Raw genomic sequence first — 245,143 nt, 5'->3', positions numbered from 1 at the left:
GTAAAACGTATCAGTGCACATCGGCCATAAACATTATACAACATGTTGGAAATCACAAATTCAACAATGAGTGGTTTGGAAGGAATCAGTGGCTAACTGCAAGCGTTGCAAAGCAATCACTAGCCTGTTATTCAGTGGAGTGGGTGTGTGGTTCAAGTCTGGGTTTAAGGGTCTCTTTTCCAAGCTTAAAAGGATAAACATTCAACACTATGGGCCAGAAACGTTTGAATACATTGGCCATGCTGTCAATCCAGCATGACTTCTGCCTTGTTCAAAACAACTAGAATATCGGAACTGAGAGAAATCTCAGAAATCTTCAGTGAGTTCTAGACAACTGGGAAAAAGGAAAAAAATGAGCTCCGTCTGGGAAAATATGTTTTGAACGGTCATCCAACTCGGAATTCCAAGTTGGGAACTCAGGGCTCTTTCTAGAGCTCCGACCTGAAGATCACTGACGTCATGATTCAACCTTGTTTTTTTCAGAGTTCCCAGTTGTCTTGAAAGCACCATAAATCCAGAGAATGCCAGACTTTGATGACAAAATTTGCCCACAAGAAGGACCGCAGCGCCACCTTCCTGTTCAAGTGAGCACAGCACAACAAGGTGAGTCCAAAAATGTATTGTATACTGCTGCATAAATTATGTAGTATGCCAGGGAGATATGTATACTGTTGCTAAGAAAGCAATACTAAGTGTATGGTGTGTGGTAAGCTGTTAGTAGCCCATGTGCCTCACCCTAATAATTTGGTCCCTTTCCCCCTCATAACTTAGCCTACTGTTCTGACTTGGTGGTGCACATGTAGCCTATAGCCTGTTTTAGAGAAATGTCATCATCGAATATTGTAAGAACTTTCATTGTGTGCTTATATGCCCCCTTTATTTATCCTATGGTTCTGACTTGGTGAAAAGGGAGAATACTGTAAGAACAACCCATGTTCTGAATTCTGTCGCTGTACATTTCAAAAGTGCTGAACAAATAATATAATTCTAGAGATAGGCGTCCCGTCCAAGGGACAGTTGTAAATCATGCAGCGCCTTGTGTCATGATCGCAGATTTTAGAGAAACAACAAATGTCGGTACATATAAGTGTCTTATATCGGCTGAAAGCTTAAATTCTTGCTAATATAACTGCATGGTCCAATTTACAGTAGCTATTACTGCTAAAAAATGCCATGCTATTGTTTGAGGAGGGCTCCTAACAACAAAACACTTTTCACCGCGATAGGTTTGATAAATTCACCTCTGAAGGTGAAATGTATACTTACATTCTGAAATCTTGCTCTGATTTATCATCCAAAGGGTCCCAGAGATAACATGAAGTTTCGTTTTGTTTTCATACTCTAAAAAGGTCCATATAGCATGCACGATCGATTTTGTATTTCCACTCGTTCAATTTGCAAAGAAAGGAATCTGTGAAAATCTAACCCTAAACGTTGTTTCAACCAGTCAAATCATGTTCGTATGTATTCCTCAGAGATCCTAGAACGTAACCAGACTTCACTATATCATTAGGGGTGTAGTATATCCTATAGGACACCAAATTTGGTCAGTAAGCGACGCCTTCATGGCACGCCGATGACGAGGGTGGTCTTCACTTGATTGACTTTAACTTTGTCAAATAAGCACCAATCGGGTCAAACAAAGCTAGCTAGATAGCCAATGAGCTGGGCTTTACGGGAGTATCCGTAAACCCTGTATCTGTCTCAAAATGTAGCTGCCAACCTTTTGCGACAGCATGCCTTTTCCTTTTGGACAACAATTATAAGATTATTCAGAGTTATGAAATTATGAAAACTGGTTGTTTTGCAAATGTTGAACTTATAATATGGCTACCAATACTGGAAAAGCTCAATCAGAGTCCAAGTATACAAATTTGACGATATTCTTGCAGAAAAATGTAATATGAATGCAAATGTCTCCTTCACGATTTGCCCAAATATACCTGGGTGACTTCACACTAAATGTCATGTAGTTCGCTCATACTTCAAGTTATCCATCTGAAACTTTGCACATACAAGATCTATCTTGTGGACACCATCGGAATTACAACCAGAGTGATGGCTGGAACTGGGACCTTTCTCTTGCATTTCAACGATGGTGATAATAAAAAAATGTTAGGTTTTTTTCTTTGTATTTTCTTCTACCAGATCTATTGTGTTATATTCTCCTACATTCAATTCACATTTCCACAAACTTCAAAGTGTTTCCTTTCGAATGGTACCAACAATATGCATATCCTTGCTTCAGGGCCTGAGCTACAGGCAGTTAGATTTGGGTATGTCATTTAGGCAAAAATTGAAAAAAAGGGGGATATCCCTAAGAAGATTTATATTGACTATGTCTGTTCTAGCTCGCTCATTGTCTTAATCAAAATTAGGGATGGCCTCTTATCCGCCCTTATGCCATAGTTTATACATCTCAATTGTCAGTAGAAACCCCACTGTTGCTTTAAGCAAGTCAGCAATATCAGCTATGTTTTTTTTTAAAGACAGTAAATGAGAATGAATGAACTGTTTCGCTGCCAGACAAGGCTCTGCTGATAGCCAGGTGTAGCAGTGGTAAGGATGCAGTCCATGTTGCTGAAAAGAAAGCTCTGCTGTTGGGACAGCTTTATGTAGGCTCTAACAGTTTGTGGGCACCGTTTATCACCGTTATCGTACAATTCATGTTTGCCCCACCAAGATTTACATGCAAAAAATCACCACTGTAGCCTAATCATGCCAAAACATCAAAACATTATTAAAAGAGAGATAGCTAATGAAACACTACCCTCCTGAGCAGGCAAATTGACATATACGGTAACTGGCTAGGCTCGTTAAACTGTAACATTGTCTTGCTTTCAATAAATTGGCTAAATGGTCAACGGAGTTAGCTCTTCATACGATCGAGACAATCCGTATTGCATGCTGCATATTTCAAGTGCACTCAAAAACATATATTTATTTATATTAAGTATCTATGAGCGAAGTCAGGAGGAAAAAAAAGTCAAGTGCGAGTGTTAGTTCCAGAGGGGGGGGGGGGATTATTTAAGACAGATACTCTTTGAAGAGGTAGAGTTTAAGATGTTTTCAGAACATGGGCAGGGACTGCTGACCTAGCTTCATTGGGAAGCTGGTTCCACCATTGGCGTGCCAGGACAGAGACGAGCTTGGACTGGGCTGAGCGGGAGGGCCAAGAGACCAGAGGTGGCAAAACGGAGTGCTCGGGTTGGGGTGTAGGGTTTGAGCATAACCTGAAGGTAGGGAGGGGCAGTTCCTCTTGCTGCTCTGTAGGCAAGTACCATGGTCCTGTAGTGGAGGGGTATGTATGGGAGTTCTGATTGGTTCCAAGTTTAGCAGTTTGGCAAATTTGCGTGAGCAGAGTGATGAAATATATTTATTTGAAAATGTACAACAATTGAAGGTGCCAACACATTTTTTGGTCATCATAAGAATGTTTTACTGTCATATACAAAAAATCAGCGCCTCCCTCGACGGGGATCGACCAACTTCGCGTTTTTCGGTTTCATATAAAGCTCACAAGTTAATGCAAGTACTTCAGACATCACCAACACAACCAAAGGTTAATCTGCTCGAAAAGAAACAAATATAGTACATACATACATGTTGTGAACTAGTGAAGTTCATTCAGGAGTCTTATGGCAATAAAGGCAACTTCTGAATGGAAACAAATCATGGCTGTTTTTGTAGAATAGTCTTCAGCCGTTCATTGACTGTCTGATGTTTAGGAGGTCTATTCAAGCAGCTGAAACAAGCTTTTTAATTATTCTTTGCTAATGAGCTTCATATCAAACATCATTAGTGTCTTTTCATTGTTGATAGTGGTACAGTATAGCAGTGTGTTGCCATTGGTAGGGTCATCTAATTTTGCTATTCTAATCATAGTATTCCATGAAGAATTGGTCAAGTAGAATTACTGCTTGGCTGGAACCAGCCCTTGCTGGGTAAGACTGCCCACCCCTGAAATAGTGGATGTGTTTGGTCAGAGAGCAAAATAATCAACAGGCAAATAAGAATAAGCTCTCTTTTCAAAAGACCCTCATGGATGTTCTAGACTCAGGGAAACAGAAAGAACCCCTCACTGGTTATAGAAACACCACAATGCCCAACAGCTTACACACCACATACTGTAGATACCACTATCAATCCATATATCTCCAATATAACCAACAATTATTCTAAAGGGATATACAATATTATTCAAACTGTGTTCATTAACCATATTTATAATTTTATTCATCCTTGATAATTAAATCCACAACTTTTTTTGAGGAAAAATAAATGACAAATATACAAAAAAATGAAATTAAATAAAAACTGGAACAAAACATAGAAATACATCTTGTTAGAAAAACTTCAGCGCAATATTACCGATGGTCTGTAATGTTATGATGGATACTAAGTAGAGGTTGCCCTTTTATGTACAGATCTAGGATATGGGACAGGTAGCTGATATTGGATCTGTGCCTAAATGGGAAACTTCTACCTAGAGCAGGGATGGGCAACTCCAGGCTTCGGGGGCCAGAGTGGTGTCACACTTTTTCCCCATCCCTACTAAACACAGTTGATTAAACAAATGGCATTCTGAACTGAAGATCATAATTAGTTGATTACTGGAGTCAGGCATGTTAGCTGGGGAAAAAAGTGTGGCACCAATCAGGCTCCCGATGACTGGAGTTGCCCATCCCAGCTCTAGGTAGAAGTTGCACTTTTAGGCACAGATCCAGGATCAGTTCACCTGTCCCATATCCTTCCTCTAAGGACTGTTCTGCCTCCTTCAGGCCAACTCTGTAATGACACTTCAATGACCACCAACCATGTCAGTCACCAGATACCAGTCTAACGGCCTGTATGTCATAAGTGATGTCATTAGCTGGTGTGTATGGGAAGAGCTGGCTCTCTCCGTTGTCATGGTGACTGTGTGGACCTAGTATTGAGGTACACTCGACTTAATGAGCAAGCTCCAAATGGACTAACATAGCAGCCGTTGCCTGTGTGTTTGTGTGCCTGTGTGTGTGTGTGTGTGTGGGCGTGTGTGCGTGTGCCTGTGTGTGCGTGTGTGTGTGTGTGTGAGGGAGAGAAAGCAAACATAGCTGCTGTTTCTTAGGGCAATGTTGTTTTAGTTTAAATTTCCACAAAATCCAACTCGACCTCGATCTGAAGTCAACCTTGTTGTTTGGTTAACAACCCGGTCTACGAGTATGTGAAACAGTTTTGAGAAATACCAACACGCCCCTTTTTTGTTGTTGTTTTTGTTAGTTTTATTTTTGGTGCTTTTTACTCCTTTTCCTCCCCAAATTTGTGATATCCAATTGCTAGTTACAGTCTTCTCCCATCGCTGTAACTCCTGAACGGATTCGGCAGAGGCGAAGGTTGAGAGCCATGCATCCTCCGAAACACAACCCAGCCAAGCTGCACTGCTTCTTGACCCACTGATCACTTAACCCAGAAGCCAGCTGCACCAATGTGTTACAGCTGGCGACCGAAGTCAGCTTGCATGCGCCCGGCTGCCACAAGGAGTCGCTAGAGCGAGATGGGACAAGGAAAATCCCAGCCGGCCAAACACTCCCCTAACCCAGACGACGCTGGGCCAATTGTGCGCCGCCTCATGGGAACCCTTACAAAATAGATAGCAATGCTCATGTTAGGAACAGATGTAGTTGCTACAGTCTTCCGAGGTAGCAGGTGTTTAGTTTACATAAGGCTTGGCCAATAAACGTCTTTGACTCTAGTGCTAGTTTTACTCAACATGATTACAACATGTTCAAGAAGACACAGGTGTTGGATTCAATGATTCCCTATAGTATTTATATATTTTTTCTTTCTCAGTGTTACGAGATTTGCACCTCAACCTGTAAGACATTTCACACACACGTGCATTCTGAAAGTATTCTGACTGCTTCACTTTTCCCACATTTTGTTACGTTAAAGGGTAAGACTTTAAAATTGATTAAATATTTTTTTCCCTCATCAATTTACACACAATACCCCACAATGACAAAGCAAAAACAGATTTATACATTTTTGCAAATGTATAAAAAAATTAAATAATAGAAATATCACATTTACATAAGTATTCAGACCCTTGACTCAATACTTTGTTTAAAAACCTTTGGCAGCAATTACAGCCTTGAGTCTTCTTGGGTATAATGCTACAAGCTTGGCACACCTGTATTTGTGGAGTTTCTCCCATTTTTCTCTGCAGATCCTCTCAAGCTCTGTCAGGTTCGATGCGTCGCTGCACATCTTTTTTCAGGTCTCTCCAGAGATGTTCGATCGGTTTTAAGTCCGGGCTCTGACTGGGCCACTCAAGGACTTTCATTGACTTGTCCCAAAACCACTCCTTGGTTGTCTTAGCTTTGTGCATAGGGTCGTTGTCCTGTTGGAAGGTGAACCCCAGTCTGAGGTACTGAGCGCTCCGGAGCAGGTTTTTATCAATGATCTCTGTACTTTCCTCCATTCATCTTTCCCTCGATCCCCACACCATGATACTGCCACCACCATGTTTCACCGTAGGGATGGTGTCAGGTTTCCTCCAGACGTGACGCTTGGCATTCAGTCCAAAGAGTTCAATCTTGGTTTCATCAGACTAGAGAATCTTGAGAATCAGAATCAGAGTCCTTTAGGGGCCCTTTGGCAAACTCCAAGCGGGCTGTCATGTGCCTTTTTCTGAGGAGTGGCTTCCGTCTGGTCACTCTACCATAAAGGCCTGATTGGTGGAGTGCTGCAGAGATGGTTGTCCTTCTGGAAGGTTCTTCCATCTCCACAAAGGAAATTTGGCACTGTCAGAGTGACAATTCCGTCGACCTCATGGCTTGGTTTTTGCTCTGACATGCACTGTCAAATTTGGGACCTTATATAGACAGGTGTGCCATTCCAAATCATGTCCAATCAATTGAATTTACCACAGGTGGACTCCAATCAGTTTTTAGAAACATTTCAAGGATGATCAATGGAAACAGGATGCACCTGAGTTCAATTTCAAGTCTCACAGTAAAGGGTCTTATGTAAAATAAGGTCTTTCATTTTTTTAAATGCATTGTCAAAAAAAATCTAAAAACCTGTTTTTGCTTTGTCATTAAAGGGGTACTGTGTGTAGATTGATGAGGGAAATTATAATTTTTTTCAATACATTTAAACAAATCAAATATATTTTATATTTGAGATTCTTCAAAGTAGCCACCCTTTGCCTTGATGACAGCTTTGCACACTCTTGGCATTTTCTCAACCAGCTTCATGAGGTAGTCACCTGGAATGCATTCACAGGTGTGCCTTGTTAAAAAGTTAATTTGTGGAATTTCTTTCCTTCTTAATGCGTTTCAGACAATCAGTTGTGTCGTGACAAGGTAGGGGTGGTATACAGAAGATAGCCCTATTTGGTCAAATACCCGGTCAATATTATGGCAAGAACACCTCAAATAAGGAAAGAGAAACGACAGTCCATTATTACTTTAAGACATGAAGGTCAGTCAATGCGGATCATTTCAAGAACTTTTCAAGTTTCTTCAAGTGCAGTCGCAAAAACAATCAAGCGCTATGATGAAACTGGCTTTCATGAGGATCGCCACAGGAAAGGAAAACCCAGAGTTACCTCTGCTGCAGAGAATAAGTTCATTAGAGTTACCAGCCTCAGAAATTGCAGCCCAAATCAATGCTTCAGAGTTCAAGTAACACACATCTCAACATCAACTGTTCAGAGGAGACTACGCGAATCAGGCCTTCATGGTCAAATTGCTGCAAAGAAACCGCTACTAAAGGACACCAATAAGAAGAAGAGACTTGCTTGGGCCAAGAAACACGAGCAATGGACATTAGAGCGGTGGACATCTGTCCTTTGGTCTGATGAGTCCAAATTTGAGGTTTTTGGTTCCAACTGCCGTGGCTTTATGAGAAGCAGAGTAGGTGAACGGATGATCTCCGCATGTTTGGTTCCCACCGTGAAGCATGGAGCAAGTGGTGTGATGGTGCTTTGCTGGTGACACTGTCATGATTTATTTAGAATTCAAGGCACACTGAACCAGCATGGCTACCACAGCATTCTGCAGCGATACGCCATCCCATCTCGTTTGCACTTAGTGGGACTATCATTTGTTTTTCAACAGGACAATGACCCAACACACCTCCAGGCTGTGTAAGGGCTATTTGACCAAGGAGAGTGATGGAGTACTGCATCAGATGACCTGGCCTCCACAATCACCCGACCCTCAACCCAATTGAGATGGTTTGGGATGAGTTGGACCGCAGAGGAAAAGCAGCCAACAAGTGCTCAGCATGTGGGAACTCCTTCAAGACTGTTGGAAAAGCATTCCTCCTGAAGCTGGTTGAGAGAATGCCAAGAGTGTGCAAAGCTATCATCAAGGCAAAGGGTGGCTACTTTAAAGAATCTAAAATCTAAAATATGTTTTGATTTGTTTTACACTTTTTTTCTTTACTACATGATTCCATACGTCATATCATAGTTCTGATGTCTTCACTATTATTCTACAATGTTGAAAATAGTAAAACTAAAGAAAAACCCTTGAATGAGTAGGTGTGTCCAAACCTTTGAATATGAATATATATATATATACACGACCGATTGGGTGAGAACCCAAACTTTCTAAGGTACAGTAGAGCACATTATCCTGCACACACACACAGTACACATATATACACACACATTATTTCATAGATGTGTCACTTCTTTTTGGCTATCATTCAATGGACCTTGTGTGTGTGAATTGTAAACGCCTGTACCTCGTGTGTTCATACATCCTGCTCACCCTCTCGAATACTCAAGGACATCTCATCCATCTCTGCCATTATACAATCTCTGCCATTATCTCTTCTCCCTCCCTCCCTTCCTACGTCTCCTTCTTTCCCTCTCCTTGCCCTCTACTCTCTTTACAATCCGTGGGCGTGGGTGTACTACTCTTGAGGAAGTCAGACCTCAGCAGGCGGTAGAAGAGCACTATATTCATGGCGGTCATAATGGCTAGCCCTACACTCCCCGCTGTGTAGCTGAACAGGGGGATGTTGTCCCGGTTCAGGACCAGCCAGCGGGTCATCCAGGCCAGGGTGTTGATCCGGAACACCACATAGGTACCTGGAATAATATGTTGTTCGTTATTATCAGCACTAAGAACAGAGATCCTATTAAATGACACAGAACAGAGATCCTATTAAATGACACATGTATTTCTATATGTAATTCTATGGGGCTAACATTTGTATAATCTACTTACTACAGTGCTTTATGACAGTTGAAAGGTCATGTAACCAAACCACTTAATGGCAACACCTCATGATGTGAAGTTATAGATAATAAATGTCTAGCACAAGCTAGCTGTTCATAAAAAAGATCCTTTCATCATTGAAACCTTATGAACGTGACAGTACCTAGGTTGACCATGCTGTTGATGCGGTAGAGGTCGCCCTCTGCTAGGTTGGCCATGCGTAAGATCTGCCGCAGGTGGAGGAACACAGAGTTGATCTCAACCAGGAGGGCCACCACAGCAAAGCCCACGTAGCGACCGGTCAGGACGGTGATGCCGAAACAGCTGATCACCTAGGAGGACGAGAGAGAGCGAGAGGGAGAATGAGAGGAAAGTTAGACACCGAGTGGCAGTGATTTAGTCAAATTCCTAAACCTAGAGTTTGACTTAAGTCCTAAGTCCCTAGCTTTCGAGCCCAGGTCTGAGTCAACTCACGAGTCCTAACATAACAAACAAACAACCTACTCATCTACCCAGAAGTCACATGGTTAACCATCATCTCATGAGGTAGTGGTGGGATGACTGGGATCTCATGACTTAGGTCATGTCCACCATATTAACCACGGTGCAAAACGCACCACATCCCATGAGGTAGTGGTGGGATGACTGGGATCTCATGACTTAGGTCATGTCCACCATATTAACCACGGTGCAAAACGCACCACATCCTGTGACCATCTGACTCAAAGCACTACAGACTTTTTATGTATTTATCATAAACATTGTATTATTTCCAAGAAAATTTCATGCAGTTAGATTATCATAACAAGCCTTTGTTTGTTTTTCCTTTATTTGCTTGTCAGATACATGCCTTTGAATGTCAAACACTGACTACTCTTTATTTAATTACATTGAGGAAGGTCATCATGCTTATCAAACATCTGCAAGGTCATGGTTATGAAATGAAAGTCTGAGGTTACAGCATATCAGATAGTCTTTGGTAACGGGGTGATGTAGTAGCGTTCTAGAACCAATAGGTGGCACCCAATGCCAGTCTACAATAGAGCCACTATAGAACGTGTACATACTGCTCTGTTATACAATAACTTCAGGGAAATATTTTGAATAATCTTTCATTAGACTGCAGCTGCCTTTACAAAGTCTGTATTGTGTTGTGTGTCAGAGTTAGATCAGTAAATCTCACATCCATTTTAGTTACTGTAGCAGACTGGAGGGCAGATTTATGTTTTCCCCAAAATATCCCATTGAGAACAACAATGCCCTAGCAGTCCAATGACCTGACCCTGTCCACACTGTTACTAACCCGAACCTTTCTCCACACTCCTGTCACTACTCTCAATTCAAACCACTGAATTACTCAGTCTGTCTCCCAAATGGCACCCTATTCCCAATATAGTGTGTGCGCACAAAAGTAGCAAACTACATAGGGAATAGGGTGCCATTTGAAACGCAGCTTTAATTCTGGGAGGCTGTAGACCATGTTACCTAGCAGTTACTGGCACACCGATGTAGCGATGTAAAGCACAAAGTCTCTTGTTAGGACACTCAAACATCCTCAATGGCTCAGTTGTGCGACTGAGCTTAACAATTAGGCAGGACCCAATGGAATTGCTTTCAGTGTGTGTATGTATGTATGTGGTGTGTGTGTGTGGCCCCAGGGGTGAGGCTGGAGTCAACAGACGAGGTGCCGTCCCTAAACTGACAAATGGTCATGGGATAAACAGCAGCACACACACTGAGGTCTAGTCTAAAGGTCAGCACACACACTGGCTAGTGGCTACCCCCTAAAGAGGAATAAAAAGACAGAAAGCGACGCTTACATGTAGCAACTCAGGTCCAAGCATGTCTGAATAATAAAACCTTTTTAGCCAGACTACCAGTAGGCCAGCACTGACGTGAGACACAGCATTATGTCCTATGTCCTGCTGCAGGCTGTGTGTATGTGTGTGTATATATAGAGGCCCTAATCCCATGCTGCTCTTAGCCAATAAGGTGTGTGTGACTCTTTCCCCAGGGAGAGAGAAGTTCCAGGTAAACACCCCGGTCTCTCATACATACACACTCACACTAAACTTCAACCTGTCTTATCGTTCCTCCAGGTCACACATCTCCTCTGGGACACTCAAAACAGGAACTGTCAAATAAAAGCCTTATAAAATGCTCTGATAAGAGACCTCATGGCCAGGATTCTGTTTACATGATCATCTATCACCTTGTAGCTCTCTCTGTGACGTCTTGTATGAGTGCTGTATGGTCTCTCAACGTTGATCCTTGGCACTCACTGTGTAGGCTGGTTCTCACTTCAGCTGAACATCAAGACAGACACGTACTAACTGTATGTATTAAGAATAACTGCTTGGTTAATTGGAACAAACATTTTTGAATCACCTATTTCAGAAATACTGTTTGATATTCAGACTCCATTTTGGTTACTTATCTGTGATACTTCAAATAGTAGAATTTGACCATGGATTATTGGTTGAAATAAAAAGCCTGCATACATAATGATTCCTGATGACCCTGGGACAATAGACTTAGCAGACTCATTGGAGATCCTACTATGTGTGTTTATGTCTGCTTGTATGGCCATGGCTTCCTTTATGATGTTTGAGGAGTGTCATTAGTGAGAGGTATCTTCAGTATAGACACTGATTGTAGTTTCCTCCCTGTCCTTGGGAAGGGAGGGGGTAATCAGAGCCATGTATATAATGACTGTATACTAATGACTGACTGTAATCATTGATAGAAGTGGGTGAGGAGGCACTCACTTAATAACCCCTTACACAAGCTCTACACTACAAAACCTTTATTCCCTACTATGACCCAGCGAAGCAGTCAGGCCATAATCAGGAAATGGTAGCCTCAAATCGCCACTGAGAGAGACAGGGGGACATCACTTGGCTCAAGCTCAGGCACATGGCTCTTTTTGTGGGGTATGATTAGGACCAGAGACCATAGACTAGGTCCTGGCTGGGTCCTGTCAGTTAACCAAATTAAATCAAACCATAAAAGGGGATGAACCCCAAAACCGTGCCCGACAGTGAGCCCTGGCTGGGGTTGAAGCTACTGTAATCCTCTCTCCCCTGTATCAGATAGACAGATAAGACAGTCCTGGACCATTAGAATGATTCAGCATTAGCAGGCTATCCCCTGCTAAGCCAGGGTCAGGCTGGGCGGCTAGCTGCTGGGTGGCTAGCTGCCTATTAACAGTGCCACAGATAGAGACAATTAGTGGAGGGCCAGGGGGATGAGACTGCTGGCAGGAGACCCAGTCTGTGACAGCATGGATGGGAAAGTGGGCACGGTGAGGTTAGCCTTGCTCTTACACTATGTGCTGCTGTGTCATGTTCAGTAGGGTACAACGTAGCAAAACGTTTTGAAATGGAAAGCTAAAATCAGCTGTAGAACCCTAGTTTCAAAGTATTTTCTCTCGTTTTGTGTATATTGAACTGGTTGGGGGTAAAGGAGATTGGGTAAAAACAGCTTGTGTTTGCGTGTGTTTCCTTAACCACAGTGAAGAATGGCAGATAAGGGAAAGATAGATCAAAGATGGCCGATATTGTTAAGGAAGACCCAAGGTGGCACACAGCACTGGCAGAGCGACAATGGCGGAGGATCTAAACAAAAGTGGCCTAGATACTCAATTTCTAGGAATAACAGATAATTGACTTGGGTGTTGATGAGCATTTAGATGCAACTTCATCCTACTAAGATTTGTAGAGTCATGGCCAAGATGGCAGAAAAAGATAAGGCAGCAGAAAAACCAAAATGTCAGCCAGGTGGGAATGGAACAGTCAGTCCATCTGTAGAGCATTGACCTCTCTCTGAGCCCCGAGAGGTTAACGCACCTCAAACCAAACCTGTTTCCCTGGTTACAGATGATGACATGAAACCTCAGGACAAAAAAAAGGCCTCCAGAGTGAATCTTGGTAGCCTGAGCAGCCTGTTCTGTAGGTGATGAAATGAAGACAGTACACACACACCTAGAAGGTGGAGACAGAACAGGGATCGAGAGACTGATAAACAGCTTCTATCTCCAAGCCATCAGATTGTTAATCAGTCATCACTAGACAGCCTCCACCCAGAACCCTGCCCTGAACTTTAGACACTGTTACTAGCTGGCTATGACCCGGTTACTCAACCCTGCACCTTAGAGACTGCTGGCCTATGTACAGTTGATGTCGGAAGTTTACATACACTTAGGTTGGAGTCATTAAAACTCGTTTTTCAACCACTCCACAAATTTCTTGTTAACAAACTATAATTTTGGCAAGTCGGTTAGGACATCTACTTTGTGCATGACACAAGTCATTTTTCCAACAATTGTTTACAGACAGATTATTTCACTTATAATTCACTGTATCACAATTCCAGTGGGTCAGAAGTTTACATACATGAGGTTCACTGTACCTTTAAATAGCTTGGAAAATTCCAGAAAATTATAGCATGGCTTTAGAAGCTTCTGATAGGCTAATATAGTCAATTGGAGTCAATTGGAGGTGTACCTGTGGATGTATTTCAAGGCCTACCTTCAAACTCAGTGCCTCTTTGCTTGACATCATGGGAAAATCAAAAGAAATCAGCCAAGACCTCAGAAAAAAAATTGTAGACCTCCACAAGTCTGGTTCATCCTTGGGAGCAATTTCCAAACGCCTGAAGATACCACGTTCATCTGTAGAAACAATAGTATGCAAGCATAAACACCATGGGACCACGCAGCAGTCTCACCGCTCAGGAAGGAGACGCGTTCTGTCTCCTGGAGATGAACGTACTTTGGTGCGAAAAGTGCAAATCAATCCTTGAACAACAACAAAGGACCTGGTGAAGATGCTGGAGGAAAGAGATACAAAAGTATCTATATCCACAGTAAAACTAGTCCTATATCGATATAATCTGCAAGGCCGCTCGGCACGGAAGACGCCACTGCTCCAAAACCGCCCCAAAAAAGCCAGACTACGGTTTGCAGCTGCACATGGGGACAAAGATCGTACTTTTTGGAGAAATTTCCTCTGGTCTGATGAAACAAAAATCGAACTGTTTGGCCATAATGACCATCGTTATGTTTGGAGGAAAAAGGGGGAGGCTTGCAAGCCGAAGAACACCATCTCAACCGTGAAGCACATGGGTAGCAGCATCATGTTATGGGGGTGCTTTGCTGCAGGAGGGACTGGTGTGCTTCACAAAATAGATGGCATCATGAGGATGGAAAATGATATGAATATATTGAAGCAACATCTCAAGACATCAGTCAGGAAGATAAAGCTTGGTCGCAAATGGGTCTTCCAAATGGACAATGACCCCAAGCATACTTCCAAAGGTGTGGGAAAGTGGCTTAAGGACAAAGTCAAGGTATTGGAGTGGCCATCACAAAGCCCTGACCTCAATCCTATAGAAAACCTGTGGGCAGAACTGAAAAAGCGTGTGCGAGCAAGGAGGCCTACAAACCTGACTCAGTTACACCAGCTCTGTCAGGAGTGTCGTGTCTTTGGGCATCATTAACTTGAAGACATGTTTATCAAATAACTCTCTGTAATTATCATTACGCGATTAACTGATTAATCGTGTAACTGTAATTAACTAGGAGGTCGGGGCACCAAGGAAAATATTACACAGTTATAATTTTCCTAATATAACTGTCAGATATTATAACATTATATATTATAAGATCTGATCTAGTATCTTCTTGTTTTAATGATGTGTTATTACCTCGTGTCCAGTCTCATTCCAAACGTCGTAAATTGTTGTTATCTGCACGAACCCAGTCTTCACTAAGTCATCCATACATCAATTGTCTTAAATCATTTATTTACTAAACTAAGTAATTCACAGAAAGCATACAAAACAGTAGGTATCGTTACAAAGCAATGGTAGCGGAATGTGCCCTAGTGGGCTAAACCGGCATGGCGGCTTGTTAAACAAAAGAGTAGTGGGGGGTCAGCTGAGAAGACCCTACAGAGTTGATAAATATTAACAATTGATATGCTAATCCTTTGCACATGAACGCTCACTCATTCGGAAACAATTGCAATCAATATATATATATATATATATATATATATATATATATATATATATATATATTTACGCTCAGTGTGTCGTCGTGATCTTTGTTGGAAGGTTCGTCCTGTTGGAGAGTTCCCTCTCTCTCTCTCCCTCTCTCTCGGTTAGAATAGATATTTCAAAGCGACATTCATTAATGTCGTTATAGAATGGATGTTTCGTCGGTCTTCGCGTTCAATGATACCGAATTTCTAGCTGCAGGCTAGTAATTAATATCAAAAGACTTGTTATTATTCTGTCGGTATTGATAGTCTAAAAGTTTAACCACGTGGTATGGTTAAAGTTCAGTAGAGGGATGCATGGTCAAACCTATTGGCCAACTCGTAATGGAGTGGAGGCCTGGTCTGAAGAAAGTAATTCTGGGTGGGGCTTATATACTGAACGTAGAAAAGGCTGTCACATGACACCTTGTCCTGTCTGTGTCCCTGGGGGCGTGCCGATGACTTAGTTAAGCTTTGAACAGACATACAATTCTCTCACATTAACATATATACATAGCATCTCAACATATTCCAAATAGCTTTATCCTTATTCATACATTTTATACAACCATTTGATGTAAGTCTCATCGCTAAGGCTAGTATATAAACCTTAGTATGGTAATATGGCCATATTGTCTCTAATGAGTTTCACAAAATTGTACCAAACGGACCAGTTCGTAGCTGGATTCTTCACCGATCTTTTATACCTTCTCCAGAACATAAATGTCGTTCGGTTCTCCAATCCTGTGAGGTGGAAGAATCCTTTGTTCTCTATACGAAACCCACTCTGTCTCAAAACTGTGGCCTGTTAGGCAGGACATTCCCTTTGGAATTTACGACCGCCTTCACACAGCCTTGTGTCAGAAGTATAGAGGTCGGGGGATGGTGCATAGAAAACCCAGAGGGGAACGTAATGACAGGAGGAATGGGCCAAAATTCACCCAACTTATTGTGGGAAGCTTGTGAAAACAAGCTTGTTTCCACAAGCTTGTGGAAACAACCTTCCCACAATAAGTTGGGTGAATTTTGGCCCATTCCTCCTGACAGAGCTGGTATAACTGAGTCAGGTTTGTAGGCCTCCTTGCTCGCACACGCTACCCGAAACGTTTTGACCCAAGTGAAACAATTTAAAGGCAATGCTACCAAATACTAATTGCGTGTATGTAAACTTCTGACCCACTGGGAATGTGATGAAAGAAATAAACGCTGAAATAAATCAATCATTCTCTCGACTATTATTCTGACATTTCACATTCTTAAAATAAAGAGGTGATCCTAACTGACCTAAAAAAGGGCATTTTTACTAGGATTAAATGTCAGGAATTGTGAAAAACTAAGTTTAAATGTATTTGGCTAAGGTGTACGTAAACTTCCGACTTCAACTGTACATAGAGTCATTGAACACTGGTCACTTTAATAATGTTAACATAGCGATTTACCCACTTTATATGTATATAATGTATTCTAGTCATGGCTCATCCTATATAACTACTGCTATACATACAGTACCAGTCAAAAGTTGACACACCAACTAATTCAAGGGTTTTTCTTTCTTTTTATTTTCTACATTGTAGAATAATAGTGAAGAAATCAAAACTATGAAATCATACATATGGAATAATGTAGTAACCAAAAAAAGTGTTAAACAAATCAAAATATATTTTATATTTGAGATTCTTCAAAGTAGCCACCCTTTGCCTTGATGACAGCTTTGTACACTCTTGGCATTCTTTCAACCAGTTTCATGAGGTAGTCACCTGGAATGCATTTAAATTAACAGGTGTACCTTGTTAAAAGTTAATTTGTGGAATTTCTTTCCTTCTTAATGCATTTCAGACAATCAGTTGTGTTGTGACAAGGTACGGTGGGTATACAGTAGTTAGCACTATTTGGTCAAATACCAAGTCCATATTTTGGCAAGAACAGCTCAAATAAGCAAAGAGAAACGATAGGCTATCATTACTTTAAGACATCAAGGTCAGTCAATCCGGAACATTTCAAGAACTTTTCAAGTTTCTTCAAGTGCAGTCACAAAAACCATCAAGCGCTATGATGAAACGGGCTCTCATGAGGACCACCACAGGATAGGAAGACCCAGAGTTACCTATACTATAGAGGATAAGTTCATTAGAGTTACCAACCTCAGAAATTGCAGCCCAAATCAATGCTTCAGAGTTCAAGTAACAGACAAATCAACATCAACATCAACCTACTTTTGGTAACTATATGATTCCATATGTGTTATTTCATAGTTTAATGTCTTCACTATTATTCTACAATGTAGAAAATAGTAAAAATATACAAAACCCCTTTTAATTTAATTTTATTTCACCTTTATTTAACCAGGTAGGCCAGTTGAGAACAAGTTCTCATTTATAACTGCGACCTGGCCAAGATAAAGCAAAGTAGTGCGACACAAACAACAGAGTTACACATGGAATAAACAAACATTCAGTCAATAACACAATAGAAAAAGTATATATAATACACCTGTATTTCTACTTCCACATCATCATCTGCACATCTATCACTCCAGTGTTAATTTGTTAAATTGTAATTACTTCGCTACTATGGCCTATTTATTGCCTTACCTCTGCACGCCATTTGCACACACTGTATATAGACTTTTTGTATTGTGTTATTGACTGTATGTTTGTTTATTAAATGTGTAACTGTGTTGTTGTTTGTGTCGCACTGCTTTGCTTTATCTTGGCCAGGTCGCAGTTGTAAATGAGAACTTGTTCTCAACTGGCCTACCTGGTTAAATAAAGGTGAAATTAAAAATAAATTAAAAATATACAGTGAGGGAAAAAAGTATTGGATCCCCTGCTTATTTTATACGTTTGCTCACTGACAAAGAAATGATCAGTCTATAATTTTAATGGTAGGTTTATTTGAACAGTGAGAGACAGAATAACAACAAAAAAATCCAGAAAAACAAATGTTAAAAATGTTATAAATTGATTTGCATTTTAATGAGGGAAATAAGTATTTGACCCCTCTGCAAAACATGACTTAGTACTTGGTGGCAAAACCCTTGTTGGCAATCACAGAGGTCAGACGTTTCTTGTAGTTGGCCACCAGGTTTGCACACATCTCAGGAGGGATTTTGTCCCACTCCTCATTTGCAGATCTTCTCCAAGGCATTATGGTTTCGAGGCTGACGTTTGGCAACTCAAACCTTCAGCTCCCTCCACAGATTTTCTATGGGATTAAGGTCTGGAGACTGGCTAGGCCACTCCAGGACCTTAACGTGCTTCTTCTTGAGCCACTCCTTTGTTGCCTTGGCCGTGTGTTTTGGGTCATTGTCATGCTGGAATACCCATCCACGACCCATTTTCAATGCCCTGGCTGAGGGAAGGAGGTTCTCACCCAAGATTTGACGGTACATGGCCCCGTCCATCGTCCCTTTGATGCGGTGAAGTTGTCCTGTCCCCTTAGCAGAAAAACACCCCCAAAGCATAATGTTTCCATCTCCATGTTTGACGGTGGGGATGGTGTTCTTGGGGTCATAGGCAGCATTCCTCCTCCTCCAAACACGGCGAGTTGAGTTGATGCCAAAGAGCTCCATTTTGGTCTCATCTGACCACAACACTTCACCCAGTTGTCCTCTGAATCATTCAGATGTTCATTGGCAAACTTCAGACGGGCATGTATATGTGCTTTCTTGAGCAGGGGGACCTTGCGGGCGCTGCAGGATTTCAGTCCTTCACGGCGTAGTGTGTTACCAATTGTTTTCTTGATGACTATGGTCCCAGCTGCCTTGAGATCATTGACAAGATCCTCCCGTGTAGTTCTGGGCTGATTCCTCACCGTTCTCATGATCATTGCAACTCCACGTGGTGAGATCTTGCATGGAGCCACAGGCCGAGGGAGATTGACAGTTCTTTTGTGTTTCTTCCATTTGTGAATAATCGCACCAACTGTTGTCACCTTCTCACTAAGCTGTTTGGCGATGGTCATATAGCCCATTCCAGCCTTGTGTAGGTCTACAATCTTGTCCCTGACATCCTTGGAGAGCTCTTTGGTCTTGGCCATGGTGGAGAGTTTGGACTCTGATTGATTGATTGCTTCTGTGGACAGGTGTCTTTTATACAGGTAACAAACTGAGATTAGGAGCACTCCCTTTAATAGTGTGCTCCTAATCTCAGCTCGTTACCTGTATAAAAGACACCTGGGAGCCAGAAATCTTTCTGATTGAGAGGGGGTCAAATACTTATTTCCCTCATTAAAATGCAAATCAATTTATAACATTTTTGACATGTGTTTTTCTGGATATTTTTGTTGTTATTCTGTCTCTCACTGTTGAAATAAACCTACCATTAAAATTATAGACTGATCATTTCTTTGACAGTGGGCAAACGTACAAAATCAGCAGGGGATCAAATACTTTTTTCCCCTCACTGTATATATACAGTGTGTGCAAATGTCGTAAGGAGGTAAGGTAATAAACAGGCCATAGTAGGGAAGTAATTACAATTTGCAAGTTAACACTGGAGTGATAGAGGTTCAGATGATGATGTGCAAGTAGAAATACTGGTGCGCAAAAGAGCAAAAAAGTAAATAAAAACATAATTTTCCATCCTCATGATGCCATCTATTTTGTGAAGTGCACCAGTCCCTCCTGCATCAAAGCACCCCCACAACATGATGCTACCACCCCTGTGCTTCACGGTTGGGATGGTGTCTTTGGCTTGCAAGCCTCCCCCTTTTCCCTCCAAACATAACGATGGTCATTATGGCCAAACAGTTATATTTTTTGTTTCATCAGACCAGAGGCCATTTCTCTAAAAAGTACAATCTTCGTCCCCATGTGCAGTTGCAAACCGTAGTCTGGCTTTTTTATGGTGGTTTTGGAGCAGTGGCTTCTTCCTTGCCGAGCGGCCTTTCAGGTTATGTCGATATAGGACTCGTTTTACTTTGGATATAGATACTTTTGTACCCGTTTCCTCCAGCATCTTCACAAGGTCCTTTGCTGCTGTTCTGGGATTGATTTGTACTTTTCGCACCAAGTGAATTATAAAAGGGAAATAATCTGTCTGTAAACAATTGTTGGAAAAATGACTTGTGTCATGTACACAGTAGATGTCTTAACCGACTTGCCAAAACTATAGTTTGTTAACAAGAAATTTGTGGAGTGGTTGAAAAACACATTTTAATGACTCCAACCTAAGTGTATGTAAACGTCCGACTTCAACTGTGTTACACTAGCGTGCTTGGGGGTTAACTTCCTTAAGGGGATGTCAGGCAGGTTAGGAACCTGATGAGGAAGGCTGGCTGGAAAAGGTAAACAGTCAGATTCTGATATGTCTTCATTTCTTGTTCTTTCTTTTTTTTGTTTTACTTTTGGATTATGTGTGTGTTGTTATTGTATTGCTAGATATTGCTGCATTGTTGGAGAGATAACATCTTCAAAACTGTGCAGGCGACCATTACATTTTGATTTCATTTGACAAATACCCCCCCACGCCAAAGTTTTGTGTGTCTCATCTTAGTGCATGGTCAAAGGTGAAGGTAAACAGCGTTTGTGATGGCCAGTCCTCAATGCAGCGCAGTATGTGTAATGTAAACATGGGGCCAGGGAGCAGGCACATTCCTCACAGGGCCTAAATATAACAGGAAGGCATAAACACCACTCAGACCCTGACTCCCTGTATCACGCACATGTACACACACTTCACACACTCAAGCATGCCAAACACAAGATGGGGTGTTAGGTGTTTGATGCTTTTGTGTACAAAGCTAATGATTAGTCTACTGATAAGAGTGTGGGTTGCCTAGTATAGTGGCCTCTAGCTGTGAAGAACATAGCAACAGCAGGAGTTCTGTGTCATCTCGACTAGTCATGATTCTAAGAATCAAAATGGTAACAGGCTTTTACTGTAAAGTTGGGTTGCACACCCAGTCTGGTAGGCACACACACACAGCCCCGTAAACAACACTGCATTCAACACTCATTACAACACTCACCAGCCCCCACCAAAAAAACAGGCCTGTTCTCCCTATCGGCTGGTCCCAGAGTGCAGTTTACTGACTAATAACACCACGCTCCATAGCGACCATCACACTCAAACAGAGTTACTCTGATAGCAACGGGTCAATACTGGACTGGAGTAGACGGATGGAGCTTTTCCATTTTTTCCAGTGGGGGATATTGAAAGGGAAGGGGAAATGGGCTAGGGAAGTCTATGGTAAGGAACTAAATGGGAAAGCCTATGGAAACCATCCTGTCTTGTATAAAGCAGGGCCAGGGTGTGGTTCAGGAGAAGAAGTTTTATGTACAGTATGTACGTGTAGCGAGGGGTCAAAGTCTACACGTAAAAAAAAGTGTATGAACCATCATGTTCACACAAACCCCCCACCCCCACACACTTGCATGAACACAAACACACATCCACGTTACAGAAAACAACCCACATCCGCAGTAGTAGATACTGTGATGACCCTTCTAGGGCTGATCAGGGTTAATGCCACAGTCAACGAATGACCATAGATTTAGAAAAAACCAAAACATTGTGTGTATGCTGTGCATCCACAGTTAGTAATGGTAAACTACAAAAAAAGTTGTGTTTTCATCATGAAATGTGTTTCGAAAGGTTGCTGTGACATTCATACTCAAATCACTAGTCCTCACTAGTGGTTGCCAGGTGATAGGTGTGGAAGTGTTAATTGGTTTTGGTGACTCACCTCACCTAACTTTCTCCTAGATGTTGATTAGTATAGAAGCTACTTCAAAAACGATGTACCTACACTACTCAGTGACCACTTGACTGTATATGTACACTACAGACTACTGTCAGTGTAACAATACATTTATCCTATGAATACTTGTGCTTTACGTTTTGAGCAAATTCAAATGTTTCCATAACTACCCAGCATACATTTAAATGGTGTGTTATCCGAACGACTGTTACTGAACTAAATATAGGAATTTCCCTATACACATGTTGGAATCTGGGATTGTCTTTTGAGTACATCCTCTTCTCCCAAGACTGCACACACTACATAGTTGCTGGAAAACCGTAGACATAAATGCTTTGGAATTCACAGCTATCCTTCTGGCTGGCAGCCAAGTATCTCTCTCTCCCGCTCCCTCTAAATAAAATACAATTTAATTGGTCACATACACGTGTTTAGCAGATGTTATTGTGTGTGTAGCAAAATGCTTGCGTTTCAAGCTCTGACAGTACAGTAATATCTAACAAGTAATATCTAACAATGTCACATTTACATTACATTTACATTTAAGTCATTTAGCAGACGCTCTTATCCAGAGCGACTTACAAATTCAAGTCACAACATATACCCAATACACATAAATCTAAGTAAAGGAATGGAATTAGGAATATATAAATATATGGACAGGCAATGTCAGAGCGGCATAGACTAAGATACAGTAGAATAGTATAGAATACAGTATATACATATGAGATGAGTAATGCAAGCTATGTAAACATTAAAGTGCCTAGTGTTCCATTTATTAAAGTGGCAGTGATTTCAAGTCTATGTATGTAGGCAGCAGCCTCTATGTGCTAGTGATGGCTATTTAACAGTCTGATGGCCTTGAGACTGAAAAACAGCTTCGCTCTCGGTCCCAGCTTTGATGCACCTGTACTGACCTCGCCTTCTGGGTGATACAGGCAGTGGCTCGGGTGGTTGTTGTCCCTGATGATCTTTTTGGCCTTCCTGTGACATCGGGTGCTATAGGTGTCCTGGAGGGCAGGTAGTTTGCCCCCGATGATGCGTTGGGCAGACCGTACCGTCCTCTGGAGAGCCCTGCTTCCTCCTATAGCGTCACCTTGACTACAGTATGAAGTCAGTAAAGACCAACTCCCTCATTCTGTTCTCCCTGAGCCTGGCTCTCCGGTTTCTGAATGTAGCGGATTCCTTGAAGAACCGCATTCCTGGTTGCCATGCCAACGTCTCACAACAGTCACTCTGTTGAAGCACATCTGGATTTCCTGCCCAACCTCTTAGCAACAGAATAATGTTTATGACAATGTGGGTTCTTCCTGACAATGTGGACACTTCATAACAATGTAGGGACGTCATGACTTCGCAGAGACTTTTTCTCTAGGGGACGTTGTTGGCATTCTTATTGTCAGGCCCTAGGCACAATAATTATGTTTCTGTCCAATACCAGTGTACAACAAAATGTTAAAAAGTTTACTGTTGAGGTATTTATTTATTCATTTTACCTTTATTTAACTAGGCAAGTAATTTACGAACAAATTCTTATTTTCAATGACGGCCTAGGAACAGTGGGTTAACTGCCTTGTTCAGGGGCAGAACGACAGATTTTTACCTCGTCAGCTCAGGGATTCGATCTTGCAACCTTTCGGTTACTAGTCCAACGCTCTAACCACTAGGCTACCTGCCAAGAAGATTTACTAGCACTTTTGAGAATTTTACTCATCTGCCCTGCATGTTTTATGGTTGACTGATTTCTAGTTAAGAGGCTGGTTCAATCTATGTGTGGATATTGGATGAGAGGGGTCTTAGATAGGCTGGTATCATTGGGTGAGTAGTTTACTGTATGGAACGACACTGAGGAATGGAAACAAGAAATGATTTACAAAATAAGGGAACACTGGACCTAGATGAAAACATGCACATGCATATAACTAACTACAGATCCCCATCGGTCTGTTGCAATGAGAAGGGGCAGAGGCTGTCTTGAGTGAGTGGATTTGGGGTGGATGGGGTGCTGTTTTGACTGTTTGGGTGTATGGGATATGGGGGCGGAGATCTGGGCTGAGCGTGTGTGAGAGGGGGTTCATGTGGAGACCAGATTTCTTCTGTCTGGAAACACATGCTGAGGAGAGAGGCAGAGGGATTTCCCTCCTCCAAAGAAATGTGGCCGCAAAACACACCACAACTCTCCCGCCAAGAATCTATAGATACATTCTCTGCCTCACCCCACTTTCCACTTCCTCTCCTTCACACTCAATCACATTATCCTTCTCTATTGTACTTCACAGTAGGTGGGTGTAAGCTTGGGAGTATGGCAGCCCAACTCAAAGTTGGTGTTCTCACTTTGGTAATTGTAAGTTCTAATAACATCCATGCAGTGATAGGGCTAAAACACATGAGGTTATAGCTCATAGCTCTAGGTTTAGGCAACATGTTGAAAGAGCTGAAACTTGCGCAAAAATTAATAGCAAGCGATACTCCTTCTGCCTCCTCAACCCACAGACTAGAACCCTGGCCAAAAAAGGAATGTCTGTGGAGCACATGAAGATCTCTGGAATATTTCTTTGGAAAATACATTCAGCAGCCTGCTATACAAATTAAATTGCTCCTGCTGACATTACTTCTTCAAGTCCAGGGACATTTTAGTGGTTTGTGAAAAGCAAACCACAATTTCACAAACCACATATTACAGAAAATGATGTTCATGAATTTACTTCCAAAGCAAATTCGAAATTATAACTCAACATGCTTTTTTTTTGCTTTTAGAGTACACTTAAGAGAGAGTAGGGATGAGAATGTTCAATAAGTTTGGAATGAAGAAGCAGAAGGCATGGCATGTACTACAGCTTTGGCGGCTGCTGTACTAAGGCTATATTAGGCTATACTAAGGCTATATTAGGCTGTACTAAGGCTATATTAGGCGGCGAGTCAGTGGAATCTGACAGAACGAGGGGACATGGAGAAAGACTGGTCTGCAGGTGTGGGAATATCAGGGTCTTTTGAGAAGAAGCCGAGAGGAGAGAAAGCGAGAGGACAGGAGATGAAAGGAGGAGAGGAGGAGAAGAGAAGCTGGCAGGCAGTAGGGGTATACAGTGTATTTGGAAAGTATTCAGACCCTTACCTTTTTCCACTTTGTTACATTACAGCCTTATTCTAAAATGTATTAAATAAAACAAATTCTCATCAATCTACACACAATACCCCATAATGGCAAAGAGAAAAAACAGGTTTAGACATTTTTGTAAATGTATTAAACCTAAAACCCAGAAAAATCAGATTTACATAAATATTCAGAACCTTTGCTATGAGACTCAAAATTGAGCTCAGGTGCATCCTGTTTCCATTGATCATCCTTGAGATGTTCTCCAAATTGATTGGATATGATTTGGAAAGACACACACCTGTCTACATAAGGTCCCACAGTTGACAGTGTATGTCAGAGCAAAAATCAAGCCATACGGTCAAATGAATTGTCAGAAGGGTACCTGGGGAAGGGTACCAAAGAATTTCTGCAGCAATGAAGGTCCCCATGAACACAGTGGCCTACATCCTTAAATGGAAGAAGTTTGAAACCACCAAGACCCTTTCTAGAGCTGGCCGCCCAGCCAAACTGAGCAATCGGGGGAGAAGGGTCTTGGTCAGGGTGGTGACCAAGAACCTGATGCTCACTCTGACAGAGCTCCAGAGTTCCTCTGTGGAGACGGGAGAATCTTCAACTCCACCAATTAGGCCTTTATGGTAGAGTGGCCAGACAGAAGCCACTCCTCAGTAAAAGGAACATTACAGCCCGCTTGCAGTTTGCCAAAAGGCACCTGAAGACTCTCAAACCATGAAACAAGATTCTCTGGTCTGATGAAACCAATATTGAAGTCTTTGAACCGAATGCCAAGTTTCACATATGGAGGAAACCAGGCACCATCCCTACGGTGAAGCATGGTGGTTACAGCATCATGCTGTGGGGATGTTTTCAGTAGCAGGAACTGCGAGACTAGTCAGGATCGAGGGAAAGATGAACAGAGCAAAGTACAGAGAGATTCTTGATGAAAATCTACTCTAGAGCGCTCAGGACCTCAGATCCTAAGCACACAGCCAAGACAACGCAGGAGTGGCTTCGGGACAAGTCGCTGTATGTCCTTGAGTGGCCCAGCCAGAGCCTGGACTTGATCAATCATCTCTGGAGAGACCTGAAAATAGCTGTGCAGTGACGCTCCCCCTCCAACCTGACAGAGCATGAGAGGATCTGCAGAGAAGAATGGGAGAAACTCCCCAAATACAGGTGCCAAGCTTGTAACGTCATACCCAAGAAGACTCGAGGCTGTAGACGTTGCCAAAGGTGCTGCAACAAAGTACTGAGTAAAGGGTCTGCTTTGTCATTGTGGGGTACTGTAGAATTAATCAATTTTAGAATAAGGCTGTAACAAAAAAATGTGGAAAAGTCAAGGGGTCTAAATACTTACCAAATGCCCTGTAGATACAGATGTAGTATGTAGGGGAATCGATGATAGTATATCTCAAAGATGGAACACAGCAGTCAAAATAACAGTTCGAGGGTAGCGCATGACACTCGCTTCCCTACCAGCACTAAGCACTACTAATAAGCAAACTCAATAATACGTAACGAGACAGGGATGAAAGCAATTTGTGTTGGAGGGAAACAGCAAACACTGTTGAAACCTTCAAAAACATCTCAGTCAGAGAGCGGTTGAACTAAGAGCGCAGCTATAGCGACTGCAATTAGAAAAGCAACTAGAGTCAAATTACATCTCCCCTGCTGACCTAAACATCTTAAATGAACTGCATTAGGCTCAATTCTATTTTCTAAATGCTTTTTTCAATAACTTCTGCAGCAGTGCTCTAGTATCTACTCACCCTCGTTCATAGCAACCTCAATATTTCCAATTGTCATGGCCAACTGGGGCAGCCTACATACAAGGAGGAGAGGGGAGCTTTTTACGGTAAATGTTTCCTTGTTTTTCCATGAACCCAGTCAAGGGCAGTGGCAACTCCAAAAATGTTTTTTATTTTTATTTTTTTCACCTTTATTTAACCAGGTAGGCCAGTTGGGAACAAGTTCTCATTTACAACTGCGACCTGGCCAAGATAAAGCAAAACAGTGTGACACAAACAACAACACAGAGTTACACATGGAATAAACAAACATACAGTCAATAATACAATAGAGAAAGTCTATATACAGTGTGTGCAAATGAGGTAGGATAAGGGGGTGAGGCAATAAATAGGCCATAGTGGCGAAATTATTACAGTATGGCAAATTAAACACTGGGGTGATAGATGTGCAGAAGATGAGTGTGCAAGTAGTGGTACTGGGGTGCAAAGGAGCAAAATAAATAAAATAAATAACAATATGGTGATGAGGTAGATGGATGGGCTATTTACAGTTTGGCTATGTACAGGTGAGCTGCTCTGATACCTGGTGCTTAAAGCTAGTGAGGGAGATATGAGTCTCCAGCTTCAGTGATTTTTGCAGTTCGTTCCAGTTATTGGCAGCAGAGAACTGGTAGGAAAGGTGGCCGAAGGAAGAATTGGCTATGGGGGTGACCAGTGAAATATACCTGCTGGAGCGCGTGCTGCGGGTAGGTGCTGCTATGGTGACCAGTGAGCTGAGATAAGGCGGGGCTTTACCTAGCAACGACTTATAGATGACCTGAAGCCAGTGGGTTTGGCGACGGATATGAAGCGAGGGCCAGCCAACGAGAGCAGACAGGTCGCAGTGGTGGGTATATGGGTATATGGGGTATATGGTATATGGGTATATGGTATATGGGTATATGGGGCTTTGGTGACAAAACGGATGGCACTGTGATAGACTGCATCCAATTTGCTGAGTAGAGTGTTGGAGGCTATTTTGTAAATGACATCGCCGAAGTCAAGGATCGGTAGGATAGTCAGTTTTACGAGGGTATGTTTGGCAGCATGAGTGAAGGATGCTTTGTTGCGAAATAGGAAGCCGATTCTAGATTTAATTTTGGATTGGAGATGCTTAATGTGAGTCTGGAAGAAGAGTTTACAGTCTAACCAGACACTTAGGTATTTGTAGTTGTCCACATATTCTAAGTCAGAACCGTCCTGAGTAGTGATGATGGACAGGTAGGTAGGTGTGGGCAGCGATCGGTTGAAGAGCATGCATTTAGTTTTGCTTGCATTTAAGAGCAGTTGGAGGCCACGGAAGGAGAGTTGTATGGCATTGAAGCTCGTCTGAATGTTAGTTAACCTGTTGGGGATAGGGGGCAGTATTTGCACGGCCGGATAAAAAACGTACCCGATTTAATCTGGTTACTACTCCTGCCCAGTAACTAGAATATGCATATAATTATTGGCTTTGGATAGAAAACACCCTAAAGTTTCTAAAACTGTTTGAATGGTGTCTGTGAGTATAACAGAACTCATATGGCAGGCAAAAACCTGAGAAGATTCCTTACAGGAAGTGGCCTGTCTGACAAGTTCTTGTTCTTCTTGACTCTCTTTATTGAAAACTGAGGATCTTTGCTGTAACGTGACACTTCCTACGGCTCCCATAGGCTCTCAGAACCCGGGAAAAAGCTGAATGATGTAATTCCAGCCCCAGGCTGAAAAACATTAGCGCCTTTGGTAAGTGGTCTACCAGAGGACCATCAGACTGATGCTCGTGCACGAGGGGATCCCATGTTTTTATTTTCTCTCTCTTTGAACGTAAACACGCTTTCCCGGTCGGAATATTATCGCTTTTTTACAAGAAAAATGGCATAAAAAATGATTTTAAACAGCGGTTGACATGCTTCGAAGTACGGTAATGGAATATTTAGACATTTTTTGTCACGAAACGCGTCGTGCGCGTCACCCTTCTTTACACTTCGGATAGTGTCTTGAACGCACGAACAAAACAGAGGATATTTGAACATAACTATGGATTATTTTGAACCAAACCAACATTTGTTATTGAAGTAGAAGTCCTGGGAGTGCATTCTGACGAAGAACAGCAAAGGTAATAACATTTTTCTTATAGTAAATCTGACTTTGGTGAGGGCTAAACTTGGTGGGTGTCTAAATAGCTAGCCCTGTGATGCCGGGCTATCTTCTTAGAATATTGCAAAATGTGCTTTCACCGAAAAGCTATTTTAAAATCGGACATAGCGAGTGCATAGAGGAGTTCTGTATCTATAATTCTTAAAATAATTGTTATGTTTTTTGTGAACGGGTATGCTAGTTCTGAACGTCACATGCTAATGTAAAAAGCTGGTTTTTGATATAAATATGAACTTGATTGAACAAAACATGCATGTATTGTATAAGATAATGTCCTAGGTGTGTCATCTGATGAAGATCATCAAAGGTTAGTGCTGCATTTAGCTGTGGTTTGGGTTTATGTGACATTATATGCTAACTTGAAAAATGGGTGTCTGATCATTTCTGGCTGGGTACTCTGCTGACATAATCTAATGTTTTGCTTTCGTTGTAAAGCCTTTTTGAAATCGGACAGTGTGGTTAGATTAACGAGAGTCTTGTCTTTAAAATGGTGTAAAATAGTCATATGTTCATAAGGTATTTGAATAACGCGCCACAGGATTCCACTGGCTGTTACGTAGGTGGGACGATCATCCCACCGACCCTAGAGAGGTTAACACAGTGTCCAAAGAAGGTCCAGAAGTATACAGAATGGTGTCGTCTGCATAGAGGTGGATCAGAGAATCACCAGCAGCAAGAGCGACATCATTGATATATACAGAGAAAAGAGTCGGCCTGAGGATTGAACCCTGTGGCACCCCCATAGAGACTGCCAGAGGTCCGGACAACAGGCCCTCCGATTTGACACACTGAACTCTGTCTGAGAAGTAGTTGGTGATCCAGGCGAGGCAGTCATTTGAGAAACCAAGGCTGTTGAGTCTGCCGATAAGAATGTGGTGATTGACAGAGTCGAATACAGCTGCACAGTATTGTCTCTTATCAATGGCGGTTATGATATCGTTTAGGACCTTGAGCGTGGCTGAGGTGCACCCATGACCAGCTCGGAAACCAGATTGCATAGCGGAGAAGGTACGGTGGGATTCAAAATGGTCGGTGATCTGTTTATTAACTTGGCTTTCGAAGACCTTAGAAAGGCAGGGTAGGATATATATAGGTCTGTAGCAGTTTGGGTCTAGAGTGTCTCCCCCTTTGAAGAGGGGGATGACCGCGGCAGCTTTCCAATCTTTGGGGGATCTCAGATGATACGAAAGAGAGGTTGAACAAGCTAGTAATAGGGGTTGCAACAATTTCGGCGGATAATTTTAGGAAGAGAGGCTCCAGATTGTCTAGCCCTGCTGATTTGTAGAGGTCCAGATTTTGCAGCTCTTTCAGAACATCAGCTATCTGGATTTGGGTGAAGGAGAAATGGGGGAGGCTTGGGCAAGTTGCAGTGAGGGGTGCCGGGCGGTTGACCGGGGTAGCCAGGTGGAAAGCATGGCCAGCCATAGAAAAATGTTTATTGAAATTCTCAATTATGTTACTGAAACTACAGCAGAAAACCCCTTGAAACAAAAAGCACCCCTGACAACTTCTGCAAATGCAAATATGGTGTTTGTCAGAATGTCTGTTTCCAGACCCTTATATCTTCTGTTATGAATCTTCCATATGCTCTTTCATACATATGACAGTTCCTCCTCAGTCAGATCTGAGTGGGGCAGTTTTGTGTTCATACGGGCGCCCTATTACTGGCACAGACGGCAGGACCTCCTGTTTCCCAAAGGAATGGAGGGGTCAGGGGTTGTTTGGGGGCTATACGAGGAGTCTCGTGTTGCTCTGTGTCAAACTGCCAGTGGAGTACCCATATGACATTGTAAGAGGACTCACGCCTTTCTTACCCAGTGAGCTCCACTTAAGTAGAAAAAAGTATAACGTTTCTATGGAACATTTGACTGTTATCCCCCCCACACAGTTACTAAGACTAGGCCATGTTCACTAGACATGAAATGGAAGAAAACGGTCTTCCAGCTGAACTTATCCAATAAGAAACTCTAGTTTATGTTTTACATTGCCCAACCATTCTGCTATGATACTGTACGCCCTGATGAATACGAGCCTGGTCGACGACTACTGGAACTTTCTACCAAAGCTTTGCCTTATGCTAACTCTTTAGCGTCAGTCCTTAGCTTGAGTCTTTGGTGTTGTTAAGTCTGCATTTCAGAGAAACCCATCTACAGCATTACAAAGTGAGTGACTAACCAAAATGACTTTCAGAGGATGAGGGGGTACGCCAAAAAGGCTGTTTTTTCAACAGACCGTAGAAATTGTCAACAAGGCATTACCCAAGACCAATGAAATGCTCCATTGAGATCTCAGATTCAGAAAAAGAGTTTCTCTCCCTTTACTTCTCACAAAAAAACACAAAACAATGTTCTTATTTATCATTACTGCCAGGCCCTGACCCCATCAGTAAACCACAGGGGGAGAGGAAGAGAGAGTGAGAGAGAGGAGAGAAGGAGAGATAGAATAAAGAAAGATTGATAGAGACACAGGAAGAGAGCAGGAGACAGAAAGGGACCACAACACAGACGAAAAGGATGATGTGAGAGAAGGAGAGGAAAAGTGGAAGTCTCAGTTCCTCCCAGGCCACAGTCATGGACTGTGTATCTGTCAACACTCATCCAGACCTCCTCCTTCTGTCCTGAATGGAGCTTCCAGGAAAGAAGCTAGCGAAGAACAACAACAACAACAAAACTTCAGAATGGGGGACTGGCTGGCTGCTTGCCCTGGAATTAGGAGAGGATGAGAACCATAGGGTGACGTCAGGGGAGAATGAAGTCCATGGAGGGACTGAGCCAAAATACACTGGGTCACTATGCTTCCAGGGCCAGAGGCATGTGGAGCTGCCTAACAAGCTGAGCTGAATCCAGTCAGCCAGTCATTTAGTTTAGATATGGAGCTACCTGGCAGACTGAGTCCAGCCAGTCAGTCTGTCAGTTTAGATATGCAGGGCTTTCCCTGGACAGTGTTGATACATTGACGAGGAACAGCCAGCTGTGAGTCATACATACACGAGAGGCTGAGTGTGAATACTGTACTACTCACCAGCATGTGTGCGAGAGATATAGAGAAACACACACTTATAGAGGCTCACACATATAAATAGGGATGTGCCCACATTGGATTCACATCAGGCGCCTATACACAAACATTAGTTATATAAGTATAATAACTCTATTAGACAAGCAGACAGGGACAGACTTGACAAAATTCTACAAATTCAAATCTACACAAATCCTCTAACCACCCATCTAAAAATGTACATCAACATCACAAACCGGTCCTCAAAATAAAAAGGTCTTCAAAAGCTCAGTATTACCATGAAAATGGGTCAGGAAGAAGAGCCTTGGCGTATGCCATGGTCAGTTTAGCATTTTACCCCCCAATGGTTAAAGTTAGGATGGGGGAGGGCAAACTGATCCTAGATCTGTTGCCAACAGGCAACTTCATACCCTGATGCAAAGCCTTAAGCAGCATTCTACAAAGACGAGAAACCCATTCTCAAGGGAATGAGAACAACACTATCAGGTCTTTCTCAATAACACTGGTGAACAATGACATTTTTTCTCAAAAGGACAATGATGAACAATGACTCTTCACCAGGTACTCTCATTTGAGGCCTATTACGTAGTACTGGAGCTGTCTCGCCTTGATGGGAAAGAGAACGATAATGAGGGGTAGTTCCTAGCTAGTGTGACCAATGGGGTTAAAACCCAGACTTTCTAAGGGACAGTAGAGCACATTAGCCCGCTAAGCTGAAGTCTAGGCATTCACTTAGGTTGCCAATGCAACTAATCAGGTCTCTGGCAAATGTACTCATTGTGCAAGCGTGGTTACCCAAAGACCTCTGTTACACTACCGTGCCTGGGGGTTGACTTCCTCAAGGGGGATGTTAGGCAGGTTAGCAGCCTGATGAGGAAGGATGGCTGGAAAAGGTTAACAGTAAGGTCTTCATTTTCTTGTTCTTTATTTATTTTTGGGGGGGGATTATGTGTGTATTGTTATTGTATTGCTAGATCTTACTGCATTGTTATAACTAGAGACATTGCAGGTGCAGCAAAATGCTTATAACATCTGCAAAACTGTGCAAGCGACCAATAAAATGTGATTTGAGCTCTGCTGTATGCTAACAGGGGCCAACGACTGTGGGGGTTTTGTGTGCACTGTGTGATGCTTTCACTGCTTCAGTATTCTCTGGTGGGTGTTTTAGCTAGATAATGAGGTTGAGACAGAGATTCTAGGCTATGTTTCACTTAACCGCTGATACAGGGTCAGATATTTATCAAGGTTATGGTGAGTGAGGTCAGGTAACCTGATCCTAGATCTGTGGTTGTACATAACGTGTACCTCAAACCTTGTAGATGCTACCAGGGCCACTTACCACTGTGTGATGGAATAGGAGCTCCCATGACAGGATCATCTTCTGGTTGAGCACCATATCAAGGAAGTCATAGATGAAGTAGCCTGTTGAACAAAACAAGGAAAAAGCATATTCTAGCTTAGAACCAAAACAAAGCAATGGAGATTGATAGAACAAAGGCTTTTTCAGTGGAGGAGCGTTTGGCATATCAAGTATATTTAGTAGGGACCCCTCTTGCCAGTCGCTTCCATGACGACACCAAGGATGGTAACCAAGATGTCAGTTAAAGAGCGCTATTTAGATCAGTCCCCTGCTATGGGCGTAACCATGGAGACAGCTTTTCAGAATGGTGGAAAAATAATGAAGCGTTAAAGATAGTCGGGTGTGTGTGTATGTAGCGGAGGGGGTCCTCCTCTAGGGCAGACTAGAATTAACCCTAGTCTGTGTTCCAACTGCATGTTCTATTTGACATTCAACACCAAACGGCTTCTGTAAATATTGTGCTAAGACGTGTACCTTTAGAGCATCCTCAGCTGCTTTATGACAGGGACAGTAGAGCTGAAGAAACAACGGATGTTTACTTATGTCACGTCCTGACCATGGTAAGCTGTTATTTTCTATGGTAGAGTAGGTCAGGGCATGACAGGGGGGGTTATTCTATGTGTTATATTTCTATGTTCTTAGGTTCTAGTTTTTGTATTTCTATGTTGGTTTGTTTGGGATGATCTCCAATTAGAGGCAGCTGGTCTTCGTTGTCTCTAATTGGAGATCATACTTAAGTAGGGGTTTTTCTTCCTGGGTTTTGTGGGTGATTATTTTTGAGTAGTGTTTGTTTCTCCTCTGCGTCACGGTTTGTTGTTTTGTCGATTCAGTTTATTTATGTATTGCAAGGTTTCACAGATTAAATAAAATGTGGAACTAGACACACGCTGCACTTTGGTCCTCTACTCCTTTCGACAACCGTGACAACTTGTCCAAATTGAATCCCAAAAATAATTCTTACTGTGCATTGGGAATTGATTTTGACTGAATAGGATCCATATTAGATTTTAAAAGTGTCATCCATTCATCTCTTATCATTCCTAAACGTGTATAAAGAAAAGCCATTTTACAACCAGTGAAGACCGTCAACCTAGTTCAAGCTCTCACGTTATTGAACCATGGTGGCATGTGACCAACTGTCTGCCCGTTGGCCTTCCAACAGGCTCTCTTATCATTATGACACTGACTGTGTTTCATAAGGAATCATTGGTTCGGTCTCTCTCTGTCCCTCTCTGTGTGTCTCTCTGTCCCCGTCTCACCCCCTGCCACTGTCCTTCTGCCCCAGTCTCTCTCACACCTTTCTGTACCACCACACGTGGCTGAAAATGTATACATTTGTTTGTAGTGTTTAAATTCAACAGCAGCATACATGTTATCTCAAACGGCTGGTGACTGGAGCCAATCTCTCCCGTTCTGTGGGTTTTGGGCAGTGACTGTCCAACGACATGGTGATCAAACACAACTTTTCTATACACTGGCTGACAGCTAAACCCTGGATGTTTGGTTGAGATGAGTCTACATCAGAAAATCTTTGTGACAGATCAGTTTCTCGAAACAAAAATATTCTTAAAATGAACTTAACGACACACCCAATAGGAGAGTGGCACTTCATGATAGTGTCATGTTTGGTGTGTAACACTGCTTTACCTTTGGTCAGCCTGGGAGGGTGCCTACTGCAACTGTTATGCTTTCCAAAATGTCAACACCTTTGCCTTGGCCTGACATAATCAAGTCAGCCCACAGACAGGCCCAGACTAGTGTTTGTTTGGTCAATCAGAGCGAAAAACAAACAAAACATTTCAAATATAGCCTCCGAACATACAGTAGGTTTCTACTATGTGGCCAAGCTGCCATGTCAAAATTGCCTATAGTGAAAATACTTTGTCTTTCCAGCTTTGCATTGTGGCCTGATAGTGACGACCATACTATAGGCTCAGTGTCACTGTCACGCCACATTGTTGTAGGCAGGGCTCAGAGGAAGCACCATCCACCATCCCTCCTCACCCAGACTCCCTTCTCTGTTACTTCTCTGTTATAGATGGCATTTGACCCGGGCAGGCTGCTGCAATATACATCAACAGCCTTCTTCTCAGGCGCTACGGCCCATTCTAGGGTCACGCAACCTACAGGGGTAGGTCCGGAGCAGTGCCTGGGACGAAGCATCATAATGCTCCCCATTGATTCTAGAATTCCGGCAACACTAACAACACTGACAGGCAGCATTCAAGGGTGGGTGGATTCTCTGGGAGAATGCTAACAATCCTTGGAATTCTAAGGGAGCCCTTGTTAGCCAGGCACAGATCCAATAAATTAACAGCTTATAGAGTTTAAAATTAGCTCAATACACGAGACAATTAGAGAGCATGAAGTCAAGAGGATTTTTTATTTATAGGGGCTGTACAGAGGGCAGAGGGCTTTGTATGCATCGCGGAAGTTAGAGTAGCAATGATCAAGATTACAACCAGCTTGTGTCGCGCATTCGATATGATAGAATTTAGGAAGTCTTGTTCTCAGGTTAGCTTTGTTAAAATCCCCAGCTACAATAAATGCAGCCTCAGGATGTATGGTTTCCAGTTTACAAAGAGTCCAGTGAAGTTCTTTCAGGGCCGACGAGGTATCTGCTTGGGGGGGGGGATATACACGGCTGTGACTATAATCTAAGAGAATTCTCTTGGAAGATAATGCAGTCGGCATTTGATTGTCAGGAATTCTAGGTCAGGTGAACAAAAGGACTTGAGTTCCTGTATGTTGTTGTGATTACACCATGACTCGTTAATCATAAGGCATACACCCCGTCCTTCTTACCAGAGAGATGTTTGTTTCTGTCGGCGCGATGCATGAAGAAACCGGGTGGCTGTACCGACTCTGACAACATATGACCCTTGTTTCTGTGAACCAGAGAATGTTACAATCTCTTATGTCTCTCTGGAAGGCAACTCGTGCCCTAATTTCATCCACCTTGTCATCTAGAGATTGGACATTGGCGAGTAATATGCTCGGAAGTGGTGGATGGTGTGCTTGCCTTCTGGGTCTGAATATTAGGCCGCTCCGTCCGCCTCTCCTGCGGCGGCCGCGTTGTTTTGGGTCAGCCTCTGGGATAAGATCCCATGTCCAGGGTGGAGGTCTGAACAAAGGATCCGCTTCAGGAAAGACGTATTCCTGGTCGTAATGTTGGTAAAGTTGACATCGCTTTTATATCCAATAGTTCTTCCCGGCTGTATGTAATAACACTTGAGATTTACTGGGCTAACAATGTAAAAAAGAATACATAAAAAAAAACGAATAATTGCATAGTTTCCTAAGGACCTGAAGCGTGGCGACCATCTCTGTCGGCGCCATCTCAGACCCGTCCTTGGTCGGCAGGATCCCTGGAAAGAGACAAGCAGTCCTAGCAAATGATGCCAACTGCATCGCGGGATCCAAACTAAGAAGCTAGCTAGCTACCAAGAACTTTCCAATACTCTTTCAAACAACAAACTTTCCAAACAAACAAAACTGAGCTCTTCCTCGTTCTGCGTTCAACAGGAAGTGACAAGGCGTTGACCCTGGTTGCTTCTGTGGATCGCTCTGAATCGGAGTCTGTTAGATGACTGAATGTAATGTAAATATTGAGCGGCTTCACTGCAAGTAGATTGCATGTTTTGTTATAATATATTTATATATGCTTCTCGTTCTTTTGTTTAGTGGTTAAGAGCATTGGGCCAGTAAGCGAAAGATTGATGGTTAGAATCCCCAAGCCGACGAGGTGAAAAATCTGTGTGTGTGCACTTGAGCAAGTGTCACGCCCTGACCATAGAGAGCCTTTTTATTCTCTATGTTGGTTACGTCGGGGTGTGACTAGGGTGGGTAATCTAGGTTGTTTATTTCTATGTTGGCCTGGTATGGTTCCCAATCAGAGACAGCTGTTTTTTTTCGTTGTCTTTGATTGGGGATCATATTTAGGCAGCCATTTCCCCACTGTGTTTTGTGGGATCTTGTTTATGTGTAGTTGCCTGTGAGCACTTCATTTGCTTCACGTTTCGTTCGTTCTTTATTGATTTTTTGTGCGTTTCATTCAATAAACATGTGGAACCCATATCACGCTGCGCATTGGTCCGAATGTTATTACGACGATCATGACAGCAAGGCCCTTAACCCTAATTGCTCCTGTAAGTCGCTCTGGATAAGAGCATCTGCAAAATAACTAAAATGTAATAATATCCTGCTTGTATTCTCCCTATAAACAATGGCTTGACTTACTTTTGATATTACCCTAATAAAGTTTAGAAACTGTTGAGAAGGTTTGGCGTGTGGCGTGGCTATTAGCCTATTATACCGCAGGCAGTGTGCACTGGCACTCCAACTGACTACCACAGTTGAACTTGAGGTAAGGAAGAATGTTTTATGCCTACCAGAGTTAACAAATAACAAATTAGCCTTCTTCTGTATGCCTATATTTGTATAGCAGATGCAGTAGCCTATCTGACAAGGATAAAGAATTGCATGTTGGTCATAGGATGCCGCTGGCATTCCTCTCTCATTCTTGCTCTCTGGGGCTAGGGCTAACACGTTGCGTGCGCGAGCGTTGCAAAATACATTTACAAACACGTTATTCGATAATTTCATCCAAACTGCTCAAGCGTCTGGTAAACCAGTCCCACCTCTCCAATCTCTTCATTGGTTTTTAGGAGCATATATTTTAGGAGCATATACCCACTTGGGTATATAAGTAAAGTCCACAGATTAAGAAGAAAAATTAAGGAGAGATTTAGATTTCCCCTTTTATCTGTGGATTAATTGTTGGAGTAGAGAACACACGATTTTGGGTGACTCAAAATGGGTCAAAATTCTACAAAGATCCAGAAACAAAGGACTGTGCATTTCTAGTAAAATAACAACCCAATGTTTATATCCCAGGACAAATTAGCTAGCAACAGCAAGCTAGCTAGCTAAATCTCCATAAATTGTTCATGTGTTTCGACCCATCCCAAAATTAATATAGTTGGTTCAGAGTAGAAATGTGGCGGTCATGAAATTTTGCCAGCCGGTGAATGTCAAGCAAATAACTGCCGGTCTCATGGTAATTGACAGTTAATTAACAAACACATTTAGCATCCCCTGGCTTCCATGTATAGCCTACAAGCCACTGATGCAGAAATTTGGAACATCTACATTTTAAGTCTAATAAATCCATGTAATAAAGCCTACGCCATCACAATAAATCAATTATTTATTTTAGACAGGTCTAAAGAACATGACATGAAGAAAATGTAGTCTATTTCAAAAGAACAGAATAGCATACTCTGAATTGTCCTTATGTTATTCCCGGATCTGGCTATGTGCTATATTATTTCATTTAGCAGACAAGATTTGCTTAGAATTCCATTGCATTATTTTATAGTATGAAGAATACAATAGGTTAACAAAACAGATACTCCTATATGCAAAAATGTAGATTTAGGTGAACGGATGATCTCCACATGTGTGGTTCCTACCATGAAGGAGGTGGTGTGATGGTGTGGGGGCGCTTTGCCAGTGACAATGATTGGGATTTATTTAGAATTCAAGGCACACTTAACCAGCATGGCTACCACAGCATTCTGCAGCGATACGCCATCCCACCTGGTTTGTGCTTACTGGGACTATACATTTGTTTTTCAACAGGACAATGACCCAACACACCTCCAGGCTGTGTAAGGGCTATTTGAACAAGAAGGAGTGTGATGGAGTGCTGCATCAGATGACCAGGCCTCCACAATCACCCGACCTCAACCCAATTGAGATGGTTTGTGATAAATTGACCAACCGAGTGAAAAAAAAACAGCCAACAAGTGCTCAGCATATGTAGGAACTCCTTCAAGACTGTTGGAAAAGCATTCCAGGTGAAGCTGGTTGAGAGAATGCCAAGAGTGTTCAAAGCTGTCATCAAGGCAAAGGGTAGAAGAATGTAAAATATAAGATATATTTTGATTTGTTTAACACTTTTTTGGTTACTACATGATTCCATGTGTGTTATTTCATAATTTTGATGTCTTCACTATTATTCTACAATGTAGAAAATAGTAAAAATAAAGAAAAACCCTGGAATGGCTAGGTGTGTCCAAACTTTTGACTGGTACTGTAATAATTATATTTCGCTTCTCCCGGCTGCGTGCCGAAGCATCTCTCACTCACATGGCTTTCCATCACGTGATCGAGTAGCTTGTGTGATGTGTCTCACGGGAACAAGTGAAGTGAAGACATCCGGGACGCAACTTCACGTGTCCTTATCCAATTCCGAGGCGCATATTGAAGATATTGGTAGAACTGTCCATATTTACTTTTCGTCAGCCAACGAGTAGGCCTACCGAACAGCAAAAGCACTAGCCTATGTCAATCTACTGTCCCCCATAGTACAAAAATTGACCTATTCTATTCTGTTCAAGAAACAAATATTCCAAACATAGTCTGGGAAAGTTGTGAGATGCGATAGATCCCAAATTAATACAACCATTAGCATCAAAACACCTGTTTAAAACAATGAGCCTGACGCAACAGATGACAATGTTTAAAATGTTTAGTTTAAAACTTGAAACTCACGCGCTGCGTATGTATGCCAGTTAGGCTCTACACCCATGTAAAGCAGATTAATGGACTTTATTAAGAAGTTATTTGGCCACTTTAGTTGTGATACAAACCTTATCAAAACATATACTGTAGGCCAGGCTACATGAGGTGTGCGACTATGATTTGAGAACGTCAACAACAAATATCAAGCGATGTTTGCCTTAAGCTGGGCATCATTCACAAGTGATAATATAGAATTCACAAGTGATAGGCTAATATTGTCACCCATCACACTATTCTTGATTTAATCTTGTCTTTACATATACTAAAGAATATGCGAAGAAAAATATGTATATATATATTTTCTTCGCATATTCTATAGCTAGGGCTAAATAGTATATATATATATATATATATATACACACATATTTTTCTTCGCATTATCTTTTTACATATTTTATTTTTTTCTTCTAAAACTCAACCTCAAAGCACTCTACTGCAACCCGCCTCACCAATTTAAAAAATAAAGTATTATTTACCTCAAATCCAAAATCCACAACAGAAGCTAGCCAGAGGTTAGCCATTTTCACTGGCTAACGTTGGAGTTCAGCTAGCCACGGTTAGCTGTCCTCAGCTATCCATTAGCTCGAAAAGCTATCGCCAGTTTTTGTACAGCGCGACTCAGACCAGAGCACACCGGACCTATTCTCTCTCCTTTCCCCGATTTCTACCGCAGGCTCAGGACATTTACACCTGGATCTTGCAGCTAACTAGCTGCTACCTGAGTGACTATTGGCAACGTCGGTCCCGGAATTAACACACATTATCCCGGAGCTAGCCAGCTGAAGAGTTCCGTCAGCCACTCGTGGGCTTTTCCTGAGCTAGCCAGCTGAAATGTCCCCTGGGCTACAATCACCTATCCTGACCCGCTTTACTGCCGATGCGGAGCCCCATCGGGCCCTCACGACTGGACCACCGACGTTATCTGCCCGAGGGAGTTATCCAACTGGCCCCTCCGTCGCGACGTAACCTGATCGCCCATCTGCGGCCCACTAATCGTTCATCGTTAGCTGTCTTATCGGCTGCGATCTGAATAGGTCTATCGGACACTTTTCTTGGGCCACTATAACTAACTATTTTGCCAACTTGGACTGGTCGCCCCTTCCACACGGAACCCCACTAACCCACAGACGGAAACGCACGAGGTGGCTAAAAACAGACCTCCCTCCATCTTCCACCAGCTTGCTACCTATGGCCCGGCTAGCTGTCTGAATCTCACTGGACCCTTTGATCACTCGGCTAAGCATGCCTCTCCTCAATGTCAATATGCAATGTCCATTGCTGTTCTGGTTAGTGTTTATTGGCTTATTTCACTGTAGAGCCTCTAGCCCTGCTCATTATACCTTATCCAACCTCTCAGTTCCTCCAACCACACATGCTATGACATCTTCTGGTTTCAATGATGTTTCTAGAGACAATATCTCTCTCATCATCACTAAATGCCTAGGTTTACCTCCTCTGTATTCACATCCCACCATACCTTTGTCTGTACATTATACCTTGAAGCTATTTTATCGCCCCCAGAAACCTGCTCCTTTTTCTCTCTATTCTGGACGTCACCGACGACCAATTCTTATAGCTTTTAGCCGTACCCTTATACTCATTCTTCTCTGCTCCTCTGGGGATGTAGAGGTGAATCCAGGCCCTGCAGTGCCTGGCTCCACTCCTACTCCCCAGGCGCTCTATTTTGATGACTTCTGTAACCGTAATAGCCTTGGTTTCATGCATGATAACATTAGAAGCCTCCTCCCTAAGTTTGTTTTATTCACTGCTTTAGCACACTCTGCCAACCTGGATGTCCTAGCTGTGTCTGAATCTTGGCTTAGGAAGTCCACCAAAAACTCTGAAATCTTCATCCCTAACTACAACGTTTTCAGACAAGATAGAACGACCAAAGGGGGCGATGTTGCAATCTGCAGAGCTCTGTCCTGCTATCCAGGTCTGTACCCAAACAATTTGAACTTCTACTTTTAAAAACCCACCTCTCCAAAAACTAGTCTCTCACCGTCGCCGCCTGCTATAGACCCCACTCGGCCCCTAGCTGTGCTCTGGACACCATATGTGAACTGATTGCCCCCCATCTATCTTCAGAGCTCGTGCTACTAGGTGACCTAAACTGGGACATGCTTAACACCCCAGCCATCCTACAATCCAAGCTTGACGCCCTCAATCTCACACAAATTATTAATGAACCCACCAGGTACAACCCCAAAGCCGCAAACACTGGCACCCTCATAAATATCATCCTAACCAACGTGCCCTCTAAATACACCTCTGCTGTTTTCAACCAAGATCTCAGCGATCACTGCCTCATTGCCTGCACCCGTAATGGTTCAGAGGTCAAACGCTCCCTGAAACATTTCAACGAGCAAGCCTTTCTAATCGACCTGGCCCTGGTATCCTGGAAAGATATTGACCTCATCCTGTCAGTAGAGGATGCCTGGTTATTTTTTTTAAATGACTTCCTCACCATCTTAAATAAGCATGCCCCTTTCAAGAAATGTAGAACCAGGAACAGATATAGCCCTTGGTTCTCCCCAGACCTGACTGCCCTTAACCAACACAAAAATATCCTGTGGCGTTCTGCATTAGCATCGACCTGCCCCCGCGATATGCAACTTTTCAGAGAAGTTAGAAACCAATACACACAGGCAGTTAGAAACGCCAAGGCTAGCTTTTTCAAACAGAAATTTGCTTCCTGCAACTTAAACTCTAAAAAGTTCTGGGACACTGTAAAGTCCATGGAGAATAAGAACACCTCCTCCCAACTGCCCACTGCACTGAGGATAGGAAACTCTGTCACCACCGATAAGCCCACTATAATTGAGAATTTCAATAAGCATTTTTCTACGGCTGGCCATGCTTTCCACCTAACTACCCCTACTGCATTCAACAGCACTGCACCCCCCACAGCTACTCGCCCAAGCCTCCCCCATTTCTCCTTCTCCCAAATCCATTCAGCTGATGTTCTGAAAGAGCTGCAAAATCTGGACCCCTACAAATCAGCTGGGCTTGACAATCTGGACCCTTTCTTTCTAAAATTATCTGCCGAAATTATTGCAACCCCTATTACTAGCCTGTTCAACCTCTCTTTCGTGTTGTCTGAGATTCCCATAGATTGGTAAGCAGCTGCTGTCATCCCCCTCTTCAAAGGAGGTGACTCTCTTGACCCAAATTGCTACAGACCTATATCCATCCTACCCTGCCTTTCTAAGGTCTTCGAAAGCCAAGTCAACAAACAGATTACCGACCATTTCGAATCCCACCGCACCCTCTCCGCTATGCAATCTGCTTTCAGAGCTGGTCATGGGTGCACCTCAGCCACGCTCAAGGTCCTAAACGACATTGTAACCGCCATCGATAAGAAACAATACTGTGCTGCTGTATTCATTGACCTGGCCAAAGCTTTTGACTCTGTTAATCACCACATCCTCATCGGCAGACTCAGTAGCCTTGGTTTCTCAAACGATTGCGTCGCCTGGTTCACCAACTACTTCTCTGATAGAGTTCAGTGTGTCAAATCGGAGGGCCTGCTGTCCGGACCTCTGGCAGTCTCTATGGGGGTACCACAGGGTTCAATTCTTGGGCCAACTCTTTTCTCTGTATACATCAATGATGTCGCTCTTGCTGCTGGTGAATCTCTGATCCACCTCTACGCAGACGACACCATTCTGTATACTTCTGGCCCTTCTTTGGACACTGTGTTAACAACCCTCCAGACGAGCTTCAATGCCATACAACTCTCCTTCCGTGGTCTCCAACTGCTCCTAAATACAAGTAAAACTAAATGCATGCTCTTCAACCGATCGCTGCCTGCACCTGCCCGCCTGTCCAGCATCACTTCTCTGGACGGTTCTGACTTAGAATTTGTGGATAACTACAAATACCTAGGTGTCTGGTTAGACTGTAAACTCTCCTTCCAGACTCACATCAATCATCTCCATTCCAAAGTTAAATCTAGAATTGGCTTCCTATTTCGCAACAAAGCATCCTTCACTCATGCTGCCAAACATACCCTCGTAAAACTGACCATCTTACCAATCCTCGACTTCGGCGATGTCATTTACAAAATAGCCTCCAATACCCTACTCAACAAGCTGGATGCAGTCTATCACAGTGCCATCCGTTTTGTCACCAAAGCCCCATATACTACCCACCACTGCGACCTGTACGCTCTCGTTGGCTGGCCTTCGCTTCATAATCGTCGCCAAACACATTGGCTCCAGGTCATCTACAAGACCCTGCTAGGTAAAGTCCCCCATTATCTCCGCTCACTGGTCACCATAGCAGCACCCACCTGTAGCACGCGCTCCAGCAGGTATATCTCTCTGGTCACCCCTAAAGCCAACTCCTCCTTTGGTCGTCTCTCCTTCCAGTTCTCTGCTGCTAATGACTGGAACGAACTACAAAAATCTCTGAAACTGGAAACACTTATCTCCCTCACTAGCTTTAAGCACCAGCTATCAGAGCAGCTCCCAGATCACTGCACCTGTACATAGCCCATCTATAATTTAGCCCAAACTACTACCACTCCCCCTACTGTATTTATTTATTATTTTGCTCCTTTGCACCATATTATTTATATTTTAACTTTGAACATTCTTCAAATTATAATTCTACCATTCCAGTGTTTTACTTGCTATACTTTATTTACTTTGCCACCATGGCCTTTTTTTGCCTTTACCTCCCTTATCTCACATCATTTGCTCACATTGTATATAGTCTTATTTTTGTCTACTGTATCATTGATTGTATGTTGTTTTACTCCATGTGTAACTCTGTTTTTGTATGTTGTCGAACTGCTTTGCTTTATCTTGGCCAGGTCGCAATTGTAAATGAGAACTTGTTCTCAACTTGCCTACCTGGTTAAGTAAAGGTGAAATAAATAAATAAATAAAAGTCTATAGAAAGCTGATGGGATCCTCCTCTTTTTAATAGAGTTTAATCAAAACTCTGTTTTCTCACGCAGTTGCATAGCCTATAGAAATGTTGGCAACATGAACTTATGTGCTTTCATGAAGTGTTTGTCCCGTGTGGCTCAGTTGGTAGAGCATGGTGTTTGCAACACCAGGGTTGTGGGTTCGATTCCCACAGGGAACCAGTACGGAAGAAAAAAATAATAATGTATGAAATGTTTGCATTCACTATCGTAAGTCGCTCTGGATAAGAGCGTCTGCTAAATGACTAAAATGTAAATGTAAATGTTTGGTTAGATTTTCAAATACATTTGCATTGATGTTAGAGTGATTAGAGGGACAATAGAGTGCTGAGTACAAGGCAGTTAGCAAGTTTGGTAGGCTCCTAATGACCATCAGCAGCATCAGAGCTTGGAAAAGCCTAATTATGGTGACTACATGGTCACATGGAATTTTACTGCCGTCATGACTCGTGACCGCCGGTGTGGCGGTAATAAGGTCACGATTTTATATTTAAACCTGCGTGTCCTGATCGTGTCTGGTGTGGATGGACAAAATCAACATGAGCGCGATTTCGGACCCAGACACATGCCCAGTCTAGTCAGCATGTAAGCTTCTCTTCATTTATATTTTTTACATATTAATATCACAGTGGACACCTAAGCCTACAGGCCTACGCATGCCTTGCCCTGATGCATTTAGTGCTGAAATCTCTGACAGCTGAACCGTGAGGAGGATAATTGTTGTTTTACGAAAGTATAAACCAATAGGCTATAAAGTTTTGCATATGCTACACATCAAAAAACAAGGAATAGTGTTTTTCAAAATTTGTTATAGGCTTTTTTTAAGGACATGTAAATGTGTCTCATTTGGCCAATATCCCTCATTTAATGATGACGCTGGCTGCGTGGGTAGACACCTTAAATGTTATGCACCCAATGCATATGAATGACCGGTAAATTACTCAAATGTCCGATACATTAAAATCTTCCTAGTCACTTTTCCGCCGCCTAATTTTCCTAATGGAAACCCTGAGATATCTTCTCACACACACACACACACACACACACACACACACACACACACACACACACACACACACACACACACACACACACACACACACACACACACACACACACACACACACACACACACACACACACCAATTTCAAAGATTTTACTGAGTTACAATTCATATAAAGGAAATCAGTCAATTGAAATAATTTATTAGGCCCTGATCTATAGATTTCCCATGACAATGGAGGCAGCTTATGGTAGAAATTAACATTCAATTCTCTGGCAACTGCTCTGGTCGACATTCCTGCAGTCGGCATGCCAATTGCATACTCCCTCAAAACTTGAGACATCTGTGGCATTGTGCTGTGTCAAAACTACACATTTTTATGTGACCTTATAATTGTCCCCAGCACAAGGTGCACCTGTGTAATAATCATGCCGTTTAATCAGCATTTTGATATGCCTCCCGTCAGGTGGATGGATTATATTGGCAAAGGAGAAATGCTCACTAATAGGGATGTAAACAAACTTGTGCACAAAACAAAATTTGAGAAATAAGCTTTTTGTGCATATGGAAAAAATTAATTCAGCTCATTAAACATAGGACCAACACTTTACATGTTACGTTTATATTTTTCTTCAGTTGAGTATAGCTACAAAATACATTTTCCAGTAACACTGACTCAATGATGAAGATAGATAGCATAGGATAATCACCGGTGATGGCCGATGTGCTCATGCCAATATCTCAAGTTAAGATACTTTGAAAAGCAGTGCTGTTCACTCAGAATCGCTCAAAAGTTGAGAAACAAATGTGCTAGCGTCTACAGACAGATTAGTCTTCCCTTTTCAGCAGTAGGCATTTTCTTTCCAAATGGTAGACCTACGTTTTTCTCGTGATTGTATTTTGAAATTTGTGAAAGGCAAAATGACAGCCAACCACAGAAATATACTGCTCAAAAAAATAAAGGGAACACTTAAACAACACATCCTAGATCTGAATGAAAGAAATAATCTTATTAAATACTTTTTTCTTTAAATAGTTGAATGTGCTGACAACAAAATCACACAAAAATAATCAATGGAAATCCAATTTATCAACCCATGGAGGTCTGGATTTGGAGTCACACTAAAAATTAAAGTGGAAAACCACACTACAGGCTGATCCAACTTTGATGTAATGTCCTTAAAACAAGTCAAAATGAGGCTCAGTAGTGTGTGTGGCCTCCACGTGCCTGTATGACCTCCCTACAACGCCTGGGCATGCTCCTGATGAGGTGGCGGATGGTCTCCTGAGGGATCTCCTCCCAGACCTGGACTAAAGCATCCGCTAACTCCTGGACAGTCTGTGGTGCAACGTGGCGTTGGTGGATGGAGTGAGACATGATGTCCCAGATGTGCTCAATTGGATTCAGGTCTGGGGAACGGGCGGGCCAGTCCATAACGGGCGGGCCAGTCCATAGCATCAATGCCTTCCTCTTGCAGGAACTGCTGACACACTCCAGCCACATGAGGTCTAGCATTGTCTTGCATTAGGAGGAACCCAGGGCCAACCGCACCAGCATATGGTCTCACAAGGGGTCTGAGGATCTCATCTCGGTACCTAATGGCAGTCAGGCTACCTCTGGCGAGCACATGGAGGGCTGTGCGGCCCCCCAAAGAAATGCCACCCCACACCATGACTGACCCACCGCCAAACCGGTCATGCTGGAGGATGTTGCAGGCAGCAGAACGTTCTCCACGGCGTCTCCAGACTCTGTCACGTCTGTCACATGCTCAGTGTGAACCTGCTTTCATCTGTGAAGAGCACAGGGCGCCAGTGGCGAATTTGCCAATATTGGTGTTCTCTGGCAAATGCCAAACGTCCTGCACGGTGTTGGGCTGTAAGCACAACCCCCACCTGTGGACGTCGGGCCCTCATACCACCCTCATGGAGTCTGTTTCTGACCGTTTGAGCAGACACATGCACATTTGTGGCCTGCTGGAGGTCATTTTGCAGGGCTCTGGCAGTGCTTCTCCTGCTCCTCCTTGCACAAAGGCGGAGGTAGCGGTCCTGCTGCTGGGTTGTTGCCCTCCTACGGCCTCCTCCACGTCTCCTGATGTACTGGCCTGTCTCCTGGTAGCGCCTCCATGCTCTGGACACTACGCTGACAGACACAGCAAACCTTCTTGCCACAGCTCGCATTGATGTGCCATCCTGGATGAGCTGCACTACCTGAGCCACTTGTGTGGGTTGTAGACTCCGTCTCATGCTACCACTAGAGTGAAAGCACCGCCAGCATTCAAAAGTGACCAAAACATCAGCCAGGAAGCATAGGAACTGAGAAGTGGTCTGTGGTCCCCACCTGCAGAACCACTCCTTTATTGGGGGTGTCTTGCTAATTGCCTATAATTTCCACCTGTTGTCTATTCCATTTGCACAACAGCATGTGAAATTTATTGTCAATCAGTGTTGCTTCCTAAGTGGACAGTTTGATTTCACAGAAGTGTGATTGACTTGGAGTTACATTGTGTTGTTTAAGTGTTCCCTTTATTTTTTTGAGCAGTGTATAATCCATAGATGGCAGTTCCCATTCAAGTCTGGACTGGCAGGCATTGCTAGTGTATCCATGAGTTTAACAGTCAAAGTGCCAGAGTTAGAGGTTCCAAAATCCTTCTATGGATTATATCTATTTGTATTTATTATGATTTCCCATTAGCTGCTGCCTTACTCTTCCTGGGGTCCAGACACATCACACAACTAAACAAAAAAAAATGTAATAAAAGTACATCATATAACATCATTACCACACAAAATGTATAATACCACCATATAACAATATTGAAATGTGTGTGTGTGCTAGCGTGTGTATGAGTATGCGTGTGTGTCTCTTCACAGTCCGCGTTGGCCACAACGGAACAAACTGTTCTATATTTGGCGAGTGTATTGGCCAAATTGCAACCTTCCCAACTGTAAGTGCTTGTGATAAAACTTAATCCACTGCTATTTTTTAGAAGCCATTGATCCTCTGTAGCTAAATTATGCTCTCTGGTGTAGTATTTGGAATAATTGTACTTATATCTGTTTAGACTGGTGTAATTTTGGGGGAAATTATTTTTATATCCTGATTTCTGCAAAATTATTTGGATTGATCAGGGGTTCTGCAGTACTTCCAGCACTGTTACTTCCTGCTGCTATGTGTGGACAGCTCACACACCGCTTCCCTTTCCCTCTGCCCATCCACACACTCACTCACCAATTGATACAGAAACCAACGTGTGCGAGAACACAGAATGGGTTCCTATCAAATCTTCGGCCATCTGTGGGTGTACGAAAAAGCTGCAGGGGAAAAACAGACACATTCAGTTGAGAGAATAACCAGAAAGCAATTAAAATAGATATATTATTCAAAGCAATATAATCGTTTTTTGTATTATTGGGAGAGAAAGTTGGAGAGAATTAGCATAGTGAAAAAGGTGTAGGCTAAATAAAATTGATTCTGAAGCATTCTTTATGACCATAGGTTAATTGATTTAACATTTCACAATTCAGTCCAGAACAAAACATTATCCACATTATGTTACCTTACAAAAATCAACATTTTTACCTTTAAATTGTAAAAATGTATTATAAACCCTATTATCAGTTACTACCCTGTAATGAAAAAGCTAATTTAAAACAATTGATCTTTGCATGTCAAGCATCAAGACAGTGGAAAACGACTCACCATAGTACAGCCCATATCCCAGTTATCAGACTGTGGGTGAAAGATGTGCAGATATTTCTCCATTTCCAGGCATTTCTGCAAGCAGTCTCAGGAATAGGGAGTTTACTGACACCACAGTTGACAAGTTTAAAAAAACCAATAGAGCCACCCGCAGTCAAAAGCACTGAATTCAACTCCATGGCGACGACAAACTCCTTTCTGTGTCCTACTCCACTTGAAGAATTCTACGTTAGAAAATTCGCGCGCTGTAGTTGTCCAAGATCGAGGCGCTCGCTCTCTCTGCTCGCGATTGATATTTACACTGTCAAATCAAACATACTGACTTTACTTTGGAGTTCCGCGTTATTCAGCCCAAAGCGATAAATGTTCTTCCGACTCCTGATGTAAGTCGACTCAAATGTAGGCAATGTATTGTTTTGTCTCATAAATGGAAGGTGAGGCGTGGACGTCAATGATATTCTATTCTATGATTTCAGGTTGACCATTTTTATTGTAGTACCAGCCAAAGGAGAAGACATAATTGCTTTCTCGGACGCATGTGCTGAGCGTGCAAACTGATGTAAAAGTTGTGAAATGCTGCTATTATAAAATTATCCTTGCTTGTGTAACTTGTGCTGTTGAGTTACCAAACACAGACAATCCCCGCCCTACTATAAGGGGGCGCAGCTAGAATAATTTAAAGTATACGTCAAGAATGTATCACCCCGCCTCCGTTAATTCATAAAGGGTTATGGGAATAGTAGTTTCATGAAATGTACCAGACAACATAGACCCACGTAGTTTTTTTCTGTGGGCCAGGACACGTCAAATAGTGTTATTTGACACGTCAAAAAGTTGTTATCTTTTTTGTCACGCAAACACCCAAACGGCGTTCCATACCATGCAGATAAAATTGTCTCGCGCACATACAGTGCTGGTCATAAAAGAAAGCTAGCTAGCTCATGGATGCAAACAATGTTCTTCCCCAAAAACACAGCAAAACGACATAATCTGTTTCAGTAGCTATAGTTAGCTAGCTAACTATATAGCTAGGTGTCATCATCTAAAATAACCCTCACTTATAAAACAGTTCTTATTTGATTAATGGTGGTCGGACCCATCTATGTGAAGCTAGCCACAATAGTGGACTTTGCGGTTAGCCTTCAAAATAAAAGTATGTCATTGACAGTGATGCAAATTAATACAAATATAATTATGCCATAATTGAATAGATTATGCTAAACGACGTTGAAATGTTGATATATAAAATCAACAAAAGACAATTTGTTCATTTGACAAAAAGCTGTTGAAATCACACTGGATGTATTAGACTTTAGAATTGCATTAGGGGCATACTTATTTTTTGAATTCACCTTTATTTAACCAGGTTGGCTAGTTGAGAACAGGTTCTCATTTTACAACTGCGACCTGGCCAAGATAAAGCAAAGCAGTTCGACACATACAACAACACAGAGTTACACATGGAATAAACAAACATACAGTTAATAAAACAGTAGAAAAAGTCTATATACAGTGTGTGCAAATGAGGTAGGATAAGGGAGGTAAGGCAATAAATAGGCCATGGTGGCGAAATAATTACAATATAGCAATTAAACACTGGAATGGTAGATGTGCATTAGATGAATGTGCAAGTAGAGATACTGGGATGCAAAGGAGCAAGATAAATAAATAAATACAGTATGGGGATGAGGTAGTTGGATGGGCTATATACAGATTGGCTATGTACAGGTGCAGTGATCTATGAGCTGCTCTGACAGCTGGTGCTTAAAGCTAGTGAGGGAGATATGAGTCTCCAGCTTCAGTGATTTTTGCAGTTCGTTCCAGTCATTGGCAGCAGAGAACTGGAAGGAAAGGTGGCCAAAGGAAGAATTGGCTTTGGGGGTGACCAGTGAGATATACCTGCTGGAGCGCGTGCTACGGGTGGGTGCTGCTATGGTGACCAGTGAGCTGAGATAAGGCGGGGCTTTACCTAGCAGAGACTTGTAGATGACCTGGAGCCAGTGAGTTTGGCTTTGAGTATGAAGCGAGGGCCAGCCAACGAGAGCGTACAGGTCGCAGTGGTGGGTAGTATATGGGGTTTTGGTGACAAAATGGATGGCACTGTGATAGACTGCATCCAATTTGCTTTGTTGACCAGCAACAAAGTAAACCACCACCAGATGCTTTGTTGCGAAATAGGAAGCCAATTCTATATTTAATTTTGTATTGGAGATGCTTAATGTGAGTCTGGAAGAAGAGTTTACAGTCTAACCAGACACTTAGGTATTTGTAGTTGTCCACATATTCTAAGTCAGAACCGTCCAGAGTAGTGATGCTGGACGGATGGGCAGGTGCGGGCAGCGATCGGTTGAATAGCATGCATTTAGTTTTACTTGCATTTAAGAGCAGTTGGAGCCCATGGAAGGAGAGTTGTATGGCATTGAAGCTTGTCTGGAGGTTAGTTAACACAGTGTCCAAAGAAGGGCCAGATGTATACAGAATGGTGTCATCTGCATAGAGGTGGATCAGAGAATCACCAGCAGCAAGAGCGACATCATCGATGTATACAGAGAAGAGAGTCGGCCCGAGAATTGAACCCTGTAGCACCCCCATAGAGACTGCCAGAGGTCCGGACAACAGGCCCTCTGATTTGACACACTGAACTCTATCAGAGAAGTAGTTGTGAACCAGGCGAGGCAATCATTTGAGTAACCAAGGCTGTTGAGTCTGCCGATAAGAATGTGGTGATTGACAAAGTCGAAAGCCTTGGCCAGGTCGATGAATACGGCTGCACAGTATTGTCTCTTATCAATGGCGGTTATGATATTGTTTAGGACCTTGAGCGTGGCTGAGTGCACCCATGACCAGCTCTGAAACCAGATTGCATAGTGGAGAAGGTACGGTGGAATTTGAAATGGTCGATAATTGTTTGTTAACTTGGCTTTCGAAGACCTTAGAAAGGCAGGGTAGGATAGATATAGGTCTATAGCAGTTTGGGTCTAGAGTGTCTCCCCCTTTGAAGAGGGGGGTGACCGTGGCAGCTTTCCAATCTTTGGGGATCTCAGACGATACGAAAGAGAGGTTGAACAGGCTAGTAATAGGGGTTGCAACAATTTCGGCAGATCATTTTAGAAAGAGAGGGCCCAGATTGTCTAGCCCTGCTGATTTGTTGGGGTCCAGATTTTGCAGCTCTTTTAGAACATCAGCTATCTGGATTTGGGTGAAGGAGAAATGGGGAAGGCTTGGGCGAGTTGCTGTGGGGGGCAGGGCTATTGATCGGAGTAGCCAGGTGGAAAGCATGGCAAGCATGGCCGTAGAAAAATGCTTATTGAAATTCTCAATTATCGTGGATTTATCGGTGGTGACAGTGTTTCCTAGCCTCAGTGCAGTGGGCAGCTGGGAGGAGGTGCTCTTATTCTCCATGGACTTTACAGTGTCCCAGAACTTTTTGGAGTTTGTGCTACAGGATGAACATTTCTGCTTGAAAAAGATAGCCTTAGCTTTCCTAACTGCCTGTGTATATTGGTTCCTAACTTCCCTGAAAAGTTGCATATCACGGGGGCTATTCGATGCTAATGCAGAACGCCACAGGATGCTTTTGTGCTGGTCAAGGGCAGTCAGGTCTGGAGAGAACCAAGGGCTATATCTGTTCCTGGTTCAATTGTTTTTGAATGGGGCATGCTTATTTAAGATGGTGAGGAAGGCACTTTTAAAGAATAACCAGGCATCCTCTACTGACGGGATGAGGTCAATATCCTTCCAGGATACCCGGGCCAAGTCGATAAGAAAGGCCTACTCGCTGAAGTGTTTTAGGGAGCGTTTGACAGTCATGAGGGGTGGTCGTTTGACCAGAGACCCATTACGGATGCAGGCAATGAGGCAGTGATCGCTGAGATCTTGGTTGAAAACAGCAGAGGTATATTTGGAGGGCAAGTTGTTTAGGATGATATCTATGAGGGTGCCCGTGTTTACGGATTTGGGGTTGTACCTGGTGGGTTCATTGATAATTTGTGTGAGATTGAGGGCATCAAGTTTAGATTGTAGGATGGCCGGGGTGTTAAGCATGTCCCAGTTTAGGTCACCTAGTAGCACAATCTCAGAAGATAGATGGGGGGAAATCAATTTACATGTGGTGTCCAGGGCACAGCTGGGGGCAGAAGGTGGTCTATAGCAAGCGGCAACGATGAGAGACTTGTTTCTGGAAAGGTGGATTTTTAAAAGTAGAAGCTCGACATTTTGGGGTATTGACCTGGATAGTAAGACAGAACTCTGCAGGCTATCTCTGCAGTAGATTGCAACACCGCCCCCTTTGGCAATTCTATCTTGTTGGAAGATTTTGTAGTTAGGGATGGAAATTTCAGGGTTTTTGGTGGTCTTCCTAAGCAAGGATTCAGACACGGCTAGGACATCCGGGTTGGCAGAGTGTGCTAAAGCAGTGAATAAAACAAACTTAGGGAGGAGGCTTCTAATGTTAACATGCATGAAACCAAGGCTTTTACGGTTACAGAAGTCAACAAATGAGAGCACCTGGGGAGTAAGAGTTGAGGTAGGCACTGCAGGGCCTGGATTAACCTCTACATCACCAGAGGAACAGAGGAGGAGTTGGATAAGGGTACGGCTAAAGGCTAACAGAACTGGTCGTCTAGTATGGTCGGAACAGAGAGTAAAAGGAACAGGTTTCTGGGCGTGATAGAATAGGTTCAAGGCATAATGTACAGACAAAGGTATGGTAGGATGTGAGTACATTGGAGGTAAACCTAGGCATTGAGTAATGATGAGAGAGATATTGTCTCTAGAGACGTTTAAAACAGGTAACGTCACCACATATGTGGGAAGTGGGGCTAAATGGTTGGTTAAGGCATATTGAGCAGGGCTAGAGGCTCTGCAGTGAAATAAGACAATAATCACTAACCAGGACAGTAATGGACAAGGCATATTGATATTAGGGAGAGGCATGCGTAGCCGAGTTATCATAGGAGTGGTTGGGCTGGCTGGAGACACGGCGATTCAGACTGCTAGCATGCTAGCAGAAGGACGTCGCGACGGAGGAAAGTCTGTTTTAGCCTCCGCGTGCGGTGACGTCGATAGACCAGTCGTGATGGATTAGTAGGGTTCCGAGTAGCAGAGGGGTCCAAGTCCAATTGGCAAAATAGGTATAGTGGCCCAAGAAATTGGCCGATAGATCTACAGTGAGGGAAAAAAGTATTTGATCGCCTGCTGATTTTGTATGTTTTCCCACTGACAAAGAAATGATCAGCCTATAATTTTAATGGTAGGTTTATTTGAACAGTGAGAGACAGAATAACAACAAAAAAATCCAGAAAAACGCATGTCAAAAATTTTATAAATTGATTTGCATTTTAATGAGGGAAATAAGTATTTGACCCCCTCTCAATCAGAAAGATTTCTGGCTCCCAGGTGTCTTTTATACAGGTAACGAGCTGAGATTAGGAGCACACTATTAAAGGGAGTGCTCCTAATCTCAGTTTGTTACCTGTATAAAAGACACCTGTCCACAGAAGCAATCAATCAATCAGAGTCCAAACTCTCCACCATGGCCAAGACCAAAGAGCTCTCCAAGGATGTCAGGGACAAGATTGTAGACCTACACAAGGCTGGAATGGGCTATATGACCATCGCCAAACAGCTTAGTGAGAAGGTGACAACAGTTGGTGCGATTATTCGCAAATGGAAGAAACACAAAAGAACTGTCAATCTCCCTCGGCCTGTGGCTCCATGCAAGATCTCACCACGTGGAGTTGCAATGATCATGAGAACGGTGAGGAATCAGCCCAGAACTACACGGGAGGATCTTGTCAATGATCTCAAGGCAGCTGGGACCATAGTCATCAAGAAAACAATTGGTAACACACTACGCCGTGAAGGACTGAAATCCTGCAGCGCCCGCAAGGTCCCCCTGCTCAAGAAAGCACATATACATGCCCATCTGAAGTTTGCCAATGAACATCTGAATGATTCAGAGGACAACTGGGTGAAAGTGTTGTGGTCAGATGAGACCAAAATGGAGCTCTTTGGCATCAACTCAACTCGCCGTGTTTGGAGGAGGAGGAATGCTGCCTATGACCCCAAGAACACCATCCTCACCGTCAAACATGGAGATGGAAACATTATGCTTTGGGGGTGTTTTTCTGCTAAGGGGACAGGACAACTTCACCGCATCAAAGGGACGATGGACGGGGCCATGTACCGTCAAATCTTGGGTGAGAACCTCCTTCCCTCAGCCAGGGCATTGAAAATGGGTCGTAGATGGGTATTCCAGCATGACAATGACCCAAAACACACGGCCAAGGCAACAAAGGAGTGGCTCAAGAAGAAGCACATTAAGGTCCTGGAGTGGCCTAGCCAGTCTCCAGACCTTAATCCCATAGAAAATCTGTGGAGGGAGCTGAAGGTTTGAGTTGCCAAACGTCAGCCTCGAAACCATAATGACTTGGAGAAGATCTGCAAAGAGGAGTGGGACAAAATACCTCCTGAGATGTGTGCAAACCTGGTGGCCAACTACAAGAAACGTCTGACATATGTAATTGCCAACAAAGGTTTTTCCACCAAGTACTAAGTCATGTTTTGCAGAGGGGGTCAAATACTTATTTCCCTCATTAAAATGTAAATCATTTTATGACATTTTTGACATGCGATTTTCAGGATTTTTTGTTGTTGTTATTCTGTCTCTCACTGTTCAAATAACCTTCCATTAAAATTATAGACTGATCATTTCTTTGTCGGTGGGCAAACGTACAAAATCAGCAGGGGATCAAATACTTTTTTCCCTCACTGTATTCAGCTAACAGTCCAATATGCTCTAGACAGCTAGCGGGCCGCGTCTAGCAGCTAGTGGGCTGCGGCTAGCAGATGGGCATTCAGGGGATGTCGCGGCATAGGGGTCAGTTGAGTACCCCCTCGAGCAAGTTACGTCTATCAGAGAAGTAGTTGGTTTCACTGAACAGCCTTACCTATGGATTGTGGATCAATGACATAGGGTGTCAGTCTACTTAGTGACACTCAGAGAAACATTAGCATCATAGCTCTTATTGCGGGACTCTGAAACAACTGAATTGAGCCACATTTATTGTCAACCCATGTGTATTGAACACCATTCCCAAGGAAAAACAATACTGCGTGGATGTTTTGGAGTCTGATAACTCTGAGGAGGACGTTGGGAAAAAATATCTTGGGTATTGAGTAGACTGATACCCCATTTAATTGATCCCCAATCCTTAGGTAAAGCTGTGCAGTGCAATATGAATATCAATACACACAATAGGCTGACTGGGGAGGAGATTTCACACAGTCACAGTCACTGTCCCGCGATAAGAGCTACAACACTAATATTTGCGTAAACTCTTCACAGGTTTGTTCTGTGGGTGTCACCAAGTAGACTGGTAACCCATTTCATTGCTTGTTTAACATTATCTAGTCTAAACATGGCATAATTCCACCAATTGTAACCTTCTGCATTACTTTCAGTGGTACTTTTATTTTGAAGGCAAACCGCAAATTCCACTATTGTGCCAAATCCTTATTGTGGCTAGCTTCACAACACATAACCTAGTCCGGTTGAGCCTCACTAGCCAGATGAAGCTAGCTGGCTGCTTATAACGTTATCTTTGGGCATTCTTGAGGTCGTGCACTGATGTTGGGCGATTAGGCCTTGCTCGCAGTGGGCATTCCAATTAAGTGTGCGATGGGGTTGAGGTCAGGGCTCTGTGCAGGCCAGTCAAGTTCTTCCACACCGATCTCGACAAACCATTTCTTTATGGACCTCGCTTTGTACATGGGGGCATTGTCATGCTGAAACAGGAACGGTCCTTCCCCAAACTGTTGCCACAAAGTTGGAAGCACCGAATTAATGTTTCCGATTAAGCGGTTTAGCATTGATTGCATTCGTTTTGGAACAGGGCTGCCTCCCGGGCATGAACCGGTTGCCCCGTTTTAAAGTTGGCTCAAAACAAAAGTGATATAGGTTAAGCCCTTGGAGTAATGAGTAGGATTATGTGTTTGTGCACATGCAAAAGCGATTGCTTTTGATAAAAACGCTTTATCTGCCTTCCCAATGAAAACTAGTTTAAACATTCGAACATATGTTCTTTGGAAAATAGATGTTGTAGGCTATGTTTATGAATTATGCATTACGCTGCCTTGTTGACAACATGACCAAGCGGCGCAGATTAGGCTCCCTCACTGTTCTTGCCCGTACGTACCACGGGCCATGTCCCAGTGCACCTAATCGAACTCCCTTACCGTGGGTGTGGAAATTGAAGAGTTCCCTAGCGCTGCCACCATCACATTTCTGCTTAGTCATTCTCACTGTATGTTTTGTTTGCCAAAGTGATGACTGTATGGGTTATTTCAGTTATTTATTTTGTCGCAAACAGCCTACACCCTTGGATAAGATAAGACGAGTTCAGCTTGGTTTGGTTCTTTTGGTGCTGCCGTCGGTAGAAAAGGTCGCCGAAGTCTTGGGTCCATCTGCACAGTGACAGACTGCAGCATCATCGTGATACCGCGTGACAGTGGCTTGGGATGCACGCGCGAACGACGCTTTGGTTGAAAAATAAGGCGACCGGCTGTTTTGTACAGAGATACGGTTCACGTTTCGTTTTCTCTGGGACCAGTGCATTGTCTGGCAGGAAAACAGGTGAGCAAAGTTGGTTATTTAGCAATTCATGGGCTGTTCTAGGAAACTATGTTCATAATTTTGACAGCAACCGTATAGCCATCGGTTGGAAAACACAGAAGCCATCGGAGAGAATAGTTCCTCCCCATTTGACAGCATTTCCTTAAAAACCTCTTAAAGATTGGAGGATCACCAAAAATGACATACACTAATCTAACTGTCTGTAGCTCAGGACCTGAAGCAAGGATATGCATATTCTTGATACCATTTGAAAGGAAACACTTTGACGTTTGTGGAAATGTGAAATGAATGTAGGAGAATATAACACATTAGATCTGGTAAAAGATAATACAAAGAAAAAAACATGTGTTTTCTATTTTTGAAATGCAAGAGAAAGGCCATTATATAATTTAGGAGTCTAGGTGCAATTTAGATTTTGGCATTGTATGGCCACAGTTTTAGACTGATCCAATGAACCATTGCATTACTGTTCAAAATGTTGTATCAAGTCTGCCCAAATGTGCCTAATTGGTTTATTGATACATTTAAGTACATAACTGTGCACTCTCCTCAAACAATAGCATGGTATTATTTCACTGTAGTAGGTACTGTAAATTGGATAGTGCAGATAGATTAACAAAAATGTAAGCTTTCTGGCCATATCAGATATGTTTATGTCCTGGGAAATGTTCTTGTTACTTACAACGTCATGCTAATCACATTAGCGCACGTTAGCTCGGACACCGATCATGTAGAGGTAAAAAACCATCCCCTTTGCATTATCTTCTTTGTGGGAAAAAACGACAGAGATAAACTTCCTTTTACATTTTCCCTGCGCAATATGATTTTCTTCCTTGCAGATATGAGTCAAGGCCAGGGTCAAGATCCTACAGGTCAGGACCAAGATCAGGTCACTGGGATGGTGTGTCTGGAGTCTGACCTGCAAGATGGACAGTAAGATCTTATCACACACCCATCACACAATCAGATAGCTTATTTATATTATAGTACTTCTGCTGCAAATGTAAAATACTAAGTATATTATTCCATAGTAGGCCTAAAGGTAGAGTATTATACACCGACATGCAAGTATTCAAATAACATATTACGTTCATGTCATTACCCATGACTGGACGTTAGAGGCCATAAGTAAAATACAGTAACACAACTTTATTTGATCCTTTCCATGTTATTCTTATATTTGTCAGCTATCTAAATGTGACTATCTGTTCTCGTCTATAGGATGAAGGAGGTGGAGGTGGATGAGCAGAAGATTCTATTGGTCCGTACCCAGGGCCTGTATAGTGCTGTAGGGAGCAAATGTTCCCACTATGGCGCTCCTCTCATCAAAGGTATTATCTACACACACACACATGCATGCACACACACCCGTCCACATGCACGCACACTCGCAGGAGTGTAAGCAAGTCATGACATGTTCATGGCGGGGCCATGAGTTAACAGATATTATTTATTCTAAACCATTGTGTTGAAAATTGGGTCAACCCATACAGGCTTGTGTGTTTTGGTAGTTTATTCATTCATGTAGAGTGTATTTACATAGAGAACACTGTATTCAAAACTCTGTCATGAAAAATGTAATCTGGCAGGCTTGTTGACAGTTCCATTGATGCAAATGTACAATAATGGCATTTGTCAAGGTGTCATTCACCATGCTCTGTGGATGCTGGCTATGCCCTTTTCATACGTCTCACATTACGATCTGATTGGGTGCAAAAACCGTCAGTGCCACTATCATTAGTCATAATCAGGGGTCAAAGTAGGCCGGTACGGTCCGGTGTCCTGGTAAGTAAATCGTGGGGGTAATAAACAGTTATTAGTCAGATTGGAGAGTGGAGAGAATATTGTGACTACTGTAGTGTTTTGAACAATGAAAATGTCATGCTCTCTCACGTCACAGGAGCCTTAGTCGGGGACAGAGTGAGATGTCCCTTTCATGGTGCGTGCTTCAACATCAAGACTGGAGATATTGAGGAGTATCCTGGCCTGGACTGTTTGCCTAGTTATAAGGTATTAACTTGCTTTATATTAATAATGCAGTTTAATAACTGAGGAACAATAACTGTGAATCAATGGATACTTTGTCTTGAATGTGTTGACTCTGTCACCTACACTAACCCATCTTTATTTTCTAAGGTCAAAGTTGAAGATGGTAAAGTTTATGTGTCAGTAAACAAAAAGGTCAGAAATAATGCATGATTTTCTCAACATAGTCTCTCTTTCCTAAATGTACATGTAGCTTACTGAGTACATTTGGTGCGTAGATGGACCTTATGACTAAAGTATCCATGATCTCCTCAGTCTTTGAAGCTGTACAAGCGGGTGAAGGATATGAGCTGCAGAGTGTCAGGGGTCAGGCACACCATCCTGCTGATAGGAGGAGGTGAGGACTGGGCCTGAAATGTCAGGAAAAAGGGGAGGCTTCTTCAGGGAGTGGAGACCTCAAACCTAAATTATGTGTGTGTGTGTACAGGACCTGCCTCTTTGCTGTGTGCCGAGACTCTGCGACAGAACCGCTACGAAGGTCGAATCGTCATGGTGACCAGGGACACCCTGCCACCAATTGACAAGCCCAAGCTCAGTAAGGTAAGGGTGAAAGGTCATGAGTCAGTTGAAAGCTGGCATAACCACCGCTGTTCTAGAACACTTCCGAAAAGAGCATCTTTTGAGCCCACCGGGGTGTGAAGTTATTTTAGTATCCACAAAGTTTGCAATGCCCCTTCTCTTCCTCTCTTACTACTCCTCCTCAGGCAATGCATTTGGAGAGTGTTAGCCTCCTCCTTCGGCCAACTGACTTCTTCCAGCAGCATGACATAGAGCTGTGGATGCAAAAGGAGGTCAGACCAGGGGGAGGAATAATGTGGCAATAATTAACCTGTTGACATAGCCTACTGGAGTATCTTTTTATGAGTTGTCAGCCCACACAATGTATTGAAGCCATATAGATAATGTAGCATACTGTCTTTGGTCAGTAGCACCATGTGATCTAACTTGTGATCAAATCCCTGGCGTAATCTAAATGTGTGTGTGTATTTGCCTGGGTTGTTTGTAGGCAGTATCTGTGAACCCAGTGGAGAAGACAGTGAAGCTGAATGACGGCTCCTTGCATTACTATGACCAGCTGCTCATATCAACAGGCTGCAGGTCAGTGGCCTGTTACTGTTACCCCTCCCTTATCGAACGCCATTTGGGTCCTTGTGTGTCAAAAAGATCCACGTTAAATTACACTATTTGATGTGTCGATTAACAAAATTCTATTATAGAATATTGTGTGCGCTGACTTTGCATGTGCAGGCCAAGCACCACCACTACAGTCAGTAGCACTGTCAAAGCTGTAAATAAAAAAGTCTGCAAATAAGCAATACCGCGTTGGTAATAAGCCATAATTTGTTCAACTAAATGGGAAAGCAGTGTGAACAGCCTTCTATACTCCGCTTCCATTGTTTTGATCACGCGAAATGGGATATGTTCAGAGTGGCTTCAGAAAGTAATATCGACACATATACCGATACGGTGAATGAGTTTATCAGGAAGTGCATAGGAGATGTTGTACCCACTGTGACTATTAAAACCTACCCCAACCAGAAACTGGATAGATGGGAGCATTCGTCAAAACTGAAAGCACGAACCACCGCATTTAACCAGGCCAAGAAAACTGAGAATATGGAAGAATACAAACAGTGTAGTTATTCCCTCCGCAAAGCAATCAAGCAAGCTAAACGTCAGTATAGGAACAAAGTTGAGGGACAAACCCCTTGGCATTTTTCCTATTTTGTTGCCTTACAATCAAGAATTAAAATAGATTTTTTTGGGGGGTTTGTATCATTTGATATACACAACATGCCTACCACTTTGAAGATGCTAAATATTTTTTATTGTGAAACAAACAAGACAAAAAAACTGAACTTGAGCGTGCATTACTATTCACCCCCCCAAAAGTCAATACTTTGTAGAGGCACCTTTTGCAGCAATTACAGCTGCAAGTCTCTTGGGATATGTCTCTATAAGCTTGGCACATCTAGCCACTGGGATTTTTGCCCATTCTTCAAGGCAAAACTGCTCCAGCTCCTTCAAGTTGGATGGGTTCCACTGGTGTACAGCAATCTTTAAGTCATACCACAGATTCTCAATTCGAATGAGGTCTGGGCTTTGACGAGGCCATTCCAATACTTTTAAATGTTTCCCCTTAAACTCTTACATCTAGACGTTCCGCTAGCGGAACACCTGCTACAATATCCAATGATAGGCGTGGCGCGAATTACAAATTCCTCAAAAATACAAAAACTTCAATTTTTCAAACATATGACTATTTCACAGCATTTTAAAGACAAGACTCTCCTTTATCTAACCACACTGTCCGATTTCAAAAAGGCTTTACAGCGAAAGCAAAACATTAGATTATGTCAGCAGAGTACCAAGCCAGAAATAATCAGACACCCATTTTTCAAGCTAGCATATAATGTCACAAAAACCCAGAAGACAGCTAAATGCAGCACTAACCTTTGATGATCTTCATCAGATGACACACCTAGGACATTATGTTATACAATACATGCATGTTTTGTTCAATCAAGTTCCTATTTATATCAAAAAACAGCTTTTTACATTAGCATGTGACGTTCAGAACTAGCATACCCCCCGCAAACTTCCGGAGGAATTTGCTAACAATTTACTAAATTACTCACGATAAACGTTCACAAAAAGCATAACAATTATTTTAAGAATTATAGATACAGAACTCCTCTATGCACTCGATATGTCCGATTTTAAAATAGCTTTTTGGTGAAAGCACATTTTGCAATATTCTAAGTACATAGCCCGGCATCACAGGTCTAGCTATTTAGACACCCGGCAAGTTTAGCACTCACCAATATCAGATGTACTATTATAAAAGTTTGATTACCTTTTGTTGTCTTCGTCAGAATGCACTCCCAGGACTGCTACTTCAATAACAAATGTTGGTTTGGTCCAAAATAATCCATCGTTATATCCAAATTGCGGCGTTTTGTTCGTGCGTTCCAGACACTATCTGAAAGGGTAAATAAGGGTCGCGCGCATGGCGCAATTCGTGACAAAAAAAATCTAAATATTCCATTACCGTACTTCGAAGCATGTCAACCGCTGTTTAAAATCCATTTTTATGCCATTTTTCTCGTAAAAAAGCGATAATATTCCGACCGGGAATGTCCATTTAGCTAAACAGAGGAAAGTAAACAAAGCTTTCGGTCGATGCGGGCACGAGCCTGAGTCTCACAGTACTGTAACCAGCCACTACCCAAACGCGCTACTTTTTTTCAGCCAGAGCCTGCAAAGCCACGATTCAGCTTTTTACCGCCTTCTGAGACCCTATGGCAGCCGTAGGAAGTGTCACGGGACAGCTAAGATCCTCACTCTTCAATAAACAGAGACAAGAAGAACGACACCTTGTCAGACAGGCCACTTCCTGCATGAAATGTTCTCAGGTTTTTGCCTGCCATATGAGTTCTGTTATACTCACAGACACCATTCAAACAGTTTTAGAAACTTTAGGGTGTTTTCTATCCAAAGCCAATAATTATATGCATATTCTAGTTACTGGGCAGGAGTAGTAACCAGATTAAATCGGGTACGTTTTTTATCCAGCCGTGAAAATACTGCCCCCTAGCCATAACAGGTTAAACCACTCAAGTGTTGCTTTAGCAGGATGCTTAGGATCATTGTCCTGCTGGAAGGTGAGCCTCCGTCCCAGTCTCAAATCTCTGGAAGACTGAAATAGGTTTCCCTCATCAATTTCCCTGTATTTAGCGCCATCCATCATTCCTTCAATTCTGACCAGTTTGCCAGTCCCTGCCGATCAAAACATCCCCACAGCATGATGCTGCCACCACCATGCTTCACTGTGGGGATGGTGTTCTCGGGGTGATGAGAGGTGTTGGGTTTGTGCCAGACATAGCGTTTTCCTTGATGGCCAAAAAGCTAAATTCTAGTCTCATCTGACCAGAGTACCTTCTTCCATATGTTTGGGGAGTCTCCCACATGCCTTTTGGCGAACACCAAACGTGTTTGCTTATTTGTTTCTTTAAGCAATGGCTTTTTTTCTGGCCACTCTTCCGTAAAGCCCAGCTCTGTGGAGTGTACGGCTTAAAGTGGTCCTATGGACAGATACTCCAATCTCCGCTGTGGAGCTTTGCATCTCCTTCAGGGTTATCTTTGGTCTCTTTGTTGCCTCTCTGATTAATGCCCTCCTTGCCTAGTCCGTGAGTTTTGGTGGGCGGCCCTCTCTTGGCAGGTTTGTTGTGGTGCCATATTCTTAAAAAAATAATAATAATGGATTTAATGGTGCTCTGTGGGATCTTCAAAGTTTCTGATATTTTTTTTATAACCCAACCCTGATTTGTACTTCTCCACAACTTTGTCCCTCACCTGTTTGGAGAGCTCTTTGGTTTTCATGGTGCCACTTGCTTGGTGGGGCCCCTTGCTTAGTGGTGTTGCAGACTCTGGGGCCTTTCAGAACAGGTGTATATATATACTGAGTGTCACGTCCTGACCAGCAGAGGGAGTAGTTGTTTAGTATTGTGGTCAGGACGTGGCACAAGTACTGGGTATGTGTTTGTCTAGTATTTCTGTTTCTATGTTGGTCTGTGTGGCTCCTGATCAGGGACAGCTGGTTATCGTTGTTCCTGATTGGGAGTCATATATTAGGAGTGTGTTTGTCACCTGGTTTTTGTGTGTTGTTTTATTTTGCACTGCTGTATGTAAGTACATAGCCTGTGAAACTGTCTAGTCGTTTATTGTTTTCCCTTGTATGCTTTATTCTAAAGTAATTAAAAGATGAGCATTCATATCCCGGCTGCGATTTGGTCTATTCAACACGGCTACACCTGTGACACTGAGATCATGTGACACTTAGATTGCACACAGGTGGACTTTATTTAATTCATTATGTGACTTCTGAAGGTAATTGGTTGCACCAGATCTTATTTAGGGGCTTCATTGCAAAGGGGGTGAATACATATGCACACACCAGTTTTCCGTTTTTAATTTTGTATAATTTTTTTTTTTAAACAAGTAATTATTTTCACTTCACCAATTTGGACTATTTTGTATATGTCCATTACATGAAATCCAAATAAAAATCCATTTAAATTACAGCTTGTTGTCACATCGGTCGTCGAAAGGGGACCAAGGCGCAGCGTGTAAAGTGCTCATATTTCCTTGATTAATGAAAACACTTAAACCAAAATAACAAAAATGACAGCCAACAGTTCCGTGAGGTACACTGACAAAACGGAAAACAACTACCCACAAAACCCAAAGGGAAAACAGGCTGCCTAAGTATGGCTTCCAATCAGAGACAACGATAGACACCTGCCTCTGATTGGAAACCATACCCGGCCAAAACATAGAAAACAAAACATAGAAATAGAAATCTAGAAAAAGCCCACATATAAACAGAAAACCCAAAACCACCCAAAACAACCACCTGTCACACCCTGACCACTCTACTATGGAAAATGACCTCTTCCAAGGGTCAGGACGTGACACTTGTAATGCAACAAAATAGGAAAAACGCCAAGGGGGTGAATACTTTCGCAAGGCACTGTATGTGGCAGGATCTACAGACAATCACGGATTGCTTACCACCCCAATAGATCCACAGATGATGCAGTCGCCACTACACTGCACACTGCCCTGTCCCATCTGGACAAGAGGCATACATATATAGAACGCTGTTCATTGACTATATCTCAACCCTCCAAGCTTATCAAGCTCGAGGCCCTGTGTCTGAACCCCATCCTGTGCAACTGGGTCCTAGACTTCCTGACAGGTCACCCCCAGGTGGTGAAGGTAGGAAACAACACCTCCTCTTCGCTGATCCTCAACACTGGGGCCCCACAAGGGTGCGTGCTCAGCCCCCTCCTGTACTCCCTGTTCACCCGTTACTGCGTGGCCAAGCTCGCCTCCAACTCAATCATCAAGTTTGCAGACGACACAACAGTAGTAGGCTTGATTACCAACAACGATGAGACAGCCTACAGGGAGGAGGTGAGGGCTCTGGGAGTGTGGTGCCAGGAAAATAACCTCTCACTCAATGTCAACAAAACTAAGGAGATGATCTTCGACTTCAGGAAACAGCAAAGGGAGCACCCCCCCTATCCACATCGATGGGACCGCAGTGGAGAAGATGGAAATCTTAAAGGTCCTTGGAGTACACATCACTGACAAACTGAAATGGTCAACCCACACAGACAGCGTGGTGAAGAAGGCACAACAGCGCCTCTTCAACCTCAGGAGGCTGAAGACATTTGGCTTAACACCTAAAACCCACAAACTTTTACAGAAGCAGAATTGAGAGCATCCTGTTGGGCTGTAGTACTGTCTGGTACGGCAACTGCACTGCCCACAACCGCAAAGCTTTCCAGAGGGTGGTGCGGTCTGCCCAACCCATTACCGGGGGCAAACTTCCCGCCCTCCTGGACACCTACAGCACCCAATGCCATAGGAAGGCCAAAAAGATCATCAAGGACATTAACCACCCGAGCCACTGCCTGTTCACCCCACTATCATCCAGAAGGCGAGGTCAGTACAGGTGCATAAAAGCTGGGACCGACTGCTAAACAGCCATCACTAGCACATCAGAGGCGGCTGCCGATAGACATAGATTAGAAATGGATCACTAGCCACTTTAATAATGTTCTGTATCTAGCATTACTCATCTCATACAGTTGAAGTCGGAGGTTTACATACACCTTAACCAAATACATTTAAACTCAGTTTTTCACAATTCCTGACATTTAATCCTAGTAAGAATTCCCTGTCTTAGGTCAGTTAGGATCACCACTGTATTTTAAGAATGTGAAATGTCAGAATAATAGTAGAGAGTGATTTATTTCAGCTTTTATTTCTTTCATCACATTCCCAATGGGTCAGAAGTTTACATACACTCAATTAGTATTTGGTAGCATTGCCTTTTAAATTGTTTAAATTGGGTCAAACATTTCAGGTAGCCTTCATCAAGCTTCCCACAATAAATTGGGTGAATTTTGGCCCATTCCTCCATGACAGAGCTGGTGTAACTGAGTCAGGTTTGTAGGCCTCCTTGCTCGCACACGCTTTTTCAGTTCTGCCCACAAATTCTATATGGGATTGAGGCCAGGGCTTTGTGATGGCCATTCCAATACCTTGACTTTGTTGTCCTTAAGCCATTTTGCCACAACTTTGGAAGTTTGCTTGGGGTCATTGCCCATTTGGAAGACCCATTTGCGACCAAGCTTTAACTTCCCGACTGATGTCTTGAAATGTTGCTTCAATATATCCACATAATTTTCCAGCCTCATGATGCCATCTATTTTGTGAAGCACACCAGTCCCTCCTGCAGCAAAGCATCCCCACAACATGATGCTGCCACCCCCGTGCTTCACGGTTGGGATGGTGTTCTTCGGCTTGCAAGCCTCCCCCTTTTTCCTCCAAACATAACGATGGTCATTATGGCCAAACAGTTCTATTTTTGTTTCATCAGACCAGAGGCCATTCCTCCAAAAAGTACGATCTTTGTCCCCATGTGCAGTTGCAAACCGTAGACTGTTTTTTTATGGCGGTTTTGGAGCAGTGGCTTCTTCCTTGCCGAGCGGCCTTTCAGGTTATGTTGATATAGGACTAGTTTTACTGTGGATATAGATACTTTTGTACCTGTTTCCTCCAGCATCTTCACAAGGTCCTTTGCTGTTGTTCTGGGATTGATTTGCACTATTCGCACCAAAGTACGTTCATCTCTAGGAGATAGAACGCGTCTCCTTCCTGAGCAGTATGACGGCTGCATGGTCCATGGTGTTTATATTTGCGCACTATTGTTTGTAGAGATGAATGTGGTACCTTCAGGCGTTTGGAAATTGCTCCCAAGGATGAACCAGACTTGTGGAGATCTACAATTTGTGGAGGTCTTGGCTGATTTCTTTTGATTTTCCCATGGTGTCAAGCGAAGAGGCACTGAGTTTGAAGGTAGGCCTTGAAATACATCCACAGGTACACCTCCAATTGACTCAAAGGATGTGAATTAGCCTATCAGAAGCTTCTACAGCCGTGACATCATTTTCGGGAATTTTCCATGCTGTTTAAAGGCACAGTCAACTTAATGTATGTAAACTTCTGACCCACTGGAATTGTGATACAGTGAAATAATCTGTCTGTAAACAATTGTTGGAAAAATGACTTGTGTCATGCACAAAGTAGATGTCCAAAACGACTTGCCAAAACTATAGTTTGTTAACAAGACATTTGTGGAGTGGTTGATACATTTAGGTTGGAGTCATTAAAACTCATTTATGTAAACTTCCGACTTCAACTGTATGTATAAACTGCGCTCCACTATTCTACGGTATCTTAGTCACTTTTAAATTGTGTTTACATATTGCATCACTGTAACGGGTCTTCTTAGAGAAGTGGAGGAGTCAGGCGCAGGACACAGGGATGAAGGTAAACCAAAACGTGTTTACTAAAATTATTAAATCCATCTTCTCTTAAAAATACATAGTCTGGAGAAAACACCTCCAACTACACTAAACAGACAAACAATCACCGACAAGACAAACAGGAAATGCAGAGGTTTAAATAATGAACATAATTAGGGAAACTCAAAACAGGTGTACACAATAAAGACAAAACCAAACGAACAGTGAAACATCGATCGGTGGCAACTAGTAAGTCGGTGACGTCGACCGCCGAACAAGGAGAGGGGTCGACTTCGGCGGGAGTCGTGACAATCACCCATTTCATATGTATATACTGTATTGTATTCTATACTACACCACTGACTGTTAAGATTAGATTAGGAATCACTGGTCACTTTAAGGAAATGAAACACTAGCCACTTTAGTAATGTATCCATATCTTGCATTACTCATGTGTACATATGTGTAAACTGTACTCTATACTATTCTACGGTATCTTAGTCTCTTTAACTGTTTGTAAATATTGCATCACCAATTTCATATGTATATACTGTACTCTATAATATCCAATGCCGCTCTGACATATGTATATATATTCTTAATCCATTCCTTACTTAGATTTACGTGTATTTTGGGTATATGTTGTGAAACTGTTAGATATTACTGCACTGTCGGAGCTAGAAGCACAAGCATTTCTCTACACCCACAATAACATCTGCTAAACACGTGTATGTGACCAATAGAATTTCATTTGATTTGATTTATCATCCCTAGAGTGAATACAGTACTTGTCAGCACTAAGCAAGAGGATGATATTTTTAGGTCCTTTTGTTGACTACAGTAATCAAATATGGGCACATTTTAAAGAATCAATCACACTGGTCCCCTGCCTGTCTTGGTATATGCTACCTAGACAATGTCAGAGCCATAGCTATAGGCCTACAGCGTTTGTCACCACATTCTCCATGACAATCACATTCTCATTTGAATTGGTGACCATTTGAATTCTAGATGTCAAACTCTACTGAATCTGTATGCCTACCTAATGCTCTGTCCAATGCTAGCATACTAGCATGTTAGCTGTTGTTTTACCCACGTCTCCCTCTCTTTCTGCCTCCTTGTAGGGCGAGGCCTCTGAGCTGTCCTGGCTCTGAGTTGGAGGGAGTGAGGATACTGCAGAGCTACGAGGACGCCAAGGAGATCCACCAATCCTGTGTGGGAAAGAAGGCTGTGGTCGTTGGAGCCTCCTTCATAGGTTAACCATAAAGAGATCACTTCATTCTGTACACTGAGGAGAAGTCCTATTTTGTAATTTAATTTATAAATGAAATGTATAAGTAGTTTATTAACTATAGGTTTGTGACTTGGTTGCTTACAGTAAGGTGAGGTTGTTGTATTTGATAAGACTTTGATTTGTGTTCCTCAAAACCAGGTTTTCCCTCATCTGTTTTTACATCATAGGTATGGAGGTGGCATCCTACTTGGCAGACAAAGCTGCCAGTGTGGCGATGGTTGGCAACGGCTCATATCCCTTTGAGAGGTCCCTGGGCCCAGAGATTGGGAAGATGACAATGCAGGTCTGAGACAATGGTTATCATATGTAATGTACTCTACCTGATACAACACCCACCACTAGGCTACAAACGTTTCTGAATATGTAACTCCCAAGTTTTGGTTGTATAAATCAAACATGAGTGTGTGTTTCTCCTCTGTCGAAGATGTTGGAGGAGAGCAAAGTCAAGTTCTACATGAACGACGGAGTGGTGGAGATCATAGGGGAGAATGGCAAGGTAAAGTAAATCAATATTCACCCAGCAGCAAACATCACCACAACTTATATCACTGTAATACACGTTATGGACATTCTCTCAAGACCCATAGAGATGATTAAGATGGAAAATTGTTGTTTGTATAGGTGAAAGAGGTTGTTCTGAAAAGCGGTGCGGTTGTGGAAACGGATGTGGTGATAGCAGGGATCGGTAGGTAATTTGATACTTCTGTATATCCTTAAAGATCTATAAAGGATCCATTAGAGTTTCCATCAGCTCACACTTTCCCTGTTAAATCTCTACATGGTCTCTGTGGAACTTTCCCATCCTATTTCCACCATTTCTTTGAATTAACCTGACCTAGGTTCAAATAGTATTCGGTGTACGGCAAGCTCAATCAAGCAGAGCTGAAATATTTTAATGAAAATAAATAATATTTGAACCCAGGTCTGATAGATGGGGTTTCACAATGTTGGACTTATTGATGTAACATCATGGTTGCTCCTTAGGTGTCATCCCTAACTCTGACTTCCTGAAGGAAAGCCAGGTGGAGGTGGATTCTAGAAAGGCTGTCATCATTGATAAGGTAACCATGATGATGGTTATCATTAACAAGCTATAGTTATGTTGAGGTAATAACTATGGTACTAATGGTTTACACTCCCCAACACATTGCTGCTTCCCTACAGTTCATGAGAACCAACATTCCAAATGTTTTTGGAGCAGGAGACGTGACGTCCTTCCCTCTCACCATACGGAAAGACCAGAGGGTCAATATTGGACATTGGCAGTTGGCATCAGCTCACGGTAAAATCTAATTTTATTTGTCACATGTTTCGTAGACAAAAGGTGTAGACTAACAGATATTCTTACTTATGGGTCCTTTTCCAACAATGCAGAGTTAAAAATAAGATAACATGTAAATAGTGACATGAGGAATAAATACCCAGTGAATAATTAATCGAAATAATGAGTAAAAATAACATGGCTATATATAGGGAGGAGAAAATAACATGGCTATATATAGGGAGGAGAAAATAACATGGCTATATATAGGGGGGAGAAAATAACATGGCTACATATAGGGAGGAGAAAATGACATGGCTACATATAGGGGGGAGAAAATAACATGGCTACATATAGGGGGGAGAAAATAACATGGCTACATATAGGGAGGAGAAAATAACATGGCTATATATAGGGAGTAGAAAATAACATGGCTATATATAGGGAGGAGAAAATAACATGGCTATATATAGGGAGGAGAAAATAACATGGCTACATATAGGGAGGAGAAAATAACATGGCTACATATAGGGGGGAGAAAATAACATGGCTACATATAGGGGGGAGAAAATAACATGGCTACATATAGGGAGGAGAAAATAACATGGCTACATATAGGGAGGAGAAAATGACATGGCTACATATAGGGAGGAGAAAATAACATGGCTATATATAGGGAGGAGAAATAACATGGCTATATATAGGGAGGAGAAAATGACATGGCTACATATAGGGAGGAGAAAATAACATGGCTATATATAGGGAGGAGAAAATGACATGGCTATATATAGGGAGGAGAAAATGACATGGCTACATATAGGGAGGAGAAAATAACATGGCTATATATAGGGAGGAGAAAATGACATGGCTACATATAGGGAGGAGAAAATAACATGGCTACATATAGGGAGGAGAAAATGACATGGCTACATATAGGGAGGAGAAAATAACATGGCTATATATAGGGAGGAGAAAATGACATGGCTACATATAGGGAGGAGAAAATAACATGGCTACATATAGGGAGGAGAAAATAACATGGCTATATATAGGGAGGAGAAAATAACATGGCTTTTTATAGGGAGGAGAAAATAACATGGCTATATATAGGGAGGAGAAAATAACATGGCTATATATAGGGAGGAGAAAATGACATGGCTACATATAGGGAGGAGAAAATGACATGGCTATATATAGGGAGAAGAAAATAACATGGCTATATATAGGGAGTAGAAAATAACATGGCTATATATAGGGAGGAGAAAATAACATGGCTATATATAGGGAGGAGAAAATAACATGGCTATATATGTCACGTCCTGACCATAGAAAGCTCTTATTTTCTATGATAGAGTAGGTCAGGGCGTGACTGGGGTTTTTTCTAGTTATTATTTTCTATGTGGGGTTCTAGTTTAGTTTTTCTATGTTTGGGTGATTTGTATGATTCCCAATTAGAGGCAGCTGGTAATCGTTGTCTCTAATTGGGAATCATACTTAAGTAGCTTGTTTTTCACTTGTGGGTTATGGGATATTGTTTATGTGTAGTTGCATTGTTAGTCACGGTTCGTTTATTCTTTATTTGTTTTGTATTTTTCTTAAGTTTCACTTTATAATAAATTATGTGGAACGCTACTCACGCTGAGCCTTGGTCTGATCATTATTATGACGAACGTGACAGAATATCCCATCCGACCAGGACCAAGCAGTGTGACCAGGTGAAGGAGTCCTGGACTTGGGAAGAGATTCTGGATGGGAAGGGATCCTGGACTTGGGAAGAGATTCTGGATGGGAAGGGATCCTGGACTTGGAAAGAAATCCTGGCAGGTCAGGATCGCCTTCCATGGCGGGAGACGCAAGCGGTGAAGGAAGGACAGCGACGACGACAGGGTTCGCGGCCACGACACAAGCCCAAGAAGCAACCTCAAAATATTTTTTTGGGGGGGGCACATGTGTTGGTCGGCGAGGCCGAGGGGCGAGTCGGAGAGCGAAGAGGTATATTGGGGTGAGTCAGAGTCCGTTGAGGAGTTATTGGATAAATTGGAGGAGAGTGAACGGAGGGGAGATTTAGAGACTTTCGAGGAATTGTTGGATAAATTGGAGGAGAGTGAAGAGAGAGAGCTGTTGGTTTGGTGTAGTATGCATGGCATTCGCCCTGAGGAGCGTGTTAGTCGTCCAATGCCAGCTGTGTCAGCTCCCCGTACTTGTCCTGAGAAGTGTGTTAAAGTTCCGGTACAATTGAGGCCAGCTATACGCACCAGGTCTCCAGTGCGCCTTCACAGCCCAGTACGTCCTGTGTCACCTCCTCGTACTCTCCCTGAAGTTCGTGTCCCCAGTCCGGTGCGTCCTGTGCCTGCTCCCAGCACTCGCCCTGCAGTGCGTGTCACCAGTCCGGTGCTAGCTGTATCGGCCTCACGCATCAGGCCTCCAGTGCGCCTTCACAGTCCAGGATATCCTGTGCCAGCACTACGCACTGTGTCGCCAGTGCGCCTTCACAGCCCAGTGCGTCCTGTGCCAGCGCCCCGCACTTGCCGGGCTAAAGTGAGCATCCAGCCAGGACGGGTTGTGTCAGCTCTACGCTCCAGACCTCCAGTGCGCCTCCACGGTCCAGTATATCCTGCACCGGTTCTACGCACCAGGTCTCCAGTGCGCCTCCACAGCCCAGTGCGTCCTGTGCCTGCTCCCCGCACTCGCCCTGAAGTGCGAGGCACCAGTTTGGCACCACCTGTGCCGGCTCCACGCACTAGGTCTCCAGTGCGCATTCCCAGTCCAGTACATCCTGTGCCTCCTCCTCGCACTCTTCCTGAAGTGCGTGTCCTCAGTCAGGTACGTCCTGTGCCTGCTCCCAGCACTCGCCCTGCAGTGCGTGTCACCAGTCCGGTGCTAGCTGTATCGGCCTCACGCATCAGGCCTCCAGTGCGCCTTCACAGTCCAGGATATCCTGTGCCAGCACTACGCACTGTGTCGCCAGTGCGCCTTCACAGCCTAGTGCGTCCTGTGCCAGCGCCCCGCACTTGCCGGGCTAAAGTGAGCATCCAGCCAGGACGGGTTGTGTCAGCTCTACGCTCCAGACCTCCAGTGCGCCTCCACGGTCCAGTATATCCTGCACCGGTTCTACGCACCAGGTCTCCAGTGCGCCTCCACAGCCCAGTGCGTCCTGTGCCTGCTCCCCGCACTCGCCCTGAAGTGCGAGGCACCAGTTTGGCACCACCTGTGCCGGCTCCACGCACTAGGTCTCCAGCATTCCCAGTCCAGTACATCCTGTGCCTCCTCCTCGCACTCTTCCTGAAGTGCGTGTCCTCAGTCAGGTACGTCCTGTGCCTGCTCCCCGCACTTGCCCTGAGGTGCGTGTTACCAGTCTGGCGCCACCTGTGCTGGCCCCACGCATCAGGCCTCCAGTGCGCCTTCCCGTTCCGGCGACGGTTCCCGGTCCGGATCTTCCGGCGACGGTCCGCGGCCCGGAGCCTCCAGAGACGGTCCGCGGCCCGGAGCCTCCAGAGACGGTCCGCGGCCCGGAGCCTCCAGAGACGGTCCGTGGCCCGGAGCCTCCAGCGAAAGTTTCTAAAGTTTCACTTTCTAATAAATTATGTGGAACACTACTCATGCTGCGCCTTGGTCTGATCATTATTATGACGAACGTAACAATATATAGGGAGTAGAATATAACATGGCTCTATATAGGGAGTAGAAAATAACATGGCTATATATAGGGAGGAGAAAATAACATGGCTACATATAGGGAATATCGGTACCTACTAGATGTGCAGGTAATTGAGGCAGCTATGTACTGTACATATACTGTAGGTAGGGATAAAGTGACTAGGCAACAGGATAGATAATAGACAGTAGCAGCAGCGATGTGGTAAGTGTGTGTGTGTTTGATGTCATTATGCATGTGTGTTCATGTTATGTGTGTGGGCGTATGTAGTGTGTGTGTTGGGGTTTAAGTATGTGTGAGTGTGTGGGTAGAGTGTGTGCACAGAGTCGGTGCAAGAGAGTTAGTGCAAAAAAGGGTCATTGCAGGTAGTTTGTGAAGCCATTTGATTAGCTATTAAGCAGCCTTGTTTAGAAGTCTTATGGCTTGGGGGTAGAAGCTGTTCAGGGTCCTGTTGGTTCCAGTGCATTGGTATTGCTTGCCGTGCGGTGGCAAAGAGAACAGTCTGTGGCTTGGTTGGCTGGAGTCTTTGAGAATGTTTTGGGCCTTCCTCTGACACCGCCTGTATAGAGGTCCTGGATGACAGGGAGCCCTTTTTGAGGATCTGATGGCCCATGCCAAGTCTTTTCAGCCTCCTGAGGGGAAAGAGACGTTGTCGTGCCCTCTTCATGACTGTGTTGGTGTGTTTGGACCATGATAGATCCTTAGTGATGTGAACACCGAGGAACTTGAAGCTCTCGACCCACTCCACTACAGCCCCGTCAATGTGAATGGGAGCGTGCTCGGCCCTCCATTTCCTGTAGTCCACAATCAGCTCCTTTGTCTTACTGACATTGAGGGAGAGGTTGTTGTCCTGGCACCACACTGCTAGGTCTGACCTCCTCCCTATAGGTTGTCTCATTGTCGACGGTGATCAGGCCTACCACTGTCGTGTCGTCAGCAAACTTAACATGGTGTACAGGAGGGGACTAAGCACGCAGGAGGGTACTAAGCACACACCCATGAGGGGCCCCCGTATTGTGGGTCAGTGTGGCAGAAGTGTTGTTGCCTACCCTCACCACCAGGATCCAGTTGCAGAGGGAGATGTTCAGTCCCAGGGACCTTAGCTTAGTGATGAGCTTTGAGGGCACTATGGTGCTGAACTCTGAGCTGTAGTCAACGAACAGCATTCTCATGTAGGTGTTCCTTTTGTCCAAGTGGGAAAGGGCAATGTGGAGTGCAATAGAGATTGCGTCATCTGTGGATCTGGGGAGGTATTCGAATTGCAGTGGGTCCAGGGTGTCTGGGATGATGGTGATGATGTGAGCCATGACCAGTCTTTCAAAGCACTTCATGGCTACAAATGTGAATGTTATGGGGCTATAGTCATTTAGACAGGTTACCTTGGTGTTCTTGGGCATAGGAACTATGGTGGTCTGCTTGAAACATGTAGGTATTACAGACTGGGTCAGGGAGAGGTTGCAGCCTTGTGAATGTTAACCTGTTTAAAGGACTTACTCACATCAGCTACGGAGAGCATGATCACCCAGTCGTCTGGAACAGAAGGTGCTCTCACGCATGATTCAGTGTTGCTTGCCTCGAAGCGAGCAAACAAGGCATTTATCTTGTCTGGTAGGCTCGTGTCACTGGGCAGCTTGTGACTGCCCCTGCTACATCCAATGAGCGTCAGAGCCGGTGTAGTAGGATTCGGTAGCAGGATTTCTTATATGCGTCCGGGTTAATGTTCGGCACCTTGAAAGAGGCAACTCTAGCCATTTAGCTCAGGGCGGATGTTGCCTGTAATCCATGGCTTCTGGTTAGGATATGTACGTACGGTCACTGTGGGGACAATGTCATTGATGCACTTATTAATGAAGCCGGTGAGAAAAAAAAGACTGCTATGCCTGTATTCTTCATTCACGATCCTGAAGCTTTTGTCCCAGCCTATCACTAACACACCTGATTCAGCACAAAAAAACAGAAGTCAACCACTATGGATATGGCAACGAGAGAATGTCAATTGGTTGGATGTTAGAAATGGAATTAACATTTTTAATGTGTTTGCTTTTTCCTCAGGAAGGGTTGCAGCACTGAATATGTTACAGAAGCAGATTAAGATCGATTCTGTTCCTTTCTTCTGGACAGTGCTGCTAGGGAAGAGTGTCCGCTACACAGGTGATAATCCGAGATGAGATAGTGATACCTCTAAACTCTTAGAAAAAGGGTTCCAAACGAGTTCCATGTAAAACCCTCTGGAAAATGTTCCACGTGGAACCCAAAATGGTTCTACCTGGAACCAAAAATGGTTCTTCAAAGGGTTCTCCTATGGGGACAGCCGAAGAACCCTTTCAGGTTCTAGATAGCACATTTGTTTCTGTTTCATTCTACACTCTTAGAAACAGTCACTGTTCAATTAACTTACAGTGCATTTGGAAAGTTTTCAGACCACTTGACTTTTTCCACATTTTGTTACGTTACAGCCTTATTCTAAAATGGATTACATAATTTTTTCCCTCATCAATCTACACACAATACCCCATAATGACGAAGCAAAAACAGCACATTTATAAAAATAAAACAAACTTCAATATCATATTTACACAAGTATTCAGACCCTTTACTCAGTAATTTGTTGAAGCACCTTTGGCAGCGATTACAGCCTAGAGTCTGTTTCGATACAACACTACAAACTTGGCACACCTGTATTTGGGGAGTTTCTCCCATTCTTCTCTGCATATCCTCTCAAGCACTGTCAGGTTGGATGGGGAGCGTCGCTACATGGCTATTTTCAGGTCTCTCCAGAGATGGTTGATCGGGTTCAAGTGCGGGCTCTTGCTGGGCCACTCAAGGACATTCAGAGACTTGTCCACTCCTGCATTGTTTTGGCTGTGTTCTTAGAGTCGTTGTCCTGTTGGAAGATGAACCTTCGCCCCATTCTGAGGTCACCTCCTTGACCAAGGCCCTTCTCCCCAGATTGCTCAGTTTGGTCGGGCAGCCAGCTCTAGGAAAAGTCTTGGTGGATCCAAACTTCTTCCATTTAAGAATGATGGAGGCCACTGTGTTCTTTGGGACCTTCAATGCTGCATTTTTTGGTACCCTTTCCCAGATCTGTGCCTTGACACAATCCTATCTCGCAGCTCTACGGACAATTCCTTCGACCTCATGGCTTGGTTTTAGCTCTGACATGCACTGTCAACTGTGGGACCTTGTATTGACAAGTGTGTGCCTTTCCAAATCATTTCCAATCAATTGAATTTACCACAGGTGGACTCCAATAAGTTGTAGAAACATCTCAAGGAAGATCAATGGAAACAGGATGCACCTGAGCTTAATTTCAAGTCTCATAGCAAAGATTCTGAATACTTATGTAAATAAGGTATCTGTTTTTTTATTTTTAAGAAATTTGCAAAAAATGTATGACAATTTTCATATTGTCATTATGGGGTATTGTTTGTAGATTGATGAGGATTTTTTTGATATAATACATTTTAGAATAAGGCTGTATCTGAACAAAATGTAGAAGAAGTCAAGGGGTCTGAATACTTTCCGAATGCACTGTATGTTGTCTTATTTGTCTCTTATACCTTTCGTTTCCAAGGCTACGGTGAAGGATACACAGAGATCATATTCAAGGGCAAAGTTGAGGAGAGGAAGTTCCTAGCTTTCTATATCAAGTAAGTGACAATGCATTGCTTTACATTCCCTTTCTGTTTTGGTCGGTAGTTTTGTAAATGTCATATCTATGCCTAAGATGCATCGTGTGTAGTTGGGCACAACGTAGGAAAATGTTTTGCAACGGAAATTAAAATGACCGTTCTTATTGGACAGGACAAGTTCTGTTTTAATGTTTCTTGGGGGCCTTCCGAGTGGCGCAGCAAACTAAGGCATTGCATCGCAGTGCAAGAGGTGTTACTACAGACCCGGGTTCATTCCCAGGCTATGCCACGTGGCCGGGAGTCCCATAGGATGGCGCACAATTGGCACAGCGTCGTCCGGGTTTGGCCAGGGGGCTTTACTTGGCTCATCGCGCCCTAGCAACTCCTTGTGGCGGGTCGGGTGCCTGCAGGCTGACCCCGGTCGCCAGTTGAAAGGTGTTTCCTCCGACACATTGGTGCGGCTGGCTTCTGGGTTAAGCTGACGGGTGTTAAGGAGCGCGGTTAATCGGGTCATGTTTTGGAGGACACATGACTCCACCTTCGCCTCTCCCGAGCCCGTTGGGAAGTTGGAGCGATGAGCCAAGATCAAAAAAGGGGGGTAAAAATAGAAAAAGACAATTTAAATAAATATAATTTTCCTTGAACACAACTCTGAAAGCATACATATGTGATCACCAGGGATGATCAGGTGGTGGCAGCAGCCAGTCTGATGTTTGACCCTGCTGTCGCTCGACTGGCAGAGATGATGTCAAACGGATTAGTCATAACCAAGGCACAGGCACAGTGAGTTACCATTTTATATGTACACAGGCAAGAGAAATATATGAGAGAAAGAGGCAGTGTGTTCATGCCTTAGAATGGTGATAAGTTAATCAAAATGTTGTATTTCCCACATAATCTTAGTTTACGTCTCTTTTGTAGGTCTGATGACCTCAGTTGGTTGCAAATGTAAACCTCCTCTTCCTGCAACACTCCATGGTCAATGCCCGTCGACGGTACCTCCTTTAACCCTCAAATCAATATATATATAAAACATTTTCTTACTCTTCTCTCTGTTTCCTTATCACTCTTTATTCTTTCCCCACTTGCCAAAGTCAATTTTTCCATTAAAACCAAACCAAAGGCCATTCAGATCTGTCCAAGGCACTGTAACCATGGTTACAGACGACTTTGATTCCATTCTTGTTCCCTGGCCTGTGTGCCCTTTGATGACACATCAAATTAGCAAGAACAACTCTGTAATATACAGTGAGTGGGAACAGCATAATAAAATTAACTCAAATGGCAACAATTCAGACTTTATTGAAGGCTTTGAGATGTAGAGACTAGACCGTAGCTGTTACAACAGACAGAGAGAGATGGACAAGGGATTAAATGAAATTAATAACTACGACAGTAATCTGCTAGTTCGTTAAACATGGTACTGTTACTGTACAATAAAAAGCCAATTGGTCTCAGGAATATGTTTGCTGATCGAAAACTACTGGGCGTTCTGTGTGATCTGTAGTTTTTTAAATCTTCTTAGGAATAAAAGGACTATTCTATGACATGTCTTCATTGCCTTTGAATGTCTTTACAGTTACGGTATTTGGAATAATGGTAGTCTATCACACCTTTTCTCAATACACAATAGACCTATGCTCCATATGCTGTGGTTCAGGTGGTGAGAAATAAGAGTAGCTGCCTAGGGATATCAAGGTCCTCCAGTATCCCAGAAGTATCCCAGAAGCCCCGGCCCGCCCTAATATTGAATGTGATGCGTTGCCTGTCAGGAATGGAGTGGGGGGAAGATAGAATGGTGTTGAAAAAGCACTGTTAAGGTCATCACTGGATTATGGAAGTGTAACAGCATATGAAACAGCAGCTCAGACATCTTTAAAAAAGCTAAATGTAATCCAGGCCCAAGCCCTAAGAATATGTTATGGAGCACTCAGGACCTCCGGTGGCAGCGATGCAGGTAGAGGTGGGAGAGATGCTGTTAAAGTTAAGAAGACAACAGCTAACCATGACATTGGGTAAATCTACAAGGACATAAGGTTACAAGTCCTACAAAAAAGGTACTTCTAGAGTGCCGGGAACATGAACAAAATCTGAATATAAGTGTGGATAGGCAATAACATGGCAAGAGAGATGGGGTTGTTTGGGAGGGAGTTTAGGCCCACTTCGTTCTTCCTGCTATCCCACCTTGGTTGCTCCCCAGCCAGTGATAGATCTAGGATTGCTTGAGAGATTAAGAGCTGTTGAGGAATAGATTCCGTTGTAAGTGAACATTTAAGTACACAATACTATGCCTTCTTGATTATATTCACAGATGGATCTAAGGACCCTAAAACAGGGAGGACAAGTGCAGCTTTTAGTGTTCCTGAGTTTAAGGTGGCAGTGACAAAAGAGCCACAAATAATGTATCTGTTTACACAATGGAGTTGGCCATACTCTTGGCTGCAGAGTGGCTGGAGGAGACAGGGTAGTCATCTGCTCTGACTCTGGTGTAGCACGGATTACCTTAAATTAATTTGTGTCTCAGAGCAGATAGGATGTATTTTATGAGGTTTTGTAAAGGGTGGTTAAAAACAGTGGTTAGAAGCAAAGGGAGGTCCTCAGGCCGAGAGAGAAGGGAGGAAAATGTAATCACAAGGCTGAGACTGGGACACACAATGCTCAATAATACATTGAAATTGGTGGGGAAACATCCAACTGGGAGGTGCGATCATTGTCAGGAGGAGATGGAGACAGTGGAACACATTCTATTTCAGTGCCAGAAATATTGGAGGGAAAGGGAGCGATTGTTATTAGGTTTGAGGAGTAATGGGGTTGAAGAGACAAGATTAAGTGCACTGCTGGGTAAATCTTCAGGGGGATGTAGTATTTAATTATGTATTTCGTGTCCTTAAGGAGACGAGAATATTGGGTAGGATTTAGGCCTTTCTGTCTCTGGTTCACACTCCAGTCCAGTTGGTGGCGGTAATGCACCTTAAAGTTGGTTGCCAACCGCCATGTAAAATCCCCAGAAGAAGGAGGCGAAGACCTGGCTCTGCTTTCTGCGGTAGTTAGCTAGTTGTTCATTATGATGGAGGAGGAAGAATTGGAATTTGCGGAGGATTTGGAGGCTATTTTGCACCTTACTCCAGAGGTGCAGTTGGCCATCGAGCAGGTAATCGTGTGCTAAGTGGGATAGTTTCTTATCTACAATGAAAATAGTAATCTGTATTCAGGCATGAGCTAGATAGCTAGCTTACCTAATGTTAGCTGTGTTGTTGTCCTAGTTAGCCAGCCAGCTACATTAGGGTTGTTAGCTGTTTTAGGGACCTTTGCGTACAGCTAGATAAGTTATTTAAAATACATGTAAACAGTCATATTGTCTCTTAGGTTTTGTATTTCTAGCTAGGTAACGTTAACTGACTAACTCGCTTTGTCTAACAACTGCAACCTCCCTTTTGGTAAAAGCCAGACAGATTGCCACCCCGGCCTTACTGGTACCTGTCATTGAAACTGACACTAACACGGATTCCAAACCGGCTTTGCGCGTGTACCATCGAGCATAAATGTATTTTGTCCCCCCACACCAAACGCGATCACGACACGCAGGTTAAAATATCAAAACAAACTCTGAAACATTCCTATTAATTTGGGTGCAGGTCAAAAAACATCAAACATTTATGGCAATTTAGCTAGCTAGCTTGCACTTGCTAGCTAATTTGTCCTATTTAGCTAGCTTGCTGTTGCTAGCTAATTTGTCCTGGGATATAAACATTGAGTTATTTTACCTGAAATGCACAAGGTCCTCTACTCCGCCAATGAATAAACACAAAACGGTCAACCGAATCGTTTCTAGTCATCTCTCCTCCTTCTAGGCTTTTTCTTCTCTTGACTTTATATTGCCCCTAGGCACTGTGCGGTCACCCGTAGGTAATGGTTGCGCTTTGGGTGCAGGTGGTGGGAGTTGAACCACCGTTGAAGAGGCCGGATATGGAGCAGGCCCAGGGGAATCAACAAGGCAGGTTAGGGCAGATACCACCCACCCCTGCCGAAAGTGGTCGAGGCAAGATAAGATAGCCTGAACGCTGCTGGTGGGCAGGCGTGCTCTCATGAGAACTGAGTCCAGTTCCATGCCAATGAAGGCGATCCTCTGGGTGGTTGTCAGACGACTACTTGTCGTTTACAATAATGCCTAGCCCACCGATGTGGGTCAGGAGCATGCCTCTGTCTGACAGGACCTGAGTCCTGGTCGGGGCACAAATGGCCAATCATCCAGGTAATTGAGGATCAACAATCCTCGGGATGTGAGAGGTGCCAGGACAGCGTCCATGCACTTTGTGAAAGTGTGGGATGCCAAGGGGAGGCCGAAGGGAAGAACCATGAATTCGTAAGCCCTCCCTTCGAAAGCGGATTGGAGGTACTGCCAATAAACTGGGTGAACAGGAACATGGAAGTACGCATCTATCGGGTCCAGCGTCACAAACCACAGTGCAATGGCTACCCAAGTGAGTAGGCTCCTCATAGCCTCTCGAGCCGCTGACGGCATGTCAGGCTGGTAGCCCTGCTCACGTGGTAAGCAGTGCCAGCATCCCCCAGGAACAGCCTATTACTGGCCAACAGGGAACAGCTGTCGTTGCCATCTAAGCTATCAACCTCCTGACGCAGGGCATGCACCCTCCGTTCAAGGTGGTCCCAGCAGTCCGACTCTGGGCCCAGTAGACGGACTAACAGCTCGTTGCCGCACCACTCCTGAGGGAGGGAGCTCGTCCCCAGCCTGGCCGACCCACTTGCACATGGCCTCCAATCGCGCCAGGTCCAGGCGTTCTAAAAACACCACACAAAACAGACATCCAGTATGGCTCAAACCCAGGCAGTGCATACACAAGGTATGCGGATCCCCAGGGGGATGCCAGCATCACACCTGTCACAAAGGGAAGCTATAAGCTCAGCCAAGTCAACAAGGCCACGGAGCAGGGGTCCGACGCCCTGGGAGAGATATGTCGTGACCCGGTTGGAGGTACAGGAACCCGGTGAGGGATAAATTACCCTGTCAGGTAATGGATTTGATATATGTGTTTTTGTTTTACGCCAACTGCAATATTACCTAGCCGGTTTAATATCTAAGCAGAAAACAAAAAACAGCACCATATGATGGAGTAACTCCACCAAGGAACTCCAAAGTAAATGTCTCAACGTAGTGGCAGCCCACCACCATACTCTTGTATTCTGCAGGAGAAAGAACAAGAAAACCCATGTAGGGTAATTAGCAGAGACAGCATGTAAAAACAATTCACAACACACACAAAACAAGCTAGCCTGCAAGTTGTGTAAGGTAAATACAGTTTGTGGCAGCAAGAGCCACCAATATATTAATGGATGCACAGAGTCGTAGTGTAATGCTAACGGAACACAAGCACTACAAACCACGGGCGGAAGATACAGATCAACCGCATGCAGCGAGTGGAGCACTCAAGAGGAGGGGCAGGCCATGTGGCCAGCTGCTCCAGGCTGCAAACTGCCAGTGAGTATACTTCCACGCAAGATATTACACTTACCAGTGACTTACCAAGCGAATTTCAAAAAGTTTGTACCTCAAACCATACGGACATCCGCCGAGAAAATGAAAGAAAACGTGTCGCGGTCATGGGATCTATATATAGCGGCGGACCCCAGCCGTGACACAGGTGTACAGGGGAGTAAATCTGTAAATCCTCACCTCGGATGTATCCCTCCGCCGTGGAGTGATCCAATAGAGTGAAACATAACCAACAACATGTATTTAATGAGCCATATTTATATGCCTTAGGTTTTCCCCAGTCAAGACCCATTGGACAGAGCAGATTTTAATGCTGTGGAATACATCAATACATTGTTTCCTACTGAGCAGGTAAGACTGGAGTCCTTCACAGAAACTAAAGTCCCTTTATATTACACCAAGGCTCTAGTCTTGGATACTACTTTTGCGTTCCTCAGCTATATCATTTCATATATATGTTGTTGTTACATGATGATACAAAGTTATAGTCTAGCAGCTGGCTGACACCAAACTCAAAGTCTTCCTGACTTCAGTCTGGAAAGGGACTTTGATACATCTATGACCGAAAGTTACTTTTTGTAGCAGGTTAGGAGAGCATTTTCACTAACCCTAAACCTTTTCCTAACATTAACCTAATTCTCCTAACCTGCTGCAAAAAAGTCAGTTATGGTCATAGTTGTATTGAAGTGGCGTGTTTACAGGGAATCTCGTCTGGAAAAGCTCCTTGATGTTGTAGGCACGATGCGTCGAATTACCGATTGAGGGGGTTCATTTAAGCTGCTCTCTGTTGAACTGGGCTATGGCCCCCGAGCACCGACCCCTTACATTACAAGTGTTGAATTTTTAAATCCAAACAATGAGAGGTACACTTTTTTTATTGTCACATACACGGGATAGGTGCAGTGAAATGTGTTGTTTTCAACCCCCCAGGGGAAATCTCCCTGGGGAAAAAACGTTTGGGATAACAAATCAAAGCTCAAATCAATTTTTGTGTGAATATGGAAACGACAAACTGACTCCTGTGAACAGACAAGTGTCACAGCTCTCCCTCGCTGTTTTCCACGTGAGTCTCGTCAGCCAGGCTAAAAAAAGGCGATACAAATGTAAAAATCTGAACCTGCACGATCATAGCAAAAATCATGTCCTCATGTTTCCAGTAAAGAGAGACAACTTCCTCTTGAATTATGGCTGAACAATATCTTTTAGCCTCCCAAAGATGCAAAAATCTCTTGATTAGGTCACTAGGTATTGAAATAATGATGTTGTAGTATTTTTAAAAGTGTCTACTTTAATTTCTTTGCTTGCTCTCCTCACTTTTCAAAAAATGTATTTAAACATTAAAAAATATTGGTATGGCCTAGCAAAACAAAGGTAGAAGGTAATAATCATGATGAAATGCCCACTAGATGGTGCTGCCTGCGTACCTTTAACATTAGAAAAGGATCCTTCATCATCCAAATCAGTCCATACAACTTGGTTTTGTGTGACGAATGGAGTTTAGTTAATACATAATCATGATACCCCTGTTTCCTCACAGTCACTGGCTAATATAGATGATGTGGTCAACAAGATCCGTCTGAAGATTCGGTGAGTGACCTCACTTTGTTGTTGTTGTTGTTATTATTATTATTGTATTTTTAATGAGTTTGACAGAATATGATTTATTTTGTGTGTGTTCATTCAGGTGTCTGGATGACAACATCAGGACGGTGGTGAGGGGCCAGACCAATGTGGGCCAGGATGGCAGACAGGTGAGTGAGGGGACCGTCTGGGATTACTCTTCAGTGTGTGGCTACCTGTTGTTCTTGGATCATTTTCCTGGAAAATATCCCTGACTCTTGTGTAAATACTTAGGTTGTTGGTTGTTATTTATGAGCTAATTTAAGGATTAAGGTGTGTGCATGTGTCAGCACATGTGTGCATGTTTGGAAGGGTGGTGTCTGTGTGTGTGTGTGTGTGTGTTTTGGTATGCTTGGTATGTAGCACTGGGCTCAGCGACAGAGTGCTTTGATAGATGAACAGCAGTAGCAGCTTACTGTGAGACCCAGTAGGGACTTTTGGTGGAGAGAGAGACAGCCAGTCAGTCTACACTGGTGGGCCCCCACAGAGGGTTGACTTTGTGGCTACAAGACTGTAGCATGTTGCTGCTGCCTCAGTCTCACACTCTGTACACACCTGCTGTCTCTCACATGCCACTATACACACACACACACACTTCATCCAACAGACTGGTGAACTGAGATGTTTTGCAACCTTTTCCCCAGTGTTATTACTCCTAACCCAGACAAATATGTTGGTACTCCTTCTTCTGTTTCTCTGTCCTCACTAATGCCATGGAGAAGGACAGGATGAGTCAGAACCTTCCCGTTCCCTACTGTTAGAACTACTGCTGTCCTACAGGGAATGATTCCCCTCCTTTATTCAGGGGTTTCATTTGGACCTGTGGTTTGGTGTCCCGCTGTTTCTCGTCTGAGAACGTTGGGAAAAACATTGATGTACTGTAATGCAGACCCTCGCTCTGTCAGGGAACTGTGATTTTGAGGGGATCGTGACACCTGATGGGGGAGCTGTTTCGGTGTGTTTCTGTGATGGTGGTCTCGTCCTGCTCTGTTACCGCTGGATTATCAGAAATGTTCTGGACAGAATCCACTAACCCATGGGGTTGGTAAGCACGAAAGCATGGCACTGTACTGTACCGTTGGGTTTCTGGTCTGGTGGCCGCGTAGCCGAGGGCCTCTGAACCATCCACATCTCCCACAGAGCTGAGGGAAGATCCTTTCTGCAGACAGAAAGATGGAGAGAGCGAGAACAGGAGAGGAGAAAAGGACATAAAGTTGTTGTGTGTCCCAAGGTGTCAAATCCACCTACTTAACTGAGCGCTCCTAATGACAAAGGGCAAGACAGAGAACAGAAAGTTCACAAAAGATGGAGGAAAGAACAAGGGTGGAGAAGGGCTGGAAAGATTCCCCTTAAATTTAGTCTGTAGGGGCGGCAGACTGGCAGTGATCAGCAGAGCCGGGTGCGGATGGAGATTTAGATGCCCAGTCCCCAGGGGAGGGGTAGATGAAATCGGAATGCCAGGGATATTTGGAGCAGATGGGGTAATTTGGGTGTATGTATGTATGTGGGTGCATATGAGAGTCCTAGGACTAGGAAGGGGCTCTTTGATGATGTTGATTATGATGGAATGAATTACACACACACTGGAAAATCATTCCATTAAGTCTTCTCTAAGCAGTTCTGACTGGTTTGTTGTCGTTTGCCAGCTCTTTTACTAAGCAGCTGTCAAAAGCAGCTACAAGTGGTCTGGCCAGCCCATCGTCATGGTAACATGGACCAGAAGGCCAAACATGTCTCACTGGTTCACTGCAGTTTTAAACTGCCTGAATCCCATTTAAGTCAACTCTAGTTGCTTCCATTCCTCCCCATTCTTTTTAGTCTTTACAATCTCACAGTAAACAATTTATAAGTGATGAATAAGTCGCTCAGACATACTATTGTTCTCCTGATTATGAAACTTTGCAGACAAAATAAAAAAGGAAACTGTTTCTTCCCTGAGGAAATTGATTCATTGTTCTCAACAAGCTAATTGTGGCTGCATTGAGTCAGTATGGAACAGTGAGGCTCGGTGTTGGAGGGAGGGTGGGGCGTTATAGGAGTGGGAGAGAGGCTCATTAACAAACCAAACATTTGTTATCAATTACATGTAGCCTAGCCATTCATGTCAGAAAATGTTAACTGCATTGAGCTTGCATGGCTCAGTCACCATAACCATTATCCAGCTATACACTGTACATTTCCCATGTGCAGCTGGATGTCCCCACATGGTCAGGTCATCTGTGGGGCTTTATGGTCGTCAATGAGGCAGTGGGTGGGGATCCGGCCGGCCGGCATGTGGATGGGTTATGGTTATTGTGTGTGCATGCGGATGTCTTACTGTAGCACCTGGCATCTGGATGTACTTATTAGGAACACTGAGATGGAATGGGAACCTCCTTGAGAAGCAAACATAACATAAATATTTAATCTAAATTCAGAAAGGGAAGTTTACTGCTTCAAGTTGGGTTCTCTGCTCTTTTGTCTGCTGTGTAACCCTTCCTGTCTTTTCTTTGTCTCTCAGTTTTTCATACCATGTACTTTATTGTCCATTTACATGGAATTTCATTTTGTGACCTCAGCATACAAACACAACACACATCAACAATATATTACATGCAGTATGGAAAACTCTCGGTCACTCTCTTCCTTTGTCATTCATCTCTCTTTCTTTCCGTCTCTCATTCTCTGATGTTCATCTCTGTTGATGTGTTGCTGTTTCTTTTCCCCAAAACAGTATGAACATATCCTTTAACACTGGGTTAATGTGTCGGTTACCATGTACGTTGGACACACTAGTGACCCACCCAACCACAGAAATAGAATGACTAGAATGGACATGCCCATACAAATATATGCTCATTCTATTTCTATGGACCAAGCATCCAGCTCTTTATACTAGATTCTCAATGCCTTTGCCCTCTCCTGTAATATACCAGAATATATTTCTGTCCCTGTTATTATGGAGTACTTTGTGCAGAGAATAGGCTACTTATTGTGGCCTCGCCTGTTTGCTTTATGAACAAATGTGTATGTTCAGTATGATAAGAGCTTGGTAAATATGAAGAATGCCTTGTATACTGTTTATTGAATGTTGAAAAAGGTCTTAATTTACTATCTACGACCTAGGCCTACCCAATAAACTACAGGGTATATGGATAGGAGGAATGCGTGACTTGTCATTGTGGGGGACATCCACATCTCTTCATATCTGTCAGTGAAGAAACTTCTCTCTCACCGCCCGCCCTGCCTTCCCCTCCAAAAATCTCAAAATACAGTCCACATGTGTGGCTGACAGTGCTCTATTTCTGTGGGGTTGAAATGTGGCCTCTCCCCCATCTGGGACTGGGTTGGAACAGGGGATGGATGGGGGCGTAGTAGAGATAGCGATCTCAGCCAGGCAGACGTGTGCTGGGTTGTGGTCTCCCCACTCCCTTCCCAATGCTCAGACACTTGGCTAAACACAGGAAATTAACATTAGGGGGAGATAGGCCAGGCAAGCTGGCTTCTCAGGGTCTTTATCAGGGTCTTCAGACTATGGGCTCTACTCAGCGTGTGTGTCGGTTATGTGTGTGTGTTTTTGGTATTGGTTGTTTGGGCCTCAGGCTGTTATGGAATTAGTATTCTGCTGGGTTCTTAAGGTGTTTTAAAGGTAGTTTGTCTCTCAGGGCCTGTTTGAATCAAAATGACATCTAGAGGTCGACAGACTGATTTTAACGCCGATACCAATTATTGGAGGACCAAAAAAAGCCGGTGCTGATTTGTGTGTGTGTGTGTGTGTGTGTGTGTGTGTGTGTGTGTAATAATTACAATTACAAAAATACTGAATGAACACTTATGTTAACTTAATATAATACATAAATAAAATCGATTTAGTCTCCAATAAATAATGAATCATGTTCAATTTGGTTTAAATAATGGAAAAACACAGTGTTGGAGAAGAAAGTAAAAGTGCAATATTTGCCATGTAAAAAAGCTAACGTTTAAGTTCCTTGCTTAGGACATGAGAACATATGAAAGCTGGTGGTTCCTTTTAACATGAGTCTTCAATATTTCCAGTTAAGACGTTTCAGGTTGTAGTTATTATAGGACTATTTCTCTCTATACCATTTGTATTTCATATACCTTTGACTATTGGATGTTCTTATAGGCACTATAGTATTGCCAGCCTAATCTCGGGAGTTGATAGGCTTGAAGTCATAAACAGAGCTGTGCTTCAAGCATTGTGAAGAGCTGCTGGCGAAAGTGCTGTTTGAATGAATGCTTACGAGCCTGCTGCTGCCTACCACCTCTCAGACTGCTATATCAAATCATAGACTTAATTATAATATAATAAACACACAGAAATATGAGCCTTAGGTCATTAATATGGTCAAATCCGGAAACTATCATTTTGAAAACAAAACGTTTATTCTTTCAGTGAAATACGGAACCGTTCCGTATTTTATCGAACGGGTGGCAACCCCAAGTCTAAATATTGCTGTTACATTGCACAACCTTCAATGTTATGTCATAATTCTGTACAATTCTCGCAAATTAATTACGGTCTTTGTTAGGAAGAAATGGTCTTCACACAGTTCGCAACGAGCCAGGCAGCCCAAACTGCTGCATATACCCTGACTCTGTTGCACTGAACGCAAGAGAAGTGACACAATTTCCCTAGTTAATATTGCCTGCAAACATGAATTTCTTTTAACTAAATATGCAGTTTAAAAAATATATATAACTTGTGTATTGATTTAAAAAAAGGCATTGATGTTTATGGTTAGGTACGTTGGTGCAACGACTAAATCATCACCCGTTTGTCGAAGTAGGCTGTGATTCGATAAATTAACAGGCACCGCATTGATTATTTGCAATGCAGGACAAGCTAGTTAAACTAGTAATATCATCAACCATGTGTAGTTAACTAGTGATTAAGATTGATTGTTTTGTTTAAGATACGTTTAATGCTAGCTAGCAACTTACCTTGGCTCCTTGCTGCACTCGCGTAACAGGTAGTCAGCCTGCCACGCAGTCTCCTCGTGGAGTGCGATGTAATCAGCCATAATCGGCGTCCAAAAATGCCTATTACCGATTGTTATGAAAACCTGAAATCGGCCCTAATTAATCGGCCATGCCGATTTTAATCGGTCGACCTCAAATGTCATCCTCCCTCCCTCTGAAGTAATCACAGATCTGAGAGGGTTGGATTGGTGAAAGCAGTTACTGTAGAGACCTTGCTTTCACTTATTCAATCAATGGTAAGCTCAAGGAAGTGAGGCAGAAAGGAGGCATTTTGTAAAGTATTCTAAGTATGTTGATGGTCCTGGCCAGTGGCAACCCTCAACAGGTCATGACCAACCAAGTTTCTCAGCTTCCTTTCCCTGACTTTCCTAGCTTTTTCCTGGTAACAGACTACGTGGTTACTATTTATCAGAGCCTGCCCTGCATGCCCGCTGGTTTAACTGAGGGGTCTACCGCTGTGTGTGTGTGTGTGTGTGTGTGTGTGTGTGTGTGTGTGTGTGTGTGTGTGTGTGTGCCACATACAGAGCGTCGGCCTGTGACCTTGAGTTTGGCTCTGTGACCCTGTCATCATGCTAAGCCTCTAAGCAGAATAGATGCTGCTTCCTGCAGAGACAAAAAGGAATCCACTGCTGTCAACAAGCAGATTGTGTGTGAGGAAGAGAGTGTGTGTGTGTTCCCTGTTCGTCCACTTTTGAAGAGCCTTGTAAAAGTGGTACATTCTTTAGGCAGCTGGTGCCGGCTGTTAGGATTCCATCTTTGTGAGAAGGAGAGGAGAGCCCCCCTACCCCCACACACACACACACAGACAGACACACCCCACATTGGGCCAGTGTTAGGCCAGTTACCCTCAATTATTCTGGCATCAGATGGCAGTGCCAAAGCCCAGCTCAGACCATCAAAGCCCAGCTGCGTGGCGTAAAATAGAAATATTAAATAGCAATTAGTTTACTTCTGTGAAAGAAGCACCACTCTGTTCTCCACCCCAGTTGTTCCAAGAATGTGTGGCCAAACACTAGTCACTAGGACTACATTTTTAGAGGATTGGAGAGACTACATCTTTTGACCAGAGTTTCACTTTATTTGACATTTTGCTTGACACCCCTCTCTGAGCGATGTGACAACGCATGCCATGAGCAGGTCCTCTGGCTAGCCAGTCACTTAGTCTATAACATGGGTTTTTGGGGTTGAAATACATGGCTATGGGGTTGGGAATGGGTAGTAGGATATCTCTCTGTGTGCAGCTGCTGGCAGGAGAGGGAGACCACTCTTCTTACCGACTGGAATGTGAGAGCAAACTGTGGGAGAGGTTTCTCATCCCCACGCCGTTCCTTCTGGTTTCTCATCACGCCATTTTGTTTGGTTTTCCATTCCCCTGCTGGGGTGCCTATAAATACAACCTGACAAGGAAGAGAGGAGAATAGCATGACCCCAGAATGTCCCTGGTTCTTCCTACTAAACAAAGATGGGGTTGATTAGCCTGTAATCTTGAAACCTAGAGCCAAATTCTTACGTGAACACTAGCCTCTGATCTGCTGTAAGGCGAGACTAAATAGCCTGGTCCCAGGTCTATTGTGCTGTTTTGCCAACTCCTATGGCCATTGTCATGCCAAACAGATCTGGTACCAGGCTAAGGGACGATAGAGAAGTTGAAAAGAATCCCTCTTTGCCTTAGTGCTAGATGTCAGCTACATCCCACTGTGTCTGAAGAGATGTCTGCCAGAAAGTAAACTTGTTTAGAGAGTCCTGGTATCTAAATGACCTCTTTCAAACTTGTCTCTTTCTCCTTTCTCTCCTTTCTCTCCCTCCCAGGCACTTGAGGAGGCTCAGGTAGCCATCAGCCAGCTCTTTGGCAAAATCAAAGACATTAAGGACAAGGCTGAGAAATCTGAGCAAATGGTGAGTAAACAAACAAAACACAGCCAGACTCTCCCACAGGAGCCATCTTGTCTACCCTGTCTAAAGCTTCAGGGTGTCCCTGTTTTGTGTTTGTGTATGTGTGACAGGGTGCCCCCTGGGGACTATGACATACAATGTAGTGTTATTATAAGTGGAGGTAAAACCGCCTGCTGTGTGTGGGTTGGTTCTTCCTCTCCTTGTGGGGACCTAAATTCCACACAAGTATAGTAAAACAAGGAAAATTCTCCTCCGTGGGGACATTTCACACGTCCCCATAAGGAAAAAGGCTATTTTAAGCATAGGGGTTTGGTTTACAATTGGGGTTAGAATTATGGTAAGGGGTTAGGCTTTAGGTTTTGGATTAGGGCTACAGGTTAAGGTTAGGGAAAATGTGATTTTGAATGGAAATTAATTTTAGGCCCCACGAGGGCAGAAGAACAAAGTGTATGTGGGGGGGGGGGGGGTCACAGGAAGGCTGCTGGGCTGCGTGGGTAAAGAGGGAGTGGGAACAATGGAGAGGAACCCCTCCCTGAATGGGTATGTTGTAGCAATTATGTCTCAACTCAAACAGATGTCTTATTACTCTTTCATCTCCTCGCCTAACCCCCTCTCTCTCTCTGCTCCTCGCCCCCTCTCTCTCTCTGCTCCTCGCCCCCTCTCTCTCTCTGCTCCTCACCCCCTCTCTCTCTCTGCTCCTCGCCCCCCCCCCCCCTCTCGCTGCTCCTCGCCCCCCCCCTCTCTCGCTGCTCCTCGCCCCCCCCCTCTCGCTGCTCCTCGCCCCCCCCCCCTCTCGCTGCTCCTCGCCCCCCCCTCTCTCGCTGCTCCTCGCCCCCCCTCTCTCGCTGCTCCTCGCCCCCCCTCTCTCGCTCGCCCCCCCTCTCTCGCTCGCCCCCCTCTCTCTCTCGCTCGCCCCCCTCTCTCTCTCGCTCGCCCCCCTCTCTCTCTCGCTGCTCCTCGCCCCCCCCTCTCTCTCTCGCTGCTCCTCGCCCCCCCTCTCTCTCTCTCGCTGCTCCTCGCCCCCCCCCTCTCTCTCTCTCGCTGCTCCTCGCCCCCCCCCTCTCTCTCTCTCGCTGCTCCTCGCCCCCCCTCTCTCTCTCGCTGCTCCTCGCCCCCCCTCTCTCTCTCGCTGCTCCTCGCCCCCCCTCTCTCTCTCGCTGCTCCTCGCCACCCCCCTCGCGCTGCTCCTCGCCCCCCCTCTCGCCCCTTGTATCTCCTTTCTTTCCCTTCATCCTCCCCCACCCACCCCTCTATCTCTTAGGTCAAGGAGATAACGCGGGACATCAAACAGCTGGACCATGCTAAGCGTCACCTGACCACCTCCATCACCACCCTCAACCACCTGCACATGCTGGCCGGGGGCGTGGACTCTTTAGAGTGGGTACTCACAGTGCCACCTATGGGCGTGGAGGGCCAACTGTGGGCTGCGGCCCATAGTTTGAAAAGCACCCATCTAGAAGTTACACGGGGATGAATCCTAAATTAAATATTTGTGGGCGACTCAGACTTTCTTGTAGTACATGCATTGATGTTCATGGAAGATTTGAGTAAATGTAGCTCTGTATGTGCATCTCGAGTTAGGAGTTTACACAAAGAAAGGAAAGTTAAGATAATTGGAAACCATTGTGCACTGTTACTGCCTCAAGGCAAGGTGCTCGGTCTATCTTAGTTTAGCACATATACCATTGACTACATGTTGAAGTGGCTGCTTGTATGTGTAGCCACTAGCCACAACTCCAAGTTAGAACTGTGTTCTGTGTGTGTCCCAGGGCAATGACGAGGAAGAGGCAGTATGGCGAGGTGGCTAACCTGCTACAGGGTGTAGTCAACGTCCTGGAGCACTTCCACAAATACATGGGCATCCCTCAAATCAGACAGCTCTCAGAGAGGTAACCATACACGCATGTACACACACACCCCTGCACATGCACACACACATACATGGGCAACACATTCCCTTTCTGAACTGACAGTCAGCCCAGGCCAGGCGTGTTGAGCCCAGAGGAATTCTGTTGTGCTCATCAGAATCAGACCCTGTTTTATATTTACTGAGGAGAGGAGGCTGCAGGCTGCTGAAATACACAGGAAGGAGATGCACTGAATAGGAACTCCTTTATGCAGACATTTTCCACTGAGGGCTTGGGCTGTGCTTTCCTCCGGCTGGGTGTGTTTGAGAGAGTGTCCTTGTGTGTGCGTGCCAGAGAGGAAAAGTGTGTTTGAGAGAGCGAGAGTGTTTCTTTGTGTATGTGCTCTTGTGTGTGTGATTGAAAGAGTAGGCCTTTGTCCTCTCTCTTATTTCCCCTCCACAGGAACTGTTCTGGGGTGTGTTAAGCACTAGTCCAGACCCCATACCATCACTACAGAGTAAGGTCTGTTTTCAGCCCTCAACCCAGCTAGTCCCTATGTCCCTCTGGCTGGGGGAGCTAGCTATGCTATCTGCTCTGTTTGCCTTGGAGTGGATGATAAAAACATGAATTTAGGAGAGTAAGGAAGTGTGTTTGTGTGTGGGAGGTGTCGTTGAATGTTTTTTTTCTTCCACAAACTTGTGTTTATCCAGTGTTGTGTGTGTGTGTGTGTCCAATGTCCATCAAAGCCACCCACACACTCTCTTACCACCACAGCTTTGTCATCTGGAAAAGGGAAAATACTGAGTCTTCAGAAGAAATTGACAAACATGTGGTGGGATGACCAGACAGAGGGACAGCTGGAGCATTGGACTGACTGATTGTCAGGGGCATCAGCAGGGCACTGCCCACCCTGTGGCATGGCATCCATCTTGTTTACTCTGGAAGGTTCTTCTTGTTGCTCTAAGATTGGACTCTGAATGCCCCACCAGATTCACTCTTCACATTAGGACAGATGTTCTGGTTCCCACCATGGAACTATGTACTGTACTGTGTAACCCAATAAACTGTTCTGGAATTTGTCTCTGCCAATGAGTAAACAAAACCACTGGCCCAAGTCATGCCAGTTTTGTCAGTCATGACTTACCAGTGGGTCACACCCAACCTAGCTACCATTTGGGAAACCGTTTCATGATGGAAAATATCTTCAGTTATGCTACAACAGCTCTAAACTCCGCTCCAGCTTTCATGATGGCAATGTTTTCTCAATGTTTCTCCACTGTTTGTGTCATCCACAGGGTGAAAGTGGCCCAAAGCGAGCTGGGGACTCAGATCCTGGCAGACTTTGAAGAGGCCTTCCCCGCTCAGGGGTCAAAGGTGAATGCCTTGTGTGATATCATATGTGTTTCATTAAACAATTGTATGTGTGACTATACATTATCTATTTCATGTATATTATAATTGCATGTGTGTTAACCCAAGGTATTTTGTGTACTCTATATCCCCAGAGAGCAGGGGGACCCAGTAACGTTCTGAGGGATGCCTGTCTCGTGGCCAACGTCTTGGACCCCCGCATCAAACAGGAAATCATCAAGAAGTTCATTAGACAGCACCTCTCTGAGTACATGGTGCTCTTCCAGGAGAACCAGGATGTAAGTTTCAGTTTATTGTACTGCTAAGCATTAAAGTGGAACTGACAGCATTTTAGCAACATTAAATATTAAAATCTGTTCATATACACTCCCAGGAATATATGATTCTGACAAGCGAGAATTTGAATATGGTCGTTTACATAAATTCATAGAATGTTTGGGAGTTATGTATAGTAAGGCATTTGTGAAAATTCTGTATCACTATAGAGTGGCAAAGCAGCTGTGCGTTTGGACAATTAATAGACACTGCAGTAAATAAAATCTAATAAAAACATCGGCCCCTGTCCAGGACCGGAGTCTATGCAGACCTGTGCGTCATAGGCAATCAGAGATACAGTAGGCCTATATGCAAATAAGCTATTTGCCACAAGGGCCTGCCTTCATACACATCGAACTAGACTGTGTGTTTACAGGCAGTTGCGACTTTAGATCATTAGAACGCATTCGCCAAAAGCCACAAAATACACCTGAATGGATTTCCGCGAATGTGTAAATACGACTTGGGAGTCCTCTTACATCTGGCAACTTCACAGTCCTATTCATCGAACAACAAGAGAAAAGGTAGGCTACCTCAGTTGCCTATGTAACAGTGTAGGTTCCGTCCCTCTCTTCGCCCCAACCTGGGCTCAAACCAGGGTCCCTTGCACACATCAACAACTGACAGCCCACGAAGCATCGTTACCCATCGCGCCACAAAAGCCGCGGCCCTTGCAACGCAAGGGGAACAACCACTTCAGGTCTCAGAGCGAGTGACGTCACTGATTGAAACGCTATTAGCGCGCACCACCGCTAACTAACTAGCCATTTCACATCGGTTACACCTATGCATATCAACAAGACCCAAAAATGAATGCTAGACAGGGCGAGATGAGCTAAAATCTAACAAGGGAACATTAGGTAAACCCTCTGAAACATTGTTGGCCATCAAAATTGCACTGATAAACGATAGTACCCTGCTCGTCGTTCTGCAGCTTGTCTGCCAATGCATGCTTGTCCCAATGGACTTTTTGACAAATAAATGTGAACTTGCCTGCCTGCCCATTAGATAAATGCCAAATACATTTGATTGACAACTAAGAGATATGCTAACTGTGGATAAGTCGTTCAAGTTCAGCATAGCTAGCTAGCAAAGTGATTCACATTTCTTGCAAGCTAACCAAATAACACCTGTATCTATAGCCGTAGCCACCGAAAAACGATATAAGGGCAAAAGTAAATCACTCACCCTCTTATCCAATGGCATGACATCCTCCCTGCAGCCAGCTAGCTAACGTTAGCCTCTGTGTTTTTAGCTAGCTAAATAAATAGATATGCTAGCCCAGTGGTGTCAAACTCAATCAGCGCACGGGCCATATTTAAAGAGCACAATGTTTTTGCGTGCCAGACAGCCTATTTGTTTTCACACAAAAAATTGCAACTGCAACCCAAATAGGAAAATATTTTATTTGAAAAAGATACGTCCCTTTATAATGTCCAATAATCTACACAGGCTGTTATATATAGAATTTTAACATTAAAACAAACGATAATATAAATATTTGTCCAGCCTTTGCAGCTCTGCTTGCAGATGTGCATAATATGGTGCGACCCTAATCAAAAAGTATTTAATAACTCCAAATAACAAAAACGTACCTATAGGTTCTAACGTTTCAACTGAAAACGTATTTAAAAATGTTTTGCACTGCATGGATCACCGGTGCTGTTGAATGCAGCATTGCTATATGGTGCACCCAAAATGTATTGTACTGTAGTTGAGTAGCCAGCCTAGGCTACTTCTCAACTGTTATACTCGCTTGTGTGTCCTTTTTGTTCCGCGGGCCTTGTGTTTGACACGTCCGATAGCCTATTAGCCACGTTATGACTGACTTGTTATCATTGCCCTTGCTAGTTTGATTGTATTGACATTCCCAGCCTTAGTTCAGTCGTCCGTTTATGTTCTAAATATTGAGTTATTGAAACGCTGCGTCCCAAATGGCTGGAGGAAGCAAACAATGTACCAGGCCAGCTGTGATTTACAACCAGATAACAATAGTTTTTGTAGTAACAAGACATGTATTGGTGAATTATATTAATCATGCATTGAACTGCATCCATCTATTCTGCCAACAATGCCTTAATGTACGTCATGGAATTAAAGTAAAATATAACCTATTTTTAAAACCTCTTATAAAGTTGGTTTTGAAGCTTAAACTGGGTTTTTTATATTTTTTACTGATATTATGATTGTCTGTTTCACATCTGTGAAGTAGTTAAAATGCTGTCACTGTGACTTTAAACTAAGGTGGCCATTTTGGTTCCATTACACAAGGGATTTTTGGTAGGTTCAAATGGGGATAATGGACAAAAAAATATATTTTAGTTTGTGGTCCAAACACAAACTAGTATTTCTTCCTTTGTAGATCATGTGAATCATAATTGAGATGTACATTGACTGATGTTAAATAATGCTAGTGTTGTGACAGTAGTGGGGCGGCAGGGTAGCCAAGTGGTTAGAGAGTTGGACTAGTAACCGAAGGCTGCAAGTTCCAATCCCCGAGCTGACAAGGTACAAATCTGTCGTTCTGCCCCTGAACAGGCAGTTAACCCACTGTTCCTAGACCATCATTGAAAATAAGAATTTGTTCTTACTTAACTGACTTGCCTAGTTAAATAAAGGTAAAATAAAACTGTCTGTGGACCCTCCACCTGAAGGTGTTTGTCCACTGACCTGACTCAGGTAGCTTGGCTGGATAAGATTGACCGGCGCTACGCCTGGATTAAGCGTCAGCTGGTGGACTATGAGGAGAAGTACGGACGCATGTTCCCTGAAGAGTGGTGTATGACTGAACGCATCGCTGTGGAGTTCTGCCACATCACCAGGTACACACACACACACACACACCCTGTGCTGGAAACTGTTGAGACAGACAGAATGTGATGACAGTGAGGCACTATCAACTGTTGTAATAGTTGTGCTCCTCTATCATCCGAACACTATTCAGTATACAGTTGATTTAGTCTTTGTTAGCCTACATGAGCACTGACCTGCTACCACAATCATTCATGCTGCAATGTGACGTGTTGATGACCCTATGTGTCTGTCTGTCATCCAGGACAGAGCTGGCCAAAGTGATGCGGACGCGGGCCAAAGAGATTGAGGTCAAGCTGCTTCTGTTTGCCATTCAGAGGACCACCAACTTCGAGGGGCTGCTCGCCAAGCGCTTCTCTGGGTGCACCCTCACCGACGGGCCCGGGGTTAGAGAGAGACACACACACACACACACACACTCATCATCGGGCCATCATTGCTGACTGTAGTGTTGTTTTCAGGGGAAGAAGCCGGAGACACCACTGGAGTCCACCAACCCTTTCCTGGAGGACGAGATTGGAGAGGATGGGTCAGAGATGGAGGAGGATCTAGATAGGGTAAGACATGTTTGAGATGACCCTGTCTGAACATCATAATGGGAATATCTCTAGAAGGATCTCGATTGGACCTTTTAAGGGATGACTTAAAAAAAAGATATACTCATCCCCAAGAGAGAATTCATGAGTAGTAATTACATCCTACATTGTTGACCATTTTCCGCTCCCCAGCCCAAGAAGCACAAGGCTCCTGACAACCCCTTCCATGGCATCATTTCCAAGTGCTTCGAGCCTCACCTCTATGTCTACATCGAGTCTCAGGACAAGTGAGTAGTGTGTGAGTGTGATGTAGTGTGTGAGTGATATAGAGATCTGGCACAGATTTGTGTGCCTAGAACTTTTCCTTTCTCCCTCATCAGCCACCCCCCTGTCATTCACTCTCTTGTTTCTGTTTCTCTCTGTTGGGGCTTTAATGGTTCCTATGAGCTGCATGACCACAGACGCTGAGAAAGAGGGATTGAGAAGTGGTGCTGCAGCAGATCGTTCTTCTCCTTCTCTTCCTCCCTCTCTCTACTCCTTTTTTTTCTCTCTCTCCCACTCTCTATTTCTCTCATACTACTCTTTCCTCTCCCTCACCTCCTTCCACCCTCCCCCCTCAGACGTGGGGTCTCCCCAGAAACAAAGAACTTATCTGGGGCTTTTTCGGTCTCGCGGCAAACCCTAGTATTGGATCTCTGGAGCATTTAGTGCTTGTCAGTCTGACTGGGACTTACATGATCTGGCTATGGCTTCCTTTCACAACAGACATGGGCAGACCATTCTTCATTAGGCGTTTCCAAAGCAGCTTGTCTCAACGGAATACAACAGGAGAGAGAATAGTGAACTGATTGTTCATACAAAGTGGATTTAGTTTTTTGTCCTTGGCTTCATTTTACCGTAACAGTGGGGTAAAATACTAGACCATAACAGCTGTTTAGACATTGATATCAAAGTACACTGAAGACAGCCGCAATAGAGGGAGAATCTCCTACCCTGTCTGTCTATGTCTTCCATTTTATCATCACTGAACTGTGTGTGGCAGGTTGGCGTTTGTCATGAATCTTGCTCTGGAGGCAGCTCTGCAGAGTGGTCACTTGCTGGCACAGCCACAAAGCCATAAAATCAGATTTTAAACCTATCCCTAACCACACTGCTAACCCTAATGCTAAACCTTAAATTAAGACCAAAAAGCACATTTTTGTTTTTATGAATATTTATGATAAAGCCAATTTTGAATTTCCAGCTGGCCCATCTGGTGTAAATCGCTCAGTTCTGCCTCCAGGGCAAGATTCATGGCAATAAACGTCAACCTGTGTGTGTGTGTTGGTATCTGGGGCTCATCACTGAGCTGTGTGTGTTACTGTTCTCAGGAACCTGGGGGAGATGATTGACCGTTTTGTGTCAGACTTCCGGGCGCAGGGCCCCCCCAAGGCCGGCACGGAGGACGGTGGAGCGGTGCTGCCCAGCTGTGCTGACCTGTTTGTCTACTATAAGAAGTGCATGGTGCAGTGCTCTCAGCTCAGCACAGGGGAACCTATGATCGCCTTCACCACCATCTTCCAGAAGTACCTCAGAGAGTATGCCTGGAAGATACTGTCTGGAAACCTGCCCAAGTAATTTATTACAGCCTAGCCTAATGATGATCAGATTTGTGTGATGTAGGTCTAGTAATTATTTAGTAAGTGCTTTTTATTCATGCTGCTCACATACTGTATTGGGCCCTAGAACCAGGCAGTACTTCCCAGTACGGGTTCTGGAAGACCACCGTGTACTCTGGTTTTCATTCAAACCATTTTTTGGATGGTTTCTGGCTTTGCTAGGGAAAACATTTTAACACAAGCGGAACTATGACAACCAGTATAAACTGTGGCCTGCTAGGAGCTAGACTGGGACAAATGCTTCTGTCAAAGCAAGATAAAAATTCTGAAAGATGATATATGCTGACATTTGCTTCAATTCCCTTTTGATGAAGGAATCTGCCGAAGTTAGTTTGTTCATTCAGAAGAGTGATCCGTCATTCTCCGGGGTTTGTTTGATGGTTCATGTGTTTAGTCGTCTGGGTTTGCATGTCATGTGGTGCTGGAGATGTTTACATCGTGGTGAGGACTAATACTTCATGAGCGAAAACATCTTTGGCTCGCTGGCCACATTATAAGACCTATTATTCACTGTGGTTGATAGACATGCACACACACAGACCTCTTGTGTGGTGTGTGTATTGGTTTGTGGAGTTTTAAAGGGGGCCCTTTGGGGGTTGGAGCTGTGTTGTGGTTTTCCCAGAAATCTCGGCTGTGGCGTTTTATTAACGAGAGGGAGGCGTTTTAGCCACATTGCCATGGTAACCATGCCCCTCTGTCTGTGTGTATGTCTCTGGTTGTCACAATTATACAAAACTTGCTTTGAATTATAACCTGTAACTAGAGACAGGAGTTTCTCCTTGTCAGTTCACACTAGGTCCCAGAGTTTTCCCTTTAGAGCTCATGTGAGCAGACTTCTGTCCCTAATTCACGAGAGAACTATTGACTCTTTTTCTCAATCTCTCTCTCACACACTCACTCTCTGTCTCTCAGGACTAGCAGTAACAGTGGAGGACTGACCATCAAGAGTCTACTGCAGGAGAAGGAGGGTTCGGAGGCTGCTAAGTTCACTGTAGAGGAGCTGTGTCTCATCTGTAGCATCCTCAGTACTGCAGAGTACTGTCTGGCCACAACACAGCAGGTTAGAACACACACACACACACACACACTCAAACAGGCCTAGACTTAATGTTAAACAATTCTGTGTCTCTGTCAGTTGGAGGAGAAGCTGAAGGAGAAGGTGGATAAGACCCTGGTGGAGAGAATCAACCTGACTGGAGAGATGGACACCTTCAGCAAGTACGCACCAAATACTAGGAGCAACTTCTGCCAACTCAAAATGAACAATAGCTTGAGATAATTGGATGTGAAGTCCCATGACGGTAAACTCTGTCTCTCTCTGTGTCTATCAGTGTGATCTCCAACAGTATCCAGTTGCTTGTTCAGGACCTGGACGCTGCCTGTGACCCTGCTCTCACTGCCATGAGCAAGGTGTGACACCCACTGCATTCCTCTCCTCCTGACACTGTCATATTCTATTTTCACTTTCAACCATTCCCTTACTGTCCCTCTTGGTCTCCCTCCCTCTAGATGCCATGGCAGAGCGTAGAGCATGTAGGTGACCAGAGTCCCTACGTGACGTCAGTCATCATGCACATCAAACAGAACGTCCCCATCATCAGAGATAACCTGGCCTCCACACGAAAATACTTCACCCAGTTCTGCATCAAGTTCACCAAGTGAGTTACTTCCCTTTTCACTGTTCGTCAATGTGTGTGAGGAAGACTTGGTACTCCCATTGACAAGACAATTGATTTAGAGATTTTAGAAGAAATTGTCAGAAATGCTAAATTCTGTATTGGTTTCAATTAATTTATATTCTATCTTGTCTTTTTTTCCCCCTCAGCTCTTTCATTCCTAAATTCATCAACCACTTGTTCAGGTGTAAGACTATCAGCATGGTGGGGGCTGAACAGGTAAACATACTTACCCTTTTATTTCATTAGCCTTTACCTAAGTAGAATTATGCTAATGGTCTCTGTGACGATACAAATGTTTTGACAATTGTTTGCTGCCTGTAGCTGATAATTCAGCTAGGTTTATTGGTAACATTGTTTTTTTTCTTCTGCTTTGTTCTTCAGCTCCTCCTGGACACCCACTCCCTGAAGACAGTGTTGTTGGATCTGCCCTCTATAGGGTCTCAGGTGGTCCGCAAGGCCCCAGCCAGCTACACCAAGATAGTCGTGAAGGGGATGACCCGCGCTGAGATGATCCTCAAGGTGAGCCCTGTGACACTAAAGCATAATTCAGAGTCTACAGACGCCGAGACGCGTTAGTCCGACGTCCCATTGTGACAGATACATGGCTCTAAGACCACCAGCCGCGCGAGACGCACAGCTCGAACCTCCCCAGAATTCCCCACCAACACAGCTCCTCTATTATTTGAATGTGTTGACCGTTGGAGAAGTTGCATAAGTCACACTGAGAATTGGAAAACTATGAAAGCCAATGGTCAAATGTTCTAGAACACTGCTGCGTGTTTAAGTACACGTTTTAGGCACTGATAGGTGCTTAACACTACCATGCAACAATGTTTCTCTTCAACCATGCTACAACGTTTCTGTACAACCACGCAACAAAGTTTCACTACAGCCACTTCTATCTAATCCTACCACTTATTTGACCCTAAAGCCTAACCTTAACCCACGCCTCAAGGTTAATCCTAACCATTAACCTCTACCCTTTAATTACACTGGCTTGGTTAAACATGACTATAGCCACTGTTCATTCCTGTGTTTTGGCATTAAATAATAAGACTAAATACAGGTTATTGTCTAAGTGTGTGTGGTTTGACCACTGAGCCAAGTATGAACATTGTCTGACTTGACCAGATTATCGATTTAAGTTTTATTTTCATTGAATAACTGCTTGTTTACAGGCTAATTCTTTCTTTTTAACCCGACTAAGGAAAGAGTTTTATGCCGAAGTTCCCAGTAGAAGGCCACCTCACATTAGGTAGCTGAGGAATAGGAACTGAGCTGTACCCCTGGGTTTTAATGAGAGAGACAGGAGAGGAAGGCAGGCTTTAAAACACATATGCGGACGTGCACGCACACACACACAGCGTGTCGACCAGCTGAAGCCAAGAGAGGTGTGAATGGTTAGGGAATGCAGGCATCCGCGTATACTCACGCAAACACCCACACACACACTTTTGGGAATGCTCACACGCATCAGACACATGTATCCATGGCTTGTCTCTTCTACAGAGTAAATACAGTCTGTGATTGGTTGACCTTGCCCCAGGGTTAGCCAATAGAATGCAGAAAGACAATGGCACACACCGGTCTTCTCAGACAAACCCCACTCTGCCCTAGAGCTGTCCCCTCACCCTGCCCTAGTCCGGTTACATCTGCCTCCAAGGCTTGTGACCCGATCCCAGAGGAAATCCTCCACACACGCACGCACGCACACACACACACACACGCTTAACTGCCTGCCTTAAAGGAATGCAGCCTCGATGTCTGTCTAATGGGCTGTTTTATTGGTCAGCCTTGGACCTGTTCTAATGGTCAGGCTGATCTGTTTTATTGGTCACCTGGGGACCTGCTCTAGTGGTCAGGCTGATCTGTTTTATTGGTCACCTGGGGACCTGCTCTAATGGTCAGGCTGATCTGTTTTATTGGTCACCTGGGGACCTGTTCTAATGGTCAGGCTGATCTGTTTTATTGGTCACCTGGGGACCTGCTCTAGTGGTCAGGCTGATCTGTTTTATTGGTCACCTGGGGACCTGCTCTAATGGTCAGGCTGATCTGTTTTATTGGTCACCTGGGGACCTGCTCTAGTGGTCAGGCTGATCTGTTTTATTGGTCACCTGGGGACCTGCTCTAGTGGTCAGGCTGATCTGTTTTATTGGTCACCTGGGGACCTGCTCTAATGGTCAGGCTGATCTGTTTTATTGGTCAGCCTGGGACCTGCTCTAATCATGCTACATCAGCCAGAGCCATTAGGACCTAATCTATTCTGAGCACAACCAATAGGACTACTGAAGATATCAAGCATAGCCTCATTTCCCTTTCTGTGTTTCTTGTCAAGGTTATATATCAGATTATTTTATACAAATCAACTTCTAGTTACCAGATATTCAGTATATGTGGCCCTTCTTTTCTGCTTGTACGATAAACATGCCAATCCACAAAGCAATAATTTGCCCTGAATTACACATCTTGCTTCACACATTTCATCTATCAGCCGTTACAGACAACTCTTCAAAATGTCCACCCGCTCGCCCATAGTGCTTTGCAACAACTTCAGACATTCACAACTGGTAAGTGGCCTCTCCTCAGTGTCATCACCCGGGATGTGTATGGATGATTCCACATGTGAAACACACAAGGCTGTTAGTCCATAGAGGAATGCCTTGAATATGTTTACATACAGTAATGGGCGGCAGACGGAGGGGAATGTGTGTGTGTGTGTGTGTGTGTGTGTGTGTGTGTGTGTGTGTGTGTGTGTGTGTGTGTGTGTGTGTGTGTGTGTGTGTGTGTGTGTGTGTGTGTGTGTGTGTGTGTGTGTGTGTGGAAGGCCTTGAACAGTCATACAAGGTTTGTAGAGTTGTTCTCTTCAACCTTTTAATATTTTTATTTCACCTTTGTTTAACTAGGTAGGCCAATTGAGAACAAGTTCTCATTTACAATTGCGACCGGGCCAAGATAAAGCAAAGCAGTGCGACAAAAACAACAACACAGTTACACATAAACAAACGTACAGTCAATTACATAATAGAAAAATCTATGTACAGTGTGTGCAAATGTAGGGAGGTAAGGCAATAAATAGGCCATAGAGGCAACATAATTACAATTTAGCATTAACACTGGAGTGATAGATGTGCAGATGATGATGTGCAAGTAGAGATACTGGGGTGCAAAAGAGGGAGAGAAAAAAAATAACAATATGGGGATGAGGTAGTTGGGTGGGCTATTTACAGATGGGCTGTGTACAGGTACAGTGATCGGTAAGCTGCTCTGATAGCTGATGCTTAAAGTTAGAGAGGGAGATATAAGTAGGTGTTGGCTTTGGGGATGACCAGTGAAATATACCTGCTGGAGCGCGTGCTACGGGTGGGTGTTGCGATGGTGACCAGTGAGCTGAGATAAGGTGGGCTTTACCGAGCAAAGACTATAGATGACCTGGAGCCAGTGGGTTTGGCAACGAATATGTAGCGAGGGCCGGCCAACAAGAGCATACAGGTCACAGTGGTGGGTAGTATATGGGGCTTTGGTGCCAAAACGGATGGCACTGTGATAGACTACATCGAATTTGCTGAGTAGAGTGTTGGAGGCTATTTTGTAAATGACATCGCCGAAGTCAAGGATCGGTAGGATAGTCAGTTTTACTAGGGTATGTTTGGCAGCATGAGTGAAGGATGCTTTGTTGCAAGATAGGAAGCTGATTCTAGATTTAATTTTGGATTGGAGATGCTTAATGTGAGTCTGGAAGAAGAGATGAGCATTTCCTGATGAGCATTTCAGCCTGGTGAGAAAGTGCCTCAGGGAATTGTTTCCATGTTGGGCCAGGCAGGGCCTACAGATGCTGAAACTCCAGAGAAATTCATTGTCTGTGTCCCAAATGTTACCCCATTTCCTAGGTAGTGCACCACTTTTGACTACTTTTTTATCAATCCAAACACATAGGTCAGTGTGGGGCCTCAGGCCTTTACGGGTGGACTGTTCCTGGTTGAATGTTTGTAGGATGTCCATGGATGGTCAAGGTAGGGCTGACCCCATTTAGTCGATTGTTTGGTTGATAGGCTGTTGGTCGACTGAGATTTCTTTAGTTGAGCAGTGGCAAAAAAAACATGTATATATTAAGGACGCACCGATATTACATTTTTGTCCGATATAGATATGTGATATTTTTCTTGCAAAAAGAAAAACGATACCGATAACCGATATTACATTTTTTTGCGTCCTTTTAAGCATTCTAGTACAGTTAAATCGTTGAAATACACATACACACACCCTGACCAAAAAGGTATTTTGTTGGCGTTTATGGATGTCCCCATTACCAGTAAAACATAATCAAAATCTATTTATTTCACTTACTTGCTGTGTTTCATTCATTTGTTCAGTCTCAACTAGGATTTCATCATACATGTCAAGCAGTGAAGTTTACGCTCTGTCTGTCCGTGGCTTCTCTTCCTCGGTGCACACTGTCACTGTGTCCGTTTCCATCTTGTCCAGCTGTATGTAACAATTCACGTAAACCCTGTTTCTTGTCTGCATCGAAGTAGCGGTCCTTGTACCTAGCATTGAGCATGGTGGCGACACAGTAAAGCGGCTCAGAGGGAATTCCACCGAATCACTTGTTCACAGCCTCGAGTACTTTTGCAAGTTTTAACCCCACGGTCTGTGTCAGCAGTTTTGCTGAGCAGGTGTTTCAATGCCATGACAGAGGGCATCACGTCTGCTGCAGACGCAGTTGATGAGCTTATTTCTCCAGTCAGTTGTTTGAATGGCGCTAGGAGTGTGTTCATGTTTCCAATTTTCAAACATGTTGTCAAATGCCATTGAAATGGCAGCAGCGGTATGAGAACCAGCAAATTCTTGAGCATGCAGTACGGCTTTCCTCAGTACGAAATCCTCGTCGACCCGCTGTGCTGTCAGACTCAGCATGCTCGTGGGGCTGACGTCGCTGGTCCAAATGTCAGTCGTGAAGCTAATGGCAGTGACGCCCATAGCAAGTAGCTCATAGATGTGCCCTTCAACAATACTGTGTGACTCCGGTAGGGCAACATCTGAAAAATATCGCCTACTTGGTAGTGTGTACCGGGGCTCGAGGTGCTCGACCAGTCGGCGAAAGGCAACATCATCCACGATAGAGAACGGTTGATTGTCAAGGGCAATGAATTCCATTATCTTTATAATTCCATTATTATTTAGTGTTTACATTGTTCCAAGCGGTCAGAAGAATTATATTGTTATATAATTATATTGTAATCTAACAGCACCTTACCTTCTTTTTGTTGATCTCCAGTATTTTCCACAACTTGTCAAGTTAATCAATACATCTGACTTTACCTTTTACCTCCTGAGCAACCAGTAAACATTCCCAGTTTCGAGTTTATTTGGCAAGTCCTCTGCAGACATTTTGGTGTTACGGTGTTGAGTTTGTTATAACCAATTTATTGATGTGATTATGATATGCTATTCAGGCCTTTTTGTGCCCTATTCGAACGGGGTTCGTTTTACTGGGGGACGTTGGGTAATGTAATTATGTGTACAACACATCTGTAATTTTAGTTCCCGTCCAAATTTGTCATGGCAGTAATTTTTACATGGCAGGAGAGTAACAATTCCAGCCAGAATAACCTATTGTTTTTGGTGAACTCCAAGGTCCTCTGATAGTACTAGTCCCGTGTGAATCGACATCTGTGTTTTGAGAGAAATGTCTGAGTTTGACAGGTGGTGTTTGCGCAATAAAACAAGAACTGATTCGATAAATGAACTAAGTGCTGCGCATAGGCTACATGTAGGCCATTCATATATAGCTTATCAACTTTCACAGTGAATGCTTTTGTTTGTTTTGTGCCTATGAATTGAATATTGCCAAATGCATCAGTAAAAAAAATATTGAGCTTATTTAATGCAACCCTTACTGTTAATAGATCGCAAAGCAGCAAACAACTGACCTAAACGTTTGGAAATGATAAGTTAGCTTTCTCCTCCATAGCCTTAAAACGCATCTCAAGTGTAATTGCACTGTTTAGCTCACATCTGAAGGCTGGGGGGCATTTGGAACGTACTGCGGATCGCTAAAATATCCTAATGATTATGATCACACGTCCTCAATTCAAATATGTCAGCACTATACCAAAGATGGTTTTGTATGGTTTAGGAACTTGGGAACCAAGCTCTCGAGTCATCAGTGTCGGCCCATCACCTGAACATGTTGTAATACGGTATCTTCACGCCTAGAATGAAAACCTCCAGGCTTCCGTCATAACTTATTCTTTTTTCTTTTTTTAAGTAAAAACAATTACAGTTTGGAAAAAACGAATTCCCGCAGAATAGTCCTCTAATAACGGACATTCTGGAGTAATAATTACATAACCAATGTTCTCTAGTAATACTAGTCCAGTGTGAATAGGGCTTTGGGCACGTGCATGCGATGTGTTCATGTGTCAAGTAATGAGAGCAAGGGTGGAGGGAATAGGGAATGTTTTTCCTAATAAAATTACGGATTTTGGTAAAATAACTTTTCAGTCAGAAATGGCTGTAATTATGTTGCCGCTAAACCAACACGGGCAGAGCGATAAACACTGTTAATGTTGTGTGGTGGTCACTGCAGCAGAGGAGAGAGACAGCGAGTGACTGTGTAACAAGCACCCGCTATCTTAAAAAAATTATAATAAAACACAGCGCAGCAAGTCTGAGCCCGGCTTGGCACAGTCAAATCAGTTGCTGGTTGGACTTCCTCTAGTTATTTGTGTGTATTAATTAATTTGATCAAAGAGTGTGCTTAAAGCATCAGTCAAACTCAGTGAATATAGTTGATTTGATTAAAACACGTCTTAAAATGTCTACCAATCGGTCCAAAGAGCTGATGACTCTTAGTCAACCAAGAGTTGTTTTGTTGTTGTCTGGGACAACCCTAGAACAAAGTAAACGTAATGGTGATGATGACTTTGTAGTAAAGTAGGTTAGGCTGTCAGAGTATAATGTGTAGACCTGTTCTGGTAAGTCTGTCTGTAGGTTGTTTCTGTCTCTGGCTCAGTTAGCCCTCGTTGGCCTGTGAGATGTGGTTGTTTTCCACGCTCTCCAGCCCTCTATCCACCCACCCCAGCCACCTTCCCCACCACCAGAGCTTTCTTCTGGGGAGGGAGTGGAAAGGCTTCAACACCCCTCCACCCACCTCCTTTTAGCCTGGATGTTTTTTTCCTCTCACTCTCCCCTTCTCCCTCCCTTTCTTTCTCTAGTTTTTACGAGCTAACTACAACACAGTCCCTCCAGGCTTTCCCTGGGCCTCCCTCCAGGACAGTTGCTAAATAAATCACTCAGACCAGAGGGGAAGGAACCTCAAAAATTCCAGACAATCCACAGTGTTCCATGTCCTGTCTCTCCTCTCTGTATCTCTCTCTGGTTTCGCTCTCTTATGTATTCTGGCCCACGCCCCTTAGGCACAGAGAGAGGGCCGGAGGGCTTGGATATTGGTGTGTGGGTGAGGGAGAAATGTTTTGTGTGGAGAAAAGGCGCTTTTGAAGGGTTACGATATTTATTTATTTTTTCAGTGGGACCTGTCAACCATGTTTTTCTGCCCGCTCTGTAGCAAGCAACTTCAATCAACTTCAATCAGTCTCAATGCTAAGCCCATAGGGCTCTTGTCAAAAGTAGTGCACTATATAGGGAATAGAATGCAATTTTGGATGCAGGGAGTGTAATGTTGGGGCTTTGTTTGCAGCTTTAACTACTTGCACACTGTCTGGTCTGATAGTGGACTGATTCTGGGGCCTGTTTGTTCTTACGGGCCACACACACACTTATCACGCACATGCATACACACAGTTTATGAATCAGTTTGAGTCTGCTGGGAGTTGGTTGTCCCATCATGGCTCTTGGGAACGGGGGATCTGAAGAAAAAAACACACGCTGCACTACAGTATTGACATGTGAATGTATGAGCAACACTGATGTCTCTAACCCCCCCCCCCTCCCCCTCTACAGGTGGTCATGGCCCCCCATGAACCCTCTGTGGTGTTTGTGGATAACTACATCAAGCTCCTCGCTGACGGGAACCCAGAGACCTTCCAGAAAACTCTGGATATGAAGGTAAGGGCCACTTCGATTGGGTCCACTTGTTTTGTCTCTCTCAATGATGTCACCTGTTTTCAACGGTTATCTCCTACTTCCTCTGTTGTTTTGTTTCCTCTTGCAATAACGTGTGTGTGTGTGTGTGTGTGTAGGGGTTGAAGCGCAGTGAGCAGAGCAGCATGTTGGAGCTCTTCAGACAGAGGTTACCCACTCCACCCTCAGGGACTGACGGAGGCCCCTCTCTCTCCTTCAGTACCCCCACCCCCGAGCAGGAGAACTCGCGCATACGCAAACTGGAGAAGCTCATCAAGAAGAGACTCTGAGTGTACACACCCACTTGCACTCACACACATCACCATACCACACACACACATTATTCCAGTAATTCATCTTGAATACTTTTTCCTGCTCTGTTTAATCATAACAGAGAATTGCAGGCAGAGTAAAGACATGATTCTCATTTTTGTTAGGAGCATTTAATATGAACCTCATGATTTCAAAGTCAACTGTAGGATTATGAAGACATGTCCTCAGCTGCAGAGCTGTTGGCACTTATGACTCATTTACTTCTGTATTTCTTTTCTGCTTCTCTTTTTATGACACTAAATAACCAAGCTTTGTAAATGTCGTTAAATGTAGACTATCATACACACACTATGCATTTTAGCAAAATGTGTATGTACTTAAGACAGAATTAAGAGCTACTAATTAAAAACGGCTTTAGGAGTAATTTGTTGCCGCTTTGGCACCTATCCTCCCAGTCCCAGACTGAGAACAAGGATCTTCAATGCGTTTGAAGCTAACATTTTCAGAGTGTTCTCCTAATGTTTTCTCCTAATGTTTTCAGAATGTCATTGTTCTCCACCTCTCCAGTCTGGTGTCTTTTTATTGTGTTTCTCTTGGTTCCCTGTTCAAGTGGAGGATGCAGTTAGTTAGGAGTTTGTGTATGTTTCCAGTTTCCCTTCACAACGGGAACAGTCTCGGTGGATGGACCGCATCTCACCATGCATTGCTGTCTCCAGGTTCTTAAGTCCCCAGGTCTGGGACAGAGAGGATCTTGAGATTTCATGTCTCCTCAATTAGACAGGAGACAGTCTCTGTCAGTATGTTATAACAAGGAACTCATGTGTTCAATGTTGTGGATATATTGTACAAAATTATATTGTCTAAACCTTTTTTGTTTTCTGTTCTGTTATTCCAGGCCCCTGTGTTTGACACTGACAGTCCTAGATCACCTGTCAATCATAATGAAAACTTGCAAGAAGATATGACCCTACCGTTATGCATTTTTACACTGTGCTGCACTGGGGTTGGAATGCAATCATGGTTACATCAAGACACCGTGGAGCTGGCGCAAGATATGGGTTAGAAAACGTACCTCAATGCAGGGATGGGATATGCCACTGTACACCGCAGCCATTTTGGAATGGCAGTGCCAGCCAATTAGCTCCTTTGTTGTTCAAATGACTGCAGTGGCTACTAGCATGAGGACAAAAATTGACTTTTTCTGGGAAAACTAGTAGCATTTCAATCTTTTCGATGGAGCAGTGTGACTAAAGGTACAATTTGGAGTACAGTGGCATATCCCATCCCTGTATTGAGGTATGTTTTCCGAGCCATATCTCGTGCTGGCTCCACGGTGTCTTAATGAAATCATGATTGTGTTAAGACCTCAGTGCAGCTCAGTGTAAACCCACACCTCTCTCTAGCCTAGTCCAGAGGTGTATTCATTATTCCAAACAAAAACAATAGTTCATTTTGGACAAATTCAGGTAGATCCCTCCCCGTTTCGTTCAGTTTGCTCCCGTTTAAGAAACATTTTGCAACAGAATCGGCCTAATGAATAGGCCCAGTTGAGGTTAAACTTTTACCAGGGTATTTTTTTTCCAGGGGGAGGCGAAGGAGAGTTCCCATGTTTTGTTGCCTTTCATGTTTCCTCTCCAATCAGCTGTGAGGGGGTGTTTCCTTTCCTCTATTTCACTGCAAAACAATGAAACCCTTTGAAGGTAGCGAAATTTGAAGACAGGCTGGCAGGACAATCCTCAGTCCCTTCTATGTTCTTTTTAGGGTTGGTATCTTCTGGCAAGTTTTAATTATGATTGACAGGTAATCTTGGCCTGTCAGTGTCAAACACAGGGGCCTGGAATAACAGAATAGAAATAAAACAGAAATAAAAAGGTTTAGACAATACATCTTAAATAGAAAACGATATAATTGTGTGTAATATATCCTTGGTCAACAGTGAACATATGAGTTCCTCTGTTAGACAGGAAATTACACTGAGAAGTTAGCACAATGATGCTAGTGGAGAACTATAATATAAGGAACACAGTTCCTTTAAATACTGTCATTGATCTAATTATTTCTGTTACCTGCTTCAGATAAAGTAGTTATTGCATGTAACAGCAAATACTCTAGATCAGTGATCCTTTGAATTGGTTCATATATACAGGAAAATGTATAATTTGGTGGAGCACGAGAATAAGGATGGGGTTTGAATAATGTGTGTATGGTCAAGTATCTATTGTAAATAATTGTAGCTGGGGCATGAACTATTTGGTGTTGGATTTCGTCCTTGGAAAGCCTTATTATGCCCATTCGAGAGTCCTGCAAATTGATAAATGTATGTATAATATATTAATGCTATTTTGCTTTTGATGTACACATTCCTGCCTTCAGTTTATAAGAAGAAAAACATGTTACTTTGTATTGTCAGAGTAATAGGCTACTGTAATGGTAACTGGTGAAAAACACTAATACGAGGGCTCCCGGGGGTGTAAAAAACTGCATCTTAGTACTAGAGGGTCACTACAGACACCCTGGTTCAAAACCAAGCTGTATCACAGCCGGCTGTGATTGGGAGTCCCATGGGGTGGCGCACAATTGGCCCAGCGTCATTCGTGTTTGGCTGGTGTAGGCAGTCATTGTAAATACGAATTTGTTCTTAACTGACTTGCCTAGTTAAATAAAGGTTATATAAAAAAAAAGTTTGCTATCATGTTTTCCTTGTTTCTTGGAATGTTGTATCACACACACACACACATCTCTCCCTATCCTAGTCCAGGGGTGTAATCATTTGTCCAAAGGAAAACAAGAGTTTCTATTTGACAAATTCAGGACGATCACTCCCCGTTATGCTCAGTTTGCTCCCGTTTAACAAACGTCTTGCAACAGAATCGGCCTAATGAATAGGCCCAGTTGAGGTTAAACTTTTACAAGGGTATTTTTTCAATGGGGAGGCCAGAACGAGAGTTCCCATGTTTCGTTTCGTTGCCTTTCATGTTTCCTCGCCAATCAGCCGTGAGCGGGCGTTTTAAAAGGCGTTTCCTTTCCTCTAGTTCACTGCAAAAACAATGAAACCCTTTGAAGGGAGAGAAATTTGAAGACCGATATAGACATTTGAAGACAGATATAGACATTTGAAGACAGACAGGAGAATGCGCAGTGCCTTCTGTGTTCTTTTTTTACTTCGGTGCCTGTGACACGTAGCTTGAGTTCACTATTTCGTCAACTTCAAAGCCACAACGATTTATGTTGAATCTCTTATTTCGAAGGGCAAAACAGAATGAATTTTAGAAATGTTAGTTGATTTATGAAGGATTTAAATAGCTTGCTGTAAAATAGTAAGATATTTTGTTTAGACGCGCGACAGTCGTAAACCGTAGCCTATTGCCAAGCAATAGAAGTTGATGCAAGCCAATTGCCGTCGGTAGAGTTGCTTGGTCATTGGGAAGTTACCCGACGTGGAGGATCAATTGCATTCAAGGAAGGACACCTCTTTGAGTTGGAAATAAAGTTTAACTACAGTTCTGCAAACTCATCGCGTGGTAGGCTAAAATCTTGTTTGGCAGCGGGTCGCTTATTTTGTTTTTAAGGACTTTTTTGTAAAGCAATGGTGGGCAGACTAAACTTGCTGAATGTATGTGACGACGACCCATTGGACATGAGCTGCAAAGCCGAGCGGGGACTTGACAGCCCGGACTCCGGACTACCCCCCAGCCCCAGTCCGAGCCACTGGCTGCTGCCTGACTGCAGGGATAAAGGTGCCATAAGCCCGGTGTCTGAAGACGAGAGCAGAGGGTCATCCTTGGTACGTAGGCTGTCGCACGTGTGTTACAGTAACTGCGAACATCCTGTTATGAAATTGTAAGGCTAAGTTAAAATATTGTTTCCGAAGTATATAGCCTCTGAATGCGTTTCCCTGCATTGCCCATAGTGAATCTGGGTCATGTCAGTAGTAAATTGGGTCAGTAGTCCAAGCCAATCAGGTTCATGACATCTACCAATTATTTGCTCCTTATGTTAGTGCTGACTATTCTTGCAGGTTCCCATTTTATCGATTGGATCTGTTCCTCAGCTGCACACCTTGTCCTACGGGGAGGGCATAGAACTTGATCCACAACTGACCAAGGAAATACGGTATACTGTTTTGAGTTACTGTATGTAGGCTATGAGTGTGTGATTTTGAAATTGTCTTTGCACTCCACTGTGTGCTGTCCACTATTTGTATAAATACCATTAAACCAATGTGGTGGACCACAGATCAAACGTTGCCATTTCTAAAACTATATCTAGCTGAACATGCAGTGAATTGACACTTGCCCAAATGTTGTCATTCCTAGATACACATCGTCTGTCCACTATGACTCAGAGCGTCACTTTATCCATGACATGGCCATGCAGCCCAGAGGCCTGGGTCTGGAGAACTGCAGCCAGATGGTGCTGGCTGTCCCTCACAGCACCTGGAGACACTACAAGACCCAGCTGGACTTCCAGCCTCGCCAACGGGCTCAGCGCTTCCAGAGCACCACCATCGTCTACCCCAAGCACGCTCGCACCATCTACACAACCGAGCTGAGCTACGACAGTCGCCGGCTTGCCAGGAGATTCATGTCGCGGGTGGAGCTGGAGGCTGCTGACCGGAGTAGGCTACCCCAGTAGGTTAGGGGAAGGCTGGGCACGGCCTGGGGGAGAATTCCCTGGGCCCTGTGGGTCCCAACCATCCACCAGGCTGACACTACCCATGGACCCAGGTTACAGACAGTCATCTATTAGTTTAGATTGGAAAGCATTGTAGCCCACGTTTGCGTACCAGTCTCAAGAGGAGGGAGGATTCTGATCTGGCGTATCAAACAAATAGCAGGGACATCTGCGTGAGGCTGCCATCTACCAAAGGGTTTATCCATTAGTAGCTAGTAAAGATATTTCTCTGGTATGTCAAAGTTGGATTCATTTTAATGAGGAGTGTTGAACTGTGGACTGAGACCGGTGATGGTGTATACTATCACCGTGAAGGAACTTGTAAACCAGATTTGGAAGTGAAGGATTGTTAGGAAAGTGTAGTCCGGACCATCACTGTCAAAACATTGTGTTTAGGCCTAACCATTGCAGTGGGGCTCAATGAACAATGACCCTACATTATAATATTCTAAGGCTATAGTGGAGTTTCCATGTGGCTTTTGTAAGTATTCACATTTGTAGACACACAGGGAGTTGTCAAATTACTGTATAACTGGGCTTTAAAATGTCTCTTCAAATCACAGGGTATTATGGGGTATTGGTTGCACAACATTACTTACCACAAGCAGAATATCCTAGCCTGGATAGTGTAACACCAAACCCCATCTTAGTCTTGCCTAAACAAACACATTGTCATCTACTGTAAGTATGGTCATGGAGCAGAAAGACACAGTTTTTTTTCAAATTGTGTAAAAGGGTTGCAAATTAGAGCAAGTTCTGTGTTGAATGTTGGGACTTTTTTTTTTCTCCCACAGAGATCATTGCAAATTGATGAAGTTGGTAATAAGTAGCAAGAGATTATCCAATGTGTCATTATTGTTCTGTTATAAAGTTTTAGCATTTTCCTAATAGTGAAGTATTGTTTTTACTAACATCTTGTGAACTGTCCCTCAACGGTTCATTATCTTTGTCTATCACCTTCTGGTTGCTTCCATAGGTTTTATGTATTTATTTGATGCTCATCAACTCCTTTTGGTAGCCTAATAGTAATACGCGGGTATCTTCTCTCAAGGTCCTTCAAAGATGCACATCTAGAGACTTGAACTGTATTGAGATACCCAAAGTGCCTTTTTGAAGTCAAACGGTATTGCTTTTAAGCTCTGTTTTGTTAAGCTCAATTATTTTATGTACTCAATGCGATACATCAATTCAAAATATAGTCTTGTCAGTATCAGGATTTTGTTTTGGTTATCAATTAGGGATGTTCCTAGATGAGTAGAGCTACAACTTTAGTGCAATTACACCAACTCTGATTGAGACAGCTATGCCATCTGCAGGATAGAGAAAGTGCTGCACATAACCATAATTATTAGTTTGATAACAGCCCCACCTAGATGTGGTGGTGTGTAATGGCACCACTGCTCTCCAAGTGTCCCTTGAACAGCCCCAAGCAGTCCACCCCCCCCCCCCCCTTGCTGTGAGGCCAGGTAGTGTTTCCTCCTGGTTGGGCTTGGTGGGTACCAGCATCTGGCCATGTCAACGGTGTTTCCTCCTCGTATTTCATTGCCTCTCGCTGGGATTTATTGGGGCAGAGGCTGGTCAGACTCCTGGCCTTGGTCTTTTTGCCGTTGTAACCCTTGAATATGAGTTTGGACCGTGTGGAGGAGCCTTTGACGACCTGTTGCTGCTCAGTGTTGGTGAGTTAATCTGCTGTGAGTACAGGACGGCAAATTGGGTTAAGTTGTTTTGATTTCACAGCACTATCACTCAACACATCTGTGTTTAAAAAAAAAAAAAAAAAAAAAAGCTTTAAGCTAATCATTGTTTTATTAAGGGTTGACAAGTAGCCTAGCGGTTAAGTGCGTTGGACCAGTAACCAAAAGGTCGCTGGTTCGCATCCCCGAGCCGACTAGGTGAAAAATCTGCCAGTGCCCTTGAGCAAGGCACTTAATGCTAATTTCTCCTGTAAGTCCCTCTGGATAAGAGCGTCTGCTAAATTACTTAAATATAAAAATGTGCAATACGCATAAGTCGCTCCACAACTGTCTTGGTTGCTGAAATTATAAGTTAACCGAATTTCCATTTGACAAAACAAGAATCATTGTACCATCTAAACTACTGTGAAATACAATATATGTAAAAGTATGTGGACCCCTTCAAATGAGTGGATTCGGCTATTTCAGCCACACCCGTTGCTGACAGGTGTATAAAATCGAACACACGGCCATGCAATCTCCATAGACAAACATTGGCAGTAGAATGGCCTTACTGAAGAGCTCAGTGACTTTCAACGTGGCACCGTCATAGGATTCTACCTTATTAATAAGTCAGTTCGTCTAATTTCTGCCCTGCTAGTGCTGCCCCGGTAAACTGTAAGTGCTGTTATTGTGAAGTGGAAACATCTAGGAGCAACAACGGCTCAGCCGCGAAGTGGTAGGCCACACAAGCTCACAGAACGGGACCACCGAGTGCTGAAGCGTGGAAAAATTGCTTGTCCTCGGTTGCAACACTCACTACCGAGTTCCAAATGCCAAGCGTCAACTTGAGTGGTGTAAAGCCGCCATTGGACTCTAGAGCAGTAAAAATGCGTTCTCTGGAATGATGAATCACGCTTCAGCATCTGGTAGTCCGACAGACTAATATGGGTTTGGTGGATGCCAGGAGAACGCTACCTGCCCCAATGTATAGTGCCGACTTGAAAGTTTCGTGGAGGAAAAATAATGGTCTGTGGCTGTTTTTCATGGTTCAGGCTAGGCCTCTTAGTTCAAGTGAAGGGAAATTTTATGCTACAGCATACAATGACATTCTTTACGATTCTGTGCTTCCAATTTTGTAGCAACAGTTTGGGGAAGGCCCTTTCCTGTTTCAGCATGACAATGTCCCTGTGCACAAAGGAAGTACATACAGAAATGGTTTGTCGAGATTGGTGTGGGAGAACTTGACTGGCCTGCACAGAGCCCTGACCTCAACCCCATCGAACACCTTTGGGATGAATTGGAATGCCGACTGTGAACCAGGCCTAAACGCCCAACATCAGTGCCCGACCTCACTAATGCACTTGTGGCTGAATGGAAACAAGTCCCTGCAGCAATGTTCCAACATCTAGTGGAAAGCCTTCCCAGAAGAGTGGAGGCTGTTATAGCAGCAAAGGGGGGACCAACTCTATATTAATGCACATGATTTTGTAATGAGATGTTCGACGAGCAGGTGTCCACATACTTTTGGTCATGTAGTGTATCTTTTCAATAACCAAAAATATTGTATTTTCAACTGTTTGAAGCTTATGTTAAAAACCGAAAGTTAAAGATGCAAAAACAAAAATTAAGAATGGGAAACATTGAAATAGCCAGTGGCGACCCGTCATGTTTTGAACACCCCACCTGTTTTGCATGTTATTTTGGAATTAATACGTGTCACATACCAGTTTGCAAACACTGTAAAAACTTTTTATTTTCTCCAAGAAATCAAGTTAATAAAGCTGCATACAAACATGGTCTCTTTTTTTGCTTTCTTGAGTATAGCAGCTCCAAAATGCAGGTGTTTCAGCCTAGCTCAGTGCTTTCTGTGGTGGTGGGGAGAGCCAGCAGAAAATATGGTGCGTAGGGGTTCGTAGTGTTCTCCAGTTGCACTGGGATTGGCTAAGTGTTCTTTTTTTGTATTTTACCCCCTTTTTCTCCCAATTTTAATTATGATCTTGTCTCATCGCTGCAACTCCCCAACGGGCTTTGGAGAGGCCAAGGTCGAGTCATGCGTCCTCCGAAACATGACCCACCAAACTGCACTCCTTAACACCCACCCGCTCCGGAGCCAGCTGCAGCAATGTGTCAGAGGAAACACCATTCAACTGACGAGTGAAGTCAACCTGCAGACGCCCGGCCCACCACAAGGAGTCGCTAAAGCACGATGAGCCAAGTAAAGGCCCCTCCCCTAACCCGGACGATGCTAGGCCAATTGTGCACTGCCCTATGGGACTCCTCACTCATGGGGACACAACATCACCGCAAAATCACGGGGAGAGCTCAAAAATTCAAGCCCCTTGGGTACTGCCATAGAGTTACATTAGAAGTGCCCATCCAAGAAGGCTCAAGGTCATTGCCCACATAAAATGATGTCAAATTACATATCTACAGGAGCTTTGATTGGACTGATCATGTCAACATCATACTTTCAAAATCTTAACTAGCAGTCATTATGACTCAAGTCAACAATCTACTGGCAAATCCTTGTCATATGAAGAGAAATTATAGATAAAACGGATCGGTGGTCATCGACCATTGGACATAAACATTACAAGTTGGAAATCACAAATTAAATAATGAGTAGTTTGGAAAGATTCAGGGGCTAACTGCAAGCACTGCAACTGACGCCGGAGGAGATGGCTGCCGTTTTACAGTCCCCTAACCAGTTGTGTTTTTTCACCTTATTTATAACTTATTTTGTACATAATGTTTCTGCCACCGTTTCTTATGACCAAAAAGAGCTTCTAGATATCAGGACAGCGATTACTCACCCCGTACTGGAAGAAGATTTTTTCTTTAACGAGTCGGACGCGAAGGAGTTACTCCAGACACCCGATAAGGCTCTCATCCCCGTCATGCGCAGGAGAAAGAGACGGAGATATCCAAGGACGTAGGTCTGGATGCCTTGTAAGGATCCGATGGCGAGTGGGTAATCTGCATTTACCATCGGTCCTATTAGCCAACGTACAATCATTGGATAATAAAATAGATGAACTACGAGCACGTATATCCTATCAACGGGACATTAACTGTAATATCTTATGTTTCACTGAATCGTGGCTGAATGACGACATAACATATTTTATGCTTTTTCGGCAGGATAGAACAGCCAGCTCTGGTAAGACAAGGGGTGCGGTCTATGTATATTTGTAAACAACAGCTGGTGCACGAAATCTAAGGAAGTCTCAAGGTTTTGCTCGCCTGAGGTAGAGTATCTCATGATAAGCTGTAGACTAAACTATTTACCAAGAGTTTTCATCTATATTCTTTGTGGCTGTCTATTTACCACCACAAACCGATGCTAGCACTAAGACCGCACTCAATGAGCTGTATACGGCCATAAGCAAACAGGAAAACGCTCATCCAGAGGCGGCGCTCCTAGTGGCCGGGGACTTTAATACAGTGAAACTTAAATTCGTTTTACCTAATTTCTACCAGCATGGTAAATGTGCAACCTAGAGGGAAAAAACTCTAGACCACCTTTACACCACACACACAGACGTGTACAAAGCTCTCCCTCGCCCTCCATTTGGCAAATCTGACAATTCTATCCTCCTGAATCCTGCTTGCAAGCAAAAACTAAAGCAGGAAGCAACAGCGACTCGGTCAATAAAAAAAGTGATCAGATGAAGCAGCTGCTAAGCTACAGGACTGTTTTGCTAGCACAGACTGGAATATGTTCTGGGATTCTTCCGATGGCATTGAGGAGTGCACCACATCAGTCACTGGCTGATGACATCTCCACAGTGACTGTATGTACATACCCCAACTAGAAGTCATGGATTACAGGAAACATCCGCAATGAGCTAATGGGTAGAGCTGCCGCTTTCAAGGAGCGGGACTCTAACCCGGAAGCTTATAAGAAGTCCCGCTATGCCCTCCGTCGAACCATCACAGGCAAAGCATCAATACAGGACTAAGTTTGAGTCGTACTACCCCCCCTCCGACACTCGTCGGATGTGGCAGGGCTTGCAAACTATTACACACAACAAAGGGAAGCACAGCCGCGAGCTGCCCAGTGACACAAGCCTACCAGACGAGCTAAATTACTTCCATGCTCGCTTCGAGGCAAGTAACACTGAAACAGGCATGAGCGCATCAGCTGTTCCGGACGACTGTGTGAGCACGCTCTCTGTAGCCGATGTGAGTAAAACCTTAAACCTTATACAGTCACAAGGCCGTAAGCAGTTGCAAAGAAAAAGCCATATGTCAGACTGGCCAATAAAAATAAAAGATTAAGATGGGCAAAAGAACACAGACACTGGACAGAGGAACTCTGCCTAGAAGGCCAGCATCCCGGACTCGCTTCTTCACTGTTGATGTTGAGAAAGGTGTTTTGCGGGTACTATTTAATAAAGCTGCCAATTCAGCACTTGTGAGGCGTCTGTTTCTCAAACTAGACAGTCTAATGTACTTTCCTCTTGCTCAGTTGTCTACTGGGGCCTCCCACTCCTCTTCTATTCTGGTTAGAGCCAGTTTGCGCTGTTCTGTGAAGGGAGAAGTGCACAGCGTTATACGAGATCTTCAGTTTCTTGCCAATTTCTCTCATGGAATAGCCTTCATTTCTAAGAACAAGAAAAGACTGACTAGTTTAAGAAGAAAGCTCTTTGTTTCTGGCCATTTTGAGCCTGTAATCAAACCCACAAATGCTGATACTCCAGATACTCAACTAGTCTAAAGAAGGCCAGTTGTATTGCTTCTTTAATCAGCACAACAGTTTTCAGCTGTGCTAACAATTGCAAAATGGTTTTCTAATGATCAATTAGCCTTTTTTGAATGATAAACTTGGATTAGTTAACACAACTTGTCATTGGAACACAGGAGTGATGGTTGCTGATACAGGGCCTCTGTATGCCTATGTAGATATTCCATAAAAAAATCTGCCGTTTCCAGCTACAATAGTCATTTACAACATTAACAATGTCTACACTGTATTTCTGATCAATTTTATGTTATTTTAATGGACTGTTTTCTTTTCTTTCAAAAACAAGGACATTTCTAAGTGACCCCAAACGTTTGAACGGTAGTGTACATATTACCTCGACTAACTGGTTCCCCCACACATTGACTGTATTGGGCCCCCTGTATATAGCCTCGCTATTGTTATTTTACTTTTACTTTTTATTTTTTACTTCACTTATTTTTCTTAAATGCATTGTTGGTTAGGGGCTTGTAAGTAAGCATTTCACTGTAAGATCTACACTTGTTGTATTCAGCGCATGTGACAAATAACATTTGATTTGACTAGCCTGATCTTCAGTGGAGTGGATGTGTGGTCCAAGTCTGGGTTTAAGGGTCTCTTTTCCAAGCCTAAAAGGATAAACGTCAACATTGGCCATGCTGTCAATCCAACATGATTTCTGCAGCTTTCAAAACGACTGCAAACTCGGAACAGGGAAATCTCAGACTTCAGTGAGTTGAAGACAACTGGGAACTCAGAAAAAAATGAGCTCCGACTGGGAAAATACATTTTGGAAGGTCATCTAACTTTGAATTCCAAGTCGGGAACTCGGGCCTCTTTCTAGAACTCCGACCTGAAGATCACTGATGTCATGTCATAACCTGCGTCCGTAATGGGTCTGCGGTCAAACGACCACCCCTCATCACTGTCAAACACTCCCTAAAACACTTCAGCGAGCAGGCCTTTTTAATCGACCTGGCCCGGGTATCCTGGAAGGATATTGACCTCATTCCGTCAGTAGAGGATGCCTGGTTATTCTTTAAAAGTGCTTTCCTCACCATCTTAAATAAGCATGCCCCATTCAAAAAATGTTGAACCAGGAATAGATATAGCCCTTGGTTCACTCCAGACCTGACTGCCCTTGACCAGCACAAAAACATCCTGTGACGTACTGCATTAGCATCGAATAGCCCCCGTGATATGCAACTTTTCAGGGAAGTTAGGAACAAATATACACAGGCAGTTAGGAAAGCAAAGGATAGCTTTTTCAAACAGAAATGTGCATCCTGTAGCACAAACTCCACAAAGTTCTGGGACACTAAAGTCCATGGAGAATAAGAGCATCTCCTCCCAGCTGCCCACTGCACTGACGCTCGGAAACACTGTCACCACTGATAAATCCACGATAATTGAGAATTTCAAAAAGCATTTTTCTACGGCTGGCCATGTTTTCCACCTGGCTACCCCTACCCCGGTCAACAGCCCTGCACCCCCCTCAGCAACTTGCCCAAGCCTCCCCCATTTCTCCTTCACCCAAATCCAGATAGCCAATGTTCTGAAAGAGCTGCAAAATCTGGACCCCTACAAATCAGCCGGGCCAGACAATCTGGACCCTCTCTTTCTAAAATTATCCACCGCAATTGTTGCAACCCCTATTACTATCCTGTTCAACCTCTCTTTTCATATCGTCAGAGATCCCCAAAGATTGGAAAGCTGCCGCGGTCATCCCCCTCTTCAAAGGGGGAGACACTCTAGACCCAAACTGCTACAGACCTATATCTATCCTACCCTGCCTTTCTAAGGTCTTCGTAAGCCAAATTAACAAACAAATCACCGACCATTTCGAATCCCACCGTACCTTCCCCGCTATGCAATCTGGTTTCCGAGCTGGTCATGGGTGCACCTCAGCCACGCTCAAGGTCCTAAACGATATCATAACTGCCATTGATAAGAGACATTACTGTGCAGCTGTATTTCATCGACCTGGCTAAGGCTTTCAACTCTGTCAATCACCACATTCTTTTCGGCAGACTCAACATCCTTGGTTTCTCAAATGACTGCCTCGCCTGGATCACCAACTACTTCTCTGACAGAGTTCAGTGTGTCAAATCGGAGGGCCTGTTGTCCGGACCTCTGGCTGTCTCTATGGGGGTGTCACAGGGTTCAATTCTCAGGCCGACTCTCTTCTCTGTATACATCGATGATGTCGCTCTTACTGCTGTTGATTCTCTGATCCACCTCTACGCAGACGACACCATTCTGTATACTTCTGGCCCTTCTTTGGACACTGTGTTAACTAACCTTCAGATGAGCTTCAATGCTATACAACTCTCCTTCCATGGGCTCCAACTGCTCTTAAATGCAAGGAAAACTAAATGCATGCTCTTCAACCGATCGCTGCCCGCACCTGCCCGTCTGTCCAGCATCACTACTCTGGACGGTTCTGACTTGGAATATGTGGACAACTACAAATACCTAGGTGTCTTGTTAGACTGTAAACTCTCCTTCCAGACTCACATTAAACATCTCCAATCCAAAATTAAATCCAGAATCGGCTTCCTATTTCGCAACAAAGCATCCTTCGCTCATGCTGCCCAACATACCTTCATAAAACTGACCATCCTACCGATCCTCGACTTCGGCGATGTAATTTACAAAATAGCCTCCAACACTCTACTCAGCAAATTGGATGCAGTCTATCACAATGCCATCCGTTTTGTCACCAAAGCCCCATATAATACCCACCACTGCGACCTGTATGCTCTTGTTGGCTGGCCCTCGCTTCATATTCGTCACCAAACCCACTGGCTCCAGGTCATCTATAAGTCTTTGCTAGGTAAAGCCCCGCCTTATCTCAGCTCGCTGGTCACCATTGCAGCACCCACCCGTAGCACGTGCTCCAGCAGGTATATTTCACTGGTCACTCCCAAAGCCAATTCCTCCTTTGGCTGCCTTTCCTTCCAGTTCTCTGCTGCCAATGACTGGAACTAATTGCAAAAATCACTAGACTCATATCTCCCTCTAACTTTAAGCACCAGCTTTCAGAGCAGCTCACATCACTGCACCTGTAAATATCCCATCATACTACCTCATCCCCATACTATTTATTTTTTATTATATTTAACGTCCCTTTTTCAGGTCCCTGTCTTACAAAGATAATAAAAATAACTTCACAGATCTTCATTGTAAAGGGTTTAAACACTGTTTCCCATGCTTGTTCAATGAACCATAAACAATTAATGAACATGCACCTGTGGAACAGTCGTTAAGACACTAACAGCTTACAGACGGTAGGCAATTAAGGTTACGGCTATGAAAACTTAGGACACTAAAGAGGCCTTTCTACTGACTCTGAAAAACACCAAAATAAATACGCCCAGGGTCCCTGCTCATCTGTGTGAACTTGCCTTAGGTATGCTGCAAGGAGGCATGAGGACTGCAGATGTGGCCAGGGCAATAAATTGCAATGTCCATACTGTGTGACGCCTAAGAGAGGGAGACAGGATGGACAGCTGATCATCCTCGCAGTGGCAGACCACGTGTAACAACACCTGCACAGGATCGGTACATCCAAACATCACACCTGCGGGACAGGTACATGATGGCAACAACTGCCCGAGTTACACCAGGAATGCACAATCCCTCCATCAGTGCTCAGACTGTCCGCAATAGGCTGAGAGAGGCTGGACTGAGGGCTTGTAGGCCTGTTGTAAGGCAGGACCTCACCAGACATCACCGGCAACAATGTCGCCTATGGGCACAAACCCACCGTCACTGGACCAGACAGGACTGGCAAAAAGTGCTATTCACTGACGAGTCGTGGTTTTGTCTCACCAGGGGTGATGGTCGGATTCGCATTTATCGTCGAAGGAATGAGCGTTACACCGAGGCCTGTACTCTGGAGCGGGATCGATTTGGAGGTGGAGGGTCTGTCATGGTCTGGGGCGGTGTGTCACAGCATCATTGGACTGAGCTTGGTGTCATTGCAGGCAATCTCAATGCTGTGTGTTACAGGGAAGACATCCTCCTCCCTCATGTGGTATCCTTCCTGCAGGCTCATCCTGACATGACCCTCCAGCATGACAATGCCACCAGCCATACTGGTTGTTCTGTGTGTGATTTCCTGCAAGACAGGAATGTCAGTGTTCTGCCATGGTCAGTGAAGAGCTTGGATCTCAATCCCATTGAGCACGTCTGGGACCTGTTGGATCGGAGGGTGTGAGGGCTAGGGCCATTCCCCCCAGAAATGTCCGGGAACTTGCAGGTGCCTTGGTGGAAGAGTGGGGTAACATCTCACAGCAAGAACTGGCAAATCTGGTGCAGTCCATGAGGAGGAGATGCACTGCAGTACTTAATGCAGTTGGTGGCCACACCAGATACTGACTTACTTTTGATTTTGACCCCCCCTTTGTTTAGGGACACATTTTTCCATTTCTGTTAGTCACATGTCAGTGGAACTTGTTCAGTGTGTCTGTTGTTGAATCTTGTTATGCTCATACAAATATTTACACGTGAAGTTTGCTGAAAATAAACCACATTTGTTTAAGCAAGTCAGACATATCAGCGATCTGTTTTTAAAAGGCATTAAATGACACTGAATTAACTGTTTTGCTGCCAGACAAGGCTCTGCTGATAGCCATGTGTAGCCGGCTAAGTGCTTGTATGATTGGGAGAGCTCTCGTGAATTAACATTTTGACTATTGTAAGCTGGGACTCTGTCTGTTGCCTTCAGAAGTCACATAATGAACTAAAGTCCACCTGTGTGCAATCTAAGTGTCACATGATCTGTCACATGATCTCAGTATATATACACCTGTTCTGAAAGGCCCCAGTGTCTGCAACACCACTAAGCAAGGGGCACCACCAAGCAAGCGGCACCATGAAGACCAAGGAGCTCTCCAAACAGGTGAAGGACAAAGTTGTGGAGAAGTACAGATCATGGTTGGGTTATAAAAAAAATATCAGAAACTTTGAACATCCCATGAAGCACCATTTAAATCCATTATTAAAAAATGTTAAGAATATGGCACCACAACAAACCTGCTCAGAGAGGGCTGCCCACCAAAACTCACAGACCAGGCAAGGAGGGAATTAATCAGAGAGGCAACAAAGAGACCAAAGATAACCCTGAAGGAGCTGCAACGCTCCACAGCGGAGATTGGAGTATCTGTCCGTAGGACCACTTTAAGCCGTACACTCCACAGAGCTGGGCTTTACAGGAGGGGCCAGAAAAAAAAGCCATCGCTTAAAGAAAAAAATAAGAAAACACGTTTGGTGTTCGCCAAAAGGCATGTGGGAGACTCCCCAAACATATGGAAAAAGGTACTCTGGTTACATGAGACAAAAATTTTGCTTTTTGGCCATCAAGGAAAACTCTGTCTGGCACAAACCCGACACCTCTCATCACCCCGAGAGCACCATTCCCATGGCAGCGTCATGCTGTGGGGATGTTTTTCATCGGCAGGGACTGGCAAACTGGTCAGAATTGAAGGAATGATGGATGGCTCTAAATACAGGGAAATTCTTGAGGGAAACCTGTTTCAGTCTTCCAGAGATTTGGGACTGGAATGGAGGCTCACCTTCCAGCAGGACAATGACCCTAAGCATACTGCTAAAACATCACTCGAGTGGTTTAATGGGAAACATTTAAGTGTCTTGAAATGGCCTAGGCAACGCCCAGACCTCATTCGAATTGAGAATCTGTGGTATGACTTAAAGATTGCTGTACACCAGCGGAACCCATCCAACTTGAAGGAGCTGGAGCAGTTTTGCCTTGAAGAATGGGCAAAAATCCCAGTGGCTAGTTGTGCCAAGCTTATAGAGACATACCCCAAGAGACTTGCAGCTGTAATTGCTGCAAAAGGTGGCTCTACAAAGTATTGCCTTTGGGGGAGTGAATAGTTATGCACGCTCAAGTTTTCTGTTTTTTTATCTTATTTCTTGTTTGTCTCACAATAAAAAAAATATTTAGCATCTTCAAAGTGGTAGGCATGTTGTGTAAATCAAATGATACAACCCACCCCAAAAAATCCATTTTAATTCCAGGTTGTAAGACAATAAAATAGGAAAAATGCCAAGGGGGGTGAATACTTTCGCAAGGCAAGGCCCTAACAGTTTGTTGACACCGTTTGTCAATGTTGTAGTCCAATTAATGTATTGTTTAGTGTTGTGTAGTGGCTTTGCTGGGTTTGCCCCACTGAGATGTACATGCCACTGGAAACAGTGCTCATAGGCTTGCTTTCAATGAGAATGACAGATCTATAACTGAATTTCTATATTAATTTGGTCAGGTCGCCCAAAAAGTTACATATTGCAGCTTTAACAAAATCTATGACAAAAACATTAAACAGATCCGTTTTGGGGTTACAATGAAAACGTTATGGTAAAACAGTTGTAGGTAGGCCTAGAGGCCTACGCTGGGCATTTAAAACTAGATTTTGTGAGCATCAAACCAACCTGGTTCATCGCCAGAGTTTAAAGGCGAGCTCTGACCTTTTCTCGTAGATCCACGCTTCTTTTTATATTTTGTTTTGTCCTTTCTCTTCTTTCTCTTGCTGTCCTTTTATTTGAAAGAAACGGTGGTTTAATTGACCCTGGTCAGTCAGTCGACTGCTCTTCTCTCAGCTAAAGGCTGGCAGACTCAACGGTTAACCCGTCAACTTCTAGTGAATCTTTGTTTTCATTTCAACAATTTACTATCTGTGATGTGCTTGCTTAAGATTGATGTAAAAAAAGAAAAAAAACATCCACTGAGTCTGATATGCTTGATCCATTTCTGCTGCAGCTCTCTGCCCCCCTGATTGCTAAATCATTAACCCATATTTTTGACCTGACGATTATGTCTGGTACTATCGCCAAGGTTTGGAAGGCGGCCCATGTACTCCCCCTTCACAAAGGTGGTGACCCTTGTGACCTAAAAAATGATCATCCTATTTCTAAACGTTCTTGCCTAGCTAAAATATTAGAATCCTTGATTCATTCTCAGCTAAGATCTTTCTTATCTTTGAAATGTATTCTAAATGTACAGACCAGATCATAGCACACATAGCAGATCATATCTCTGCTGCATCCCTAGTTATAAATGATGCGGTTTACTGTATGGCTCAAAGGCAACATTGTGCTGCCCTCTGCATTGACCTGTCAGAATTTCGATACTGTTGATCATCCACTGCTAATTCAGAGGCCTTCCTCAATTGGCCTAGACAGGCTGCATGTAACTGATGGTGTACTGGTGGTGTTAAATCAGGTTTCCTGGATATTGGCCCTCTTTCATGTCACGAATGGTTGATACATTGCCATGTTTTCATGTACAAAATGTCCCACTGTACCGAACATCTTTACTAAACTTTAAACATACGAGTTACCACACCCAGTCTCAGGGATGGTTAACTCTGGAAATTATGTTGGTCTCTACTGAGTTAGGTAAATCAGCTTTTAGTTTTCTTGCACCTTTATTTGTGGAACAATCTTCAAAATGTTCTTAAATGTGATGTTTTGGTGCCTTTGGGGCAATTCAGAAGGCTGATTGAGGACCTTGTTACTGATGAATGTGTTTGTTTTTTATTACCATGTTCTTTCTCCTTGCATTTTGTATTTATATTGATGTGTGTATTTTCTGTAATTAATGTAATTCAGGGCTCATCTGTTAAAAAAAAAACAAGCCCTGGTCTCAGTATGACTTCTTTATTAAAAATAAAGGTTAAACAATTCTAACGCTCGCGTTGGTAGACGTCAACGTTTCCTGACTCCATACCACCGTATCAACGTTTATGCTGTGTTTCATTCTCTACGGACGCTTGGGCTAAGTCGACACAGCATCAAACTATTGATAGTTAAAGATGTAACTTTTTTTTGATACATTGTTTGTCAACTGCTTTATATCGAAGCATACATAGCACTACACTTTATACAAAGTATAAAACAAGACACCATATTTTGTTACAGTAACCAATCGCTGCAACACTAGTTACTCGCATGTGATCCTCCACAGAAACGAACCAATGAGACACGATCTAAACAATACTGACGTCAATGAGGGGTGTGACTTCACTCTAACAAGTCTGGGCAAAACAACTGCGTAATACAATTGTCTGTTATTGTCAGGTCCAATAATTAACATTATTTGACTACGCGTAATTATGAGTTAAAGAATCAGTCTTAGTCTAGTAATGCACTTTCACTTTTTACAATGAATTCAAAAACAACTCCAAGGGACGATCCATTAGATGACGGGTGTGATATAAGCGATGCACAACTCCTCAGGATACAGTCGGAGCGTCTCGGTGAGTATGACTACTTATTGAAATGTTTGCTAACAGCATTTCTAGACGATGCATGCCCAATGCGATTATTGAATACTATGAACTGTTTTGATGAACTGTATTGTCTTGCGTGTCTCTTCTCTTCTGTATCCTATGCGTGAATGTACATTACAGCAATACAGTGCCATAGTTTATACACTACATTTTAAAAAGTTGTCCATAGGTCAATATTCTATACAGTTAATAAACTACAGTATAACTATTACTTCTCTGAAGTTCCCTTACTACAGTATCTTTCTTCTATTTCATCTACTCTAGCCCCGTCTGACCAACCTAGTTTGACTCCCCCTGCTGGTACCAGTTTGACTCCTGCTGGTACCAGTCTGACTCCTGCTAGTACCAGTTTGACTCCTGCTGGTACCAGTCTGACTACCGCTGGTGGTACCAGTCTGACTCCCGCTGGTGGTACCAGTCTGACTCCTGCGTATGGTACCAATGTGACTCCTGCTAGTGGTACCAGTACCAGTTTGAGCGCTGGTGCTGATCAACACAGTCCGACACTGGGTGTGTGTGTGGTCGATGATGGCCAGTCCCTTGCCAAGAAGGAGGAGAGAATCGATGGCCAAATTAAGAAACGGTAAACCCACTCAAGTATTTTATGCAAAGTTTAACCTTTGAAAACAGTTCTCAACACTGCAGTGCCATACAGAGTTATTTGACTCTGGTTCCCTTTATATGATGTGTGACGACCTAGAAAAAGCTCAAACCAAGTTTATTCAATTACTGGGTCATACAGCTGCAAAGACAAAGCATGATTACACAAGCACATATATTTATAACCTACTAATAGGCGGGGTCAACTCCTTCAACATCTAGACAGCCAATACATCTCTGTAGCTCGGCAGGAACTTAATTGGTTCCTCTCACTGGTGAAGTCATGGCTCTGCCTGATGCTAGAACCTGCGTGGAAGTGTATGTGTGTGAGATAGGACTGTTGTGGTGGGCCCTTCTGGTCCCCCTCCCAGAGGTTGCTTCTCACTTCATATGTTGATTTATGAAGTCCTCGCTCCTCCCAGGTTCTGCAGCTGGCCTGCCTTATCAGAGACTAACTATTAACCCTTCACCTCCCTCCTTAGAAACATGGTACAGAATATTACCTTTCTGAACTTCCCCTTGTCTCCCACTTTCCATACACCAAATTCCTATCCACCCTTCATTGACCCCAACATATACATTCCTTATACATGTAATCAATAAGTTATATTAATGGTAACAGGAATAACAATATTTCAAGCTAGAATCCAACAGATGCTTTTGTGCAACCTAGAGGGGGGCAACATAGAGGGGATCAGCAACTTCTGTTCTGTGTGTGTGAAAGACTGGGATGATTAACAGCTCCTGTCTGTGTGTGTCTGTGTGTGTGCATGTACATTAGCGCTGGGAATTGCCAGGGACATCACGAAATGATATTATCACGATACTTAGGTGCCGATATGTATTGCAATTCTCACGATTCTATATGTATTGCGATTCATGTATTGCTCACTATACAGTATGTCTGCTGCAGAGAGACAAGAGAGAGCCATGATTAAAAACGAGTTTTGATCAGTCATGGAAATAAAAGTGCAGAAAACATGTTGGCTCACTATTTAAAAAGAAGATGGAGAACAAGCTACTGTATAGGATGAAAAATACCCGCTTTTTGGCACAGGTACAGCCATCTAGTGCTAGCAAAAAATATTTGTGTTACAAATCGATACTTGGAGTCAAAGTATCAATATAATATCATCCAAAATAATATTGCGATATGTAACTATCGATTTATTTTTTATTCCCCCCATTACTAACGTGTCTGTCCATCAGGGGTCACGTGGTCGTGGCCACGTTCGAAAGGCTGAGCAACAATAGGAGCATTGTTGCCCTGTCTATCCCAGACCAGAGTCCAATGGAGAGGTTCAGTAAGCATCACCTGAATGTTACTCAGCTGTGTGAGCAGTCATGGTGTGAAATTAAAGTGGTCTATGGGTTCCTCAAGCCTCATATGAAGAGGAGAGAGATGAGAAGGACTGCAGTGATGACCGGGGCCAGTATTCATCTTGCTAGAGGTAAGCAGCATGTTGTGCCCTAGAAAAAGTAATCATATATTTCCATAACCATAATGAACTACTTTATGAGCCAATCCTGAATAGAAGAAGGTCATTGGCCCATAGACTGCTTTCATATAACAAGTAATTTTGTAACTTCAACTTTCCCCATAACATAAATCCCTGTGTATGCTTGATTACTTTATGGATGATGTGGAGGTAGTTAGTGATGATAACCAATTTCCTGTTCTTGTATATATGTGTCTAGAACTGGAGGCAAACCCAGATGCTGTGACTGTGGTTGTTCATACCAGAGAGGACAGGGAAGCCTTGAAACTCATCAACCTGATACAGATGGTCCCAGCTCTGGAGGCAGGTATGGTAGTACTGATCAGGTTTGATAGAGTACACTAAATATGATCATACTGTAATGATGACAAAAGATGATAAACTGTTGCAAATAGCCATCTCAGAATCTGTGTGTGTGTGTGTGTGTGTGTGTGTGTGTGTGTGTGTGTGTGTGTGTGTGTGTGTGTGTGTGTGTGTGTGTGTGTGTGTGTGTGTGTGTGTGTGTGTGTGTGTGTGTGTGTGTGTGTGTGTGTTTCCCAGGCCAGCTTGTGCGGGAGTTTCCAGTGTTAGGTGTGTTGGATGGGGTGTTTTTCCTGGGTGTGGTTGATGAGCTGTATTGTAGTAAGTCTGGGGAACTGGTCCTGAGTGAACTGAAGACCCGCAGTCACAACTCCCTGCCGCATCCTGCCCAGGCCAAGGGACACTCTCTACAGGTAGGCTACACAAAGTGCCGGCCCAGCCAATAAACGATATAAGAGGCCGCTAGCGGGACTGTCACGCCAAATAATGTCCCCCGGCCAAAAAGTGTCCCCCTCTGCGTCACAATAGGATTCGATCAACTATTAGCGTCCGTTGCTATATCAACGGTGTGATGACCTAATGATTCGAATTTTGGAGATCATTACAGCCTAAATGATGTTCTTTTTATCATCGCTATGCAAACACCCGACTAGAATTTCTCTGAATGTTGTGCCTCTTGTCGAGGGCAGTGGTGCCTTCATAGTACTTCGCCTGGTTGGAAAGATAAAATAAAATCTCCTCGAGGGATGCCATTGAAGTGCAAGTTACATACTCAAACTGGACAGAAAGCTACAATAACAGTTACAGTAGCTAGCTAAATAAACCTGGTTAGCTAGCCCGCTATTGTAGCTGGCTAGCTGACTTTGTATTTATTTAACCTTTTATTTAACTAGGCAAGTCAGTTAAGAACAAATTCTTATTTACAATGACAGCCTACCAAAAGGCCTCCTGCGGGGACGGGGGCTGGGATTAAAAATAAAACAATTATAAAATATATATAGGACAAAAGACGCATCACGACAAGAGAGACAACACAACTACACAAAGAGAGACCTAAGACAACAACAACATAGCAAGGCAGAAACACATGACAACACAGCATGGTAGCGACACAACATAACAATATGGTAGCAACACAACATGGTAGTAGCACAAAACATGGTACAAACGTTATTGGGCACAGACAACTGCACAAAGGGCAAGAAGGAAGAGACAACAATACATCACACAACGCAGCCACAACAGTCAGTAAGAGTGTCCATGATTGAGTCTTTGAATGAAGAGATGGAGATACAACTGTCCAGTTTGAGTGTTTGTTGCAGCTCGTTCCAGTCACTAGCTGCAGCGAACTGAAAAGAGGAGCGACACAGGGATGTGTGCTTTGGGGACCTTTAACAGAATGTGACTGGCAGAATGGGTGTTGTATGTGGAGGATGAGGGCTGCAGTAGATATCTCAGATGGGGTGAGTGAGGCCTAAGAGGGTTTTTATAAATAAGCATCAACCAGTGGGTCTTGTGACGGGAATACAGAGATTACCAGTTTACAGAGGAGTATAGAGTGCAGTGATGTGTCCTATAAGGAGCATTGGTGGCAAATCTGATGGCCAAATGGTAAAGAACATCTAGTCGCTCGAGAGCACCCTTACCTGCCGATCTATAAATGAAGTCTCTGTAATCTAGTATGGGAAGGATGGTAATCTGAAACAGGGTTAGTTTGGCAGCTGGGGTGAAAGGGGAGCCATTATGATAGAGGAAACCAAGTCTAGATTTAACTTAGCCTGCAGCTTTGATATGTGCTGAGAGAAGGACAGTGTACCGTCTAGCCATACTCCAAAGTACTTGTATGAGGTGACTACCTCAAGCTCTAAACCCTCAGAGGAAGTAATCACACCTGTGGGGAGAGGGGCATTCTTCTTACCAAACCACATTACTTTTTTTGACATGTTCAGCACAAGGTTAAGGGTAGAGAAAGCTTGTTGGACACTAAGAAAGGTTTGTTGTAGAGCATTTAACACACAATCCGGGGAGGGGCCAGCTGAGTATAAGACTATAATCTGCATATAAATGGATGAGAGAGCTTCCTACTGCCTGAGCTATGTTGTTGATGTAAATTGAGAAGATCGTGGGAGCTAGGATCGAGCCTTGGGGTACTCCCTTGGTGATAGACAGTGGCTGAGACAGCAGATTTTCTGACTTCATGCACTCTTTGAGAGAGGTAGTTAGCAATCCAGGCCAAAGACCCCTCAGACACCAATACTCCTTAGTCAATACCCACAAGAATGGAATGGTCTGCTGTATCAAAAGCTTTGGCCAAGTCAATAAAAATAGCAGCACAACATTGCCTAGAATCAAGGGCAATGGTGACATCATTGAGGACCTTTAAGGTTGCAGTGATGCGTCCATAACCTGAGCGGAAACCACATTGCATACCAGAGAGAATACTATAGACATCAAGAAAGCCAGTCAGTTGATTATTGACAAGTTTTTCCAACACTTTTGATAAACAGGGCAAAATAGAAATAGACCTGTAACAGTTCGGACCAGCTTGAGCTCCCCCTTTAAATAAAGGATGAACCATGGCTGCCTTCCAAGCAATTGGAACCTCCCCAGAAAGGTGAGACAGGTTAAAAAGGTTGGAGATAGGCTTGGCGATGATAGGGGCAGCAACGTTAAAGAAGGCTCTAAACATCTGACCAAGATGTTTTTTTGGGGTCAAGTTTAAGGAGCTCCTTTAGCACCTCGGACTCAGTGACAGCCTGTAGGGAGAAACTTTGTAGCGGGGCAGTGGAAAAAGAGGGAGATTAGGAAATGTTGGACGGGCAAGGAAGCATGGCTGAGTCAAATAGGAATCCTGACTTAATGAAGTGGTGATTAAAGAGCTCAGCCATGTGCTTCTTGTCAGTAACAACCACATTATCAACATTAAGGGACATGGGCAGCTGTGAGGAGAAGGGTTTATTCTCCAGGTCTTTAACCATTTTCCAGAACATCTTGGGGTTACACCCACAGAGAGAGAACTGCTCCTTAAAGTAACTAACTTTGGCCTTCCGGATAGCCTGAGTGCACTTATTTCTCATTTGCTTGAACGAGAGCCAGTCAGCCTGCGTATGCATGTGCCGAGCCTTTCGCCAAATGCAATTCTTGAGGTGGAGTAACTCTGAAAGATCACGGTCGAACCAGGGGCTGAACTTGTTTTTAATTCTAATTGTCTTTATGGGGGCATGTTTGTTAACAATACGACTGAAAATATGAAAAGAGAAGGTCCAAGCGTCTTCAACAGAGGGTATCAAGCTAATTTTATACAATTTTAAAGAGGCCAGTTCATGATGGAAGGCTTGCTCATTAAAGTTTATTAGCAAGCGTTTATGGCAAATCAGGACAGGTCGCTTCACTGAGCAGCCATTACGAACACAGGCTGTAAAACAGTGATCACTAAAGTCATTACAGAAAACACCAGACTGATACCTATCAGGATTATTTGTGAGGATAACATTGAAGAGAGTAGCCTTTTCTGAGTTTTTGGAGTCATACCTTGTGGGATTGGTAATAATCTGAGAAAGATTTAGGGAGTCCCATTGCTTTAGGACTTGGTCAGGTGTTTTAAGAATGTCCCAGTTAAGCTGCCCTAAACTGGGACATGCTTAAACCACCTGACCAAGTCCTAAGGTACAGGCCGGTGCTGATGGGGGACATTAGCACCCAGCAACAGTCAACAAAGAGCTATTTGAAAGTTTAATGCTTAAAACCAGCAAATCATATTGTTTGGGGAAAGACTTTATGGATACAACCGAGCACTGAAGGTGATCCTTGGTAAAGATTGCCACTCCACCACCTTTGGAAGATCTGTCTTGCTTGAAAAAGGTTAACCTTTCTGGTTATAACATCAGTATTCAAAACACTCTTCCTTGACCACATCTCAGTAATGACCAACACATCTGGATTGGAGCTGTGAACCCACACTTTCAATTGATCCATTTTAGGTAATAAGCTTCTAGTGTTAACGTGCAGAAAACCCAGGCTTTTACGAGAGCAGAAATCAGTGAAGCAGATATCAGAGCACAAGTCAGAATTGGGCCTAGCAACAGTAGATGGGCCAGGGTGTGCATGCACAGATATCATCAACAGTAATACAATCAAGGCACGGCATAGGACAGGGGGAGCTCTGCAGTGCTGATTTATGACATGTGAATGTGGATCAGATGGCAACAAGATCATATTGTACAGCAATTTCATCAGGTAACATGAATTCAAAGCCGGCGAGAGGTGGTTAGAATTGGATGGGAGGCCAAAAGTCTGTGTAACCAATAGAGAGTCAGAGTCCCAAGTGGGGGAACAAACAGTCTGTCCCACGGTTGGGTAAAGAAAGTTTGTAGTCAACAAAGCATGCAGGAGTCATGAGGCAAATAGCAAAATGCACAAGACATTTTAAAAATATATAACGACTTGGGGCTAGCCATTGTAAGTTCAGAGTTTCTCGCCCAACAGTGTGTGTGTGCTGGAGGTGAGCGAAAAGCTCGGGAGAGGGGGGAGTGTGGTGGTGGTGGTACCTGTACCAGACAGGGGGAGACATGCCAGGGCAGACGGTGAACAAATTGCCAGGTGGAATCCAAGCAGCAGTGCAGCAATCAACGGGAGTAGGTGTCACACCCACCTGGGAGAAGCTTTTATTTCTGGAAGCAGTTTTCTTGTAGAAAATGTCAGTGAATGGTCCTTGAACAGCAGGATGGGGCTTCAAAGGGTGCTTTAAAGACTCCTGCCACTTGTTGGTCCCAAAGACAACACCTTTTACTTCACACCTCAGTGCTAATTGAAGTGGTATCTGGTCTGTCCTTGCAAGCCTGGCAGCCTTAACTCAGCATTCACTCCCCATAAAGTAAAATATATCATTGTAATGTACTTTATTTTATTTTTTAAATATTTTTTCTTCTTGGCTTTCAAAATAGCACCAGACCAAACACTACTCACTCCGTTCCAGGTTGGATGGTGTCCTCAGGTCTCTGCTGTTTGTTTGCTAGAACACCCTCTGTATAGCTTGTAAAAAGGAAACCTTGGTAGCAGTAATCGCTCCGGTTAATTCTGGTCAACATTAGGTTGTAGGTTTGGTGTTTTGATCTGGAACGAAGGCCATTCTGTGGAAGGTAGCATCCTGCATATGTCCCTGCCCGAAAAATTCTAGTTTATCTAACTCCAAATCTATCATTTTGTAAAAAAACATGTTGAAAAATGTGAGAGCTCACATGCAGCTCTGTCTCTGAGGGAGGTGGGTGACTAGGCAGGCTGAGGTAAATTAGGACAGTAGCTAGCGACGTCAATCTAAAAACAGGTTAAATTATTTCTTCCTATTTAACAAAGTGTGTTCTCTTTCCAGTCTTTTCGGTCCTCTGAAGCAGCAGGTTGTCACCGTCAAAAATACCGTCCTTGGAGAGCAATTCTGAGATATTCATTTTGCGCGGACTGAGTGAGCGCTTATTAGGTGAAATAGAACTAGAACTACCCACGTCCTCCTTCCTTCACGACCTCTACGAGGTAAAATAGAGCCAAGCAACCAGTATAGCAACGGACGCTTTTGTTCATTACGTAATCAGGTCAGAATTTTGCAAGTTCTAGCAACAGCCCTAACAACAGAAGCTAGAACTCATCGAATCCCATTGTGACGTGGGGGGAGGACACTATTTGGCATGACAGGCCCCCAACCATCTACACTGTAAACAAAAATCATGTTGTTTAAAAAATATATATTATTAAGTAACTGGTTCCACAACCTTTTTTTAGTTTACTCAACTTTTTGGTCAAAGTGTTACCAGAACTTAACATTTGTAGTTGGCCCAAACTTAGCTCCAACATGAGAGAACTTAGGCAAAAATTTGGTCAACTTAAAATGTGTTTTTCTCAAAATGTTTCATGTTCATTTAGTTCGAAATTGTTATTTGGGCAGCTTACCTAAAAAAAAGAATGTTACACACACACAGTGATTTTAACATACAATGTTTTCAACTTACATATTGTACATGATTACATTGTGCATGTTAATTTATACAGTAATTCGTATTCAACATGTCCACCTGGGATTTGAACTCACAAACTCTTGGTTCACAGCATTCCAATCTTCTGGAGCTAAGTTTGGGCCAACACATTTTTATTAGTTCAGGTAACACTAGGACCAAAAAGTTGAGTAAACATAAAAAAGGCTCTGGAACCAGTGTAGCACTTACACTACCGTTCAAAAGTTTGGGGACACTTAGAAAATGTCCTTGTTTTTCAAAGAAAAGCACATTTTTTGTCCATTTAAAATAACATAAAGTTGATCAGAAATACAGTGTAGACTTTGTTAATGTTGTAAATTACTATTTTTGCTGGAAACAGCAAATATTTTATGGAATATCTACATAGGCATACAGAGGCTCATTATCAGCAACCATCACTCTTGTATTCCAATGGCAAGTTGTGTTAGCTAATCAAAGTTTATCATTTTAAAAGGCTAATTGATCATTAGAAAACCCTTTTTGCAATTATGTTAGCACAGCTGAAAACTGTTGTGCTAATTAAAGATCAATACAACTGGCCTTCTTTAGACTAGTTGAGTATCTGGACCATCAGCATTTGTGGGTTCAATTACAGGCTCAAAATGACCAGAAACAAAGAGCTTTCTTCTGAAACTCGTCAATCTTTTCTTGTTCTGAGAAATGAAGGCTATTCCATGTGAGAAATTGGCAAGAAACTGAAGATCTCGTACAACGCTGTGTACTACTCCCTTCACAGAACAGCACAAACTGGCTCTAATCAGAGTAGAAAGAGGAGTGGGAGGCCCCGGTGCACAACTGAGCAAGAGGACAAGTACATTAGAGTGTCTAGTTTGAGAAACAGAAGCCTCACAAGTCCTCAACTGGCAGCTTCATTAAATAGTACCCGCAAAACACCAGTCTCAACGTCAACAGTGAAGAGGTGACTCCGGGATGCTGGCCTTCTAGCAAAGATAAGGACATTTCTAAGTGACCCCAAACTTTTGAACGGTAGTGTGTATCTCAATACCTTAGAAATTACGATCTTGCATTTGGGGCTTTCTGACAGTCTTCGTGGTATTAATATGCAGGGAGCATAAATTGTACAATTGTAAACTAACAAAAACTTTTTTCAAGTTAGAACCCATGTATATTAGTTAATATACAGCACCAACTACATACATATATGTTAGGGACCATTATCTGCTACCTGGACTTTATTCATAATTAGTTGAAACAAGTTTTTTTTTTACAGTGTAGCTTAGGGCCCCCAAAAGGCCCTATGCTACACTACCACACCACACACTAGGTCTCTCTGATGTTTCGCTGACCTCTTTGGTGTCGCTCTCTCTTTGACCTTTCTCTCTCTTTCTGGTCTCTCATTTATCTGTCCCTCTGGTCTCTGACTCTTCTCTGATTGTTCTCTCTCTGTTGACTTTCCCTCTCTGATCTCTCGCACTCTCTCTGATCTCTCTGTCAGGTGGGTGTGTATAAGCTGCTGTTTGACTCCATGGTTCAGGGTTCTATGAAGCGGGATCAGCTCCTCCACTACCTCAAGCTCCGGCCCCACCAGGCCTTTGGGTCAGAGCTCCAGAGCTATGCCCAGAAATTGGGCCTCCTGGCAGTCACCTTCGGAGAGCTTGTGGACCACCTGTTGGTTGTGCTACATTTCTGTAACCTCCAGCCCATTGACAAGCTATGCCTGGAATACAGACATCAGAGCTCCGGAGTCCTCATAGGAAACAGGGAGGTAGAGTTTAAGGAGACCCAGCTAAGGGCTGAGCTCAGGGACTACCTGGCCTTCTGGAGGGGGGAGAGGGAGCCCCATGGAGTGGATATTGAGGATATAGAAGAGGCTTGGAAGTGTAGGATGTGCCCCTATGAGGAGAGCTGTGAATGGAAGAGGAGTAGGTTGCAAGAGGTGATGGTTGATGGCAGTAAGAAAGCCAAATTGGATGGTTCTAAATCAGAGTCTCCCAATTCAAGTCGGAGGGTCCCAAATTGAAGTTTGTCAGGTCTGAGAATCCAAAATGGGAGAGTCCAGGGTTGGATAGTCCAACAGTGGATAGCCTGACATCGGTATGACTTCCGTCATAATTTTAGGGGTTTACAATAGGGTTGAATAGAGGGGAGTGGCCTCCCGAGTGGCGCAGTGTTCTAAGGCACTGCATCGCAGTTCTAGCTGTGCCACTAGAGATTCTGGGTTCGAGTCCAGGCTCTGTCGCAGCCGGCCGTGACCAGGAGACCCATGCGGCGGCGCACAATTGGCCTAGCTCAGCGCTGTCCGGATTAGGGGAGGGTTTGGCCGGCAGGGATATCCTTGTCCCATCGCGCACTAGTGACTCGTGTGGCAGGGTGGGCGCAGTGCACGCTGACACGGTCGCCAGAGGTACTGTGTTTCCTCCAACACATTGGTGTAGCTGGCTTCCGGGTTAAGTGGGCATTGTGTCAAGAAGCAGTGCGGCTTGGTTGGGCTGTGTTTCGGAGGACCCACAGCTCTCGATCTTCGCCTCTCCCGAGTCCATACGGGAGTTGCAGCAACGAGAAAAAACTGTAACTACCAACTGGATACCACGAAATTGGGGCAAAAAAGGGGTACATTTTTTTATACATTTTGAATAGCGGGAACCGGGTTACAGAGATCTACTGAGATTTCCCTCCCAAACCCACTCCCTTTTCCCGGGATAAATAACTGAGAAACTGGTAAATTATAATACATTATTTCAGCATGACATAAAATGGAACTGTTAAATTATACAGTTGAAGTCAGAAGTTTACGTACACTTAGGTTGGAGTCATTAAAACTCATTTTTCAACCACTCCACAAATTTCTTGTTAACAAACTATAGTTTTGGCAAGTCGGTTAGGACATCTACTGTGTGCATTACACAAGTAATTTTTCCAACAATTGTTTACAGACAGATTATTTCACTTATAATTCACAGTATCACAATTCCAGTGGGTCAGAAGTTCACATACACAAAGTTGACAGTGCCTTTAAATAGCTTGGAAAATTCCAGGAAATAATGTCATGGCTTTAGATGCTTCTGATAGGCTAATTGACATAATTTGAGTGAATTGGAGGTGAACCTGTGGATGTATTTTAAGGCCTACCTTCAAACTCAGTGCTTCTTTGCTTGACATCATGGGAAAATCAAAAGAAATCAGCAAAGACGTCAGAAAAGAAATTGTAGACCTCCACAAGTCTGGTTCATCCTTGGGAGCAATTTCCAAACACCTGAAGGTACCACGTTCATCTGTACAAACAATACTATGCAAGTATAAACACCATGGACCACGCAGCCGTCATACCGCTCAGGAAGGAGATGCGTTCTGTCTCCTAGAGATTAACGTACTTTGGTGTAAAAAGTGCAAATCAATCCCAGAACAACAGCAAAGGACCCTGTGAGGATGCTGGAGGAAACGGGTACAAAAGTATCTATATCCACAGTAAAACGAGTCCTATATCGACATAACCTGAAAGGCCAATCAGCAAGGAAGAAGCCACTGCTCCAAAACCGGCATAAAAAAGCCAGACTACAGTTTGCAACTGCACATGGGGACAAAGATCGTACTTTTTGGAGAAATGGCCTCTGGTCTGATGAAACCAAAATAGAACTGTTTGGCCATAATAACCATCGTTATGATTGGAGGGAAAAGGGGGAGGCTTGCAAGCCGGAGAACACCATCCCAACCGAGAAGCACGGGGGTGGCAGCATCATGTTGTGGGGGTGCTTTGCTGCAGGAGGGACTGGTGCGCTTCACAAAATAGATGGCATCATGAGGATGGAAAATGATGTGGATATATTGAAGCAACATCTCAAGACATCAGTCAGGAAGTTAAAGCTTGGTCGCAAATGGGTCTTCCAAATGGACAATGACCCCACGCATACTTCCAAAGTTGTGGCAAAATGGCTTAAGGACAACAAAGTCAAGGTATTGGAGTGACCATCACAAAGCCCTGACCTCAATCCCATAGAAAATGTGTGGGCAGATCTGAAAAAGCATGTGCGAGCAAGATGGCCTACAAACCTGACTCAGTTACACCAGCTCTGTCACCCAACTTATTGTGGGAAGCTTGTGGAAGGCTACACGAAACGTTTGACCCAAGTTTAACAATTTAAAGGCAATGCTACCAAATACTAATTGAGTGTAACGGCTGTCTTTAGAGAGAGTGGACCAAAATGCAGCGGAGTTAGTGTTCATCGTATATTTAATGATCAAACGGACACTATACAATACAAAACAATAAACAGACAACCAAAACAGTCCTGTCACGTTTAACACAGTAACAAGAACAATTACCCACAAACCCCAAAGGAAAAGTAGGCTACTTATGTGTGACTCCCAATCAGCAATAACCCTCTACAGCTGTGCCTGATTGGAAGCCGCACGGCCAAAATAAACGAAACAAACCAACCTACACACTTCTCTTCTGCCACGTCCTGACCCAACTACACCCTCTACTGGTCAGGACGTGACATTGCGTGTATGTAAACTTCTGACCCACTGGGAATGTGATAAAAGAAATAAAAGCTGAAATAAGTCATTCTCTCTACTATTATTTTGACATTTCACATTCTTAAAATAAAGTGGTGATCCTAACTGACCTATGACAGGGAATTTTTACAAGGAATAAATGTCAGGAATTGTGAAAAACGGAGTTTAAATGTATTTGGCTAAGGTGTATGTAAACTTCCGACTTCAACTATATGTGATTTCTAAATCTGGCTTCTCTACTATCTGAATGATCAATCATTAACGCTCAAGGTGGGGACAGGCAGCACATCTCAGTACGGAGTGCAGTTCACAATGCATGCATCATCTCATCATGGTAACTTTTTTCTTGTGAAAGTTAAGACCCCATTCGCTGTAGCATAGCATATGTTACTGTAAATATATATATTTTTTTCATTGCAGCCTATCATTCAAATATCATTGCTTTAAATCAATGTGCACTCGAGCACTCACCCAGTCTTTCTCTCTCCATCAATTCCATATGGAATCATGTAATAACCAAAAAAGCGTTAAACAAATCAAAATAGATTTTTGTTTCTTCAAAGTTGCCATCCTTTGCCTTGATAACAGCTTTGCACACTCTTTGCATTCTGTCAACCAGCTTCATGAGGTAGTCACCTGCAATGCATTTCAATTAACAGGTGTGCCTTGTTAAAAGTACATTTGTGGAATTTCTTTCCTTAATGGGAGTTTGAAAGAAGAGCGAAAGCGCGATGGCGGTAGGATATACCAGTTATTTATTCAGACCCATAACCATTCAATCTTCGTGAAGAGAAATGCTAACCATCTTCATCTTATTCTAGTCCTATGTTATTCAAGCATGACATTACAATGATAACAACAAACTTATTTCATTCAGGGGTGCAACTTTCACTGTGGACAGGGGGGAGTCATGTCCCCCACACATTCTGAAATTGCATTTTTGTCCCCCCCCCCAGTTTTCTCATTGCAATGTGATACAAAAAGTGGCAACAGTGTGCTTTAGGACTATGCGGACGCCTCAGCACGGTCGGCTGGATTTTGGACTATGTGGACACAATAGTGGTCTGTCAGGCTGTGTGAAGGCCAAGCTTCTGGAAGGCTGGCTTTTTAGTTGTTCAGTTTGTCATTATTTCGTTTTTTATCTTGTTTGTTTATTTAATTTTTTTCCCCTGTAAAGCACATTGTGTTGCATTCCATGTCTGAAATGTGCTGTATAAATAAAGCTTGATTTGATTTGACCAGTTTGTCATTAGTTGTTCCATTTGTTATCCTTTTGTTTTTTTAAATCTTGTTTTTGTAGTAAATATTTCAGCTTTTATTTTCATTGTTTTTTGCTGAAAGCAAATTATGTTGCATTCCATGTCTGAAATGTGCTGTATAAATAAAGATTGATTTGACCAGCATAGTTCAGTGTGTATGTGTTGCCCTCTTTCACAGAGTTGTAAAAGCAAGCAGAGCAGAAACTTGGCTACTCTTTTAGTTGACTGATGTAGCTGGCAAGGTAACTGCTGCTTAAAATGAAACTAGTATTCCCAGTGCTGAGCTAGTATTGTAACTGACATGTAAAGTTAGCTAACGTTTCATCCCCTCACGAAGATAGTAGCTACCACAGCCAGGTCAGCTCTAGCCAGCTATCTGTCAGATTGCAATATGAGGTATTCCCAGTGCTGAGCTAGTATTGTAACTGACATGTGAAGTTAGCTAATGTTTCATCCCCTTACGAAGCTAGTAGCTACCACAGCCAGGTCAGCTCTAGCCAGCTATCTGTCAGATTGCAATATGAGGTGGCTATTTGCACTATCTGACAGCGGTTGTTTTTATGGAAATGTTTTGTAGCCTTTGTTTTGTCCAGTTTCAACAGAAGTAAATGAACTTGGCTAGCTTTTGCCAGTTGATTTACCATTAGAGAGAGAGATGGTTAAAAGTTGACTAACGTTACTGTAGCTATTATTTTTTCTTCAATCACAGTAGACATGAGTCAAACGATGAAACCATCGACCAAATGATTGAAAGCCGATATTCTGACGTTTTTTCAATGCAATGTGAGTTTATATTAGTCAGTATGGCATGTAACATTATTGATCTGTCAGTTTCCCTAGCTAATTCCCTACTTTTCACATTGACACCGTATTCCATGATCCGATAAATGGTTGATTTAGGTGCAATCTTACTGGCAGCAATATCCTTGCCTGTGAAACCCTTTTTGTGCAAAGCAATGATGACGGCACATGTTTCCTTGCAGGTAACCATGTTTGACAGAGGAAGAATAATGATTCCAAGCACCACCCTCCTTTTGAAGCTTCCAGTCTGTTATTCGAAATCAATCAGCATGACAGAGTGATCTCCAGCCTTGTCCTCATCAACACTCACACCTTTGTTAACGAGAGAATCACTGACATGATGTCAGCTGGTTCTTTTGTGGCAGGGCTGAAATGCAGTGGAAATGTTTTTTGGGGATTCAGTTAATTTGCATGGCAAAGAGGGACTTTGCAATTCATCTGATTACTCTTAATAACATTCTGGAGTATATGCAAATTGCCATCATACAAACTGAGGCAGCAGACTTTGTGAAAATTTATATTTGTATCATTCTCAAAACTTTTGGCCACGACTGTACATTGATGTCTTGAAAATTAGGTTTATAAGAAATTCGGACTTGTGTAAGCCCCACAGCTATACTCGAGGATGTGGGCATACTACAGGCTCTATAGCCTACGTATGTCGGGTGTTCTGCAGTGACGTCTAAATTGCTTTGAATTAATCAGCGCCTTGGAGAGTGCTGTCCATTTCACCACCATAGATAGTTGGCTACTTGGCTGTTTACCGTCTGCTGCGCTGCTAAATTGTGTTTGACACTTTTTTCTCATGAGCCCCCGGATAACCCCACCTCTCGCCCTCATTATGTGTTCCGGGACCTCGCGATTTACAAATTAAGCACTGGATATGGCCTACCCTAGGATGACGATATCCAGGCAGATACAAGTACATGTGTAATCAATACTTATTGAAATTTAAAAGGTGCAAAGCTCGCTCACCGTAGTAGCCTAACAGCAGAGAATCCCCTCCTCGATCAAGAGCCTTGCTGGCTAATATTTGTTTTGTGTGTGCAGCAAACTGTGAGTAGCATTTTTTTTGTTACTTGTATACTTGTATAGTTTAGGTCAGAAATTGTACAAAATATTCACAATGTGCTCATTAGCATTTAGTTAGTATTCTCAATTGGATTTTACATGTACTTGTTAGCATTTTCTAACCTTCGGATTACAGTGTATAAATGGGGTTTGAAAATAGCCCCCCTTGTGTTCGGTGCCGGTATTACCAAATTTCCAGTTATGGCACAAGGTCGGTTTTAAGGTTTGGGTACCGCCCAAGCCTAATAGAGAGAGGACGTATAGGCTTATACACATGTTGCACAACATTAGGGAAACAATTATGAAAGGGAGCCTATATATGCGTCAGCCTACTAATTATAAAAATGTTAACTATTTGGGGCTTGGGACATGAAATGTCTTTAATATAGGTCTCATAAAATGTATAGCTCAGGAAGAATCAGGCTTGAATTTTCATGCTTATCAAAGCTCTAATCAAATCCAGACATATTTATATGCTTTATATGCTATGCATGCTATGCTTTAGAATGACACTTCTGGTTTTGGAGGGAAATACCAGGTTACCTGGGAGAAAAGTGATTTATTCTAGGGATGGAACATTTGTAAAATACCGGGAAAATATTAAAAACTAGTGTACAGGTGTCTTATCTTAATTTGTTCATTCTGTTGTCACTGACAATTTTCCTGCTTCACAGGAAATTCAAATGAGCCTTATTATTTACATAAATTAACTGAAAACCTGCAGTTCTTTCCCTCTCGCTCGCTCAAAGACATAACACAACATAGATATTGGTCTCCACCATGACATACAGTACAACTGTATCCGAAATGCAGCCGTAATCTGCACCTAAACTATAGCCTACCTGTAACCTATCAAATCTGATTTTCTATTAGATATGATTTTTTTTTTTTTAAATAATCAAATCCTCTTGCCTCAAGATTATTTTACTCCTGCGACGAAACTGGTCAAATTAAGATGCAACATCTCTAGTGTGAAGTGTGGTTCAGGAAGTTTCTACCGTAGCCTTAAGCCAGTAAACCTATTAAGCAATCAGATGTGCAATAACCACTAAGAACTGTACATTCCTTTTTATAACAATATATTTCTATATAAATATCTGTTCTACATGTACAGTGTCTTCAAAAACTATTCCCACCCCTTGACTTTTTTCACATTTTGTTGTGTTACAGCCTAAATTTAAAATTGATAAAATTGAGATTTTGTGTCACTGATCTACACACAATAACCCATAATGTCAAACTGGATTTATGTTTTTTACTCCACAATACTGACATAAATTACAGAGTGAAAAGAAGGAAGCCTGTACAGAATAAAAAAATATTCCAAAACATGCATCCTGTTTGCAATAAGGCACTAATGTAATACTGCAAAAAATGGGGCAAAGAAATTAACATTTTGTCCTGAATACAAAGTTTGGGGAAAATCCAACACAACACATCACTGAGTACCGCTCTTCTGGCAGGCCGACGGATGAATCTGGGTTTGGCGGATGCCAGGAGAACGCTACCTGCCCCAATGCATAGAGCCAACTGTAAAGGTTGGTGGAGGAGGAATAATGGTCTGGGACTTTTATGGTTCGGCTAGGCCACTTAGTCCAGTGAAGGGAAATCTTAATGGTGCAGAATACAATTACATTTTAAACGATTCTGTGCTTCAAACTTTCTGGCAACAGTTTGGGGAAGGCCCTTTCCTGTTTCAGCATGACAATGCCACCGTGCACAAAGCGAGATGGCAGTGTTTGGTATACTCAGTGTATGCCTATCTACTCCCCAAAAATGTATGTGAAGTATATCATATCAGGTCATGGAGAGAAAGAACTCGTGGTCTGGCACCTACAATCCCTAATGTCCACACAGCCTAATTTAGTCAGATGCTTACGTAGTCTGTCCACGAGAGATTATCTGTTTGCTAACGTTCACAATTTATGAATTTAAAAAAACCTGTGATTACTTCCTATAGTGTGAAAAATATCTAACTGTGAAAATGACATTTAATATTGTGAAAATAAAATATAATTATGAATACAAAACCTACATGAAATGTCCTTTTTTATATATACAGCACCTTGTAGGCTCGGCCCTAATTGATGTGCTCTCTGACACCTGGAGTTGCATGGCAAATGGTCCAGGAACACAAAGGAAGCACAAAGGACAATGCCAAAGGATTAGTCAGCCCTTCCCCCCTCAGAGGGTCCAAATTGTATCTGTCTGTTACAGTATCCAGAGGACTGACCATTGAATGTGTGATAGAGTAGATACCAGACATGGATACCATAGTGTTATTCTATCTGAAAGTTGTCCCCTAAAGAGGACTCTGAAGCTATCTATGAGTATTTTACACGCATTTGGAAAGTATTCATCAATATGCACACAATACCCCATAATAACAAAGTGAAAACAGTTTTTAGAAATGTTTGCAAATTTATAAAAATAATAATACCTTATTTACATAAGTATTCAGACCCTTTGCTATGAGACTTGAAATTAAGCTCAGGTGCATCCTGTTTCCATTGATCATCCTTGAGATGTTTCTACAACTTGATTGGAGTCAGTCTGTGGTAAATTCAATTGATTGGAAATGATTTGGAAAGGCACACACCTGTCTATATAAGGTCCCACAGTTGACAGTGCATGTCAGAGCAAAAACCAAACCTTAAGGTCAAAGGAATTGTCCTTAGAGCTCTGAGACAGGATTTTGTTGAGGCACAGATCTGGGGAAGGGTACCAAAAAATGTCTGCAGCATTGAAGGTCCCCGTCATTCTTAAATGCAAGAAGTTTGGAACCAGCAAGACTCTTCCTAGATCTGGCCGCCCGGCCAAACTGAGCAATCAGGGGAGAAGGGCCTTGGTCAGGGAGGTGACCAAGAACCCGATGGACACTCTGACAGAGCTCCATCTCTGTGGAGATGGGAGAACCTTCCAGGATAACCATCTCTGCAGCACTCCACTAATCAGGCCTTTATGGTAGAGTGGCCAGACGGAAGCCACTCTTCAATTTAAAGTCACATGACAGCCCGCTTGAAGTTTGTCAAAAGGTACCTGGCACCTAAAGGACACTCAGACCATGAGAAACAACATTCTCTGGTCTGATGAAACCAAGATTGAACTCTTTGGCCTAAATGCCAAGTGTCACTTCTGGAGGAAACCTGGCACCATCCCTACATTGAAGCATGGTGGTGGCAGCATCATGCTGTGGGGATGTTTTTCAGTGGCAGATACTGGGAGACCAGTCAGGATCAAGGGAAAGATGAACGGAACAAAGTACAGAGGGATCCTTGATGAAAACTTACTCCAGAGTGCTCAGAACATCAGACTGGGGCGAAGGTTAACCTTCCAACAGGACAACGACCATAAACACTGAGCCAAGACAACGCATGAGTGGCTTCGGGACAAGTCTATGAATTTCCTTGACTGGCCCAGCCAGAGCCTGGACTTGAACCCGATCTAACATCTCTGGAGAGACCTGAAAATAGCTGTGCAGCGACGCTCCCCATCCAACCTGACAGAGCTTGAGAGGATTTGAAGAGAAGAATGGGAGAAATTCCACAAATACAGGTGTGCCAAGTTTGTAGCGTCATACCCAATAAGACTTGAGGCTGTAATCGCTGCCAAAGGTGCTTAAACAAAGTACTGAGTAAAGGGTCTGAATACTTATGTAAATGTGATATTTCAAAAAAATGTATATCTACATTTGCATACATTTCTAAAAACCTATTTTTGCTTTGTCATTATGGGTTAGTGTGTGTAGATTGATGAGGGGAAAAAACAATTTCAAGGCTGTAACGTAACAAAATGTGGAAAAAGTCAAGGGGTCTGAATTCTTTCTGAATGCACTGTATGTATGATCTCTGTGGTAACTTGGGAACTCTAAATTATTCTATAGAAAGGGGTTTTATGGTTCATTTCTGGGATCTTTTATTTCAGCTCGTGAAACATGGGACCAACACTTTACGTGTTGCATTTATATTTTTGTTTAGTGTATCTTTATGAAGTCAGATAAACATTTTAATAGGTTAATTGCTTAGTCTTATTATGAGCCGCATGTGAGGTACAGTGTATATATAATATGCATATATCAAATATTACCCCACCACAACCTCTTCAACCTCAGGCGGCTGAAGAAATTTGGTATGGCCCCTATGTCCCTCTACTTGAAAATCAGAGGCAAAGTTTGAATATTGCTGTCCATCAATAACTCCCACCCACATTTACTGAGCTTGAGCAATTTTAACAAAAACACTGGACAAATGTTGTCCTAAGAGTTGTGCAAAGTTGGTAGAATCATATTCAAAATTATTCCCAGCTGTAATGGCCACCAAAGGTGATCCACCAAAGGGTTTAAAGACATACTCAATCAAGACATCTTTGTTTTTTGTTTTTTATTAATTTGGAAACATTTTCAAAAATTATTCTTTAAATTTGATCATGTGGAATAGATTGTCTAGATTGGTAGGGGAAAAAAATCGAATTTATTCTTTTTTAAATTACATTTTAAGTCAGCAAATATGAAGACTATGCAGACTTTCACCAGCTTCTCTATTATGTTGGAGGTAGGAAAGCACAGAATAAGGTCTTGCATGTGAAGTATCAACAAAACCCCTGTTATTTCTCCCACCAGGTGGTGCTAGTGTATAAAACATAGATGTTTTTAACTGATCATGAATTATTCTTTTACCTTTATTTAACTAGGCAAGTCAGTTAAAAACAAATTCTTATTTACAATGATGGCCTACCCCGGCCAAACCCGGACGACACAGGGCCAATTGTGCGCCACCCTATGGGACTCCCAATCATGGCCGGATGTGATTCAGCCTGGATTCAAACCAGGGACTGTAGTGTCGCTTCTTGCACTGAGATGCAGTGCCTTAGACCGCTGCGCCACTCGGGAGCCCAAATGTCCCCAAACAGTAATTTTGTATGCCAGTTTTCATTATTCATAATCTATCAATCAATCAAATGTATTTATAAAGCCCTTTTTACATCAGCTGATGTCACAAAGTGCTATACAAAAATCCTGCCTAAAACCCCAAACAGCAAGCAATGCAGATGTAGAAGCACGGTGGCTAGGAAAAACTCCCTAGAAAGGCAGGAACCTAGGAAGAAACCTAGATAGGAACCAGGCTCTGAGGGGTGGCCAGTCCTCTTCTGGCTGTGCCGGATTGAGATTATAACAGTACATGGCCAAGATGTTCAAACGTTCATAGAAGGCACCTAGGATTTGGTTGCCATTATTACCTGGCTCTGTACTATGCAATTCGCTTCTCTTTAAAATCCTGAAAGTGAGTTTCCTAAAATTAATCTTAATTTGAATATAAATGTATAATTACTAAATTAATAAGGCCTGTTTCTCTCTTTTATTGGCAGTCAGAACACAGCAGAACACAGCAGAGTTCAATCCAGGTTAATTTTAGCCTGGTCCCAGATCTGTTTTTGTACATGACGGTGACCATAGGAGTTCACAGATCTGTGACCAGGCTAGATTAGTTTATCAGTGTATTGTTATTGAGTCAGGATTGGGCAGTGGGGTTGGTTGATTTTTTATTTGGCTGTCAGAGACATTGAATGCGACTCAAATGGAACCCTATGCACTATATATTGCACTACTTTTGACCAGCGCCTATGGTAGTAGACCATATAGTCAATAGGGTTCCATTTGGGACACAGACAAGGGCACCTGGTGTCTGGACTGCATCCTCGTTATCGGCTATGACACATTAGCGGGCTAACGCTTCACACGTCTGGCATCATAAACAGCCACATTAGAGACTTCACAACTCTGAGACACAAAAACATCTACACAAGAGCTTGAACAAAACATGTAGAAGCTGACGTGTTTAGGAAATGTCCCTGGTATTGAGGACTATGTGATCAAATGGTATTAGAGCCTGAGTTTTACAATGACTTGTATAAGCTACTAATATCCCCCCAGGGATGAATATAGTTATTCTATTCTGTACAAGAACTCTCCTCTCTTGCTGCTGGATAAGCTAGTTGTTGCAAGCTTTTTTTTGTTCTAGGCTACAGACATGTCTCTGAAATGTGGGTTTGAATCTGTGACCAGATGGCTTGTTAAAAAAATACATTTCTCTATATTGTTACTCAAAAATTAGTGATTTTTACAGACATGGCTGGCATAGGCCTCAGTGGTTTAGATGCAGGCTTTTAGTGAAGTGTATGGTCAGTAGTGATGCAGTACAAATAGAGTACGAAGGCCTACTGTATGCTTATGTGTTTACCTCTGAAGTATTTCCTTATTTTTTTCTCCATCGGATCTGTCCATTCTGATTATCTATTAGATGAGATATGGCAAGCTCTGGTATGAAGGCTGCCTGTCTGCCATTTGTTAGATATTGTATTTTTACCAAAGCAATCACTGCAGGATTTTAGTATAGCATCGTAACACTGCCATACAAAATAGAGTTCTCCTTTATGTTCATGTTTCTACCTCCAGATAATTACTTTTCCTGTCAATCAAAAGACCCTCTTAAATCAGATTAAATCTGTCTGCCATCTGTAAGGTCTTCTTACCAAACCAACTACTGCCTGTGGAAAATAAATTATCTCTGATGTACTCCATCAGAATACATGGCCTCTAGTTTCTCTGATGGACTCCATCAGAATACATGGCCTCTAGTTTCTCTGATGGACTCCATCAGAATACATGGCCTCTAGTTTCTCTGATGGACTCCATCAGAATACATGGCCTCTAGTTTCTCTGATGGACTCCATCAGAATACATGACCTCTAGTTTCTCTGATGGACTCCATCAGAATACATGGCCTCTAGTTTCTCTGATGGACTCCATCAGAATACATGAACTCTAGTTTCTCTGATGGACTCCATCAGAATACATGACCTCTAGTTTCTCTGATGGACTCCATCAGAATACATGGCCTCTAGTTTCTCTGATGGACTCCATCAGAATACATGACCTCTAGTTTCTCTGATGGACCATCAGAATACATGACCTCTAGTTTCTCTGATGGACTCCATCAGAATACATGGCCTCTAGGTTCTCTGATGGACTCCATCAGAATACATGGACTCTAGTTTCTCTGATGTACTCCATCAGAATACATGGCCTCTAGTTTCTCTGATGGACTCCATCAGAATACATGGCCTCTAGTTTCTCTGATTGACTCCACTTCAGCCCTCTGTCTGAAGATCAATGGAGACATCGTTTACACCCATATTGACTGTTTGGAGCTGAAGAGTCAACAGTTTAATGTGTCTGTCTAGCGCCGGTCCTTTACTATGCCGACAATGAGGCCACAGTATGGGTGTATGTGTCTATCTGTCACTCACTCACGCACGCACGCACGCACCGCACGCACGCACACACACACACACACACACCCACACACACACACACACACACACACACACACACACACCCACACACACACCACACACCACACACCACCCCCCCACAATACAACACACACACACATCCCCCCAAGTGGAATGGGTAATGCATCCATCCAGCTGTAAGTCAGAAAGCCTGATCAGGCAGTAGTCAAGTGAAGGTCTGCTCTACTCTATGGTCCTACATAAACACCAGAGCATGGCAGTGGCTAATGGCCATCTCTGTGAAGTGTTTGCTCTGCTCTGATGTAAATAGGGTGGTTTTACCTCCCCCTCTCTTCCCCCCACTTCCTTTCTCTCTGCCCTCTGCCCTCTCCCCCACCCCCCACCTGCCACTGGTCTGCTCTGCTCTGCAGTAAACGGGTAGTTTAAAAAAGATATACAGTACCAGTCAAAAGTTTGGACACGTACTAATTTCAGGGTTTTTCTTTCTTTTTTTCCCACATTGTAGAATAATATTGAAGACTTCAAAACTATGAAATAACACATATGGAATCATGTAGTAACCAAAAAAGTGTTAAACAAATCAAAATATATTTTATATTTGAGATTCTTGAAAGTAGCCACCCTTTGCCTTGATGACAGCTTTGCACACTCTTGGCATTCTCTCAACCAGCTTCATGAGCTAGACACCTGGAATGTATTTCAATTTAAAAGGTGTGCTTTATTAAAAGTACATCAGTGGAATTTCTTTCCTTCTTAATGTGTTTGAGTCAATCAGTTGTGTTGTGACAAAGTAGGGGTGATATACAGAAGATAGCCATGTTTGGTAAAAGACCAAGTCCATATTATGGCAAGAACAGCTCAAATAAGCAAAGAGAAATGACAGTCCATCATTACTTTAAGACATGAAGGTCAGTCAATCCCGAAAATGTCAAGAACTTTGAAAGCGCAGTCACAAACACCATCAAGCGCTATGAAGAAACTGTCTCTCATGAGGACCGCCACAGAAAAGGAAGACCCAGAGTTACCTCTGCTGAAGAGGATAAGTTCATTAGAGTTAACTGCACCTCAGATTGCAGCCCAAATAAATGCTTCACAGAGTTCAAGTAACAGCAACATCTCAACATCAATTGTTCAGTTGAGACTGCGTGAATCAGGCCTTTATGGTCAAATTGCTGCAAGGAAACCACTACTAAAGGACACCAATAATAATAAGAGACTTGCTTGGGCCAAGAAACATGAGCAATGGACTTTAGACCGGTGGAAATCTCTCCTTTGGTCTAAGTCCAAATTTGAGATTTTTGGTTCCAAACAGTAGGTGAACGGATGATATCCGCATGTGTGGTTCCCACCGTGAAGCATGGAGGAGGTGGTGTAATGGTGTGAAGGTGCTTTGCTAGTGATACTGTCTGTGATATATTTAGAATTCAAGGCACATTTGACTGGCATGGCTACCACAGCATTCTGCAGCGATACGCCATCCCATCTGGTTTGCGCTTAGTGGGACTATCATTTGTTTTTCAACAGGACAATGACCCAAAACACACCTCCAGGCTGTGTAGGGGCTATTTGACCAAGAAGGAGAGTGATGGAGTGCTGCATCAGATGACCTGGCCTCCACAATCACCCGACCTCAACCCAATTGAGATGGTTTGGGTTGAGTTGGACTACAGAGTGAAGGAAAAGCAGCCAACAATTGCTCAGCATATGTGGGAAGTCCTTCAAGACTGTTGGCATTCCTCAGTAAGCTGGTTGAGAAAATGCCAAGATTGTGCAAAGCTGTCATCAAGGCAATGGGTGGCTACTTTGAAGAAGCTTTTTTGGTTACTACATGATTCCATGTGTTATTTCATAGTTTTGATGTCTTCACTATTATTCTACAATGTAGAAAATAGTAAAAATAAAGAAAAACCCTTGAATGAGTAGGTGTGTCCAAACTTTTGACTGGTACTATATATATATATATATATATATGTGTTTTATTGTAATATCTACCGGATAGGTGCAGTAAAATGTTTATTTTACCTCACCCTCTCCCCCCACCAGGGGTAGGGGGCACTAATGAAGTTACTCCGGCCCTAACGACTCTCCAGGGGACACTAATGAAGTTACTCCGACCCTAACGACGCTCCAGGGGCCACTAATGAAGTTACTCCAGCCCTAACAGTGCTCATTGAGGCCCTTAAAAGCCCTGCCACAGCCTGAGATGATGGTGCTAGCCACTGCAAAGTGCTCCCTACCGCTCGCCCTTCGCCCTCATTCACCTCAGCAAACACCCCTTCACCTGGAATTAGACTGCACTCACCGCTAATGTGCCATTTCTGGCTGGGGCTTCTGGTCTTTCTCGTTTTCACTCTCTCTTTTTTTCTCTCTCATGATCTTTTAAAGTTTGTCTGTCTCACTATCTCTCCCTGTCTGTCTCTCTATACTGTTTTCTCTCTACCTCTTTCTCTCTTTCTTTGTCTGTCTTTCTCAGCAGATAGCACAGCTCAGTCTCTGGTCGGTCTGATTAGAAACCTGTTGAAGAGACATGATGAGACAACTGCTTACACAGCAAGTGACAAACAAGCCCATTAACAGAGAGATAAAATATGTATTAAACACATTCTCTTTGAAATATGTCTATAAAGAGATAAAAGAGAGCGATAAAAGGAAAAGGTTTGTGTTCACTATGGATCTATGGAGATTGGAGTAAAGAGTCAATATTTCTGTTAGCTTCATTAATGAAAATCAGAGTGTTTCATTCTGAGGTATCCCAAAATAATTTGGACTAAGGGTACGGTACATATTATACCCACTCGACATTTAGGGGACATAGCGTGCCTGTGTGCGTCCTGTGCACCAGGCACCCCTGTCCCCCCATCCCACCCTACCCTGAAACGGATCCCTGTACTGTAAATACAGTAAGCTTTTACACACTTCCCTTCTCATCTGTGTCCCTTTAGCAATAACTACATTTAACAAGGATAAACTGCTTGACTGGCAACCGAGGAGTAATACAGTATAACTAAACTAACAACGAGAGAAGAAAGGAAGGAAATAAGCCACATTTTAGCTAAATGTATTATTATCATCTCTTAAACAACCACGACACAGGGTCATTCCATACTTTGAATCAGGTAGCATTTGTATTAAAAAAAGGTGACCCATTTTTCCCGTGTCCAAGGGAATTGAAATATTTGATATTGATTTACAAAAAAAAAAAAAAAAAATTGTATGAATTGAAATGTATGCATTCACTACTGTAAGTCGCTCTGGATAAGAGCGTCTGCTAAATGACTAAAATGTAAATGTAAATTTATACACTTTGTTCTGTTGGAATTTAGAATTCCCAAATCAAAGCTTTTGATTAATACAAATACTTTTTGAGATCAACTGACACTAACCAAAGAGTTTATCAAATTGAACAACTCCTGTTTAATTTACGTTTCTGTTAGAATTTAGAATTCCCAAATCAAAGCTTTTGATTAATACAAATACTTTTTGAGATCAACTGACACTAACCAAAGAGTTTATCAAATTGAACAACTCCTGTTTAATTTACATTTTGGTCCCCACTGTGTTCCTAGTGGGGACCAATGGGAATTTACAGCTGCTAGCTGGAACTGGGCCCAGATTCACAAAACACTTCTTACGCAAAAATGTAGGAACCTTCTTAAGACAAAAAAAAGCTCATAAGATTGTTTGTTAGTGCAATTCCTCAATCATTTCTTAAGAATTCATGATTTTCTTACGAACTTCTCAAATATCTTCTTATGAACTTCTTAACAATCTTCTTAAGATGATTATCCCTAGGCAACCGAGCTTGCTAGCTATCTAGCTAGCAAGGGAAATCGTGTTTGTATATTTCTTACATTAGCTGTGTCTAGACTTGACAGTTCATGCAGATTTTGTATTCTGATAATAAGAGTTCTGATCATGGAACTCCAAACACATAATGCGTCTACATTAACATGTAAATGTGTCCACCATGTCCACACTGTGTCCGTTCCCATGCTATAGTCAAATGCCAGTATGCATTCTACAAATGGTGGAATAGGCTAAATATGATAACAACAGCTGATGCCGTAGCTAACTACTGTAGCTAAGTAACCAGCTAATCTCTGTAGCTTGCTAGCAAGCAACGCTAAAGTGAATGCAAATTAGTTAGCATAACTCTAGCCCCCCCTGCCCCCCCAGAATAAAATATTATTGACATTAGCTATCTGGCTAGCATTTATCAGGCCAACAAACAGGTTCCCCACACGCTAGGAACATATTTCCTCCAACTTTATAATGAAAATGGGTGCCTCTCAGTCCCAAAACACACGTTTTCTGCAGACTTATGAGAGGAGTGTGGATGACGTTGCCCACTGTATGCGCTTTTGGTAGTCTGATTGTGTCCAAAAAGACCACAAAGCGACTTTTGTTCGTCAAAATCCATCTTTTCAATGCGAGCTTTGTATTCTGATAGCAGAAGTTGCATGTAATTGTCAAGTGTAGACACAACCTGAGTATACTGGTAAACATTTTTGTTTGTCTATTTAAAACAATCAATACTCAATGAGTTTGTGTGTGAATTAAACATGTTCAATTGTTTTCATTAGCTTGTTTTTTCACTTCCATGAGTTTAAAGACAAAGGTTTAGCTATCTTGGAATTGAGAACATTTCCAAGAAGAAATCCAATAACTTTCTTTTCAAGAATTTAATTTCTAATTAACTATTTTCTTAGGAAGAAACTTAAGAAGAAACTTAAGAACATTTGAAAGAAATGTATTTAGGAATGGCAACTTTACGTACGTTTCTTTGTAAGTATAACGTTAAGGAAAAAATTGCACTTAAGAAGAAATGGTTTTGTGAATCCGGACCCTGGGCCCAGGGGCCGGATTCACAAAACATTACTTACGAAAAAACTCAAGAAGCTGCTTAAGACAAAAAATTAAATGTTCATAAGATAGTTTGTAAATGCAATTCCTCAAAATGTTCTAAGGAATTCGTAGTTTTCTTAGGAACTTTGTAAATATCTTTCTTAAGAACTTCGTAAATATCTTCTTATGTGGCATTGACATTAGTGGCGTGCTTGAATCTAATAAATAAGCCTATGTGACAGGGATGATAGGATTTGGCCCACTATAATAAAGTGTTGATATTGACATTTTATTACATTTATTTTTTTGCATTATGTCTCGAGAATAAAAATGTTTTACTTGGCTCGCAAACCCTTTATACACACACACACACACCCAAAAATATTTTTCACACATTATAGCCAGACTAACTTTAGCTACTGTACATAAAAATAAAAAATGGATAACTTCTTCGGGCTAGGGGGTAGTATTCGGAAGTTTGGATGAATGAGGTGCCCAGAGTAAACTGCCTGTTACTCAGGGTCAAAAGCTAGGATATGCATATAATTGGATGTATTGGATAGAACACACTCTAATTTCCAAACACTCTAGTTTCCAAAACTGTTAAAATAATGTCTGTGAGTATAACAGAACTGATATAGAAGGCGAAAACCCGAGGAGAATCCATCCAGGAATGAGCTCACCACTCATTATAACAGCTGTCTATGGGAATATAAAAGAAATACCTCCCAGATTACAGTTCCTAGGGCTTCCAGCAGATGTCAAAAGTCTTTAGAAAGAGTTTCAGGCTTGTTTTTTGAAAAATGAGCTAGAATTTTAGTTTTTGTAAGTGGCTCCCATTTTGGCTGTAGTGTTGTGGTGCGCGTCAGTGAGGGCGCACACTTCGTTATTTATCTCCGGTAATGAACATACTATTCTCCGTCTTAAATTGTATCATTTATTTACACATTAGGGTACCTGAGGATTGATTAGAAACGTTGTTTGACTTGTTTGGACGAGTCTTATTGGTAACTTATGGGATTCATTTGTATGCATTTTGAACGAGGGAAACCGGTGGATTACTGAGTCAAGTGCGCCAACTAAACTTACTTTTTTGGGATATAAAGAAGGACTTTATCGAACAAAATGACCATTTGTGATGTAGCTGGGACCCTTTGGATTGCAAACAGAGGAAGATAATCAAAGGTAAGTGATTTATTTTATCGCTATTTCTGACTTTCGTGATGCCTCTACTTGGTTGGAAAATGTTTGTAACGCGTTTGTATGCGGGGCGCTGTCTTCAGATAATCAAATGGTGTGCTTTCGCCGTAAAGCCTTTTTGCAATCTGACAAAGCGGCTGGATTAACAAGAAGTTAAGCTTTTTAACGATGTAAGACACTTGTATTTTCATGAATGTTTAATATTACAAACTTTGTATTTTGTATTTCGCGCTCTGCAATTTCACCGGATGTTGTCGAGGTGTGCCACTAGTGTCACGCCTTTCCCAAAGAGGATGGATAACCAAGGAAAGCGTAATAAAAACTTCAGCAAACAAGAGCTTGAAGTGATAGTGGAGGAAATAGCAGCCAGGAAAAGGTTCTGTTGGGGAGACTTGATAACTGTGGGGTCACTGCAGACACCAAAAAGAGAGGATGGGCGAGAGTGGCCAAGTCTGTCTCTGCCGTCGGGGGTATGGCAAAGGACAGTGACGCCGTAAAAAAGAAGTGGTCCAATATCAAGTCGGCTGCTAAGAAGAATGGAGCTGACAAACCATTAATGTGGACCAGCTGGAGGAGAAGGTGTTGTCCATGATTGGAGAGATGGTGGTAGAGGGACTGCGCAACCGCTAAGTTAGATAGCTACCTTAGCTAGCCAACGCGTCCCGACATTATAGCCAACAACATAGCTAACGACGTTAACGTTAGCTAAGTTAGCCAAGTTCTTCTTTGCAAATTGATGAGATAACGCTAGCCATTTAACACTTCTAGAATGTTGTAATATATTGTTGAATACTAGCTAGCTAGATAATGAACATTTAATTTGTTTTCTTGCTGTAGTTAAATATCCAGTAGCCTGTGGTATCTGTGGTGCAAGAAAACGTTCATGTTTACAAAAGTATCCATTCGTCTCAAGACAAGGGTTTAGCTGTCCTAAAGTTAAGTACATTTTCAAGAAGAAATCCTAAAGCATTATTTTCAAGAACCCCATTTCTTCTTAACTTTTTTCTTAGGAAAAAAATGTGGAAAAACCTTAAGAACATTTTCTATAACTTTATTGAGGAATAGCAACTTTGCTTAACTTTCTTCTTAAGTCTATAATGCAGGAAAAAATGGCAGTTAAACCTGTTGGGGCTAGGGGGCAGTATTTGCACAGCCGGATAAAAAACGTACCCGATTTAAACTGGTTACTACTCTTGCCCAGAAACGAGAATATGCATATAATTAGTAGATTTGGATAGAAACCACTCTAAAGTTTCTAAAACTGTTTGAATGGTGTCTGTGAGTATAACAGAACTCATATGGCAGGCCCAAACCTGAGAAGATTCCATGCAGGAAGTGCCCTGTCTGACAATTTGTTCTCCTTCTGTGGCATCTCTATCAAAAATACAGCATCTCTGCTGTAACGTGACATTTTCTAAGGCTTCCATTGGCTCTCAGAAGGCGCCAGAAAGTGGAATGACGTCTCTGCAGTCCCTGGGCGAAAAACAGCAGGAGTTTTTGTGAGTGGTCAGGCAGGGAACAATGACACTGGAGATGCGCGTTCATGTGAATTCTCCATGTTTTTCTTTCTCTCTTTGAATGAATACAACGTCGCCCGGTTGGAATATTATCGGTATTTTACGAGAAAAATCGCATAAAAATTGATTTTAAACAGCGTTTGACATGCTTCGAAGTACGGTAATGGAATATTTTGAATTTTTTTGTCACAAAATGCGCTCGTGCGTCACCCTTCAGATACTGACCTGAACGCACGAACAAAACGGAGCTATTTCAATATAACTATGGATTATTTGGAACCAAAACAACATTTGTTGTTGAAGTAGAAGTCCTGAGAGTGCATTCTGACGAAGAACAGCAAAGGTAATCCAATTTTTCTTATAGTAAATCTGAGTTTGGTGAGGGCCAAACTTGGTGGGTGTCAAATTAGCTAGCCGTGATGGCCGGGCTATCTACTCAGAATATTGCAAAATGTGCTTTCGCCGAAAAGCTATTTTAAAATCTGACACCGCGATTGCATAAAGGAGTTCTGTATCTATAATTCTTAAAATAATTGTAATGTATTTTGTGAACGTTAATTGTGAGTAATTTAGTAAATTCACCGGAAGTTTGCGGTGGGTATGCTAGTTCTGAACATCACATGCTAATGTAAAAAGCTGTTTTTTGATATAAATATGAACTTGATTGAACAAAACATGCATGTATTGTATAACATAATGTCCTAGGAGTGTCATCTGATGAAGATCATCAAAGGTTAGTGCTGCATTTAGCAGTGGTTTTGGTTTTTGTGACATATATGCTTGCTTTGAAAATGGCTGTGTGATTATTTTTGGCAGGGTACTCTCCTGACATAATCTAATGTTTTGCTTTTGCTGTAAAGCCTTTTTGAAATCGGAAAATGTGGTTAGATTAGCGAGAGTCTTGTCTTTAAAATGGTGTAAAATAGTCATATGTTTGAGAAATTGAAGTTATAGCATTTTTGAGGTATTTGTATTTTGCGCCACGCGATTCCACAAGCGTCCCACCTTGCCCAGGGAGGTTAAGAAGAAATATCTTCTTAAGGAGGTTTTGTGAATCCAGCCCCAGATTCACAAAACACTTCTTACGCAAAAACATAAGAAGCTTCTTAAGAAAAAAATAAGAAGTTCATAAGATATTTCCTAAGTGCAATTCCTCAACAATATCTTATTAAGGATTTTCTTACAAACTTCTCAAATATCTTCTTACAAATCTTCTTAAGATGTTTGTTGCTAAGCATCTGTTTTAGCTAGCTATCTAGCTAGCAATGGCAATCATGTTAGCATATTTCTTACTAAGATTACTGTTCTAAAACATGTTCTTAGCTTTAAAATAATCAATACTGAAACTTTCAGATGAAGTGCTTTCATTACCTTTTTCTCTCACTGCCCTGAGGTTAATACAACGGTTTAGCAATCTTGGAATTAAGAACATTTCCAATAACTTTATTTTCAAGAATCTAATTTCTTCTTAACTTTTTGCTTAAGGAGAAACATAAGAAATAGCGCTATAACATTTCCAATAACCTTTTTGAAGAATATAAACTTTGCTTAAATTTCTTCTGAAATCTATAGTTAAGGAAAAAAATGTCAGTTAAGAAGACATTTCTTTTTAAGAAGGTTTTGTGTATCTGGGCCCTGGGGCCGGATTCACAAAACCTTCTTAAGAAGACATTTCTTCTTAACTGCCATTTTTTCCTTAACTGTAGATTTAAGAAGAAAGTTAAGCAACGTTGCTATTCCTCAATAAAGGTATTGCAAATGTTCTTAAGGTTTTTTTTAAGTTTCTTCCTAAGAAACTTAAAAAATATATAATGCTTTAGGATTTCTTCTAATGTCAATGCCACATAAGAAGATATTTACGAAGTTCCTAAGAAAACTAGGAGCGCGCAAGATTTCGCTTTGGACTTCCGGACCCTGGCCGCCAGCGCGGGATGGAATGACAGGGCCCTGATCGATCACTACCGGTGCAGTCTGCGCGAGGACATCCATCGGGAGTTGGCCTGCAGGGACACCACTCTCACGTTTGACCAGCTGGTGGACCTGTCCATCTGGCTGGATAACCTGCTGGCTACCCGTGGACGTCCGGATTGGGGCCTGTCAGTTCCATCCCCCAGCACCACCGCTCCGACGCCCATGGAGCTGGGAGGTGCTGCACTTAGGGCGACCGGAGGAGGGGCCGTTCCCTGTACCATCTGTGGCCGCAGAGGGCACACTGCTGGTCGGTGCTGGGGAGGTTCCTCTGGGAGTCGAGGCAGCAGGCAGGGCACTCTCGTGTCACCCCAGGTGAGTCGGAACCAGGCTCACTCAGAGCCCCCTGTTGCTCACATGTTTTTTTTTATACATTTTCCTGAGTTTTCCCCGCATTCCCAGCATAAGGCGCTCGTAGATTCAGGCGCAGCTGGGAATTGTATTGACAGCCACCAAAGCTCCACCCCTGTGATTTCTTTTCGTAGAAGCTAAGCTTGGCAGAGCGAAACTATGATGTGGGGGACCGGGAGCTGTTGGCTGTTGTCAAGGCTCTGAAGGCGTGGAGATTGGCTTGAGGGGGCTAAACACCCTTTTCTCATCTAGACTGACCACTGCAATCTGGAGTACATCCGGACGGCGAGGGTGGCAAGGTGGGCCATGTTCTTTACCTGTTTTGTTTTCACCCTGTCCTACAGACCAGGTTCCTAGAACGCTAAGGCAGACGCACTGTCCCGGATGTATGACACAGAGGAGCGATCCATAGATCACACTCCCATACATCCGGCCTCTTGCCTGGTGGCACCGGTGGTGTGGGAGCTGGACGAGGACATCGAGTGGGCGTTACGTACAGAGTCCACTCCCCTCCAGTGTCCAGCTGGGCGTCTGTATGTTCCGTCTGCTGTCCGCGACCATTTGATCTATTGGGCCCACACGTCACCCTCCTCTGGTCATCCTGGCATCGGTCGGACAGTGCGCTGTCTTAGTGGGAAGTACTGGTGGTCCACCTTTGCTAAGGATGTGAGGGTATATGTTTCCTCCTGCTCGGTGTGCGCCCAGTGCAAGGCCCCTAGGCACCTGCCCAGAGGGAAGTTACAGCCTTTACCCGTTCCACAACAGCCGTGGTCGCACCTATCGGTGGACTTCCTCACGGATCTTCCTCCCTCACAGGGTAACACCACGATCATGGTTGTTGTGGATCGATTCTCTAAGTCCTGCCGTCTCCTTCCTTTGCCCAGTTTCCCTACGGCCCTACAGACTGTGGCGGCCCTGTTTACACACGTCTTCCGGCACTACGGGGTGCCTGAGGATATAGTGTCTGATCGAGGTCCCCAGTTCACGTCAAGGGTCTGGAGGGCATTCATGGAACGTCTGGGGATCTCGGTCAGCCTTACCTCGGGTTTTCACCCCAAGAGTAACGGGCAGGTGGAGAGAGTAAACCAGGATGAGGTAGGTTTCTGCGGTCTTATTGCCAGGACCGGCCAGGGGAGTGGGCGGCGTTCATCCCCTGGGCAGAGATGGCCCAAAACTCGCTCTGCCACTCCTCCACTATCCTCTCCCCCTTCCAGTGTGTACTGGGGTATCAGCCGGTTCTGGAACCTTGGCATCAGAGCCAGATCGAGGCTCCTGCGGTGGATGAATGGTTTAAGCGCTCGGAGGAGACCTGGGACGCCGCTCATGTGCACCTGCAACGGGTCGTGAGGCGTCAGAAGGCGAGCGCCGACCGCCACCGCAGTGAGGCCCCGGTGTTCGCACCAGGAGACCGGGTCTGGCTCTCGACCCGAAACCTGCCCCTCCGCCTGCCCTGCCGGAAGCTGGGCCTGCGGTTTGTGGGGCCATTCAAAGTACTGAGGAGACTGAACGAGGTTTGCTACAGGTTACAGCTTCCCCCTGATTACCATATTAACCCCTCGTTCCATGTGTTTCTCTCCTCAGGCCGGTGGTTGCTGGACATCGAGGGGGCCCCGGCGTATGCTGTTCGAGCCATACTGGACTCGAGGCGTCGGGCGAGGGGCCTTCAGTACCTCGTGGAGTGGGAGGGGTACAGTCTGGAGGACAGATGCTGGGTGCCGGTGGAGGACGTTTTGGACCCTTCGTTGCTGCGGGAGTTCCACCGTCTCCATCCAGATCGCCCCGCGCCTCGTCGTCCGGGTCGTCCCCGAGGTCGGTGTCGACGTGCTGCTGGAGCCGTGTGTCAGGGGGGAGGGGGGGGGGGGGGTACTGTCACGACTTCCACCAATTTACTTTTCATTTTCAATTTGTTTTGTCTTTGTTTTACACACCTGGTTTCAATTCCCCAATTACACGTTCATTATTTAACCCTCTGTTTTCCCCATGGTTTTTGTGCATTATTGTTTTATGTATGTTCGGTCCGTTATTGTGGGCTCGGTATTATGACATGTTATTGGAATATTTGAGTAAAGTTACCTGTGTTACCCATCTCTGCTGTCCTGCGCATGACTCCTTTGCACCAGCTACACCCAGACCACTACAACTGTAAATCATTTCTTTATGTGAATGTCTCCTTAGCCATACCACTGGATGTAATAACAGTCATATAAATGTTTGTGGTCACTCATTATTATGCTGAATAGCCAGTGGTGTAAAGTACTTAAGTATAAATACTTTAAAGTACTACTTAAGTAGTTTTTTGGGGTATCTGTACTTCACTTTACTATTTATATTTTTGACAACTTTTACTTCACTACATTCTTAAAGAAAATTATATACTTTTACTCCGTACATTTTTCCTGACACCCAAAATTACTTGTTACATTTTTAATGCTTAGCAGGACAGAAAATTGTCCAATTCACTCACTTATCAAGATAACATCCCTGGTCATCCCTACACAGATAATATTCAATTCTATATTGAGTGAATTGGCAGTAGAGTTGTTTCCATGTTATTCTAAATGGAGTAAATTACAGTTTGTAGAGTTAAATATAAACACTGAATAGAGTAGAAATAACTCTGAAAATTGAACTCTGCAACAAGAGTAATGTTTACTCTATTTAGACTGGGACCAAATATTATCTTTTGTAGAGTATAATTGTATTCAATTTGAATAAAATGTACTCAGATAAATGTACTGTGTACTGCCTCTGATCTGGAGGACTTACTAAACACAAATGCTTTGTTTGTAAATTATGTCTGTGTCACAACGTCCACAGAAGGTGGCGCCTCTCCCTGTTCGGGCGGCGCTCGGCGGTCGTCGTCCCCGGCCTACTAGCTGCCACCGATCTCCTTTCTGTTTCTTTTGGTAATGTCTGTGTAGGGTAGCATCTGTTTTGTGTTTAGTAATTAGTGGGGTATTTAGTCTGTTTTTTGTTTGGGATGTGCGGGATTGTTTCGTGTCTGTGATTGCATGTTGGGGATTTATCGTTGTTCAGGATATTACGCATTTTGGGCATTAGGGTTACTGGGCTGCGTCCTGGCTCGTTCCAGGACTGTTGTGTCTTCAAGGGAACCGTTCTGCCTTGTTTTGTTCAGCATTGTGGACTGTGGTTTTATTAAACGTGTGTCCACGTACTTGAGTCTCCTGCACCTGACTTCACCCCTCCTGCATCTATTATTGTGACAATCTGAGTGTTGGAGTGTGCCCCTGGCCATCCATACATTTAAAAAACAAGACACTTGTGCCTTCTGGTTTGCTTAATTTAAGGAATTTGAAATGATTCATACTTTTACTTTTGATACTAAAGTATATTTTAGCAATTACATTTACTTTTGATACTTAAGTATATTTAAAACGTGATAAAAGGGATATTTTACTGGGTTACTTTCACTTTTACATGACTCATTTTCTATTAAGGTATCTTTACTTTTACTCAAGTAGGACAGTTGGGTACTTTTTCCAACACTATCCATAGCCTTAAACTGTATGACGACAGCATCTTCAGTATACCAACCCGTAACGTGCAGTAGTTATTTGCAAGCTGACAAGGCTACTGCAAGGCACACCTCCCCACCAAGATCCTGTAAGTATAAATCTTCTACAGTATATGTAATGCTATGCCCAGCCCATTTAATTTGCAGGGGTACCCAGAGCTAATAAACAAGGCTTGGGTAAGTAAGGTACACTCAGCCCAACCCTCCTCTTTCTCCATTACTATTCAATTCCCACAGGATACCTAGTGCTGAGCTGAGTGTGAGTGAATAAACTCAAAGCATTTCTTTCTAGGTATTTATATGTGAAGTGGTGAGAGAGAATACATAGTTCCTCAGTTCAGAATCCGACACTGCCAGCCAGCCATTCCAGAAACCAAGAACCACAGTATGGGACTGAGTGTGCCAGTGTAGTCATCTAGATAGTAAAAACATATTCACCCTGCTGCTTGCCTCGGTCTTCTGTCCCTCCCCATTCCCTCCCTGGGCTCAGCAATCCCTAAAAGCTGGGACCCAATCTTGGGAACAAATGTGAAACTGTCTATACCAACTAGGAAACCCCTGGGAAATCCCAGGTAGTCCAATCTCATCCTTTCTTGTCAAAAACAAAGGTCATCCCCTTTAGAGCCCTGGCTGAAATGAGGTGGCCTATCTCTAAGCCTCATGCTTAGTTTGCACTCATAGTCAGCATAAGAAGAGAACCTCCGTATACTACCTGTTTATCTTGCTAATGCGGATGCACTTATGGTGTATTTCTCGGAACATAGTCAGGATGTCTGGGCCATTGCCTCTGGCTAATAGGGCTTTTACAGTAGTCCATTTGCTAGACACCACAATCAGCTACAGTCCATTTAGTCACTTTTGCTACAGGCATCTTTTCAGTGCTCATTCACTCATCCATGTGCTGTGGTTGTAGATCTAACATGAAGAGTTGGAGAGAGTATTACACAATTATGTTTAGGACAACGATCAGTGGTGTAAAGTACTTAAGTAAAAATACTTTAAAGTAGTTTGAAGTTCTGTACTTTACTATTTATATTTTTGACAACTTTCACTTCACTACATTCTTGAAGAAAATGTACTTATTACACCATAAATTTGCCCCGAAACCCAAAAGTTCTCATTACATTTTGAATGCTTAGCAGGACAGGAAAATTGTCAAATTCACTCACGTATCAAGAGAACATCCCTGGTCTTCCCTATTGCCTCTGATCTGGCGGATTCATTAAACACAAATGCTTTGTTTGTAAATTATGGAGTGTTTGAGTGTTGGAATGTGCCCCTGGGTAGCAATCTGGTTTGCTTAATATATGGAATTTGAAATGATTTATACTTTTACTTTTGATATTTAATTATATTTAAAAACAAACTTTTAGACTTTTACTCAAGTAGTATTTTAATGGGTGTATGACATGGTGAGGTTGGACCCAGCTGCAGAGAAGAGACCAGACGAGGAATCAGCGGTTAAGGATAAACATAATACTTCACTGTGATACTTCCGTTACCTTTTCTCAGTAACAAGCTTCAGGAAAGGACAACAGAAAACACACCTCTTTTAACAGGGAAATCATAATGAGTATATAGGACACACCTAAGTGTCGTTAATGTCTCTATGACGGTCTCTGCCGCCCTCTGGTGACAGGTGGAACCATGACAGTAGGAGCGGCTCCAGCCAAGGGGGCCAGGGTGACCACCGTGTAGTTGGTTGAAGTACCCAATGAGTCTCGGATCCAGGATGTCCCGGGCTGGCATCCACGCCCACTCCTCGGGCCGTAGCCCTCCAGGTACTGCAGGGGGCCTTGGACCCGACGAGCCAAAACAGACCACTCCTCGGGGCCACCTGACAGTGCAGGCTGGGCGACCATCGACAAGTCGAGGGGGCGGAGGGGCAGGTGTGGGGGGAGAGAAGGGACTGGTCCTTACCAACGGGAGACGGGAGACATGGAAGGATGGACAAACCCTCATAGACCTGGGAAGCTGGAGACGATAGGTGACCGGGTTGATGCGACTCAGGATCTTGAATGGTCCTATGTAGCGGGCAGCGAGCTTCCATGAGTCCACCTTTAAGGGAAAATCACGGGTGGACAGCCACACTCATAGACTCGGTCGGAGGAGCTGAAGAGGCCTTAGGTGCCGGTTTGCCTGGTGTTGGTGTCGGGCAGATGAGCGGAGCAAGGAGGATTGCGCTCTGATCCAGGTGCGGTGACATCGTCGAATGAGCGCCTCGGTTGATGGCACCCCCACTTCGGCTTCTTGTTCAGGAAATGGGGGGGACGGGGACGGGACGACTTGCTCCAGTTGCTGGCCTGGGTGGAGACGAAACAGCGTAGGAACTTCTCTGGCTCATGGTTGGCCTGCTCCGTTTGCCCATTCGACTGTGGGTGGAACCCCGAGGAGAGACTCACCAACGCCCCCAACAGGGAGCAGAAGGGATTCCAATACCGTGTGACGAACTGGGGCCCACGATCCAAGACAATGTCCTGGCAAAGTCTGTGTAGTTGAAAGACATGGGTAATCATGAGATCAGCGGTCTCCTTCGACTGAGGGCAACTTGGGTAAGGCAATTAAATGGGCTGCCTTGGAGAACCGATCAACGACCTCCAAGATAATGGTAAGCCCTTGGGATGTAGGTAACCCTGTGATAAAGTCTATGGACAGGTGGGACCAGGGCCGGCTGGGGATGGGGATGGGCAGAGGTTGGAGCAACCCAGCCGGTCGCTGTCGTGAGGGCTTGCTTTGGGCACAGGTGGAACAAGCCGCAACAAAGGATTTCACATCCTCAATCATGTTGGGCCACCAGAATTTGTTCCTCAGGAACTCCAATGTCCGATTAACCCCTGGATGCCCAGTTAATTTAGAGGAGTGTCCCGATTGTAGCACTCGAGAACAGGCTGATCGCCGAACATAAAGTTAGTGGGACCCCTGCCGGGGTCAGGTTCTCGGGTCTGGGCTTGTCATACCATGGTCTCTGTACTCCATAACACAAGGGCCACAATGCGGGAGCTGGGGATGATGGGCTCGGAGTCCCTCTCCTCGTTAGAGACATCGTGTTGGCGGGACAGGGCATCTGCTTTCTGATTCTTGTATCCTGGGTTGATTGGCTAGAGTGAAGTAGAACCTGTTGAAAAAAAACAGAGCACACCTAGCCTGACGAGCGTTCAACCTTCTGGCTTCTTGAATGGAGACCAAGTTCTTATGGTACATCCAGATAATGAAAGGATGAGGTGCCCCCTCTAACCAGTGTCTCCACCCCTCAAGGGCCCACTTGACTGCCAAGAGCTCCCGATTGCCTACATCGTAGTTGCGATCTGCTGGCAAAAATTGCTTGGAAAGAAAGGCACTTGTGCATTCTCTTGTCCCCCTCGTTCCACTGTGAAAGGACCGCCCCTGCGCCAGTGTCCGAGGCGTTCTCACCTCTCCCACGAGGGACGAGTAGGATCAGGATGAATGAGGATGGGTCCGGAGCTGAAACGTCCCTTGAGCTCCATGAATGTCCTGCCTCAGGGGTCCAGCCAAAATGGGTCTGGGACTTGCGGGTTAGGGCCTTGAGAGGCAATGCCACCTCACAAAAGATCAGTGTAAAAAACCTGTAAAAATTCGTAAATCCGAGGAACTGCTGGACTTGTTTGAGTGCAGCGGGATGGGTCCAGTCAGTGACCACCCTAACCTTAACAGGGTCCATTTGGATGCGAGCAGTAGAGATAACGTGGCCCAGGAAAGAGACTTGGGATACATGGAACTCACTTTTCAATCTTGACGTAGAGTTGACTCTGCAGGAGGCATCTCAGGACTTGGCGGTCACACAGGATGTGTTCCAGAAGGTCTTGGAGAAGATCAGGATGTCGTTGAGGTAAACAAAGATGAACCGATTCAACATATCACTAAGAGTGTCATTGACTGCCAGTGAGTTCGATAATCTGAATGGCATGACTAAATACACTCGGGGTGTTAAAGGCAATTTTCCATTCATCTCCTTCCCTGATTCTCACCAGATTGTAAGCGTTGCAGAGGTCCAGTTTGGTGAAGAATTGGGCCCCCTGGGCTAGATCCAAGGCGGTGGACATCAGGGGTAGGGGTAACGGTTCTTAATCGTGATCCTGTTTAGCCCTCGGTAGTTGATGTAGGGACACAGACCTCCATACTTCTTTCCCACGAAGAAGAAACCTGCTCCAGCTGGGGATGTTGAGGTGCGAATGAAACCTGCCTCCAGCGACTCCCGGATGTAATTGTCCATGACTGCAGCTTCAGGGATCGAGAGGGAGTAAAGACAGCCCCGGCGAGGGGTGGAGCCGGATAGGAGTTATATGACGTAGTCGTATGGACGATAAGGATGGAGGGTGGTGGCTTGACTCTTACTGACGGCCTCCCGGAGGTCGAAGTATTCAGGAGGGAGAGTGGAGAAGTCTTGGTCTTCCATGGATGCAGGGGGATGCGGCGAGGCTCTAGGTGGGGGTCTTAGACATTTAGTCTGGCAGTTCTTACCCGAGTCTAGAAGGTGTCCTGTGGACCAGGAGAGTAGTTGGTTATGTAACGCTAGCCAGGGGTACCCTAGGATTAAGGGGTTCTCGGGAGCCGTGATCAAAAGAAAACTACGAGTCTGAGTGATTCACCCCAACCTGTAGTGGAATAGGCTTGGTCTGATATTCCACCTAGCCGGAGCAAATAAGGCATCCATCGAGGTCTTGAATCTGCAGAGGGATGGGACATTTCACTCAGGGGATTTGTATTTCTCTGGCGAAGTCTTGATCAATGAAGTTCTCTGCGACCCCGGAGTCCATGAAGGGTTGAATCTGGTGCTGATGGTTGTCCCAGTGGAGGGTTGCATGTAGTGACAGACGATGACTGGGTATCCGGGAGGTAACTGCACAGCTTGTCAGGGTCTCCCCTTGTCCTGGTGAGCCCTGGCATTTCCCATCAGCTCTGGGCATGTAGCTCGGAGATGGCTGAGACCTCCGCAGTAGAGGCAGCAGCCTTCGTGCATGCACCTGTCACGCTCATCTGGGCTCAGACGTGTGCGTCTCAGCTGCATGAGCTCCTCAATGCTGGGTTCGGGGGGCTTGGGGTGCTCAGGAAATTGTGATGTGTCAAAAAAGTGCTGTCTCACGCATTCTCAAAGGTGGTTTTCATTCCTGATTGCCAGCGTTATCAGAGACTCGAGGTCCACTCCCAGTTACCGAGAGGCCAGTTCATCCTTGATGGAGTTGGACAACCCCTGGTGGAAAGCGGTGACCATTGCCTCCGTATTCCACCCACTCTTGGCGGCGAGGGTATGGAACTCAATGGCAAAGTCAGCCACTGGTCTGGCCCCTTGGGGGATGTTGAACAGTCGGCTGGCCGCTTCTCATCCGCCTAATGGGTGGTTGAAGACTCGTTGCAGCTCGGCAGTGAAGGCTAATATGGAGCTGCAGGATGGTAGCTGCTGTTCCCACACCGCCGTTTCCCACATCAGGGCCTTCCCCGAGAATAGAGAGATTATATAGGTGATCATGGCCCGATTGGTGTGGAACGAGGAGGGCTGTAGCTCGAACACCAGAGAGAACTGGGTGAGGAAACCCTTGCATCCTCCCGGGTGGCCGTCACACCGCTCGGGGCCTGGGATCTTGGGATTCCGGTGCAGGTTCCCTGGAGGACCTACGGCGACTCCTGTAGCACTGTGTGATGAGACTTGGGCATTGGTTCCTCTTGGGTGGGGTTTGGACTGTGGTTGGAGGGAGTCGGTAAGTGCCCGGAGGGTTTCTATTATCTGGAAGAGTTGTTTTTGCTGCCGCCCCAGCAGCGCTCCTTGGTGTGTTACAACATTCTTGATCTGGGTGATCTCTGCTGGGTCCATGTTGTGAGCTGAAGCTTGTTGTGACAAGAAAGAGAGAGAAGAGACCAGACGAGGAATCAGCGGTTAAGGATAAACATAATACTTTACTGAGACATGGTAACAGAAGGATCACAGTAACACTGGGCAAAAAAAACAAACACTAGTCTCGAAAACTCCCCCAGGAGACAAATGCACACAGCACATAATTCAAGCTTCAGCAAAGGACAACAGAAAACACACCTCTTTTAACAGGGAAATCATAATGAGTAAATAGGACACACCTGAGTGCCGTCAATGTCTCTAGGACGGTCTCTGCCGCCCTCTGGTGACAGGTGGAACCATGCCAGGGTGACTCACTTTTACTTGAGAAATGTTCTATTAAGGTATCTTAATAGATACGTATCTATGATATCATTGTCATGTCCAATATCTTGTTCTATGTTTGAGTGAAACAGAGGTCAAATCTGAAATGTCTCCCAACCCTATTCCCTAGCAATAAAGGGAACAGGCTGACATTTTGGACCAAGCCAGAACCTTGGATAGGCTTTTAGGCTGGCTGCAGTGAGAGAGACGTCACGCTACATGGCTGCTTACTGAAGTGGGAAAGGATAGGGTGTGTGTGTGAGAGTGTTAATATTATTTGCATGTGTGCACTCATGTATGCCCGAAAGGAACTATAGTTAATCGGGTCGTTGATTCAGTATGTTGGCCAATTAATATGATTTAATAATGTCAGCAGTGTGTCTGGAACTCTGACAACCAGAAAGTTTTCATCTGGCGCCCATCACCAACACGCCTATAATCCTCTGGGAGTGTGGTTTGATGCCATGCTCTGAATATTATCACCTGCCTAAGTGGTTCTAACACCACTCTGGGTGTCATTTTCCACACGCAAAACAGCAGTGACCATTGTAAAAACTTCTAGTGTTGTTCCCAGAACTGAACAGGGAACAAAGGTCTATGAATATAAAGTTGATTATCATGTGATGGTTATGTAGATGTTCTACAATCATCATGTATCAAGTGAGTTCTTTTCAGTTGTGGTGTCAACAGGGTGTGTGTGATATGTTATGGTGGGCCAATTGGGACAGATTCTCTGGCAATCAATAGATGACAGGTTTTGTGGCTATCAATGTAAGGATGATCTCTGTCTGGACTTCACTTCAGCTCTCAACAAATCAATAAAACCTCATATACCAAACATTGATTTGCTGCAGCATGAATGACGATGAGTCATGTAATCATTATAGGATTTCGATTCTTGTCTATTCTGTATCTATGATATCTTCCCCATCTCTCTCTCTACATCCCCCCACCTTTCTCTCGCTGTCTCACACACACAGCCTCTTGGTACAGTTTTACTTATTCCCTCAGAGGCTAGAGGGCTGAATTCATTAGCTATTTTTGGAAAGTTGAGCTTGCCAGCCAGCCAGCCTTCTCTCCAAGACATTAGAGAGAACATCAGTCCATTTAGAACCGTTCGCGTGGCATTGGGTGATGGATTGAACAGGATATATAGCCTCTGTAAAAGAGGGAATTCAGAGGGAATATGATTGGAACAGAACAGGTCTACCTCTGTGATGATAGTCTCTTCTTCCTTTAATTTTCCATTTTATTTGTGCTAACTCTGGAGTTCATAACCAAAACACGTCATTTAATTAATGTCATTCTGTTTTCCTTTTTCAATTTATTTTCCGTGACCATCAGCTTTTCCTTGCGTATTCACTGGCAGATAGAAACCTAATGAAAAACAGCTCTATTATGTTTGTCATTAAACTGGGATTCGTCTTGTGTGAATCAATGCTTTCATCAATGCTATGTGTACACAAATTAATTAGAGAAATTATTAGTGACACTATTCCCTTTCCAGTTAGTTTGACAAATGTTATCCATCTTATTTCAGCGTCCAGTTTATCTTAATTTCACGCCAGGTTAGGCTGCTACTAGACTCCAAGAATACAGCTGGCGCTTTGACCACAAAAACAAGACCCAAAGAGTGTCTGTTTCCTGGACAACACAGTGTTTTTAAATCATTCATTAATGGTAGTGTGTGGATCAAGTGACATGCAGTCTTTGTACTATTTATTAGGACATTAGTGTCGGGACCAACAGACCTGAGATCAAATACTATTTGTATTTGCTTTAGCCTGCCTGGAGTGGCAAAGGGGTGGAGTTTTCACATTTGTGACCACTCTATTGGTTCCATTGCTCCAGGCAAGCTCAATCAAGCCAAGCTAAACTATTTGAAATGTTTGAACCCTGGAAGCCAGTATATTTGAATAAAACAGAGTAATAAAATGTGGCCTGGACCTTGTCATTATTCATAACATTCAAGTATCCTGACTCTTCTCACTGCTTATAAACAAGAGAGGATACATGGGACATTTTTGGGCTCGCTATCCTGACCTCAACCGAGGACTTGCTAGTCCAAATAAGGCTGTATTTCTTTCTTTTTCTGTCCTTTCACATTCTCTGTGTCCCCCTTTCTCCTATATCTGTTTCTTTCTATCTCTTCATCTCTCCCTTTTCTGTCTCTATTTCTCTTAATCTCTCTCTTTTTTTCACTGTGTCACTTTCTCTTTCTCTCCCTTTCTCCAGCCCTCGCCTTCCTTCCCTCCACACTGCCAGTTCTTGCCCTTGGGTGAGTCATATGAACATTGAGAGCTGCTCAATTCCAATTCCATTACCCAGTGTGTGTCTGCTTGCGTTCAGGGTGCTCTGTGCTCGATGTCACAATGGCCTCTGCTGATAATCTTGAATGTTCCAATCATAGAGATCCTATGAAATTACTTACCTATTAAATTAGTATTCTAATTCCTAATTCTATGGTTCCAATCACATACTGACTCCTCTCCACATCATCACAGTGATCCTGGAAAATAGACTAACAGGAACAAAACAACCAGAGATACTTTCTGGTCTCATCATCACCATTATTCCTGATGATGTCATTGCCTGGCTAGTTGGCTGGCTCACGTCATTCTCATTATCCCCATGTTCTTTCCTCCAATGTTGCAATTCAAAAACAAACCATAACATCATCAATTTGGTGCATTCTGAAAAATCAGAATTTGTTGTCCTTGCCTCCGATTTCTCAGTATATGTTCAGTAGCTGGGTCTCAGTCTCAGTTGTTTACGTAGCTAGGAACATTGTGAACCAGATAACCTGATCTTGATGAGCCTCATATTCCCATGCCAACCTAACATATACAAGTGAAATGGAGTCTGACACAGCAGGGGTTGGTGGTGGGTGCCAGGCTGGCATTTAAAGGTAGACAAAGGCAGATGGATCGGCAGAGGTGTTGTGCTGATGGTGTACCATGGTGGGCAGCAGCGTTGTTCACATGTGGAGGTGTGTGACTGTGAAATTATTAAGGATAACTATTGGCTTATTGTGTGTGTGTGCGCGTGTGCTCGTGTGTGCATGTTTGTGTGTGTGCCGGTCTTTCTGTGTGCAAGTCTGTGTATGAATTTGATGAACCATAAAGTATAAACCAGTATGTAAATGGTGTTGGAGTCACGTTGTCAGGGTTGCTGTGTTCCCACTGCTTCAGGAGTGACAGCAGAACAAACAAACACACACACACACACACACACACACACACACACACACACACACACACACACACACACACACACACACACACACACACACACACACACACACACACCTGGGGGGCTCTTCTACAGACCTTTATTTATAGATCTCCTTTTCAGTAGTCAATCTTTACGATGACGGGAGAGCAGTGGTGGCAGAAAGCCAGAGAGATGGATAGATTTGGTATCCGACTGGAAGCCCTGTGCCCATTGGAGAAGTTCAGTCGCTTCTGTGCAGGAACACTGTTGTTGTTGTTGTCTGGTCTCGGGACTTATAGGAACTGTCTGTGTGGACTTAAATTAAGATCGGCTGAAACTACACCGGATGATGTGTGTTGTGTTTGTGTGCGTGTGTCTACATCTTTCCATGGAGTCCACCCTTTATTGTTAAGTTAAACAAACCCCCGAATGAGAGCAGCTGTCTGAATGCATATAGTTCTGTATAGTTCTGTATATTCATGTACCAGGTTCAACTGAGAGTCATATGGTGCACCCTCATACTGTAGCAGTATTTCCTAGAGGGCAGAATCTGTGTGTGTGCGTGTGCGTGCGTGTCTGTTTGTGATGTCCCAGGAAGTGGTGATCACTGAGGCAAGTAGCGACGAAGCAGCACGAACCACCAGTGCGTCACACACACCGTGTGCAACCACCCCATTCAGACCTTGGATATTCTGTAAAACCATGTGTGAAAATGCTTTAGACAGGAGACATGATTCCTTTCCCATTTTCATGAACCTTTATTTATCTAGGTTATACTCACTGAGATCAAATGTTTTTAACACCCTGGGTTGACTCCTCCTGCTCAGCATCGTTCTGTTTCTCCAGACATCACATTTTGAAGTTAAGGTCTTGGATAGGGTTAAAACTTGAAGGGCTCTATTCAATCAGGTCTGCTTTAGCTGACATCTGCATAGCGGGTGTTTTGGCAGTGTCGGAGGTGGAACGGCGTTGGAGCCGCTATGCGGGTTCTGCTATCCATGGTTAACGCTTGATCTGATTGAGTCTAGGCTTACGTTTAGGCATTCATTCCGAATGGTTAAGTTAAGGGTTAAGGTTTGGGATAGGGTTAAAATAAAAAATACAGTCTACCACTGGGATTTCTCTAGTGAAGCATGGCATAGTGGCGGATAGAATGAGAGTGCTTTGACAGAAAAGGGCATTTAGGAAAGAGAAGCTATGTCTTTCCTCTTTAGCCTCAAGGTTCCGAGGCTCATTCTCTCCATCCAGTTCAAACCAGGTTAAACAGGTTCAACGAAATAAAGTTCCTGAGGAAACCTCATTATTTACTGAAAAAAAACGTTTCTGGGGAAATTTCAATGTTAAATTATTTTTGCTGTAAAAAATGGTGGCCATGGATTTTTGTTTTTCTTTATAGTGGGATGGATGTTGTCTATGGCGTTGTGTGTCTGTAGAATGGGCTTGTGCGGGTCTATTCTTTCCAGTGGAGAGACTGTTAAGAGCACCAAGGATGCCTTTTTTCTCTAACTTCCTTCCTGTCATTCACTGTTGTGATTCACTTTATTTTGAGAACTCACTAAAGCTCTTGGGATAGATTTGTCTATCCCCTGGCTGGCGAAAGCAAGACAGGAACAATTACAGCTCTAGATGCAAGGTTCACATATTGTAGTTTGCACTCAGAAATAAGCCACTGAACTAGCATAGAGTACATGCTAGTGTGTCCATGTTGTAACAGGTTTTGTGCATACCGTCTACATACATAGCATGACTGCCTGACGCTTCTTACAACAGGTTCTGTCACTGACCCAGCCTCCATGGAAGAACCAGAGAACCTAGATGATCTCCAAGAGGTCATAACACAACATATTTTGTAGCGGGACATATGAGAAGTATATAATTCCAATGATATGGGTAATACTCATATCCAGTGTCTATTTTAGCATATAATTCTTGGTGGGGCAAAAAAAATTGAAAGTGGGATGTATGCCAGCAAAGCCACTACACTAAACAATACATGAATTACACTATAACGGTGACAAACGGTGCCCACAAACTGTTAGGGCCTACATACAGCTGTCCCAACAGCAGAGTCCCGACAGCAGTCCCAACATCTTACCACTGCTACACCTGGCTATCAGCAGAGCCTTGTCTGGCAGCGAACCAGTTCATTCAGCCTCATTTACTGCCTTTAAAAAAAAACATAGCTGATATGGCTGACTTGCTTAAACAAATGTAGTTTCTAATGACAATTGAGATGTACAAACTATGCCATAAGGGGACGACAAGCGGATAAGAGGCAATCCGTAATTTAGATTAAGACCTTAATGAGCAAGCTAGGACGGACGTAGTCAATATAACTATTTGTTTAACACTTTTGAAATGTACAGTGACAGAATTCAGAACATGGGCCATCTTACAGTGTTCTCCCTGTACACCAAGTCAGAACCGTAGTATAAATATAGGGGGCATACTGTATAAGCAGTCAATGAAAGCTCTTACAATATTTGATTATTACATTTCTCTTAAACAAGTTACAGGCTACGTGTGCAACACCAAGTCAGAACAGTAGGTGAAATTAAGAGGGATAAATAGACCAAATTATTAGGGTGAGGCACATGGGCTACTAACATCTTACTAAAAAACGTACACTTAGTATTACTTTCTTAGTCACAGTATACATTTCTCCCTGGCATATTACATAATTTATGCAGCAGCATACAATACATTTTTGGACTCCCCTTATTGTGCTGCGCTCACTTGAACAAGAAGGTGGTGGAGCGGTTCTTCGTGGGCAAATTTTGTCATCAAAGTCTGGCATTCTCTGGATTTATGGTGCTGTCAAAACAACTGGGAACTCAGAAAAAAACAAGGTTGTATCATGATGACATCATTGATCTTCAGGTCGTAGCTCTAGAAAGAGGCCGGATTTATAATTCCAAGTTGGATGACCGTTCAATACTTATTTTCCCAGTCGGAGCTCGTTTATTCCCAACTTCCCAGTTGTCTTGAACTCATTGAAGTCAAGTTTTCGCAGTTCTGAGTTAACAGTTATTTTGAGCGTGGCACAAATCATTTTTCATTGACCGCATGGCTAGGCTGAAACACCTGCATTTTGGAACTGCCTTACTCAAGAAAACAAAAAAAGAGTCCATGTTTGTACGCGGCTTTAACTCAATGATATATATTTTGTACATTGTTTGCAAACTGATATGTGACACATATTAATGCCAAAATAACATGCAAAACAGGCAAAGCCCCCCAAATTGTTTTTGTTATATTTTTTTGTTGCTAAAAATGTTAACATTGGGTGTGTGTATAGTGGGAACATGTGGGTCTGAGCAAGTGTGATGTAATTCATGTTTGTTGAAATGTATATGTAAATGTTAAGTTGTCTTTTATTTTTCTCTATGTACGTTTTTGTTTATTGCCCCCCCAAAAGTTAAATAAAATATTACAAAAAAGGAAAGGGAGAGGGAGTGAGAGAGGAAGAGTGGGAGAGAGGGATAGTAAACTGAAAGACAAGCCATCAGGAACGGAGGTAAACAATTATGTCTGTGTGGGTTGAAGGAGTGGGGGGAAACGTCGGCAATGATAGAAGAGTTGGTTACAGCATAAGCACATACAGTATAGGCTAATACAATGCTGTGTTTTGGTTGAGGTAGAGGGGAGTAGAAACCATGATGACTGAGTGTAATGTCTGTATTTCACATTCCTCAGTTTCACACCAGAGGATTCCTCTAAAATATTCAAGAGGAGAGTGGATACACTGTAGAGCACAGAATGTTCTGGCCAGTGGAGCTTAGTAGGTCGTTAATAGGGGTATCTCGAATGTCTGTGAGTGTTAAATAAGACAGTAATGCTCAAAAGAACATCACCTAAAACATTTCCAAGGAGGCAGTTATTCTTCAAATACAGTGCAGCCTTATTCTAAAATTGATCACATGTTCTCATCAATCTACACACAACACCTCATAATGACAAAGCAAAAACATTTTTTTTCACAAAAATAAAATAAAAATAAAAATCACAAGGAATGCCCACACGCATTTCTATATTACTTTCCTTTTCTTTCAACCCAATAACTAAAAGGTGTACAGCCAGGTACAAACGTGAAATAACTTGACAAGGAATGCCCACACGCACTCTTAGTGATGACATCATCAAAGGGGAAAGGTCACGGTCAATGCCAATAATAACCATGTAATTATTTCTATAGTGTCCACACTATAACACTTCTCCCCCCTCAATTTAAATCCCCCCCGTAAGGAAAACATAAGGTTAACAAGTAAACCACATCAGTGTTTTCTTTTCTTTACTACACCACACTGTAGAACTTCTGCTGGTGTTACTGTAAATGTAAACAAACAACAACAAAAAATGACAGTCTTTATTTCTTTTCAACTAGGTCTGCTGCTCCAAACAAACACTAACACCACGAGTCTCTCAGTCTCAACTACAGAGTTAGTCTTTCAGGAGGCTTGTGACTACGCTGTGATCTGCGCAGTACTCCTGGTGTGCTACGAGACACAGGTAAGGCGTGTCCCAGTGGACCTGGGTCTGAGGGCACAGGAGCGCGTTGGGTGTTTGTGAGAGAATGTCCATCACCCTCTGCTGGAACCACTGAATGCCCTTGTTCCTCAGATGCTGTTTCCTGTGGGGTTTCAACTTGTATACTACCACCCACAGCTGTTCCGTCTGAAAAGATGGTCTTGTCTTTGTCATAGCGCAGGCGGAGATGGTCCTGGTGTCTGCGCATGACTCGCCCATCAGTCAGTTTGACCACAAAGGAGATGGGACCACTCTGACTCAGAATGATACCTGGCAACCAGCGTTGGCTGCTTGTGAAGTTGCGGATGTAGACAGTGTCATTGGGTTTTAACTGTCTCTCCCTCGCGTGGTGGTCATGTCTCTCTTTTTGTTTCTCCTGCTTCCATTCCACTCGTGCTCTGATGTTCGGACGCAGTAGATCCAGGTGAGCTTTTGGCTTTCTGCCCATTAACATCACCGCTGGAGCCTGTCCTGTTGTTGTTTGTGGCGTGATGCGGTACTGGAACAAGAACCGAGAGAGCTTAGTTGTGATGGTTCCCCCAGTCATCCTTTCGTGTCTGCACAGCCCGCTCCGCTAAGCCGTTTGAGGCCGGGTGAAACGGGGCGCTGCGGACATGGCGGATCCCGTTTCTCCGCATGAATTCTTGGAACAAGTCACAGGTAAATGTTGTTGCGTTGTCGGACACCAGAGAGTCAGGCAGACCATGGGTTGCAAACACCTGCCGAAGCTTTTCGATGGTTGTGGTCGCTGTGATGTTGCTCATGATGTGCGCCTCCAGCCACTTGGAGTGTGCGTCCACCATGACAAGGAACATGTGACCCATGAAAGGGCCTGCAAAGTCTATGTGCAGCCTGGACCATGGGCGGTCAGGCCACTCCCACAGATGTAGGGGCGCGGGCGGCGCCATCCTCTGGTTGATCGGGCACTCAGAACATGATTTAACTTTGTCTTCTACCTCCTGATCCATGTTAGGCCACCAGATGTAAGATCTGGCTAAACTTTTCATCCGGGAGGCACCCGGGTGAGCCTCATGGACCTCATCCATGACTTGTGCACGGCCAGGGGGTGGAACAACCACTCTGGACCCCCAGAGTATGCAACCATCCTGCACACTCAGCTCAGTTTTGCGCTTTGCATAAGGTCTTAGTCCATCATCCTCTATGACAGGAGTCCAACCCTGCATCAGGAATCTTTTCACTTGGGACAGGATAGGATCCCGGTCTGTCCACTGTTTGATCTGTTTGGCATTCACAGGTGAGTTTGACAATCTCTCCATTAGGAAAATTGTCTCGGGAGGCACCACAGTTGTGGCAGGCATCTCTGGTAGCGGGAGATGGCTGAGCGCGTCTGCGTTTGCATTGTCCTTCCCCGCTCTATACACTATCGTGTACTGGTAAGCTGACAGTGTCAGGGCCCAGCGCTGTAACCTTGCTGAAGCCATGGGCGGAATGCATCTTGATTCACTAAAAAGGCTCATCAGTGGTTTGTGGTCAGTGCATATGGTGAAATGACGACCGTAGAGGTACTGATGGAAGCGTTTCACAGCAAAGACTATGGCCAGACCTTCCTTGTCTAACTGTGAATAACCCTTCTCAGCACTCGTCAGCATACGTGATGTGAATCTAATGGGTCTCTCTGACCCGTCCTCCATCTGATGAGAGAGTACTGCCCCGACGCCATAGGGTGAGGCGTTACATGACAGGATGATCTCTTTGTCTTGGTCAAAATGAACCAGAAGTTGTGCTGATTGTAGTAGTGCTTTCACTTCCTTGAAAGCTTTCTCTTGTGCTGGCCCCCACTTCCATTTACAGTCTTTGTGGAGCAGCTGATAAAGTGGAGCCAACACTCTTGACAGCTCAGGGAGGAACTTACCATAGTAGTTCACCATGCCCAGGAACGACCTGAGCTCTGACCCATTCTTGGGGTTTGGAGCATCCTTGATTGCCCTGACTTTGTCCTCCACAGGACACAGACCCTGCTCTGTGATCTTGTGACCTAGGTATGTCACACTCTGTGCTTGGAATGTGCACTTGCTATGCTTCAGGCGCAGCCCTGCCTCAGAGAATCTCTTTAACACCTGGTCCAGATGGTGGAGGTGCTCCTCCTCCGTCTCCCCTGTAACCAGGATGTCATCCAGGTACACTGCTACATGAGGGATCCCCTGCAGCAGATTGTCCATTGTCCTCTGGAAAATGGCTGGGCTGGACGCCACTCCGAAAACAAAGCGGTTGTACCTGAACAAGCCTTTGTGCGTGTTCACTGTGACATACTCTTTTGAGTCCTCGTCCAGGAGGAGCTGTTGGTAGGCGTGACTCATGTCAAGCTTTGAGAACATCTTGCCTCCTGCCAGTGTCGCGAACAAGTCCTCCACCCGCGGCAGCGGGTAAGCGTCTAGCTTAGAGGCCCTGTTGATGGTGAGTTTGTAGTCCCCACATATACGCACCGTGCCGTCACTTTTCAGAACGGGAACGATAGGAGCTGCCCAGCGGGAGAACTGAATGGGAGTAATGACGTTTGCTTCCTGCAGCCGCTCCAACTCATCTTCCACTTTCTTTTTCATGGCGTAAGGCACTGTCCTGGGCTTGAAAAAGCGAGGCTCGGCCTGAGGATCCACGAACAGCTTAACTGCAGTGCCCTGCAGTGTGCCCTCTGGGTACTTTTGAATGACATCCTCAGTCACTCGGGTGTGTTTTATCTCACCCCAGTTCAGTTGTATTTTGTTTAGCCAGTCACGCCCTTGTAAACTAGGCCCATTCCCTTTCACCATCAAGAGCCGTGCTCTTGCTTCCTGGCTGTTGTATGCAATATCCACCTCTAGAGCCCCCAGCAATGGTATGGTCTCCCCGGTGTACGTACGCAGTCTGATCCCTGCCGGTGTGAGGGCAGAAACCTGAAGTCTTGAGCCCCATTTTTGTTTGTAGGTCTCCTCACTTATGACAGAGGCAGAGGCCCCCGTGTCAACCTCCATCCTCATCTGCTTTCCATCTACCTCCACTGTAGCATAGATAGGCTCTGCGTGCGGCTCCCTCACATTAAACATGTTGTAGGAACAATGCTCTTCCTCCTCCTCTGTGCTCTCTAGGTGGTGCGCTGCTGACTGAGGCTTTGGTGCTGTGAACTTGCCCAGCCCAGTCCGCCCACCCTCTGGCTTGCTCCTAGGACCCCTGCATTTTTTTGCTAAATGTCCCTTTTTGTTGCAATTGTAACAGACAGTCTCCATGAACAGTTGTTACCAGAATGTGTCCCTCCACATCTGAAACATTCCACTGCTTTTCCCCTTTTTCCTGCCACCTCTTTTGTCACCTGATGCACTGCACAACTTTCACTGTTGGCCTTTTGAATATTTTTCACATTACTAGCGGCCATCTCCATCACTTGAGATAGTTCCAATGCTCTCTTGAAAGTCAGTGTTGCTTCCCCCAGCAACCGGCGCTGTATGCTGTCCTCATTAATGCCACAGACTAATCTGTCACGGAGCATGTCCTCTAACATAGCCCCAAACTCACAATGTTCAGAGAGTTCACGTAATTCAGCAACAAAGTTAGCAACAGACTGACCTGGTTTCCGAACATGGCAGTTAAACTTGAACCTCTGGACAATCACTGAAGGCGTTGGATTGTGGTGAGTCTGAACGAGAGCAACTAGATCCCCAAAAGGAATTTCTCCCGGTCTCCGTGGTGTAGCCAAATTCCTCATTAGCTTGTAGGTTTTAGCCCCACACACACTCAAGAGAATAGAGCGCTGTTTAGCCTCATCTGTGATTCCATTTGCCAAGAAAAAGTGGCCCAACCTTTCCACATATTCCGTCCAGTCCTCGTTCTCTTCCACAAACTCAGTGATAGTCCCAAACATTGCCATTATAACGGCAACTTGTCCTTGATCCTCGTTAGCGATTTTCACTTGCTGCTGATTGTCCCGTTGGCGTTTCCGTCCAGCGGCACCTGCTCTCCATCGCTCATTAAGCTAGCTAGCTAACTGACTACCTCCACTGTTTCTTAGCTAGCTAGCACCTCGCCCTGTACAAGTTGATAAAGTTTTATCCTCGTTGCCAAAAAGGTGTAGTAACTTGACAAGGAATGCCCACACGCATTTCTATATTACTTTCCTTTACTTTCAACCCAATAACTAAAAGGTGTACAGCCAGGTACAAACGGTACAAATATAGCAGAACTATATAGCCCACTCAACCGGTGGTAGAATCACATTGCACAGAACTCACTCTTAGTGATGACATCATCAAAGGGGAAAGGTCACGGTCAATGCCAATAATAACCATGTAATTATTTATATAGTGTCCACACTATAACACACATTAACATAATTATTTAGACCCTTTACTCAGTACTTTGTTAAAGCACATTTGGCAGCGATTACATCCTTGAGTCTTCTTGGGTATGACGCTACAAGCTTGGCACACCTGTATTTGGGGAGTTTCTATTCCTCCTGGCAGATCCTCTCAATCCTCTCAAGATCCTCTCAAGCTCTGTCAGGTTGGATGGGGAGCGTTGCTGCACAGCTATTTTTAGGTCTCTCCAGAGATGTTCGATCGGGTTCAAGTCCGGGCTCTGGCTGGGCCACTCAAGGACATCCACAGACTGTCTTGGCTGTCTTGGCTGTGTGCTTAGGGTCATTGTCCGGTTGGAAGGTGAACCTTTGCCCCAGTCTGAGGTCCTGAGTGCTCTGGAACAGGTGTTCATTAAGGATCTCTCTGTACTTTGCTCCATTCATCTTTTCCTCAACCCTGACAATCCACTGAAAAACATCCCCACAGCATGATGCTGCCACCACCATGCTTCACCGTAGGGATGATGCCAGGTTTCCTCCAGATGTGATGCTTTTTTTCTCCAAAGAGTTCAGTCTTGGTTTCATAAGACCAGAGAATCTTGCTTCTCATGGTCTGAGAGTCTTCATGTGCATTTTGGCAAACTCCAAGCACGCCGTCATGTCTTTTACTAAGGAGTGTCTTCTGTCTGGCCACTCTACCATAAAGGCCTGATTGGTGGAGTGCTGCAGAGATGGTTGTCCTTCTGGAAGGTTCTCCCATCTCCACAGAGGAACTCTAGAGCTCTATCAGATTGACCATTGGGTTCTTAGTCACCTCCCTGATCAATGCCCTTCTCCCCTGATTGCTCAGTTTGGCCGGCAGCCAGCTCTAGGAAGAGACTCGGCGGTTCCAAAAGTCCCTTAGGTGCCTTTTGGTAAACTCCACACGGCCTGTCATGTGCCTTTTACTGAGGAGTGGCTTCCATCTGGCCACTCTACCATAAAGGCCTGATTGGTGGAGTGCTGCAGAGATTGTTGTCCTTCTGGAAGGTTCTCCCTCTCTCTTAAACCAAGATTTAACTTTTTGGCCTAAATGCCAAGCGTCACGTCTGGAGGAAACCTGGCACAATCCCCACGGTGAAGCATGGTGGTGGCAGCATCATGCTGTGGGGATGTTTTTCAGCGGCAGGGACTTTGAGACTAGACAAGATCAAGGGAAAGATGAACGGAGCCAAGTACAGAGGGATCCTTGATGAAAACCTGCTCTAGAGCGCTCAGGACCTCAGACTGGAGTTAAGGTTCACCTTCCAACAGGACAACGGCCCTAAGCACACAGCCAAGACAACGCAGGAGTGGCTTCGGGACAAGTCTCTGGTTGTCCTAGAGTGGCCCAGCCAGAGCCCGGAATTGAACCCAATCGAACATCTCTGGAGAGACCTGAAAATACCAGTGTAGCGATGCTCCCCATCCAACCTGACAGAGCTTGAGAGGATCTGCAGAGAAGAATGGGAGAAACTCCCCAAATACCGGTGTGCCAAGCTTGTAGCGTCATACCCATAAAGACTCTAGGATGTAATCGCTGCCAAAGGTGCTTCAACAAAGTCCTGAGTAAAGAGTCTGAATACTTATGTAAGCGTGTTATCTAATCCATTTTAGAATAAGGTTGTAACGTGACAAAATGTGGAAAAAGTCAAGGGGTCGGAATACTTTCCGAATGCACTGCATGTATAGTCTAAAGTGTATGTGTGTCTCTCTGTTGGAGAGAGAGAGAGCTTTAACAGAAGCTGGGTGCATGAGAAACAAAGTGCATCGTGGGAACATAGATTTTTTAGCATTGCCAGCTCTGGAACCTTCCATCTCCCATGGCAACCTTTCCCTTGGGCCCTCAGCACTGAGAGACCTGCTTCCCAGAGGTCATCATAGAAATGTATAATGTAAATAGAATAACCAGAACCAACAACAACAACAGGTTCTCAACTCAAGTCACTTTGGATAGACCAAATGTATTTTGCTGAACAGTACTTCACTGCTGTTTCATGCTGATTTCCCACAGATTCATTATCTGACTGGCAAGTCTTTCCCCTCTGATTCTAGTTCTAGCTTTCAGCCCCCCCCCCCCCCCCCCCCCCCCCTTCCTCCGCCCCACCACACACAAACACGCACACTCCTCTCTCTCTCTCTCTCTCTCTCTCTCTCTCTCTCTCTCTCTCTCTCTCTCTCTCTCTCTCTCTCTCTCTCTCTCTCTCTCTCTCTCTCTCTCTCTCTGCCAGGGTTGCTCCATCACTGTCACCACACAGCATCATAGTTTGATCCCCGTGGCCTTGCAGATAGTCAGGCCTCTCTCTGAGGAGTGTAGGGCCACAAGGTTGTGTTCTCTTTACCGTACATTCAACACACACACTAAGCACCCCGACAGTGCCAGAACACACACACATTCTCAGAACATTGTGCCCTCAATGGTGACCCGCTTAGCTACATTGTCTGTAAGTGAGTGGTCAACCGAGAAGAACGTACACAAAGAGGGTCTGTGTGTGTGTGTGTGTGTGTGTGTGTGTGTGTGTGTGTGTGTGTGTGTGTGTGTGTGTGTGTGTGTGTGTGTGTGTGTGTGTGTGTGTGTGTGTGTCTGTGCACGTGTCTGTGCACGTGTACGTGTGTAAACAAAGCAGGTCGCCTAGCTTCATGTGTCTGTATGGATTTGGCAGGAGTTCAGCATCTAAACATATGGGTGGGTGCTGTAAAAGCTCCTCTGACAATAGTTGTCCATGATTAGGCCACCATTGTTATGGCTGCCTACACTGTTATTATCCATAGGCTGATGTGCATTATGGTGCAGATATAAGCTGTCACGGAGCACTGATATAGGGAAAGGCTTGTCGTTAATGATATAGTTCAGTATTGGGGCAGGGAAAGCTAAACATTAGAGTGGTGGAATGGAGAGCTAACTTTTGCTAATATATTTATAGTGTTTTCAATTAACTTTCAATTTGCCCTGAAGTGAACGTTCACTAATGTGCTTTGAAAGTCTTACAGGTGTGATTCTGAATAGAACACTGCTCTACCACTCCTCAGACTCATCCATCACTCTGGGGAAGATTATCTCTCTCTTGGGACCAAGAGGGTACACAGAGTACATGGAGGTAGAGCTATCATTAGCAAGTGAAGACTCTGCTACACACACGCACACACGCACGCACACACACACACACGCACGCACGCACGCACACACACACACACAACCCCCAGGGGAGTGGGAGCTTAGGTAGTATATTCAACTAGCTGGTTCACCTTAAACAGTAGCCAATGGTGCTTCAATGGGATTTTTCAATCACTTGACTGATCTCTATGTCTGCAGGTGTTCAGACATGCTGTGGGTTTTGCATTGTGAACATTTGGCAGGCACGCTGTGTTTGTGATGGAAACGTTAACAAACAAACACATACTTGCATCCTAGCCAACTCATCCCCAGGTTGTTAAGGGTCCGAGTCTGCCCCCACCCACTTCTGTCCCTTTGTCTTTGTTCTGTCTTCAGTCCACCGCTTTGCCTAGCAAGTGAGATGAATTAAAGGGTCAAAATAAAACTTATCAGAAACTGTTACTCTACTCAAGATGTCCGACATTACCATTGATCACATTACATCCATTATGACAATGTAATGGTTTGGTTTGTCTTTACCAGTCATGATCAGTTATGTCTTTCATATAACAGTGTTATGACAAGACACTCCAGAGATCCTATAGAATACACCCTGTGGTAATATATCCATAGGGGTCTCTCTCTCTAGAGATACCGTTTGAACAGTTAAGCTCTACCCTCTCTCTGGTTGAAGATCGAATCTACTTCTAACGCACCTCATTAATCTCTATTCAGATCATCCAGGAGCAGGTCGGGAGGTCCAACAACAGCTGCATTACTCTCCCTCTCTTTATTCCTGACTCTTTAACTCTGTCACTCGTTCTCTTCTTTCTCTAACTCCCTCCCCCTCCCTATCATTATCTTCTTACCTCTCTCGTCTCCCTTCCCTTCTCCCTCCCCCTCCCTATCATTATCTTACCTTTCTCGTCTCTCTTCCCTTCTCCCTCCCCCTCCCTATCATTATCTTCTTACCTCTCTCGTCTCTCTTCCCTTCTCCCTTCCTCACAAACTGAATATTTCTCTTTCATTCCCACCATTCTATCCCTCTTGCTATCTCTCTCCCTCCTTTTCTCTCCTGCTTTGATGTCATACCCCAACTTTCTCTGAGGAGTCAGGATGTAGAAATGTTGAGCTCTCAGATTAGCTTCTGCTCTCCTGGCTGCGTTGAGGATTCAGGAGCAGGGCTGCAGGCTTTGTCATAGTACAGCTACACTATGAGGTAGCTAGTTTATTCCCATTTGTGACACTGGGAATATACTGTGGTACTTAATGTTACAAGACAAACAGCCTCATTGTTTGTCAACTATTTGTATCAGATGAAACATAATGGCACAGCATCCCTGCTGTTGTCCTTATGTATGCTTCTAAATGAGTTTTACTAAATATTTGTCTCTTTTGTAAACACTCACTGACTGACTGACTGACTGTACTGTACAGCTTATCCTCAACCTGCCTGTAATGAATAACCGAACAACATGTGTCAATACTGTACTTTAGCATTTCAGTTCAGGTCAGGACCATCACGGATATTGCTATCGAGGCTGTCAGTCAATGGAGTAAATAACTCCTTATTATAGTGCTGTGGTACAGTATACAGTCTGGAAGGAGATGCGAGAGATTGTCTGATATACAGTTGAAGTCGGAAGTTTACATACACTTAGGTTAGAGTAATTAAAACTCGTTTTTCAACCACTCCACAAATGTCTTGTTAACAAACTATAGTTTTGTCAAGTCGGTTAAGACATCTACTGTGTACATGACACAAGTCATTTTTCCAACAATTGGTCAGAAGTTTACATACACTAAATTGACTGTGCCTTTAAACAGCTTGAAAAATCCCGAAAATGATGTCATGGCTTTAGAAGCTTCCGATAGGCTAATTGACATAATTTCAGTCAATTGGAGGTGTACCTGTGGATGTATTTCAAGGCCGACCTTCAAACTCAGTGCCTTGACATCATGGGAAGATCAAAAGAAATCAGCCAAGACCTCAGAAAAAAATGGTAGACCTCCACAAGTCTGGTTCATCCTTGGGAGCAATTTCCAAATGCCTGAAGGTACCACGTTCATCTGTACAAACAATAGTACGCAAGTATAAACACCATGGGACCACGCAACAGTAAGTCGCTCTGGATAAGAGTGTCTGCTAAATGACGTAAATGTAAATGTAATACCGCTCAGGAAGGAGACGCGTTCTGTCTCCTAGAGATGAACGTACTTTGGTGCGAAAAGTGCAAATCAATCCCAGAACAACAGCAAAGGACCTTGTGAAGATGCTGGAGGAAACAGGTACAAAAGTATCTATATCCACAGTAAAACGAGTCCTATATCGACATAACCTGAAAGGCCGCTCGGCAAGGAAGAAGCCACTGCTCCAAAACCGCCATAAAAAAGCCAGACTACAGTTTGCAACTGCACATGGGGACAAAGATCATACTTTTTGGAGAAATGTCTCTGGTCTGATGAAACAAAAATAGAACTGTTTGGCCAAAATTACCATTGTTATGTTTGGAGGAAAAAGGGGGGGGCTTGCAAGCCGAAGAACACCATCCCAACCGTGAAGCACAGGGGTGGCAGCATCATGTTGTGGGGGTGCTTTGCTGCAGGAGGGACTGGTGCACTTCACAAAATAGATGGCATCATGAGGGAGGAAAATGATGTGGATATATTGAAGCAACATCTCAAGACATCAGTCAGGAAGTTAAAGTTTGGTTGCAAATGGGTCTTCCAAATGGACAATGACCCCAAGCATACTTCCAAAGTTGTGGTAAAATGGCTTAAGGAAAAACAAAGTCAAGGTATTGGAGTGGCCATCACAAAGCCCTGACCTCAATCCTATAGAAAAGTTGTGGGCAGAACTGAAAAAGCGTGTGCAAGTAAGGAGGCCTACAAACCTGACTCAGTTACACCAGCTCTGTCACCCAACTTATTGTGGGAAGCTTGTGGAAGGTTCCCCAAAACGTTTGACGCAAGTTAAACAATTTAAAGGCAATGCTACCAAATACCTATTGAGTGTATGTAAACTTCTGACCCACTGGGAATGTGATGAAAGAAATAAAAGCTGAAATAAATCCTTCTCTCTACTATTATTCGGACATTTCACATTCTTAAAAAAAGTGGTGATCCTAACTGACCTAAGACAGGGAATTTTTGCTAGGATTAAATGTCAGGAATTGTGAAAAACTGAGTTTAAATGTATTTGCCTAAGGTGTATGTAAACTTCCGACTTCAACTGTAATTAGCTAAGGTAGTATACTGTTAATGCTTTTGTTTGTTAGTGTTATTTCTCTTGGTTGGGGATTGTTTTCGCGTTAATCTTAAACAGGAAGTGTAAGAGGGACAGGAAGTAAGCCTCAGAGGATGTGGTCGCACGATTTGACGCATCACCCCACACCTCTGAGTCATTGGTGTGTCGTACCACCAGTGTGCACTGAATCAATCCAGCGTACAACCTCTGTGCATCAAGCAGGTTTCCAGAAAACCACTGCTTACCCAACAACAATCGACCAAAATAATGGTGTCTATTACATTTCAGAGTGCTGTCTGTGCAAATATGGCTAGACATACTGCACAGTGTTTGTGTGTGTATGTGTGTTTTTGTGACAAATGGAGTGTAGAGGACTTGTTGCCACTAGCATTGGGCTAGATGAATTCCCAGAATTTATTCTGGGAATTAATCTAAGTAGAAAAGTGTTAAGATGTTTTGAGCTGTTTACGGCTTTTCATTCATTCGAGCAGTGGTTCACAAAGTTTTTATAGTCCCATACCCCTTCAAACATTCAACCTGTTGTTTTTTGCCGTCATTGTAAGCCTGCCACACACACACTATACGATACCTTTATTACAGTTTTTTTATAACAGTTTTTTCCAATTGCTAACACACTAAAATGACATGCACAGCACAATTATTTAAACTGACACACAGAGAGCAAAACCTCTTCTGAAGTCTCCAAAAGTCTAAACCCATTTTCTGCTTTACACACATTTTGCAATTCAAAATGGCACTTTTTAAATGCACTACACACGGTTCTCTGCATAAGACACAACAATCTGACATAAAGTCACATGTTTGCCATTTCAAAACACTGCCATTCAAAATGACACTACATGAGCTAATTGGGCAATACATGTGCCACCTGGCCAAACACCTCAATGGTTAATTGTTACCACTTCAATCAGCAAGTAAGCACTATGAAAAGACCACAAGTGAGCACCTTTTGTTTTACAACAACAATGGAAGCCGTTGCAGAAAGAGGAAGAGGAAGAGGGAGGGTGAGAATGAGAGGGGGAGGAAGAGTGAGAGGTAGGGGTAGAGCTGGTAGAGGAGTTCATGGCCAAAGAAGACAACAACTTTGAAATGAAATCAGAGCAACCTTAGTTCATCATGTCATCAACCATGGGCTGACAATGCGAGAGGCTGGACAGAGAGTGCAGCCCAACTTGAGCCGTTTTACTGTCGCCTGTGTCATCCGGACATTTAGACTGGAGTACAGGTATGTAACCAAAATTTCTTTCACACTATGTAGTACATATCAGTTGGGTGACACCTGTTTACTTCATGAATGGCTGATGTCATACACTAACTGCACACATTTTTTACTCTACTGTGGGGGAAATATCTTTAGGCTGCATTGTCCAAGCCCTATATTTTTGTTTTTCTAAAGGACTGAGAGACGCAACCATGGTGGAGGAAGGGGCCAAATGTTCACCGGGGTACAGGAAGCTGCCATTGTTAACTTGGTTTTGGAATATAATGAAATCAGATTACGAGAAATTCAAAGCCACATCATCCAAGACAACACCATATTCAACAACATTCAACGAGTCAGTCTGTCCACATTGGCTCGCATTCTCAAGCGAAACCAAATCAGAATGAAACAACTTTATAAGGTGCCGTTTGAGAGAAACTCTCAAAGAAACAAAGAGGTCAGACGAGCATATGTGGATGTAAGTACAATATTGACTGCAGTACACTACACGCAACATTGTTTCCCAGTGTACTGGATAACACCATATTGATTGCTTTTGTTCTTTGTTTTCAGGGAGTACTGGAAATGGATGCTCATGCAATCCCACATGAGTTCATCTTTATAGATGAGGCTGGGTTCAACCTAGCAAAGACCAGAAGAAGGGGGAGAAACGTCATTGGCCACAGAGCCATTATAGATGTTCCTGGCTAACGTGGTGGGAACATCACAATGTGCCCTGCCATCTCCAATACGCATGGTGTCCTCCACCGTCATGCCAACCTTGGACCATACAACACAGCCCATATTCTCACATTTCTGGACAGATTCCACAACATTCTCACACCACCAGAGTGTATGAATGATGCAGACCATCAAAGAACCCGGTACGTTGTAGTATGGGACAACGTGAGCTTTCATCGTGCAGCCCCAGTCCAAAACTGGCTTGCTGACCACCCACCATTTCTCGTGCAATACCTCCCACCATACTCACCATTTCTGAACCCCATAGAAGAGTTCTTTTCGGCATGGCGGTGGAAGGTACACGACCGGCAGCCCTTTGTGCGCATGCCTCTTGTGCAGGCTATGGAAGAGGCATGTGATGAGATTGATGTGGGTGCGATTCAGGGATGGATTAGGCACTCAAGGCTTCTTCCCTCGATGTCTGGCAAGGAAAGATATTGCGTGTGATGTGGACGAGGCGTTGTGGCCAGACCCAGCTGTGCAGCAAGATGCTGCCTAATTATTTTTCTTGCCTCTTTTTTTTTCTCTATATTTTTTCTGCACATTTTTCTGCAATTTTCTTTTTCAGTTTACTGTTTTTTTGTGAGCATATTTTTGTTCAGTCCAATGTAAATATATCTGTTGTGCATATGTTGCACTGACTTGTTTGGTGAAAATAAAAAATAAAATGTTTCAACAGCATGTGTGTGTATCTGCAAATATTTCTGTGCATCTGAAGAATTTTCTACAATTTGAACCATTTTAGTATTATGGCAAAGCATACTAAAGATGAGAGTACTTTTCATTATGCCCAACAGTGTGTAGTTGGTTAGACAAAAATCTGGTAATATGAATGAAGTGTGTGCCATTTCGTGCAAATGTTTGATTTTGATAATGCTATATGTAGTTTTGGTTGCTGTGCTTCATTTTGCAGGATATATGAGGTATTTTGCAGTTTGGGTGTGTGGTTTTGTGAATTGTGTTAAGTATTTTGATAAAACCAGCCTAGTTTGCAAAATTGTGTTTTAGCAATTGGGAAAAACTGTAAACATAAGAATGAGTTTTTATCACAACCCGGCTCGTGGGAAGTGACAAAGCACTCTTATAGGACCAGGATACAAATAAACAAGCTCTTATTTGTACCTTTATTTAACTAGGCAAGTCAGTTAAGAACAAATTCTTATTTTCAATGACAGCCTGGGAACAGTGGGTTAACTGCCTTGTTCAGGGGCAGAACAACAGATTTGTACCTTGTCAGCTGAGGGATTTGAACTTGCAACCTTTCAGTTACTAGTCCAATGCTCTAACCACTAGGCTACGCTGCCACCCCCTTATTTAGCCATCTTATATATGAAACCTTATTTGTTCATCAAAAATGGTGAATAACTCACCACAGGTTAATGAGAAGGGTATGCTTGAAAGGATGCACATAACTCTGCAATGTTGGGTTGTATTGGAGAGAGTCTCAGTCTTAAATCATTTTCCACACACAGTCTGTGCCTGTATTTAGTTTTCATGCTAGTGAGGGCCGAGAATCCACTCTCACATAGGTACGTGGTTGCAAAGGGCATCAGTGTCTTAACAGCGGGATTTGCCAAGGCAAGAAACTCTGAGGTCAGACATATCCAGAAATCGGCAGTGACTTCTGATTAAATGACATTTTCACAGAATCGCTTGTCGCAATTTCGATGAGGCTCTCTTGTTCAGATATCGGTAAGTGGACTGGAGGCAGGGCATGAAAGGGATAACGAATCCAGTTGTTTGTGTCATCCGTTTCGGGAAAGTACCTGCGTAATTGCACACCCAACTCACTCAGGTGCTTCGCTATATAACATTTGACATTGTCCGTAAGCTTGAGTTCATTTGCACAAACAAATCATACAATGATGGAAAGACCTGTGTGTTGTCCTTGTTAATGCAGACAGAGAAGAGCTCCAACTTCTTAATCATAGCCTCAATTTTGTCCCGCACATTGAATATAGTTGCAGAGAGTCCCTGTAATCCTAGATTCAGATCATTCAGGTGAGAAAAAACATCACCCAGATAGGCCAGTCGTGTGAGAAACTCGTCATCATGCAAGCGGTCAGACAAGTGAAAATTATGGTCGGTAAAGAAAACTTTAAGCTCGTCTCTCAATTAAAAAAATGTGTCAATACTTTGCCCCTTGATAACCAGCGCACTTCTCTATGTTGTAAAAGTGTTACATGGTCGCTGCCTATATCATTGCATAATACAGAAAATACACCAGGGTTCAGGGGCCTTGCTTTAACAAAGTTAACCATTTTCACTGTAGTGTCCAAAACGTCTTTCAAGCTGTCAGGCATTCCCTTGGCAGCAAGAGCCTCTCGGTGGATGCTGCAGTGTACCCAAGTGGCGCCACTGCTTGCACGTGCGTTACCACTCCACTATGTCTCCCTGGCATGGCTTTTGCGCCATCAGTACAGATACCAACACATCTTGACCACCAAAGTCCATTTGATGTCACAAAGCTGTCCAGTACTTTAAAAACATCCTCTCATGTCCTGGTTTCCAGTGGTTTGCAGAAGAGGATGTCTTCCTTGATTGACCCCCCATAACCGTAACGGACATATACCAGGAGCTGTGCCAGGCCCGCCACGTCTGTTGACTCATCCAGCTGTAATGCATATAATTCACTGGCTTGTATGCGAAGCAGTTAGTTTCAAAACATCTCCTGCCATGTCACTGATGCATCGTGAAACAGGGTTGTTTGATGAAGGAATTGTCTGTATAGTTTTTGTTGGCCTTTTCCCCCCAGCATTGTCCTAGCCATATCCGCGGCAGCAAAAATAATTAAGTCCTCCACAATAGCATGCGGCTTGCATGTCTTAGCCACTTGGTAGCTCACCATATAAGATGCTTCTAGCCCCTTCTTACAGTTTTTTTCAATTGTTTAAGCACAATTTTGAAAACAGGGCCCGGTTTGTCAAAACACTACACACAATTAGCACAACCCTACACCAAAGTAGCACAACACTTCAGATCATTTGCAAAATGGAACACTTGTCAAAACTATACACGACTTCATAAAAACAATATTTTGTTACCATACGAAACACATTTCATATGACTTCAATCTTTTTGAACCAGTTACACACTGCTGTTGCTAACCTAAAACACTTCTTGCAAGTCTAATTGTCAGTGACTAGAGTACTGTAAATGAAGTACACAGAGAAAGTGCAACTATACAAACACTACACAAGACCAATGCTGCAGACTGAGGAAAATATCATTTATTTCTCTCCATATACCCAAATCAGTCAACATGTCAACATGGAGAATCACAACAAAACATGTCCCAGTTTTCATGCTACTACAGTAGTGTGCATAACACTGTTAGCTCAGCAAACAGACAAACGGAAAATACTGTATCCAGTACAGGTTACAATTACAGTAAATAACAACAAACATAAAAAATAATCTGAAAAAAACTGACAATATTGTACAGAAAATACTACAGTAAACATTCTATACATCATCTCTTCGCCTAGCTGGATCTGGCCAGAGAATTTCATAAACATCACAAGCAATATCCTCATTAGCAAGACAACACGGGAAGAACTGTCTTGAATGTCGAATCCATCCTTGCACAGCTGCGGCGTCGACTTGGTCACAGGCGTCCTCCATGGCCTGAATGAGGGGTACCTGAGCCTGGGGCTGGAGATCGTAAACCTTCCACGGCCATGCAGAGAAAAACTCTTCGATAGGGTTTAGAAACGGAGAGTATGGTGGAAGGTATAGTACTGTCAACTGTGGATGGTGTTGAAACCAGTTCTGGACCAAAGCAGAGCGGTGGAATGACACATTGTCCCAGATGACAGTGTATTGCATCTGGTGCATTTCATTACCTGCTGTGACGATGTGGTGCAATCGGTCCAAAAATGCGAGAATGTGAGGTGTGTTGTAAGGGCCCATTTTGGCATGACGGAGGAGAACCCCATGCTGTGAAATGGCAGCGCAAAGGGTGATGTTACCCCCACGTTGCTCTGGGAAATTGATTATAGCCCTGTGGCCAATGATATTTCTGCCTCTCCTTCTTGCTTTTGTGAGGTTGAACCCTGCCTCATCAATATATATGAATTCATGCAGGATTTCCTCAGCATCCATCTGCAAAACTCCCTGAAATACAGTGAAAGACAAGATTGTGTAGTTCAGGATAGGTCTAGTATACAGTCAATGTAAAAAAGTAATGTGTGCAGTATGCAACATCACAGTGCTAAAGTGAACAATACAAACCTCCTCATACTCATGCCGCAGACGTTTGACCCTCTCTGAATTCCGCTCAAAAGGCACTCGATAAAGTTGTTTCATTTGAACCTGATGTCTTTTCAGGATGCGTGCCAGTGTTGACTGAGAGACCTGATGGACATTATTGAAAATGGCATGGTCACCGATAATGTTGGCTTGTAGTTCTCTGAGCCCGATAGCATTATTGGCCAAAACCATGTTTATTATCTCTCTCGTGTTCTTGCGTGAATATGGGCCCCCTTCTTCCTTGTTGTTCCCGACCCTCAATCCTATGTAGAGAATAATACATGTAACTTACTGTACAATGTCACAGGAAGGGGTATCACAAGTGCTGATATGGTGCATACAATAAGCGGCTGATTACTGTAACTGTAGACAGATCTTTTACCTGTTTTCCTGTCGAAAAGTCCTTATGACAGATGCCACTGTATATCTGCTAAGATTTGGCTGAACTCTCAGTCCAGCCTCCCTTAGCATCAATCCGTGGTTCACAACATGGTCCACTAGTGTTGCACGAATGTCATTTGATAAGTTTGGTCCTCTTCTTCTTTGTGCACGTTCTCCTCCTGCTTCAGGTCTTCCTCAACCTTGGCCTCTGCCTCTTCCTCTACCTCCTTCTCCTCCTCTGTGTACTCCTCCTCTCACCCTCACTCTTCTTCTGACTCCTTCCATCTTGGTTGAAGGCAGGTGAACCTACCTGCTGCATTTTTATAGTGCTTAAACCTGATTGGTGTGTCTACAATTTAGCAATCATGTGTTTGTGCACCTGATGGCTGTGTTTAACAGATTGGCTCATAGGTGTGGTAATTTGACAGTCAGTGCTTTGGAATTGCAAGGAAGTGACATCATGATATACTTCTGTGTCTGATGTATACAAGTGTGTTTAGTGTTTTGCAAATCACTGTGTGTAATGTTTTGCAAATAGTGTGAAGCTGACAATGTGCTTACAGTTGTGCAAATCTAGCCTTGTGTTTTGCTCCTTGAGTGTAAGGTTTTGCTAACTGTGGGAAAAGTAACATTTTAGTGTGTAAGCAATCGTAAAAAACTGTAATGGTATCTGTTGCTTTTATTCATGTCTTACTACTCGAAAGTCGTCTTTATTCTCGCTCAAAACACTCCTGTGGCTTATTTTTCAAATTCTCATGTTTCGTTTCTAAATGTCTGCAAAAGAGTGAAGGTTTCCCACGAGAGAGTAACGGTTAACGTGATTGGATGTTAATTATTTGACTAGGCTACTTGTATTTGACAGTGTTGTTATTTCACTGAACACTAGATGGTTTCATTTTATTTTTGGCAGTGAAACGAGGCTACTCAGGAGAAAAAAAAACTCACCCAAATGTATAGCCCCGTTGGATAATATAAATGGACTGTTTGAAAATGTGAATAAAAAATCAATAAAAAAAATGTGAATCACATTTTTATTTGGTGTACCCCCAACGGCATTGCACGTACCCCAGTTTGGGAATACATGCATTAGAGGATAACAGTTGAGGCCGAGGGGAGGGTGGGAGGGGAGTGTGGGAAGGATTAGGGGAGGATGGGATGAGGGGATTGTGGGAGGGATGAGGAGAGGGTGGGAGGGATGAGGGGAGGGTAGGAGGGCTGAGGACAGGGTGGGAGGAATGAGGACAGAGTTGGAGGAATGAAGAGAGGATGGGAGGGCTGAGGACAGGGTGGGAGGGATGAGGACAGAGTGGGAGGAATGAGGACAGAGTGGGAGGAATGAGGAGAGGATGGGAGGGATGAGGACAGGGTGGGAGGGCTGAGGACAGAGTGGGAGGAATGAGGAGAGGATGGGAGGGATGAGGACAGTGTGGGAGGGCTGAGGACAGGGTGGGAGGAATGAGGAGAGGATGGGAGGGCTGAGGACAGGGTGGGAGGAATGAGGAGAGGATGGGAGGGATGAGGACAGGGTGGGAGGGCTGAGGACAGGGTGGGAGGAATGAGGAGAGGATGGGAGGGCTGAGGACAGGGTGGGAGGAATGAGGACAGAGTGGGAGGAATGAGGAGAGGATGGGAGGGCTGAGGACAGGGTGGGAGGGATGAGGGGAGGGTGGGAGGGATGAGGAGAGGATGGGAGGGCTGAGGGGTGGGAAGCGTACACAAGGGCAGGCAATGTTGAGATAATAGTTCCCAGATGCAGGAGGGAGAACACACAAGGGGGGCACAACACACAGTCCTGTTGGACAGCCTCTGACAGTACTATAATTTTAGTCTTCCACACTACAGCTGGTTTCCATCCCCATCAGGGAGGCAATGAGATTTAGAGAGTGGGGGACATTTGTTTAACCAAAGCCCCACAATTGGTTCTCTACACATAAACTATGACTATGTCTGAGACATGAGGCCTCCCACAGTTGTTTCTCTCCTCACTCCACCTCTCTCCCTCTTTATCCAGCTCACCCTCTCCTTGGTGACGTCATACTGTATCTGTGGCTGGAGATGAAGCTTTTTCCAATTAAACCAATGAAAAGATCAATATCAATTGATCATGTAGAGTAGACTAGAGATCAGCTGTCAAAATCTGTCTTTAGTGCACCATCATCAAGCACTAAATACTTCATCATAAATCTATTATAAATCTATTAATAGAGTTTGATTTCTCATTCCCAGTTTAAACACACCGTATATAAAGGGGTATGACCTCTGCTGGACAATCAACGCTCCTTGCTAGATTCTGCCCGTCAGGGCTCTTCCTATGTCAGTTAGCTAGATTCTGCCCGTCAGGGCTCTTCCTATGTCAGTTAGCTAGATTCTGCCCGTCAGGGCTCTTCTTATGTCAGTTAGCTAGATTCTGCCCGTCAGGGCTCTTCTTATGTCAGTTAGCTAGATTCTGCCCGTCAGGGCTCTTCTTATGTCAGTTAGCTAGATTCTGCCCGTCAGGGCTCTTCTTATGTCAGTCAGCTAGATTATGCCCGTCAGGGCTCTTCTTATGTCAGTTAGCTAGATTCTGCCCGTCAGGGCTCTTCTTATGTCAGTTAGCTAGATTCTGCCCGTCAGGGCTCTTCTTATGTCAGTCAGCTAGATTATGCCCGTCAGGGCTCTTCTTATGTCAGTTAGCTAGATTCTGCCCGTCAGGGCTCTTCTTATGTCAGTTAGCTAGATTCTGCCCGTCAGGGCTCTTCTTATGTCAGTTAGCTAGATTCTGCCCGTCAGGGCTCTTCTTATGTCAGTTAGCTAGATTCTGCCCGTCAGGGCTCTTCTTATGTCAGTTAGCTAGATTCTGCCCGTCAGGGCTCTTCTTATGTCAGTCAGCTAGATTCTGCCTGTCAGGGCTCTTCTTATGTCAGTTAGCTAGATTCTGCCCGTCAGGGCTCTTCTTATGTCAGTTAGCTAGATTCTGCCCGTCAGGGCTCTTCTTATGTCAGTTAGCTAGATTCTGCCCGTCAGGTAGGTGTGTGTGTGTGTGTGTGTGTGTGTGTGTGTGTGTGTGTGTGTGTGTGTGTGTGTGTGTGTGTGTGTGTGTGTGTGACATGTGACTGCGCGTGTTTCCAAAACCTTGGGTCATGCGGAACAATTTGTCATCCCTAAACAAAACAATAAAGGGTGTGTGTTTGTTTTTCGATATCCTGTGACGTTCCTAGAGGGAGTGTGTGTGTGATGGGCAATAACGTGTGTGTGATGGGCCATAACATGTGTGTGATGGGCCATAACGTGTCCTGAGAAGCAGGTGTGTTGAACTGTATATCACGATGACCTCCAGGCTTTATAACCTCTATTCTTACTCTACATCAACTCTCTCTCTAGATCAACTATTCTCCCTCTCACTCATCTTGGTCTCTTCCTCCCTATCACTTTCCTCCCTTTCTTTTTAATGAGCATCACTCGCTCCACAGACTTAGAATATCATATATTTTCATGACTATGTCATGACGTTGGCCTCTTTTGGTACAGGGAGGACAGTTGACCCCCTCCCCTTTGTACCATCCCCCAACCTACCTTCCCCCCAACCCAGGCCCTGTGTGAAAGGGTTGTAAAAACTCTAAGAGGAGAATCTCTGGCCACATGGCCCATAGAGAGACACAGGAAATTCTTCCAACTCAAAGAATTGGGGAGCCAAGCGACATTTGTGTTCTGGAGAAGGTATGGAAGATTGGTGAAGAATCCAGGTACGAACTGGTCCGCTTGGTACAATTTTGTGATACTCAGAAGAGACAATATAGCCATATTACCATAAAACTGTTTATATAATAGCCTCAGCTTGAGACTTGCATCATAATGGTTGTATAGAATGTATTAATAAGGATAAAGCTTTTGTAATACATTGAGATGCTATGTACTGATGTAATGTGATAGAATTGTATTTCTGTAACCAAGTCTAACTCAGTCATAGGCACGCCCCCAGGGACACATACAGGACCAGGCGTCATTTGACAAGCCTGTTCAAGGGTCACTATAAAACCCACCCTGATTTACATTTCTTTAGACCAGGCCTCCACTCCATGGCCAATAGGTTTTACCATCCAATTCCTCTACTGAAAGTGAACTATACCACGTGGTTAACTTTTAGACTATTGATACTGACAGAATAAGAACAAGTCTTTGATATTAATTATTAGTCTGCAGCTAAGTAAATTATATCATTGAACGTGAAGACCAACGAAACAACCATTCTATGACGACATTAATGAATGTCGCTCTGAAAGATCCATTCTAACCGAGAGAGAGAGAGAGAACGCGGACAAAACTCCCCAACAGAACAGAACTCTCCAACAAGAATCAGAACGACACACTGAGCGTAAATATATATTGATTGCAATTGTTCCCGAATGAGTGAGCCTTCAATTGTCAATTGTTAATATTAATGAACTCTGTAGGTGTGCATTCTCAGCTGACCGTTTATGACCCATTGTCTAACAGACCAGCCATGCCTGTTAGCCATTAGGGCACATTACTATACCAATCCTTTGTGACGATAATTACTGTTTGTATGTTTTCTGTTAATTACTTAGTGTAGTAAATAAATGATTTTAAGACAATTGATGTATGGATGATTTTAGTAAAGACTGGGTTTGTGCAGATACAACAATTTACGACGTTTGGAATGAGACTGAACACAAGGTAAAATACACCATTTAAACCAGAAGATAATCGGCCTATATTATAATAAAGGAAAGTTATATTAGGAAAATTATAACTTTGTAATCTGAATATTTTCCTTGGTGCCCCGATCTCTTAGTTAATTACAATTAAACGATTAATCAGTTTAATCGCGTGATAATAATTACAGGGAGTTAATTGATAAACATGTCTTCAGTTTAATGGTACCCCAAAGACACGACAACTATTAAAAAGATGAGTGAGGCCAAAGTTCTGTTCTGTTAATTTCTTATTTCTCTTCTTTGGTTCAGCCTCATGAATATCATTAGCTGTTGGCTTCTTGTATCTCACCAAATTAAACCGTCTCATCATAGGTTCAAAGATAAACGGTTGCACCACATGCACCAACAACAGACTGGAGGTTGGTTAATGTCTAAGCACACACACACACCACAATACAACAAACACACACGCACACCACAATACAACACACACACACACGCACACCACAATACAACACACACACACGCACACCACAATACAACACACACACACACACACACACACACACACACACCACACACACACACACACACACACACACACACACACACACACACCACAATACAACACATCACAGCACACATACCACAATACAACACAACACACACACATACAATACAACACACACACACACACACACACACACACACACACAACAGAACACAATACAACACACACAACACAAGTAGAGTCAAGCCATGTATATGCTACGTGTATTACTGTCACGCCCTGACCATAGAGAGCCCTCTGGGTTCTCTATGGTGTTTTAGGTCAGGGCGTGACTAGGGGGATTTCTAGTGAGTTTATTTCTATGTTGGTGTATGTGTATTAGAGGCAGCTGATAATCGTTACCTCTAATTGGGGATCATACTTAGTGTGTTCCTCTTTCCACCTGCGATGTGGGATATTGTTTGTATGAGTGCCTATGTGCGGTACGTATTGCACGTTCGTTAATTCTTTGTTGTTTTGAAGTTTCACTGTAATAAATATGTGGTACTCTACTCACGCTGCGCCTTGGTCCAGTTATTTACACGACGATCGTGACAATTACCTTACAACAGTGCCATTTATTCAACACATTCTCTAGGAATCCTAAAAGAGGATGGGCGGAAACCTTTTATGAAAGTCGATGACTAAACTCCTCTAGAGAAAGAAGCAACAATCACAGACAGTTACTAAACACAAGAGGCACACGTTTCTCTTTGTGGACTTTACAAAGACCCAACTAGGTGTTGAAGAAAGCAAAATAAATTGCCTCTTGTCTTCTCCAAGTATTCAATTTGCTTGGTAGGTGACATCAGAGATATCCTAGTGCCCGGTGATTGGAAAGAGTTTATAGCCAATCCTTAATCATAATTGCCATATGATCGCAATGGCATCTGCCATTCTGCCATTTGATTGGTCTTCCACTCCCAAATCACAGAACAGGAAGGGTGTTACTGTGAACGGTGTGTGTGTGTGTCCTCCCTGACAGGCTACAGCTCTCTGTCAGTCTGGTCCTCACCATCAGTCCTCCCTGGCAGGCTACAGCTCTCTGTCAGTCTGGTCCTCACCATCAGTCCTCCCTGGCAGGCTACAGCTCTCTGTTAGTCTGGTCCTGACCATCAGTCCTCCCTGACAGGCTACAGCTCTCTGTCAGTCTGGTCCTCACCATCAGTCCTCCCTGGCAGGCTACAGCTCTCTGTCAGTCTGGTCCTCACCATCAGTCCTCCCTGGCAGGCTACAGCTCTCTGTTAGTCTGGGCCTGACCATCAGTCCTCCCTGACAGGCTACAGCTCTCTGTCAGTCTGGTCCTCACCATCAGTCCTCCCTGACAGGCTACAGCTCTCTGTCAGTCTGGTCCTCACCATCAGTCCTCCCTGACAGGCTACAGCTCTCTGTCAGTCTGGTCCTCACCATCAGTCCTCCCTGACAGGCTACAGCTCTCTGTCAGTCTGGTCCTCACCATCAGTCCTCCCTGGCAGGCTACAGCTCTCTGTTAGTCTGGTCCTCACCATCAGTCCTCCCTGGCAGGCTACAGCTCTCTGTCAGTCTGGTCCTCACCATCAGTCCTCCCTGGCAGGCTACAGCTCTCTGTTAGTCTGGTCCTCACCATCAGTCCTCCCTGGCAGGCTACAGCTCTCTGTTAGTCTGGTCCTCACCATCAGTCCTCCCTGGCAGGCTACAGCTCTCTGTCAGTCTGGTCCTCACCATCAGTCCTCCCTGACAGGCTACAGCTCTCTGTCAGTCTGGTCCTCACCATCAGTCCTCCCTGGCAGGCTACAGCTCTCTGTCAGTCTGGTCCTCACCATCAGTCCTCCCTGGCAGGCTACAGCTCTCTGTTAGTCTGGTCCTCACCATCAGTCCTCCCTGGCAGGCTACAGCTCTCTGTCAGTCTGGTCCTCACCATCAGTCCTCCCTGACAGGCTACAGCTCTCTGTCAGTCTGGTCCTCACCATCAGTCCTCCCTGACAGGCTACAGCTCTCTGTCAGTCTGGTCCTCACCATCAGTCCTCCCTGACAGGCTACAGCTCTCTGTCAGTCTGGTCCTCACCATCAGTCCTCCCTGGCAGGCTACAGCTCTCTGTCAGTCTGGTCCTCACCATCAGTCCTCCCTGACAGGCTACAGCTCTCTGTCAGTCTGGTCCTCACCATCAGTCCTCCCTGACAGGCTACAGCTCTCTGTCAGTCTGGTCCTCACCATCAGTCCTCCCTGACAGGCTACAGCTCTCTGTTAGTCTGCCATCATTTTCAGATGGGTCCAAAACAACAACATCACCATCACTCCTAAAAGCAGCATTTTAGGAGCACAACCTAATATTGATTGCTTCCCAAATGGTGCCCTATTCCCTATAGTCCACTACTTTTGATCAGAGCTCTATGGGCCCTGTTCAGATGTAGTGCACTATAGTGAATAGTGTGCCATTTCGGGACGCAGACATAATATAAACATGTTATGTATCCACCTAATATGAGGTATAGCACTCAGCCCCATATATCACCAATCTTCGACAAGCTACCTGGAAATGTTCTGAGTAAAATTCCAATTGAAGGTCATCCAATCCCCATGGAGAATACGTTAGGAAAAACCATTCAGATGATACAATTATTACTGAACTCATCCACTGCCCTGTCTTCCCTTTCTGTTTTTGTACCGCACATTCCCTTTCTGTTCAGTAATTTACCATAAATCCAGCTGTATATCTTCTGCCTCCGGTTCTGTCTGCACTTCCTAGATTGTTAATTCATCAGTGGATGGGCAACATTATGTTTGGACTGCCTCTATAAGAGTTTATTTGAGGGCCATTTAGTACATATGGAGCTTACATCCACTTAATTAAATGTATACTTTGTAATTGTCACAATATGGCCCTAATGCATACACTGCGGTGTCTTGTTATACATGAATTATGCTTCAATCCTCTACAGGCAGACTTTTAGTGGTAGAGACATTGTAGTTGCTATAGCTATCCTATTTATATTACCTCTGTGAAATACATTACTGGTGTTGCTTGGATTCAAGATGTCCAAGATGTTATATAATATAGAATCTATATGATCTTTGATGGAAGAACAATTGGTTCTATAGTCTCAACTACCCTGGGTACAAATACAAATCTAGCCATAGTATTTCACAAATAAAGACTACCTTGAAAGAGAAAATGTAACTGTACGTCCATAACAGAATTGTATGGAAGATGTTTACCCTGTGACAGTCTGACACCGAGGGTTTATGTATGGGAGCTGGGAGGCTCCATTCTGAAGTTTATCTTGCTCACACTGCTGTTGAGATTGAGGAGCGAAGTTTACGCAGCTCTGCATTAAATTACTGACAATTCAAAGGCGCGCGCCGAGAACACCATGTATCCCGATTTGAAACGACTTGGAGAGGGGGTGTCCATGCCTTTCATGTGGTGAAGGAGAAAACACTTTGCTTAATTTACCCAGGAATAGACGTAGAGGAAGGCAGCCCATCTGGAGTGGAGTGCTTTATTTTGAAACACAGTAGAGGCGACGGTGGGTATTCTCCAGTTTACAGTTACGATCAGCCATCGAAATTTCTGCTTCAATAATCTGTTTTCAATAAGGATTGCTTCTGAACTGAAAACTTAATTAACCATATAAGGCTGGAGATATCACAGTTGAAATGTTACTGTAGGAAAGAAAGTGGAGACCCTGTTGTGCGCATTCTGGTTTATCCCAAAGAAAGCAGGTAGCCTATATGGTTACGCGCACGTTGTGCTTTGTGAGAAGAGGACTTCAACCAAACGAAAATGGCCCGGATTATTCTTTGTGCTTTGATATTAGTTTTGGTTGACTTTAATTAAAACATAACTGTAGCCCTATTGAACATCCGAGGAATTGACCCCACCGTCAAAATGCTGGAATGGCTAGTTGCTTTGTGTATTGGGATTCTGGTGACCGTCATTTGGCCAGCTTGGAAATATTTTGGTACCCAGGGCGAGCCAGACGCACTCCTCCAGGGACTCGGAATTTCACGGCGGCAGACGAAGGAGATGGTCTCAGACCGGGGGGTCCCGGTGGACCTTGCTAATGCCCAGACATCGGACAGGGCAGGTGAGAATAAAGTCCCCGATGTTGCGCTGATATGCAAACCCTCGGCGCTGGCCAACTATCTCTTCAAACACTGCAGGACTTTCAGCAATTTCACAGCGTGCACTGGATGGACTTGGCGGGCGAGTGCGTTTCTTCAGACAGTCTACGGCGCGTGCTGGCCGTACGAGAGCCCGGCGTATTTCGTGCGGGACTACCTGCAGTTGAGCGACGACGGTCTGGTGGCGCTGGACTGGGCAGTGTCGATGGCCGGTGCGTCATACCAGAAACGGAGGAGAACCTCGAGTAATTCCACGAGCCCCATCCTCCTCATCATTCCCAACTCTTTTGGGAAAATCACAAAAAATGTGCTGAAGGTAGTTTAATGAATGAATGATGAAATGTAATGTAATATTTGATCATAACCAGGCTTGTTCTTGTTCATCAAGTGAAAACACCCTCAGCCACAATGTGCCCTGGGCCCACCTGGGCCCTATTAGTCTTATGGTCTTAATGAGGGCTACATTATGCTAGTTGTCTTGCTCCTTTTTACCTTTGCTCTGACATCATAGCTGTTATTTAGAACACATCGTACCGTTCTATGGATGTCTATTAGGGACTGTTGTGGACAGTCTCAGGGGCGAAAATAAGATTCACATAAACTCTAGACATCAGCTCTACACTGTAAAGGGGTACCTGTGAATTTGACAGCAGTTTACAGGCAGCTTGGTGGCAAGTAAAATGCAGTATTTCATATAACATTACACCTACTCTAATAATACGGTATCAAAGCAAGTACTGTATAATGACATACAGTTCAATGCAGTAAGATTGACTGTATTATACTGTAACAAGTAAAATGCTACCGTAATCTGAATGAATGGATGGATGAATGAAATTCATTGAGGGGAGGGGTTTGTATTTCACAGTATTTTACTGTAATTACAAGGCATTAGTGCAAGCAGGTTGGCTGCTAGGTAAAGTGTTCACTCATTACAGCATATTAATGAATATTGTGTATTTTATATCATTTGTACTTCTAGAGGCTTAACAAAGGCTTCCAAACTGGCAGCAACTACAGGGCAAAAGAGACCAAAAGGACATAGCAAAATGCTCAACCATTTAAGGTTTAAGACTTGCTGCCATTCCAGTCTGTCCCCTATACAAGTTGATGGGGCACTATAACCAGACATTAGTTAAATTGTTGCAGCATTCTCACTCACAGGTGCAACAAATATAGCCTCTTACAGGGCTCCCCTCAAAATATGTTACCGTTTTTTCCAACTGCTTACACACGTTTTCAAAACTGTGTCCTTTTTTTCAAAACTCTACACACAATTCCCTAAACTGCACACACAAAATGCAAAATGCCTCACATCTCCTTCAAAATGTAACACTGCATTCAAAATGCCATAAACACATGTCAGAATGAAGCATTTGCATCAAATGGCAAACACTGCTTTCATTATAGTACATTTTTGGATATACCATTTAAACACTGTTGTTCTAAATCTAAAGCTCTTTGGTCTTTCATAGGCTTATATCTACATTGCAATACAATGTTCTACAGTGAAAGTAATCTGCTGAGAGGGGTAACAAGTACACTGTAAACACCAATGCAATGTAGGAACATCAAATATTTATTAGGCCAAACATTACTGTTGTATACAGTAGCATACAACAAAACCATAAACATATGTAAACCAAAAGTATATTCTTTAGAATACAGTAAAGAACACAATTGTGTGTGTGGGGTCCCGGGGGGGGCAGTCCAGGAATTGGTGGGCGGGGGCAGTCACCAGTGCTAAGCTACGCTTCATCTCTTCTCCGGGCTGGGTCTGGCCACAATACTTCGTCCACATCACAAGATACGTTTTCTCTTGCCAAACATCTAGGGAAGTATCTCCTAGCATGGCGTATCCAACCTTGGACAGAGGCAACCTCTATGTTCCCACATGCGTCCTCCATTGCCTGGAGAAGCGGCATGCGGGCATAGGGTTGGCGATCATACACTTTCCAGCGCCTTGTTTTATGCAATTGACAACTGAGTCAAAGGCTGAGAAATAGCTTATGGTTTTGGATATTTGGTGTGTAGTTTTGCACTTTGAGTGAGAGGTTTCAAAAATCGTGTGACATGAAAAGATTTTGTGTGTAAGCAGTTGGAAAAAACTGTAATACAACAACAATACCATGTACCCACTAGTGGTCAAAAGGTTTTTGGTGCTCCAAAGATACGGTACTGTACTATATTGTGTGGGGTGGAATTACGTTACCATTTGAAATACAGCAATTCTTTCCCCGCCCACAACATTTCCCCACAATGCACCGTAATGTACAGTATGCTGTAACAAAATGTTTCAGAGTATTTTACTGTTGATAATACTCCAAATTAACATATTATTTACTGTTTTCCGGTACAGTGTAGTTATTATGACTTATTTCGTAACATAACAAAGCCTGTCTCATGGTCATACAATTCACTGCTATACCATTAATTGGTGAAGGTTCAATGAAGATTTTTGTAATGGTGAAATTACATAACAGTGAAATTATGTCTAATTCATCATTGCGGTGGTGTAAAAAAGGAGGTTGGACAAGATATGAGAAATGACTAGTGCCAATGCATATTCCCATTGAGCATGGGGGGCATCTTGGTTCAAGTCAGTCTTGGCAAGCTGAGGAGGAGAGCAAGAAAGTGGACAACAAGAGCACAGTGCCATGCGATAAAACCAGGGCTTCAGAACAGTGATTGTGGTAATTGAGAAATGCTTTAAGAAGGCTTTGCTCTACCTTGGCGGGCTGTGAGTGAAAGGATCACGTCACTGCAGCTGCACTCCCAATAGCATAGTCCTGGATCATTTTGTGCTGTCTTGCCAACTCATTCCATTACCACCCCCTACTAAATAAATACAAATCAGCAAGACAGCACTAACAGATCTGGGACAAGACTACACTCCAATGCCCGTTAACGCCTTATAATGAGTCACTGTACCCTGCAGTCCAGATAATGTTGCCACATTCTTTTGACACTTTCTACCCAAACCAGATCAAAAACACCTGCCCAATCCACTATAAAGTAGCCCAATTGAGTGTAAAACCGGCCAATCTGGCTTGCATTGTTCCAAGCCTGATTTATGTTACTGTTACTTTCGAGAGCAACAATAAGTCACTACCTTGACTGCCAGCACCCCCTACCTGCCTATTCTGTCAACAATGGGAGCATTCATAGGCGCTGATTCACTATAAACAGCCTGTCAGCAATCAGCAGAAAAAAAGGGAATTCGTCTAAGGTTTAAGTGAATGATTGTAGCCTAGGGAGATGAGGGAGGAAGAGATGGAAGGGGGAGAGGGAGAGATAGGGAGAATGAGAGATGCGAGAGGGAGATTTGGAGAAAGATCAATTCTGTCAGATGTGTCAAACGTGACTTTACTATTTTCTGGGAGATGGAGAACTGAATCAAATCAAATCAAATTTATTTATAAAGCCCTTTTTACATCGGCTGATATCTCAAAGTGCTGTACAGAAACCCAGCCTAAAACCCCAAACAGCAAGCAATGCAGGTGTAGAAGCACGGTGGCTAGGAAAAACTCCCTAGAAAGGCCAGAACCTAGGAAGAAACCTAGAGAGGAACCAGGCTATGAGAGGTGGCCAGTCCTCTTCTGGCTGTGTCGGGTGGAGATTATAACAGAACATGGACAAGAAGAAAAGGAATTCAAGATAAAAGTTAAAGTGAATTTTGTTTTTTGTCTGTAGCCTAGGGAGATGGGGAATGAAAGAGAGAGTGGGATAGGTGGGAGATAGATTAGGATATGGGAAGAAAGATTGAACTAAAAGCGACTTATGTCAGATTTGACTTTCCTTTTTCCTGAGAGACCGAGTGAGCATCAGAGTGAGAGAGAAGGTGATGGGATGAAAGGAAGAAAGAGAGAGGTAGAAAGAGAGAGTGAGTAAAGGGCCAATTTTGTTTGAATATTTTTTATTTTGTCTTTCTGGGTCAGCTCCAATTGTGTGTGTGTGTGTGTGTGTGTGTTTGTGTGTGTGTGTGTGTGTGTGTGTGTGGAATGTGTGTGTGTGTGTGTGTGTGTGTGTGTGTGGTGTGTGTGTGTGTGTGCTGTGTGTGTGTGTGTGTGTGTGTGTGTGTGTGTGTGTGTGTGTGTGTGTGTGTGTGTGTGTGTGAAAGAAAGAATGAGGTAGAGAGAAGGAGAGGGAGAGAGAGAAAGCAGATAAGAAGAGACTGGGAGAGGAGAGCGTGAGAGAGAGAGAGAGAGAGGATAAGAAGAGACAGGGAGAGGAGAGCGGGAGGGAGAGAGAGAGAGAGAGAGAGAGAGAGGATAAGAAGAGACATGGAGAATAGAGAGAGAGAGAGAGAGAGAGAGGAAAAGAAGAGACAGGGAGAAGAGAGCGAGAGAGGGAGAGAGAGGGGATAAGAAGAGACATGGAGAATAGAGAGAGAGAGAGAGAGAGAGGAAAAGAAGAGACAGGGAGAAGAGAGCGAGAGAGGGAGAGAGAGGGGATAAGGAGACAGGGAGAGGAGAGCGGAAGAGAGAGAAAGAGAGGAAAAGAAGAGACAGGGAGAGGAGAGAGAGAGAAAGAGAGGATAAGAAGAGACAGGGAGAGGAGAGAGAGAGAGAGAGAAAGAGAGGAAAAGAAGAGACAGGGAGAGGAGAGAGAGAGAGAGAGAGAGAGAGAGGATAAGAAGAGACAGGGAGAGGAGAGAGAGAGAGAGAGAGAGAGGATAAGAAGAGACAGGGAGAGGAGAGCGGAAGAGAGAGAGAGAGAGGATAAGGAGAGACAGGGAGAGGAGAGCGGGAGAGAGAGAGAGAGAGAGAGAGAGAGAGAGAGGATAAGAAGAGACAGGGAGAGGAAGAGAGAGATGTGGATGAAAGGATGACGTTTCAATGTGTGTCCCAAATGGCACCCTATTCCATATGTAGTGCACTATATAGAGAATAGGGTGTCATTTGGGACACCTCCATAGTCTTGCTGGCCTGGCTATACAGTATGAAAACTATGCAAGGTGTGCGTGGATGATTTGTTACAGGACAGTTATAGGTTTTAAAGCCCTCTCCCTCCCCAACGCCCCAGCTAGTCTGCGATCTTTCAGAGTTCCTTCTGACTAGGGCTTCATTTCATTCCAAAAGAGTTTTCCACTCCCATTAACTCCCCAATGCAGATCTGAGACTACTGGGTTTGTATAAGCATTCAGCTCCAAATAGTTTTCACCCTATTGCTTTCGCCTATCCAGTACTGTCAAATCTGTGAAGGAGATTAGGAAGGGACCGAGAGAAGGGAGGGAACAACATTAAAGTCAGACGTAGAGCCAAAGGTGAGCTCACGTCTGAGTGTGGATTTTACAGCCTGGTGTCCAGACACAGGACACCATACTGTTTACTGCACATTTATTAATTAGTCAAGGCAGTGAGTAAGACTGAACTATGGTAATTCGGAGCTAGACAAATACCTGGTTCATAAAACACACATTCTGTGCGTTGTTCAAAATGAACCCAGTCTTTCAACATGGCAGAAGCCCAAGTTCTGTGTTAGCTCACGCATTGTTGCACTGATGATTAAGTTGCTATAAGCATTTAATCAAACTAGGAATGCTGATGATGAACCCCTCCAGTATGATGACTTGACTGTGATACCCTCCAGTATGATGACTTGACTGTGATACCCTCCAGTATGATGACTTGACTGTGATACCCTCCAGTATGATGACTTGACTGTGATACCCCACCAGTATGATGACTTGACTGTGATACCCCACCAGTATGATGACTTGACTGTGATACCCTCCAGTATGATGACTTGACTGTGATACCCCACCAGTATGATGACTTGACTGTGATATCCTCCAGTATGATGACTTGACTGTGATACCCCACCAGTATGATGACTTGACTGTGATACCCCTCCAGTATGATGACTTGACTGTGATACCCCTCCAGTATGATGACTTGACTGTGATACCCTCCAGTATGATGACTTGACTGTGATACCCCTCCAGTATGATGACTTGACTGTGATACCCTCCAGTATGATGACTTGACTGTGATACCCCTCCAGTATGATGACTTGACTGTGATACCCTCCAGTATGATGACTTGACTGTGATACCCCACCAGTGTGATGACTTGACTGTGATACCCTCCAGTATGATGACTTGACTGTGATACCCTCCAGTATGATGACTTGACTGTGATACCCCTCCAGTATGATGACTTGACTGTGATACCCTCCAGTATGATGACTTGACTGTGATACCCTCCAGTATGATGACTTGACTGTGATACCCTCCAGTATGATGACTTGACTGTGATACCCCTCCAGTATGATGACTTGACTGTGATACCCCTCCAGTATGATGACTTGACTGTGATACCCTCCAGTATGATGACTTGACTGTGATACCCCTCCAGTATGATGACTTGACTGTGATACCCTCCAGTATGATGACTTGACTGTGATACCCCACCAGTATGATGACTTGACTGTGATACCCCACCAGTATGATGACTTGACTGTGATACCCCACCAGTATGATGACTTGACTGTGATACCCTCCAGTATGATGACTTGACTGTGATACCCCACCAGTATGATGACTTGACTGTGATATCCTCCAGTATGATGACTTGACTGTGATACCCCACCAGTGTGATGACTTGACTGTGATACCCTCCAGTATGATGACTTGACTGTGATACCCTCCAGTATGATGACTTGACTGTGATACCCCTCCAGTATGATGACTTGACTGTGATACCCTCCAGTATAATGACTTGACTGTGATACCCTCCAGTATGATGACTTGACTGTGATACCCTCCAGTATGATGACTTGACTGTGATACCCCTCCAGTATGATGACTTGACTGTGATACCCTCCAGTATGATGACTTGACTGTGATACCCTCCAGTATGATGACTTGACTGTGATACCCTCCAGTATGATGATGACTTGACTGTGATACCCCTCCAGTATGATGACTTGACTGTGATACCCCTCCAGTATGATGACTTGACTGTGATACCCTCCAGTATGATGACTTGACTGTGATACCCTCCAGTATGATGACTTGACTGTGATACCCCTCCAGTATGATGAGTTGACTGTGATACCCCTCCAGTATGATGACTTGACTTTGATACCCCTCCAGTATGATGACTTGACTGTGATACCCTCCAGTATGATGACTTGACTGTGATACCCTCCAGTATGATGACTTGACTGTGATACCCCTCCAGTATGATGACTTGACTGTGATACCCCACCAGTATGATGACTTGACTGTGATACCCTCCAGTATGATGACTTGACTGTGATACCCTCCAGTATGATGACTTGACTGTGATACCCCTCCAGTATGATGACTTGACTGTGATACCCCTCCAGTATGATGACTTGACCCTGATACCCTCCAGTATGATGACTTGACTGTGATACCCCTCCAGTATGATGACTTGACTGTGATAGCCCTCCAGTATGATGACTTGACTGTGATACCCCTCCAGTATGATGACTTGACTGTGATACCCCACCAGTATGATGACTTGACAGTGATACCCTCCAGTATGATGACTTGACTGTGATACCCCTCCAGTATGATGACTTGAATGTGATACCCCTCCAGTATGATGACTTGACTGTGATACCCTCCAGTATGATGACTTGACTGTGATACCCCACCAGTATGATGACTTGACTGTGATACCCCACCAGTATGATGACTTGACTGTGATACCCTCCAGTATGATGACTTGACTGTGATACCCCACCAGTATGATGACTTGACTGTGATATCCTCCAGTATGATGACTTGACTGTGATACCCCACCAGTGTGATGACTTGACTGTGATACCCTCCAGTATGATGACTTGACTGTGATACCCTCCAGTATGATGACTTGACTGTGATACCCCTCCAGTATGATGACTTGACTGTGATACCCTCCAGTATAATGACTTGACTGTGATACCCTCCAGTATGATGACTTGACTGTGATACCCTCCAGTATGATGACTTGACTGTGATACCCTCCAGTATGATGACTTGACTGTGATACCCTCCAGTATGATGATGACTTGACTGTGATACCCCTCCAGTATGATGACTTGACTGTGATACCCCTCCAGTATGATGACTTGACTGTGATACCCTCCAGTATGATGACTTGACTGTGATACCCTCCAGTATGATGACTTGACTGTGATACCCTCCAGTATGATGACTTGACTGTGATACCCCTCCAGTATGATGAGTTGACTGTGATACCCCTCCAGTATGATGACTTGACTTTGATACCCCTCCAGTATGATGACTTGACTGTGATACCCTCCAGTATGATGACTTGACTGTGATACCCTCCAGGATGATGACTTGACTGTGATACCCCTCCAGTATGATGACTTGACTGTGATACCCCTCCAGTATGATGACTTGACTGTGATACCCCACCAGTATGATGACTTGACTGTGATATCCTCCAGTATGATGACTTGACTGTGATACCCCACCAGTGTGATGACTTGACTGTGATACCCTCCAGTATGATGACTTGACTGTGATACCCTCCAGTATGATGACTTGACTGTGATACCCCTCCAGTATGATGACTTGACTGTGATACCCTCCAGTATAATGACTTGACTGTGATACCCTCCAGTATGATGACTTGACTGTGATACCCTCCAGTATGATGACTTGACTGTGATACCCTCCAGTATGATGACTTGACTGTGATACCCTCCAGTATGATGATGACTTGACTGTGATACCCCTCCAGTATGATGACTTGACTGTGATACCCCTCCAGTATGATGACTTGACTGTGATACCCTCCAGTATGATGACTTGACTGTGATACCCTCCAGTATGATGACTTGACTGTGATACCCTCCAGTATGATGACCTGACTGTGATACCCCTCCAGTATGATGACTTGACTGTGATAGCCCTCCAGTATGATGACTTGACTGTGATACCCCTCCAGTATGATGACTTGACTGTGATACCCCACCAGTATGATGACTTGACAGTGATACCCTCCAGTATGATGACTTGACTGTGATACCCCTCCATTATGATGACTTGACTGTGATAACCTCCAGTATGATGACTTGACTGTGATACCCCTCCAGTATGATGACTTGACTGTGATACCCTCCAGTATGATGACTTGACTGTGAACCCCTCCAGTATGATGACTTGACTGTGATACCCATCCAGTATGATGACTTGACTGTGATACCCCTCCAGTGTGATGACTTGACTGTGATACCCCACCAGTGTGATGACTTGACTGTGATACCCTCCAGTATGATGACTTGACTGTGATACCCCTCCAGTGTGATGACTTGACTGTGATACCCCACCAGTGTGATGACTTGACTGTGATACCCTCCAGTATGATGACTTGACTGTGATACCCTCCAGTATGATGACTTGACTGTGATACCCCTCCAGTATGATGACTTGACTGTGATACCCCTCCAGTGTGATGACTTGACTGTGATACCCCACCAGTGTGATGACTTGACTGTGATACCCTCCAGTATGATGACTTGACTGTGATACCCTCCAGTATGATGACTTGACTGTGATACCCTCCAGTATGATGACTTGACTGTGATACCCCTCCAGTATGATGACTTGACTGTGATACCCCACCAGTATGATGACTTGACTGTGATACCCCACCAGTATGATGACATGACTGTGATACCCCACCAGTATGATGACTTGACTGTGATACCCTCCAGTGTGATGACTTGACTGTGATACCCCACCAGTATGATGACTTGACTGTGATACCCTCCAGTATGATGACTTGACTGTGATACCCTCCAGTATGATGACTTGACTGTGATACCCCACCAGTATGATGACTTGACTGTGATACACTCCAGTGTGATGACTTGACTGTGATACCCCAACAGTATGATGACTTGACTGTGATACCCTCCAGTATGATGACTTGACTGTGATCCCCTCCAGTATGATGACATGACTGTGATACCCATCCAGTATGATGACTTGACTGTGATACCCCTCCAGTATGATGACTTGACTGTGATACCCCTCCAGTATGATGACTTGACTGTGATACCCCTCCAGTATGATGACTTGACTTTGATACCCCTCCAGTATGATGACTTGACTGTGATACCCCTCCAGTATGATGACTTGACTGTGATACCCTCCAGTATGATGACTTGACTGTGATACCCTCCAGTATGATGACTTGACTGTGATACCCCACCAGTATGATGACTTGACTGTGATACCCTCCAGTGTGATGACTTGACTGTGATACCCCACCAGTATGATGACTTGACTGTGATACCCTCCAGTATAATGACTTGACTGTGATACCCTCCAGTATGATGACTTGACTGTGATACCCCTCCAGTATGATGACTTGACTGTGATACCCCTCCAGTGTGATGACTTGACTGTGATACCCCACCAGTGTGATGACTTGACTGTGATACCCTCCAGTATGATCACTTGACTGTGATACCCTCCAGTATGATGACTTGACTGTGATACCCTCCAGTATGATGACTTGACTGTGATACCCCTCCAGTATGATGACTTGACTGTGATACCCCACCAGTATGATGACTTGACTGTGATACCCCACCAGTATGATGACATGACTGTGATACCCCACCAGTATGATGACTTGACTGTGATACCCTCCAGTGTGATGACTTGACTGTGATACCCCACCAGTATGATGACTTGACTGTGATACCCTCCAGTATGATGACTTGACTGTGATACCCTCCAGTATGATGACTTGACTGTGATACCCCACCAGTATGATGACTTGACTGTGATACACTCCAGTGTGATGACTTGACTGTGATACCCCAACAGTATGATGACTTGACTGTGATACCCTCCAGTATGATGACTTGACTGTGATACCCTCCAGTATGATGACATGACTGTGATACCCATCCAGTATGATGACTTGACTGTGATACCCCTCCAGTATGATGACTTGACTGTGATACCCCTCCAGTATGATGACTTGACTGTGATACCCCTCCAGTATGATGACTTGACTGTGATACCCCTCCAGTATGATGACTTGACTGTGATACCCCTCCAGTATGATGACTTGACTGTGATACCCCTCCAGTATGATGACTTGACTGTGATACCCTCCAGTATGATGACTTGACTGTGATACCCTCCAGTATGATGACTTGACTGTGATACCCCACCAGTATGATGACTTGACTGTGATACCCTCCAGTGTGATGACTTGACTGTGATACCCCACCAGTATGATGACTTGACTGTGATACCCTCCAGTATGATGACTTGACTGTGATACCCTCCAGTATGATGACTTGACTGTGATACCCATCCAGTATGATGACTTGACTGTGATACCCCTCCAGTATGATGACTTGACTGTGATACCCCTCCAGTATGATGACTTGACTGTGATACCCCTCCAGTATGATGACTTGACCGTGATACCCCTCCAGTATGATGACTTGACTGTGATACCCTCCAGTATGATGACTTGACTGTGATACCCCTCCAGTATGATGACTTGACTGTGATACCCTCCAGTATGATGACTTGACTGTGATACCCCTCCAGTATGATGACTTGACTGTGATACCCCTCCAGTATGATGACTTGACTGTGATACCCTCCAGTATGATGACTTGACTGTGATACCCCTCCAGTATGATGACTTGACTGTGATACCCCTCCAGTATGATGACTTGACTGTGATACCCTCCAGTATGATGACTTGACTGTGATACCCCTCCAGTATGATGACTTGACTGTGATACCCTCCAGTATGATGACTTGACTGTGATACCCCTCCAGTATGATGACTTGACTTTGATACCCCTCCAGTATGATGACTTGACTGTGATACCCTCCAGTATGATGACTTGACTGTGATACCCTCCAGTATGATGACTTGACTGTGATACCCTCCAGTATGATGACTTGACTGTGATAACCCTCCAGTATGATGACTTGACTGTGATACCCTCCAGTATGATGACTTGACTGTGATACCCCTCCAGTATGATGACTTTGCCTCTGCATTTAACAGTTGTGTTATGACAGTGATGATGTCATTTCTACTTTTTCCATTTCTACGGTTGGTCGAGTCAGAGACAAATCCATTTGGTCTTCTTCACAGAGCTGTTTTCAGGCTGAATTTTGGACCTTGAATATTTGAGGGAGTTTGTGAGAGTTTGACATAATTCATCTGAAGAATGTGTGTAAATGAGTTGCAGACGCATGTGTAGGAGTGTGTGTGGCAGGATGTACTGTAGGTGTACTGTGCTGGCGTGTGCATGCTTCTGAGTGACAGTGTGTAGGTGTGTGTCTGCAACTGTACAGGCATGGGTTTGTGTGTGTGTGGGCGTGTGCATGCTTCTGTGTTTCTCGAGTCTCTGTGACAAGAATTCCTCATTGGCTCGACACTGGCAGCATAGTCGAGAGGGAAAACAAACTGAGGACTGAAGCAAAGTTAACCTGCTTTATACCTCATCATCCTTATGTTGGAAAATAGCTGTACTTCAATGAAATAGTGTAGCCGCATTAATACTGCTGTGATCTACTATAGTAGTAGGATGAATTGATTCAGAGAGAGGGAGAGAGGTTGAGAGAGATCGAGAGACAGAGCGAGAGAGAGATAGAAACAGAGAGAGAGATAGAAAGAGAGTGGGAGAAAGGTTGAGAGAGAGAGACAGAGAAAGAGATAGAAACAGAGAGAGAGAAACAGAGAGAGTGAAACACAGAGGGAGAAAGGTTGAGAGAGAGAGAGAGAGAGAGAAAGAAAGAAAGAAAGAAAGAAAGAGAGGGAAGGAGAGAGGTTGAGAGAGAGCGACAGAGAGAGAGAGAGAGAACTTCTGTGAGTGTAATGTTTACTGTTAATTTTTATTGTTTATTTCACTTTTGTATATTATCTACTGCACTTGCTTTGGCAATGTTAACATATGTTTCCCATGCCAATAAAGCCATTTGAATTTAATTTAATTGAATTGAGAGTGAGAGAGAGAGAGAGAGAGAGAGAGAGAGAGAGAGAGAGAGCGATAGAAACAGAGAGAGTGAGAGAAGTTGAGAGAGATAGAGAGAGAGAGAGAGAGAGAGAGAGAAAGAAAGAAAGAAAGAAACGCAGAGAGAAAGGATGATATCCAGGTTTATGTGCTCTTGCAGGTTTCTCAGCTCTGTAAATATTTAATGCAGTGATCTGTTACACCTCCTCTTGGTCTCTCTAGTCTCTCTAATCATTGTCTTCTTATAGCTCTTTGAAGCTGTTCATTCATACTCTGTGGGTGTGTTGGAAATGGCACCCTGTTCCCTATAAAGTACATTATTTTTGATAGGGAATAGGAGGCCATTTCAGATGCAGCCTGTGTTGGTGTTGTTACAGTTCATAGTCAGTTGAAACATTCAATGTTGGATTAGATTTATGTAGGGCTTTTTCGAAGACCTCACATATTCTGACCTCACAGTTCATAGTCAGTCATGCATTAATGGATTTAAATAGTGCTTTTACATTGACCAAACTCTATGTGAGCTCACACTGACCACTGTGTCTCCATCTGTCTGTCCCTCCTCTACCTCCAGCTTTGATGATGTCACATTTCATCCTGTAGTGAGGTGAACCAATGATTGATTGGACCTCACTGCTATGTCACTTCAATTCAATAAAGGTCTATATTGTCATGAATTACATAATGTTCTGTTTCCTGTCCTTCAGCTCTGTGAGGTGGCGTTGTCCCACGGCTACCTCCCTGTGGTGTTTAACCGGCGCAGCCACAACGCCACCCCCCTCAGCACCGTCAAGCTGCAGCAGTTTGGCGACCCAGGGGACCTACGCGAGGCCGTACGCTACATGCGCTACAGGCAGCCCGTGAGCCGGCTGTACGCAGTGAGCGAGAGCACGGGGTCCGGCCTCCTCCTCTCCTACCTAGGAGAGTGTGGTTCATCCAGCTACGTGACGGCCGCCGCTTGCCTCTCGCCAGTGTTCCGCTGCCAGAGCTGGTTTGAGAAAGGTCCCATCTGGCCCCTACACTGGGCTCTGGTGACTTACCAGAAGATATGCCTCAACAGGTAAGGGATGGAGGGAGGGGGGAGGGAGAGGAGAGGGATGGAGAGGGAGAGGAGAGGGATGGAGAGAGGAGGAGAGGAATGGAGGGGAGATGGAGGGAGAGGGGAGGGAGTGATAGGGGAGGGAGGGGAGGGAGGGAGAGAGAGAGGAAGAAGGGAGAGTGAGGGAGGGACAAACAAACAGGGTAGGGAGAGGGTAGGGAGGGATGGAGGGCGAGCAGAGGGTGGAGAGAGAAAGAGAGAAACCTGATTGAGAAGAGAAGAATGGAATAATGTCACATACCCTGATATTACAGGATTTGATTAAAATACAATACCATTACCATGGCAACCGCTGCCCACCATGCTATTGATGTAGCAGGGCATCGGGACCCAACTTGTGGTTTCACAATCAATGCTAACAAGGATGTTATAGAGCCATGCAGCTCTTCTAGTTTGATTTACTGATTGTACTTGTTTGTGTGTGTGGCTGTGTGTGGGTGTTGTATGTGTTTCTTTATGTTTGTGTGTGTGTTCATGAACACGTGTGTGTGTGTGTGTGTCCTTGTCTGGGTATATCTAGGTACAGGACAGTGCTGGGTGAGACAGTGCACACCGATGCCCTTTTTTCCAGCTGTTCCATGCGTGGCCTGGAGGAGGTGCTGTTCTGCCAGCAGCCAGGCCCTAAAGGAGCCCCGGCCCTAGCAGCGGGCACCAGCAGCAGCAGTGGTGGAGCCTGGGAGGCCTACTGGGAACGCAATGAACCCCTCCGGGATGTAGACGAAGTCGCCATCCCCGTTCTGAGTGTCTGTGCTCAGGATGACCCTATCAGAGGAGACCCCCAGTCTACCCTACCCCTGGAACTCTTCGAGAGCAACCCCCACTTCTTCCTGCTGCTGACCACCAGAGGGGGACACTGTGGCTTTAACACCCAGGAAGGGCGTGCTTTCTCTGGGGGAGGGACCTTTGGAGGGACACCTGGGACTAGCTGGAGCCACCGGGCCCTGCTGGAGTTCTTTAGGGCCACCACGGACTTCATTACGGCAGAGGAGAGGGCTAAGCAGGCTGCCAGACGGAGGGGCCTGGGGGGTAGCAGCCAGGGCAAAGTCTTCAGACATCGTAGTGTCAGTAGCTGTAAGAGGCTGCCCGCATGCTCACATAACATACACACTATCTACAACTGGCAGAGGTCTTATACACGATGAGCTGGGGTGATGATATTGGATATTATGGATGATAAGGGATTGATATTATGGATGATAGGGGATTTATATTATGGATGATAGGGGATTTATATTATGGGTGATAAGGGATGTACAGTGGGGCAAAAAAGTATTTAGTCAGCCACCAATTGTGCAAGTTCTCCCACATAAAAAGATGAGAGAGGCCTGTAATTTTCATCATAGGTACACGTCAACTATGACAGACAAAATGAGAAAAAAAATCCAGAAAATCACATTGTAGGATTTTTTATGAATTTATTTGGAAATTATGGTGGAAAATAAGTATTTGGTCACCTACAAACAAGCAAGATTTCTGGCTCTCACAGACCTGTAACTTCTTTAAGAGGCTCCTCTGTCCTCCACTCGTTACCTGTATTAATGGCACCTGTTTGAACTTGTTATCAGTATAAAAGACACCTGTCCACAACCTCAAACAGTCACACTCCAAACTCCACTATGGCCAAGACCAAAGAGCTGTCAAAGGACACCAGAAACAAAATTGTAGACCTACACCAGGCTGGGAAGACTGAATCTGCAATAGGTAAGCAGCTTGGTTTGAAGAAATCAACTGTGGGAGCAATTATTAGGAAATGGAAGACATACAAGACCACTGATAATCTTCCTCGATCTGGGGCTCCACGCAAGATCTCATCCCGTGGGGTCAAAATGATCACAAGAACGGTGAGCAAAAATCCCAGAACCACACGGAGGGACCTAGTGAATGACCTGCAGAGAGCTGGGACCAAAGTAACAAAGCCTACCATCAGTAACACACTACGACGCCAGGGACTCAAATCCTGCAGTGCCAGACGTGTCCCCTGCTTAAGCCAGTACATGTCAAGGCCCATCTGAAGTTTGCTAGAGAGCATTTGGATGATCCAGAAGAGGATTGGGAGAATGTCATATGGTCAGATGAAACCAAAATATAACTTTTTGGTAAAAACTCAACTTGTCGTGTTTGGAGGACAAAGAATGCTGAGTTGCATCCAAAGAACACCATACCTACTGTGAAGCATGGGGGTGGAAACATCATGCTTTGGGGCTGTTTTTCTGCAAAGGGACCAGGATGACTGATCCGTGTAAAGGAAAGAATGAATGGGGCCATGTATCGTGAGATTTTGAGTGAAAGCCTGATTCCATCAGCAAGGGCATTGAAGATGAAACGTGGCTGGGTCTTTCAGCATGACAATGATCCCAAACACACCGCCCGGGCAACGAAGGAGTGGCTTCCTAAGAAGCATGTCAAGGTCCTGGAGTGGCCTAGCCAGTCTCCAGATCTCAACCCCATAGAAAATCTTTGGAGGGAGTTGAAAGTCCGTGTTGCCCAGCGACAGCCCCAAAACATCACTGCTCTAGAGGAGATCTGCATGGAGGAATGGGCCAAAATACCAGCAACAGTGTGTGAAAACCTTGTGAAGACTTACAGAAAACGTTTGACCTGTGTCATTGCCAACAAAGGGTATATAACAAAGTATTGAGATAAACTTTTGTTATTGACCAAATACTTATTTTCCACCATAATTTGCAAATAAATTCATAAAAAATCCTACAATGTGATTTTCAGGATTTTTTTTTCTCATTTTGTCTGTCATAGTTGAAGTGTACCTATGATGAATGATGATGAATCATCTTTTTAAGTGGGAGAACTTGCACAATTGGTGGCTGACTAAATACTTTTTTGCCGCACTGTATATTATGGATGATAAAGGATGTATAATATGGATGAAAAAGGATTTATATTATGGATGATAAAGGATTTATATTATGGATGATAAGGGATGTATATTATGGATGATAAGGGATGTATATTATGGATGAAAAAGGATTTATATTATGGATGATAAGGGATGTATATTATGGATGATAAGGGATGTATATTATGGATGATAAGGGATGTATATTATGGATGAAAATGGATTTATATTATGGATGATAAAGGATTTATATTATGGATGATAAGGGATTGTATCTGCAGCACAAGAAAGCTTTGCATTTAACGGCTGAATATTAATCTGTGTGCAGCAGTCACCTGGGTAATTGATGGAACATGGTTTCATTGACACACGCACACGCACTCGCACACCACACACACACACACACACACCACACACACACCACACACACACACACACACACACACACTCAGAATTTAAGGATGAACATTCCAAAACACACTATGTGTAACCAGAAAAGCCTGTGTGTGTGTGTGTGTGTGTGTGTGTGTGTGTGTGTGTGTGTGTGTGTGTGTGTGTGTGTGTGTGTGTGTGTGTGTGTGTGTGTGTGTGTGTGTGTGTGTGTGTGTGTGTGTGTGTGTGTGTGTGTGTGTGTGTGTGCGTGTGCCTCCGCCCGATGACTGTCCAAAAATGCCCGTCTGGACACGACTGCCAGTATTTCTCTGACGAGCCAATCAGATTCAAGGGAAACTATGTGTAATGATATTGTGATGTTTTGCTGAACTGGGTGGAACCAGTTGGTTTGTGGCTTTTCACACATGTTGTAATTCAAACTCTGACTGGGGTTTGTTGAATGTAGCTGGAATCGCAACTTTGAATTGGCACTGTTAGTGACATGATGATTTTCCTGTAGTTTCTAAACAATGTTAAACTTGTGCTAAATGTGTTAAATGATCTGAATGATTGGGAAGGAACGATGTAATAAAAGAAAAAGAGGAGGAATGTATCATGGAAGGATTTCATTTTGGTCACGTACTGTTATCTTTTGTCCAGACATAATTACAGCAATGTTGTGTAACACTGTATGAATTTAACAGTCTTCAGTTACTATATGTGGAATTTTATGTACAATACTGTATGTGTCATACTTAGAACTTTGTGACTATGTAGAGTAGAGTTCTGTTTCTCTGAGGATTCATCAAACACATGGAGAGTTTTCCATTTAGACGTCTCCTAAAATAGCTCTATGCCCAGAGCAATACCACTGTCTTTGTGTGTGTGTGTGTGTGTGTGTGTGTGTGTGTGTGTGTGTGTGTGTGTGTGTGTGTGTGTGTGTGTGTGTGTGTGTGTGTGTGTGTGTGTGTGTGTGTGTGTGTGTGTGTGTGTGTGTGAGTGTGTGCGTGTGATGTGTGTGGTGTGTATTCGTGTGTGTGTATGTGTGTGTGGTGTGTATTCGTGTGTGCATACGTGTGTGTGTGTCTGTGTGTGACCGTGTGATCTGGTTAGATATCTCTCCACGGTGTGTCCCTACAGATCCTCATCCACATAGACAGCTGCTACTGCTGGACCACAGAGCCAACTCTACAGTTAGCATCAAGCCCTGACCCTTTACAAAATACACTACCTTTCCTTGGTGCCATTATTCCAGGATTACTAAAGCCGTATCTGTAATCGTACCTTATTGTACCAGAGCCATAGGTGTAGTCTACAATCGCTCCACTTTTGTAAACCTCTGCATCACAGTATGCAAACAGGCCTTATGGTTGTAATGTAACAATGTGCACCTAAACTGTAATGACACTGCAACTACCATGTAAATACAGCTATTACATATGATCACAGTGCCCAGACAACTTCAGCACAGAACATAGTGCAAACATTTACTTCATAATTATCAGCTAGATATGAGAATCGTAAATGTAGCTAACCAGATAGGTCATTTTTGCATGTTAAACTAAAAATAATATTTTGCAAGATGTAAATTATTCGTAGCAATATAGAGCAAATGACTGTGAGCCGAAGCAGCCTGCCTAGAATGCTCATTCTTTTGTTGTTCATTTTCATTTAGTGAAATGTCAACTAGAGCAGACAGACATAGGGGCGACAGAAACAATAACCACCAGGCCTCTCAGTCTCTCGGCCCAATTAAGTTGTTAACATTGGATTGGCCTTTAACACGTTGCTTATTCAATTCCAGCCCCAATGTCTGCGTCTGTCCAATTGAATTTGCATTGATTGATATTTCATTAGCGTTCATAGCTTCTAATGACCTAGTCCCTTGATATGATCAAGATATATCCATAGGTCAGTGAGAGAACCTGCTCTGGAATACAGAGGATATTATAATGGACTTGTTCGATGACTAAGAGGAGGGAGTGATGTGTTGACGTACTGTAATATTTCACTAAGGTGAGGAGCGCCATCTTGTGGCTATTGGGTGCAAGTGACATTCCACAAGTTTTGAAAAACCAAATACTCTGGAAAATGTATATATATATTTTTTTACCTTTATTTAACTAGGAAAGTCAGTTAACAACAAATGCTAATTTTACTGCCTACCCAGGCCAAACCCTAACTGGGCGACGCTGGGCCAATTGTGTGCCGCCCTATGGGACTCCAAATCAGCCTGGAATCAAACCAGAGTCTGGAGTGACGCCTCTAGCACTGAGATGCAGTGCCTTAGACCGCCGCGCCACTCGGGAGCCCATAAAAAGGCTTGATAGCATTAGTGTCTTCTCACAGCCACTAATACAGCCTTGAATATAAGCTATGTTGTGATTAATGGATACTGGATTCATAGAGCACCACAGCTTCAGATAAATCTATCTTGATTTTCACATGATACCGTTTTAAGGAATGTTACAAAATGCTGGCAGTCACTTTTTACACATTTTATAATGCGCTCAATGATAAAATACACTATTGTAATGATTCAAGGACTAACTATAATATAATTCAAAAAAAGAGTCTGAATAACAAACATAAAACAACAGCAACATTAATACAGCATATGTTTCCACCCGTATTGACATGAGAACTTGTAATATTTTGTGAAGGGCATATTGTCTAACAACCAGAGCAGAGCCATGTAAAGCCTTTATGGCTCTCCTATGACCTGTCTGCATGACCTACATTTCTAATGATGCTCTTACCTTGGTGTTATCGTCTGATCTATTTACCCATCACAATGACCTCATGAAGAATGTGGCAGCACTGGCAGGGTTTCTGAATGGGGGTATTTCTCTCTCTCTCTCTCTCTCTCTCTCTCTCTCTCTCTCTCTCTCTCTCTCTCTCTCTCTCTCTCTCTCTCTCTCTCTCTCTCTCTCTCTCTCTCTCTCTCTCTCTCTCTCTCTCTTTCTGAGAGACTGCCTAACAGACACAATGACGCAGCTATATCTCTGCTGCTTTTGGCTGGGAAACTGGAGCACAGCACATTGAGGCCAGATATAGCCCTGGTTTAAAAAGATATCTGCACAGTCACAAGAAAATCTAATCAGGGAAGTGATACATTTATTTTGTGCCAGAAATGCACATAATTATGTATATTAAATCAAATCAATAAAGTCATGAGTGCATATACTGTACTGTACTTATTAATCCAAAATACAATATGTATGCAGAGGGGACATTGTGGACTTGTAGTTATATCCAGTATTCAGCCTATGTCCACGCTCAAGTCAGATTAATAATGTGTGTAATGTGTGCTATTTCATATGGACCAGTGAATTTGACACCAGTCACTTTGGGTCACTCTCTTACTGTTCTCATTTGCAGTGATGAAGAACAGCTTGGCCTATCCAAGGTAGCTCGGATTCCGAGTCTCTTCTCTAATCCAATATGTTGCCCTTACATGCCAATAAGTGCAGCTGCATAAACTTCTAAGAGTCTATGACTGCCAGCTTTGGCAGTACTTCTGAAAAACATCAATAAACACAAAAATCTCACAAAAGTCAGATCGTCAGTAAAAACATCTGCTCATCTGGAGCTTTTTCAATCCTGGTGCACCTCCTCTCTCCTACTCCTCTCTCACTTCCTCTTCTCCTCCACCCTCACCCCTCACTCCTTCTCTCTCCCCTCCTCTCTCACCTTTTCCCACCTCCTTTTCCCCTCCTTTCCTCCTATGTCTTCCCCCACCCCATCCTCTCCTCCCCCCTCACTCCCCCCCTCTCTCCCATCCTCTCCTCACCCTCAGTGGGGTTGGTGATGGTGATGTGTGAGTAACTCCATCTCAAGCAGAATATTTCTGGTAGCCTACTAGCCTTCAGCACATTCCTCTGCAGACACATGACATAGTCATATTGGGTGTGGTGTGGGGAAGGCTTAAGGAAGGGATCACTATTATTCTTTATAGCCAGCTAGCACATTAAATCCTGGATGTATAGCCTCCGTGGTTCATACTGGGTTTGATGGTATTTGCTAGGAAAATACATCACTGATCTCTATAGCTAGCTAGCACATCAGATCCTTTGTGGTAGCCCTTTACACTCGTATATGGGTTGAAAATGGCAGACTTGGACACTGATAAGTGCCTAAATTAGAACGCAGTGACTGTACATGATGATATAACATGATATACATGACGTCAGAGCTCAGTGTCTCTGCTTCACAGCTCTGTATGGGTTTAAAAAAAAAGGCTCTGTATGGGTTTGGACTGACAGACGTCCTGAACTGCACCGTGCGACAAGTTGCCCCATTAATTGGGCCATTTTCCCAAATGTTTTGCAGTCTGAGAGGGAAATGCTTTAAATGAACGGGCCTCTATGTATTTTGGAAGATGAGACGTTAATAATAAACACCGCTTTGATGTCATACAAGCAAGCCGAACACCCGTGAGTCCAAATGTGCACTTCACATTTCCATATCATAGAACTCTTGTCATATACAGCGTCAACGTTTATGATCACTCTGTTTGATGTACAGTTAGACATGGCGTTATATCCTGGGTTGTCCTGAACAGAATGAGTCTATACCACGCATCTGAATGCACCAGAATTACCATCTGCTTCTCTGAGTTGCCTTGTGAAAGTCTAACACTGTAAGATCATATTTTATACCATAGCTAGTCATGTCGGCAATAGAACAAGCTTTCTAATTATGCCCACCTGACCCAGCTTGCAATTTATAATGGACCGGTTTTGGATTGTGTAAACAACAACAGTAATTGTGTGATGGTGAGGATGCAGGGCTGTGTTCCAAACAAACAGCTACAAGTGTGCTTGCTGTAGTTCCTCAACGGCACAGCTAGGAGAGCTTAAAAACATATTTAGGTCATAAAAGTGCATTGAAATGACTTAGGAATTGTGCACACTCCAAACATTATACTGTCTAATGTTTGGATTGTGCACAGTTGGAGGGCTGTGTGACCACTTGGAGACACCAGTTTGACCTCTCACTCAAACACATGTCATTGTTTTGTCTTATGTTGTTTCTACCCCAAATTTTCCAAGAATATTCTTATCATGTTGCTGAATGTATCCATCGTAGATTTAGTTATCAACAAATGCATCGAAAAGCACAGTAAATGTAAAATGCACCTAAAAATCAACAGTGTAATGTTGGATTCAGTCTTGTGTCAGGTGAACTGTTGTGTACTCACCTTTAGTCTAAAAGTTTCCACATTATCTGCAAACTGTTCCCTTTCAATTGCAATCCTTGGTTACGCATATGCTTTCCATAATTATTCTGTAAGAAACCTTTCAATTTAGCCCTATCCATATAGTCCAATTCTCACAAGTGTAAAGGGTTAAAGGCCTATGGCTATGGTGCATATTGGGTGTGGTGTGGGGATATCTGCAAGAAAAAGCCTTGTTATTCTCTATGCTAGCTACTACATGAATTCCTGTTAGTAGGCTCTGTGCATCCGTGGTTGTCCTTGTAGTATCATGTGTTTCCTGTGTAGCGAAGGTTCAGGTTTAAGGACTTGTGTGTTAACGCCCGTGCCTGAAGCTAAGGGAGGGCAGCCAGACACTACGGGAGAGAACTAATGCCATGTGACAGCTAGGTACCCAGCTTGCACATAATGGTGTTCTGAGAACCATATGTTTCTTAGCGCCAGGGGTGAAAGTAAGCTGGTCCGGTACGGTCCGGTATGGTGTCCCGGCAAAATAAATAGTGGGGGTACGCCATACAAGTAAAACATAAGACTCTCACAATAATTAAAACAAAATGTCAAGAAAACTGTAGGCTTTTACAACATTATTTATCATGACCGCATGTCAGTAACTTGAAAAATGAGCGAATGGACTTGAAAATGGCTGTTATATACATTTCAAAATGCTGCGTGGTTTAATGAGAACACTGACATTTTTCCAAGGCAGATATGACTGGCTGAGACTGAAGCGCCCAGACAGCAGTAGACGCATCAATTCAGGGTTCAAGTGTAAGGATAATGACAATTGCCGAATGTCATTAAACTAATTGGGTGTTTTAGCAGGTGTTTTTTTATCATTAATCAAATGGTGCACAGAGCGCTGTTTTGGCTGCTGGAATTCATTTGTGAGACGATGAACATGCACGGGTAGCCTACATGAGTCTTTGTTTTTATATATTTGGCATCCTCCAAATATGGGTTTGGCAGATGCTAGGAGAACGCTACCTGCCCCAATGCATAGTGCCAACTGTAAAGTTTGGTGGAGCAGGAATAATGGTCTAGGGGGGTTTTCATGGTTCGGGCTAGGTCCCTTAGTTAGAAACGTAGAAATCTTAACGCTATTGCATATAATGACATTCTAGACGATTCTGTGCTTCCAATTTTGTGGCAACAGTTTGGGGAAAGCCCTTTCCTGCTTCAGCATGACAATGCCCTCGTGCAAAAAGTGAGGTATATACAGAAATGGTTTTTTGATATCGGTGTGGAAGAACTTGACTGTCCTGCACAGAGCCCTGACACAACCCCATCAAACACCTTTGGGATGAATTGGAATGCCGACTGCAAGCCAGGCCTAATCACCCAACATCAGTGCCCGACCTCACTAAAGCTTGTATAGCTGAATGGAAGCAATTCAAGGCAGGAATGTTCCAACATCTAGTGGAAAGCCTTCCCAGAAGAGTGGAGGCTGTTATAGCAGTAAAGGGTTGACCAACACCATATTCATGATTTTGGAATGAGATGTTCGACTAGCAGGTGTCCACATAGTTTTTTTCTCTCTTTCTCTCTCTCTCTCTCTCTCTCTCTCTCTCTCTCTCTCTCTCTCTCTCTCTCTCTCTCGCTCTCTCTCTCTCGCTCTCTCTCTCTCTCTCTCTCTCTCTCTCTCTCTCTCTCTCCCTCTCCCACTCCCTCTGTCTCTCTGTCTCTCTGTCTCTCTCTCATTCTCCCCCCTCTCTCATTCTCTCTCTTTTTTTCTCTCTCCCTCTACCTCTTTCTCCCTCTCTCTTCTCCTCTCCTCTCTGTCTCTGTCTCTGTCTCTGTCTCTCTCTGTCTCTCTCTCTGTCTCTGTCTCTCTCTGTCTCTCTCTCTCTGTCTCTGTCTCTCTCTGTCTTTCTCTCTCTCTCTCTCACACAAACACACACACACACTACCCTTGCCCCCTCTCTCTCTCTCCCTCTCCCCTTTCCTCTCTTTCTCTGTCTCTTTTTATCTCGGTTTTTCACTCCACCCCCGCCCATCTCTCTCTTATTGTGGAACCCACCTGCATTCTGTAACCCAGGCAGTGTGATCTGTGTTCTCTTATTTTGGAACCCACCTGCATTCTGTAACCCAGGCAGTGTGATCTGTGTTCTCTTATTGTGGAACCCACCTGCATTCTGTAACCCAGGCAGTGTGATCTGTGTTCTCTTATTGTGGAACCCACCTGCATTCGGTAACCCAGGCAGTGTGATCTGTGTTCTCTTATTGTGGAACCCACCTGCATTCTGTAACCCAGGCAGTGTGATCTGTGAGCACTTGGCTGCTGACTGTGGAGACTTCAGAAGTACATGGGTCGGCCCCTAGGAACACAGGGTTGGGGCCACCTGTTTCCACCAAACTGGAGCAGTCCAGTCCTGTTAGCACCCTCTTCCCAGGAATGCTATGATGAATTGGGCTGTGTCAAGCACACACATGCAGGCAGGCATGCACGCACACGCTTGCTCGCACGAGCACACACACATACACACACACACATGCCCTGGCCTCAAAGACGTCAGAAGGATAGTGTCTGTGCTGTAAGGATTGTGCCTTGTTCTAGTCGGCCTGTTTGTTCGGGCGTTTCACCTTGTTGCATAAGAGAAAAGCAGCACATGACCTGCTAGTTTCTCAATTGATCTCCACACACAGACACAAACATTATTTTACAAACACACCTCATATGCACAATCTCTCTCTCTCTTTCTCTCTCGCAGACAAAACAAATCCCATTTTCCCTAACCCCTAACCCTAACTCTTAACCAAACCCTAACCTTAACCCTAACCCCTAACCCCTAATCCTAAACCTAACCCCTAATCTTAAACTTAACCCATAAAATAAATGTCCTTGTAGGGACAGGCAAAATGTCCCTACTTGTCCGAATTTTCTTTATTTGACTATCGTTTTGAGGACTAGATAGTAAAGCCAAAACCGTACACGCACACACACACACGCACACACACACACACACACACACACACACACACACACACACACACACACACACACACACACACACACACACACACACACACACACACACACACACACACACACACCACACACACACACACAGACTCAAATGCCCCCAACCCCAGACAGTTTTGCCAAGTCAGGCTGTCATACTGTATCAGTGGGATCCTCAGTCTCCTCCAGAGGATAGTGCAGTGCCCTTGGCGCCTTGCAGCCCTGCCTCCACGTCTGTGTCCTTGTCTCCCTGCTTGTCCTAAACTGTCCTGAGCTGTCCTGGATCTGTGTTCAGTCTCAGCTGGAAGCTGGAGGGGGGAGGGGAGGGCAGAGAGAGAGAGAGGGAGATAGATAGATAGAGAGAAAATGAAAAGGCGGGGGGAGCAATATAGAGAGAAGATGGGAGAGAGAAATAGAGAAAGGGAGATAGAAAGGAAGAGAGGATGAGAGAGAAAGAGGGAGAGAAAGATGCATATAAATATGCCTTGAATCCAGACAGACATCTGCCTTTCTCTTTGTCCCAATGCAACCTCCACAGGCCTTCACATTTCCGCTTATCTTCCCCAAAATAACACAGAGGGCAGGGCGGGGCAAAACAGTCTGGATTGGGTGTACAGGGGGGAGGTATGTGAGTCGCTGTGTATTTGTGTGTATATGTGTGTGTGTGTATGTGTGTGTCTCTTATCTCTCCAACCTAGGATACGTTCTGTCTCATCAACATCCAATTCCCCCCCTCTCCCCAGTCCTGCGTGCCCTACTCCTCTCCTCCTCTCCCCCTCTTTCTCATTCCTTCTCTCCCTCCTGTCTGCTTCTTCCCTCCAGCCTGTTGATGCCAGCTGTGGGCATCAGAGGGAGATTGATAAAGAGACCAGATAGACCTTCAGACAAGCTGTGCAGCGGCTGAAAACCGTTGAGGAGAAGGGCATAGTTACAGTAAATGTAACACTAACCATGTAGCATAGAGGGCATATGAAACCAAACATACAAATTCAAGGGTGGAGTATAGTGCAATAGAGGGACTTTTCAAAGATAGCTGTTGGCTTTAGAAAGGCATTGCGGTGTACCTAGAAAGCCATAGAGTGGAATGAGGTCCCAGTGAGACATAGGATGAGGGGTTCCTATCGTCAGTATGTTGCAGGAATGTTGCAGGAATGAATGATTGTTTATTTATAGCAGCAGGAAACACAAGATGCTGATGAGTCATACAGTTCCGCTATGCTAGACGCTAGTGGGTGGCTAACTGACGCAGCAGCAGGACCAGCCCCACAGTCTCACAGTTGGACTGTGTCATATACAGTTCCTCTCTATGCTATAAACGCTATCCAACACAGGCCCATGCCCACAGTCTGTATCAGAGGCAAGCAAATGGTCTGAAGACAGGGTTTGGCTCTTGGCAACATCCCATCTTTGAAAAGGTATTGACCAAAATATCTCCTTCAAAATATATATGCTTTGTGTTGTAGTCATGACTGAATCATTTCCTCTCTTTGATTCCCTATCTCCTCTCACCTCTGAACCCGGACAGGACACAAGTCAGGATTCGTCTCACCTCTGAACACAAGTCAGGGTTCCTCTCAGGTTGAGTCATGATTATTACCCAATGAGTACTTGTCTGGTCTCTGAGGGGGTTAGTTACGTTCCATGTTCGGTATGATCTTGGCTGTGGACTCACTCTTAAAAACAACACTCTTAAAAACAAAAGGGCTGTCTATAAAGTCTGCTGGCTTCATGCTTCAGTTTCCGCAGGAAAAAAAGATGACTTTTCTTCACAGTGTATTTCAATGGGGTGCCGCTGAAAGAGCAGGGTGCTTATGAACGATTTCAGAAACATCTATAGGCTTTATAAAGAGTTCATGAAGGCTTCATAAAGCCTTTAATGGGGTGGTGCTGCTAAAATAGTACTAGTGGCTCACTAACAGGACACATGCTGGTCCTAATCAGTTTATAGTAATTGTAGGTCCGACAGGTCGAGGTGGCATTCTCCCAAGATAGGCTTTACCTCAGGGGACTGTCACTGTACAGGGAAACCCTGAGCCCTCATTGATGCTGTGACCGTCACATATTGACTATGAGTAGATGGTTGGTTCATGTTTTTCTAAAAGAAAGAAAAGTCTACACACTGTATGGTCCTGTGCTTTATTCCCCACCCACATAAACGTTTATGGAATACAGCAGTAATGCAACAATATCATTTTATTATCTACTGTGAAACTGACATTTGTCTGGGCTGCATTGGCAGGTTTTGAGTCGGGAGAGTTAGTGGACACAGAGAATTGTCTTTATGTTTTGTAAATGTCCTTTCCTGAAAAGCTTTGGGTGGTGCTGAACAGGTCTATGTGCTGTTCAAGATAAGGCTTAGTGTTTCTATAACACCAATGAAACAGTGTGGGGCAAAACGAAGGCGAATAAACTGAAGGCACAACAAAGTAGAAACACTAGCTACTTGGCTTGGTGACATCATAATCAAGGTCATCTCACATCTCAGTAGTACTGTACAGCTACATAGCTGACTCCCTTTTCAATAAAGTTACCCTCCATTCAAAATTCAGAGACCCTGAGAGAAGGATAGATTCAATGCCTCTTAGTGGCTTCATATCATATGCCCTTTCAACTAATGCTAAGTGTGTGTGTGTGGCACGGTGGCAGCTAAGGCCCTGCCTGGCTGGTGACACCCCAGCCGGGCTCTTTCCATCAACGTCCCAACAGTTATGTCATGAGCCACTGACAAAAAAATCTATATATCCCCTGCCTGCCTTCATGACCTGGCTTGTCACAGTACTGCACTGAACCACTCTGCTTGGAGCTGCCTGCATATCTCTATCTCTGTTTCTCTCTCACTCTCGCTCTCTATCTCCCTGCTTGCCTGGGGGTTGAGGGTGGTGGTGGCTGGGGGAGGGCATAGGGGGGAGGAATGGGTGAGGGCAGAGGAGGAGGAAGAGGGGAGAGAATGTGGGTCATCATCCACATCCAAAGCTGCATCAGATTTCCCAGTCAGCTGGAATCCCATCTCCATCCCAAACCGGCACCACAAGGCCCGTTATATAAGTGGTTATTGATCCATCAGAGAGAGTGTACTGCACGGGGGAAAAAACACCACCGGGACTGAGAACAGGGACTGATGGACGGCGGGATGGAGGGTGGAGGGTGGTTCAGTGATTTGGCTGCCGCGGAGGTGTCACAAAGTGTCTCTATGACTCAGTGTCCAAAATCTAAAGCAGCCTGCCCTGTGCTTGAGGAGTGCTGTGCTAATGGGTGCATTTAGAAAGCAGCTACGACGGGCTTGTTCAGCCATTCAGGTTATTAAAATACTATAAGGCCAAGAGGCCTACATCATTTTTGGGGGAAATATATCTACTTTAAGGTTGATCGCCTCCTTAAATGATGGCCAATCAATATGTGCGCTGGTTGCTATAGTAGGTGGATTTTTAGGAGGATAAAATCAATGATTATACTGGATGGTGAACAGTTTACCAGTGAACTTAATGGATTGAAAATACAGGGCTGACTCGCTAGTAATGCTGAGTTGACATTGTGTGACTCTGAGTGCCTGAGAGTAAGCTGTCAGCATAGATAGGGCTTATTCAGGTCAGTGACACGTCTACTCCCAAAGTCTCCAATGTGGGATGTCATCGTTTTCAGCAACCCTGCAATTCTGTTGCTCCATCCACATCAGTGGCGGTCAATGCAGTTTAAGATTAGGGAGGATGGCCTTATTTCTATTACATCATATTGAATGACTGCCATTCATATTCCATTCATCCAGTTCAATGTAACATCAATAGGTTTAGGCTGCTACATGATACTCTAATTTGCCCTATACCCATCATGAGGTTGCTACAACCTACAAATAAAAGTTTATAACGTAGGTGCACAGTGACACATTCAATATCGCCTTGCACACTTTTGCCTGTGTCTAGCTGATCTGGGGTGTAATCATTAGTCCAAACAGAGAGTTCCTACTGGAAAAATGCAGGTAGGTCCCTCCCTCTTTCGTTCCGTTTGCATCTGTTTAAGAAACAATTTTGCAACAGAATCGGCAGAATGAATACACACACCCCTGATCACAGTTCACTTTCATAGCAGCCGCATACAGCATCATTACTTTGCTTGTTGTTGAATTCATTTCCCCATCTATGTGCTCTCCTCCTCTCACCTTTTCTCTTCGCTTGTGGACTTCAGTGCACAACATAACAGCTGTCTGTGACCAGCCGCGAAAACCTCTCCAAGCCAATCCGTCGTACCATAACCGTATACCGCTACACAGCCTACATCGTTGTCACCATATTAAAGTTATAGCTAGTCAACAAACTAGAACTAACATGTTAGTAAACCCATAATCCAATCCATGTGTACAACCACGCTGTACAGTGTACAGCAAGCAGTTTAGAATTTACATTGGCGGGCACCCGTGGCAATACATTAATAAACCGAAAGCTTACCTTGACTTGGAAGAGTTGCAGTGTTGGATAGATAGCCTTAACCAGCTAGCTAACATAAATTGCATTCCTCTCTGTTTGAGTCAAGTTGTTGAGTAGGCTAAATGAGCTGCATTAGCTAAGTAAGTGAACGGTAAACTAAGATAAGTAAGAAGAAAATACAAATAAACGTAGCTAGCTCTCTCTCGCTCCGCTGTTTGTTCAAAACAGTTCAACTATTGTCTCTCTCTCTCTCTTTGAGTAAACTACTCACCACACTTTATGCACTGCAGTGCTAGCTATCTGTTGCTTCTGCTTTCAGTACTAGATTAATTTTATGATCCTTTGATTAGATGACAACATGTCAGTTCCTACTGCAAGAGCTCTGATAGGTTGGAGGACATACTCCATGTGATTATGATGTCATAATTACTGTGTAAGGCTATGAAAGGGGGTGAGAACCAAGACCCACCTAGGTTTTATATTTAAGTCAATGTACCCAGAGGAGGATGGAAAAAATGTGTCCTCCGGCTACACAATGGTGCTAACCTAGAGGGTGCTGTTGATGCTACTATAGACCTTCATTGCAAAATAGTGTATTTTAATCTGTTGATTGATGGCTTGTTGGTTCAAGCCACAAGCAGACAAATAAGGGTATTTTGAAATGCAGGGAGACAGAGAGAGAGAGAGAGAGAGAGAGAGAGAGAACGGATCAGATCAGAGTGTCCAAGGATAGTGTGTACCCTTTACATGTACAAGGCTAATCATATCTGTAAGTAGGCCTTGGCCTTGCCTCTGTGTGGCAACGCAGATAAATACTCTAAAACTTTTCTCTGACTGGCAGGCATAGCGTTCACACTGCACAGGGTCAGAGTCCCCTGCCTCTATGCAGAGTGTTGAGAGGTGAAATGTGAAGTAGGGCAGATGTGGTAATACAAGGTAATAGTAAATCTATGACCGGCGGACATTGTACTGGGGACATGGCAGGGTAAAAAGAGTCCAATGGTTTCTCACTTATTCCTAGATTCCTGGAGATAAGGCTTAAGTGGTTAAAGTTTCTCTAGGAAATATTTTCAGTGTTTACTGGAGTGGGTCTTTAAATGCTCCAAATGGTGTCCAAATGTGGGCTACAGAGAAAGCTTCAATCTGTGTCAGGCTCAGCAGTACGGAGAAAGGCATTGATGAATGCCCTAGCTATAAATAATTAAAGTTACTGTTTTACCAATATAGAACTGACTCCATTCAATGTCTTCTCTCGAGATAGAAGTTCTATTCCAACATTAAATGGACTGCTTATCCTCTTATCCTCTGCAGTTACACTACATGTATATGAACAGGTGTAGTTGACAACATCATACCTTTGATGTGCCGCTTAAAAAACCACCGACCAGACAGAAAGAGAGCAAAAAGAACGGGTGAACGAAAGAGGGATCACAGATAATATAGATTGAAGATTGATACGGAAATGACTGATTGCTCCTCCAGGAAAAGTGGTGAAGATGAGATCTCTTAAAGTGGCAGGAACCGAAGTTCAAGTTATAATACAACTGTTATGTCAACAGTTAACCTCGAAGCGGAGGGCTGTGTGACAGAGCAAAGCTAGTAGGCTACAGTTCATGTAGAATGCACAGGGTCCACAGATTTCAATGAACTGGTAACCTACCTTATCCAGTACTGGTACCTATTAGGGATATTTATAATTATGTCATTAAAACAACGGGTTACAACAAGTAATGCAAATGGTTCTTCACCCTAACCCTCCAAGCATGAATGTGAGACATGAAGGCCTACATTTCTTAGAGCTCATTTGCTCATAGCACTAAAATATCCTTGTCTGACATGTTTTGCAGCAGTGTGATGAGTTGACAGAAAAACACCCTTTGCTCTCCTTTACCCTTCAGGCAAGGATAAGTCAAGCAAGACCAAATGATTGTGCATGCATGTGTGTGTGCGTGCATGAGGAGTGCAGTCATTTATCCAGATCCACTTACACGTTTCACACATACGGAACAGTACATGGAAGAAGCGTATCTAAAAAAAACATGATTGTCAAAACATGAGTCACATCAGTTAAAGAACATTCTAGAATATTTTTGGAATCTAGAGGGGAATTTTCCCGCAGTAATGTTCAATTACTTTGCAGCTATACTATAGTTCATTATACTGTATTACTGGTATTTATATTCATACAATTCTTTATGTATTCTTAGAATCCTGAGAATCCAAGTTGTTTATCTTTAAGAGGCTCTCTGGCATGTCTTAGCGATGATTCATGACCCAAGAGATCTGGTCAGCAGCATGCACCGTACGGTTGGGCTGGCTACAGTATATATATACCCTGTGCCTCGCCACTGTGGTGTGCTGTGCTGACTGTTGCAGCCCTGTCCTGACCTGACCAGAACAATGCCCTGGACACCACATGTACAGTATACCCCATGGAACTTTCCACTGTTGACTTCACCTCTTTCCATCTAACAGTACAGCTGGGGAGAGGGGTCAGAGGGAGGAATCCGTACTATGCAAGTGTGTGTGTGTGTGTGTGTGTGTGTGTGTGTGTGTGTGTGTGTGTGTGTGTGTGTGTGTGTGTGTGTGTGTGTGTGTGTGTGTGTGTGTGTGTGTGTGTGTGTGTGTGTGTGTGCGTGTGTGCGTGTGTGCGTGCGTGCGTGCGTGCGTGCGGTCAACAAAGCATCATGAGAGAAATATGATGCCACGTTTTCAAACTAGCGGTATTTTTTGGGAAGATACAGTATATAAAGCGATCTGTGCATTTGAACAACTGAATAAATACACCTGTTTCACTTTTGCATGTCAAAACTGAATGACCACTGCTGCACATGCTGCAACTGTTTTGAACATATTCAATTATACTATTGAGAATGAGCAGCCAGCTCACGAACGAATGAGTGGACCAGGGAGAACACAAGAAGCATGCAGATGCAATAGGTGTAAACACATTCTCTAACTGGGGATAGCTAGCTAACAAATGTCACAAAGCATGATGCGCTAGCCAGTTAACTTTCATTTTAAAATAACGTAATAATTCCGAGTTAGTTGGATATTAGTTTTGAAAGTGTAATGGAGACGCAGGGAGTCAGGAAGCAAATGCAGTTGGTGAGTTTAATAATAACGAACATGGAGCGATGCAAAACAGGAGAAGCGTCTGGACATGAAAACCAATACTTCCTGATGAGTGAGGGTACAGAGTGTGAGATAAAGGGGAAGTAATCAAGGTGGTGATGAAATCCAGGTGTCCATGATGATGGGGCGCAGGTGTCCGTAATGATGGTTGCCAAGTGTGCGTAATGATTGGTTGCCAGTACCAGTGGTTAGCAAACCAGCGACGTCTAGCGCTGGAGCGGGAGAGCGGGAGTAGACGTGACATAAAGACTTGAAATTGTCATGGGAGCTAATAAGCTAGCAACCTACCAGCTAGCTATAGCTAGCTAGCTGCTTATCAGAGGTAGATAACTGATTAATTTGACCAAAAAATCTACCAAACTATTTCTCAATGTTGCTCAAAATTACTGTAGCTGGTTCATTCATTTCATCATACTTTGTGATACACACAGTTTTATGCTGTTTTAGTCGACACAGCATGTCGCCCTGTCACCTACAGCAGAACCTGATGAACAACATGGGGGAAAACAATAAGCCACCATCATGCTTTGTTTGTCCTACCAGATCCTCAATGAGAAGGTTCTAGCTGGTGTATCCCTCTTTACTTCGACTCCTGTTAGATGTAGATGTCTGGTTTATCAGGTCCCAGGCTCCCATGACTGTTATCATTATTTATTTACAAGTTAATTACAATTAGGTTTTTACTTTAGCGCCATCTGTACCAGATCTAGTCTCACGTGCGTAAGTCATCTGTTTGGCGCGAGAGACATATTGGGAGGGAGATTAGAGCAGACCCAGAAGTTGAATGCACATTTGAGCGGCCCAGGACAGTCTATCTACTTTGTGCTGTTATAATTTATGCTAGCAGTTCCCCCTCATAGCAAGTAGCTGGCAAAACAATCCAAGCAATGTTCGCAGGGCCTATGCACCCAGGACAAAGCTATGGATTTTATACATCTGTCTGTGTGACTTAAACAACGTACCAGAGGTCAGAGGTCATCTTAGAGACAGTCATGGTTAACATCATGTCACCCTTTTCACTACACTGTGGACTACTTTTGACTAGATAGTGCACTATAAAGGGAATAGGGTGCTATTTGGGACGCATCGTCAGAGGACACAAAGTTAAGACAAGTCAGTCACATGTCCCAGCCAGGGACTCTGGAGTGGAGTGGAGTAACATGTAATTTAATTTAAGTTATTTACTGGTTGTGTTTCAGTCAGAGAATGGTATGTGCTGCATGGGACTGTTTTAGCCAATTATCCCTGAGTGGATTGGAGTGCCATTGTGGCGGTTATGGCAGTTATGTCCTTTTCCATAGACGGGTTGTTGGTAGGAGGAATAGTTCAACAAACTTGTATGACAATGTGGCGTCCCAAATGGCACCCTACTCCCTATATAGTGAACTAGTTTTGACCAGAGCTCTATGGGCCCTGATCAAAAGTACTGCACAAAAAAATGAGATGCGGGCGATGCGTCGTCAGTGAACTGTAAAGCAGTGCTGAGTCACGATGCATCCCTTAGGGGGAAACACAGGCATGGTCTCCTACTGAGAACCACTAACGTCTGAAGAATACAGCATTGTCCTCACTCCTTTCCTAAAACCCTGCTGCTGCCTAGTTACAGCACTTTGAACCCGGGCCACGAACACAGTGTAGCGTGGGCAGGGAGAGGAGGAGGGAGGGAGGCAACAGAACAGCTGGCCTGATTTTGAAAGTGCATTTTTCAGCTTCCTTCAGCTGGCCGGCATGTCGTACACTGGCCCTTTAAATCTCTGTTAAGTGTCATCTTGCACGCACACTGCTGAGTCATTGGGTTCAGGCTGATTTTGTAACCTCCGCCCAGCGGGGCTCCTCATTGGCTCTGGTCTCCACATAGCGGTCCGCGTGGTTGGCTGCCAGCACCACTAATCAGTTACTTTTTTCCAGAGGCAGCTCTTATTAAAGGGAAAGTAGCGAAATGATTGAACCACTCCCCCCTAAATTACTTAATGACTGACTGAGTGACTGAATATCTAACTGATGGACTGAAAGGCTGGACAGCTGGCTGGCTGGCTGACTGACTGACTGGCTGGCTGGCTTGTTGACTGGCTGACCGACTGTCACTAACTAATTGGCTGACTGGCTGGCTGACTCTGACTGACTAACGGACTGGCTGACTAACTGACTGAGACTGTGTCAGGGCCACTGGGCCACAGGGGTGGGGTCACAACACTGTCCGAGGATGAGGAAGACAAGAAAAAAAACCTATTTCAAGAGAAAGAGAGAGTGAGGAGGGGCTACAGAAAGAGAAAGATAGTGAGATGGAGAGAGATATGGAAGACAAGTGCTATAGAGAGATCTAGAGCGAGAGAGATAAGAGGGATGCACTCACTCTCAATGTCATGTTGTATCAACAAATCAGTAAATCTTCTGGAAGCCCAGAAAGAAAAGACGGAAAAGCACTGAGCCCTCAGCAGATTGTGCAATGTGACTCAGAGTAATGCCTCCCTCATGACTAGCCTCTGACGCCCTGGAAGTGTACCTACCACCTATTCCCTGTAATAGTCACCTGATAACTACTTAACCTAGATACATCCTTGTGATAGTCACCTGGTAACTACATTACCTAGATACAACCCTGTGATAGTCACCTGATAACTACATTACCTAGATACTACCCTGTGATAGGTACCTGATAACTACATTACCTAGATACAACCCTGTAATAGTCACCTGATAACTACATTACCTAGATACAACCCTGTAATAGTCACCTGATAACTACATTATCTAGATACAACCCTGTAAGTCACCTGATAACTACATTACCTAGATACAACCCTGTAATAATCACCTGGTAACTACATAACCTAGATACAACCCTGTAAGTCACCTGATAACTACATTACCTAGATGCAACCCTGTAATAGTCACCTGATAACTACATTACCTAGATGCAACCCTGTAATAGTCACCTGATAACTACATAACCTAGATACGACCCTGTAATAGTCACCTGGTAACTACATTACCTAGATGCAACCCTGTAATAGTCACCAGATAACTACATAACCTACTTACAACCCTGTAATAGTCATCTGGTAACCAGTTAATCTTGGTACGACTCTGTAATAGTCCTCTGGTAACTACATACGACCCAATAATAAGCATCTGGTAACTACAGTTCATAACCTTGGTATGACTCTGTCATAGTCCTCTGTTAACTACATAACCTAGACACGAGCCTGTAATAGTCCTATTTAAGGATACATAGTGCATGTAAATGCAGATGCAGATTCTACTGTACACGATACTGAAGGAGTTCTTAGTGAAAGCCCACTTACTGTAGAAGACCAACCACTCCCTGCTGTGCTCTAATACTGTGTTTGGATGGATCATGTCTTCATCATAACATGCTACCACTATTACCTCATTTCCTCCCAACTCTGTCACCCCATGACCATGCTCTCACTCATCCATAGAGGAAAGGTGCCCTCCTATTCCCTCCTATTGCTCTGTTTCCTAGATCAGTGTGGACTCCATAGGGTGAGGAAAGAGGAATGAGACATTGTATCTGTGGTTGAAAGGGATCCAAGCTGTTGCTTGCCTAGCAGAGGTGATGATTGATTCCTAGAATATATTTAAGAGGGGAATTAATGTTGAGAGAAAGTGAGAGATGGAGAGAGAGTGAGAGATGGAGTGAGAGAAAGAGAGATATAGAGATTGAGGGAGAGAGAGAGAGAGAGAGAGAGGGAGAGAGAGAGAGAGATATGGAGATAGAGAGTGAGAGATGGAGAGAGAGTGAGAGATGGAGAGATAATTAGAGAGAGAGAGAGAGAGAGAGAGAGAGAGAGAGAGAGAGAGAGAGAGAGAGAGAAGTAGCAGCTCCTAGTACAGTATCCACAGCCTGGATGTACTATATTAAGCTGGTGCAGTCAGAGTTAAAGGCTGCTATGTTCCTGAGCTGAGCTTTGAGAGCTTATTAAGGACACATACAGCCACATAGGAAGCTCTAATGCAACGTTTCCATCCCACAGAATATGGTTCATGTCATACAGCATAACACAGCAGGAATCCCCCCACTGACTATGATATAAAACTCTCATAAGAGAAGACCAGGACCATGTCATGCTTTATTCAGTATGGTGACTCAGCCAATGACTGTATAAGGAAGAAACTCAGCCAAGTTGGAGGCGGTTCAATGGAATCACCACTAGAATCCTAATGGAAGGTGACGGGGCAGGCAACAGTGTCTGGGAGACAGAGAGATGGAGAGAAAGAGATGACTTGTCAATAAGATGGACATACATAGTCATACTTCCTCATTAGATGTCCAGTTACACAAAACAGCATTGTGGTCCAACAAAGCAACGTATTTACTGAATTTTGGAGACATGGTGTGGAACGATCATCACACTCACATAGCATAATTGTTTGAGGGCGAAGAAGTTAACAATATCCTCACAGTTTTCT

At 43.8% G+C, this 245,143-nt stretch overlaps 7 protein-coding genes across 9 annotated transcripts; 5 read left to right on the top strand and 2 right to left on the bottom strand.

Moving 5' to 3' along the window:
* Window positions 1-4,210: 4,210 nt before the first annotated feature.
* Window positions 4,211-50,210, bottom strand: tlcd2 (TLC domain containing 2). The gene is made up of 5 exons (XM_014162720.3): window positions 49,579-50,210; window positions 49,108-49,190; window positions 33,330-33,412; window positions 9,379-9,547; window positions 4,211-9,085 (listed from the first exon to the last, which is right to left on the bottom strand). The coding sequence occupies exons 1-5, from the start codon at window positions 49,755-49,757 to the stop codon at window positions 8,844-8,846; spliced, it is 756 nt and encodes a 251-aa protein (XP_014018195.1). The 5' UTR covers window positions 49,758-50,210; the 3' UTR covers window positions 4,211-8,843.
* A 7,599-nt stretch (window positions 50,211-57,809) lies between these two features.
* aifm4 (apoptosis inducing factor mitochondria associated 4) lies at window positions 57,810-80,029 on the top strand. Of its 2 annotated transcripts, XM_014162718.2 has the most exons (19): window positions 57,810-58,213; window positions 59,053-59,146; window positions 59,435-59,544; window positions 60,114-60,223; window positions 60,350-60,394; window positions 60,515-60,596; window positions 60,687-60,799; window positions 60,964-61,050; window positions 61,266-61,357; window positions 69,765-69,895; window positions 70,102-70,217; window positions 70,359-70,430; window positions 70,556-70,619; window positions 70,919-70,995; window positions 71,099-71,216; window positions 76,903-77,001; window positions 78,425-78,500; window positions 79,161-79,265; window positions 79,404-80,029. In XM_014162718.2, exons 1-19 carry the CDS (start codon window positions 58,099-58,101, stop codon window positions 79,432-79,434), a joined length of 1,737 nt encoding a protein of 578 aa, XP_014018193.1. In that variant the 5' UTR covers window positions 57,810-58,098; the 3' UTR covers window positions 79,435-80,029. The 2 variants fall into 2 exon arrangements, with proteins under 2 accessions (XP_014018193.1, XP_014018194.1); XM_014162719.2 differs by lacking the exon at window positions 60,964-61,050.
* Window positions 80,030-81,466: 1,437 nt separating this feature from the next.
* Window positions 81,467-113,391, top strand: LOC106581042 (vacuolar protein sorting-associated protein 53 homolog). 2 transcript variants are annotated; one of them, XM_014162716.3, is made up of 22 exons: window positions 81,467-81,633; window positions 84,265-84,345; window positions 85,532-85,581; window positions 85,679-85,745; window positions 92,407-92,493; window positions 93,752-93,867; window positions 94,260-94,379; window positions 95,633-95,711; window positions 95,843-95,986; window positions 98,703-98,845; window positions 99,079-99,220; window positions 99,296-99,391; window positions 99,563-99,657; window positions 100,741-100,983; window positions 101,941-102,088; window positions 102,164-102,246; window positions 102,360-102,438; window positions 102,538-102,686; window positions 102,854-102,923; window positions 103,089-103,226; window positions 110,670-110,774; window positions 110,909-113,391. In XM_014162716.3, the coding sequence occupies exons 1-22, from the start codon at window positions 81,547-81,549 to the stop codon at window positions 111,077-111,079; spliced, it is 2,493 nt and encodes an 830-aa protein (XP_014018191.1). In that variant the 5' UTR covers window positions 81,467-81,546; the 3' UTR covers window positions 111,080-113,391. The 2 variants fall into 2 exon arrangements, with proteins under 2 accessions (XP_014018191.1, XP_082822747.1); XM_082966621.1 differs by lacking the exon at window positions 84,265-84,345 and having other exon boundaries at window positions 81,471-81,633.
* A 758-nt stretch (window positions 113,392-114,149) lies between these two features.
* Window positions 114,150-116,624, top strand: LOC106581041 (refilin-B). Its single transcript, XM_014162715.3, has 3 exons — window positions 114,150-114,846; window positions 115,081-115,175; window positions 115,379-116,624. Exons 1-3 carry the CDS (start codon window positions 114,649-114,651, stop codon window positions 115,695-115,697), a joined length of 612 nt encoding a protein of 203 aa, XP_014018190.1. The 5' UTR covers window positions 114,150-114,648; the 3' UTR covers window positions 115,698-116,624.
* Window positions 116,625-130,179: 13,555 nt separating this feature from the next.
* Window positions 130,180-144,753, top strand: LOC106581040 (exonuclease V). Its single transcript, XM_014162713.3, has 6 exons — window positions 130,180-130,417; window positions 130,715-131,033; window positions 132,260-132,501; window positions 132,749-132,856; window positions 133,090-133,262; window positions 140,329-144,753. The coding sequence occupies exons 1-6, from the start codon at window positions 130,324-130,326 to the stop codon at window positions 140,851-140,853; spliced, it is 1,461 nt and encodes a 486-aa protein (XP_014018188.1). The 5' UTR covers window positions 130,180-130,323; the 3' UTR covers window positions 140,854-144,753.
* Window positions 144,754-184,293: 39,540 nt separating this feature from the next.
* On the bottom strand, window positions 184,294-184,974 carry LOC145862378 (uncharacterized). The gene has a single exon (XM_082966102.1). It carries the CDS (start codon window positions 184,972-184,974, stop codon window positions 184,294-184,296), a length of 681 nt encoding a protein of 226 aa, XP_082822228.1.
* A 36,976-nt stretch (window positions 184,975-221,950) lies between these two features.
* LOC106581039 (protein ABHD15) lies at window positions 221,951-224,990 on the top strand. The gene has a single exon (XM_082966620.1). The coding sequence runs from the start codon at window positions 222,332-222,334 to the stop codon at window positions 222,893-222,895; it is 564 nt and encodes a 187-aa protein (XP_082822746.1). The 5' UTR covers window positions 221,951-222,331; the 3' UTR covers window positions 222,896-224,990.
* The last annotated feature ends 20,153 nt before the right edge of the window (window positions 224,991-245,143 follow it).

The sequence above is a fragment of the Salmo salar genome, chromosome 20 (genome assembly GCF_965601325.2).
Source record: "Salmo salar chromosome 20, fSalSal1, whole genome shotgun sequence".
NCBI classification, from domain to species: domain Eukaryota; kingdom Metazoa; phylum Chordata; class Actinopteri; order Salmoniformes; family Salmonidae; genus Salmo; species Salmo salar.
Note: the sequence above shows the minus strand (reverse complement) of the source record. Positions and strands in the feature narration are given on the sequence as shown.

Excerpts from the sequence above, each read along its gene's own strand:
- tlcd2 (XM_014162720.3), bottom strand. The coding sequence starts at position 49,757 with ATGGAGTTGAATTCAGTGCTTTTGACTGCGGGTGGCTCTATTGGTTTT. Across the intron at positions 9,548-33,329 it reads TCCTATTCCATCACACAGTG|GTGATCAGCTGTTTCGGCAT; the intron begins GTAAGTGGCCCT and ends TCGTCCTCCTAG. Across the intron at positions 9,086-9,378 it reads CAACAGCATGGTCAACCTAG|GTACCTATGTGGTGTTCCGG; the intron begins GTACTGTCACGT and ends ATATTATTCCAG.
- aifm4 (XM_014162718.2), top strand. The coding sequence starts at position 58,099 with ATGCACGCGCGAACGACGCTTTGGTTGAAAAATAAGGCGACCGGCTGT. Across the intron at positions 70,431-70,555 it reads TCATAGGGGAGAATGGCAAG|GTGAAAGAGGTTGTTCTGAA; the intron begins GTAAAGTAAATC and ends TTGTTTGTATAG. Across the intron at positions 79,266-79,403 it reads ATAACCAAGGCACAGGCACA|GTCTGATGACCTCAGTTGGT; the intron begins GTGAGTTACCAT and ends TCTCTTTTGTAG.
- LOC106581042 (XM_014162716.3), top strand. The coding sequence starts at position 81,547 with ATGATGGAGGAGGAAGAATTGGAATTTGCGGAGGATTTGGAGGCTATT. Across the intron at positions 95,712-95,842 it reads TCCCCGCTCAGGGGTCAAAG|AGAGCAGGGGGACCCAGTAA; the intron begins GTGAATGCCTTG and ends CTATATCCCCAG. Across the intron at positions 102,439-102,537 it reads CTCTCACTGCCATGAGCAAG|ATGCCATGGCAGAGCGTAGA; the intron begins GTGTGACACCCA and ends CCCTCCCTCTAG.
- LOC106581041 (XM_014162715.3), top strand. The coding sequence starts at position 114,649 with ATGGTGGGCAGACTAAACTTGCTGAATGTATGTGACGACGACCCATTG. Across the intron at positions 114,847-115,080 it reads AGAGCAGAGGGTCATCCTTG|GTTCCCATTTTATCGATTGG; the intron begins GTACGTAGGCTG and ends CTATTCTTGCAG. Across the intron at positions 115,176-115,378 it reads CAACTGACCAAGGAAATACG|ATACACATCGTCTGTCCACT; the intron begins GTATACTGTTTT and ends TGTCATTCCTAG.
- LOC106581040 (XM_014162713.3), top strand. The coding sequence starts at position 130,324 with ATGAATTCAAAAACAACTCCAAGGGACGATCCATTAGATGACGGGTGT. Across the intron at positions 130,418-130,714 it reads GATACAGTCGGAGCGTCTCG|CCCCGTCTGACCAACCTAGT; the intron begins GTGAGTATGACT and ends CATCTACTCTAG. Across the intron at positions 131,034-132,259 it reads GATGGCCAAATTAAGAAACG|GGGTCACGTGGTCGTGGCCA; the intron begins GTAAACCCACTC and ends TCTGTCCATCAG.
- LOC145862378 (XM_082966102.1), bottom strand. The coding sequence starts at position 184,974 with ATGGCAATGTTTGGGACTATCACTGAGTTTGTGGAAGAGAACGAGGAC.
- LOC106581039 (XM_082966620.1), top strand. The coding sequence starts at position 222,332 with ATGCGTGGCCTGGAGGAGGTGCTGTTCTGCCAGCAGCCAGGCCCTAAA.